The sequence below is a fragment of the Amblyomma maculatum genome, chromosome 1 (genome assembly GCF_055883805.1).
Source record: "Amblyomma maculatum isolate TAMU_Amacu chromosome 1, ASM5588380v1, whole genome shotgun sequence".
Classification (NCBI taxonomy): domain Eukaryota; kingdom Metazoa; phylum Arthropoda; class Arachnida; order Ixodida; family Ixodidae; genus Amblyomma; species Amblyomma maculatum.
Genome location: NC_139344.1, coordinates 84524571 through 84764570, shown reverse-complemented (window position 1 = coordinate 84764570; position 240000 = coordinate 84524571). Strand labels below are relative to the sequence as shown.

Genomic DNA, 240000 nt, shown 5'->3' with positions numbered 1-240000 from the left:
TAAGTATTGTGCTAGATGCATATTTGCATATTTTGACGTGCGCAAGCTGAAAGAAAAAAAAAAAAACGTACCTATGTAGAGCGCTCATCGCAGCTCGACCGCGTCGACTACCGACTTCAACCTCCAACTCAGGAGCATTCGGATCACCCAATCACCGAACTCAAGTTGAGGCTGAAACTTCGAGGAATACGCAACCCTGGCTTTTGAATGACTTTAAAGTTGATCTCACTCCATAATGCCAAGTCGACGCCAATCTATAGTTGAAGTGAATGGCACTTTGGAGTTGCAGCGAATTTGAAGTCGACTTCGTGAGGTCAAAAAGATAGGATGATACAAAGGCTGCGCATAAGTCGCCATGAGGACATGTATGAAGCAGCCAAAGGACCTGACCAGATGACGTATGCGAAAAAGGCACGTCGGGCAGGACTACCTAATTGCTGCTGATCCCATGTTAGCCAGAGGAACCGCCAAAGCGAGAACGCACGTCAGTGCAATGAAGGCGCGGGCTAGCTTAGTTGTGCACTGTGTCACGTGTCAGTACGAGCCTCTCTTTAGGACCCGGCATGTGCCTAACGTAGTTATCGAGACCAATGCACTACAGAAAGCTATGGGATGTTCGTGGCACACTGGAAAGTGTCATCATATGTATCAGCCTACCATCGGCAGCATACATCGTGCGCCATCATACATCACATATGTCAGCCTAACTCCCTCAGCAATATCGAGATTGCCAGACTGCGTTACTAATCAATGAAAGCGGATTGCCGTCCCAATTGTTAACGAAAATTCTTGTTTTGTCTACCGTTCCCTCATGTGAGATGTGACGCTTTTCGCAGAAAGAAGAAGAAAAAGCTGGAACACTCTGCTCGAAATTTGCACATAAGTGATTCAGTTGGCAAAATCCAAATACAGAAACACTGTACACACGTCGTCACATATGGAGATGCATTGTCGTCTGTAATTTCTCTTTGCGTTCACGCAGATTGATTCGTGAAACGTGCATTTTATTTACCGTCAATAGGCAAGTATTTCACGGACCGCGGAGGGTACAAAGACGAATAAGGCGCTGCAAAGAAAGGCAAACGGAGTAAGAAAGTCTAAGGATCCGTCATGTAAACAGAAAAGATGTCATTGGCTTTTCCAGAGATGTTTGGGGACGACTAGAATATTGGCTCACTATTTTCTGACAACTTCTCTCCTTTCCTTTTGTTCTTTGAAAGGCTTCGTCACCGTGCAACGCCCAGCGACGGCGTTCAGCCACGCAAACAAGCATGCACTATTCGTCACGCCTTGCTGCGTCGGCAAGCGCGCACCCCCATAGACATACATACAAAAAAAAAAAAAAAAAAAAAAAGAGCTCGTCTGTCGCTTCCGCTCTCTCTCTCTCTCTCTGTATGTCCCTCGCAAGCGGAAAGTAAAAGCGTCCGTATATGGATGAGCAATATGCACCACGCGCAGATGAGGCACAGCGGAGAGGGAGGGGAGAAAGTACCGCCGAAAAAAAAAAAAAATGATCATGAACAGATTGGAAAGTTCCGACAAGACGGCATCGTTTGCCAAGATGCTAAAGTGGAATTCAAGCGTGACCGCCCGAACGGAACCAATCTGGCACGTTAGCAACAAACACATTCTCTCTCTCTTTTTTTTTTTTTTTTATGTCGTCGTCGTCGTTGTGTGAACGCCTTACAAATGGCTTATACCTCTTTCTGCACCGAACGATTGTCAAGTCCTTGGTCAGAAAGCGATCTTTTATCAAGCCCTGCATTCTCTAAGACCATAATTATCTCCCTTTTTCCTTCGTTTCTTCTCTCCCTTTCGCACTTCCGTATTCGAGCTGCCGGGGTTCTGATAAACGCGCTGCAGAGCCTCATATACGCTCAGTCGCGTGCTGCAGTCTTCGCAGAGGCGACAGTCAAAAGGACATTGTCGTCGTGAGTGAAAATCATAAAATAATGCATAACGAAAGTCTCCCCAAAATATACCGGCCGTGTCGCGCTCACGGATTACAGATGTGCCAGACCGGGCATACAGACCAGCAAGAACTTAGAAGAGGGACGACTAATATATAGCGCCTAATCGCGTGGGAATCTTTTCCTTGTTTGTCATCTGCGCTCGCGCTTGGGCACGAAAACCTCGAGCTTGTTTTCAGCTGGTGTCTGCAGGAGCCCGAATATAGTGAACTTAGAGGGGATCGCTAAATAATTTTATGTGGAAATAATGTGACGCATAGCAATGGCCATATGTGACCCTGCCTGTAATTTAAAAGCAAGGATGCATTCAAGCACGCTAGAGACGCGGTTCTCGGGTGCTGGTTCGAATCGAAGTTGCAGATAACAGTGCTACGCGTCCGACTTCCGTTTTCTTTATATTCTCTTACACGATAATTAGTCGGCAAGTAGCATAATTTATTTTAATTCACACGTGGTTGCGAACAATGCATCTGTAACGTCAACATATTCAATTCCTTTTCTTCGTTAAAAAAAGAGAAATACATCAACTTGCCAAAAAAAAAAAAAAAACTAATATGCCGAAGACTAAGGTAATATTCAATAGCCTAGGGAAGAAACAGCAGTTTACGTTAGGTAGGGAAGCACTGGAAGTAGTAGGCGAAAATGTCTACTTAGGACAGGTTGTAACCGCAGATCCGGACCATGAAAAGGAAATAACAAGAAGAATAAGATTGGGATGGAGCGCATTTGGCAAGCACTCGCAGATTATGACTAGCAGGTTACCGGTATCGCTCAAGAGGAAAGTATACAATAGTTGCATCTTACCTGTACTCACCTATGGGGCTGAAACGTGGAAGCTACACTGTAAAAAAAAAAACAAAACCGTAATTTTACGCAGACAACCTCCTTAAAAGAACGTCAAACGGTTCTGTTTTCGTCAATACGTATTGAACATCCGAGAATTGGCGCACGGATGAAGGAGAATGTCCTTATAAGCATTTCAGACACTTCCGTTTTACTCAATAAGCATTGAACATCCGTGAATCGAATTTCAGGCGCTTCCGTTTTATTCAATACGTATTGAAAATCCCTGAACCGGGCATGGATGAAGGAGGAGTTCACGCCACTGCGACGCCCGCATGCCCAAGTATGGAAGATCCCCAAGCATGCACACTGTACAAGCTTCCACGCCTTCCCGCCGGGCTGGGCTTCTCGAACCACCTGCACAAGAGCAACATTCCAAAGCCGCGCATCGTTTCTCCTCTGGCCGGATGCTGCTGCTGTCAAGCATAGTACACACAGCAGCATCACCTAACGCGCAAAGCAAAGCGCTCTCGGCCAGTGATCGGAGAAGCGCTTTCATCGCGGCCGCGGCGGCGGTATTGCAATGGAGTCAAAATACAGGTGCGCCTGTCTCTATGCGGTCTCAGTGTAAGTTGAGATCGAAACCTCCGCTGGCGTACTTTTTTTTTTTCATTCTTTCGTTCACCTCTTCCCTCCCGGCGCTGCGCCCACCGACAAGTGAGAGGTACTGTACATAGACCTTGGGTACTGAGCCATTTACTATAAAAACAAATAGAAAACTGCTCTAGAAGTCGGCGTTCCCAGGCTCTTCGGTTGTCGCCGTGTTGGTCGATTCGATGTAAGCCATTTTTTTTTTTATCACGCCTTGTACGTGTCATCTCTCAGCGGAAAACAACGTTCTCACGCCTTCGCGCTTACTCCGCACCGTCTGCTGCAAAAAGCCGCCCGCGCCCGCGCCGACGACTGCTTCGTCCCCTCGTCGCTAGGGCAATGACGCATGCGCCGTAGCGGTTGCGCACTGCATTCTCGCGCCTTTTTCAAGTGAGCACAGGGCGTGGACGTGTGGAGCTGAACGTCTGGACTGCGATACTGCATTGCAACTTTTTATCTTTGACGACCCAGCCATCTTGTGCGCTTGCGAATACTTCTGGATCACCGACGAGCAAAAAAAGACAACGTGTTCGCCTAACAGGTGAGAACAACCTTACAATTGTCTTTGAGGTGCAACTCGTGACTGGCTTCGTACGGGTGTCTAAGAGCAGTGCTGCGCGCTTTGCAAAGGCGCCATTCAGGCTCTGCAAACGTTTTATTCAGTGAACAATTTCGATACAGGGCGCGCTCTCTTTACAAACTTGTTTATTTGCATTGCTCATATGATTTTCGCTTCTCCGCATGATGAGTCAAGACAGAGGAACTACTCGGACCATATCGAAACTATTTTATAGCACTGTCCGACTAAACAAACGTCCGGTGTTGAGCGGTACTTAAGCAGAAAACAGCAGCACCTTGGCTTGTATTTTGGTCAGCTGCGGTGATCAGATTTAAGGAGGCATAAACCACTTGTCAATCGCGAACTAAGCCGCTGTTTGTACCGTGGAAGTTAGTTTTCAACTGGAGCTGTTCGACCGCAGTATGCAATATTAATGCGATAGCGTTAAAGTTGCCGATTAGCAGAAAATTCGGCTAATTGTCAGCGAAAAATCACAGGCGTGGATTTGGCAGGTGACAAGACATGTTGCTGATTGTTCAGAGGGTTGTGCGCGGGGTGGTCTTCGTATGACAGCTTGTTTGTAAATTATAAGACAACTTATTTTTTATTATAGCGTTATTACCGGATGGTGCTGAAAGATTAACAGATGCCTGAGATGTGCGCAGAGCTTTTCTACATGGCTGGCCTACTTTGAAAATTTTTCTTATCATAGTAGTGTACTCGGTGGAGCCTTATGTCCAATCAGTCCGTGCGGTGCTACGTTCAAGAACTACCGAACCTTCAGAAGCCATCTCTTCAGGCACCACAGAAACCATGCTGAAACAGAAAACATTGCCTTCCTGTGTACTGTGCCATCCTGCGGGAGATACGAGTCATTACGGATGAAGCTTGTGTCACATATTGTGAACCATTTCAAATAGAGAACAGAGTAGAAAATTAGCATCGTGAAACACAGGCACTGCAGCAGACCAAAAAACAAGTTAAGAAAAGTAAAAGCAGCAGCTATGGCTGTCAGAACTGGCAGCCTGTTCAAAAGCCAATTGCCGAAAATGACCATGAAAAAAATTGATTTTTTGAAAAAGGAAGGAAGGAAAACATTCAGAGATATAGACGTGCCGCTTGCAATGGCGTACATGAAAGAAACATATTTTTACCAACGGGTGTTCATCAACTCAGCTTACCCTGTGCATACCACAGCCCAAGTGAAAGAAGAATGGCCATTGTTATTTCACAGACCATTCTTCTACAGTCACGCACATAACTTTCTTGGGAAAGATGTTCAGATAAGATAAGGAGAATGGCTGCAGTGTACAAGTTGGAGTTGTGAATATTCAGTTCTGCTGACTGATATGTGAGGAAACCAAGCTATGCTGTGAAAGATCTTGCTTTTGCGAATGAAAAATTTGAGCATTACAAGCACAGACCTTGTGCAGAGCAGCGAAAGTTGTGGAAATCCTAGGGTGGTGAAGATCTGCAGCTAAATTTAATCAGTAAGATGTAAATGGGCATCATTTTATGAGAACTTTTAAATGTTTATTTTTTTTTTCCGATAATTTGTTTCTTTGGTTTAGGACTGCCAGACCCGAATCACATTCAATGGTGATACTGTGATAGCCGTAGAAAATTGGTAGCATACTGCAGTGTTTCTTGCTGCAAATTTAAATTTCTGCATACATGTCAAAGCAAACATTTTCCATTGAAGCCTACCAATAATCTTTGCTTGCCAATGATGAAAAAAAAATGTTTTAATTTATTCCAGGCCACATTTCAGGACAGTATTGCAATATGCACTCCACTCCTTGTCAAGTACCTTGACAGTGCACCTTCAAAGGAAATCATGTACCTGCGTGCAGAGCGGCAGCTCGAAGAAACAAAAAGCAACATCAGAGCTGAGGCAGATGTAGTAATGCATCTCCTTGCCACATACTTCAAGGACGACCCTCGTGCTCTCTACCGTATCCTTTAAGTGAGTTATAAACCCCACTGTACCTCAGTAGTGAATCCTGAGCAATCCATTTTGGAGATTGTAAAATAATGTGAAACTATTGTGGTGTCAGGTATAACCTAACAGCCTTCTTGGCCTTATTCATTGAAACTTGGAACTATATGAAAGAAAGGAGAAAGAACTATAATTATTAGAAGCCTTGATTATTGCAGTTTGACTTCCCTTACGTCTTTTCAGTATGCTTGTTAGGTTCGGTAGCTACCATATGCTGGCACCACTCTTCTCTACTTGCAAGACTGATGCTTATGGCTATACGGAATAGGAGCGTGGAACCCTTCAAAGAAAGGAAACTTCTTAGTTGTAAAAAGAAAAGGTACACCTGTCACCGCCGTTTTGTTTTGGTTGAAATGCTTAGCATCTGTAGTATGGAAAAGAGAGCTGCACCATTGAAGTTAAATCTGCAGGTGACTGTCTGAATATCCGCAGCTGTATTGTTTGCCGCGTGTATGTTCCTAGAAACAAAAGGATTCGGTGCATCGGCTGAGTAAAGAAACATGGCTATAAAGTTAGTCAATTATCACTGTTTTGGAGCACTATAAACTGTTCTTGTTCGTTACCACATGAGTTTGATTTTACTCCCGTTTCTTATCAGGAAGGCACGAGCATTACATCCAGGATCTCCGATTTGCCGTCCACGCCAGTTATATTTGTACTCGGTAAGCTTGATGACGGTATTTATTATCATGCTTTGTACATATGGATGCGGCAGCAGATTGTGTGGTTGGACTAATTGTAGTGATCCATGCCTTTTCCTGGATTGCTTAGCTCTTCATTCACAAAAAGGCTAACTAATCAAATTAAATTACGGTTTAAATTTTGGGAAGCTGTCTTCATAGGTTACGAGATATTGTCATATATCTAACTAATGGGTATGGGTATATGTTCTTGTAAACTGTAGATATTTGAGCATTATACAAGATCACTATGTGTTCCTATTTCAGTCAAAATGACCATTTGAAGGCATAGACTTCCGAAAAAGAAGGGGACAAAGTTGCCACTTCGAGTATTCAAATAATGATTACTATATAATTTTGCGCGACAGGCACATCTTTCTTTTTTTTGTTACTAGCATTTTTTATGGCTTACAATACTGAAGTCAATATTTATGTTATTAAAAATTAACCAAAAATCTGTCTTAATTTTTTTTTTGCAAATTACCGGCTCCTTTCATATTGACAGCACCAGTGCGTATGATGCCTTCACTTTTTTGGCTACTTTAAAGAAAGCACTGGCACTGTGTTGCATTAGAAGCAAAACAAAAATGTTTATTCTATTTCAGGTACCATATATGAAAAGCAGTGCGTGTTTTGTGAACAGGAGGCTGTATTTATAGAGCCAGCATGATTCAGTGAGGCAGCTTGGCTGCTTTTTGTGCTGTAATAAGTCCTGAATCTTGAGCATGCAGAGCCAGCGGCAACGACGCTGGAATTTATCCGAAGGTGAGGCTCTTATCGTTTTTTTTTTTTTTTTTTTTCTGGTTGTATCGTATATAAGGGATGAATGTCATTTCTCCATTTAACACTTGATTCTTCGTTTATTGTACTTGTTGAGGCGAAGCATTTCAGGATAGTGGCTTTAAAGGACCATTTGAAAATATCTTTCCTCCTGGCCTTACTTTTCTTGTTGCTTTTAGAACTGATTTATAATTATGTGCTGTATATAATAATGCATGTAACGATACTTTTCTAGTCTTGTTTCCAGTACTCAACTTTTTCATTAAGAAAATAGTATTCCCTATCTTGTCAAATTCAGCAGTGGTGCAGGCAAGCAAACATAATTTCTGTGCACTTCTATGAGCTGGCTTACTACTAGCTTGCCTACTCTATTGTAAACTGGGTGCTGAGGCTCCTATGGACGAGTCCTCCGAGGGTGAATGCAGACGGTGTACAAAGCGATAGGCTATGAATAATGCACGCACCAGTGATTTGACTCAGCTAACTTGCCACTTAGGACGCCCACCCTTATCGATCAGTGAAAAGTGCATCCTTCAGCAATTCCGTCTTCACACAGCAGCCAAACTTTATTTGTACAAACACTCTTCCATGTCACAGTGCCCTAGCTGTTCACATATATAAGCAGACATAGAACATTGCCTCACACAACGCCATACAGACTTCTAGTCTTCCACTTATTCTTTGCCTCGAACCCCACCACGGCTCATTTGCTTGCCTCGCGGGACTAGGCCGCACAACGTGCCCTTGTCACTTTCGTCAAGAGCCTTCTAAACACCTAGCCCAAGGGCTTTTTAATAGACACGTTACTGACATGCACCGATGTGACGGCCAGATATGTTCCTTACTGTAATAAAAATCTACGAAATATTTTTGCACATAATTTAAGCTCTATTAGTGTGCATCCTCTCGTAGCTCCAACAAAATATACACCTGTGACTTTGTGCGCGTTTGCAATTCTCTTTTGTTGGGGGTATTGCAGAATACGTGAATCTATGCCACTGTACATTACGATTTTATTTACTTATATCCAGAGATATATAAATAACTAAAAGAATTTTTACAGGTTGTTTAGCCACTATTTCACCTTTTTCTGCAGCCGAAGTTTTTGGAATAGTAGTAAGCAATCAGCGATACACATCAGTGTTCGAGAATTGCATGAATGTTAAATAGTTGCACTGAAAACGTTTGTTCGCTTTTGAATATTCTAGCAGAACTACTTAGCCAACTATTCAGTGTTTCATACGGTTTATGAAATACTAAGCAACAAACATAACAAGCATGTTACAATGTATTCTTTGGTAAAACAAACATAACTAAAACAAGTCATTTCTGTTTTACAGGCAAATATTTTTCATCTGTCTCTTGTCAGGGAGCAAGTGGCGAGGCAGAAAGAAGTCACTCACTAGCGTCCATTCGACAGTTATGAAGTTGGCGCAGAAGCTTCGTTCCATCTCCTGATACACTAAGCATGTATGTCAATTTTCTCATGGTTGTTCTTGACTGCATGCCGTCATGGCTCTCTTGATCTTTTTTGATGAATTCTTGCTACGTTAAAAATAAAAATAACTGATGCCTCCTCATTTAAATATATATATATATATGTGTGTGTGTGTGTGTGTGTGTGTGTGTGTGTGTGTGTGTGTGTGTGTGTGTGTGTGTGTGTGTGTGTGTGTGTGTGTGTGTGTGTGTGTGTGTGTGTGTGTGTGTGTGTGTGTGTGTGTGTGTGTGTGTGTGTGTGTGTGTGTGTGTGTGTGTGTGTGTGTGTGTGTGTGTGTGTGTGTGTGTGTGTGTGTGTGTGTGTGTGTGTGTGTGTGTGTGTGTGTGTGTGTGTGTGTGTGTGTGTGTGTGTGTGTGTGTGTGTGTGTGTGTGTGTGTGTGTGTGTGTGTGTGTGTGTGTGTGTGTGTGTGTGTGTGTGTGTGTGTGTGTGTGTGTGTGTGTGTGTGTGTGTGTGTGTGTGTGTGTGTGTGTGTGTGTGTGTGTGTGTGTGTGTGTGTGTGTGTGTGTGTGTGTGTGTGTGTGTGTGTGTGTGTGTGTGTGTGTGTGTGTGTGTGTGTGTGTGTGTGTGTGTGTGTGTGTGTGTGTGTGTGTGTGTGTGTGTGTGTGTGTGTGTGTGTGTGTGTGTGTGTGTGTGTGTGTGTGTGTGTGTGTGTGTGTGTGTGTGTGTGTGTGTGTGTGTGTGTGTGTGTGTGTGTGTGTGTGTGTGTGTGTGTGTGTGTGTGTGTGTGTGTGTGTGTGTGTGTGTGTGTGTGTGTGTGTGTGTGTGTGTGTGTGTGTGTGTGTGTGTGTGTGTGTGTGTGTGTGTGTGTGTGTGTGTGTGTGTGTGTGTGTGTGTGTGTTTAACCATGATCCTGGAAACAGTGTAATAATTGAAAATTCTGCGTTTCCGTATCACTTAAGCTGTTTTCCCATTTCATGTCGTGCATGACTTTCAACAAATATTTTACCTTTTTTACATAGAGAAAGTAAAAGGCATGGCAGATTTAGCATGTAGTAATACATTCGAAACATGTGCCACTTAATTCCCAATATTGAGTGCAGCGAAAAATGAACGTCCAGGGGTAACATTCAAATGCCAGCGTCCCATTTGTCGAAAGTTTGCTCATGGAAAAACTGAAACAGCTAACCTACCAAAAATGGTTCTGACTTCTGCAATAATTTTGCCCTTGTACAGTGGTACATTTAAGATCACTGATAGTCACTCAGTTTTTTTTTTAAGTTTAAAGTCATGTCCTTTACCCTATCTAAGCGTGCAAATTATCAGTAAAAGGTTTTTATATGTCTAACATCCCTTCTTTGCATGTTAGTTTCGAACCCGGGTACTCCGGCACAGTAGTCGGGCATCTTACCACTGCACCACCCCGGCGGGGTAACCTCCGCTGCAGTTTGGTTGATACATTTTTCATAATTTATTTTATTTCTTGTGTCGAATTCTAGAAACTCAGGTGTTAATGTTATCACTGCCTTAGAAGTGCTGAAAACAACATTTTGCGTCTTTTCGTTTAAGGTGAAAAGTAAGGCGCCCGTGTGTTGTGCTATGTCAGTGCACGTTAAAGAACCTCACAAGGTCTAAATTTCCGGAGTCCCCCACTACAGCGGCTCTCGTAGCCTGAGTCGCTTTGGGACGTTAAACTCCACAAACCAAACCAAACCAATTCTCCATCTTTTTCCAGTGCCTAGAAGCTAACGGTTCTGACAAACTATTTTTTTTTTGTGCTTTTCAGAGGATCTCAGACAGAATGGCAGATTACAAAAGAGGATGCATGCCCCGAAGGCAGTTTAATGTACGAAGGGAAATAAACCGTATGTACGTGTTCCATTGAATGGGTGTTAAATATATTTGCATACAAAGTCCTACACAATTTGCATGCGTGCATGTTTATTCACTAGATAAATCGCAAAATTCACATGTGGTCACCGACGCTACTCTCACTTCAACTGCATGCTGAACGAACACCAACATTCTTCCTAAAAAGAAATCAACAATCATATCCCATCGGCTGGTACAAACTTTACCAGCCGATGCTGTACTGTCGGTAAAAGAACAGATTTCATTTTTTGTTGATTGTACGCGTGACTAAGAAAGCAGACATCTTCATAATTGCAAAAGAAGGTCTGTGTAACAGGTTGCTTAACGTAATTAGAAAAAGGAAAATTCGGTCATGCAGAAATGGACTTGATGCTGTATTCAGAAGGCATACATTCTGTAAAGCAGAAATGAACTAAATGCTGCATTCAGAAAACAGAAATTCTGTAAAGCAGAAATAAACTCAATGCTGTATTCAGAAAACAGAAACCCTATAATGGAAATTTGGACTTGATGCTGTATTGAAAAAACATATTCTGTAAAGCAGAAATGAACTCAATGCTGTATTTAGAAAACGGAAACCTTATAATGCAGAAATAAACATTATGCTGTAATCAGGAAACAGAGATTCTGTAAACAATTAACAGAGTCTGTTTTACGGTTTTACGTTATATTAGGAACGTCCGTTATATGAAATACGGAAACAGCTCGGCAATAAATTACCTCCATGTTTCTACGTAAATCGGCGAAATTTTTTTTACAGTGTAACAAAGAGGGTTCTTCTTAAGTTGAGGACAACGCAGAGGGCTATGGAAGGAAATATGGTAGGGATAACGTTAAGAGATAGGAAACGTGCAGAGTGGGTCAGAGAAATAACTCAAGTTACTCATATTCTAATGGAAATCAAGAAGAAATGCGCATGGACAGGACATGTAGCGCGAAGAAAGGCTTACCGATGGTCGCTTAAGGTAACAAACTGGATTCCAAGGGAACGAAAGCGTAGCAGGGTGCGGCAGAAAGTTAGGTGGGCAGATGAGGTTAAGAAGTTCGCAGGGGTCAAGTGGATGCAGCTAGCACAGAACCGCGTTATTTGGAGAAATGTGGGAGAGGCCTTCGCCCTGCAGGGGGTATAGTAAGCTGATGATGATTTTCTTGATACCACAAACCTGTAATATATTCCAAGACGTCACTTTTTATTTATCATATCGTAAATTACATCAAGTTAAACAGGCTTTTGCGATCGCGGTCAACAAGGCTTTTGCTTTTTAATTGCGTGCGTAAAAAAATATTAACATTTATAAAGCCCCGAACGCACTCCGATAGCTTTTGGCAGATCAAAATTTGAAGCCGCTGCACGGTTTCAATAAATTAATCATCCATTACTGTTAATGATATTAGATATCACAATCACGCAACTTTCTCAGCCAATTCTCTTGCATTTCTGCCGCCCCCTTGACAAGAAAGTGTTGTTCGAAATAAACTCCGCATATTTGAATCTCCCAATCTCCGCAGTAAACTCTGAATCTGAGTCTTTGAAAATGCTTAATCGAGCAAGTACGTCCATCATATCTTCTAGAACGGCGAGTTCCCACTATCATCGCTATTTTTTATAGTAAAGCATTCAGGAGGTGACCTATGGCTGACAATCAACTGCTACAGTATCCCTGCATTAAAGGGGCAAAAATTTTCCAGGCAGCAGCCTATCGACGGGATGAAAATGTTGATGCGGACAAGGCTAGCCTAGTGCAAAACTAATAAATGGAATATGCATCCTGTAACTGATAAAGACACCAACAAAATCTAAGGACGATTACAATACTTCCTGATGTGAAATTAGCGCGCTGCTATTTCAGCGCTTCTGCGATATATTGAGGCAAACATTTTGGCAGGCGCTTGTTGGTTGGTTGGTTGGTTTGTGGGGTTTAACGTCCCAAAGCAACTTAGGCTATGAGAGACGCCGTAGTGGAGGACTCCGGAAATTTCTATCACCTGGGGTTCTTTAACATGCACTGACATCGCACAGCACACGGGTGCCTTGCTTTTCGCCTCCATCGAAAAGCTGCCGCCGAGGCCGCTTTTCGATGGACGCGGGATCGCGTCCTTGGGAACAGTAGTCGAGCGCCGTAGCCACTGCTCCACCCCGGTGGGGTGGCAGGCGCTTGTATGTATGTATGTATGTATGTATGTATGTATGTATGTATGTATGTATGTATGTATGTATGTATGTATGTATGTATGTATGTATGTATGTATGTATGTATGTATGTATGTATGTATGTATGTATGTATGTATGTATGTATGTATGTGCGGCTACAGACAATTCTATTTTTCTCAGGAGCTCAAAATAATTTCCCAGAAGAAGAAAAATTATCTGGCTCCTCTCTTTTGCTCCATTACCGACGACAGCGGTGACGCGGCTTAACCGCTAACAGGTGCATATGAGGGCTGCGCTTCAAGACTTTAAAGTCGCTTGGGTTTGCGTAGCAAATTGGGATAATAAATGAAAGTTGAATCTTACACATTATGCCATTTCTATTTCGGTTTCAAGATCGAACTATGAGTATGACGTCAAAGTCGAATCTAGATCACGTGATGAGTACGAAAACTCCCGTATAGGTAATGCTTTCTTCATTTCAATTCGAACAAAAAATTGCACAAGGATTGCAACAAAAAAAACAATAGATAGCTAGCTAGTATATCACAGTCTTTTATTTTACGATTGACGTGACCAGAACTTGTACGTGACGTCACAACCAGCGTTTGGGGGTTGATACCAAGATCGAAACTATACGAGGACAGATGAAGAGCAGATTCACGATGAGAAGAAATCTTAACAGCGCTAGACGGCGGAACACAGATTAGAAGAGACGAACACCGCGTAGACTTACAACTGGTTTTTCTTGGAAGATTGGAACTCAGTTTATACGTACAAGTGTGGATGGACATGCGTAATGTCATACGTAGATGCTCGAATAACATCACACAAAATGTGATAAATTTCACGTGTGCTTACATGCTACCCTTAGTGTAACGGTATCTGGTACACTACGCCTTTTTTCACTTGATTTACGTTTCAAGCTCTCTTCCATTTAAAATTCTCAAAAGTCTAGTAGTCCAAGCCTATAGTTGTAGGCGGACGTGTTTCCGTGACTCCGTACTTGCGGCGAGTGCGGGTAAGGTGATGAGGTTCTGCGAAACCTGAAATGGTCAGGAGAGGCCACAGGATGTTAAGAAAGAAACAGGATTGCTGTCATGGCAGATATGTAGACGCTTTATCGCATTGTTTTAAGAGAGTGGTAGTCAAGTATGGCGTGGAAATAATATTCTGTGGTCCTGAGAAGCTTGGAAAATTACGTGTCGTAGTTCAAAGAAAGCAGAATGCATGGTTTAAAACGGAAGAGCACTTGACATGTAAATCGTGTGAAAAGGTTTATTTGTTGCAAGAAGGGCGTTGTGTACCAGATACCGTTATCTTGCGGCCTTACGTACATTGGCCAGACAGGCCGATGCATCAATATTAGGCTTACTGAGCACGCTAATTATCTGAATGAAAAAGACACAAAACTAACAAAACTTTGTAGTGCATGTGAATGCGTACCAGTCTTCGACGAGACTGAGTTGTTCTTTCATGATGATAAGGCCACCAGGGAGGTCGCTGAGGCCTTCCATATCATCAAGAAATCAAGTGGATGTGTTCGCAAGATGTCTGTAGCTATATCTGCAAAAGAAATGGCTTTGTTACACGAAGGGTAGCATGTAAGGCGGGTAAACCACGTGTGAATGTTATCACTTTTCGTTCAATGTTATAGGAGCATCTATTGTGATATTACGAATATGCATTCACATTTATATGTATAAATTGACTTCCATTGTTCCAATAAAAATCAGATGTAAGTTCAGCGCCGTATTCATCTCTTCTTACTTATCTTGTTACTTATCGTCATCCTATACGACGATTCTTACGAGTGATCCACGCTGCTTTCTCTATGAGGGTTTCAGGTGAGGCAGGCACTGACGTCCAAATGTGATCTGCCTGTCCCTTCCATCTCCCGAGAATAAGTCTTAGTGCCTTCTTGATGTAATGAAAATTACTGGCTCACTCACGGTAAAAAATTTTCACTTTGAAATCATTGAGCTTTCGTGCCTAAATTTCACGTCGCGACTCAAGTACATTATTGTCTTATGCACTATTCCACACGCACACGCACACGCACACGCGCACACGCACACGCACACACACACACACACACACACACACACACACACACACACACACACACACACACACACACACACACACACACACACACACACACACACACACACACACACACACACACACACACACACACACACACACACACACACACACACACACACACACACACACACACACACACACATAAAACGTGTGCAAGACATTGCTGTCCACTCCTTTCAGCCTCGCGGTAGCAGGAAAAAATTGCTGGCTTGAGCAATGAATTTCGCGGAAAGGTATATTCTATCTATGATATTACGACTGGAAGATTTGTTTGTTAGCTAGCGCTTCTCTGTCCTCATTATACTTACAAGATTTATTTGCACTTTCACTTCCTTCTTTATTACAATCTCTAACACCTCAAAATTCTCCCACAATTTCTTACCAACACGAATTCTTAATTAATCAGTTATATATCATATACTCTAAGTCGTGATCGCATATTCTGTTCTTCCGCCTGCAATGAGCGCTGTCCAATCCCTCGCTGTGGGTATGTTGTTGTGTCATATGTCAGCGTCGAGAAGAGGAAGAACTGTGCAGATGGCGCGCACCTGTGCTGGCCACGGCTGCGCGTGTCCGCGTTCCGTGACGAAGAAGACATGCGGCCAATTCCTTAGGACGGTAAACTCCAAGGAATGCGTTCCCATCTGAAGCCGGGAAGTAGTATTTTCCAATTGCTGTTGCCCAACTCGCTGGATGTCTTCCTATAGTTGCCGCGAACCCGGAGCACCTCCCACCCCCCGACATGAGACCCTAAAGTATTTCTCGTTCCACACGCTGGCACGCCTGGAGACATTCCTCGAGAACCAGCTCTTCTTGCGACAGCTACAACCTCCCGCAAACACCACCTGGATGCAACCTATCTCAAGAACGCACAGCCGAGCTGCGGCAGCTGCTCTTCTCAGCCGGCAAAGCTGCCTCGTGCTATCTCAACTTCCAGTGTGCTCACCATGGCGGGGACGGGTCCTCCTCCAGTGATTTTCAAGGTGCTGATCAAGGGGAAGGAGCTCTTTGTCAGACTCTTCATTCTTCTGAAGATCACCGCCGTACTCATGGCTGAAGTGGTGAGCGAATGTGCCGCAACGGCCGGCTGTACTGCGGCAGCAGCTCTTTTCAGCTGGCAGAGCTGCCTCGTGCACCCTCGGTTGCCAGTGCACTCACCATTGCGTCAATGGGTCCTCCTCTCTTGATTGCGTCATCCTCAAGCTGCTCATTTGATACCATTCTCTTGTTGAACTTGACGCTCGACTACTCTCGCATCACTGCACCAACGAGATCCTAGTCTGATAGGTCCCGGTTGGAACCTCCTGCCCCGACCTGACGGCTTGCCGCTGGGCTGGTGTCATCCTTTAGTGGTGCATGCCCAAGCGGAAGATAGCACTGACATCTTGTGACCGTGCTTTAACAGCGACACTGCGTGTCATTTTCCACGTCCTAGACCAGATGGTGCTCATGCCAAAGCTGTCGTTCGGGAGGCTCACGAGGGATACTCAGCAGCACCTAAGAAGCCATCAACATTGGAACAGGCTCTCAGACAATTCATGTCAAACGTCGGTACGTCAATGATCTGTTGTTCACGCGAACGTTGGACGCTTGCTGGGCTTTCTGTGACCTCCGCACCTTGCCAACACATTGAAGCCACCAAAACTAAACCGAGGAGCCTGCCTCATTCGAACCGTAATCACTACACCATGCGAAGTCATTCCGGATACTCCGCTTGCCGACTTAAAGAACCAAGCGTTAGCAGCAGTTCGTGTGCAGAGTTCCCTATCTGCAGGTAGTTGAGAGAAGCCAACGCAGACCTGCTCTTGTTTATGCTCTGATTGCGCCTCAAGCGTGGCTGCTTCCTTGGAGCAGTCGTATTCAGCTTTATCCGCGAGGTAATGCGTGCTGGCTTGGTCAGGTTCACGTACATGGCATCCACGACCAGCCAGTTTCACGACTCCAGGATGTGGACCTACCCTGTGGGCGAAGAACGCAGCGCTGAAGTGAAGATCGCCGACCTATGCGCGGCTTTGCGGCCATACGCAACAGGCTCAAGCGTATGATTCATATCCGTCAGTGCTTCCCGACTTGGTTCCGTTTCCACAGGTCGCTTGCCGACACCACAAATGCCCCTGGGTAAAACGCACTGGGAGTTCTTTCCAAGCTGTGGCACAGAGCTGCCTCTTCGTCTCTCAATTTGCGAGCCTCCTTTTTTCTCAAAGCCTTAGTTCGCGAGAACTCGTCCACTTTCTCTCCAATTTTCGCCTTCCAGTAGGCCTGGAAGGTCCTCAGGTGGCAGTTCGCAGGTCATTCCCAGCTTTTGCGAGAACTCCAGTGTCTCCTCTGCACAGATCTGTATGTTGTCAATTATTCTTTCTTTCAGCTCAATCTTCCCCTCGTACATATCGTTGAGAAGCCGATGCATGTGCTTCTTCGTCTTGAAGAGCCGATTCTCTATCGCGTCACTTCTGATGCCTATTTCTAGTGAGAGCGTCATCAACACTTCGACAAGGGCGACGTGTTGATGGCGCTCTGGCAGGAAATACGCATCGCAGGTGATGCGATAGAAAATCGCCTCTTGAATATGTAGAAGCACGTGCTTCGGCTCCTCAACGACACGCACGAGGGGGAGATTGAGATGAAAGACAGGGTAATTGACAACACATGAGGTCTGTGCAGAGGAGGCACTGGCACTCTCGTAAAAGTTGGTAATGATGTGCGAACTGCAACCTTAATTAGGACCTGCCAGTCCTTGACAGGGACGCGAAAATTCGAAAGACAGTGGAGGAGTTCTCGCAAATAGTCTGTGAGGAAGGAGGCGGCTCGGAAATTGAGAGCCGGAGTCGCAGACTGCACCGCAGTTTGGCAAGACGATGTCGGTAGTGAGGTTATCCTTGACTTGCTGACACAACGCCTTCACGCCTTCCCAGCAAGCTTGGGAGGAGTCCACCCTCGGAAAATTTTGTGCCTGAACATTAAATAACGGCACCTCAACTGTCCCAAGCACATCCAAGGCAGACACAAAAGTGTACGAGCTTAAAGCATGTTGGAAGCACCAGAAGCAGAATCCCAAAAGTTGCGTCTTTCGGCTATAATAGGACATGCGCAGCCAATTATCCAATGCAATGGTTCAAGTTGTCGGTGCTTTTGATGTGCAGTCGGCGTGGTCTAAGCTGCCGTTGATGCTACTGAATTGGTTTGAATTTACGGTGCATCACTGCTTCTGCTCGCCGATTCTTGCTGTCTGGTGATTACAGTGGCAGGCCTTCAGTAATCTGGACTGCGCCCGAAACTTAATCGGTGTTGTCACTACTGCAAAGACGTTCCAGTGCGGACGATTGTTTGCGTACCTGGACTCGCTGACCCGACTCCACTTTTCGCAGCCGCAGTTTTGATGCGCCTATTATGGCACTCATAATAAAGCGTTTGTTTAACGTGATTTCCTTTTTCTTTTTTTTTTATTTTTCTTTTTTTTTTTTTTGGGGGGGGGGGGGGGTCTTTAGCCGTTGAGCCAATTTCTCAAAGTAGATTGTGAGCCTGTTAACGTACCTTGAATAGCATAGTACATGTTCGGTCTAATTGATGTGCTACATAAAGATAGTGCAGCGATCCTGGGGGAAAACTAATTTATGAGGATTCCCAGCTCTAAGAGCGCAATAAGATAGCTTTCCTCACTATAGCCGTATTCGCAGGGTGAAAGTGTTCCCGCGCGTCAGTTCTTGGCGCACATTTGGACAGCCATCAGGCGGATATCATTGCGAACGAATCCCCAATGTCCGCGTAAGCTTCATTCAGCAGTGCTACCCCCACGGCAACAGGACTGAGAAAAACAAAACATAAAAACTCCAGAGTGAAGCACGTGCATGACTTGTGACGTGCTATTTGAAAGGGCGTCGTCGTGGCTGTACGGCGTCGGAAGTCTCGCAAGGGATGATGAGCAATGCAGCGTATCCGTGCCGTGAGAACCTTCGTAAACGCGACGTTCCTCACGAGATTCCAGCAAACCGAAACCCTTTAAGGATGAGCTGACGTGTGAAATGTTTCCTCTACTCCTTCGCAAGCAAAACGGAACGGAAACAATTACCAGAACCCTCCCGCATGTAATGTTTCATTCAGCAGATAATAAACAGAACCAGGATATGAACTGTATGTGGGGTTCTGCTTCGAACCCCCCCGCCCTCCCCCCCCCCCCCCCCCACACACACACGCACAAACACACACACCGTCTCTTCGTTCCGGCTCTGATCGAGGTTCTACATTTGCTCTCTTGAGTTGTCCGAGTGCAGTATCGTGCGCGAGATTGCGATTCCCTCAAACCGAAGCACGATACGGGCGTAATCTACACTTCTCTCGAGAGGGCCCGATGAGTGCGCATGGTGTTAATAACTAGATTTCTGTCTATAAGCTAGGTGGTTAGCACGGCGCATGTATTGGTGTCCTGTGTAATCAAGATGAATTCATTAGAATCCAACCAAAGTGACTGGTATACAACAGATGCAAGGAGAAGGCTGACAACGTTCGATGTAACGACGGTGCTTTCAGCCTTCTTCCACACTAGGGGCGGTTTTGCGCTATCAGCTGGAGGTATGATGAGCAAAAATGACTCAGCAACTACTAATTTCAATAAATAAGCAAGCAGTTATCACTACGCATGACAGACGATATCTGCCTCGCGATAGCTACCGGAGTTTTCGGCCAGGCTGCACTGCGCATGAACGAAGTCACAACGAAACACAGTTGCACTGGTGTATTTAACAGCAGCCGACGCTACAGAAAAGAAAAAAAAAAGTTTAAGCGCTCTACGGAACACGCCCCTCGCCGCTTTCTTGTTCAATTTCTGACAAGAAACGCGCCGTCACTGTGCACATCAAATCATTTTATCAGAGGCCATGCATTCTGTACTGTTTACGAACCCAACTCAATCAATAAGCGCAGATTTAAGCTGCTGTGTGTGAAAAGATCGGCGGCGACGCGTTCAATCGCGGCCTCGCTGATAACACCACTGGCTATAACGAGAAAACGCTGTAGTAATCGCAGGCCACGCATTCTTCTGTTAACAGTCGGATGTCAATGCGTATGCTAGTTTCACAGGAGCAATGGAAAACACAATGGATAACAGTGGTAATCGAGAAAAACATGTTACGAGCCGTCTGTTAGGAAAGAAATAAAGGCAACGAACCCGCTTTGGCCAAGGCAAAGACGGATACCTTTCTTTTTTTTTTTTTTTTTTTTTTTTTTTCGATAGACAACCATGGTGGACACGTATTTCGGCTGTCAGAATGCAAATTATTTTGCTGACTCGAGTTTTCACTCGCCTTTAGGAGAAGGCGCTGCAAGAAATAAGGCAAAAAAATATTGATGGGGGGAGGGCATATTTCTGTCGCATGAATAAACAGTGCGTTACATATAAAGACGAAAGAACAGCGCGAAAAAAACGAGGGCGAATGAACACGCAAACACAGGACGGGCGCTGTCCTGTGTTTGCGTGTTGCCCAGGCAAAAATCTTGATTCAACGCTGTATATAATCTGCCGAAAATATATGTCAGGATGTTGTTAGAAACAGCAAATACCTGCTCGAGCTGACAGTCTGCGTCTGTAGCCCACGCCGTCAAAATAAGGCGCTCGCACAGCAAATAAATTGTGGGCCGTACAGGCACGAGTAACAGCGGCGGCCATAGTGTGCCTCGATGTCTTTGGGAAGCGAAGGACACGAAAGACATCGAGGCACCTAGGCGGCCGGTCCTCCGCGCGCCTCGAGACCACGGGACGACCTTCGACGCGGGCCGACACCGCACCATATGCATATACGTGGAAACGACAGCCTTCACGCTGCAACCCTCCGCGCAGATTAAGCTCTCTGCCTCTGTATTCACTGTTACAGTTTAAGCTGGATCAGGTGCCTTGGCAACGAAATTCGTCGAAAGAAACAATGCACATGGATTCACGGGCTATATTAACTACGTGTGATAGGCTGCACAGTTTGCCCATCGCTGACTATAAGTGCAAGGACCACTGCCACGGAGATGCGAATACAAAGAGCGGGAATATAGCTCGTCGTCTTTCTCAAGTGACTGTGACTTTCTCGTATGAGTTAGCCGCCTGATTTGAACATGAATAAGTTTGTTTGAATGGGTCCTACTTTAGACAACCATCGTTCAAGTTGGGACTTCAGTCGGGCATAAGCCGGATGGTTGAGAGATTTTGTTTTATTGAATGAATCCGGGGCGAAGTTTCTCTTGAGCTTCCGATTTGTTGAAGAAAAATTTGACTGGCTTTGATGGCGGGTTTACGCAAGGACTTGCCGTCGCCGATATCAGTGATTTATATGGTTATCTAAATATTGTCGCCTGCACATACACGACGAATCGCACTCCTCAAACAACAAAGCTGCAATTTTCAAACGTGCCTCTGGATGGACCAAGGTAGATGTACATCCGCTATGGATGGCATGCGACGCTGACAAGGCTTTACGCGTGTAACCTACCACTCCTTTATTTAAAGATTCGATAGGTCATCTAGCGTGAAGGGCCATGAACAATATTTTCCGTAATGAACGAAGGATTAAGAATGTGCATGGCTCTTCATTAGGATAGGACTGCGCATTAAGAAAATTTGCCTATCACGGGTTGAGAAAATTTGCCTTATCAAAGCTACTAACTGAGGTCTACGCTGTTTAGGAACACTTTACTATTTTGCTCTCAAATAGCCGGAAACAACGCAAGTGCGCCAACTTTCAGTGTTATGAAAACGAAAACATTACACTGGCCTATTCCTGCAACTCTATCACTGACTGAAATAGGTGTGCGTGCGTTATGCATGATTTACAGGGTGGTGCGTTTCCAGATTACACCAGAGGTTGCTCGACGGGCACTGAAAAGCCGTTGCCGTGCGTGGGATTTTCAAAGCAGGCGGTCATGAGCGCAGACATTTGGAACCTTTTTTCCCCGCTTTTTTCAACGCTTGCGAAAAAAGTTTGCCTTATAATTTCCGTGACAGAAATGACCGCATCTAGAGCCTCTTGCGACGCTAGATTGCTGTCTAGTCGATATTTTTTTGCGTATTTTTTTTAGAAATAGAGAAGTGATTTCATTCATGTTCGCTAGAAAGAGCCTCTTGCGACGCTAGATTGCTGTCTAGTCGATATTTTTTTGCGTATTTTTTTTAGAAATAGAGAAGTGATTTCATTCATGTTCGCTAGAAAAATACTTATTAAAAGAAGAGCAAGCAATCTTGCTTCAGTGACAATCTCGAAAAATGTAGATTCGCTTCACTTAAACTTTTGTGAAATACCCTAGTTAACTGCAACTTTCAGTTTATGTTACATAATCATTCCGTGAAATTTTTTTTACAGAATGTACAAGATATTTTCGATTCGGGGTAGCCCTCGTGGGTTCTTGTTTGTTGAAGGAGGTTTGCTGTTCTGCAGTCGAGATTTCCAGGGATTTCTCTGCCTTTTCTTTCGCCTCTCGTTGTTGGCACCTGTTTTTGTATGCCTGTTTTTTATTTAGACAAGTGGAGTCAACGGCTGTCACTCTGCGGCTCTCCGGGTGCGTCAGTGGGGGTATGCGACACTTCGAAGAGTTACCATCCTGGCAAGTTGTTTTTGACAAGGTAACGATATGTGGCACGCCACTCGCGCCAACAGACAATTCGGAAGGTTTTTTCTTTTTCTTTTTTTTCATGCCAAGGAACAGTTTTTTTCGCTGGTCAAAGAGGAGGAGCGAGAGGAACACCAGCTTCCGACACGCTGCCTTGACATCGTTGCTATCTCTGCAGTTCGTCACGGTACGGAATGGAGAAGAAAAAAAGGCGAGGGGGAGGGGGGGGGCGAGGGGCTTGTTGGCTTCCTTTTCTTTCGGCCAGAGTGTCGCTTCCAATCGAGACCTCGAGTGACAGCTACCGGGCTTTTATCCACTTCGGAAGATGTCCTCGAAAGACTGCTCTATTGATGTTTTGGCTTGGTTTGTGGGGTTTAACGTCCCAAAGCGACTCAGGCTATGAGAGACGCTGCTCTATTGATGTGACTTCCGAAACTCGCTTGGTGCGTCTCTCCCAAGGGGTGTCGGTATATTTTGCAGTGGTTCAAGTGCAGCATCGTGGACAGCAGCTCAAAGTCGCGTGGCTGCAATCCTGTTTCACAAGTACTAGTACGTTGCTCTGAAGCCCTCGTCTGAGGGTGGCGTGTTTCAGCAGCGAAGAAAATGAAGTCAGTGGCAGCAGTGCTCAGCTGCAGCATGGTAATTCGAGGACAATGAACTTACCGCTTGAAAGAGGGGCAAAGCGAAGCCTCCCCGCCATGCGCATCCGTGCACTCTAGTGGGCATAAATTAGCAGGTCGCAAAACATAGATTTTCTGTTTTGCGATCAGGTGCTATATACTGTTAATGCAATAAATAAAGTGATAGAAAGCGTCACAGAAGACTCCATTGGTACGAACCGCCCCGCTGCAGGAGTTCCGGGGTTAGGGCCTACAATGTGTCCAGATGATCGAAATTTCCGAGGCCCTCCACTGCGGCGTCTCTCACAGCCTGAGTCGCTTTGGGACGTTATAAATCCTATAAAAGTATAAAGCGTTCCAGACATCGCGCCAATCTAAAAAGTTTGTTTTCGTTTTCAGTTCAGATCTGGAGCAAAAAAAAAAAAAAAAAAAAAAGAAGGTAAATTAGTTTTCATTCAGTTCCAGTCGGCAAACTAATAACTTTTGTTTTTCGTTTTCTATTCGGTTAGCACCGTGTTTCGGTACGTATTCGAGTGCGATAGTAGGCATATGTGTGCGTATTGTGAGCCCACATTTATGTGATATATAATTTGCCACTGGAACTAGTCCGGGTGATTGCAGCCTTGCTCTTCTTTTACCCTATACCGTATCTGCCAAGTATGTGTTTTACGCCTTTTGCCTCGGGTATCCGACAGGATGACGATCGTCGTTATTACGAATGCGTCGGTATACCTTCCCGGATTCTGTCGAATAAGAGTGAATAAATGAATGAAACTTGCGCAGTTCTGGTGAATAAATTTAAGGCAACGTTGATGCGCCGTCCTTTCTGAGAATATAAGTCGAGTCCACTGTCGTGACGCTGGGGCTAAGTCGACTCGGCCTTCACTTGGTAGCGTGCAGAGACTCCGGGTTGATGAAGGATTGAATCTTCGAAGTTGGTAAAATATATACAAGCAGGTTTAATGGCACTTTGAGAAAGCTTATTTACATGAAAAGAAAAAAAAAAGTATATCAGGAAAATGGCAAGCGTTATGAGTTCATAGCGAGAAGCGTCTGGATGAGCCGTTTACCCAGGGCTCAGAGCGTCATTTCGTGCTCTGCAACGTCCTTAAAACCCCCTATGTCCAGCCCCTCTCTGAAGATGCTGACCAACCAGTTCCAGGGCACGCCCCTCAGATATCGGCATCCAATCGAACACATCACTGCACTGGTGGTCTGATGCACTGACTGGTCCGGTATTGTTTCGTTGGGCGTGGTCACTTGTTGGCGGGTAGAGCTTGGGAACGGCGAGGAGGTACATTTCTATTCTTCAGCAAAGATCCGATAAGGTGGTTCCGGCAAGTGGATTTCCTTCTCAGAAACCCAAGTGCACGTGCGAGCCATATACTGCTCCCAGCATTGTCCCTTTCCGGCAATTGCAAATCTTTCCAGCATTCCAGGGAAATCCTCTAATGGCCGTAATCACCTTGCTCCTTTCTTGTCCTGTATACGTCAGCGGACGTGTCACTCTGTCGTCTCCTTTGGACAATAGGCATTCCTCACTGGACAATAGCGCTTCTCGACGGGAAGGGTGAACAGTTGAACAAAAGCACATCCGGGTATTTCCCACAGGGCGACATTTCTTTGTATTTTTCTTGACGTTCCCTTGACAGAGCCAATTTGGCATTTGCAGGGTCTCGACAAAGCAAAGCAGGCTCACACAAAAAGATTCATGGAAACAACGTCACTTAGAGCCCTTGCACCAACAGCACATATCCACAGCACATATCCATGCCCACAGGCGAACAATAGAGCGCGCAAGTGCGGACCATGCACGGTCATAACACCACTTAAAACGAACATGACAGTCCCGATGGGTATGCTCTTTGTATCCGAAGTTCGTATTAAACGAACTTCACGTATTGCATAAAGTGCGACAAAAATGGCGTGTCTTTTTTAGAAGAGTCCTTTATGCACACGTCTTTTCACAGGGATTCAGAGGAGATGCTTTTTTAGAGGAGTACGCTTTCCAAGCTCCACATAGCGGCCCGAAGCTTCTCGATGCCGACGCTATTTTACTACTCATGATTGAAGCTCTCATCATAAATGTCGATATAAGACAATCTCCTCATTACGGTCTCCCAACAAAGGCGCAGAGATACATCGAAAAAGCTAGCCCAGCGCACATGCGGGCAGAATCTGCCCGCTGCTGAATGCGCGTTCGCTGCACGTGACGTGCATCACGCGACCGGCAGCGTCAGCAAATCAGTCGAACTTAAACTTACCAAATATATGCCGCTAGTTGATTCACGAATCGAAGTCGATAGTTTTGCTTTCGGTGGTGGCGTCCACTACGCCACTGCTTCCACTTCAGAAGCGTTGCCCCAGCAGCGCGCATGTACGCACGCACCTTTTGACCCTGCGGCGCGTTGTGTAACCTTGCTTAGCCGGTTGTTCCGCCAGGTCGCGCTTTACTATGTTTGAACTGTCACTTCAGTGCCACGTAGTTCCTTAAATGCATTTTTTTTTCTTCCTTTTTGGTGTCGCCGCTCCCCTCGGAGGTGGATGCAGGGTGTGAAGTGCGCTGAACTTTCTGATGCGCCATTCGGCCGCCAGCATAGTGTACGAACCGAGGTAGGTGTACTTCGAAATATGCACCTGTCCCCGGTCGAAGGGTTGCCAGATTGGTGGAACCGCGGACGCACGACGGAGACGCGGTGGCTGCGCTGTTGTTGCCGGCGACACTGCCGTCTCCGTCGAGCGCGCAGCTTTGTGTAGTGTTTAGTGTTTGAGTGCCTGCAGTCGTCATTTCTGTGACCAGTGGACGTTTTCTTTTTTTTTTTCTGCCTTCTCGTTTCCCTACGTGTCATTCGCTCTGGTACAGTGGCTCTGGTGATGTCTTATTGTCAGGAAGCAGGTGCACGGTGGCTGACCAGTACTCGATGCGGCGTTTGAGGAGGCGACAGCCTCGCGTAATCAATATCTGCCTCTAATTTCCGTTGTGGGCGGTAGAAGCACCTTTGATGGGATGGAATCAGCTTTACGTACTCTACAGTAAAAGCGAGGTTAGCAGTTTCGTTGAAAATACCTTTGGTTCACTAGATTATTCAGCCGACCCCAGCAAGCAGCCTTTCGTCCCGGACTGAATGGTATACTTCCCATTGCTGGACTTTTTTTTTTTTTTTTTTGCTGCCACCCGGAGCTATTCACTTTTCAGGCTGACGCGGTACGCAACATATATCAGTAAGCGCGCTGATTAAGTCCATTGGCGTCACGAGTACCGCAAATGCGCACGCAGCGAGGAATTCGGCGCACTCGTTCAAAATTCCTCGAAAGACGAAAGACATGCTTTCGTCCAGAAGAGCGATATCCGATAAGACAAACTGTCTCTCGCTTTGCGAGCACGGGGTGCGTGGCGCTTTCTCGTGTTCTCTTGCGCACGCAGCACTGAAACCGGAGTTGGACGTACGTGAAGGAAAGCAGAATGCACGAAGCGATCGTATGTCTAATGCTGACGCGAAAGCGAAAAAGCAAGCGCGTTTTCCTACTACGGAAAACATTACATCAGAACTAAGACACCGCGACCTAAAAAAGAACTATGCCGATGAGAACGCACTTGCCAACACGGGCGCAGCGCTCCCGTTTCAGCACCGCGTGTGATAGATGGGGGCTAGAGCGATTTACGGACCAAAGTAATTCGCGCCGACAAAGCTCACTGTCGTACGTTTTCAGACGAGGGATGCCGACTTTTCCCTCGGAAAAGCGCTGACATCCGCCTCACCAGCTTGCTGCACGGTCGTCCCGCCCGCCTATACTCGTTGCGTTTTCCACCGCCGCGGTAGTGCAGTGGTCAGGGCGCTCGACTATTGTGCCCAATGATTCAGGATCGAATCCCAGCCTCGGCGGTCGCTTTTCGTCGGCGGCGAAAAGCAAGCCGATCCTGCACTGTGCAATATCCTGACACTGCACTGTGCACGTTAAAGAACACCAGCTGGTCGAAACTTCCGGAGTCCTGCTGTGCACCTCCCGTTATACCTAGTGGCACGGGCAGAGGCACATTATTATTATTTTTTTTTTTTCGTAGCCTCACCATAATATATGTGTACCTCCCCACTCGCGTCAACACCCGTCTAAGATCCGGACACGGACTTGTTCTGTACATAATGCTGCTGCGTTCTCACTTTACCTCGTGTCTCTCTTGGGGTCGAAGGCACCAGCCAGCGCTTGGACTCACAGGGAAGGCGAATATGCAGCGGCAAGCATGCGCACGGTAGAGGCTTCAAACGGGCGGACAGATTTCGGTAACGCTGGTCTCCAAATGCTTTTGCGTTAAAAACGGGTACGCACCATAATCGGGCATCAGGCGATGATCAAAAGAAAAAGAAGTCAGGCACTGCAAAGCCGAATGATCATCATCATCGTCATCATCATCATCATCCTAAATATACCCAATGCAGGGCGAAGGTTTCTCCCCTATTTCTCCAATTAACCCGGTTCTGTGCTAGCTGCGTCCACTTGACCCCTGCGAACTTCTTAATCTCATCAGCCCACCTAACTTTCTGCCGCCCCCTGCTACGCTTTCCTTCCCTTGGAATCCAGTTTGTTGCCCTCAGCGACCATCGGTTATCCTCTCTTCGCACTACATGTCCTGCCCATGTCCATTTCTTCTTCTTAATTTCCACTACAATGTCGGTAACCTGAGTTATTTCTCTGACCCACTCTGCACGCTTCCTATCTCTTAATGTTACCCCTACCATTTTTCGTTCCATAGCCCTCTGGGTTGTCCTCAACTTAAGTAGAACTCTCTTGGTTAGCCTCCACGTTTCAGCCCCATAGATGAGTACAATGATGAGCCGAATGATCGCTTCTACATAAAGATAGACCGCTGCGCTCTTTGCTCAGGAGTGAGCCACTTTTTTTTTTTTTTTTCAGGTACGCGGACTTCCATGAAAACGGGTGCAGTCCGCCATCAGGCATCAGCTTATGAGCGTATTTGTCCGTATGTTCTTTTTCTTATGAAAAAAGAGTATATATTGTAAAAATGGGGACCATAAACAAAACTAAATGAAGGCTGAACTTATATTTTCTGAAGAACTCCAAGAGATTCAAGGTTTCGAGCAAATAAGTGTCTACGTAGAGCCCTCGAAAAGTTTTTGCTCTGTCATCCAAATTGCTTGGGTTGCGCTTAAATTTCCCAGTGAAAGCTTAGTGCTATTCAAAGTGAGTGAGATCAAGAAGAAGTAATTTAAAATCAGCTCTTGCGACGCCCTTTTGCGAAGTTGCGACTTCGCATCACTGCTTAAACGATATAAATTTTCGCCAACATCACAGGGCAATATTTTTGTATTTATGCACTTGTAAAATCACTCAGTTGTCCTGAAATTCCTACGCAGAGTATATATACTTGCAAGAAAAGTCAAATGTACAACTATCACAAAGGGCACCGCGATGGTCGTAAGGAATGTCCTTAAATGCGCTTTGTCCGATTTCATTACTTCTAAAACAGGCAAACGCATTCTCTGCCTAAATAGCGACACGACAGAGTGCAATCTTCGATGTGGCATACACTGCAATCTGAAAAGGCTACTGGGAAAAGTACTTTCGGACAAAATAATTTGCAGGGCGTGGATGTGAGGGAGAAAATTATCTCGAAGCGGTCATGCAAGCCAATCGCGAGAAATGTGTGAAAGTGCGCGGAATGAGCCTACTGCATCAGCTGGCATCATTACCAGCCGTGCTGACGAGACCATCGTTCGAACGGGCAATTTGACGCTGCTTTGTGTGAGAAGTGTGAGGGGTTCTGACTCTCCGAGGCCCCGACACAGGGCTCTCATGTCGAAAGAATACACCTTAGGTCCGATTTTTTTTTTCCATTTATTATATTTTCGTTGTGTTGTGGCGCGTGTAATATTCCTCCTTAACCAGTGACCTAGTGCTGGCCATCCAGAGCGTACTAGATGTAGTGCATTTGTGCCCCAGATCTTTTAATTAGAAAATTTAATGGCCTCCGTTTTCGAACAAGCCGGCCACAGTAAAAAAAAAAAAAAAAAAATACCTGTTTTAAGAGGATTATGCGATGTCACAACCACACGACTACGAGTGGATAATTAAAGCGCTCGCGACGATCTCAAAGTACAACAGCGATGACGTCATTACACAATTAGTCATGGGTCTACAGGGTCATGATGTCAATCAACCACCATTACTTTGGTTCTGAAAAGGAAAGTAAATACGCCAAAACGTACGATTTTGCGGGACTCGAACCGCTGCCTCTTGTGCCGCGAGAACAGCACGCTACTCCTCGGCGACTGTGGAACCTCCATTAAGTGCACTAGTTCAGGGGGCGTTAAGCGACCACCTTGAACCGTATAGTTAGCAACGGTTTGTTGATTAATTATGTTTAACGTTCAAAAGCTCAGTCTATGAGGGGTGGCGTATAGGAGGGCTCCGGAAACATTTACCACCCGAGGTTTTCTAACATGCACTGACATCGCACAGCACACAGGCGCCTAGCTTTACGCCTCCATCGAAAAGCGGTCGCCATGATCGGGATTCGATCTCGCAGCATCCTTGGGTTCTGCAGTCGAGTGCCGTAACCACCGAGTTACAGCGGCAGAGCGCACAGTGAGGAAAGCTATCTTATTGCGCTCTTAGAGCTGGGAATACTCATCAATTTGTTTTTCCCCAGGATCGCTGCACTATCTTTATGTAGCACATCAATTAGACCGAAAGTGTACTATGCTTCAAGGTACGCTGACAGATCTACAATCTACTTTGAGAAAGCGGCTCATCTGCTAAAGACCCCCCCCCCCCCCCCCAAAAAAAAAAAAAAAAAAAAAAAATCACGTTAAACAAACGCTTTATTATGAGTGCCATTAATAAGCGCATCAAAATTGCGGCTGCGAAAAGTGCAGTCGAATCAGCGAGCCGAGGGACGCAAACAATCGTCCGCACTGGAACGTCTTCTGCAGTGGTGACAGCACCGATTAAGTTGCGGGCGCAGTCCGGATTACTGAAGGCCTGTCACTGTAATCACCAGACAGCAAGAATCGGCGAGCAGAAGCAGTGATGCATCGTAAATTCAAACCGGCGTTAGTCTTGCCTTGGAAAAGCATCAACGGCAGCTTAGACCACGCCGACTGCACATCAAAAGCACTGACACCTTGAACCATTGCATTGGATAATTGGCTGCGCATGTCCTATTATAGCCGAAGGACGCAACTTTTGGGCTTCTGCTTCTGGTGCTTCCAACATGCTTTAAGCTCGTACGCTTTTGTATCTGCGTCGGACGTGCTTGGGACAGTTGAGGTATCGTTATTTTTATGTGCAGGTACAACTTTTCCGAGGATGGCCTTCTCCGAAGCTTGCTGGGAAGGCGTGAAGGTATTGTGTCAACAAGTCAAGGATCACCTCACTACCGACATCGTCTTGCCAAACTGCGGTGCAGTCTGCGACTACGGCTCTCAATTTCCGAGCCGCCTCCTTCCTCAAAGACTGAATTTGCGAAAACTCTTCCACTGTCTTTCGAATTTTCGTGTTCCTGCCAAGGACTGGTAGGTAATAAGGTGGCAGTTCGCACATCATTACCAGCTTTTATGAGAGTGCCAGTGCCTCCTCTGCACAGACCTGTGTGTTGTGAATTACCCTTTCTTTCATCTCAATCTCCCCCTCGTGCGTGTCGCTGAGGAGCCGAAGCACGTGCTTCTACATCTTCAAGAGGCGATTTTCTATCGCATCACTTGCGATGCGTATTTCCTGCCAGAGCGTCATCAACACGTCGCCCTTGTCGAAGTGTTGATGACGCTCTCACTAGAAATAGGTATCAGAAGTGACGCGACAGAGAATCGGCTCTTCAAGACGAAGAAGCACATGCATCGGCTCCTCAACGATATGTACGAGGGGGAGATTGAGCTGAAAGAAAGGATAATTGACAACATACAGGTCTGTGCAGAGGAGGCACTGGAGTTCTCGCAAAAGCTGGGAATGACCTGCAAACTGCCACCTGAGGACCTTCTAGGCCTACTGGAAGGCAAAAATTGGAGAGAAAGTGGACGAGTTCTCGCGAACTAAGGCTTTGAGAAAAAAGGAGGCTCGCAAATTGAGAGACGGAGAGGCAGCGCTGTGCCACTGCTTCGAAAGAACCCACAGTGCGGTTTACACAGGTGTATTTGTGCTGTCGGCAAGCGACCTGTGCAAACGGAACCAAGTCAGGAAGCACTGACGGATATGAATCATACGCTGGATCATGTTGTGTATGGCCGCCAAGCCGCCCATTGGTCGGCGATCTTCACATCAGCACTGCGTTCTTCGCCCACGGGGTAGGTCCACGTCCTGGAGTCGTGAAACTGACTGGTCGTGGATGCCATGAACGTGAACTTGACCAAGCCAGCAACCATTACCACGCGGAAAAAGCTGAATACGACTGCTCCAAGGAAGCAGCCGCGCTAGAGGTGCAATAAGAGCGTAAACAAGAGCAGGTCTGCGTTGGCTTCTCTCAACTACCTGCAGATAGGGAACTCTGCACACGAACTGCTGCTAACGCTTGGTTCTTTAAGTCGGCAAGCGGAGTATCCGGAATGACTTCGCACGCTGTAGTGATTACGGTTCGATTGAGGCAGGCTCCTCGGTTTAATTTTGGAGGCTTCAATGTGTTGGCAAGGTGCAGAGGTCACAGCAAGGCCAGCAAGCGTCCAGCGTTCGCGTGAACAGCAGATCATTGACGTACCGACGTTGGATATGAATTGGCTGAGAGCCTGTTCTAATGTCGATGCCTTCTTAGGTGCTGCTGAGTATCCCTCGTGAACCTCCCGAACGACAGCTGTGGCATGAGCCCCATCTGGTCTAGGACGTGGAAGGGGACACGCAGTGTCGCTGTTAAGGCATGACCACAAGATGACGGCGCTATCCTCCGGTTGGGCATGCACCGCTAAAGGATGATACCAGCCCAGCGGCAAGCCGTCAGGTCGGGGCAGGAGGTTCCAACCGGGACCTATCAGACTAGGATCTCGTTGGTGCAGTGCTGCGAGAGTGTTCGAGCGTTAAGATCTACAAGAGAATGGTATCAAATGAGCAGCTTGAGGATGATGCCATCCCGAGAGGAGGACCCGTTGACGCAATGGTGAGTGCACTGGCAAGCGAGGGTGCACGAGGCAGCTTTGCCAGCTCAAAACATCTGCTGCCGCAGCACAGCCGGCCGTTGCGGCATAGTCGCTCACCACTTCAGCCATGAGTACGGCGGGGATCTTCAGAAGAATGAAGAGTCCTACAAAAAGCTCCTTCCCATTGAACAGCACCTTAAAAATCACGGCAGGAGGACCCGTTCACGCAGTGGTGAGCGCATTGGCAGCTGAGGTAGCACGAGGCAGCTTTGCCGGCTGAGAAGAGCAGCTGCCGCAGCCCCGCCGGGCGTTGCTGAGATAGGTTACATCCAGATGTTGTTTGCGGGAGGATGTCGGTAGCTGTCCCAAGAACAGCTGGTGCTCGAGGAATGTCTCCAAGCGTGGCAGCGCATGGAACGAGAAAGGCTTTAGGGTCTCATGTCGGTGCGCCGGGTTCGTGGCAACTATAGGAAGGCATTCAGCGGGTTGGGCAACAGCAATTAGAAAATACTACTTCCCGGCTCATTCCTTAATTTGCCCCATGTCGTCTTCGTCACGGAACGCGTACACGCGCAGCCCGGGCAGCGCGAGTTGCCAGCACAGGTGCGCGCCATCTGCACAGTTCTTCCTCTTCTCGACGCTGTACATATGACACAACAACATACCCACAGCGAGGGATTGGACAGCGCTCATTGCAGGCGGAAGAAATGAATATGCGATCACGACTTAGAGCATATGATATATAACTGATTAATTAGGAATTCATGTTGGTAACAAATTGTGGAAGAAATTTGAGGTGGTAGAGATAGTAATCAATACAAGAAGGAAGTAAAAGTGCAAATAAATCTTGAAAGTATAATGAGTACAGAGAAGCGCTAGCTAACAAACAAATCTTCCAATAATATCAAAGATAGAATATACCTTTCCTAGAAATTCATTGCTCAAGCCAGCTCAAGTCAGCTCAAGCCAGGCTGAAAGGAATGGACACCAATATCTTGTACATGTTTTTTTTTTTTTTAACGCGACAGCGTTAAGGAGCTCGTGTCGCAGAAAAGCCGGTGTCGTCGGCGGCATTGGCCGTGAGCGATAAATCCCGGCATGCACTTCATAAACGGCAAACACAGAAGAACCCCTCCTCGAAATGTGCGGCGCTGCCCCGACACTTGGCGCGCCACTCGCCCCTGACGTTTCGCCGTGCACCCTCACGGGTTGTAAAATCAAGCGTCTTTCCTTTCTTTAGATCACTATCTTCGCTCACCCGCTTCTCCCCTTCGGGCCGCGCGGGTACCGGTGCGAGGATGCCCCAATACCCTTGCGTTTAATAAGTTTTCTCGCTCTCTCCCCTTCCAACATCCAGCGTGCGTCACTCGAACAGTGGTGTTTAGGCGACGCGGCTCCTCTTTCCGCTCACAGCGTGATTGCTAGGTGCAGCGTCTGATGCCGGACGCCTCTGACGTGATCGCTGCGCCGTAGCGCTTCTGCTGGGAAAGCGTCCCCTGCGATGTGTGCCGAGCTGCTTCGGAGGAATCATGCTTCTGCGTGGTGCTCCCAAGCGAGATAGAGGACGATCCCATCAAGGCGTCAGCCCCATGATCGCGTCCGCCTTCATGGCGCGTCGCTGCCCGACTTTCTCCCTCCGAGACACCGAGTTCTTTGGTTCGTTCCGCTTGCTCAGGCGCACGTTTCGTTGCCGCGCCGAACACTTTGTGACTCAAGAGCATACCGAGCGAATGAGTTGGCGGTGCGAACGAGGTGCAATAACGCTATCGCGTTCCACTCTTGAAGGCGAAGCTTAAGCGTCCTCCAAATTTTTTTGTAAGTGTGTGTGGAATAGTGCATAAGACAATACTGTACCTGAGTCGCGACGTACAATTTAGGCACGCCAGCTCTATGGTTTCAAATTGATTTTTTTTTTTACCTTGAGTAAGCCAGTAATCTTTATTATATTTAGAAGGCATTAAGACTTATTCTCAGGAGATGGAAGCCGGGACAGGCAGATCACATTTCGACGTCAGTGCCTGCCTCATCTGAAACCCTCATAGAGATAGCAGCGTGGATCGCTCGTGAGAATCGTCGTATAGGATGACGATAAGTAACAAGATAAGTAAGAAGAGATGAACACGGCGCTGAACTTACATCTGATTTTTATTGGAACAGTGGAAGTCAATTTATACATATAAATGTGAATGCATATTCGTAATATCACAATAGATGCTCCGATAACATTGAACGAAAAGTGATGACATTCACACGTGGTTTACCCGCCTTACATGCTACCCTTCGTGTAACAAAGCCATTTCGTTTGCAGATATAGCTACAGACATCTTGCGAACACATCCACTTGATTTCTTGATGATATGGAAGGCCTCAGCGACCTCCCTGGTGGTCTTGTCATTATGAAAGACAACTCAGTCTCGTCGAAGACTGGCACGCATTCACATGCACTACAAAGCTTTGTTAGTTTTTGTCTATTTGATTCAAATAATTAGCATGCTCGGTAAGCCTAATATTGATGCATCGGCCTGTCTGGCCAATGCACGTAAGGCCGCAAGATAACGGTATCTGGTACACAACGCCCTTCTTGCAACAAATAAACCTTTTCACACGATTTACATGCCAAGTGCTCTTCCTTTTTAAACCATTCTGCTTTTTTTGAACTGCTGCCCCTAATTTACCAAGCTTATTAGGACCACAGAAAATTATTTCCATGCCATACTTGACTACCGTTCTCTTAAAACGATGCGATAAAGCGTCTACATTTGCCATGACAGCAATCCCCTTTCTTTCTTAACCTCCTGTGGCCTCTCCTGACCATTTCAGTTTTCGCAGAACCTTATCACCTAACCCTCACTAGCCGCAAGTACGGAGTCAGGGAAACACGTCTGCCTACGACTATAGGCTTGGAATACTAGACTGTTGAGAAATTTAAACGGAAGAGCGCTTGAAACTTAAATCAAGTGAATAGGTTTATTTGCTACAAAAACGGCGTTGTGTACCAAATACCGTTACACGAAGGGTAGCATGTAAGCACACGTGAAATTTATCACATTTTGTGTGATGTTATTCGAGCATCTACGTATGACATTACGCATGTCCATCCACACTTGTACGTATAAACTGAGTTCCAATCTTCCAAGAAAAACCAGTTGTAAGTCTACGCGGTGTTCGTCTCTTCTAATCTGTGTTCCGCCGTCTAGCGCTGTTAAGATTTCTTCTCATCGTGAATCTGCTCTTCATCTGTCCTCGTATAGTTTCGATCTTGGTATCAACCCCCAAACGCTGGTTGTGACGTCACGTACAAGTTCTGGTCACGTCAGTCGTAAAAAAAAAAGACTGTGATATACCAGCTATCTATTGTTTTCTTTTATTGCAATTCTTGTGCAATCTTTTGTTCGAATTGAAATTAAAGAAAGCATTACGGGAGTTTTTGTACTCATCACGTGATCTCAAATCGACTTTGACGTCATAGTCATCATTCGATCTTGAAAGCGAAATAGAAATGGCATAATGTGTAAGATTCAACTTTGATTTATTCGAATTTTCGCGCGAACCCAAGCGACTCTAAAGTCTTGAAGCGCAGCCCTCATGTGCGCCTGTTAAGCGGTTAAGCCGCGTCACCGCTGTCGTCGGTAATGGAGCAAAAGAGAGGAGCCAGATAATTTCGCAGAAGAAGAGAAAGAAGAGCCACGAGCTCTGTGCCGCTCACTCGTGGCTGGGAAATTATTTTGAGCTCCTGAGAAAAATAGTTTTCTGCAGCCGCACATACATACATACATACATACATACATACATACATACATACATACATACATACATACATACATACATACATACATACATACATACATACATACATACATACATACATACATACATACATACATACATACATACATACATACATACATACATACATACATACATACATACATACATACATACATACATACATACATACATACATACATACATACATACATACATACATACATACATACATACATACATACATACATACATACATACATACAAGCGTCTTCCAAAATGTGTGTCTCAATATAACGTAATAAAATAGGAACGCTCGAATTTCGCATCAGGAAGTATTGTGATCGTCCTTAGATTTTTTTGGTGTCTATCATTTACAGGATGCATATTCCTTTTATCAGTTTTAGCCTAGGCCAGCCTCGTCCGCACCAACATTATCACCCCGTCGATACGCTGCTGCCTGTAAAAGTTTTGTCATTTTAATGCAGGGATTCTGTAGCAGTTGATTTTCAGCCATGTGGCACCTGCTGAATGCTTTACTATAAAAAAACAGCGATGATAGTGGGAACTCCCCGTTCTAGAAGATAAGCTGGACCTACTTACTCGACTAAGCATTTTCAAAGATTCAGATTCAGAGTTTACTTCGGAGATTGAGAGATTCAAATATTCGAAGTTTATTTCGAACGACACTTTCTTGTCAAGGGGGCGGCAGAAATGCAAGAGAATTGGCTGATAATGTTGCGTGATTGTAATAACTAATGTCACTAACAGTAATTGATGATTAATTTATCGAAACCATGCAGCGGCTTCAAATTTTGATCTGCCAAAAGCCATAGGAGTGCGTTCGGGGCTTTATAAATGTTAATATTTTATTACACGCGCAATTAAACGTCAAAAGCCTTGTTGACCGCGATCACAAAAGCCTGTTTAACTTCATGTATTTGACGATATGATAAATAAAAAGTGATGTCTTGGAATATTTTACCGGTCTATGGTATCAAGAGAATCCTCATCATCATCAGCCTGACGATACCCACTGCAGAGCGAAGGCCTCTCCCACATTTCTTCAATTAACCCGGTTCTGTGCTAGCTGCATTCCCTTGACCCCTGCGAACTTCTTCACCTCATCCGCCCACCTAACTTTCTTCCGCTCCCTGCTGCGCTTTCCTTCCCATGGAATCCAGTTTGTTACCCTCCAATTCATCTAACAGCACTGCTAAACTAGCTTCTCTAGCTAGGGTTCTAGGGTTAAGCGTTGCCAGGGCCAGTTTCCAATGGCGCCCTGTCCAGTGGAGTCAGTAATTCTTAGCACCCCTTCTGCGTCACAGGTCTGACCACCGCCGTGGTCAGTTCCCGCAGCCGCTGGGGACTGAGGGCCGGGGTTTTATAGGACTAATCATGGGAGGTTGCGGCCAATTACTGCACCAGGGTGGCCAACTCCTGTTCTGGTGAGGGAGTGCGTTGCCGGAGGTGTTCACCGGCATCAGGTCGCACCCCAAACCTGTTTATGCAATTCTATCGACACGTGGAGTTTTTTTTTTTTTCCTATCTGGTGGAGAATTGCGCGGCACCGGGATTCGAGCCCCGGTCCTCTTGCATGCGAGGGGGATGTTCTACCGCTACGCCACCGTTGCACCTCAGAAAATACTTTCATAGTTTATTCTTGCACCGCCTGACAAAGTGGTAAGAGGTTTCATACACATGGCCTACGATGGGGAACCACGCTCAGAACTCCTAGAAGGACTGATCCCCTTCAACCCTCGTGCACCAATTGTTGATGCACGCCCCTTCGGACGAAAGGGATCATACCTAATCACATTCGCCAAAGGACCAATTCCAGATTCGATCTGCTGTTGGGGAGGCGTAATGTGTGCTACCAACACAAACCCAAAGTAGAAGCCTGTTACAACTGCCGAGAAGCCGGCCACCGACGCGACGTGTGCCCCCTAGCAAATAGTGGGCGATGCCACAATTGTGGCGAACAACACACTCCATCCGATCCCCCTACTTGCGCGCCCAAGTGTATTGTTTGCGGTGGAAACCATCACACTGGCAATATCTTATGCCAGCACCGGTACGTACGACCACGAAGACCCCCGACCCTGTCAATGCAAGGACCAGCCCAGGTCTGAAAACCATTCCCGCCAGTCAACACGGGACAACAGCCACTCCGGGACGAATTCCCGTTCACCATCCAGTGAAAAAAAGCCTAAAGTACAGAAAGGACTAACGTGGGCAGACCGAACCAAAGAAACGCCAGCCACAATCCATCCAGAGGCCCGCGAATCTGGACAAGAGGAGCTCCAGGCCCTGAGGGCGGAGGTAAGTCGACTAACCGCTCTACTCCATAACAGCCCCACCATTCCCGCTTCTCAACACCTAACCCCTGCCCCAGTGCCACCCTCACCTCCGCCGCATGCCGCAATGGAGAAGAATCAAAGCCCAGTAGAAGATAAACCTAAAGAAACCAGCTCCAGCCCCCCAGCAAAAAAGCAACGCATTACCCCCAACCCAAAAACGCAAACCGATTCCACCCCTGCCGAACAACTCGACAAACATATTCAGAAACTAGTCGAACAATTCGACAAAAAGCTTCAAACCCTTAACTCTCAATTTGAGAGCCAGTATCAAACTTTGTCAGCAAAGTTTACCGAATATGCCGCTGCCTTAGAACGGCGCATGGAAGCCCATATGGAGGCTATGTTTCAGAAACTGGCAGTCATGCAGACCACCGCACTTCATGCAGCTCCCTACCCCCACCTCAGATACTGCACGACCAGCAGAAGCCTCTGCTGTTCCCATTTTAAAACCCCCACCGCTTCAACATGGCAGGGCGGGTCCGACTTGATTCCCTGAACATTCTGACATGGAACTGCCGTGGCTTTCGCGGCAAGCGAGCACCATTTCAACTTCTTCTCCCTACCTTCCTCCCCACCCCTCAAATTCGCCTCTTACAAGAAGCCGGGACGAAATCCCACATCCCCGGCTACACTCCCATATATTCCGACTCCACAGACGCACCACGCGCTGCCACATTTATACACCTTAGTCTCACCTATATCACACACCAGGTAGCTGCAGATGCCCCATGCGTAGTTACAGAAATCATACACTCCACCCACTCTCTTCCATCCATCTACGTCGCCAACATATACCATTCACACTCATTACCCATTGCCTCGCTAGAATCTCTCCTAAAGAGTATATATAAATTGGCGGGTAAGCACCCTCTACTCATTGGGGGGACTTAACCAGTCCCCACACAGACTGGGGCTATATCAAAACCACACACAGAGGCCGCAGATTATGGACCCTTCTTCAAAACCTTAATTTTTCCGTCCACAACAACTTCAACACACCCACGAGAATTGGCAATAGTGTATGTGTCGACACCAGCCCCGACCTCGTATTCAGCCGCTGTTTAACAAAGGTGACATGGGTCAGAACTCAACATACACTACATAATTCTCGCCTCCATCCCCTTTCAACAAAAGCGCAAAGCCTACACCACACACAAACTCATCAACTGGGACCATTTCAGGGCTACCCGGCAATCACGTGAGTCAGAGCCCATCACTGACATAGAGGCATGGATGAACTCGCTCACACAGGATCTCCAGACCCACATCCGATTCACTGAGACAAAAGGGGAGATTCCTACTCTTGACAGCCGCCTCGCTCACCTCTGGGAAGCTCACCGTAGCCTCTTAGAGCGATAGAAAAGCCAAAAACTGAACAGTGACGCTAAAGAAACGTCTCTCAACACTTCAAGCACAAATCCAACAGCACTCGGAAGACCTCTGCCGCTCCAATTGAAACCAGATCTGTGACAGCATGTCTGGCAAACTATCCTCTAAAAAAGCCTGGCAGCTCCTTCGCCAACTCATAGATCCAACACAAACAAAATCTGCCACGCAACACCATGTTACTCGCCTCATTCATAAAAACATAGATGACACAGATACCCTAATCGACACCCTCAAAATCACATACACGTCTCCGGGCACTTCTACCGCTCTCCCATGTTACAACGGATGCCCGAACCCAACATTCCGAGCGGCACTTCTTGCGCTACGAACAAATTCTGCTCCAGGCGCAGATCAAATCACAAATTCCCTTCTCCGTAACTTGGACGATAATTCTATCGTGCAGATTACGGATTACTTCAACAAATGCTGGAATGAAGGCACTCTGCCCCAATCATGACGGCATACCAAAATCATCTTCATTCCCAAGCCAAACAAACCACTCACGCTACAGAACCTTCGCCCCATTTACCTGACATCATGCCGCGGAAAGCTCTTCGAACATGTTATTCAAAACAGACTTGCCCGCCATATGGCTGACAACGACTTGTATCCGCACAGCATGGTCGGCTTTCGCCGCACCTGTCGGCTCAAGACGCCATGCTGCAGTTAACGAACGACATTTACAACCCCCTCACACCAGGGCACACCAAAGCAGTTCTCGCTTTAGATCTCTCCAAAGCCTTCGATCGCATCCACCACTTAGCGATCGTTAGTGCACTCTCCTCCCTCAATGTTGGCGAACGCACGTACTCATACATTAAGGCCTTCTTATCAGATCGAACAGCTGAAATCCATTTTGGCCCCCTAACCTCAGAGAAATTCACTCTCAAAAGTGTAGGCACCCCGCAGGGGTCTGTACTATCGCCTCTCCTCTTCAATATCACCTTCATACCCCTTGCTAGCAAATTGAACACCATCCCACACCTATGCCACACACTATATGCTGACGACATAACCATATGGACCACACATGGCAACGACGGAGAAATAGAGGAAGCCCTACAAACAGCAGCTACCACCACCCAAACTCACGCAAGCAGCATAGGGCTATCATGCTCTGCGGAGAAGTCAGAGCTCCTCATCATCCGTCCACGAAACTCTCCGTGTGCCCCGATTTCAGTCGCCATTGAAGACCGGCCCGTCCCTGAGGTTCCCAACCGCAGGATACTAGGACTCCACATCCAATCAAATGGGAAAAACACCACCACACTCAAGAAACTCCAGCAGATTACTGGTACCATATCGCACCTCATTAGGAGAGTAACAGTAAGGCACAGGGGAATGAAAGAACGCGACCTATGTCGCCTCGTTCAAGCCTTTGTCCTTAGTCGGGTGCTCTACACAATTCCCTACCTCTCACTTGCAAAACACGACATCAACGCTCTAAATATACTCATTCGCAAAGCCTATGAGACCGCACTCAAACCACCCTGCAACACGCCTAACAAACGCCTTGCAGCCCTAGGCAATCACGCCGCAAAATAGCCCGGCTGTGCCTTTTTCATAAATTTTACCATTCATCACTAGGCAACTGTACCATCATGCCTTGTCACCGCGTATCCCATCGACTTAATCACAATAAAGTAGTATACCCGCCATCCGCAAACACCACTGCACATCTAAATGCTTTTTTCGTCCAGACAGCAAAGGACTGGAATCGCCTTCCCGCCGACGCAGTTCATCTCGCTCATCCAGCACACTTCAAAGCATTCATTGAAAGACTCGCCAATGAACTGTAACAACCCACCCCTCATGTAATACCCCACCAGGGGCATTTGAGGTATAAATAAATAAATAAATAGCATTGAGGAGCTCATTGAAGCCCACAAACATGCTCAATACATACGACTCACACGCACATCAACGGGTCGCCACATACTCTCTCATCTCGGAGTCAGAATACCCGCAAATGGCCCAGACCTCTTCCCTATCCCCAAGCATATCCACAAGGAGCTTATTATTAAGCCCCTTCCCCGAAATATGCATCCCCATCTCTACGAACAGCGCCGTATAGCCCGTGCTAAGGCACTCCACCGACAGTACGGCTCCGACTCCGAAACCGCATGGGAGGATGCAGCATGCACAGGCATAAGCGCCGCGGCTGCCGCAGTATACTCCTCTCTCACCCCACTTTTTAAGCTGCCACTTCTTCGAAACCTCACCCCCGAAGAAGCCGAAGAAGCTGCAATAGCTGCCGCCATAACGTATACGAAAGCAAATTACATTCTCAGCGACTCCAAAACTGCCATTCAAAATTTTGCGCGAGGCAGAGTCCATAGCCCAGCCTTTGACATTCTAAGCTCGTCTGTTGCGCAAACCTGTCCCGCCAAGTGGAGCTGATTTGGGTGCCGGCGCACTCCGGGAACCCTGGCAACGAGGCTGCCAACTTTTTAGCCCGAGGTACCATACACCGGGCACAGGAAGCCTCCGACCTGGGATTCACGAGGGAGCGCATGCACACTTTCAGCGAGCTGAGCGAGGCCTACAGAGCCACTCGGCAGCTATACCCTCCGCCTCACTCATCCCTCGACAATAGACGTGCCACTCTTTGGAGACGTCTCCAAACGCACACCTTCCCATCCCCTTAATCTCTTTCTTACTATCATCCCCTCTATCCTACACCCGCATGCACCCTCTGTCCCGAATCACGCGCTAACGCCCTTCACATCTTAACACTCTGCCCGGCGGACCCTCCCTCGCGGGGCCTGGAGCACCTTATCACCTGGGAGGACTGGGAGGCCCTGCTGCGCTCTCGGACTCGGCTGACCAGGAAACTGTCACAAGCCGGGCTACCAGCGTAATGAACCTTCGGGGCTGAACGCTTGAGTACAGTGGGGCCGTGCGGGGGCCCAGGGATCTGCGAGTCCCAAACTCCTTTGCTTAAATAAAGTTTTATCCATTCATCCATCCTTTCGTTTACCTAGGGTCATCTGTGTCCGTGCACTATCGTCTAGGGATACTGTCTTGCCTTTATCCAGCAGCTGTTCAGATATTTAGTTAAAGCTATTCAGTGTATTGAAACAGCTTTGTTTAGTTCCCCGCAAACATTAAATTTAAGACAATAAATACACACGAAGAGGATGTATTTAGACTGTCATAATAGAGCCCCTACCAGTCGAGTAGAATATATGATCGGCGAACGGCGAACGGTGGTGGTAGGAGCGCACGCTGCCCAGGCTACGGAGCTGGTTGCGAGGGACAACGGCGACGACGACGCGAAACGCAGGAACGTGCGCCAGAGAGCTACGCTCTAAAAAAAAAAGAAAAATTATTATGCCAACGACACTTTTTTCTTATATTTCGCCTTTTCTTAGGTCCGGTGCATTTCACGCAACGGGGAGGTTAGATTAATGCACAGGTAGGACAGCGCAGAAAAACTGGAGGAAGTGGAGGGGGGACTCGACAAAAAGAAAGTGTTTTTCTGATTTGTCAAGGGGCAATCTATAATTTGGCGTGCATCACTGTCTAATTTTCATCTCCATCTCGCAACATGCGCTGGCATACGGCCACAAAGGAAGGAGAAGTAGCACTGGCAAATCTTCGTAGGTAAAAGAAATTTCGCTCTGATCCCGCACTGCATGAAACTCGCTATCTAAACCAGTGGAAGGTAGATTGAGTAATCGAAGAATCAGTCTTAACTTCCTCGAAAACGATGCAACTTCAGGTAAACGCTACGCCGGAAACCGCGACAGTGAGGATACCTTGGAAGAGTCTAGCTCCGTTTGCGCTGAGGACTGGGAGGTGGCCCTGTCCAGCTCGGACCTGGAGGTCCAGCTTTCCATAGTTCAAAGAGCTCGGACCGCGGAGACGGTCAATGATGTCCCTGAATAGAGACTTCCACGCAGCGCCACAACCACAAATGATTGCAGTGCATAAATTAATGCTTTCTCCTCCTCCGCCTCCTGTGCTGGCGCGAAAATACTTATAGGTGGGCAAGGAGGTTATATAATAAAAACGTTTATATATAATCTATTTGTAGGCGGGGCAGAAAGTTGGAAAAGCGAGCGCCGTCTCTCTTCGAAACACTTAAGCCCGCGCAAGGATGGCTAGTATGCTGGAAAGGCTGTGATGGGTGGTAGCGCGTCAGATGTACGAGTATATACGGGTTCAGTACGCGTCAATAAACAGGCAGGATAGGCAGATCATAGTACAGAAAGTTTTGTAATGTTTGAAGTCCCAATATCGACCCGGTCCGGAGCTGCTGCCTCTTTCTACACCGCCGCTTTGGGCGCTGGCAGGCAAGTAAGGAACTCGCCTCACTGCTCCCGCTTTCTTGTACACAGCCGGAGTGCATACTCCATCGTCACGGCACCTCTATCGAAAACCCGGTCGTCGTAAAGCCGGCTCGTTCGACACACCTGCGCGGGCCGAAACGGGGTCAGCGGTGGCCCAATGTTACAACAGGGTGCTGCGTCTCCGTGGTCCCTCCACTGTCTCCTTGTGAACCAGCTGGTTCACGCGCGCATGCACTAATACACTCGCCATGGAACCGCCGCGGCTATCTTCTTTCCCGCTCGGTTATGCAAGCGGGGTGTCTTCGTTGAGCTCGCTTCGGGGCTTCGCGTTCGCACTGCGCGGGGAGGAACAGGAGCGGGCCGACAGATGCGCGCGCGCGCTTTGGACGTTTCCTCGGTTTAGCGCGTAGCTCCCGCGCTTGCACAACAGCGCTTCGTTCTATATGTGTGCGAGTCGAGCATCGCCAATTCTGGGAGCGCTCCAGATGCATATGCGCTCTGCGTCGTCGAAAACGAGGATGCGTGCATACGCGGTGTATAGACTGCAAGCCGAGGAATAAGCACGAACACGCCCAAGCGGCACCGCACCGCGTGGTCGGTGTTTAGCGTAGAAAGATTTCGTGCCCATTTTGCCGACACGCACGCACGTTGGACGGCCTTTCGGGGGACTAACTGTGCGAGACGAAGCAGCGCTGGCATCTGCAAATGAACGCGGCCTTTTGCACGTATTAAATACGGCCACGGCAATGTAGATCGGCGAATTAAGGGACGCCGAACTAGAACAAGTTTACGCATTTCGGGAAGAGCGTTTTATTGCTAATTTAACCCTTTAAGACGGCAACTTTGTCGCCATCGAAAAAAAAAATATTATTGTCATTTAAAGCGATTATACAGGATTCGAGAACAAAAACAAAATTATAGCTTTTCAGCGCAAAATACCAGAGGTTATTATGTTTTTAATATGGTTTGGTATATAGGGTTGAATGTCCGAGAGCGACATTAGCTAATTTTCACAGGTATGTGAAATATTTCGAACCAAGTATTATAATGTAATCAACATAGCGGCATTAAAATGACAAGACTCGCTAATTTCGTTGTTTTCATTTCTACGCAATTTCTTCAAAACTGATTCGGGGGATCGGCGCTCAGCAAAACGCCCGCATGCACTGTGCCGTGACTGCTGTGTAGGCTATCCTGCACAACTAAGTTAGTGAATGCGACCTTCTACAGTCATTACACATTGTAAACCGACACAATTCACTACGATGCGTATAAAGTTTCCGCGAAATGAAATTATTGGAAACAAAACGTAACGCACAAGACTAACACGAGTACAGGCTAACACACGTTGCAGCAAAAACCCAAAGGATCGTGGAAGAAGTTTTGATTATGCACATACGCTCGAACTGGGGCGGTTGCCGATGACAATCATTCCATTAGTGGTTAAAAAAAAAGCCTGCCTGCCTGCCTGCCTGCCTGCATGAATAAGCCCGATGCAATGATGCTCCATTCACTCTTTCGCGGTATATTATTTGCTGCATTAGTTAGATGCAGGGGTTGGACTACTCGGTTTAAAACGATAAAACTACGCCGGATTCAGTTATCAAGATTTGATTTTAACTGAAAATGGTTAATATCCTCGGTGTATAACGCGTAGCTATAACAGGATGACGGATGACATCAGGGTTTTAAAGCAGTTACATTCAGTCGAAAGTGAGAATGAAGTCAGTAGGGCAAAAGGCGGTGTTATGCGCCGATTGTATTTTTGGATGGGCAGCGCAGTTGTGCAATTTTCTTCGTTAGCTTTGACGCCTGTACAGACCGGCAAGCACCATCTTCGCCGGCTGCTATAGCTAAGCACTGTTTCTCACTATCATTACCAAGTAAGAGCAGTTAGTCAGTTTAAGTAAGGTTATCCCCTACACGGAACTTTGCATAAGCGCTAAGAAAAGGCGCCACCTTCTGTCTACCACGACGATTCAGTGGCATTTTCATCGGTGGCATCAGCACACAGACAACGCCCTGTCACTCAACCCAGCGCGACAACCCAACACTTACATTTCAACCTACTATACAGAAGCAAACTTGCACTTACGTTTTCTTTTTTTTTTTTTTTTTTTTGTCTACTGACTATCTCATATACTTTTCGTTAATGTGCTGCGATTTGCAGCCAAATTACTGGCGTATAAACTGCTTATGCCGAGGAAAATGCTGAGGCAGACGCAAAGCGACTTTTGATCACACCAGAATACCGCGTTAAATCACCGAAACGGTTCAGTAATTCATTAAGTGAACCTAATATTCGCAAAAAAAAAAAAAAAAAATCTGGAACTTTCACTCTAAAAATAAACACCCAGAAAAGTCCGCGACTTGAGAAAAAGTAAAAGCTGAAAAGTCAATTGCTTAAGTATATGGCGCATAAAATTACTCGAAAATTAAAATAAAACCATGTTATCTGCGACATGAGGGACGCTAAATTCGTCTGAAACTAAGAAATCAGTACTGGGTGAGCAATACACCCTATGAAAAAAGAACTGCGAGTTCGCTTTGCACACAATCGCGTACGCACAAAGTAACCTCAAGTGCCCCTGACTGTGAATGTCTTGGAAACAATGGTCGAACTTTTCCTTCAAAGTGTTGCCGAGCCCCTCGTCACGCGGCTCTCAATATCAGAGATGTTCAAATTTTCAAATTAGTTGATTCTCCTGAAGGAATGAACAAGCACGAAAGGCTCCTCTGTCGGAGGTGTACAGCTCTTATGTTTTTGTATTGATTTTTTGTCACAGGAACCAATATAAATAAAGAAAAGTAAACAAGCCGGAGGCGAGCAGATTCTTGCCATTATGAGAATTATGTGAATGGTACAACACTGTTCGTAACTGGAAACGCTGCAGGTGACTGATGCTGCGATGGCAGAGACCTGCGCTGGAGATTCTGTGAAAGCAGCTGAGGCCGATTCTCCAGCCGTAATAGCTGAGAACAGCGATTCAGGACGCCGCATTTTCTGCGCTTGCTTGAGAAGAAAAAAAAAAATGCGAGTAAGAATGGCATGACACCAGGTGAGAAAACTATCAGCGTCGAAGAAGGCGGTGGAAAATTTATTACCTTTTGCGTAACCGTCTTTTGCCTTGATGGCCACATATCCTTCGTCTTCGCCAGATTTGATTCTTCGTTTCGTTCAACGCCTCAAAAAGCAGCTCCCTCATCCCGCTTTTTGCTTTGTCATGTTAACTGACTCCTGAGAACTGTTTCTGCCTCCCCTGGAAGAATATCGACCCTCAGTCGACAGATGTTTCGGGACGCTGTTAGTATTTAGGACTCGTTACCAGGGTGACAACGTTCCACAATTAGTCTTCACCCAGTTTTCGCATTAGTCTTCCCGCACTCGATCTGCAGGACTGCGTTCGCGTCAAGTGGAATCAATCATTAGGCAGGCTACAAAATGCGTTTTCAACATTATGCCAGTGCCTTCCTGCGCAGTAATTGTCTATCGAAACTTATCGTCAGTAGTCGTACTATTGCTATTCATGCGCAGGCGTCCTGTGCAGACCGACAAATCTTCGCCGTTCGTATAAGTTCACGTCGTGCGACTGGGCTGACGTGAGTTTTGATTATTTATCTTCCTTACTTTTTTTACTTTTTGCCACATACTTACACGGTTTTTCATCTCTCGTCGTTAGGAAATCGTACAACTGAGGCTCCCGGGCCCCGGAGTCAGGTATAGGGAAGAAAGCAGAGAGAGGGAAAGAAGGAAACGGCGATGACCCGTCGGTCGGCGTAAAAATTGCGTGCTGCAGAACGTTGAGAGTGTGGCCGTCACGCAAATTCCACGAGCGGTGGAGCTGCGGAACGATGCCTATCTGCGTCGTCCGTGCCGGCATGCATGTGCCGACGGAAGCTTCCCTGTGCTACCTGTGTATGCGCTACCTTCGCGGAAGGGACGCGCCTTAGGAAGACAAATGTTATGCGAGGCGAGCTGCAGTGGCGAGTTACGGCGTCCAAGCACGTGCTCTGACATCTGTGTCCGCTGTGCTTTTGGTTATCTTAAGACAGCAGGCGCAGTTCTGCCAAGGTCATGTATACGGACATGCACGTATAATATCGAATCAGTATGAATTATGAATGGAACGCTTTTGTTGTTGTTGTTTTTTTGCCTCTTCGGGTTCAGGTATAGCGAAATATTGTTGTGATTTGCGTTTGCGCGTAAAGGATTATATGACATAATGGATTTACCATTTCAAAGCTGCATCGACTATGAGGGACGCCGTAGTGGAGAGCTCCAGAAATATCGTCTTTCTTGAGCTCTTTAACGTGTAGCGGCCTCGCACAGCGTACTATACGGGGGCCTTGCGTTTTGTCTCGATAAAAACGCGCGGCCACCGCGGCCGCATTCAAACCCGCGTCCTTGGGGATCAGCAACTGAGCGCCCTGACCCCTAATCCAGCAAAGTGGGACGCATAAAGGGTTATTAAGTGTAGCACATGCCCATCAGCCGGCTATAAATTAATGTCATGCTACACAATACAGAAATGGCGCATGTAAGAAGTTCGGTGCTTGAATCCTGTATCGGAAGTACGCGGTACATAAATTGCATTTTTTTTTATATTTCCTCCGTTTTAGAATCCAATTTTGGTTTGGCGAAAAAATTCGCATTGCTTTTACGTTAGCGCAATATTTGGCTTGTAACTTGAACTTGCAAACTTTAAAATTCAAGATGAACACAGCTTCAACTGGTCTCGGTCATTGCCATTTTAGTTGTCAACACTTCGTACTCTATTTACCTGTAGGTTTTGCGTAACGAACCACAATGCTAAGGATGTAGCGGCATTCCTACTTTTATACCAGTTTTATGCTCAAGCGTCCTTGCCTATTATTTAATATCAGCGCCCCCAAAACGACACGAGCTTTTCAGCGCGTGCAAAATAGTAATAAGTGTCGCCATTGTTTTGGACTTAGAATGAAATTAGAAGGGAATTAACCATCGCGAGGCAAGACGAGGCACCTGAAGGACAGACACATGCGCTGACTAGCAACCAAATGGTACATTGCTACAGGTGAGGCAGCATATAATGAAAGCAACATGAGAAAAATAAGAAAAATGAAACTGCACAACCACATTACAACTTGAAACGGTACAAAGTCACTAATTTAGATACTCATGTTCCTTAAGGAATAAAGTTATCGACGGGCTGCTGATATAGGTGTCTCCTAGCTTTCTATGTTGGAAGCCATAAAAATGAGCCTCCTGTCACGTGAACAGTTAGCACGTGCTACAGCCTTTATGTTCCAGATGTAATTTTCAGCTTTGTCGTGCTACGTCGTGGCCTTAGGTCAGATCTTCCCAACGCTAAGTTTTCTGCTCCTAAGCCAGACCGCCGCTATTCCAAAATCCCTATAATTTATTTAATCATCACGACATGCCCAATCGGGCTCTTAGATCAAGAATCAAGATATAGAAAGCGCTAGAGACTGCACAAACTAAAAGCTCATGAAAATAATTACATGTGACTAGTAGTTTCACAGATAAAGTTCACTTATGTGACGTTAACATTGTGATTTTCCGCCATTCAAAACTTAGTACCTGACTCGTCATTTCAGAGATTGCGTTCGCTAAATTTCGTCCCTGTTCGCCGCCGAGAACCGTGGCGCACACACTCACGCCATTTGTTCTCCAGCCTTTCCCTAGAATTCCCTGCCGGAAAATGTCCTCCTCTCGTCAGCCCACGCGGGATGTTATCTTCGCGGCCGCTGCCACATGTCTGAAGCTCTATCTTCTCAGTTAAAAAGTCAACAGGCCTGTGGAAACGCTGCACAAAAGAAGCGATCGCAAAGCCTCTTGAGAAACTCAAAGCAAGGTCGGTAGACAACGACATCAGCAACAGTCAGTCCCACTGTTCGCCATTAGCAAAGCGCGAGAGATATGCCGAAGTGATTAGATGTCAGCGTTGAACTTCCGGGTACTTTCGCGTGAGTGGGGGAAAGAACGTAGAAGGATGCAGGTGTAACAGCTGAAATTAAGCTTCTTTTTTGTTCTCTCTTAGAATCATCATCATCAGCCTGACTATACCCACTGCAGGGCGAAGGCCTCTCCCATATTTCTCCAATTAACCCGGTTCTGTGCTAGCTGCATCCACTTGACCACTGCGAACTTCTTACCCTCATCCGCCCACCTAACTTTCTGCCGCCCCCTGCTACGCTTTCCTTTCCTTGGAATCCAGTTTGTTACCCTAAGCGACCATCGGTTATCCTCTCCTCGCGCTACATGTCCTGCCCGTGTCCATTTCTTCTTCTTAATTTCCGCTAGAATATCGGTAACTTGAGTTATTTCTCTGACCCACTCTGCACGCTTCCTATCTCTTAATGTTACCACTACCATTTTTCATTCCATAGCCCTCTGGGTTGTCCTCAACTTAAGTAGAACTCTCTTGGTTAGCCTCCACGTTTCAGCCCCATAGGTGAGTACAGGTGAGGTGCAACTGTTGTATACTTTCCTCTTGAGCGATAAAGGTAAGCTGCTAGTCATAATCTGCTAGTGCTTGCCAAATGCGCTCCATCCCAATCTTATTCTTCTTGTTATTTCCTTTTCATGGTCCGGATCTGCGGTTACTAACTGTCCCAAGTACACATATTCGCCTACTACTTCCAGTACTTCGCTACCTAATGTAAACTGCTGTTCTTTCCCGAGGCTGTTGAACATTGTCTTAGTCTTCTGCATATTGATTTTCAAGCCTACCTTTCTACTTTTCCTGTCAAAGTCACCAATAATTATTTGCAGTTCGTCTCCTGAATTACTTAGCAAGGCAATGTCATCAGCAAATCACAGACTACTGAGGTATTCTGCATCTATCCTTATCCCTAACTGCTGCCATTCCAACTCTCTGAATACTTCCTCTAAGCAAGCTGTGAATAGTACTGGGGAGATGGTGTCTCGATCCTAGCCTAACACCCTTTCTTTATGGGATTTTTGCTACTTTCTTTATGCAGAACTATGGTTGCTGGGCAGCCACTATAATATATCTTCCAACACTTTCATGTACGGCTCGTCTACCCCCTGATTTCGCAATGCCTGCATCACCGCCGAGGTTTCTACTGAGTCAAATGCTTTTTCGTAATCGATGAATGCTATGTATAAGGGCTCGTTATATTCCGACCATTTTTCTATCGCCTGGTTGATGGTATGGATATGATGGATAGTATAGAGTACCGTTTACGGAAACCTGCTTGATCCTTTGCCTGATTGCAGTCTAAGGTTGCCCTAATTCTATTAGCGATTACCTTAGTAAATACCTTATACGTAACAGACAGTAAGCTGATTGGTCTGTAATTTTTATTGTCCTTAGCGTCCCCTTTCTTATGAATGAGGATAATGTTTGCGTTCTTCCATGGTTCCGGTACCGTCGATGACACCAAGCACTGCGTATACAGGGCGGCCAGTTGTCCTAGCACGATATCCCCACCGTCCTTCAACAAATCCATAGTTATCTGATCCTCTCCAGCTGATTTCCCCCTTTCCATAGTTTCTATTGCTTTCTTAACCTCGTCCTTTGTCACTGGTGGAATGCCTGACTGTTTTTTTCCTACCGCCAATCTCATTACGGTCCTGACTACTTTGTCTACTGTAGATATCAGTATAGAACTTCTCGGCTACTTTGACTATCTTGTCCATATTCGTGATGACGTTGCCCGCCTTGTCCCTTAGCGCATACATCCTATTTTTGGCTATGCCCAATTTCTTCTTCACCGCTTTAAGGCTTCCCCCGTTCTTTACAGCATGCTCAATTCTATTCATGTTATACTTTCTTATATCTGTCACTTTGCGCTTATTGATTAGCTTTGATACCTCTACCAATTCTACATGGTCTGTTGGGTTGGAAGCTTTCATACTCCTGCGTTTCTTAATCAAATCTTTCGTCTCTTTAGACAGCTTACCGGTATCCTCTCTATCCTACCGCCTTCTTCTACAGCGCACTTAGTAATAATATCTCTGAAATTATTGTTTATTGCTTCTAGGGTAATGTCGCCATCCTCGGTTAGAGCTGAATAACCATTCTTTAGCGAAATCCTGAACTTTTCTGCCCTCTCCCTCACCGCTAATTCGTTGATGAACTTCTTTCTTACTTCGTTCCTTCTTCAGATTTGGACTAATCCGGGACCATCCTGTGGTCACTGCATCGCACTTTCCCGATTACCTCTGCATCTTACATAATGGCGGGGGTTGAACACAGTATAAAGTGAATTTCATTTTTAGTCTTCCCGTTAAGACTTTTCCATGTCCATTTCCGGTTCTTTCGTGTTTGCTGAAGAGGGCATTCATGATTCTTAAGTTATTGCGTTCTGCCAAATCAACTAGTAACTCCCCCTTGCTATTCTAGATCAAATGCCATAGTCACCTACTGCCTGGTCTCCTATCTGCTTTTTCCCTACCCTGGCATCGAAGCCGCCCATTAGTACAGTATACTGCGTCTTTACTTTTCGCATTGCCGATTCTACATTTTCGTAGAAGCTTTCAACTGCCTGGTCATCATAACTACATGTAGGTGCATAGGCCTGTACAACCTTCAGTTTACACCGCTTATTAGGCCTAATTACGATGATTGCCACCCTCTCATTAATACTATAGAATTCATCTATGTTACCCGCTATATACTTATTGACAAAGGAAACCTACTCCTAGTTCTCGCCTCTCCGGTAAACCTCGATAACACAGTACATGCCCATCCTTCAGTACAGTATATGCCTCATTCGGCCTCCTAACCTTACTAAGCCCTATGACATCCCATTTCATGCCCTCTAGTTCCTCTAACAGCACTGCTAAACTAGCTTCACTAGCTAGGGTGCTAGCGTTAAGCGTTGCCAGGGTCAGTTTCCAATGACGCCCTGTCCAGCGAAGCCAGCAATTCTTAGCACCTCCTGCTGCGTCACAGGTCTGACCGCCGCCGTTGTCAGTTGTTCCGCAGCCGCTGGTGACTGAGGGCCGGGGTTTTATAGGACTAACCATGGGATGTTGCGGCCAATTACTGCACCAGGGTGGCCAACTCCTTCTCTGGTGAGGGAGTGCGTTACCAGAGGTGTTTACTGGCCTCTGGTCGCACCCCAAGCCTGTTTATGCAATTCCATCGACACGCGGATATATATTTTTTTTTTTCATCCGGTGGAGAATTGCGCGGCACCGTTATTCGAACCACTTTCCTCTTGCATGCGAGGCGGATGTTCTACCGCTGCGCCACCGCTGCACCCTTAGAATAATCTAGTAGAAAGCACCACGTTAAATTCAGTGAAATGATGCGCAGCTGTTAAAATATAACTCGAAAGGGGGGGAAAAAAGCAACCTAGAAAAGCCTAAACTTCTGTGCCTGTATCAGTGGGAAGACGTTCCCATTATTCATATTTCCTCCAGGTTTTGCATCAAGGCTTCAACATTAGTCTTACGTCTTAGTTGTACCTTCTGCCCGATACAAATGTGAAACATTGGCCCTTCCTTAAGACTTGAATTTTTGGCCATGTTGGTCAAATTATTTGCGTTTTTCAACACGCGACAAGCAAACCGCACATATGTTACAACCAGCTGCCCGGGGTTTGAACCCATGAAGAAAATATATTTCGACGTTGTTACCATTCTCTTACAAACAGAAGCGCCAGCTAGTGCAAGAATGCTGAAATTTCCGATATCTTTTTTTTTTTTTTTTTTCATTGATATGGCTTGCACGAAGCGTGAGAGTGAGGTAACTTTCAGTCTCAAAAAGTGAATGATTGCTAAATGAGACGTCCACCAGTTGCATGCAGTCTGACTCCATGTTGTTTTCCACAGAGATTGATAACGGGACATGAGTAACGCCGTTAGCGAGCGCAGTAAAGAGGATAACTGGTTCTTACACGTATTATTCGGGGTTAATACAAGGCATCAAGTCTCAAAATATGTTTAGTAATGGGTCAGCAATATTTAGTTGTCACCGAATGTGATCAGTATGTTGTCTAGACATTTTTGTTATAATTACTTATACAATACGGCGTACCACGAAGACAGACATAATTCATTTGCATAATAACTATAATCGTTTAACTTCACAGAAACTTTTTCACGGTTTAAACTAAGGCATTAATGGTTCGTTTTTCTCGGAAGAACCGTGTCTGGCAAATAATAACCTGGATTTCTCTAGACTACACATTCTTTTCCGCGCCCCTTACGTGCTTGGGAGGCTTGAACATTTCACGCTATTACGAGAATGGTTCACATATTGTACCCCAGCATTAACCTTATGGGCTGGCGCAGTGGTTACGGCGCTCGACTACTGTGCCCAAGGACGCGGGATCGAATCCCGGCCTCGGCGGCCGCTTTTCAATGGAGGCGAAAAGCAAGGTGTCCGTGTGCTGTGCGATGTCAGTGCACGTTAAAGAACCCCAGGTGGTCAAAATTTCCGGAGTCCTCTGCTACGGCATCTCTCATAGCCTGAGTTGCTTTGGGACGTTAAATCCCACAAACCAAACCAAACCAATCTTATTGCAATTACGTATTATTTTACCTTTTCAGAAACTACCCACACAAATATGTGGGGGCAGAAAAAAATTTAAATGTGCGTCTCCGCACAGCCCGCACGATTGCGAGGGTTTAGGAAATGCTTAAGCCTGTCTCACTAGTTCGGAAAAACCTTAACTAGCGGCTTTTCATCAATAGGGCGCTTAACTGAAGATTCCCAGGGTGGTGTTTAAGGCCTCTTGCACGTTACGAGAAGTATGACGTTTACCTGCGTTTGGAAATGTGAACGGAACTGCGTTATGTTTCTTTAAAAAACATTTTTCATGTTTACTCGATGTGCGTTAGATTTCTCCTATGGTGACAATTTCATCAATAAAAGCCAGACGCACAGATGTGTGTGGGCTAATTCAATCAGCCGATAAAGAATTTACTCTCTTATTTTCGTGCTTTACGCAACGCCGGATAACCGAATTGCGCGAAGAAATTCGAGCCTCCTGGTTGCTGTACGTATTTATCAGCCTGGAAGTGTTCAAGCGTAGCAAGCAGCGAAGGATCAGTGACTTAACTGCCATTAGAGACGGAAATAACGACAAGACTTTTATTTCCAAGTTCGTTCAACTGGTAATGAATCTTATGGTGTTCTTAGTTCCGGCAGCTGCTTTACTTAGCAACTGGAGTTCCTGTTTCTTTTTAGTTTTTTTTTTCGTTAGTTAACGTGCGAGATCGTCGGGATTGCCAGTGTCGTGATGAATTTGCGTCAAAAATGCTGCTGCACGTGCCTGAAAGAGAATGTTCGAAGAAAAATGAAGACAGCAGCCGAATACTACGAGCTGCAGCCATTTATGAAGCAGCCTTCCCGCGCTCACTGAGCTACCGTGGATGAATTAAGCTCATTTCTGAAGCACGCGCAAAAGTTACTTGCTTTTTCGGGGCGACCCCCTCGTCGCAGCAGACTTCTAAAAATGCCAAGTCCCCGATTCACGCATAAAATCTTTGCGCAGACTTCGCTAGACGCAGTCATAGTATGCACTCCAACAAAAATACAACTTACTACTACTACTACTTATCTAACTAGATAAGATATCTCATGAGCAGCGACAGAAACTTGAATTCAAAGTTTCGAAATGGGTATCTGCGTTGCTGCGACGCGGTGTCGAGAACGTCACGCAATTAAAATACATTCAAATTGTCGTCGCCTGCGTCACTTTATCTGTGTCCCACTACTGTACGAGCGCCGCAGCATGCGATATCAGGTGAAAAACTGAAGACTACAAGGAAGCTGTTTCAATGCTTATCCCGTCCGCATCATGCGCTCGCAGACTTGCGAGCGTCAACTTATTGCGCCTCGGCGCAACGGTAGCTCGAAACACCACTTCATATGTCTCCTTTCTTTGTAAACGGATATAAAAAAAGATCTTTTTTGCTTAGGTTGTAATGAAAGATATAAATGAAAGTGGGTAGTGAGCATAGCTCAGAATACTAAAACAAACAATTGCGCATATTCGGCACATGATCGATTAATCAGGCTAAGCACGATGTTGTAAACAGCATACCCTTCCGCTAAGTTCGAGTAGATGACCTATACGACACGTGCCCTGAGAACGAAGCGCCGGACGTCGCGCCCAGCAAACCGGAGCGCAGAACAGCGTGAGGGACGTACGCTTATCCTCCCCTAGACGCCCGAGGCAGTCAGATATCGGAGCAACACTCTTGATAGACTCGACCGAAGTTGGCATATCTCCCTGGTCACTCGAAACCTGCTCCTCCGTTTTCAATGTCTTATCGTAATGCCCGCAAGGTTCCGTTTAGACGAGGAAACAGATAGCGGCACTCCACGGGGAGACATGGAAAGGCGTTGAGAGCTAGGACGCGTACTAAGAACACCAATGCTCCTTGAACGTGGGCTCCTTATGTTCAATTTGTCGGCTTTCTTTTCAAAGCATAAATCCGTCCACAACGCGATAGCCCTGCTCCCCTCAACAGCTACAGCGTACGCCTAAAAGACCCAGATACTGATAACGCATAACATACTTATAAGGCTCTAAGAATGCACACATGGGCGCAGTTCGCCTGTCGGTCGCCCGTCCTCACAGTGCTATTTGCATAGAAACAGATATCCATTAATCGGGCATATGTGAAACTCCTACCGTTGCAGAGATCATCCCTTCCCACACGACCAGTCAGGTACATCAATGACGGCCCTGATGGCCGAGGTGGCGCGCGATGCCACTATGCTCGGTATTTTCTAGTCATATATTTCTGATCAACCTGTCAAACTTCGCACCAACGGCGCAGTTGGGGAAGCAGAACGCCACCAAACGGCGATGTCCGAAAGTAAATGCTCCAGTTCCACCCGAAAGGAACAAAACAGATAAGTAATACTGGGATCGCTTCGCCCTATCAAAACACTTGCTCAGTAAAGGCATCTGTAAGCGTTGAGTGTTGAGCAGCGTCATTGACCCGAGTGGGTGCTTGAGCTCGGACGACTTTTTCAGTGAAACATGCGAGTGCCGTGGGCCACTGAACTGCACATGAGTTAAATGCCACTCAGCAAACGTCACAGCGTATTGCTTTCTAACTCGTACTTCCTGTTTTTGTTTTCTTATTATTATTATTATTTTTTTTTTTGCTGGCAGCTGACACAAACGGTCACTATTACGAGAAAAAAAAAAAGGGAGTAGAGAGGGTAGGGGGGGGGGGGGAAATTAAACTTCTGATTCCAACTTTAAGTTAACTGTATGCAGTAGCTAACTAGGTCCATTACAGAGGGCACTCTATCGGGAAATTAAACGGGGGTATTTGAATGTCATAGGCCGGATATGTTTGCGATGTTATTAATTATAGTAAGTTAGACCAATTCGGAAGACTAACGTTTCTCACAACAGTAACTCCGACTTTGTTGTGGTCCAGATTGCTACAGCATCGCTATTCTGCGCGAAGCGACAAAAAAAAAATGTCTTCAGAGTGGGGAGTTTCATGAATCCTCAGCGATGGCAGCGAAAGTGGTGGTCTAGAAATTCTGTTGGAATGTTAACATGGTCGCACTTTCTTTCGCGGTGCTACAGCCATTGGCCGAATTCCTGGGACGACAGAATTGCTATCGCACCGACTTTAACCAGGATGCATGTTATACCTCTCACTCACATCATGAAGTCCGTAAGGCTTCCCCGATTGAAATGTTCAACAAGATGAGGACATGTGCTCACCATAGCTTTACATAGATATATAGCCTGAGAGGTGGAATAAATGCTCTAGTAAACGAATGAGAAGCAGACCCTGCTGCCTGTTTTCTTTTTTTTTTTTTCGGCAGAGACGTTACATGTTTGTTTTGTACACACTGCAGGTAAAATAAAGAGCATTTTCAGCCTTTCCCGGCTGAAGAAATGATCCGAAGAGTGACGCATCGGAGGAGGGTTTGGTGCTGGTGAGATGAAGCTGCAGCATAATGTGAAGCATTTTCTTGAGAGCTGCACACAATTTTGCAACGTACGCCGCGCAAAACAAATGGATGTAGGTTTACGAAACAAATGTTCAAATCGAACTTCAGTGCAGAAAAATAAGCTCGTATCTCGGTTAATAAATTCAGGCCACAATATTTGAGCTCGGCACACTTTAATCGATAGCATCTAGATGCATGCTTATTTTGCCAGGTTTTTATTATTGTGCCCAAAAGCGAATATCTAGGGAGCAGTTCCACTTCCGAGCAGAGGTTCATTGTCGACTGGCCATAACATTCGCAGCTTGACGACGCGATGCAGTAAGCAGCTGGCTTGTCCCGAGGGAATTCATGGGATCTGCTCACGCTAGGAGTGTATACAGGTGTCATGAAGTGGAACTCCTGATGTTTAGAGTGCATGTGTCGTTATTTCGTACACGGATGGCGCACAGTTTTGTGTGCGTATGCTTGGGCGAAAATTTAGACACCAGCTATTTTCATTCCCTGCTTGGCTTGATATTATAGAACATAATGCTCTCGGCTGTATGCACCACAGGTAGATTTTTTTTTTTTTTTTTGTATTCTGAGCAGCACATTGAACGGAAAAATGTGATACCGGGCTTATAAGGCGAAAACGTTATACGGCTCACTAAACAGGAAATCTGAGGCAGGAGGTTGTACGCATGTGGTCGAAAGAGTAAGGGGAGGGGGGGGGGGGGGGTAATTGAGGAAAAGCATGAACTTAATGAGGTGTGTAGCGTATCGCAACTAACAATTGATGACGTCGCTAATATGACAATCTCGGGAGAAAAATAAAAACAAAGAATAAAATTAAAATAAGTGCCAACGGGAATAAAAGTAAAGAATACAAAATACAGAATTAAAATGGAAAGTAAAGAAAATAAGAATAACAAAAAAATCATGACGCATCGAGTGTCGTAACAGCAGCAGCAACGCTCAGGCTTCCGCATTTCTCGAGTGCAGGCTCTGCAGTGCTCTCACAGTCTTTAGTGTTTCTGTGCTTTACGAAGCGCCACACATACTAGGACAAAGTTAACATGCCGCCAAGGTTCGCGCTAGCTTCGAACTGCTGTTTATTTAAAACGATGCTTGCGTACACGATTGGCCTGCACGAAACAAGAAGAGTAAAACAAGATTGTTTTTGTTTGGTTTGTGGGGTTTACGTTCCAAAGCGACTCAGGCTATGACGGAAGCCGTAATGGAGGACTCGGGAAATTTCGACCACCTGGCGTTCTTTAACGTGCACTGACACCGCACAGTGCACGAGCGCCTTGCTTTTCGCTTTCATCAATAAGTGGCCGCTGTGGCCGGGATTTGATCCCCTTCCTTTGGCACAGTATTCGAGCGCCCCAACCACAGCACCACCACGGTCTCGAGATATACTTTTTGGGTATCTTTATACCTCCTGGTTTAAGCAGAAAGGAATATTCCTACTGTAAAGAACTATCGATGTATCATATACTCAACCCTGCTGCCTTTTTATGACGCATGTCTTGAGAAGTTTTCGCATGACCATAACCACTACAACCTTTCTCCTCGTTAGCACTTTCGTTCTTCAAGATACAGTCGCTGGCCGTTGCAGTCAGGCGGAGAGGGGGCAAGTGGGCTCCTCGCTTATTCCTAGCCTGTAGCTCGTGTTCGTTTGCTCCATTATAGAGTAGACGTATGTCCCTTTTCATATCACAGGGATTTCGCACATAACCCCAGTGACGCGATCGACATAGCGAAACATTTAGAGAGTATAGCTCTCATGCGCCCGTTCGGCTGTTGAGCCGCGTCGCCATTGGTGTCGAAAGAGCGAGAGTCACGAGCCCAAGCGCATTTCTCGAAAGAGAAGGAAGAGCCACGAGCTCTGCTCCGCTCGCTCGGTCGTGGTCCTTCTTTCTCTTTTTCTGATAACTTCTTTGGCTCATGAGAAAAATACTGCTTTGTAACTGCGCATACAAAATGCTCTCAAACTGTGTGCCTCAATGTATCGCAAAAACGCTTAAATAGCTGGGCTCAAATTTGTCATTAGGGAGTATCGCAATAATCACCTTAGTAGAATGTTTTTTTTTTTCTTCAGTCACGTTCGCTGTGCGTCAGCGCATGCGCGCAAGGCAAGAGAGGTCCAGGAATATACACCAGCTTATGGCGATATTTTTTTTTTCTCGGGGCGCTTAGAGCGCAAATGAATGTAGACAGCGCTGAAATGCACTAAGGCATTCGAGGAATTTCAGCTTTGCATGAATTCTTCTGTATGTATACAGCACTTCTATGATGGTCGTGGCTACTCTCTCCAGAACATTTAAATGCAAGCTTTAGTTTCTGAATAAATGAATGCCACCTTTCATAGTCTTTCTTTTTACTGCTTATAATTGGGAATTTTAAAATCGGCGTCGGCGTCGTTGGCGTCTTTGGCCGTGAGCGAAAAAAAAAAAAACACAACCAATGAAACAACAAAATTCCAGAACAGGAGAAAAATGTTCCGATTGACACCAAACTTCTCAGGAAGGTTCCTGTAACCAAAGGAAAGTAATTGAGCAGAAAATAAATTTCAGTTAATTGCAGTGGGAGTGGGGATTGAAAACCAGGGCCTACGGATTGCGAGACAGACTTGCTAACACGACGATGCGTCGGTTCAAGCTAAGTAAAGGCGGACCTAGTAAATGATTTGTGGTCTTTGACTCTTAAACCCAAGTGTTTGATCACGTATTTCCTCTTAAAGCAGCAATTGTGTGAGTTTGGCCTTCAATTAAATTGATAAATATGGAGCAATAATGGAGCATGCACCATATTTCCTTTATATCCTACCCTATGTAGTTGTACACGAAAAACAGATCGGCTGAAATACGCAATCTCCTGTGCCGTGTGTTGTAATTCGTTCTCCCATATGCAAGCGGGGTAGAGGGTCGGGGAGTTTAGAAAGAGCTCAACTGTATGAGACTAGTGATCTCATTACAACGGCCCTATATATATATTTTTCATGGATGTCTCTAGAGCATGTTTCAGTCGACTATCAATATACGGTGCTTATTTCTTACTAACAAGTGTGTGAAACTGCGGGTTTAGAGCCATTTTTCAAGGCCTAACCTGAAATTTCAAACTGTATGCAGTTTCGATATCCAGAACGTGCAACGCTGTAGTCGATTGTTTGGACTGATAAAATTGAAGTGACAATGTGCAAAAAGACAAACCTGCCAATTAAGTGTTCCTGGTACCGTAAGCGAGTCATGACATGCTCCTATTTCAGTAAAAAAAAAAAAAAAAAAAAAAAGTCGCAATAACCGACAAACTGTAAAGCACGTCCCACCCGTGCTCCCCCCGCACCTAGAGCTTCAGTCCTGAAAGAAGATCCGCAAAAATGCACCGGAAAGCATTGCGCGAGCTTATCGCCGCTCGATTGTGATCAAAAGGTTTACGCTTACACACTCGTTCGGGACTTATCAGCCCGCCTTCGAATGGCAACATGTACTGAAGCACGCGCGAACTGAGCTGTGCTAGCCAGCAACAACTGAATGGTCACTCTGTATCAGCGTGGCCAAAGAGAATCGTTCGATTAGGACACGACGCTCAAAAAGATCGCGTCGACTGAGGCGCATGGCGATATTGCAGCACCTGCGGCCCGCTTTATTTCAGCGTGTTGCACGGCGCCTCAATGACAATGGTCCCTGTGTTGCTATCGACTCGCAGACAGGCATCGATCGGATGATTTTGCGGCGCTGACGATTGCACGGTTGGGAAGGGGCGGAACAGTCTCAAGTGCTCTTGATTTCCACTAGTGAAAGGCTGAGTGGATTCTTGCTTAGCAATAAGAATCTCGGATAAACCTCAGACAAAAGAGGACGCATCCTTACATTCACGGATATCACAATATGAGTTTGAGAAGAGATAAGGCATGGACTCCATCTGAATATTCACAGCCGAGGCATGTTGATTAACAGGTTGGTTGACTAATTTTAAGTAATTACCTACACTCGCGCCCATTTTGAATTATACAATTAAAGAAGCCCGCTGTACGTTGTATGTACGGGTCATACAGCGGTAGGTGACAAGAAAAGCTTGGATTGCCTGAGGTGCAGAAAAGCCTCCCGTAATGTTTTCGAGAAAAACACCGGGCTGAAAATACAAGACACAACCGAAAGAAAGAAAGAAAGAAAGAAAGAAAGAAAGAAAGAAAGAAAGAAAGAAAGAAAGAAAGAAAGAAAGAAAGAAAGAACAAGAAAGAAAGAAAGAAAGGAAGAAAGAAAGAAAGAAAGAAAGAAAGAAAGAAAGAAAGAAAGAAAGAAAGAAAGAAAGGAAGCCGCTTCCTGTGGTGGCGGTCGGTGAGGTAAGAAATGACATAAATGGGAGGTCGTGTCGGCGCCGCGCCTCTGTACAGTTCAACGTTTCACCAGGTCCTATTCTCCCCCCCATCTTATCACTACAATAATTAAAGCAAAGGCAGGCAAGAAAGCTGCGCAAAACAGCTCGCGGTTGCTGAGTGACCGGCTGTGGAGTGGCCCTATTCAATAATATCCCTCCCCCTCCCCCCCCCCCCCCTCCTCTCGCTTTCTCTTTCCCTCCAACGTCCGGTTGCGTCGGCGGCTGATAGTCAAGTGCCCTCTTCTTTTGCGTTTCACTTTATGCGTTGTTCTCCACTCTCACTGGCATAATCATTACTTTTATAACGTTCTTTGACACCTCATTGTATGTTGTTCCCCACTGTTCAGACACACCAAAGTGAAACAACCGATAAAGCGCTCTTTTTTATATGTTCATATGTTTGGTACGTAGCGCTGATAGTTCGGGGGCGTAAAACGAATAATCAGACGCCTCTGTCAGAAACACGCCACCTCGGTGATAGTGGACGCAAACAATAGAGCCCATCCGATCAGGCCATAGGCTTGAAGGCCGCGACAGAGAAGTCAAGGCGCGAGATGCGCTTCCGCTCACACTGGCGAGAGACCACGTGTGAGTCACAGTTTGCGCGCGTCTGCTGGCTGCTCAGAAATATGACGCTCACTTATTAGAAAAAAATTATATCATTGCGTTTTAAACTACAGCCGAGAACATGGAAACAAGATGAAAAAAAAAAAAAAACAAGCATTAATCGAGGCCATTGCTAACGCTAGTGACAACAAGCAAAGCTGCTGGACACACCGCGGCGGTCGTTTCTACGTCAAAGCTTCCAGTTCGTGCATCCAGTTTCGTCTAAATGCTCCAAAATACGCGAAGCACCAGCAGCTGACAAGTGATTATACGGCTACCATCGGGCACATGGCTCCCTGGAGAACAAGAACAAACTGAGGGGCATGAGGTAACAAGTTCGCGTTCAGGCAGTTGTTTTCGGCACTGTCAATTGCCCATATATTGTTGTGTTGCTAACTAGAGGTCCTGAAACGCATGTACTGAAACGCATGTCAGCGAACCTCTGACCACACTTCTATCTCAAATTTGGGTTGAAGCATCATTCAAAAGCGCTCTTCCATAAGAATGTTCTGTGGGAGTTCATTATTAGCGACGTTATAACCCAGCAATTAAGCAAAAACCATGCGATTTTTCTTTAAGAGAGCTTCAATCCAAAATGAAGCAGGTAAAATAAGATACAAAGGCATTGTCCTCGAAAAGAAAAGAAAACCAGAAACGTCCAAAATGGTCTTGTCTGTATCGGGCACGTTGGTAAGCGGTAGCTATCGTAAGGTGACGGTTTCCCCCAGTACAATGCTCTCGCAGGGTACACCAAGTCAATCACCCTTATTTAGAAGGCCCTCATCACACTTATATGGTTTCTAACTCTACTGAGTCGCGTGCTTTCCTTTTGACGAACCTAAATTTAAATCAAATACCGTTTTGTTCTACTCACGTACTGTTGGGAGGAAAAGTGCGAGCTTCGACTAATCTGCTCTAAGCTGCACATCAGGGCCGCTATCGAAACAGAAGGAGTTGGGCATGAGCATCACCCCACAAAGATGGATCAGTGGTTAGGGCACTCAGATACTGAACCTCGTACCTGGACTTGAAGCGTGCGCGGTGCGAGACGCGAGCAGCGCTAGTTCTGTCGTGGAGCGCCACATGAAGGTGCGCCAAAAGCATCTACTTTTCGACTCCTGGCGCAAGTTGGCGCGTGCGCATAGACGAAACGCAAGTCACCCGTGTGCAGTGCGACGTCAGTGCGCATTGAAGAACCCCTGGTGGTCGAAATCAATCCGAAGCTCTTCTATAAACCCATCCTGCTTTGAATCGTTAAACCCCATAAATCGAAACCATAATGCGAAAAGCAGAAGTAGAGTCCGTTTTCATTTGGTGGCGCGTCAATTTCGTCGTTTTTACCCGTCGTCGTGGTGCCTATCAAAAAGGCGAAATTTAATTTAATCGAAGACCGCATGATGTTGCATCCTTATTCAAGTTAGACTAGAAGGTATCGCTTGAAGAGCGAGTTTAAGTCGTCCTCAAAAAAAAAAAGAAGAGGCAAGAAGCACTGGGACGAAATGTTTCGCTTGTCGCCGTGTGCAAAGCAATAATGTATTAATCAGTGAATCGTAAAAATGTTATTTTTTTAATGCTAAAGCATTTCTTTTCTCATGTTCCTTATATATGGGCGACGCGCTGGAGCTCCCTGCACTCAGCCGCTTAGCCGTTGTCTGTGTGAGTACCTCTACGGTGTTGAAAGAAATTAAAATAAATATATCGCCGCGAGTCTATTTCCAATCCGCGGCGGCGTTAAATGAGCAGCTTCGCTGGGCACTACGCTGGGCAGTGAACTACGCCATCGCCGCAGCCGTTTTAACTGCCACTGGAACACATATACTTCGCATTTGGCCAATTAAGGTAAGTTGGTTGTCATTGTTTCGTACCTCCATACGTCCGGTGCTCAGTGAAAGCACGGCAATTATTTCAGAAAATCATAGGAATTATTCGCGAAAAATGGCTGAGGCTTAACCCTGCTAAACCCATTCAGAGGAAGCGAAAATGTTGCTTTGCTTTGGTTAGGCTTAGGTTTAGACATGGGCAGAACTGGTTTTTGCAGGGATTATATTGCCGAGTCGAGGACGCCATCAACTACAAGAGAGAACACGTGATACTTTATCAGCCCTAAAAGGTCAAATGTAAAGGGGTGGAACATTAGAGAGTTTTAGCACTGCGTACGTAAGCATACGCAGAACCCTGGCGTACGTAGGCGGCCTGCGTGCTGCTTACTGCGCATGCGTCATACGCATCACGATTCTTGCGTACTGCGTATACGTTGCTCGCGTACGCAGAAATCCCTACATCTGCGTACGTTCGCTGAACCGTCTGCGTGTTGCTCTCGCGTATGAGAAAGCTCGACAGACACGTTTGGCTATGTGGCCGCGCATGATATGCAGCAAACACGCAGCGCGTGTTCGTTTCTTTTCTTTTCATTGCAGGCGATTTGACGTTTCGCAAGAAGTAAATATTAATTCATTTGTTGCTCCGCAATAGAGGGCGCGGATTGCCTTATGCGACGCAAAAGTTGTCTATGAATGCGCTGCGCGAACGCTCCAACTTCTAGCTGGTGTATTTCGTCGCCAGGATCTCTGAAACTTGAAGCAGTAAGTACGAAGTTTTCCATGGGCTTCACACCTATAGACAAACGCAGTATTCAAGAATATGTGGAAGCGAAAGATTTCAAAGCCATTTTATGTCTTCACGGGGGCACCTATGATTTTGTTTTTGGTATAGAGCAACTACAAACATCCAAGAACAGATTGTGAAAATATGAAATGCCATTTCAAAGGCGGAGTATCTATATAACGCTGCGTGACTTATAGGGGTACGAGCTGGTAGGGATCTTAGAAAACATGTAAACACAACTTACCGCAATATCTTTCTTGTTTAGTACAGTACCAATGGAGGCTGCCTATCATTAAATGTTGGCGAGTACTTTGAATAAATGTGTGGCAAAGTATGCTGAGTCCTTCCGCGGGTAATCTATTTATAAACGGCTCTAAAATATGTGTTGTGAAGCCGCACATGCTGCACACACGCTCGCTATGCGCTGGGTGCTTCTCCCAATCGCAGAAGCTTCTCGTATACAGCTGCCGTATGTACTAAATTTTCTTAATACCTTTCATTCAAATTAAGCAGCTCATAGACAAAACTAGATTCAAAAGGCATTTCGGAGGGGAACGGTTGATTGTAGCAGACGGCGGCGCAGCCGACGCTCTATTCGATCGCAGACGACGCCGGCGACCGCGAATGACATTCGTGTGAGCAGACGGACTGTTGGTCGTCTGCTGTTGTGCAAGGTTCGTTTTTCGTGCCGAGCGATGACTGCTTTTAGCTTAATGGCTTGTATCATTTGAGCGGTCGCCTTTAAGAGGGAACGTTGAAACTTTCGGAAGAGCAGACAGCTAAATTTCAGGCGTATGCAGGTTTTTACAACGCAGATTCATCGAGGCGCGTTAAATATTGCTTGGCTCCAAAAAAGCTGTAGCATATTTTGTCATACTTTTTCTTCAAAACATTCGCTAACTTTTAACCATCTGCCGTGTTCATTGGGGCTGGCCTAAACCGGAAAATTATTTTGGTAAGTTTTTTTTGCCTATGGGCCATGGTGTCGACTTTTACGGTATGCGTTTCGTGGCATTTTAAATATACTCCGCCTCTCTAATGAGACTTCGTATAGCTTCGCAGTGTATTCTCCGAGGTTCATAGTTACTGTGCACTGAATGATGACATCATAGGCGCACTGTTAACTCGGAAAACTGCTTTGGCATATGACATTGTTTCTTTCGGAAAAACGGTTTGCTTCTTCGAATTTTAAATTTGCACGGGGTTGTATTGTTAATTTTCGTTTTCTACTACGTTTGCTGGGGGTAGTGCTCCGATTCGGTTAAAGTTATTAATTATATCCTCATCCTCTGTAACAACGACGAACCAAATCAGCACCTTTGCAGCATGGGTTCCATCTCTCGCCTGTCGGAAAAACAAAGAAGCGGGATTTCCTGCGCTGGAAAATTCAGTTCTTGAATGGCTGCGAGATGGCACTGCACAGGCTACTGCGCTTGCCGCGTTAGCTTTCAGACCCCTGCGTACGTATACGCTTCCGCCCTACTAAAAGTCTTTCTGTGGCATGTACGCGACCGTGGCGTAGCGTTCCGCAAAGTACGTGGGCTGTGCGTACGTAGCGCTCACTACGCAGTACTAAAACTCTCTATTATACGCTGTACCATGACTAATCTGTCACACTGCGACCGCTGGCGCTTTGGAGGTCAAGTGGCCTGACAGGTTGACGTTGGCTGATACATGACGTAGTGAAGCGCTTCAAAATAACAAGTGAGCGCCCGCATAACAAAGTAAGCGTGTAAAGATCGTTTGGAACGAGTCTGAGCAAGGTGGACGAATCGACATTGTCAGTGCTACGCCGACCAAAGCGCCCGTTTAGGCACTGTCTACCTTGACCATCGAACGCTGACGCCGCTATCCGACACCGCGCCCAGCCAAGGCTAAAACAAACTTTCTCATGGCCGTCGCCGCAGCAAGATCACATGAGGAGAGAGAGCGAGTTGTCTGATGTGTACAGCAGTGTGCGTGTGTGCGTGTGTGTGACTGGTGTACGCGTCGGTACCAGGGATTCGACCCGGTGGTAAGAACGGATGTGTGGGCGTGAAATGTGAATACCGAGAGAGTCAGTCGAAGCTGGACCGAGCGATAGAACGGACACGAATCGCAATAGCGGAGTTCGCACAGGCGCGTTCTTCTTGTGGACTGACATCCACCTAATTTCCTAATGCGACCTAAATAAATTAGTTCTCTTAATTTATTTGAGTGTCTGCTAACAACATAAACGTAAAAAGTTTCGGAAAACATGGTTGATGGGTCTCATATCTCAAAGAACACTGCAGCGGTTTTCAAATGTGCCAATGCTATAATTTTTAAGTAGATTATTTGTTGATCATGTCTGTGAAGTTATTTTTTTTTCGACTATGCATAAAACTACTGCGCAATAGCTGACTTAAAGCGGCCAATTCAAAGCGGAGAGCGAAACCTCGCTTCTCCGTCCGTCGTGACGTCACTTTGAGGAGCCGGAGGCATTCGGAGCCAACGGAGGGAGCTTTTGGCGGGAGCTGTTCCTCGTCTTGCGTGCTTTGCAGACGTACAAAACACGTCAACTTATGGCACATTCGGTTGGGGGGACGAGACCAGAGGCGCTGAGCAGTCAGTACAGAGCAGTGCAGGAGCACGCTGAGCAAGGGTGTAACTGTCCTCCCACGGGAACGCTCTCTGCGTGTCGAGAGCAGAGCGCCACGACCATGTGACCGCACACTTCTCAGCATTCTCCGCCTGCCCGCAGCTGCGGCAGTTGCAACCCGAGGAGAGGCCAACGCTCCGTGTAGAACCGCTTGTTCTGTATGCCTTTGTTCTCACAGCGCGGCGATCTGCCTCCTTTGGCCCTTTCGACGCCAGCAGCGACTCTCAAACATGCATACAGCACCTAAGCAATGCTTTCCGCTCGCCGAGCGCCGACGCTTTGAAACCGCCATTTTGAGCGTCGCCGACTCAAGAGAGAGAGTCGGTGACGCTTTTTTCGCAAAGCTCCACGCAACAGCTTCTGTGATAAACATCGGACAACTTATTAGCAGCACGTGCTGATCATCTTTGCAAGCGAGCAGACGATTAAGGCGAGCCCGCTGTTGTGTCGCAGCTAGATTGTGACGGCTTTGCGAGAGCCTTTCCAGCACAGCACATGCTTGATACGTTCGTGAAACCCCTACGGGAGCGTTATTAGAAGATAAGGCAGATACCGTTCAGCTGAGTATGGGCGCAATCAGGTATGGAGCGCACAGAGCGAGATTTCCTTCGATGCGTCCAAGCAAGCAATCTTCGAAGTTGCTCATATATATGACCTTGTGATTTTGCACCCATTTCTGCCTCGTCATTTCACATAGTCCTGTCTTGTTTGGAGATGCAAATTAAATTAAAAATGAAAATGACGGAAAGCACATTTCAGAACATGGTTTTCTCATGATGGTATGGGTGCGGAGGAGCTGCAGCTTGGCTTTCAACATACGTCAGACGTCAATTCACTAAACGTGTATTGTGACAGTACGATAAAAAGGAAAGCCTTTCAACGTCTGCTAATTGTCGTATGACTCAAGCAGAATACTGCGCGCATTTGACTTTGTCTACAATTGCCCCTTCAATGCCTCGCATGCAATGTAGAGCTCGGCAACCGCGCTTCGCTTATTGTTCATTTGTCGGGTGGCAGCTGTGTACTGCTTCACCCTTTCTATAAAGTTCTTCGTTTCCCCAAGGTACCACGACTGGCACTCAAAGCAGGATTTGGTACACCAAGCTTTGGGTTCATTTTTCAAAACAATGACCTTTCGGGCGGGGCGAGAGGCCTGAGACGGAGGTAGTCGGCTAGGGCATTGTTAGTTGCCCTTCCTTCTCAGGAATATGCTGGCCGAGGCTTCACTGAGGGCCATGTAGTTAATGCTAATAATGACGCACACTACTTTTCAAAATGCCTCACTGTAACCAAAGCAAGTTTTCATGCTAAATCTACGCTCCCCACAACGGAAGTGCTGCATTGTTTGTCGGCCTATCTGGTACGGATACATGCGGTAAAAATCCAGATGGTCATTCGAATGGAAATGGCGTGCCATAATGACATTCACAGAACCACAGAGAGCTGCGATCAGCACTCAGCGCAGCGAAGGAGCCGCATCGGCAGCTTCCCCGGTCCTCAGAATGTCGTCACACGACGGCTTGCCAAATCACAGGCAGCGGCGCGACTCGCGGTGTGCTCCGTCGCGTGGGCTGCACATTTCTGCTGAAAAAAAGAAAAAAAGAAAAAAGAAAGGACGAAGCTACTGCTGCTTTTTTGTGTCTATTTCGATCTGACATTCGAGTTCGCAGCATGAAAAAAATGTGGGTTTGCGCTGAAAGCCCAATTTTGGCAAAAAGTGCTGAAGTGTCCCTTTAAGGACGAGAACAGTCAGGCTAGAGAAACAAGGAGAATAGATTTAACTGATTACTTTTTTTTCCTTTGTACAGTTGTATCTATAGAGGATGCTTTGTTTCAGAGCACCTTATCAAACACAATGCCCATTTTGTTGCATGATCAGCGTTACTCAGTTTTTGCACAGCGCAGTAGAAAAGAACAATTGAATTGAAGCAAGTCTTTAGATTTCTGCAGAAAAAATAACAAAGAAAAGATAATACCTATCGCACTGCTGTGAAAAAACTTCGCTATAGTTTGACAGGATTTCTTAAAGTGAAAGCTGCGTTGTGAGTAATGTATATATGGGTCCCGTACACTGTTGAAAAGCAAGGTGAACCAGTTCACCATCCATTCAACCCTGACAGCAAAGAACAGCAAAGAGAGCAGCAAAGAACAGAAAGCATTGAATTCGTGTACTACCAGGTCAGAATCAGACATCACCACATACGTACGCCATTCTTCGTACCCCTTGAAAAATATTCACTGCTTGTGAACCTCGAAACACGAATCTGAGGCTATAAATATAGTTACTATAACTGTAGTAACTATAGTTACTCTCTACAGCCGACCGTAAAAAGGTAAAAATTGAGCTTTATCTATGAGGGGTGTGCCTTATTCCCGCCTGATAGTAAATACGTGAACATGTTTGTATATAAAGCTGTGAAGCAGTGCTTTGTGCAGCAAAAGATGCCCAATTTTAAGGGATATATATATATATATAAATATATATATATATATATATATATATATATATATATATATATATATATATATATATTTGTTTCCCCCGACACTTTATACGAACTAGAAAGGTGCAAGAGCCGGGGCGGCTGCGCTAAGATTTCACTCTATTATTACTTCTTTTTTTGTAGCACATCGCTTCAGAGCTCTACACAAGCCTACTGCTATTCCACTGACGTTAAGGCAAGCATTCCTACAGGTAAACGGGAGGATTACGCTATCCTAGTGCAAAGTAAAAGCGTCGAGGCAGTGAGACTTGAATATACGGAACTGCAGAGCGACTCTTGGGCATAAGTCAGAACCAAAAAATAGCACTGGATTTGAGACGGCATGTTAAGGCGGCGCAGGCCTGTATGGCTCTCCTCCTTACCTCAGTGTCGCCTCTGGGACTTAACTTGCTCGCTTATCGGCCAACGCTGCATGCCATGGCCGACCTTAATATATGCTACGATTGCAGGCATCTCCGGACACATAAAATGATGGCTTATTCGTTCTCCTAGCTGTCGGTATACAACATACGATAACTGTACGCCTATCACTTCCGCCTCTACTGTCGCCTCTCTTATACACTTCAACGCAATGGCAATCAGGTCCCATTCGGCGCTAATGTGCTGTCGACGCTATGTCGAGAAAATCTTGATTGGTTGACAGGGGTGGGAGTAAGAGCCAAGCAATTTCGCTTAAAAGAACAAAAAATTCTTAGGACGAATACGACACTCTCTAATTTTAGCGCAGATATTTAAGCGTATATTTGCGACATATTGTTGAAAATAATTTGAGAGATGCGTGCATGTATGTGCAGGTACCCCCCTCCCGAACTCAAGTTACCGACATTCAAGTGGAAATTAAGAAGAAGAAATGGGCATGGGCGGGGCATGTAGTGCGAAGAGAGGACAACCGATGGTCGCTTAAGGGTAACAAACTGGATTCCAAGGGAAGGAAAGCGTAGCAGAGGGCGGCGGAAAATTAGGTGGGCGGATGAGATTAAGAAGTTCGCAGGGGTCAAGTGGATGCAGCTAGCACAGAACCGGGTTAAGTGGAGAAATGCGGGAGAGGCCTTCGCCCTGCAGTGGGTATAGTCAGGCTGATGATGATAATGATAATGATTTTATTTCTCACGAGCCAAAGAGTCTCAGAAGAGGTGAAAGAAGAGCCACAGCAAGCAAGCTGAAGCAAGCGGCACAGAGTTCGTGGCTCTTCTTCTGAGAAATTCTCTTTGCTTCGTGACTCTCTCATGGATCTGTTACACCGGCAATGGCACCATCGGGGACGCGGCGCTGAACGGGCGAATAAGAGCTGCGCTCTAAAACTGAAGCAAACACTAAGATCCCTTGGGTCACGAGCCGGTTACGCTTCGTTCGCCGCCAAAGAACGCGACCGTGTAACTCTGCGGTGAACTTAAGTGTTCCCAAATTTATTTATGTTTCTCCCAGCCCTGCTCATATATCAATAGCCCCCCCCCCCCTTTTTTTTTTCTCCTTTTCGTTTTTCCTTTTTTTCTTTACAAGCAGCAATCAGACGTTTTCTTTCTCCCAGTCGTGTTTTGAACTCATGATTCGCTTTTTGAATGCACTTTCCGCAGGTTGGACATCGTACCTTGGGCAAGTCTTTTAATGGCGCGATCATACTCTGGGCACTCAGTCGCCTTCGTTTTTTGCCCTGGTTGCCCCAACAAGTTTTTGCTGAGGGCCTTCTGTCATCATTACCCCCGTGCTATGAAATTTTTCCGCACCTATAGTTTTTCATTATTTCAATTGGCGTTCCCTTTAAATTTTCTCTTTTGGGCAGTTTCAGGCCGTCATCTCTATATTTGATTAGCTGAAGTCTGTGATAACTCCTGCAGTGGCGGGCCTCCTGCACTTTTATTCTTTACATTTTCTTTTGTTCTCTAATAGGGGCTGTCATATAAAAATTGGTGGAGCCGTATGGTGGCCACCAGTTAAGTTCTTTATTGGGTGAAATTAAGCGTCGCATCTGCCTGACCGAGTTCTTCCCTTGACGGGGACATTGCAAATCACGGTATCTGCATTGACAATGGCTGCTGGCACGCCAAGTGGCACTAGACAATCACTGCTTCCACGCACGGAAACACATCACACTCGCGTGACCTAAGTATTATGGACGCCGTCATAAGCTAAGCAAAATGAAAAAAATATGCACAACAGCAAATGAAACATTTATAATACTAATTTCTAGCTCACATTTTTGGCTGAAGAAGGGTTATTGCTTATGTTCTTGATAATTTTAGCTTACGTAGGCATCGGCAGCCTCGGTGTAGTCGGCGAACTTCGGCGTTTGGCGCGTTGGTCGCGCTGACGAGCGCCAAGTTTGGGATGGACCAACACCACCTACACAAACATGCAGCTCTGCATTGCGCGCAGAATAACGGAGTTTGGACGCGCTTGATTGTGACACACAGCTGCAGAGAAAGCGCGTAGTGCAATTTCTGGCTTCACACGAGGCTTCGGGGCTTCGACTGTGCATTGTGCTTGGTAATCCTATGACGCTTCACTCTATTGTATATGCATGGATATTTGGCTCCCCCCGAGCTGCTTATCTCGTTGTTTTTGCGGGAGGTATTCCGATTCAAATACGAAACACCTGCAGTTACTGCAATGTTCTGTTCCATTGCTCTATATGGCTGTTCATACCAGGGAAGCCACTACATTTATCTCCGAAATTTTTTTGCGGCCAGCTGGGCTACGCGTCCGCAATTGATATGAACCGGTCTATATGAGAGCTTCAGCGTTGCAATAACGACATGCAGTAGCGCGAAAGACAACATATCCTTTAAGGAATACGATGCACTCAATCTTCTACCCTCGATCGTTCTTCCAGAGACAGGAAATAGAGGTTTATGGGCAGATATCGCGCGTCAGAAACGAACTGCAGTCAGGAACAGCTGGTGCTTATTATTCCAGGTGGCTTTTGGTGGTACTTTAAAAGTTCAAAGCGTACTTTATTTCTCTCAGAGAGAAAAAGGCCCCCGGGCAAAAAGCTACTTACAAAGTAGCTTGACTGGGCCCGGAGCCTTCTTCAGGGCAACATACAGCATCATAGGTGTTGACGGAACATAAATAAATAAGAGACTTCATGGTCAATAAATACAAAAATATAAACACGTGAACAATTTTCACCAACAGAAAGAATTTGAAAGTGGGAACAATGGAACAAGTAATAAAAAAAAGAAGCAGATACAGACAGGCAAATATCAAATATAAAAATCCAGAACACACTACCACTCTGAAACTAAACAGTATATATATGTGTGTGTGTGTGTGTGTGTGTGTGTGTGTGTGTGTGTGTGTGTGTGTGTGTGTGTGTGTGTGTGTGTGTGTGTGTGTGTGTGTGTGTGTGTGTGTGTGTGTGTGTGTGTGTGTGTGCGTGCGTGAGTGCGTGCGTGCGTGCGTGCGTGCGTGCGTGTGTGTGTGTGTGTGTGTGTGTGTGTGTGTGTGTGTGTGTGTGTGTGTGTGTGTGTGTGTGTGTGTGTGTGTGTGTGTGTGTGTGTGTGTGTGTGTGTGTGTGTGTGTGTGTGTGAAACTGGAAAATTATCAGTTTTGCTTTTGGAATCATGCAATTACAAAATCCATTTGGAATATGCACCAGGTAAAAATTTGGAGAGGGACCAGTCTCATAAACCCATGCCACTTTCTGCATAAATTGCTTGCAAATGGTTTCATGTAATGAAAATCACATATGCTTTCATGCAAGTGAAAACAAATAGAACATTTAAATTAAGTTATAAGAGCCTTACGCGTATCTTTTTGCTTAGATAATGGTTGTGACCCAGATCCACAGGACACCGCAGGTCTGAGGTCTCTAGCGCAGCAGAGTTCTCCTCAATTGTGTCTCTTTTTCGCCGATCCGTCACCATGGGCCATGCTTTCCAGTGTAATTAGGAGTAATTAGGAGGGCCCAGGTCGGGCTTTGGGACTCAATCTGTGGCTCAAGCAGTGCCATCAGTTGCTCACACTTCTGTGCTTCAAAGATTGCTTTCTCTTTTCCATGCGTTCCTTGTCACAGCAGACATCACGCTAAAAGACCATGAAACAAAGGTGATAAAGAAGAGTGCTATGATATTGAGCAGAGTCGACAAAAGTTGAAACACCGTTTTACAGATAAATTATAACCAAAATTTAATGGCCCGTTAATTAGGTTACATAAGCCCATTAATTTATTTTCAAGCTTTATGTATGAGAAGTGCTAAGAGGTCTGTCACGGCCGCTGGATGAAAGCACACTTGGCATCAATCGACCATGGTTGTATTATCCGAGATCAATGGGACGCAAAAAAAAAAAAAATTCAACTAGGAATATTTTGGCTGAACTAGTGAGACTAACGCTGTGGTCCTATTTCACTCCAAAAGCTGTTATATTGCTCATGTCAAAACCTATGGCAGAAATGCAGAATTTTGAGTCTGAGGTTTCTTTGTTGAACCTATTTTAGGCTGTAAGAGAAACGTACGTGAGGCTCCTCGAAGAACATCAACATTCTAGAAATGTTTGAACTTCTCAGTGAGTGGCGCTTGGTTACATATAACCTACCGCATATATTTGCAGCAGTGACTAAGAATTTGGTGAAAGCTATGAACTCGTGAGTAATAAAGCCTGGAAGTAAAAGCTCCACTCTTCCACGCTCTGTGAATGTCTGTGTACAATGAAAATAGTAGAAGTTGATTCTTGTAGTACTGGTAGTAGTAGCAAGGTATTTTATACTCTCTACAATATAGTATTGTCGTGCATGGATGAAGGAAACACCTTTCCTTCCTCCTTGTTGTCATGCGTCTTTCATTATTTTCTTTTTTATTTTATGGTGACTCTATACCAACGCTGTGACTTCTTGTCGCAATCTTATTCTGAGCGAAAAGGGACGATATGTATCGGCGCTTGTGCGCCGCTCTCTACTGGAGGGCGCCATGGAACGAGTCGAATTTGCGGGATGCATGGTGGCGGGGCATTAAAATTTTGCTGCAGCTGTTGCGTCACAGCTAATTAGGCGTTGCTGACCGGAAGTTCTGAGATTGTGCCATTGAAAGGACAGAATTACACACTACTGCTGAGGGATAAAATTATTCACGGCTACTTAGGCAGGAAAGAATACTCCCTTGAATAATTTCCATTGCATCCATGCTCACGATTTTAGAGACAATGGGGAGAAATAGATTGGTTCGTGGGGTTTACGTCCCAAAGCGACTCAGGCTATGAGAGACGCCGTAGTGTAGGGCTTCCGAAGTTACGACCACCTGGGGTTCTTTAACGTGCACTGACATCGCACAGCACACGGACGCCTTGCTTTTTACCTTGGTCGAAAAGCGGCCGCCGAGGCCGGGATTCCATCCTGTACCCTTGGGAACAGTAGCCGAGCTCCGTAACCACTGCGCCACCACGGCGGGGTGGGGAGAAAGAAGTCAGCGTGTATCGCAGGGCACGAAGTTGTAATCTCGAATAGACCACTCTCACCAAAACGTGACTGTTATAAGTTAGGAAAGACCGAAAAGCGAAATATACGTGTTGACATTGCTTACTGATTTCACGAGTGAAATGCGTGCGTCTGCGCAGATTTTTATTCGCCGATCCCTAATGACACCACCATTTAATTCAACATGGTGGCAACTTGTTCTTTTCGATGAATGCGTCCCGAGTTTCGAGTTGGCTGGTGGGAAGGATTTTAAATCCGAATTTCACGGGAATAATTATGCGCCTTATGCTGCCAGGCACTTTTTTTTTTTTTTAGTGAGATCAATACGGTGAGTGGAGTTGGCCATAATACTAATTTAAGGAACTATCTGTACTACGTTTGTATTACAGTAAAAGCGTTACACCCTGATTACAGCGATGACCACAATCTATTTTTGTGACACATTTTGTCTTTACTTTACTCTTCTGTGTATTCCTACTCGGATCTTCCTTCTCATTCTCTACAAATATATCAGGTATATCAGATATATCAGGCCGGTTTGCCCGCTAATGACCTCTACTCGTTCATCAAAAATACTTTCGGTCCTCTCGCTCGACGCACATGCGACAAGCGTAAAGCTCGTGGGCTCGTGGTAGCGCTGTGCAGTATTCAAAACAGTTCAAAAGTCGTGTGCCTCGACTCTGCTATAAAACAACGCTTCCTCGCTTTGTTTTCGCATTGCACCCGGTGACAAATTGCCTTACTATGGGCGTCTAAATTGCCTTGCTGCCAAGCTTAGATAAATTTTGTTGGTACTTCAGTGCTTTAAATTGCAGTGGTGGGTAAACCGGCCTAATAAATTGAAGTATCGATCTTTCTTATTTCGCCTTTCTTTAACCTTAGTTCTTGCCTGGTTCTTTGCCAATCTAAGCTTCCAGAGTTCTAAATCATATTTTGATTTATCTTCTGGTTCGTGCAATTTCTTTCATTTTTTACGCATCTTTCTTTATCGTTTCTACATTTGATGCGTTAATATTGCCTTCACATACCTTGAAGCCCAGAGTTACAGGAAGGCTGACCGTGTCCGCCATGGTATATGGATACATATAATTATAGTCTGTAAGAACACCTTCTATGCTTATACTTACTCATTTCACACATATATCGTCACCTTTTATGCTTATACTTACTCACACCAAAGTGGATCAGGAAATCTTGTTTTTCACTCAGAAACTGTTTACTTTCCATAAATTTCCAAAATTACTTGTTTAATATACCCCCATTCACTTACGCAGTGTTTGTTACTGGCGGACAACAAGTGGCGCTAATTGGCAGAGAAATAGGGAAGCTGCGCGTATTATTTACAAAAAAAAAAGAAAAAAAAAACCATGAAACATATTGTTCAACGAGACCGCCCCAATGCCCCTCCCCTTTTCCCCAGTACAAACCAGGCCCTGTGACAGTCTGCAGGTTATTGGAAATTGGCTTCCATGAGAAACTGAAAGGGCTTCGCTTTTATTTTCTAATCGCCGTGTTTTTCTTTGAGCGTTATGCACTAAGGCCATGCACTTAAAAGTCATTAAGTGGCTAGCTGAGGAATTTTATTTTTTTCACCGCGCTGACAGACAAAGCCGGAAAAGGCAAGAACATGCGGTCACTGTGACGCGTCCTTGTACTTGTCTGCGCACGCTGTCTTTTTTTTTTTTTTTTTTTTTTTTTTTTTTTGATAAGGAAGATGACTATAAATTTGGCACCCGTCAACTGCTCACTCTAAGCAGAGGGAAACATGAGCGCACGTTCCCATCGCTCTTCGGAACTATCAGATGTCCCCGTGCCGTGGCGCCGGATAGCGCCGAGGTCAGCTCTGCGACGCGCCGCTCTCCACTCGAGGGCACCACGGGCGCGTCCCTTCGCCTGCGATGCCTGCCGGCGCCATTTTCGAATTTCGAAGCTGTTCATGCTTCGCTGCCAATGATGCGCCGTTGCTCAGACATGAAGGCTTTTCGTTCTCACCATAGTTGCATTGACTAGCCAATCGAGTTGGTTACATGTAACCTATTGCATACAGCAGTGACTAAGAATTTGGTGAAAGCTACGAACTCCTGAGTAAAAGCACCACTCTTCCACGCTCTGTGAATATCGTGTATACAATAAAAATAGTAGTACTTGATTCTTGTAGTACTGGTAGTAGTAGCAAGGTATTTTATACTCTCTACAATATATTATTGTCGTGCGTCCTTCATTATTTTCTTTTTTTCTTCTTATTTTATTATTATTTAGTCTTTCGTTTCACTCAAGCTGGTAACGTTTGCAAAAAGCCATCCCTATATGCACGACATGCTCTATTGGAAACGAAGTTTCGAAGTGCACAACACACTATGTACTTCCACTGCGTCGAAGTACACAGTCTATTCTCATTAAAAGTATTGCAGATGTCGCTGTTGCGGCTGTAAATCTATGGCTTAAGTTAGTCAGTTCCGTCTAAAGTATTCCCGCGTTCTGCTTGCTTAGCGTACGTGGACTTGGAAGCCTGTGCTAACGTCTCGTGCCAGTCCCACAATGGTGCAGATCGGCACCTGCACCCCCGACTGCGCGTGACGAGCATCTCTGTCACTCGAACAGGCTGACAGCAAAAGGAACAGCGGTAGACAACGTGACGCACGCTAGCAGGTATACGCATTCGTTCGCTTTCGCTTCTCACTTAGTCTTATTATCTCTCACCTTGGCCTGCCTCCTTACTTCGAGTAAATTATCGCTAGCATTGACGCCTTTAGCAACAGTAATCCTGTAGCAACCTCCGAAGCTCAGGCATACGCACTGGGGATCTAGCGCCCGTAGCCAGCACAGCACGCATCTAAATATGCAAAACAACGTAATCCGTCAGAAATGCGATATCTCTTCCTTACCTGCGAACACAGCATTAGAGCGGTAATCATGAAATCTCCTTATTTAGATTTTACATCGCAGTCATGGCAAACAGGATGTTGAATCCACTTTAGGTCTACGCTGGAATGGCGACGATGACTGGGTCGGTGAGCTTTCTGAGGCAAAGACGTGCACAGCATGAGTGAACAACCGGAAAGGCGGAAGCGTGAGTGACCGCCTCAGGATGGACAGCGGCGTTGTTTGGGTAGTTAGAGGAAGGCTGGAAAGCGCCCTGTCGCAGCTTTGTCGGAAGTTATCGTATATGGAGTTTAAACACGCGTGGATTCGACATTAGCGTGATCCTATCAAATGGCCCCCGCTCAGCCTTTGTCACACGCAAGCAGAGATGTGCTGCTGGACATCAGCACACGGCAGAAAAACTATCTCATGTTTACATGGAAATAGCCAGAAGTAATTTTACAATTCAAATTTATTAGTTAATTTGTGTCACTTGGTTTGCAATTGAAATACATCGCCCTTTATTTGCACGTAGCAGCCAAAACAGTGGAGCGCACACTTCCAAGTACGCAGCGAACACCATTGCCCTATTTCAGGAAATGGGTCGATATTAAAACACTATACAGCTATCTACCGCCCGGCTCGCACAGGAGCAATCACTTCAGCTTGAATTTGCTCTGTTACAACAATTGGGGATTGAAACATACCGTCGTTACCGCGATACTGAACCTACAAGAAAGTTTTGTGAAATGTCGTGCTTTGAAAACCGGCATGTCCCGGGTAAAATGTTCCGGTTTCGTCCGACGTATGCAGGTAGCACATTTATCCACAGCCTCGAAATAAAGTGATTTGATATGTCCGACGTACCGAAGAATAAAATATGCGCTGGGTCCATCCGATTTATCATTAGCTCAGCTGCTGGTGGCGGAGTTGGTAAGTACATCCGGGTGTGGCGCCGGCAGCATCGTCTGCTAGCCGTGTGTTTCTAAGCAGCTGCCGTGTCATGAATTCGTTTTGTTACGGCGTTTACATCGTTGCATAGACAGCATGTGCTGCCAGTGCACTGTGACATAAACTACGGGGCATCTCCAGCAATAGTTTTTCCTCCGGTAAACGTCCGAACACTATAATAGGCACGCTGGAGATTGTATTTACCCATCCCAGCTCGGCAATCACCATCACCTAAACTCACAGGAACTTTAATACCACCGGGAGAGCACTGTTTGATCTCATTTCGAGTTAACGATCCGCGTATTATTCTTGTCTTATATTTCGATATGAAAGCCCTTGAAACAATATCGGCGTGTCATAGGGGATTTTGTGACTTTGGCTAGCATTCACGTTTAGGTATACAAACAACAAAATATGTTGGTCACTGCGCAATTCTGCAATAGTTCTCTTATTTATTGCAGTGCTGCACATTTTTGTGGCACTTAATTTTTCAAGTCTTTGCATAGATCTCTGGTGCAAAGCAAAGACTGATATGATGAGCGTCATGTAAGAGGTTTCTTGAATGCAACACGATGCTCCAAGCGCACGATACATGCATTTGATAGCCTATAAGCAGTGCTTGATGAGAGCCGCATTTGTAAATATTTTCGGGATTTCACCTTAGCGCATAAGCTTTACGAAGCGTAGAATTTATCGAAGGTTGTCAGCGCTCGCTTTATCGTGACTCACCCATTTACGACTGTACGCGCTATGAAACGTGTCATCGCCACGATACATTATTTCGTTGAGGCTAATCCCGGGGGGGATGCCTTAAAGGGGGGGGGGGGGGGATTAAGAAACGCTTTTAATTGCGTTATCGGGCTTCGTTCGTATCGCGCATTCAGCAGGTCTGCATTATTATTCAGCTTAAACTAGCGAGCCAGCGTGACCTATGGCAGCGTATCTGTCTCGCAACCCGTTAAGTCTTGGGTTGGACTTCCGCCCTAACTGACAGTTGACTCAATTTCCATTTCTGCTCAGTTATTATTATTTTTTTTTTGTCACAGACCTTCCTTCAGAAATTCAACGTCAATCTGAACACTTCATCCTGCTTTCGAATTTTAATGTTCCATCAGGATTTGTCGTTCACAGCCAACGATTATACGACGCCAGATTTTCTGCGACACGGGGCCCTTAGCGACATCGCATTAAATTCTTGTGAATTCAGCCGGTGAAGCGATATACCTATAAGAGAACGGTGCTAGCCCGATGTAAAACTGCGCGTGGCGCAGAATGTCTCATATATTGGGTCGAGGCGCGTCATTATGCGCATACGTGAGATGAGTTTGCGAAGCAAAGACAGGGTAAATGAAAAAAGTAAGCAGAAACATAACGAATTTCTCTGTCGAAGTAATTTATCAGCCGATGCAGCACACCCACAGTAAGGCGGGGCTCAACATTGCATCTGGTCATTTAGCACGTCTGTAGAAGGCGCCTCGCGCGTGTATGCTTTAGTTTCTCCCCCAAGGTGGCTGCAGCGTCATCAGTGTTTTCACTTCTAGGCAAAGGGTGCCTTAATTCTATGCTTCAGTCCTCCGTAGAAAAAATAGGCAGGAGTGAGAAATGTTTAAATGCTCGCACATGCTACATAACAAGGTTAACATATCAATTCTAGCCTTAAAAATAAGGCTCCCTCGTAGGAACCGAACACCATTTCATCCCTATGTCCGGTAGCGGTTATCCTCACGATGGAATAGCAGAGGATGCTTCCCGTGGTATCGAGAGCTGTGACAGTCTGTGAGAGCGCGTGAGGTTGTCTCCAGAATGTTTAACAGCCTGACGATCTGTATCTGGGGCCATGCCTACATGTGGGCACAACGTCACTTCTCGACTCTTTTTCATTCGTGAGGAGTTGCATACATCTAGGGTATTCTAGTTACGGGCAAAGATAAGTTCTAATGGACAGACGCATATCTGACATTTGCCGACGACTATGTATTTTTCTTCATAGAACAGGTTGAACGAGACGGACACTTCGAGGACACATACTTTATTAAGCAGCATCACAACCAATGCAAAACGCCGCAAACGAGGCAAATTAACTGAAAGGGGAGTGGCGTAAACAAAGAAAAGAAACAACCGAAAACAGATTCGTTGAACAAGTTAACAAAACGTTCGTATCAAACGCGAGCGAGCGCAATTGGCAAGCGCTCGCCGCGGTGGGTCAGTAGGGTCAGTATTCCCTGCATTGACAATTTGGAGGCCCTTGTAGGCTTCGCTCGGGAGCCAGAAACAGGCGCGTGCTGCGCTACTCCATCCAGCTCCGCAAAGGCACAGACTGCGCAGCTGCCAGGACAATGGCACTCCTGATGTTCGGATGGCTTCCCACTCGCTTGGTGCGTAGCAGAGGCCAGTATGTCAGGTGCAGCAGCCAGATGTAGCGCCACTGCTGAGCCGGAGTGGGGCTGCAGCCGACTCTGCTCCTTTTGCACCGGTGCGTTCCTTTTTGCCCTTGCTCCTCTGACAGCTGTCAGATGGCCTTTCCCCAGCGACCTTGGCCAGCCTGCGGAACAATGACACGAACGATCAGGCTATCAAGAATTTGTCTAAGCACAGCAGCAGAGGGTTGCAGGCCCGCTTACATACCCTGTGGGAAAACTGGAAAGCCAGGCAGCAGACACCAAGGGCCAACAGCGCGAAGTGTGTCGCAGATGGTGTAAAGCCAGCCGTCCAGGGTCTTGTAGAGCGAACGCTTTAATGGAAACTCGAGAGGCGAACGGGGGAAGTCGTTGGGAACCATCGGTGTTGAGCTTTGCATGGTCTCGTGCAGGTTGTGCAGCCGCTGGCTGCACTGTGGTCGCTCAGGCACCACGGTTACCTGCGGCGATGATAGACACTTCTTATTCTGGTGGCCAAGGAATCAAACACACGCAATCAATACCCTGAAGAGTTAAGGAGAAGCTGGGTCCAGGATCGTGAGGAACTAAAGAACGTCTTGGCGAGTTAAAGAGCTTCGAAAGACGGTACGTATGTGAGTACAGAAAAAGCTCTCCTTACCTGCAAGCCCGTCGAATTGGATGCCTTCACGTCCTGTGCTGGATGCAGAGCTGAGAAAGGCGTTTCGGCCCGCGTCTGGATACGATGGCTGTTCCGCCACGCGCGTGCTCCGCAGCGCTTCTTTGTTCTCTGTCTCAACTCTTTTTTTCTTGTAGCATTGAGCCCCCATACTGAAAAGAAATAAAATAAAAAAGGTGACGAAGTGCTGACTTGTAACAACAAATAAATAATAGTAATTAATAATTGGTTCACAGGAAGCGAAAGCCGCAATACCTCTCACACTTGTTTCTGTGGACACCTGGACTGAGCTGTAAAGGAAGGGAGAAAGGTGGGAATGAAAGTGGAAAGCAAAGCCGTAGTGGAGTGCTTCGGAGTAATTTCTACCACGAGTCGAGAAACAAAAACGAATATCGACCCCGGGAACGTCGGCAATTCTCACAGTGAGCAGCGGCCATTCGTATCCCGAAAGGACTGCCGAAAAACGACCGCTAGGCGGTAGCGCGCAATTTTTTGGCAGTATTTTTGTAAAGATTGGTAACGATTGTCAGCATCACTTTGATATCCCCTCTCAAAATGTTTCTGGATGGTTTGCTTAAGTTCATCTACAACGCGTTGTGAACTATTGACGTATTGCTTCCTTCTACTTGGCGTCTGAGAGATAGCAGTACCGCGTGCGTTTCGGGTAATATATGTGTTCTGTTGATTGTCTAATACGCAGCCTTCCCGTTTTTATTCACTGTAATCTTGGGTTTACGTTGAAAGCATTGAATCGAAAAAAGCTTAATGAAAACGTCCCGTTAACCTCCGATCCGTTAACAACGTTTTGCTCTGCCAAGTATATCTCAGGGGATGTTTCAGCACATGACTGACGGTCTCTACGGGCAAAGTGGAACGGTATGTGAAGCAGATAGTACGAAAGATATGATGACAATGTTCAATTGAACAGTAAGGAAGGGAACGACAGTTTGGTATAGGGGATGAGGCACAGGAGAAATAAGCGTCATGTTCTAAATAATTTTTTCAGTACTTGGCGAGTGTGTGTCTTCTTAAGCCACCAGGAGTAATAACTGCGTATGTTGACCATGCTTTGGCAATTTTGAGACTGTAATTCGGGATCATGGGAAATAAATTACCAGAAGAACAAGAATGGGTGAGATGCATTCAGCGGGAATTTCATATGCATGGGAAATACCGGTGCAGTATAGTTCAGGACTCTAGAGCGGCAGCTAGGAAGTAACAGGAATGACACATCACCGGCGGCAACAAGAGAGAGCACGCCGGCGGTGTTTCAATGTACAATTTGCACTTACTCGCCCCTGTACTAGCGGAAGCGCGTACAGCATGCAGTTTCAAAGGCGAAGGTGACAGACGTCATCTCATATACAAAGTTCTGTTGTACACATTGGGCAGGAGTGCAGCTCTGCAGATCACAACCTTTGCACCTCGCGCGCAAAAGCGATGCTTCATCGAAGCATGCCAAGGCGGTGTCATGGCAGTAGTTTTTGAGGTTAACGAACCAGGGCCGACGTACAGTGCGTAAAAAGCTGCACTGGAGGGCTCGCGGATCAGTAGACATTTGTTAGAGCATTCCGTATATTATTACGCAAACAAGATACGACCATAAATTAAAGCAACAGCAGCTAGGAAAACACAGAAACAGCCGGATTGGTAACGCTCTATATCATATTACTCAGTTGGGATTACAAGGCAGTCAGGTGCTGAGTCAGGCGCCGGACGCAGGCATTCGTACGTAAGGAGGTGGTCGCGGAAGCAGAGACGGACCGAATTTTAGAGAGAACTTAACAAGTTTGTTTACATGGTGGGCAGTGAAGCGAACTTCGGCCTTCTTGAAGGGGTCCGCTGTGCCCATGTCCCAAGTGGAGTATTTAGTTATTTATGTAATGTCTACTCCGGTTTAGTCACGTGCGCAACCTTAATGAAACGCTCAATAGAGACGTCCTCGGCGCACTCCCCTCTTCCGGCAAGTTGCTGACCCGGGAACAGCGACGATGGGCTCGTAGGAAAGTATAGTTGTCATTCAAGGTCGGTCACATGTCATCGCCCACGCAACCTAATAGTTGCGCAGGGATGCCGAGTATAGAGACGAACTGCCTTTGGCGCGAACACGCTGGCGCCGCTGCACTTGGTTTTGAGATACACAGCTGTTCCAAGTCGTTGGTCAAATAGCTAGCGCAGCCGTCTCCAGGAAACAAACAAACAAACAAAAAAACATAGGGTCACTTACTGACGCCATCGGCATGCGGCACCATGCCGCCAACTCATGGGTTGTTAATACGGCGCGAACTCTGGCAGGCAAGTGGAATTTTCTCAGGCCAGAGGACGTCCAACTCAGCACCGCTGTTTCGATGTGGACAAGCAATAGAAACAGCACTCCCAAATTTCAGCCAGCTGTGTTCATTCAACGAGCAGTGACATCACATAATGCGTTTTCGTATTTCATATCCACATCAAACCGCGGCGATGGTCAATCCGGAACGTTCAGGTCAGTATAGCTATAGCTTGGCGCCATAAGCTAATAAAGCACGGCGGAAACTAAAAAGGAATGTAGATATTCAGCTATCCTTGAACCTAGAGCGTTAGCCATCTGCTGTCGCCGCATTCGCTGCTACCGTTTCGATCTTGACCCGATTCCGCGCTTGGTAAGCTTCTCGGCAAAGGGCTACTCATGGTATCTTTTTGTTCGAATGTCTCGGCAGCCTGTCTGGCATGGCTGCAGTCTCTGTCTTTAGGGAAAGTAGCTTTTTCTATACGCCACGCCACCAGGTGCATTCGCGCGACACTGAGCTCGCAGTCTTGGCCGCACAGGCCCAGGTGGCGTATATATCTAGGTCAAATGAAGGAGCGGCGCAGATGGAACTTCGTGGAGACCATGATGTTCAGTGCACACAGCGAGGTTGTGTTGCAGTTGGAACTTGATGAAGACTAAGATGTTTACTGCACAGCGCGAGAGTGTGTAGCAGCTTTACACGAGGCGTGATTGGCTGCGGCGATAGCACGGTGCCCTCGTGCCTGGGAAGCTGACCTGTTTGTTCTGGCGCGGGTTAGAAACACAGCCGCAGCAATGTTTTATTTATTTTTTTTTTACAATTTAGTTACAACCGAGGTGACGTGGCTAGCGCTGTTGCTGTTTTGATGGATTCTCGCCGTTGCCATGGCGACCGTCACTGTTTATACATTGCGGAATAACGCGACCTTAATGAACGTGAAAAGTAGAGCTAACGCTCTAAAAAGCGAAAAGTAAATTGCGACCAGGATAGACCTCAGCGGAAGCGAGCACAGCGAGCCGAGCAAGTACAGTATGAACATACGAAAAAGCGAAACGTATTCGTACCGCAGATTCGTTCTTAAATAATCTTTTAATGTTCACTTCGTGTACAACGCGATTATTCCCTCACGAAAAAAAAAATGGTGACGAGATGAGCGTAAAATACCCATTCTTTAAAGCACGCGAGCCAAATGAATCTCACAACGTCCTCACAGCATAAGCGAGAAAGCGCACGCGCAGACCCACGCATGTCAACAAGAGAGCGAGTCGACCTCCCCATGCATGGCCGGACTCGAGACTCGCGCCGCTCGAGTCCGGCCGTGACCTACCTGGTCAGTTACGTGGAGCCACTCGGAGAGGGCGCTGTTAACTGGCACCGCATAGCACCGCATAGAGTCACTGAAAAAATTTCAGAGTACCGCATTCGTTTATCCCCGCGCCGCCGCTCGCCTACTGGCTGATCCGCGTCACGTGACTTCGCGTCGCCATATCCCTTCCAAGCAAATGCGCGGAATACGTGTCTTGCGCGAGAGTTCCTCTTTTTCCGATCGTTTCTCGCAGTGTACACGTGAGAAATTCTGCTATGTCTCTGGCGCGGCACCAGGCCTGAGTCTAGAAATACGTTTTCTCTATGTCTGGACGAAAAGAGTGATCTGCACCAGTGGTAGGTGCGGCTTCACAGAACCGACCAGGAAAAATTCGTGCCATCAAGGAACACCTTGCGCGAAATACGCTGGTTCATTGGTTTGAAATTTTGTTCGTTTAGCAGCGAAAGAAACGCACGAAGTATTCGACGTGAACATGGTTCGCCTAATGGCAACATGTGTTTATACCTTCCAACGCTGTGCGCCACACGTGCGCAGCAATATGCAGCGTCCATTTTACTTGCGGAAGTTTGCAAAAGCTACCCTCAAATTAAGTTAAATATCCAGCCAGCCGGCATCAGATGCATCTATATTCAGTTCTGCGAAATCACACACACACACTGCATGTTCGTGTGCGGATCGGATCGATGACCGCCGCAGCTCTTCCTTTTTTATTTATGCACAGATTAATTACTTATTTATTTCTAGTTGTACGTTAAAGAAACCAAGGTGTTGAAAATTTCCGGAGCTCTCCACTACGGTGTCTCATTGTATGAGCCGTATTGGGATGTTAAACCCCCTAACTAAACCAACCAACCATAGTTGTGTTTTCGCAGGTGGAAACTTTTAGCAAATGTGTGTCAACCAGAGATGCCATCAATGTGCGATGTCATTTTAATTTTTAACGGCAGTTAATGAGCGACGTTCTAGCAAATTGACAGCACGAGGCATATGCCGATGAAACAACATAAAGAGATGCCATTACACAATGAAAAGTACAATATTTACACCCGCGCGGTGATAGCAATGACATAGTCAGCCATGTTTTTTTTTTTTTTTTTCAGGGTGAAAATCTGTGCTATCAGCGCTTTAGTTTTCCTTCAGTTAATGACGGCGCCGCAAAAGAATTAAGTTCTTGGCGCAGCGACGGCGATACTAAATTGCATGCTAGTCTGTTTACACTGCCTCAGCGAGCCTGCTGCTTCACTTTGTGTTGCTTATACAAAGCGATTCATCATGTCAGAGCGTAATAAACTCTGCACCTCGCCCTCCGTGTCTTTACCGCGTCTGGCACAGCGGCGCCAGTGAAGGGCATTCTCAACTACTTTAAAATATACGCACACGTTCCTGCGACCTTCGCAGACATGCTGTTTCACACTCCGTCACTTTATAATGTTGTAACACGTGTAACACCACTGTAATGCCCGTAAAGCACGAGTTGATCCAAATAGCCGGCGATTTACAAGAGCCGGGCGCCCTGAAGTGTTCGCCTGTTCATCCACACACTTCATCTTTTCCCATCGATTGCGGACTAAAGTAATAAAGTTAGTCACCATATAATCACTGGTGGTACTTTTCTGAATAAACATGACAAAATGTTTCAGTTTTGCTACTTTAAAAACATATTAGAAGACTTCGAATGCTGTCACTCGCCGTTCAGATGGCGGCTGGGTCCGGCGGTTTGGAAGGAAAATGGCGCTCGCGGGAACCTTTGCGGTAGTCTGAAAATTTTTCAGTAACTCTAGCACCGCATACCGCATAACATCCCTCAATAATTTTAAAGTATGGAAAGGCTATGATCCAGCCGACAACGTCAGCTATTGGCTCATCGTGACACGTGACCCTATGCCGCCATAAAAGTTCCCTCGCGCCGGGCGGTGAGCGCGCGTAGACAAAGCGGACGGCTATCGCAGTTTCGCCTGCTCTGCTTACGCGCCGCAACCTTTTCGTTTTCGTCGAATTCATTACATTTTTCGCTCTTTAGCTCTGAGTGATATCAGAACATACACAGTGCTTTGATAATCTCAGTCCGGAAGGGCTGAAGTGCCTTCTTATTGTGCGGTTGGGAGCCGGAACCGAACGGAGGACGGCAAGAAGCTATTCTGCATCCCTCACGGGAAACAGAACCTGACCAGAAGAAAAGTGTGGCTGCATAGAATCGGACGGAAAGACATTGACCCTTCGCCAACTGCACGACTATGCGAGGTAAGTAGTAGTAGTATGTGGTTGTTTTATTATTTATTCAAAAGGAAGGAAAAGGTGTTTGCCAGCCCCGGTATCTGATATCTGAAACACTTGAACTGGGGCGGCGGAAATAAAGAAATAGTGAGGAAGCTGTAGACGATGTCAAATAGGTGAGCAATAGGGAGAAAGGACAAGGTAGACAAAAAAAAAAATAAAAATTCGAGGGCACTTTGGCGACTAAAGCGATGAAAGGTGAAAGCCTGAGTGCTGCATTCCGCTACGCAGTTTTGCCGGGTATGCGGCAATAATTATTATTTAATTAGTTCATTACGCAGCTCTCACCGATTAGTAATTATTATTAATCAGTCATTCATTAGTAATTATTGAAATAGGTATTGATTAATTAGTCATTAATTAGTAAGTGGTTATTGATAGCCAAATGGGCGTCTAAGGCGACATTAACTATCAAATAAATATTTACGCAATTGTATTAATCAGTAATTATTATAATTTGTCTTTAATCAGTAGTCATTCAATCACTTATTATTAGTTAGTCATAATTGGTTATTGCTTATTGCTTGTCATATGGCCGTATAAGGCGGCATTAATTATTGATTGAATAATTACGCAAGTGACACTAATTAGTAATTATCAAGTGATTTGTCATCAATTAAAATTACGCAATTAGCTACTAATTAGTAATTAATAATAAATCGGGAATTAGCACTGAGTAATTGATTAATTATTCAATACCTAGTAATTAAGCATTGATTAGTATATGACTATAAGGCACGCATTCGCGCATACTGTAGTCCGGGATGCACGGCCTTATAATCAAAAATTAATTAGCTCAGTACGCAACTGTCACTGTTTAGTGATTAGTAATCAGTAGTCAGTAATTAAGAAATTATTATTGATTTATTGTGCAACTACCACTAATGAGTAATTATTACTTAATTAGTCATTAATCATTGATGTCATATGGCCACATAAGGCACACCATTCGTGCATACTGTGGTACTCTGTGATTGCATTAGGTAGTGCCCCTCCCCTCTCCCCCCATGCAATGCCTCTAATTTTGGAGTGTCTGGCACAAAGGCTGATGTGCAAAATGCATGGTATTTTCTGTACTGCTGTAACAGTGTGGAAGTTATACGTTCTTGCATGTTTTGTACTTATTTAAATGTCCCAGTTCTCAGTGTCAGCACTATTTCATATTCTTTTGCTCACTTGGAAGAATCTCCTAATTTTTATTTTATACAAAATTTTTATTTCATGTATTCTATGCACTGCATTTGCGAACAAATCCTTCATTACTCAGCTTTTAAAAACAAACAATGTATAGCCACTGCTACTGTCCATCAAATAAAATAAATATTCATATATCGAGGCATATTGCACACAGCTGTGAAATCTGCTCACAAGTTACTCACGCTCGGATATGAAGCAAAATGTTTCAGTAAGTGGCGATGTTTCTTTACGCGAAACAGAACTGCAAACTTACATAAGAGAAGCGTCAGATGGAATAAACAAATTTGCAGCGAAGCAAAGTGCACTCATAACTGGCCAATGCACCGGTGTGTCGTGTAAGATCTATTCAGAAGCTTTTTCATTGAGCACTGCACGAAGGCGCAAAGGCAGACTGAAAATGCATATGACACATCAATACGCTTGATGATTCAAACTTGTGTGGCTGCATCGCACAGTCCGTGCCACCACCAGCTTGTACCAGCTCGCAGCAAGTAATCACAATAGACACGCTAGTTATCGCATAATAACTAAACGTCACACTCAGCGGCAAGAGCACTGCTGACGCATTCGCTTCTGCACACGCACACACGACTCGTTTACTTTCCGTGAGGATCGCACTTTCAGTACTTTCAGCGAGCGTAATGCCGCAAGTGTTTCGGTCCGGGCGACTGTCAGCCTTTTTTTTTTGCCCGTACTATATAACCAAAGTGACCGCTAAACGTATCCTGCATCGTTACAAAAAAAAAAAAAAAAAGAAAAAGAAAACAAGCCACAGCGCAAACGCAATTAACCGCAATCAAGCACCGAGACTCGGGTAGCACGAAACGCCACGAGAAATGCGTCTCGCGTCGTCTTCGGCTCCGACTTCTTCTTGTCCACTGTCAATGGCATCGACTCTTGTGAAAACCCAGTAAATCAACACTCTACTGTCTTTTTATTTATATGCGACTAGTTTTTATGCAGTAGCTTTTATTGCCTCGCATGTGGAGATATGTTTTCAACTAACGAATGCCGCGATTTAACACGGGCGTCGTCTGCTCCAGGATCCTTCAAGGTGGTGCGCGCGGCAATTTTCGCTACCTTAAATATCATAAAGGGGTCTTAGCACCGCATAGAACCACTGCAAAATTTTCAGAGTGGCGCAAAGGTGCCCGCGGGCACCATTTTCCTTCCAGACCGCTGGACCCAGCCGCCGCCTGAACGGCGAGTGACCGCATTCGTAGACATCTAAACATGTTTTTAAGCTAGCAAAACTGAAAGATTTTGGTATGTTTATTCAGAGCAGTACCCCCAGTGATTATGTGGTCACTTACTTTATTAGTTTAGTTCGCAATCGACGGGAAAAGATGGAGTGTGTGGGTGAGCCGGCGAACACTTCAGGGCGCCTGCTCTTGTAAATCGCCGGCCATCTGGGTCAACTCGTGTTCTACGCGCAGTGCAGTGGTATTACAACATTATAAAGTGACGAAGTGTGAAATAGCATGTCTGCGAAGATCGCAGGAACGTGTGCGTATATTAGAGAGATTTAGCTTACCGTGATCCGCGATCCGCCACCGTGGCTCTCTACCACGCGTGGGCGGGGCGGTCAAGCTGATTGGCCCCGACGTGGCAGGTCTGTGTGCAGGATGGATGGATGGAATATAGGAGCGTCCCCTTTGAAACGGGGTGGTAGCAGTAGCTGTATCATGCTCATTTTTCTCCCTATATCTTAATTATTGATTTAGAATGGTTAACTAAACCAACATTCTATTTATTAAATTTTTGTTCCTACATTACTAACATTATGTCATTTCTCTGCTTTTAAGCCCCCAATCTTCCAGCCGTTTTTTGTTAGTTTCCACCGACGGTTTGTTCACCCGACCACTGTTATCTCTAAACCCCAGAACTTCAGGAACAGTGATTGCGCCTGCACCAACTTCCGGATGGATACCATTACATTCGAGTATAATATGGTCAATTGTTTCACTGGAGTTTCCACATTCAGCACATGCGCCATCTCCATTGTTAAATTTCTTTTTGTAGCTGCGTGTTCTAAGGCACGCTGATCTAGCTTCAAAAAGTAGGGCACTGCCTCCTGAGTTATCAAAGTAATCTTCCTTCCTGATCTGCATTTCCCACTTTCGGTATAATTCCACACTCTGTTTCTTTTCCATCGAATTTATCCAATTTTTACCTTCTGTGTTTTTCACCTGTTGCTTAATGCTCTTTATTTCTCCGTCCTTGTTACTAGCATACTTACTAGTTAGTTTCCTAGTTCTTTTCCTCCATTGTGAGTCAACGCTTTTTAGGTACAGGTATTTAAATACCTTAGCTGCCCATCTGTTACTGTCCAATTTCCTCAGGCGTTCCTCATATAATATTTTACTCTGAGCTTCCCGTACTTCGAAAGATGCCCAGCCCATATCTCCCTGTACCGCCTCATTTGTAGTTTTTCCGTGGGCACCTAGTGCTAATCGTCCAACGGATCGCTGATTTGCAGACATCCACTATGTGGCGCCATCTATCGGCGTCAAGGGGGGTCTGGGCATGCGCAGTGGAACGCGCCGTGGCGGATCCCAGTAGCGGATCGCGGATCACGGTAAGCTAAAACTCTCTATTGTTAAGTCATTGAGAATTCCGTCCGCTGGCGCCGCTGCGTCAGACGTGGTAAAGACACGGAGGGCGAGGTGCAGAGTTTATTACGCTATGACACGATGAATCGCTTTGTATAAGCAACACAAAGTGAAGCAGCAGGTTCGCTGAGACAGCGTAAACAAACTAACATACAATTTAGTATCGCTGTCGCTACGCCAAGCAGGCTTTGTTGAAGCGTATTTTTTGTGTGAACTTGATTCTTATGCGGCGCCATCATTAAGTGAAGGAAAAGTAACGTGCTGGTCGCGCCCATTTTCACCCTGAAAAAAAAAAAAAAAAGCATGGCCTACTATATCATCGCTATTACCGCGAGGCTGTGAATATTGTACTTTTATTTCTGGAGTAGTATCTATGTTGATTCATCGCCATACACCTCACGCCGCCAATTCGCTAGAACGTCGCTCATTAACTGCCGTCAAAAATATAATGAAATCGAACATTGATGGCATCTCTGGTTGACACACGTTTGCCAAAAGTTTCCAGATTCAAACACACAACTATGGTTGGTTGGTTTAAATTATGAGGTTCAACATCCCGAAGCAGCTCATACAATTGGACACCGCAGTAGAGAGCTCCGGAAATTTCCAACACCTAGGTTTCTTTCACGTACAACTAGAAATAAATAACTAAAAAATCTGTGCATATTTTTATGTACATTTAGATTAACATAAAAACAAAAAAAGGAAAAGCTGCGGGCGGTCATCGATCCGCACATGAACAGGCGCTCGTACGCATGTATACATGAGCAGAAGCAGAGTGTGTGATTTCGCAGAACTGATTATAGATGTATCTGATGCCAGCTGGCTGGATATTTAACTTGATTGAAGGCAGTTTCTGCAAAATTCCGCAAGTAAAATGGACTCTGCATATTGCTGCGCACACGCGGCACACGACGTTGGAAGGTAAACACATGTTGCCATTACGCGAACCGTGTTCACGTTGAATATTTCATGCGCTTCTTTTATGGCTAAACGAACAAAATTTGAAACTAATGAACCAGCGTATTTCGCACAAGATGTTCCTTGATGGCACGAATTTTTCCTGGTCGTTTATGTGAAGCCGCACCTACCACACCGTTCAGGCACAGAGAAAACGCATTTCCAGACTCAGGCCTGATGCCGCACCAGAGCAGAACCAGGTACCGCAGAATTTCTCATGTATACACGGCGAGAAACAATCGGAAAAAGAGGAACTCCCGCGCAAGACACGTATTCCGCGCACGCGCTTGGAAGGGACATGGCGACACAAAGTCACGTGACGCGCATCAGCCAGTAAGCGAGCCAGCGCCGCGGGGAAATCGAATGCGGTACTCTGAAAATTTTCCAGTGATTCTAGCACCGCATAAAGTCAGAGTTCCAGTATCTTTAGTACCGTACTGCGATGCTTGGGTCCCCATATGGACAGCAGAGAGGTAATAAAAGTATAGAATTATATTTGTTCCTTCTTTTGGTCTTCGATCTGTGTGAGTAAATCTTGCGCGTGCATTTTTATTCTTATCTGTGCTGCAGCACGAAGACCATATGGTTGTTCCTGCCACGTTAAAATAAATACTGATTATTATTATTATTATTATTATTATTATTATTATTATTATTATTATTATTATTATTATTATTATTATTATTATTATTATTATTATTATTATTATTATTATTATTATTATTATTATTATTATTATTGAATGATTGAAGGAAGTGATCTGGGCGCGTTGGTAGGCATATATATTGGGGAAAAGCGTAACAAGGACAAGACGAGCGCTTACTAAAAACCGAGTTTATTTGGCGACGGTAAGGTAAATTTATACAGGTAAATTAAGCAATGAAACATAAAAAGGCAGAAAAAAATGTAGCTATAGGAGTGAATTCCATGTCCCTGGGAGGTAAGATATGCTATGTTATTTAATATCACGGAAGCATTGATGATGCAATGATCACCAGGACTGTTGATGTAATGCGCTTCCATTATTCCGAGCGTCACCTTGTATTTATGGCAGATAATTTTGATGTGAGCATCTCACCTGTGATGCACACAGGTGAGCATCTGCCCCATACATTGACCTTTTCTGCACTTCTTGCAACGGAACTTCGTGCGCGGAAGCCATTTCTTTCATGTTCCCTTTCACGCTTACATATGCACTTGGCACAATGACCAGAAACGTGGCAAAGAGGGTCACTTTTTTTTTTGCATTTTTATGCTCCACTAGCCTCTTGTTCAGGCATCTCCCTGTCTGTCCGACGTAAATGACACCGCATGTGAAGGGTATTTGGTACACCATGGTTTCTACACTTGGTACGGAAGGCGACAGATGGCGTACCTGGCAAGCATTCTTCTTTGCTCCTTGAGCCTGCGTAACCTATTTGCACATGGGGCTCAGCTTGTTGGGAGCAGAAAATACAACGTCGACGTCATACCTGCCGGCAACCTTCGTGAGACTATGCGACATGCTGTGCATATAAGGGACCACAGCAGGTCTCCTTATCCTCTTTCCCTCATTGGGTTCGCCATTCTTCACAAATTTTATCAGCTTTACCGAAGCCCTAGAAAGGATTTCAGCCGGATAACCATTTGCACGTAACTCGCAGACTTGCATTCCAATGCTATAATTTCAATGTATGCTTGTCTCGTTTTTGTCCCGCCTTTCTTGCGCTGTTCCCCAGTATAAAGGGAATAAACACTACTTAAACCGTGTAGATTGTAATTACTAAAGGTATGTACCACGCATTCCACGCACTTTGATTCGCGATGTGTATACTGTAGCGGAATGTTATGTATGTCGGCTCGACTGCCGCAAAACAGGCTATCACCTTGCGCTCAATGTTTCCTGTCCTCAATAGGAAGCCGAGACGTAGCGCACAAGGTGTGATTGGCACTATGTACAAGTTTTCTCCTCAAACCACTTTTTTGAATATTGCATGATATTACTGGCACAAAACTGAAATCAGCACCGCATGTAGAATAACTATGAATTACCATGCCTAAGTGTCGCGAATGACAGTGGTTCACCCGCCGTTTGTTTATTTGATGGTACAGGAGAAAGCAACATTATTTTGGTCACAGTACTACGCGCAGAAACGCCATTTCATAATTGTGCAATCCGTGAAAGCGAACTCAACGGGACTCAGACGCTTATTTTTTCATGTTCGATATTTCGAGCCCCGTGCCAAGAGCAAAAATTTAAAAAGTGGATTACCTTTGATGCTGACTGTCTTCAATTTCACAATGAGATATTGCCTCTTGAAAATGAAAATAAAATGTTCATAACTTCATTTCAGTTAAATACGTATGTAATCATTAAGGTTTATAACGCACAGAATGTCCGCCTGGGTGTTCACATGACATGCAAGTACCGCACTGAGGCATCTCTCATAGTTTTTGAAACTAAGATCAGTAAACAGTAAAAAATTCACTTAGTGAACGTAATATTATTTATTACATATTATTTGTCTTATCAGGTACAGTCCGTGTAAAGTCACAGTCATGTCACTCGTGGCCACTCGTGACGTCAATGTTTCCGGACTACTCAGCGCGGCATGGTTCAGCTCCTCATAACCGGGAAAGTAGCAGTTGCCGCGCCAGAAACTCCAGGCCTTACGACTCCTGCTGAGATGTAGTCAATTCCATGCACCTGTATCACCCTCGCTCCCTCTGTTAATACCAACAGTAAACTTACAGCACGATGAACGAAACTGAAATTTCGACACTACAATTCGTCACGTGACCACTTTCCGACTTACGAGATTGGAGCATTCAACCGTTCACATGCGGACCAATCGGCGTGCGTCACTTCAGGGTCGGGACAACCAGGACTACGCAGAAAAAAAAAAAAATTCTAGAGGGCACTTTGGGCCACTAAAGTGTGATGAGGCGAAAGCCATTATAGTGCGGTGGATCGTAGCCCTGCACTACGGTACCTCCATCTCCCTTTCTTCTTTCACTCCCACATTCCTTCCTTCCTTTATGGTGCGATACGCATGTCCGCAGAGAATTGTGACAGATAGTGCGCCTTTTCTATACTGTACATCAATTTCAAACGGCCGCTGATGCCTGCTGTACTAACGCCTCCAAGACATCTGGGTCAGCTTCTGTTTGCTGTGCCGTGCGGAAAATGAAGCGGCAAATGAAAGCCGCCGCACGGACGCCTGATTCGGACGCCCGGCGGGGTCAGCTTCGTATATGCATGAATCACCTGGTAACGTCATGACCTGTCATGGCGGTACATCGCGCGCCCCTTGTCGAACATAACCAGCATTTCATCGAACGCATCAGAGTTCACCGGCGTTCTATAATTCGCTTGCAGGAAAGGAAAGGCGCAGTATCGGTCACTCGCGGAATCCCGCGATCATGTTCACGATAGACAAGGGGAATTATGAAGACAGCTTCACGATCCGGGGCGTACCACAGTTATTAAAGCGCTGGGATTGGGATCCAGAGGGATGGAGGTTCGATTCCCAGTGGGGACAAGTTTAACTAATTAATTTTTAACTCTCGCTCTCGAAAGCGTGACACCTCTGCTCACAACCTTCTGTGCTTGTTGTGGTCATGTATGTTTAGCAATGAGAGAGGGCTCTCTGACAGGTATACGCATCTTTTATTCATTTTTCTTGACAGAGAGACGAAGACTGCTCGATGATCTATGAAGTAGCAAGCAGCGGTCTCATTTTTGTCTATACAGTATTTCGATTTGGCACAGTCTCCAAATGCAAAGTCTCATACATTAGATTACTCTCCGGTGTCAAATCCTCCATTTGGTGCCACAGTCTCTCGCACACACTTCACATGTGCCCAAACAGATTGTTCAGAAAGTCTGCTTGAAATGTCCGGGTAGCAGATTCACTTTCGGAAACTCGAATGGAGTGATAAGTTACACGACGTGCCTTCAGATACTCTTTTGTTGGTTTTCGTGGACTGAACTCTTCCATAGGCTCAGTCTCGGCGGCTATGCTCCGTCTGTTACACTCGGCAATCTTGCATCACCGTTTGGTAAGCCGTTCCGATCTCTTTTCGGGCGTCTCCGCTGCTCTCTTTGCCTTCTTACGCTCATTCTGTCTTTGCTGCTGCTATGCGCCGCTTTTTACGCTCTACCGGCGGCTGAGATTCGATGGAGGCAAAACGGAGAGACGGCCGTGTGCTGTGCAATGGCAGTGCACGTTAAAGATCCCCAAGTGGTCGAAACTGCTCCGTAGCGCTCCACTACGACTCCTCTTTCTCTCTTTCCACTTTCTCTCCCACCTTCCTCCCTTCCATTACAGCGCGGTACAGGTGTCCACACAGCAAGTGGGACAGACACTGCGCCTTTCGTTCCGGTGGACCAATTTATTATTATTATTATTATTATTATTATTATTATTATTATTATTATTATTATTATTATTATTATTATTATTATTATTGTTGTTGTTGTTGTTGTTGTTGTTGTTGTTGTTGTTGTTGTTGTGCGCTCGGCATCTTGGCGCGTTATTCTCTTTGTTCGGGCGTCTCTGCTGCGTCGGCAGGAGTCGGCACGCGGCTGCGGCGACCGCGAGCTCTGATATCCTCAGCGCACCTGTTGCTCCTCCCCGGTTTCAGCGCGTGCGCACTATTGGCCTGTCTCACATACGGCGAAATTCGCTGCTGACTAGCGTAGTGTAGATTTCGCTACAAAACAGCAGAGGTTTAACTCCGCTTAAACCATTTAAGAAGTGCGAAAGCACTGTTTGATTAGATTTGGCGTGGTTTTGTTCGGCGGTTTAGCATTGAGAGGTTGGAACAAAGTTTGACAAAGTGCCAAACCTCCTTGGTTGGCTTGTTTTTAGGGAAGAGGGAAGGCACACTATCTCTCTCACATCTCCGTGGACACCATCACTTACGATTAACGGGATGCAATAGGAGACTGTTGAACCCTTGTCCTAGAGTGCTCAGTCCGCTAGCGGCCCATCACCGGGAACAGACGACTGGTCGCAAAGTCAGCGCAGTCAGGCTTCCACGGCGATAGAAAAAGTTACTGCCTCTCCATTAATCGAGAGCAGATGTAAGTATGCATGAAATGGTTTGGTTCATAAGGTTTAACGTCCCGAAGCGACTCATACTATGAAAGATGCCGCAGTGGAGGGCTCCAGAAATTTCGACTACCTGGGGTTCTTTAACGCGTGCACTGACATCGCACAGCCCACGCGCGCCTTGCCTATCGCCACCACTGAAAAGCGGCCGCCGAGGCCGGGATTCGATCGCGCATCCTTGAGTACAGCAGTCAAGCGCCCTAATCACTGCTCCCCCGCGGCGCGGGTAAGTATGAAATGATTACGGACTTTCTGACGGCCTTGTCACCTTTGCGAGCAGCCGCATCATCATGGCGTTGTCGGTATAGGTGGGCAGTCTTCTGCGGTGGGATACATAAGTCCCAAAGCGAGCGCTTTTAGCAAGACGCTTCCCACCTCTACTTTCATCAGGCTCCATTGTTCCCACGCGCGGAGAATACGCAAGCATACCAAATGTTGGGGGTGGTTCACCTAACTTTGCAAGTCACCCCTGAGTTGGCCTAGTCAAATTATATTTGACACCAATTTTGGTCAAATTCGGACAAAGTTTAAATTTCGGGGCCAGGAGACCAAATTTCGGGCATGGCCCGTGCACCCAAATTTGGAAGTTACTATATAGTCGGCCGTACTCAAAATAGGTTAGACATCAATTTTGGTCAAATTCGATTTTTCGAGGCCAGTTTCTGTTCTCGTGGAGAGCTGCGTTTCGTTGTTGGTGCTGTGAGATGGCGCCGGAGGCCTGCAGGGAAGACCCTTGAAAAGACGAAAAACTTGTCTCTAGGTGTTTCCTTGGAAACATCAAACGCGGCATCTGGTGCGGAGCCATAGCAAGAACAGTTCACTTCATCGGTCAAAACTGAAAAACTTGTGGAGCTCCCGTGACGTCAAGCAACCATACGCAACGTCGTGCGGCCGAAAAATTTGAAGAAATCAGGTTGTCACAGACGCGTCTCCCCTGTATTTTTTTTTTTTTTACAATGAAGGAATTGTATACCGGTAACCAATTGTAGAAAAAATAATTGAATTGCCCAAAACGTTGCTGCTATAACAAAATAACTTATTACCAAATTACGCGAAAATGTAAATAATTATGAGTAATCGATTATATGTAATCAATTACGTGCAACTCTGCCGGAGAGCCATCACGATTAAAGCGATTGAAGCCCCTAATACTAACCTCGCCTATAACTCAGATAGCGTTCCCGAGGTGGCGCTGCATGTATGATTGGCGTAGGGGAGGCGAAATACATCGATGCACTAATACCATAGATTGGCGTAGAGTAACTGTATATGCTACGTAGTACATGTAGAGTAACTATAGGTTGCCGACGAGCTCTTGTACTTCGATCTACAGCTTTTAACATCTGTTCGTCACGAGTGCACAATAAAAGGGTAGTTACCGGCCTCTGACTCACCAGCTGTAACCAGTTCATGCATGACGTTTTCATTACCTCCTATTATCTCCTGTGGTGTGCTCGAGTGTGAGTGGTTCCTTTGTTCGTCCATTCTAAATTTCGTTTCTTCGGAAATGACCACCGTGATTTTACGCCTCCTTTTGTGCCCGATAAGTTCGAAATATCTTCCACATCACTAGCCTGTGCTCTTCACTCGTTCATTTTATGACAACCAGCTTGAATTTCACATGACAGATGACGGTTTTGTCATTTTTGAATTGATTTTTCTAGAAGTGTATAAGGTTGCACTTGTGGCTGTGTGTTCCTTAATTACATGTATTTGGATTCGCCCTGTAACGGCCTTACGACTGACAGTATCAATAAATAAAATAATAATAATAAATAATAGCGCGAATGTCCTGTGTCGCAGAAAAGCCATCATTGCCGTCGTCGATGTAGGTTGCAGTGAGCGAAAAATCCTGATTAGTCGACAGAATCAGGATGTCACAGCTATGCGCACGACCTGAGGCGGGAATTTCAAACACGTACCCAACAGCGTTCATATTAAACGTGACGTCACGTGTGGGATTGAAGTGAATATATCATGACTTGTAATTCGAATTGAAGGCCGACGCATGTTTCAAATGACGGAACTCAATAAAGTAAATGATATCGCTAAAAAAAAAAAAATACTTTTATTTTTTTATACGGCATTTCAGCCGACGACCCTTGGTTGCCGTGCTAGACACCATAAGAACTAGGCAACGCAAGGCACGGTTTTAGAACAGCGAGGGGTTCATATGCATATCGTGTGGCATTTCACTGAAAAAGGCGTTCAGTATCCGAGTAAATAGAGAGGATCACAGATCGCTATTGCTTAAGGAGCTGCTTAAGTGCCCCCCTATGCGCGCGCGTGTGTGCGTGCGTGCGTGCGTGCGTGCGTGCGTGGGTGTGAGAGAGAGACTGCGCACGTGCGCGCGCCCAAATGCTTACGTGTGCGCTTTCTTTTATTTCTCTTCTTCCTTTTTTTTTCTTTTTGTTTGCTGTCAATGTACAAGTGCGCCCAAAAATAAAACGGAGCACAAGAACGAACAAAATTTCGTTTCGCGGTGCACCCTGCAAGCGGATGCGCATGTGTATAGCTTGCGTGCGTGTGGCAAATCTGGGTGTTCAGCTTGACATTTTTGGTGTTCGCCTCATCGCAGCCCGGACCAAGGAGAACACTTTTTCCACAGGCCCGTGCTCCGTTTTATTAAAGCAGAGGTAGAAGGGGGGGGGGGGGGGGGGGGGGAGCGCATAGGTTGAGCGAAAACTTTAATGTAGACGCATCCAAAAAAAAAAAAAGATAAAAGACAGGGCGAACGGGGCAAACAGAGGAAGCTTGGAATAGTAAAGGCAGGTACGGAAAACCGGAAGGCTCCAAGCGAGGCAAGGGGAGAAGCGGAAACGACAGCCATTGATGTGGACAAATCGAAAAGGGGTAAATAACGAGAAAGAGAAGAAAAGGAGCGGAGAAATTGTCGCGAACAACAGAGTTCACTGTGTACCCGGGGTGCGGTTTCGCTGATTGCCAAGCGCTTTAATACTGACTTGCTATAATCATATCTACTTCTCTAGGCGCCGTATGCGCGGTGTTTGTACTGTTACTGAAGCTGAGATGAAAGCGTGGTCCAGCTTCAAACTGCTGCTAGAAGACGGCATCCGTTTTATTTTATTTTTATTTTTCAACCAAATTGCGGAGCACACATCAACCATATCCAGGAAGGTAGTCTGCACCGCCGCTCTTGCTTTTTTTTTTTTTTTCGCCGGAGAAAAAATAAATAGCGCTGACGCAGAGTCACGTGGGAGTCGCGAGGCTCCTCCCGAACAGGTATGCCGGCATCCGGGGCCTCTTTCTGTTTCATCATCGCGCCGCTCCATCCATCGTGCGGTTTACCCCGCCGCTGCAGCCGCCGCCGCCACGACGGAGAGGAGCACCGGCTGTGAGAATGAGGCCTTAGTAGCACACACCACGGCCAACATCCAGCGAACGGTACCAAATACCTCAACTATATACGAGCCCTCTAAACTGCAGTGACCCATCATTATGGTCTAAAGATGCGACACAGACCGGAGACATTTGATTATATATATTGTGAAGAGGAAGAAGTGCACGGGGAACGTTCCAGTCAATGGCATCGGGATCGCTGCGCGTGTTGGACCTGACTGTGTTCGCTGTCGCTGATCTGCCCAGTCTGAGTACCTCAATAAACCCCCATCTTACATTTGGTGGAGGTGCTCGGTGGCAACAGCCGCATATGTCAACGGGGCTGCGACAGGCATGGATTGAGGGGCTGGAGGAAGAGATTCAGCTACCTGTTCTTGAATAACTTGGCGCAAACAACTGGGAGCTAGGTGTGATGAATACTCTGCATGGCAGGACATAAGGGAGAGCTGTCGAGCAACTTCTTCCCGACTGAAGCTCTTGATTTGTGGCAGGAGCGCAGAATATTCACCTGCATCTGTCAGGCCAGCAATCGACTCAGTGTGCATGGTGTTCGCGCGAGTTATGGCCCTTTGTTTGCGCATTTCATCAAAACTTTGACATAGTGCGACAACTTCTGCGACGGTGCGGATATGTCGAGCTATCAGCATCTGAAAGGCGTCGTCATCGACGCCTTACAGAATGTGCTTGATCTTGTCAGCCTTTGACATTTGTGCGTTCACGCGCTTGCACAAGTCGACGACGTCCTCGACGTAACTCGTAAAATTCTCGCCAACCTGCTGAGACCGTGCACACAAGCGCTGTTCTGCGCGGAGTTTCCTCACAGCCGGATGGCCGAAAACTACAGAGAAGCTGGCTTTGAACACGGGCCATGATGGAATGTCCGCTTCATGGTTCCGAAACCATAGATTTGCTAGCCGATGAGATAGAAAATCACATTGTTTAGCTTAGTTTCCCGCGTACCACTTGATGTAAGCGCTCACCGCTCATAGGATGTGAGCCAGTCCTCAACGTCATGGTTGTCAGTGCCGCTGAAGATGGCGGGGTCTTGCTGGCGGAGGGAGCCGGGACAGATGATGGCCGAGCCAACTTGTTACGCCTTGGGTGGTTGCTGTCTCCAGCCATCGCAGGAGGTGTTGGTAACGTGCGGCTGCGGAGTTCCAGGGCGAGAGGATAGATCTTAACCGGCAGCTCCACCAAATGTAAGATGGGGGTTTATTGAGGTACTCAGACTGGGCTGATCACCGACCGAGAACACAGTCAGCCGCTCGGCTACTGTTCCCAAGAACGCAGGATCGAATCCCAGCCTCGGCGGCCGCTTTTCGATGGAGGCCGAAAGCAAGGCGCCCATGTGCTGTGCGATGCCAGTGCACGCTAAAGCACTCCAGGCGGTCGAAATTTCTGGACCACCCCCTTCGCCCCGCTATGGTTGCGGTTGCATTGGCACCGCACCAAAACTGGCACAATGCCTGCAGCGTCCTCAACGCCGCAACTGTCACCACTTCGGAAAAAGGTCGCCATCGCGGTAGCTCTGACCGCCACTCCTTCACTAAAGTAGTCGTTAGCGATTCTCAACAAGCAATTCGCAACTTCGATGCAGGTCGTATAACCCGACAGCCATAGATATCCTCCGATCTCTCCCTTACCGTATACACCTCGTCTTTCATGTGGGCACCAGCCCATCAGGCGCTCAGCGGCAACGCACAGGCGCATGCTCTAGCCCGAGAACTCAACTACCAGGCGGAGCGCCCTCCTCAGCCTGCCGCTTCCTCTGACTACTTCTCAATATACTCCCCACTCCTTCCTTCCTTCCTTCCTTCCTTCCTTCCTTCCTTCCTTCCTTCCGTTCCTTCCTTCCTCCTTCCTTCCTTCCTTCCTTCCTTCCTCCTTCCATCCTTCCCTTCCTTCCTTCCTTCCTTCCTTCCTTCCTTCCTTCCTTCCTTCCTTCCTTCCTTCCTTCCTTCCTTCCTTCCTTCCTTCCTCCTTCCTTCCCTTCCTTCCTTCCTTCTTCCTTCCTTCCTTCCTTCCTTCCTTCCTTTCCTTCCTTCCTTCCTTCCTTCCTTCCTTCCTTCCTTCCTTCCTTCCTTCCTTCCTTCCTTCCTTCCTTCCTTCCTTCCTTCCTTCCTTCCTCTTCCTTCCTTCCTTCCTTCCTTCCTTCCTTCCTTCCTTCCTTCCTTCCTTCCTTCCTTCCTTCCTTCCTTCCTTCCTTCCTTCCTTCCTTCTTCCTTCCTTCCTTCCTTCCTTCCTTCCTTCCTTCCTTCCTTCCTTCCTTCCTTCCTTCCTTCCTTCCTTCCTTCCTTCCTTCCTTCCTTCCTTCCTTCCTTCCTTCCTTCCTTCCTTCCTTCCTTCCTTCCTTCCTTCCTTCCTTCTTCCTTCCTTCCTTCCTTCCTTCCTTCCTTCCTTCCTTCCTTCCTTCCTTCCTTCCTTCCTTCCTTCCTTCCTTCCTTCCTTCTCCTTCCTTCTTCCTTCCTTCCTTCCTTCCTTCCTTCCTTCTTCCCTTCCTTCCTTCCTTCCTTCCTTCCTTCCTTCCTTCTTCCTTCCTTCTTCCTTCCTTCCTTCCTTCCTTCCTTTCCTTCCTTCTTCCTTCCTTCCTTCCTTCCTTCCTTCCTTCCTTCCTTCCTTCCTTCCTTCCTTCCTTCCTTCTTCCTTCTTCCTTCCTTCCTTCCTTCCTTCCTTCCTTCCTTCCTTCCTTCCTTCCTTCCTTCCTTCCTTCCTTCCTTCCTTCCTTCCTTCCTTCCTTCCTTCCTTCCTTCCTTCCTTCCTTCTTCCTTCCTTCCTTCCTTCCTTCCTTCCTTCCTTCCTTCTTCCTTCCTTCCTTCCTTCCTTCCTTCCTTCCTTCCTTCCTTCCTTCCTTCCTTCCTCCTTCCTTCCTTCCTTCCTTCCTTCCTTGGTTTCAGAGGGCGGTTGCCCAAGCAGGCAGCAAAAGCGATTCGCAAAAGCGCTGATAAGCCGATTGTTTTGTCACCCTAAATAGGGCGGCTACGCTACTCTGGTGCCACTATGTCTTAATCAAGCGTACGAGGGCTACGAATGTGATTAACATGCATGCTCTTTGGGAGCGCCTTGACCATTCGGCCAAATGAGATGCAAGCTGGGATACATATCCACATGTTTCAGAGGCATGGTGGGGCACTCGGACACTTTCCCATGCCTCTTATGTCATCAGAACATGCAAATTAAATTTCCCGCTTTTTCTTTCTGCAAATTTTGTAAAAAAAAAAAAAAAAGAAAAAAAAAAGCTTTAGCTACGGGGTTTGTCAGCATTATACCTCGATTTTGTATATGACTTGGAAGTGTTGACATTCTGATGTCTGCGAAGTTACTTGGCGGTAGTTTCGAAAATAATTAGGTCCCATAAGGCGTTATGAAGTACTCGGGTAGGCAAGTGCACCATAAAAAGTGTGCTGAGATTCTCTTTCCTTGGCCGTGTGTCTGATATTGAAATCGCTGTGAAGCAAAGGTGCAAGCTATCTCATTGGCTACAGTATACTCAATTAAATTCATTAGCTAGAGCAAAATCGCTTTGCAAGTACAAGAAAGAATAGATAGCACTTACGATTCGAAAGAACTGCAACATATTAGTTAGCTCACCCCTAGCTAATAACAATATTAACGACAACTCGCCCAAAGCAACCGCGTGAACTTTGTTCAGTCTGAAAATGGTTCTGTAAAATGTTCGTTCGAAGCCAGTAGATTTCGCTCCTAAGTTTATTTAACACGGACCGAATTGTTTTAGTTCCGAGATCTCATTTTGAGCCTCAATTGCATGGTCTGTTTCGAGCATTTCATTTACTGGTTCCCTCTAAGACGTTCTGGTACATAATTGATTTATTGCCCCTCTCGCGATTTCCGAAACACGAAGTCTGGAAATAACGTAGATAGCTTTAAATGTAACCGACTTACCGAGAAGTTATCTTTTTCAGTTAATTATCCATGCGCTGCACGAACCTAAGTGCGCACCAAAAATTTTACACTTTAAACACGGCACAAGGGAAGTTGACGGAGACAGAAGAGGATAAACTTATAGAGCTCTGTTTCTCCTCTTTCTCCGTCCTTGTCCTTTACGCCTATTGGGAAAAGTGAGACAATACAATTCCCCGAAACTCTGCACAAATTATCTTTTCACCAAATTTTACTCCTGAATTGTCCGAAAAAGGGGAAATTTTCCCGAATAGAACATTACTACTACCAGTGGGCTTCCCAGCAGTCTCGAGCCAGTGTTTGTGACATAAGAGACGGCAGACCATCGGCCGACGGTCGTCTTACGAGCCAGACGGCGCCGACGCCGATGAACGGCCAATTTTTAACGTAAGCCCAGTGTGATATAGACGCACAAATCACGAAGACACGGAGTTAGCAAACTGAATCATCGTCGTGTCGTGGCAACCCCTTCGGTCCACATTTTTGTATTCGCACGGCGCCACTGGTAGTTTCTGTTCATCGCTCTGTCGTTTCAGGTTGCACCTCTTGCATGACTGCATATCATATTCGACATCTTGCATGCTGATTTTGCATTCAGACGTCTTGTGTCGCTATCTCTGGGGTGTTCGTTGCGCGTGTAGCGGTCGTAGAACGTCACCAAAGGAGAGCCCAGTGACCCCAAAAGCCCTAACTCTAGAAGCAAAGAACACTGTGGCAAAAAGTCCGCGTTTTAATGAGCGGAAATGGGGCTTCGCACTGTGGCCCATGTACGACGTTGCACCTCGCTCCCTGGGCTGGCGCATTTAAACGAAGATTTTGCATCAAACTCCGCTTCAGAATCGAGCCAGCTTCTTTGGAGAGGTGGCAGAGCATGGGGCTGTAACACAGCGTGCAGCTTCCTAAATCATAGAACTTTGCGTGCAGTTTGCCAAATGTCATGATCTTGCGCAACGGATTTACCGCGAAATGCTGCTAAACTCTTATCAAGCATTACTCAAATTGCACGTCAAATACCGTCGAAATTTATATGAATTAACTATAAATTCCAAATCGCAACAGCTGCTCTTCGTTGTAAATTTTCAGTTGGTGCAGAGATTTCGCCAGGAGTTTCATGGTGTATGCGACCCTGCCACATGATAATATATTGTTCCCACGGTTCGCCGAAATCTATCAATGAGCATTACGGTGTTTCTTCAGTTGACGTTGTTCCTTTTACAGAGAGCGCTGATGTGGTTCTAAAGCATTATCATTATTGTGGCCGCTCTGAAGCCTTAATTATAGGCGCTGGATGAGGCGGTTCTATCCACGAGCGTAGACGCAAAGAAACGCCCCACTACGTAGGCACTTAGTTCAAGTTTAATGGGACAGCATAGTTCCAAACGAATTTAGATCAGGTGAATTGTTCCTCTGTTCCATCAGCGCGAGCCTTCGAAGACAATGTGGTCATGAAGCCAAAAGTGTGTACTATTGCGTTTTAACCCGAAATCCGAAAGAGCATATCATAGTGCCTCATGGAATCGTAAACACTGGGAGTGAAGAAAAATTCAAGAGAACTCATCTGTCCCATTCTGCGCTTCGTAAAATTCTGTCCGTGAGCATTTGCACGGAACACATCGCTGTACCACCGATTCCTATCTGACAGAAATCGGTTACCCCACTCTCGATTTCACTCTCAAACCACGTAGAGAGAGAAATGTGCACGTCATTCAGAGATCATTCCACTGCTCAACAAACGGCCCGCCTCGCGATTCGAGCATGAAAGGCGCTCGAATCGGTGCGCTCACGATGCGCGTTCCTCGGTTCCGACGGGAGCGCGCGAGACCAGCAGTGCCGTCCAGCGGTGGCGAGCCAGATTCTCCGGCGTGCACAGTTCTCAGCGTGCCTCAGCTTTCGTTCCCTGGAAAGTTTCTGCGGAACGCACGGTAGGAGGCGAGCGCCGCACAGACACGAAAGCGCGGGCGGTGGGTGCTGGTACGCGGAGTGGGTGGCTGCGGTGAAGGCGTCCGGCAACAAAGGCGAGTGGTTCGGAAAGGTAGAAGAAGGGGAGGTGCTGCTGCGTTGCAACCGGCGGTGCTATTACGGTCTCACGAAGCAGCGCCGGTTGTGCATGCGTGTGCCCCCAGCGAGACTGTTACTTTTTTTTCTTGTTCCCCTCTCACCGAAGAGACAGCAGCCCGCGGTATCACACTGACCTACAACGGGCGCCGAGCCTGGCGCCTTATTCAATCCCCGCGGGAAGATGCGCGCGCTAGTGAATAGTTTATAAGGGAGCCGGGGCCGATTTCGCGCCGGGTCAGCAGCGCTCGCGAGCGGCTGCCGTCGCCGCCGCCGTTTCGGAAGGGCCGACTGACCCACATGTGCCTCGGCGGCGGTCCGGCCGGCTCGTCCGTTCCCTACACGAGCGCGCCGCGAGCAACCAACTGGACCGCGGTCTTTCCTCGTGGTCACACCGTTGATGCATGGCGGGGGCTGCGCGCTTGCGTACCGCGCAGCACGCTTTCGCAGAAAGAAACTGCAGCACATGTAAATGAGAGAGGTCTTGTTTTTGTTCTATTTTGAGTTCCCGGCGAGTGGAGATGCGAACTACGGGCGGTGCTCTCTCTGGTGCGGAGTCAACGAGTTCATCGAAGCGTTGGCATGTGCTCGTGTAAAAGCAATCTCAGTGAAATAGCATTTCGTATCCAAGCGTGCCAGGACGCGCTTCGAAGTTAATCCAGTACCGGGATTTTTTCGTACAGATCAGAAATATAACCTACGAGGTGCGCAGAAAGCTCAGCGAAAATGACGTCCGCCGATTATGTGTTGCAATGACTGTGGCGCCAGATTAGTAGTTCTTGCTGCATTGTACGACGACAAGCACTTTCTTTTGCTTCGTCATTTTAAAAAACGATGACAGTGCAGTTGTCTATGACCATTCTCTCTCTTGTACCAAGCGACGAAGCGAAAGAAACTGCATGCATCGTAAAAGAGCCCAATCAATCGAATCAGGTGTAGTAGAAACTGCAAAACTTGAGCAGTGAACGTTGCACGCGCACTGAACTTGCTGCGCGCCTCACGCGCCGGTTTTAATGTTGCGTGGAGAAAAGTACAATTCATCGTGCCCCGAAGGTCTCTGAAAACTGATATATGGTGTCGTCTTGCTCGTGGCTTCGAAGTCGCCATTGGCGCTATCTACCTGACTGTGCTAACCGAAGAGCTCAGTGAAATATTTTATTTGCAGTTACCTGACTCATTTTGGCGATTTTAAATGACAGACATTCGCTGTGGCTGAGTTTATTCCTGAAAGAAGTTTCTCTCTACTGTGACTCTTCATTCTTAGGTAATTTTTAAACTTCCCGCCGCAGCTCTTGGTTTGTCGCGCAGTGATAAAGTAACGCGTAATTCATACGTCCAAACGCGCGCAATACCGAAAGAAGATAGTTATGAAATCTTGTACTCCGGCAGCGGAAACCTAGGGAACACCCGGTATCACGCCCAAAATGACATTTGCGCACAGGACTACCTGAACAAGCTGTAGTTGAGGGTCACACCTCCATCTCAACTTGGTAGGCAGAGTGGCATGAAGAAAGGTGCTTATCATTCGTCTTTGCCCGTCGGGTTTGCTGGATTGCTTGGCTGATGTCCTTCATATTGAGTCATGTACTACAATATACGGCCTCCACGGTATTTCTAAGACATCGTCTGAATGCTTCAAGCTCTATCCCCCCGGGGCATGGAATGGCGAGCCGTTGCGCTTAGTCGTTCCCTGGCTGCCAGCTCCTCGCCCCTCTTCTTTATACCTAATATATTGTTTCATATGGCTAATTCATGTGAGAAGAGGCTAGGAGAAAAATAAGTTGTGGTTTAACTCTGGTTAACCGTAGTTGAATTGCGATATAGCAACGGCGGAAGCTTCTTTTGCCTGCTACATTATTCCTCTACATTATTGGGAACACTTAAGCTCATCCTCTAAGAGTATGACGCGAGAGCGTAAGCTACCAGCTTACATATAAATGAGAAGGATTCAATGCTGCTGAAGCAAATGTGGAGCGAAAGCACTAGCTGGTGGTGACCGAGCGTTCTTCGTCTTCTTCACCTTCGTCTCCTTCTTCTTCTTCATCTTCTTAGTCTTCGTTTTCTTCGCAGCTGTTCAAGGTCAAACGTACCCTTCCCAGGACTACGAGATGGGCCGAAACCTGGCGTAGTATTGTTATCGCAATAAAATGATGTTTTTCTCCGTCGTGTACCAGCGCAACGCAGGGCCGTCCACTCCCAAGCGCTAAGTTTTACCATGGCACCAACTTTTTAAATCATACCGATAAACTACGAGCACTCCGTTACGGCATTTCTTTTTTGTGCATGCTTGTGTCGTTGCGTTATTTAGATATCAATTTTACGAGCCGCGAGAACTACTATATAACTACTGGGTAAACGACCTGACGAAACCCTTTCTTCCGCAGCATTTGTGCACGCGGTTATTGCACGCCCTTGCCTTCGATGCAGAACAAAAAATATAAACACATCCGCGCTGCGCCTGCATCTATCACATCACGTACTGGATACCGTCGCGGTCTCGCTAGCAACCGAACACCAACAGCAGTCGCCTTGGCAGATTTCAAACCCGTAGTTTAAGAATTGCACGCCGCGTAAACCGAAACAACCGGCGAGCGCTCCCCGGGCACGAAACGGCCAGTCTGAACTCGTTCGCGTCGGCATACTATATCGAATCACTCGAGCCGGTTTGCGCGGCGCCGCCGACTCAAGCGTGGCTCCGCCGCGGTTGCGCAACTGGCGCCGTACACGTCAATGGCTGCACCGCAAAGGGCAGCCAGCCTCGTCCGTGCGCACTCGATCCTCGGTGGAGATAAGGGCTGCCCTTCGAACCGGAAAGCTGGTTGCTGCTTCCTTCCGCCACACTGGGGGCTCTGGCCGTGCGCTGGGCGGAAGGAGAGCAGCGCCAATGGGAAGAAGGATGTCTCGCGGTGGGCCGTACGTGGTGTACGTGTCTGGCCTATGCTACGCCAATCTCATCAGGAACGGGAAGTGTACAGCCACGCGCGCGCGCGCACGCACGCACAAACCGCCACAGCCCTGGCATACTGCCTCAGTGCGAGTCGACCCAGTTTGAAACGTCTGCGCAGGAATGTCCGTGGCCTTAACCTCGACGCCGATCGGTACATAACCCGCGGGGACCCGCGGAATAGGCGCTCTGGGACTTGCCTCCCACTTTTTGTTCCTTGCTTCTTTTCTTCTTGTCAAACATCACTGATTTTGTATACACGTATATGCGCCTCATGTATACCTTCCAAACGAAAAAGAGTCCCCGCCGGCACGCGAGTTATCGGTGATATATACTGCGCAACGTTTTAGAAAAGGTCGGGGGTGAACTCGGGTATAACTCGGGCCAGGAACACGTATAAGTTGTCCAGCACACGTAACTGCTCCATCCGAGGAAGCTGCATTCGTCTCGCTAACCGAGCTCTCGTATACCTTTCCAAAAACGTCCGTGCCAGGAGTCCCACGGGCAGCCGTTGGATTTTAAGCTATTCACCCCACCGACCTCCTCACTTTTTGACAGTAACCTAAACAAAAGCCAGGGATTTTCAATCACTGATACACGCGTTGCCAAATCATAGATATTCTTTTCCGTTTGGCTCGGTGTTCAGCGGTTATCAATTAAATTTTGTGGAAATACGAGATTTTGGTTGGTTGGTTTAACGTCCCATCAGAATATGAGAGACGCCGTAGTGGAGGGCTCCGGAAATTTCGACCACCTGGGGTTCTTTAGCGTGCCTGTCATCGCACAGCACACAGGCGCCTAGATTTTCGCCTTCACCGAAAAGCGGCTGCCCAGGCCGGGATTAGATCCCAATTCCCTGGCCCCAGTAGTCGAATGCCCCACCCACTGCACCACCTCGGCGGGGCGAAATGCGAGATTTTCGAGTGACGGCAAACTTCAGCAGGCGGTGCTCTGCTATACACTATATCCAAACGGGCGAGTCGATGACACATATCGAATGAAAAACAGCGCAAGAGACAAACACCAAAGCAGAGAACCACGGGACAGCGCTCGTCCTGTGGTTTTCTTTTTTGGTGTTTGTCTCTTGCACTGCTTTCCATTCGCTCTGTTATAGCTCCACGATATCGACAGGCGGCCTTTCTTGTCATGTTCTCCTTTAAATCAAGCACAACTGCCTATTTCCGCTTCCGAACTCTTGAAGAGAGAACACGAGTATTTTCAGCACAGTACAGTTGTGTTTCAGTGTACGCTGCTGTCGTGCGGCATTTATGGATGCAATGACAAGCGCAGTTTCAGCCGACATGACGTAACAGGAAAGGCGGGTCTCGTGCCTGTCTTCACTCAGCCGTCGCCTCCAATTAGCAGGCATCGTCACCACCACGCTGCTACCACTTCTGGCTGAAGAACATGTTTTAATAGCTACTCTTGAACGAACCTCATATATTGACTGAGGTACAGGGTCCTCTACTGTGAAAGGAAGCAATCAGTTTTGCACACCCCCTCGCACCCCTCCCCCTCCCCTCGAAAAAAAATATTCTTTTTTTAATTTTCCGGCTAAAATGGAAGAATGCATGACCCGAATGTAACACGCGAGAAGGAACACTAGCTTCAAATATCAAAACTTGGGCTTGTCCCCCATAATCATAGAGTGATTATTATTGAATGCTCAAATACTCACTTTCGTTCACACTGAAGGAAAATATATACGGGCACACACGTAGAGAAAGACGAACGTGTTAAAGACGTGGTGCGCGCGAGATTCGCTCTTCAAATATGCAGTTTACTCCGCCGGAAGTTGCAAGCCATCGCCGAGCGCTACAGCTAGTATTTGATTCGATTTCGTTTCCTCAAAAGCTCTGCAAGTGCTCTCAGCAGCACGAGCCAGCGTGCACGTTGTGATCAGGAGGCATGCACGAACCGGTTTTCGGCGCACATGCTATCAACACATATTCAACCCAATTATTTATAGCAAGAGCGCCAGAAAAATATATGTTGCCCGCAAACGAGCCACCGTCTCGAGGATTTCTTCTCAAGTCCCAGATAGAGGGCATCTTACCTGCAGCACACACCTGCCATAAGCTGCCGATATAAAATGATGACTGGGGAATTAATAAAGGAGCCAACAATAACAGCGTTTAGTACCCGTACTGCATTGATAGCATGGATTTATATTTCACATGCATGAGTTCAGCTACATCAAATTACGCTTGTTTTAACCGCTGAAGATAGCGGAACAGCTTGATTCGATTGTTTGACCGCAAAGGAGAAACAATGAGATTGAATTTCCTTCCAGAATTCATGAAGAATTTCTACCGTTTCAGAGGAGCAAAGAAGCGGGCAAATATTCAAGAGGTTCCCCTGTCATAATTTTCCAGAATGAAAAAGCCTGCTATTAATTCTAAGTTAAACACTAACATGTCGCGCCGGTAGTCAGGGAACGATTTATCGAAACTCAAAACTAGAGCCTGCAGTTTAGCTTAGAGCCCCTTGTTTGTAGCTGTAGGCCCTGTGAGTAAGCTAAGGCTAACCCGATTTGGCGGTAAAGTCTTCGTTTGTGTAGGCTACTTTAATCAGCGTTCAGTATTTCCTGACGGAGCCTTTTACTCACGCCCACATGATTTTTGTGAAGGGTTTTGAGAGGTCCTCTTGCTGCGTTCCGAGAAAGCGGAGACTTCACGCTCTGTGACAGTGTTTAAGAGAATCGCTATCATAAAATTAGCCCTTTTTATCGTAGCGTTAATTAAATACTACCACAGTTAGGTTGCGCATTATGCGGTAGAGATGCCAAGCAAACCATTTATTTTTGAAGGCGTAATTGCTCACAAGGAAGAAGTCCGTCTACTGTCCGATCCTTACCCTTTGTTTCCTATTTCAGAGCCTGTAACAATAAAAAAATTAAAATTTTGGGTCTATCAAATTATCCCAAATCCTTGTATCCAGCGTGATCATTCGGGTTTAATGTTTGCTTCGTGGCCGCGTTATATGTGTCAATATAGGCGTATTTTCTCAACACTCGCGAAACAATGAACATATTAATCAACCAATTAACTAATTCGTACTTCTATTGCCCGCGTATATCAGAAGCAAGGCCTTCTCGTATCGAAAGCTCGGTCGCCTATAGGTTTCAATTACGTCAACAGGCACTGCGCATGGATCTCGACGTCGTGGAATCCGTGCTAACTTCGCATATACAGTTACAATGCGCAGAGCGAGAGCTGTTCTGTTCGCGTATTTGTGGCGGCAATAAAGAACCGACGAGCCCGTTCTTGCCCTCGAGTAAAAGCTCCATTTATGGGCTGCACGAACGTCGTTAAGCTCGAATGAGAACGGCATGCAACGCGGTCGTGCCGCTCGTAATGAGCATCCCCCGCGCTGTCTTTGGAAACGAAAAGGAGGATTACTCAAGAGACTCATTTGAAAGTATAGCGCCGAGTCTTTGACAAGCAAGGCGCGTGGTTCTTGCTCGTTTGTTAACGATGCATTTCTGCTGCTTGTAAGGCCTCGTGCACTGGTTGGTGTTTCGTGCGCACACGCCGCGCCCTCTGTGACGAGCATCCGTAAAAAGCGCATGTTCTCGCCGCGTCGTCTGCCAGTCCTTTCTATCGCGCTTGACGATGGTGCCGGGGGCGCCAGGAAAAAGGAGGTCCTCTCTATGTTTTATTGTGTCTATTCAGCAGCCGAAACAATACTGCCGGAAGCTCCCAAATGTGGAGTCTAGTACATTTCACGAAGGACTTAACGAGACCAAGGCAGCGCACGGCGTGCAAGGTAGGGAAGCACGTGAAATTAAGGTACGGACCGTAGCGCACAAAACTAAGAGTTGTGTGAACAGTAGCTTTTTTTTTTCTAATCGAGTCGAATACGAAAAGTGTGTGCCTCTGCTGCCGAGCCGAACACGAATCACTAGTGTAGCTTCACTACCGAATCGGAGGCGAATCGAATACTGATAGCGCCGAATGGGATATGAATCGAATATTTCGGCTAATATTCACTACTTTTACTGTTGTATACGAACAAAACGAGAGATGTTGCAAAATCCTAAGCGTCAACGGCGGCGCTGCGTACGCTACTATACCTTGTGAAGTTAAGGATGTGACGCAGTACAAATCTCCAATAATGCGACCACGACAGGAATTAAATAAGTTTATTAATTATTAAATACTTTCACGGTCATGGCTTAAGTGTAAAAAAGTGACTTTTCCTATTGAAGACGAAAGAGAATAAATTAAAAAAACGCAATGAACTAATGAAGAAAAAAGACGCAGCTACGAATTGTGTTAAGCTGCTCCGTTTATTCGCTGTCATTTTCGCCAGCAGTGACAGGCCTACTTTATAAAGTGCCGGTGCATCCACACATCTATCGCCGTCGAACGCTTCCATTCTATGAAAGCGTTTCGCTGATTATCGTGCGCATCGTGGACTAAATCTGCGAGCGACCTTCATAAAGTTCATCTGATCGGTACCATAAATTTAAAAAAGGTGCACATTAGAGGCATCAAAATGAAGCTACATCTCTCCACTTTTAGTGGAATATAAAAAGCGTCCTCTGTATAGAAACGGAATACATCTAAAGCATCAAGACAAAAATGGGAGCATCTTTTTTTTTGGAAATTGGAAGCATTTCCAGTGATCCGCTTTCTGCATTTGAAGGGCTGCCATTCAAAGAAGATTCGTTCCGAGCGACTAGTGGTGCACAGCGATATTGTTTAAACCTATAAGAACATCGTTAAATGATGCAAAAAAAAAATGGCTGGGGCTTAGCTAAGGTTAAGCCTGGATATCTCGAAGCGGAAACTTCGGTGATGCTTATGGTTTAGCTAATGGTTATGCTCCATGATTTAGCCTATGGATATGCTTGCAGTTTAGTTTATGGTTATGCTTTATGATTTAGGCTATAGATATGCTCAGAGTTTAACTTATGGTTTAATTTATGGATATGCTTACGGTTTAGCTTATGGTTATGCTTTAGGCATTTCAGACTCGGCTTTGCTGCGTCGTTTAGCCAGACGTTCTTCTCGTTGTTCGGGTGTCTCGGACGCTCGTTGAGCTTGAACGCGAAGCGCGGTGTTGACAAGTGTAGCGAAATTTTTCGCTTCAAAAGGCGGCATGTTAAAGATGCTTCGTGTCTACTCTTATTTCAATGTCATGTTTACGGCTAGCACGGCGCTATGCTTTCGTGCCAAAAAACTGTGGATGCTTGGGAGTGAAAGTGGAAAGAGAGAAAGGGGAGTCGTAGAGGAGGGCTACGGAGTTATTTTCGACCACCTGGGGATTTTTAACGTGTGCTGTACGATGTCAGCGCACGTTAAAGATCCCCAGGTGGTCGAAATTACTCCGTAGCCCTCCACCACGGCTCCCCTTTCTCTCTTTCCACTTTCACTCCCAACTTCCTCCCTTCCCTTACGGCGCGGTTCAGGTGTCCATAGAGCAAGTGTGACAGATACTACGCCTTTCCCTTCTTGTGACGGAGTCGGCGGCTGCCATCTGCCCATCTGCGCCGTGCGTGACGTCACTCGTGCTCCGACATACGCCGGCTCACGCGAAGCGCGGTATTGGCCAGCGTAGTGAAGCTTTTCGCTTCAAAAGATATTAGGTCTTTTAAACAAGCCCGGATGTCCCTGCTTGGTGTACCAGAAATTGCGTCGAGAGCATGCAGATCTCTAACGAACGCTGACCGGTGGATAATTGTCGAATATGGAGCACGCTACTGTGAGAGCAGGCTCAGTGGCCACCATTATTAATAGCAACCTGCCCACGGCGAAGGTTGCTACGCGCTTGCGAAATTCTTTTTCCTAATCCATGCCAACGCACCGGTCCAGTCAGCGCAGATAATGGTTTCATATGCTGCCATTTTAGGCTTAAAAATATTGCACCGTCCCCCATATTCACCCCACCCTCGCACGAAATTATTTCTTCCTCTTCCTTCACACGAAGAACAAACTATGCGAGGACACCGCCAGGATGACGAAGAAGTGACACTTCAAGTGAATGCTCTCCAGAACACAAATAAGAAAGAGGTCTATAGCATATATTGTCCGCGCGGTAGAACATCTGCCTCGCATGCAAGAGGACCTGGGTTCGAATCCCGATGCCGCGCAATTCTCCACCGGATAAGAAAAAAAAAATCCGCGTGTCGATGGAATTGCATAAACAGATTTGGGGTGCGACCTGAGGCCGGTGAACAACTCCGGCAACGCACTCCCTCACCAGAACAGGAGTTGGCCACCCTGGTGCAGTAGTCGGCCGCAACCTCCCATGATCAGTCCTATAAAACCCTGGCCCTCAGTCACCAGCGGCTGCAGAACAACTGACCACGGCGGCGGTAAGACTTGTGACGCAGCAGGGGGTGCTAAGAACTTCTGGCTCCGCTGCACAGGCCGCCATTGGAAACTGACCCTGGCAACGTTTAACGCTAGAACCCAAGCTAGTGAAGCTAGTTTAGCAGTGTGGTTAGAGGAACTAGAGGATATGAAATAAGATGTCACAGGGCTTAGTGAGATTAGGAGGCCGAATGAGGCATATATATATTCTGTACTGAAGGATGGGCACGTACTGTGTTATCGAGGTTTACCGGAGAGGCGAGAACTAGGAGTAGGTTTCCTTGTCAATAAGTATATAGCTGGTAATATAGATGAATTCTATAGTATTAATGAGATGGCGGCAGGCATCGCAATTAGGCTTAATAAGCGGTGTAAACTGAAGGTTGTACAGGCCTATGCACCTACATATGTAGTCATGATGACCAGGCAGTTGAAAGCTTCTATGAAGATGTAGAATAGGCAATGCGAAAAAAAGAAAAAAAAAAGACGCAGTATGCTGTACTAATGGGCGACTTCAATACCAAGGTAGGGAAAAAGCAGGTAGGAGACCAGGCAGTAGGTGACTATGGCATTTGTTCTATTATAATAATAGCAGGGGGGGAGTTACTAGTTGAGTTTGCAGAGCGCAATAACTTAATCATGAATACCTTCTTCAGCAAACGGAAGAACCGGAAATGGACATGGAAAAGTCCTAACGGGGAGAATAAAAATAAAATTGACTTCATACTGTGCTCAACCCCTGCCATTATGCAAGATGTAGAGGTAATCGGGAAAGCGCGATGAAGTGACCATAGGATGGTGAGGTCCCGAATTAGTCTGAACCTGAAGAAGGACTTATCTGTACTTATCTGATCCGTGGAGAGGATCAGATAAGTACAGATTTGCTGAAGGGCGGGGGGGATATCGTGCTAGAAAACCTGGCCACCCTGTATACGCAGTGCCTGGTGTCATCGACGGTACCGCAACCATGGAAGAATGCAAACATTATCCTCATTCACAAGAAAGGGGACTCTAAGGACCTTAAAAATTACAGACCAATCAGCTTACTGTCTGTTAGGTATAAGGTATTTACTAAAGTAATCTCTAATAGAATCAGGACAACCTTAGACTGCAATCATGCAAAGGATCAAGCAGGGTTTCGGAAACGGTACTCTACTATCGATCATATCCATACCATCAATCAGGTGATAGAAAAATGCTCGGAGTATAACCAGCCCTTATACATAGCATTCATTGATTACGAAAAAGCATTTGACTCAGTTGAAACCTTGGCGGTGATGCAGGCATTGCGAAATCAGGGGGTAGACGAGCCGTACGTGAAAGTGTTGAAAGATATATATAGTGGCTGCACAGCAACCATAGTTCTGCATAAAGAAAGTAACAAAATTCCCATAAAGAAAGGTGTTAGGCAAGGAGACACAATCTCTCCAGTACTATTCACAGCTTGTTTAGATGAAGTATTCAGAGACTTGGAATGGGAGCAGTCAGGGATAAGGGTAGATGGAGAATACCTCAGTAATCTGCGATTTGCTGATGACATTGCCTTGCTAAGCAACTCGGGGGATGAACTACAAATAATGATTGATGACCTAGACAGGAAAAGTAGAAAGGTAGGCTTGAAAATCAATATGCAGAAGACTAAGGTAATGTTCAACAGCCTCGGGAAGGAACAGCAGTTTACATTAGGCAGCGAAATACTGGAAGTAGTAGGCGAATATGTCGACTTAGGACAGGTAGTAACCGCAGATCCGGACCATGAAAAGGAAATAACAAGAAGAATAAGATTGGGATGGAGCGCATTTGGCAAGCACTCGCAGATTATGACTAGCAGCTTACCGGTATCGCTCAAGAGGAAAGTATACAACAGTTGCATCTTGCCTGTACTCACCTATGGGGCTGAAACGTGGAGGCTAACCAAGAGAGTTCTACTCAAGTTGAGGGCAACCCAGAGGGCTATGGAACGAAAAATGGTAGGGGTAACATTAAGAGATAGAAAGCGTGCAGAGTTGGTCAGAGAAATAACTCAAGTTACCGACATTTTTGTAGAAATTAAGAAGAAGAAATGGACATGGGCAGGACATGTAGTGCGAAGAGAGGATAACCGATGGTCGCTTAGGGTAACAAACTGGATTCCAAGGGAAGGAAAGCGTAGCAGGGGGCGGCAGAAAGTTAGGTGGGCGGATGAGATTAAGAAGTTCGCAGGGGTCAAGTGGATGCAGCTAGTACAGAACCGGATTAAGTGGAGAAATATGGGAGAGGCTTTCGCCCTGCAGTGGGTATAATCAGGCTGATGATGATGAAGAAGAACAATGAACGCAACAGATTAGTACGAAAGCAGTCCATCAACGAATTAGCGGTGAGGGGGAGGGCACAAGAGTTCAGGATCTCGCTACAGAAGAGATATTCAGCTCTAAGTGAGGATGTTGACATTACCCTAGATGCAATAAACAATAATTTCAGAGATATCATCACTGAGTGCGCTGTAGAAGTAGGCGGTAGGACAGTTAGAGAGGATACGGGTAAGCTGTCTAAAGAGACGAAAGATTTGATTAAGAAACGCAGGAGTATGAAAGCTTCCAACCCAACAGACCAGATAGAATTGGTAGAGGTATTAAAGCTAATCAATAAGCGCAAAGTGACAGCTATAAGAAAGTATAACATGGATAGATTTGAACATGCTGTAAAGAACGGGGGAAGCCTTAAAGCGGTGAAGAAGAAATTGGGCATAGCCAAAAATAAGATGTATGCGCTAAGGGACAAGGCGGGCAACGTCATCACGAATATGGATAAGATAGTCAAAGTAGCCGAGGAGTTCTATACTGATCTCCACAGTAGACAAAGTAGTCAGGACCGTAATGAGATTGGCGGTAGGAAAAAAACAGTCAGACATTCCGCCAATGACAAAGGACGAGGTTAAGAAAGCAATAGAAACTATGAAAAGGGGGAACGCAGCTGGAGAGGATCAGACAACTATGGATTTGTTGAAGGACGGTGGGGATATCGTGCTAGAACAACTGGCCGCCCTGTATACGCAGTGCTTGGTGTCATCGACGATACCGGAACCATGGAAGAACGCAAACATTATCCTCATTCATAAGAAAGGGGACGCTAAGGACCATAAAAATTACAGACCAATCAGCTTACTGTCTGTTACGTATAAGGTATTTACTAAGGTAATCACTAATAGAATTAGGGCAACCTTAGACTGCAATCAAGCAAAAGATCAATCAGGTTTTCGGAAACGGTACTATACTGTCGATCATATCCATACCATCAACCAGGTGATAGAAAAATGCTTGGAATATAACCAGCCCTTATACATAGCATTCATTGAAAAGCATTTTGACTAGTAGAAACCTCAGCAGTGATGCAGGCATCGCGAAATCAGGGGGTAGACGAGCCGATACATATAGTGGCTGCACAGTAACCATAGTTCTGCCTAAAGAAGGTAACAAAATTCCACTAAAGAAATGTGTTAGGAAAGGAGACACGCTCTCCCGAGATACTATTCACAGCTTGCTTAGAGGAAGTATTCAGTTACTTGGAATGGGAGCAGTTAGGGATAAGGGTAGATGGAGAATACCTCAGTAATCTGGGATTTGCTGATGGCATTGCCTTGCTAAGTAATTCAGGATATGAACTGCAAAGCATGATTGGTGACCTAGACAGGAAAAGTAGAAAGGTAGGATTGAAAATCAATATGCAGAAGACTAAGGTAATGTTCAACAGCCTTGGGAAGAAGCAGCTGTTTACGTTAGGTAGCGAAGCACTGGAATTAGTAGGCGAATATGTCTACTTAATACAGGTAGTAACCGCATATCCGCATCATGAAAAGGAAATAACAAGGAGAATAAGATTGGGATGGAGCGCATTTGACAAGCACCCGCAGATTATGACTAGCAGCTTACCGATATCGCTCAAGAGGAAAGTATACAGCAGTTGCATCTCACCTGTACTCACCTATGGGGCTGAAACGTGGAGGCTAACCAAGAGGGTTCTACTAAAGTTGAGGACAACGCTTTGGGCTATGGAACGAAAACTGGTAGGGGTAACATTAGGAGATAAGAAGCGTGCAGAGTGGGTCAGAAAAATAACTCAAGTTACTGACATTCTAGTGGAAATCAAGAAGAAATCGGCATGGGCAGGACATGTAATGCGAAGAGAGGATAACCGATAGTCGCTTAGAGTAAAAAACTGGATTCCAAGGGAAGGAAAGCGTAGCAGGGGGCGGCAGAAAGTTAGGTGGGCAGATGAGGTTAAGAAGTTCGCAGGGGTCAAGTGGATGCAGCTAGCACAGAACCGGGTTAATTGGAGAAATATGGGAGAAGTGGGTATAGTGAGGCTAATGATGATGATGATGATGGTTTGATTAGGTTTGTGGGGTTTATCGTCCCACAGCGACTCAGGATATGGAGACACCGTGGTGGAGGACTCAGGAAATATTGACCACCTGGGGTTCTTTAACGTGCACTGACATCGCACAGCACACGTTAAAGAACCCAAGGTGACCGAAGTTTCCGGTCACCTCCACTACGGAGTCCCCTCACATCCTGAGTCGCTTTGGGATGTTGAGTTGCGCAAAACCAAACTAAAACTAAAAAGCCAGAAAGACGCAGCCCCAGAAACGTTTGTACGAAAGCCTCTTTGGCTACAATTAATGTTTAATTTAGACAACGGACAGAACAAGCATTAAGTCGGTACCTACACCCAAGAAAGCGAAAAGTTTTCAAGCCTTGATTAAACAGACAAGGAAGTAAAACACAACATACAAATTTACAGACGGTTAATGAGATTGTATGACATGTACGCGGGAGCATTACTTTTCTATTGTATGCTATGTGCTTATGTAATCCGCTATGTATAGAAATAACAGAGACATTAATGCTTATTTTTTAAACATTTAGTGCGCGGAGATAATTGATAATTGGTTCACAGCAAGGGAAAGGCGCAGTATCTGTCACATTTGCTCTGTGGACATCTGAACCGCGCCGTAAGGGAAGGGAGGAAGGTGGGGTTGAAAGTGGAACGAGAGAAAGGGGAGCCGTATTCGAGGGTTACGGAGTAATTTCGACCACATGGGGATCTTTAACGTGCACTGACATCGCACAGCGGTGGCAATTTCCTTTTAGGTGACTTAAAACATACGGTATGTACTGTAGCCGTCGACATTGCTTTCAGGTGGATATTTTGAGTTCAGTGAGATTATCATAGCCCTGTGGTCAGAGGAGTGGATTCTCGCGTTTCACCCTCACTTCGTGACTTTTCGACGCTTTGAGATTTCAACCCGGAACAGGGGAGGTGGGGGGGGGGGAGCTGGCCGAATTTGCAGCTCTTTCTAACCCGATTATGCCATGAGGTCTTGTGACGTCACACAACCTGCCAACCAACCAGTGCCTGCAGACACTCGACGCTGATGCAGCCGGACAATTTTCGCCGACGGGGTGTTACTAACTCTGACATTGAATGCCTGCCAAAGGCACGCACGTTTCAAACGTCGACCGTTTGAAGCCTTGAAATATTTCAAGGCTGCGAGGTTTCAAACAAACTTTCGCGTTGAAACTACAGATATTCTCCTGAAATGAACTACATAAGAAATGCTGGACCTGGGACGCTGAGTATGTATGTGCCATTCCCACAAGACGAGATATATTACAGGATACTAATGACTGGAGGGGGGGGGGGGGGGGGGGCGAGGTACATGTTGATGTGGACAGGGCTAACTTGGACAAAGGTACGAAGGACACAGGAAAGAGCGGGGCGCGTGCTTGGACGCGCTCGTTCTGTTCGTTCCTGTGTCATTTGTGCTTTTGTTCAAGTTAGCCCTGTCCAATTTAACGCGATATATAATACCACCAAAAAACGGGCAGTTTACGCATCTAAGTGATTTCCCTGCCCTACTGATATGCAACCACGTATATTATCTGCCTGTGGGCACTAAACTGTACTAAATTGTACAGATCTGAAGAAGGCGATAGAAGCTATTTCACCTGCGCGTATCTCCAAATGGCGTACATTGTTAACGCGTACATGCGCACTGTATAACGGCAGTGTACTTACTACACCTATTATGAGAGAATGATTTCTAGGGAGTCCCCTAAGGTGGAGTAGAATTTCTATCGAGGGAGTAATTACTGATAAGCGTCCGCCCAAGCGCAGCCATGCGGCTACAGCGAAAGCTACACAGCTTTCTCAGGAACTTCATAGCTGAAAGAAAAGTTTGTCCTGCCGAAGCTTACGATCAAGAGCGCAACGACCTGTTGCTGGCACGCAGGCTATACATTGCCGAGTGAAGCCTCCGTCACGGTTCGAACACGGTTTCCTCTCCGCGTGTCGGCCACTGAGAGGAAATAAAAGAGGGCGCCGCGAAATGTCTCTCCGCGGGGGCAACCACCGCAGCCGTGCATTCGAGTGAAGCTGTCAGCGGAGGCGTGCATCAGCAGGGCGGCCGTGCGGGCGGCAGCAGACAGGGAGAGCGGCGGACGAGGCCGGTGAAGGAGAGGGAGGAGGCCGAGGAAAAAGCGCACCGATGGCGGAGGACCGGCCGGCCGGCGTCCGAATCTGGGCCACGTGGGTCAAGGCCGCGTGATGCTCCTGGCCTCCGCCGGCGCTGACCTTGCGTGGCACGACGGCGCCAGAATGCGAGCGGCCATTAGCTCTGCACGGTGGCCGCCGGATTACATCATCGCGGTGACCCACTGCTGCTGCCACGGCGGCGCGCGCTGATTAGCGCGCGAGTCTTCTCGGCCGGCTCCGCATTCCGCTACAGGGACAAGGCCAGGGCCGCGCGGAGGGGGAAAATCACTCGCGCTCCGGGCCTCGTCACGCGACGCCCCGGTGACAGATGGCGGTGAGGCTCCCTAGTGCGGATTCCGATCGCTGATGAAATCCGGCTACTGGGCACTTTTGAGGGGCGAAACGCCCGAAGAGATTCTTCTGCCTTGACTGTCCTTTGCGCGCTGTTTGCTTGTTTTCGGGTGCGACTGCGGCGACTTATATTTGCTTCCGATTATTTTCTTGCGCTTCGGCACTTTTGATGATGGGCCAGCCGCTGTGTTCTCGGAGAGTGAAGAAGCGAGCAGCTCAGGATGGAGTGCGGCGTCAGTATGATTATGATGGAGTGCTTGTGATGATGACTTAGAGTGGTGACTAGATGACGACTATACAGTGTCCGTCAAAATGTAGCGTATCTTCTCTGCTTCCCTTTTTATCTTGTCCCGGACCTCTCCTCTCTTCTGACTTTGTTTTAAAACAAACAAAAGTTCCGCCCCAATTACGTACTTCATCATTTCGCTCAGTCTTCGCACACAGATAGCCTTCCTGCGGCCAATTAATGTATTTAATCCAACAAATTCCCACTCTCCACTCCACGGATCCGGCGCATCCGTCTCTCGTTGTTGTCCAATTGCCTTGTCCAGCAGCCAACTCTCCCAAATATCGAGAGCGACCTAATGGGCAGGGCGCCAAAGCGCTAGCAGGCGACTCACTCTTCTCGACAGTTGTGCACCGACAGTAACGCTTCTTTATTTGCATCTAAGCCGTGTCGGATGCTTCGCCGGCCGAAAATCTGGGTCAGTTATGTTAAGCCTCGGCAAATCCGCTGCCCAACTGCCGATCCGTCACCCGGTGCTACTGGATTCCTGTTCTCCCTATGTACAGGCGCCGAGCCACAAGCAATAACGTCGTGCACGTATGCTTATTAAAAAAAAAAAAAAGAAATATTGAAGGCGGCCGTCGCTGTACATACATATATATTCGATAAGGCTTGCTAGGACGCCAAAGAAGCAAAATAGGATGCGGGTAAAATTTATAGCCAGCCCCAAAACACGTTGTCTTTTCCCAACGTGGTCTGGATTCTTCCTTCCGCCGCAAGAGCACATGAGCCCGTCCTGGGCGGATGTTGTTTACACCCGGGACTGGTCTTATCTGGAGAGCGCCAAATCCATTCGAATCTCCGGCCTTCCGAGGAGCACGGCTGCGCCGAATCAAGAAGATCAGGAGACGGCCTCTCCCACTGCCGCCTCCCGTCGCCGCTGGTTTCCTGTGTCCCCTTCTCGACTCCGCTGTTCTTCCTGCGCCCTCGCCGTCTAGATCAGCGCCACACGCGCTTTGCTCGTTATCTTTGTGTGCTTTTGAACGCGACAAGAGTGTTCCTGCGCGAAAACGCGCTTGGCAACAAAGCCCAGGCCCTTTTCATATAGGCTGGACAGAAACTGGGACGTATATCTTCTAATGTGACGTGTGCGCCGTTGCTGCCAGACCGCGCACAGACAGGGAAGGAAGAAGAGCAAAAAACGCAATCGGATTCTGCGCACGGACAGGGAAGGAAGAGAAGCAAAAAACGCAATCGGATTCTCTGTCACTCGGAGACGCACATGGCTGTCGACGATCTGCAGAGCATTTTTCAGCGTTTCTATAATTCTGTACACACAACAACGAACGTATTCTCAGCGATCCCCACAGTACATGTCGAAGGATACACAATTTTTTTCTCCCAAAAGGTCACAGGAAACGTGCAAACTGTGCGCGGGAGCATGAAAAATGAAATTTACGGCAGTATAAGCTACTTCTCGAGAGGAAAAAAGTGAAGCAAAAAACTGCTCCCGCGGAGGCTTTGCCGATGCTGTACTACTTTGCGAACACGCTGCTCATATCCGTTGACACATTAAGCTGGCGGCGGCTTCGTCGACGGTTCGGGGTATATGGCCAAGGCTTAAGCTAATTCGGATGCGTCCCTCTGAGGAATATATTATAACAATGGGAAAATTATTGGCGGAGCTGTGACTCCGCCGTACCGAAGAAAGAGATCAGCATGCAGGCACCGATGAGTATACGTACGTTAATGATCTGCTTTGGTTACTTTGAAAAGGAAAACAGCTCACAGCACTCCCACATCGCCTTTATTATGGCAGTGGCGATGGGACAGAGAGCACCAGCTATGCTGACGATCCTGACTATGGTTTTCGCCTCTCTAATGTGCCCTTTCATCACCGGGAAACAACAGCCAAAGGCGCGGGGAAAAGAAAAAAAAAATACTGAGAAACGGAGGTACATACTACGTCGGCTGTTCGTCACAAAAACTGAAAGCTTATGTTGCATGCGGAAATTACAAAGCTCGCTTCCCGATAATATGCTGATTTCATGTGGATCATCTGGAGACGGCAGTCCGGTTCGATTGCGAAGCATAGCAGCTTGCGTGATTCCGTTCCCTCAACGGTAGGGTCCTCTGAGCAGTGTCACCTGGCGACAGATAGCGGAAATATTGTAAAAAGAAATAATAGCGGGTTTAAAGCGATCATTTTGCCAACATTGCCCACCGGGCGTGTTGTTTTATACACCGTGTTTCTTCATGGCGACGTGCGAGCGAGGCCTTTTCGAGTTGAAGATTTCCGGGACGCCCTGGACGAGACTGGAACGCTCCCAGACGTGGTCGCGTTGGGGGCGTACCAAATCAACCATGTCTGTGCGGTTACGCTGAGAACTTCCGAAGCAGCCAAGAAGCTTCTTGCAGTCAAGGAACTAGAAGTAAAAAAACGCCGATGTCTTATTATAGATCCCGAAAACCAGCAGGTGAAGCTCAGGCTGCACTGGATGCTTCACGGCGTGGCCGACGAGGACATCCGGACCGCCTTCGCAGCGTTTGGAAATGCTACGGAAGTGACCAGTGAACGCTGGCGGGTTCAGGGTGTCAACGACAAGGGTTCAACAACAAGAACTGTCCTTCTTAAGCTTAAGCCCGGATTCAAAGTCGATTATCTGCCCCACCAGGTACGCGTTGCCGGAGAGTTAGCCCTGGTTGTGGTGCCTGGACGACCCATGCAATGCCTGCGTTGCCATGGCACAAGTCATGTACGACGTGAATGCAAGGTGCCCCGCTGTTCAAGTTGCAGACGCTATGGCCATCTGGATAGTGACTGCGTCCGCACTTACGCATCGGCTACGGGTCATGGGTCGAGTGACGAGTCAGCGCAACTTCTAATGGACGTGGTGGAGGCGGAAGCGGCGAAAGGTACCGAGGGGTTCGGGAACACGACAGAGGAGACACCATCTGTAGTGAGCAAGGGCACCAGCGGAGGGAGGGCACCTGAAGCGGCACAACCTCTCCAGACAGATGGTGGAAAGACTATCGAACAAACCAGCTCTACGGACGTCAATGCTGACATTTCGTTGAGATGGGAAGTGCAGCAGACTAATGCCGGCGCGGCCACACCAGCGTGACGGCTCCGGCTAAGCGACCACACGCTCAGACCGACACCGAGGTCAACAATGCATCAGCCTGCAGCGTTGGAGAGCTGCCAGCAAAAGCGCCCCAGGCCCGGCACTCAATGTCCAAGCCGCGGCGTTCGGAAAGGCGGGCCGTCGACAAGGTCCTGCGGCAGCAGGCTGAGGCCCTCCCACCGGATGACTCTGGCGTCATGGATGACGTCTAGCAGAACGCTAGACGCGAGGGGTAAGCACCATGTTCTCGGCCCCCTTACATTTCGCGGAAATGGCTCCTGCACCCCCGTTGAAGGTGGCCACGCTTAATGTCAAAGGTCTGGCAGGAAAGAAAAAGCAGAGCCAAGTGCTCCGACTTTTAACGGAAGAGGGGATCGATCTCTTGGCTGTGCAGGAAACGAAAATCGAGGGCGAAGAAGAGACCGGGAGCATGGTGCGGCGTTTCACGTCTAGATTTTATGCTGTAGGGAGTCACGCAATAGGCACTTCGGCAGGATGCGTCCTTTTTGTTAAAAAGCTGCCAGGTCTTGCTGTGAAGGCCCATTTCTCATGTTTGTCGGGTAGGTGTGTTTTTGTAGATTTCACTCTCGGCAACGCTGAGTGGCGCATTGGATGTTTGTATGCACCAAATCAAGCAGAGGAAAGGGCAGCGTTTTTTGAAAGCATTGAACAGCATCTCAGTTTGCAAAAACACCTCATTCTTATGGGCAACTTCAACTACGTCCTTAGCAGTCGCTATAAGACCAGTGTGCGTGAATTCAGAGACGTAAGTACTGAGGTACCTACTGTCCAAAATTGTGGGGGTGTGGAACCTTGAAGATGTGGCGGAATGCCTTGACGGCGCGTGCGGTGTAAAATAAACACATTTTCAGCGTGCAAGCCACGCTCGTCTTGACCGCATATATATTTCACTTGATGTGATTCCAAAATGTAGTAGCTATCACGTTGTTCCCGTCTCTTTTTCTGACCACTGTTTAGTAATATGTGTGATAGGATCACAAAAACGGGGCAGTGCATTTAATTGGGACCAGTGGAAATTAAATGACAGGTTGATCAACGACGAAATTTTCAGAGATGCAGTAACGGAAGAAATAGGCAAGATAGACCTTAATAGTACACTGAACATGGCAGCAATGGGAGCTTTGTAAGGAACAGCTTAAAATAATAGCAATTAGCATATCCAGTGTCCTTGCCCACGAACAGAAACATATTGAACGCAACTTAAGGTCCCTGCTTGAAAAAATGCTTGAAAATGAATGTGCAGCGCTTGGCAAGTGGACAGAAGATATAAGGAAGATTAAACAAAAAATCGAACTGATAGAGCAAGAGCGTTATCGCGGTGCGCTTGTACGTGCGAGAGCGGAAGAGACAGCTGCAGGGGAGGCACCATCGAGACGAGCGCTAGGAATTGAAAAGGCGCAAGCGAAAAGAAATCACATCGGAAATATAGAATGGGGCAGCGTCTTATCGGATGACAATGTGCATATTCAGGGAGCATTCTTCCAATACTACCAGACCCTGTTTGCATTGCACGACTTTGATATGAGAGTGTTTAAAGACAGCTATCTCGGGGCACTACCAAGACTAAATGAAGAAAACAAAGACTAGAGCTGCCAATAACTGAATCAGAGGTCGAACTGGCGATAAACTATTTAAACCCGGGAAAATCACCCGGCCCAGATGGCTTAAGTGCGGCATTTTACAAATAATTTAAACTCGAAATAGCGCCAGTCCTGACTGTACTGTTTAACGAAGCTTATGACGTAAACGAACTGCTCCCTTCTTATGGCAAATCTCACACAGTCCTCATACCCAAAACTGATGAAGCAGATAGGCTACTACAAGTAACATCATACCGGCCAATTGCGCTCACGAACGTTGATCACAAAATTTATATGAAGGTGTTAGCACGAAGGCTGCAGTCGGTTATCCAGGAAATCGTTGGGCCACATCAAACGTGTGGGATAAAGGGACGGTCCATTGTTACAAATATACACAAAGCAAGAAGTGTATTAGTATGTTGTGATGGGGGGGGGGGGTCATAAATGGCCGTGTGGCCATCCTGCAGCGTGACCTTGAAAAGGCGTTCGACTGTGTTGCCCATGAAATTCTACTTGGTATAATGAACCATATAAATGTTGGTTTTGTTATTCGTTAGGGCGTGGCCCTGGCTTACCGAAATTGCACTAAGAGATTAGTCGTAAATAAAAATCTGGGGGCCTCCATTAGAGTGCAGCGTTCTGTGCGGCAGGGCTGTCCCCTCAGCCCTATTTTATTCTGCATTTACATTGAAACCCTTTGCATCTTGGACAATGAGAATACCACTGGTTTTCGTTTGCAAGCCGTGGAAGTGAAGCTGCTGGTGTACGCCTGTGATGATGCGGTTTTTACGGTTAACCAGGAGGGTATAACCGAAGTTGTTGATTCTGTAAAAACCTTTAGCGAAGTTGCAGGCAGTAGGGTAAACTGGTCCAAGTCCCTGGGACTCTGGCATGGTAGATGACAAAGTGCTCCTGATAATTTTGCAAACGTGTCCTGGGTGACGACTCCGCCAAGGTACCTTTGCGTGCCACTAGAATGCTATCGTGATAGCGAGACATATTGGAGAGCATGCACAGATGACATGCGGGAAAGGGCAGATAAGTGGAAAGGAACTGGTTTATCAATTTTTGCAAGAGCCACAGTGTGCAACCTCATCATTTCTAGGCTGTGGTATGTAATGCAAGTTTTACACTGTGCAAGATTGAGTGTGCAGAAGCTGCATAGGATATTCGCGATTTTTGTGTGGGCTTCAAAATGGGAAAGATGCAGCCGCACGAACTTATTCAGAAGTGTCAAGGATGGAGGCGTGGGATTAGGGCATCTTTTTCGCGGCAGATTGTCAGCAGATTTCTGTTCCTGCGTGACGTTCATGATCCATTTTTGTTCACTGTCTGCCAAATTAGGCTTGGACGTGCACTGCCAGATTTTGTTGTGCCAACCGAATGTTACACGGGAGGTATTTTTGTTTACTTTAGAGCAGTTGTTCAAAGTTTGCGATTTCTTTCTGCAAGATTTTCAAAAGAATATTTATCAACTGTGAAAAAGAAAAAGTTGTACAAAGATTTGTGCGACGTTGTTCTTCCGGAGCCCATCTATAGGGCCATATACAGGGGAGGCCCTGGCAGGAATGTACTGAAGAGGGTAAAGAGAACGAAAGTGCCGGCAGCGGCTAAAACTTTCTTTTTTAAGTTGCATACTGGAACTTTGCCACTAAAAGTGTTTTTGCAAGAAAAAGGGTTATTTCTTCCGTGGGGTGCACATTGCTTAATTTGTAAACAGCCAGAAACGATAGATCATGTATATTTCTTCACTGTTGGGAAGGGGTTTATTTTTGGGACGTACTTCAAAGAACCACAAAGAAAGATTTACCTATTAATCCTTACGGAATACGGTACTTACCCACGCAAAATGAGGAGGGGGTTCCATATGATTCAATCATGCTGATGGGCCTCCATAGTGTATGGCCTTCACGCATGGCAGGATATCACTGTGATCCTGATGCGCGTCCTGCACGAATTTTTTTCCGCGAGGCTGTCCGTTGGTTTATCGATATTGTGAAGTTTGACGATGATAATCCTGAGTGGTTGCCAAAGGTAGAACCTTTGATGGATCTTAAGGAATTTTAGAAAAGCCAGCCCCTGTCAGGCTTATTATATCAATGTCTTGTGTGTGTTTGTTTTGCCTTGCAAAAGTCAGGCAATAAAGAAAAAAAAAGCTTAAGTGGCGCAATGGATTGACACTACTTGCCTAAGCAATAAGCGATTAAAACATTGGTTCGAATCCTGTAATAGGAACTTTTTATTTTTTTTAGTTCATTTTTTTTTAACGCAACATTGCAATAAGCTACCAAGCTCATTCCTGGGGAGTGTTCCCCTTTAGGTTACAATATGTAGTGTTTTTATTAATAGCCGCAAAACCAGCTGTGAACAGAGCCACGAGGTGATGGCATGACAATGGTAACACTAATCAATTACCTTCACCGTAATCATTTGCTACCTTCAGTGAGTGTATATTCACCTTTAGGTTGCGTTCAGAGACACCTTTCGGTAACTATCGTCGTTCGTTTAACCCGCTGAGAGGCCGCCAGTGAGGAGAAAGAAGTTGCGGGAGCCTGCCTTTGAGGAGACTGAATTATGCTAGCAGCTTGGCTTGCTATTATCGGTAGGTAGGACCAGGTTTTGGACCTTTGGTATAGAGGGGGGGGGGGGGGGGGGGGGTCTTGCGCTGCACATCGGCCGAGAAGGTGATCCTTGATATGGTCCTGGCCACAGGCAAGATACGCTTGAAACTGGGCTTTTCCGTGGAAATGGTGCCTGACCGCTGTCCAAGAAGAGCCGATGCGAAGGCAGCGAAGAACAGAGCGTTCCATTTGGGTAGCTTATAGGTAACCTTTTGAAGCGGGCACCAGGGGCAATCTGGCGGTCTGGAATCTGACTCGATGGTAGTCCTATAGCGTAGTCGAAAACCATCAGTGCTGTTAGAAAGGGGAAGTTCTGTCAAGGCCATGAGTTGCTTTGGCAAGCTCATCGGCTCATGGAACGGCAACCGACTTAGGGAGAGTCCGTGGTCGCAGTCTTGTGGAAAATGGAGCTTGCCTCGGAAGCTGGCTGCTGTGAAAGCGGCATCCTATCGTTTAAATTTATGGAGTGCGGACAGGGAGTCGCACACAGCATAGCGACAGGTAGTCCGGGTGGAATGTTGGCGAGAACGTTTTCCAAGTGTAGTTCTGTAGTCGCTTAGCTCCCGGGAAAGTCCAGCCGGCAAGCACTGGCGAGGTTCAGCTCGGAAACGGAACGAAATGCGGTCGCCTGCACTTCAATAAGAAAGCCGTTCGTGAAATCCTGAAGGCTGCCGGATGCTGCTCGGTTACATTAAAGCCACAAAAATGCTATTTATTATTTTGATGGAGTTCCCGTTACACAAACGTAAGCCAACAATCACTCTTAAAGTCTCAAGTGAGGACAGACTATGACATTTTTAGGAGTTGTTTTTTACTCTTACCTAGGTTTCCCCCTTCATGTTAATCATTTAATAACTAAAATTCTTGCTTCTACCACTAACCTTTTAAAATGGTTCCACTTACATTTCCGTGTATCCCCTTTTCAGTTGCGTCATATTTATCGTATGGTTATCCTTCCCACTCTTACCTATGCTGCCCCAGCGTGGTGGTTTCATTGCCCCCTTTCGCTACTTAAAGTTCTCGTGTTATCACTTCAGAGAATTCCCCTTCTCGCTATTACTGGTGCCTGCGCTACTACCCGTACCACAGCTCCATGTGTTCTTGCAAATGAACATACTTCCGCTGCCGATCTATCTCGATCAGTTATGCCCCGAGTTTATGATCTTCACCCTATGGCAGTCTGTAGAATATGGTAATATACTTTATAGTCCATCCGAAATTGACCTTTTGTTTAATCCCTGGAATGATCATTCCTCATTAAAATTAAAAATTTCTTTTATTCAACTTACTTATCAGGAAGCACTCTGTTGTTCTAGTCAACAAGCTTTGCTTATCCACATCGATCGCTCTTTCACTCATCGCTCTGCCGGTGTGGTAATTGTTGTACTTAGCTCAATACAAAAAAATTTTGTACTTCCACCGTCTCTCTTAGAACCACCTTCTAGTGCATACGCCGCTGAGCTTGTAGCGTTTCATTCTGCCGTTTATTATGCTATTAATCATCCTCCCTCTATGCCTATTCATTTCTACACTGATTCTCTGCCTCTTCTTTCTACCCTATATTCAATTACTTCGTTTAATTCAAACATAATTCCTATTAAGAAAGATCTCTGTCGCTTATCATCTCTGGCTGCATATTTTCTATTTCATATCCGGGGCCGTATGGGAATGAGTTACCAGATTTGGCTGCTGGAAGCATTGGCCAGTATGGCCAGGTATACACGCGTCTACTCTTTCGCGACGGTGCGTACGTTCATGTTTACAGCTTTGATCACTAGTTTTCTGGAGCATTGGCTCGAAAATAATGAAGGCACAGAATTCTTCAATTGGATCTCAGATACCTTCAGTATTCCTACCATTTGTCCACCCATAAAACCTCTCCTAACTTTATCTACTGGGCATGGTAGATTCCCTTTTTATTTAAAAAAAAATATTGGCCTATCATCATCTTTTCTTTGTTGATGGGGAATGTTATGTGAAGACGTCCATCACTATTTTCGAGATAGCTTCATTGCTGCTCTTTTTATTTCTATCTTAAAGTCACTAGTTCATCGGAGGTTACACCGGATAATCACTCCTCTCTTCTCAGAAATCCCACTGCTTGCGCAGTTCTGATCCAAATGGTTCACCAAATAAGCAACAATATTCCAACTATACACGATGATTTTGTACCTTAACTTTGCTTTTCTGTTCCGAGTCTCTCTTCAGCATTCTTCCCTATCATAGGAATATTCTGTTTACGTTATTAGCTTTCTTCGTACTTTGAACTGCACCCCCATTTTTGATCTTCCATCGCATAATTTGAATAATTAAGCAATGTTTCATTGGAAAACGCGTATACGTCTTTTTGTGTGTTTGTTTTATGTTTGTCTTCTGTTATTCTTTTTATCTGACCCAGTCCTCGGTTCTTCATGGACTTTGTTCTGCAACTTCTCTGTTTGCTTCGCCTGGCAAGCACTGTGGACATGATCCTTGTCGTGGCGAGCATATTTTGCTGCAGCCAACTTTCCGCTTCTGTTGTTCATCAGCAACAGCGGAGACCCGTTGATACCGTGCTTGAGCCCGAATGTGGAAGAGGCGATGGTCTCACCGGAGGGTCCTGCTGACCCCTGTCACGCTCTACACAGAGGAGGGCTCCGTGCTCCTCTGCTGAGCACGCGTGTTTTGAGCATGTCGTATAATGCTCGCCTAGAGGTGCAATATAGCCACTTTTGCCGAACGGATATGCTCTTCTAAGTCACTGTGCTTACTTGCCTGAGCAATACATGACTATGGTGCGGAGATCTGAGCCACTCCCGCTTGCGGCAGAGTCACACTGACACGAAGCACCTTTCCTCACCATAGAGGCCGAAAGAACGATGAAGGCTATGAATGGGGCATGCCCTTTGCAGTGCATCTACCGCCTTCCTCATACATCTTGTGAGCCCGACATGGATCTTTCAATTGTCCATATATACCATGATCTTCTTTTATTTGTACATACCATCGTCATCGTCCGGCGGCGCCGGCTCCGGCACGCGCCTGAGTTCACCATCGAATTAAACACTGGCACGGCATGCCTTGCCTTGCCGTCCCGACTTTGCCGTCTCGACCTAGCCTTCTTTCACAACATTCTACACTTGGCCACTGCTTGTGCTGCAGAATATTTTCCGATCTGAGATCTATTGCTTTATTTATTTATTTTTTCAAATCTGCCTTTTGGTATTAACTAATATTAACGCTTGCTTTTTATTGTGCTTAATCTGTGTGTGTACCATTGTGCTTTATCTGTGTCGCGTATTTCTTTTTCTTAATGATATAACAATTTCCGCGTCGTACTACTTTGTTTGTTCATATATTAATTACCTTTGTATTTTCTGCCTGTTTCCTTACATTTTATGTATATATTGCACTGTATAGATTTTATGTCCCCCTTACACAATGCCTAATGGGCCTGTAAGGTATTTTCAAATAAATAAATAATATTATTACTATTACTTCTCTTTTCTCTGTCCACCTCATCTTTGATCATTTTTTAAATATATAAATATATCCGCATTTTCCTTTCTCACGTTATCGTAATTCTTTTCTGTTGGCCGCTACATTATATTCCTGCAATTCAGAAAATATTTTTTCGGTATACTTAATGTACAACTTTCTCTCGAGTGGAATTTTATTCTCTGAATTCACAGCAATGGACGTCTTCCCAAACTGTCCAGGATTTTATGCGTGATGTTTTGTGAGTCTTTGTGCCTCCATTTTGTTTTGTACACACGACACTTCTTAGTACTATTTATTTTTTCTCGTATCATTGCAGACTTTGGTAACCGCTTTCTAGACCTTTTTTTTTTTTTTTTTTTTTTTTTTTTCTAGCGCTGTCGTGTGCTCACCGCTTAGCATGCTTGATTTAGAGTCATATTTTCTTTGTATTGGCTAATTCTTCAATAGTCTGACTTATTCTTCTTTATATTTTTTTATTGGGAGTCTAATTAGGTTGTCATAAATTTTTGGCCTCTCCTGACTTTACTGGGATTGCATACATATGTACATATTTTCTTCCCTTTCTTTTCTCTCTCACATCAATGGTACGTTCTGTATCTGCTCTTGTTCATACGGCCACTAAATCCATTTTTTTTCTACATAAGTGTGTTGTTTTGTTTCTTTCCTTCTCCCACCTTTATATCGTATTCTCACTTTCCCTCTTTTTCTGGTTCTGCGCACTGTTTTTAGTTGTGTTTATTGCCTCGAGTGATTTTGTTCTATCTCTTCTTGCAGTTGCTGGCTACTCGCGGACGTTTTCTTCCATGCCTCCGTCTTTCGTGGAGCTCATCTTTTTGTGCCTTTCGTTCCTCGTTTTTGTATTTCTTAGAACTGTTTGTTGCAAATAGGCAGTTGTGTTCTTTTTTTACCTTTGTATTTTTATGGTATCACATATGTATATTTTTACATCCCTGTTTTCTCTCCTAAATTACATTTTTTTTTTATTTCGGGCGTTTAGCTCACTTTCATTTATGTTAAATTGGGGGGCTTAAGCCCAGCAAAGCATTCCTTGTCCGGGCTCCTTCCTTCGTTATTTTACTTCTTTTTTTTTTTTTTTTTTTTTTTTTTTGTCAACGTACGTGAGGATCAATAAAAGGATGCGGTCTCCTCCAAGAGTGGCGATGCTGCTCGCAAGCATTGCAGGGATGAGAGTCCGGCCTTTGGATTGGCCCTGCATCCAAGTGGACCTGAATGGCTGGTCGCGTTGAAGTAGGAGGAACGACAGTGTAGTACAAAGTGGTGCCGAAGAAAGTATGTTAGATGGTACAGAGGTGTCTGACTCTTGTGGACAGATGATTCCAGATAAAGTACAGTTCTGGTCCTAATTTTACAGAGCACGAATAAAACTATTCGCATGCTTTACGTGAGGAAAGTTACTTAGCATGCTTTCCACGTATGTATCCCACGTCACTGGCGCTCTAGTGCATGTACCAAAATAAGCAAAATACTGTCTCTGGAACACACGAGAAATTTTCAACCCCGAAACGTGCTCCGTAATATGTATTCTTTTTTTTTAGTTGCACGATTGTAGGCACTTCTTTCGTTCATGAGCGCACCGAATCGCGGCTGCTGCCTGCAATTGATCCGATGGTCCAGTGTCTCCCAAGACAAAGGCCGCCGTCGCCTCCACTCATAGCCGCAAATAAGACGAAGCGGCGCCACGGGTGCGTGAGGAGCGCTCGTGCTTCATGCAGCCGTATCGGGTCAGGTCACTGAAGGCCATCGCGGCAGAGCTTCAGGTTTTCGTTGTAGAAGGTAAAGACAGAACTGAATTTTGTTAAGCCACCACATGGAGTCCGAAAATGTTGAGGGCGCGGTGTGACTGGACGCACCTGAAAAAGTACAGGGGCGTTCGACGGAGGTAAATGCTGCTTGTATCCGTCACGAGCATACAAGCTCAAGTGTCAGCATTCCAGACGTGTGCAACTATCATAACAAGAACTGAAAAGGGCACTGATTGCCGCACGGTTGACTCACTGCGTGGACGGCTGGTTGAACATTGGCGTTACCTAGTCGAGGAGCAGGAAAGCACTCGCGACTTCTGACTTATGTGCTCCGTGTTTATTCGTCCTCGTAACAGGAGTCAAATGCGTTTCGCTCATTACACACACACACACACACACACACACACACACACACACACACACACACACACACACACACACACACACACACACACACACACACACACACACACACACACACACACACACACACACACACACACACACACACACACACACACACACACACACACACACACACACACACACACACACACACACACACACACACACACACACACACACACACACACACACACACACACACACACACACACACACACACACACACACACACACACACACACACACACACACACACACACACACACACACACACACACACACACACACACACACACACACACACACACACACACACACACACACACACACACACACACACACACACACACACACACACACACACACACACACACACACACACACACACACACACACACACACACACACACACACACACACACACACACACACACACACACACACACACACACACACACACACACACACACACGCGCACACGCGCACACGCGCGCACGCGCGCACACGCGCACACGCGCACACGCGCACACGCGCGCACGCGCGCACGCGCGCACGCGCGCACGCGCGCACGCGCGCACGCGCGCACGCGCGCACGCGCGCACGCGCGCACGCGCGCGCGCGCGCGCACGCACACGCACACGCACGCACACGCACACGCACACGCACACGCACACACACACACACACGTGTGTGTGTTTCTTCTTTACCGCGAATCACGAATCGCCAAGAGTTTCAAAACATAACGGTGAATTTGTAGGACCCCGATCGAAACGTCGAAATAAATCCACCGTTATGTTTTTAAACTGTTGGTGATTCACTTTACATTTATTAATCAGTTGATGTATATATATATATAGTTAAAGGAGCTGACTGTCAACGAGTCTAAGGCAAACGTTGGGGATTCTTTTTTTTTAATTGTTAGTATGTGACGAGAATTAGTCTTATGGTGTTTATCGGGGTGAAGAATATTAAACGACAAGCGGAAGGAAAAACAACGCGCCGATGGTGGGAGCCGAACTCACGACCTCTGAATGTCGCGTCCTGTGCTCTTCCAACTGAGCTACGTTATATATATATATATATATATATATATATATATATATATATAATATAATCATCAGGACATGCCACGACAACTACGATCCGCGTCACATTCGGGTCCGCCTGACCGAGATCGTGGTGCGAGTGTCTCGCACAACTCGCGTCCCGGATGCGTTCGATTTCCTGGCGGCGCATGCAGGAAATCGGAGACCGCGTGCCGACGCCGCCAATCACGGACCACGCGGATTAGCGCGGCCGGCGTTGCGACACGCCGCAGCCGAGCCGCTCCAGATCCGCCCCGGTGGCCGGAAGGGAGGCCCGCTCAGCGTAACAAAATTACGGGGGGAGGTGGAGTCTGGGGAGGGAGGGGGAAACGTAACGAATCTGCAACATGGCAAACAGCGTGAATCTCTCGCGCCACCGTTTGCAGCACAGGCCCAGGGGCATGGGCGGCGACAGGGGACACCGCCGCCGTCGTTCGGAATCCTCCGGATGCCATCCAGAGACGTTCCCGGCAGTCGTCCTTCTTGCACGCATGTAGGAACGCAGCGGCATGCATTCAGTACTCACGCGCGGTGGCCCCTTTGGAACATAGGGAGCACGCCCGCCGAGTTGTGTTGCCGAGCGCTGCCCGCGACATTTCATCGACGGGTCAGATTATGAGTGACACTAGAGAAAACCGATGCAGATGTTGAGGACTATGGAGATAATATGGGGGCGGGCCGTTGTATAGCGATCTCAAATATTCAACACGCGTGTACTATGCAAGCGCGCGATGCCCCATATGTTTACGTAGCTGATTAACCAAGGTTTTAAAAATGACATGTGTCCTAGCGCCGTCGAAGGACTGTTGATTGTAGCGTGGCCTAGTCTGCGGTACTTTTTGCTTCTCCGAACTTTATTAATTAGCAATGAGGAATTAGCCAACTTTTTAATTACTGACATCAGGAACAAAGCATCAATACAGAAACTTGAAATGGTCTCGAAAAAAAGCTGACAGAAATGTTTTTCGCTTGCTGCCGTTTATGTAGAGTACTTTTTTACTGACCAAACCATATATAACCAGCCTCCCCTGCTTAAAACAGCTACCACTTGAAACCGGTGTCATTTCAGCGTCACAAAACACGCCTCGAAGAACACAATCTGCTTTTCCTTGAAGCGCTCTGCCTAATGGACCTGTGCGTGTGCTCTGGGCGAGAGATATGAGCCAGCAGCTGGTCACGTAAGAGCTTTAATTGTTGCAAACATCTTTTGCAAACATTGTTGCAAACCTTTTGCAAACATCATAGCCAGCTGTTTTTCGAGACGACCTCTAACTTTTGATTGGACACTGTTCCCACCAGTCAATAATTAAAAATAAGTCGGGTAATTAGTCTTCACTGCTTATTTAACTTTCGTGCAGATAAACATATTGAAGGCTAGTCCCCACGGCTCTCAACAACTCTCCGTTAGTTTCTCTGGACTAGGACAATCCGTCTTTTTTTAAAAGCTTAGTTACATTTAGCCGGCGCACCTGGTATATAGACTGACGTGTAATTATACGGTGCTCTGAGCGGGGAACACCACGTGCTGATGTTGCTGGCTGAACGAGATTTCATGGTCTGATACTGCGGCGAACTGGGGAACAGGATCTTTTCTCTCTTTTTTTTTTTTTTTTTTTTCTAATCGCACCGGTTCGCGACTGGCGGGACAGGCAGAGGAGAAGGAGCCGGGTGGAAGATGGGCCCCGTTCACGAACCATGAGGCAGATCAAGTGGCGCGACACTAAACACTGCCTGCCTCGCGGGAGACAGGCAGTTTGTGGTTTTATTGCCAATGAGTGCGGTGGGCGAGCGCGCGTGTTCTGCGGCTTGCAGGAGTGGCACACTCCTGCTCAAGCCTTGCCTGCATGCGTGCCATAGGACTTACGCGGTCGGTCGGCACAAGCCACTCGGGAGCATGGCAGCGGCGCTAACGAGCTGGATAACTTTAGTGTTTTTTTTGTTGTATTTGTATATTCATCTATATTGCTAGCCTGTAATAAGTTTTGTGTTTTTCTGTTCATCTGCCCCCCCCCCCCCCCCCCGCCCTCGCCCCCTTCCCTTCTGCTTAATACACCACGTCAGGAGCCCGTAAGGAATATTAAAATAAATAAATTAATTCCTTCTAAGCAATAAAGAAAGGGTTTTTTTTTTTGCTAATTAGAAAATTTGTTGCAGGAGATTGCCCATGACGGGCTTCAGTATGTAAACTGTCGCAATCAAAGTTTACAGATACTGCGATCTGTAAACATTGGCCACAGCGTTATCGCAAGCAGTTTTTATGTGCCTGTGACTATCTCGTCTTCTTTGCGTCTCAAAGCAGAGGTCGTGCGGGCGTGCAGCTTCTTCGTCACGCAGGCGTCCAACCAGCCACGATTGACCGTTTTGCCTCAACTGAGAACGTTTTCTTTCTCACAAATAGAAAAATGCCAGCGAAGCTTTCATTTTGTTTTGTTTTTTACGGAAGCAAACCGCTCTTTGGCTAAAGTAAACGTTGCCTTATTTGCCCCTGCGCTGGTGCATACGCATGTAAATGACTTCTGCACTATAGACTCTATGGACAACTTGTTTGAAAACCACGCGTCGGCGCACGTGTACGCAGAGGGGTACGCCAAACCTGCAAACACTTAGTTCAGACTCTGTGAGACCGACTGGTTCGTGGTGGACAAAATATTTATTCGCTCACTTTTCAATCTTTTTTTTTTTTTTTTTTTCGCCATTGCACTTAGGATCGTTGCATTACACACACAACCTTTTCAAGTAAGTGTATGCCCTCGGGACACCAACCCCGGACGCGCAGCCTAGCGACTGAGCGCCCGTATAACGTTGTTGTCCTACATTTGGTTTCAAAGTTTAAATTTTGATCGATATGCGCGTTCCACATACAGAGCGCTAGCGTCACACGATAGCCATATTACTGCGCCACCTGCGTCACACGGTCCGCAAGGTGGGCTCTCGCGAGGAAGCGCTCGTTACTTAAACGCAAGAGATAAGAGGGAGGGAAGAAGAGGTCGTCGATCAGCGCTGGCCGCATTTGTGTTGGCACAGACAGGCCGGAGCGTACAAGCACCCTGTAATTATATAAGGAACGCTGTCCCGCTGGCGAGAACGCATCGTCGCGTGGCCCGCGACCGTGTAAGACAAGCTCCGAGGTGCCCCGCCCGACGAGCTCCATAGTTGCGCAAGTGACACTTGGAGGTTGTTTGCGTAGCTTCGAGCGGACTCCTTCACCCCCTCCTTTTTCCAACCTACTCACAGAGCCGAAGCAGTCGAGCAAGAAGCGGCATTACTCCACTACGAACTGCTATACACGCTCTTGTAATGGTGATGGCCCGTGCGATGAGTATTTTAATACAGCCCCGTATAAGGAATCGCCAAGGCTGCTGAAATACGGGCACTGCTTCGTCTCTGGTGCCGGGTTTATAATACTTGGAACGCTTTAGCTATGTATACGTTGTTGAAACTTTTATCTTCTTCGTTTCGGCCTTCTTTATGTCTGAGTGGCGACTGACCTCGGAGAGAGACTGCGTAAACGACGGCGGGACGAGAGCTGCGTGGAGAGTTCCTCCTGCGTGTATGCAGGCGGCACGCCCGGAATCAGCACGCAGTCGGAAATCGCAGAAGATCGCGGCGTGTGCGCCCATGTGGTATTCGCGGTGTCAGGGAGTGTGTGGCATACTCGCGTGAAAAGGAGGTCTCCCGAACGGCTCGGCGCGCCTTGATCGGTTGATCGGGGCGCGCACGCTGCCATCATCACTGATGGCGCTGGCGCAGCGTTTTCGGACTTTTCCAATGCCGTTGAACCTGCATAGTAGTCATTGCGTCGTGATAGTTCCTCTTTGCGTACTTCCTTCGTTTTTTGCACGCACGGGAGAGTTGCGCTCATCTTGCAGTGACCTATAAAGTACTTCCCTTCCGTCCTATCTGTTTCAAATGAATATGTCCGCCTGTGCAAAACAGCAGCAGTTACAATCAGCACTTCTAATAATAAACTCGGTACAGTATAATTTCTGAAAACAATTTTACGACGATCACTGCTCTTTCTTCCCCACACGAAGCGATATAAATATGTCAGCATAACCTCAGCATTGCACTGTGGCACGAGAATGCGTTCCTCAGAGAAGTGGACAGCTACGCTGCTATATCCATACACTATAAACAGAATGCTGCGATGCACCTCTCGAGATAAGAGGATTTATTCTTGCTGCTGGTCATTTGTGTACATTTTATATACTGGACGCAAGGTCATGTGCGACAGCTGCCAAAAGCTGCTCGTATATACGAACCTTCTGCCCACTGTCCCCAAAGGCAATCAAATTAAAATTATGGGGGACACTTAAGCTCCGTCTTTAAGGGTATGACGCGATAGCGTAGGCTACCAGCCCACGCTATCGCGGGAAGATTATCTTGTCAAATTTAAAAAGCATCGTAAGAAGCTAACAAAAAAGTTTCGAAATGTACGCAAAGCATATTACTCATCTTTGATGCATGATATTGGGTGCCGTCAAGACAGTCTGTTATGGTCGAGGTTGAACACTCTCCTTAATCGTGGTCGCTCGCATAAGCCTTTATTGAAATTACAAATTGATGGAGAAGAATTATCCGGTGCTGAACTAGCCGATGCTTTTAACAATTTTTTCACAAGTGTCGCTACTGCTCGTTCTACATCCTCTCATGCTAGCAAATATGTTTCCACTCGCATTAACAACGCAATATACCTTCTGCCCTTAACACTGGATGAAATAGTGTCATTTATACAAGCCTTAAACAACAGTAGCAGTTGTGACATTGACGGATTTCAAGCACGCCCAACAAACATGTAGTTGACATTATTGCCACAATACTCACCCATATTTTTAACATGTGTTTGGAATCAGCATTTTTTCCAGCTAAAATGCAGTGTGCAAAAGTTACTGTTCTCTACAAAAAACGAGATCGTAATCAGCTGGGAAATTACAAGCCGGTATCTAATTTACCGATCTTTTCAAAGCATTTTGAAAAAGTCTTGCATTCGAGGATGACAAATTTCATTGAAAAACATAATCTGTTAACACCACACCAGTTCGGCTTCCGTAAAAACAAATCAGCTTTGTTAGCGTTGCTAGAGCAGAAATAATATATATTAACGACGTTTGGAAGACAAAACAATAGCTGTTGGCATTTTCGTGGACTTTTCCAAAGCCTTTGATTTAGTGGACTATAACATCTTGCTGGAAAAATTGAGTTATTATGGCATACGATGACAAGCACTAGCTCATGAAATCATACATATCCAATAGAACTCAATTTGTGAAAATAGGTACCTTTACATCGAAGGCTAAAACTGTCCATTGTGAGTGCCGCAGTGAGGTATTTTTAATCTCTATCTGAATTACATCGTCACTATTAACTCTAAAGCAAAATTTATCATCTATGCAGATGACACTAGTATTTTTTCGCCGGCAATGATAATAATCTCCTTGTTGAACAATGTAACAACGCAATGAAATCCTTAGAGGAATGGTCGCGAGTAAATGCAATGAAGATAAATTAAAGGGAAACAAAAGCGATTATATTCAAGCCGGAAAACAAAAAGCGCATACTTCCGCATCACGATATTGTAATAAACTCACGATGCATCGATTTCGTCGAAAACTCCAAATGCCTTGGTGTCACCTTTTCTGCTAGCCTGTCTTGGGATAATTAAAACATGTTCAAAGCAAAACAAGTCAAATAACTGGAGTAATAGGTCGTTTAATGTATACCTTTCCCACACGCATAAAACGTTTGCTTCATAATTCACTCTCTCAATCACACTTGAACTATTGTCAGTATGGCGAAACACAACATCCACTAATATAGAACACATTCGCCTGTTACAGAAAAAGTATTCCCGACACGCATATAATGCTTAATTCTTATACTTCTTCGACATCAACTTTCTTTCAACGCTCTGGTATAATTCCAGCTTACAATATCTATAGATATCGCTTAAGTCATGTATATAAACAGGAAATCCACAGGAATATCAACAATCCTATCCCAATTACAGACAGAACTCAAAGTTACATTACAAGACATTTCGAGGATTGGTCATTTTTGACGCCACGTTCAAATTAGGAGAAACAGTGCCAGTACACCATACCAACACTTTTAAATTATTATAATTCGGTCCGTGTCGAACTCTTCACGGCATCCTACAGACACCTCCCGCAGATGTATTTGGTTTCTGCATAATATCGTCTAGCCATGCTGGTGTTTTATTTTGTATTTGTAGCAATAAGTTCCGCTGTTTTCGTTTACATTTTTACTAATGAGTACTATGTTTGCATAATATTAAATATGTAAGTGTATGTGTGTTTTAATGAAGAGTGTGTATGCATATGTGATGCTGCCACTCTGCCGAAATAAGGGATTGTGAACCCGTCAAGCTGTCCAAGGACCGCTTTTTTTTTTCTACTATCATCCCACCTGTATTTGATGGCAAATAAAAGACCTCATTTCATTTCATATTATAAAGCCTCGCTTTAACCGAGCCGTATCAACGTGCCATGTGTGGCCTGCGCGGTAACGTGAATGCAAGGGTCCTGGCTGGCTGATTCCGATATCACCCTCGCATATGAAAGGAGAGGCCCAAGTTGGCAGCTCCTCCCAGACGTAACGTCAGTCAACCCTACGTCCAGTTAGTTCTCGGAAATGTCTGCTGCCACCCTTTAGCGCCATGCTCGCGATAAGACCTGCAAAGTCTCACCAAGGCCGATGCAACATTAAGAGAGCAAGTGTTTTGCAAAATCACCAGAAAATTCAGTTTTATTAAAACAGCTTACCCCTTTCATAAAACAAGGTATCAAGATATTGTTTAGTCTTGTGTTGGTACAACCCATTTTAATTTGTAGTTTTATAATTTCTTTGAGTGTTTGGCCCCCCTGCCTGTGGCTGTGCTGGAGTCGCGCTAAACCGCTTTCCAGCCCAGCCTTCACACCAGTGTATACTTACTTCGGCCATGGCGATGCTGCATGTCACTCGATCGATGCATGGAATGTTGCAAGTCGCGATCAAACACTCTTGCCGCTTCCTTTCACATGATCAGCAAAAAGAAAAAAGAAAAGAAAAACAAAACATGCGTGCCGATACACGCGGCTTCGTGCGTTCGAACAACATTTGTATTTAAAGCCACGTTTATTATTATTATTATTATTATTATTATTATTATTATTATTCACTGGTGTAGAACGTTTTCTTTTCATTTTTGTTGCTTATATACTGCCACCTGGTGTCCCCATGTTATTGCTGCGCCTGGAAGAAGAGGACACTGAAGTTGACTCTCGCGTGCTGTGCGCCGAACTTTGCCTGCTGGTACAGCTTCGTTCCGTCGTTTTAGTCAAGTCTAGCCCTGTTGTCCGTGACATATTTTGGTGGAGGTGTTGGGTGTCGATCCCAGTATATGTCCCGCACTCCTCCGCATACCCAGGATTAAGGTCCTGTGCCAATCGACACTCCTGTTCACCGCGCTAGCCGGAGGAACCTAGGCCTACCACCTGAGCACGGGCCGTTGGAATTCACCACCGCAGCCGCCCCTCGACCTGTCATGCAAACTCCAACGTACTACACTCTACAGAGCCCACGACTGCCTAAGGCTTTCCACGGCTGTCAGACGGAAGATGTCGAAGACTGGCTCGCCCAGTTTGAACGGGTCGCCGCATTTAATCAGTGGGACGACGCCGCAAAGCTCAGGAACGTCTTCTTTAGCCTGGAAGATGGCGCTCGTACTTGGTACGAGAATCGCGAAGGCACCCTAACATCGTGGCGCGAGTTCTGCCGCTGCATCCTGGACACCTACACCAGCCCGGATCGCCGAGAACGAGCGGAAAGGGCTTTACGCTCTCGCATACAGATGCCGAACGACACCATAACCATGTACGTGGAGGACATGACTAGGCTGTTCCGACGATCTGACCCGGCCATGCCCGAAGAGAAAAAGGTGCGCCATCTGATGCACGGCGTTAAGGAACAACTGTTCGCTGGGCTCGTGCGCAACCCACCGACCACAGTTGCCGAGTTTCCTTCGGAAGCAATCACGATGGAAAGGATGCTCCAGCAGTGGTCTACGACCTACGACAGGCCGGTACTCGCCGCTTCGCTCACGGAGCCGCATTCGGCCTTCGGGGCTAGTCCGGATCTTCTTCGCGACATCATCCGCTCCATTTTGCGTGAAGAGCTCCAGAAGCTTTTCGGTGCTCCCCAGGCGACGGTCGGCTCTGTCGCTAGTATTGTACGAGAAGAACTCCAGCAAGCACTTCGGCCTTCGGTACCATCTGCTAACCCGCCATCCTTTTCCACCGAGTCCTGTCGGCCAACGTATGCGGACATCTTGCGACGTCCCCCAACTGATTCCACACAATTACTGCCGCCCGACCAAGGCTCACTGTATTCAGCCCACCCCGAGCCGTACATCGACAACCGCCGACCACCCCAGCGAAAGGCAGACCTGTGGCGTGCCCCAAATCGGCAGCGCCTGTGCTTCCCCTGCGGAGAAGCTGGTCACTTGTATCGAAAGTGCTCATATCGACAACTGGGACTGAAGGGTTTCCCCATCGACATGCGTAGCCCTCCCTTAGGCCAACGACCCCGGGATACTGAGGACTACGTAGCCCAGCAGCGCATGGCGCCAACTTTTAGACGACAGTCACGATCTCCGTCTCCACGCCGACTATCCTCGCAGCCCAGCTCCTCCGGGATGGCGCAGCGACGGTCGCCTAGTCCGAGCCGGGAAAACTAAAGACAGCAACCTCAGGGGGCGAGGCCGCTTCAAATCGACGCGACGAAGACCCCCCGACAACGCGACCTGTGAGCGACCGCGACTTGACGGCCCCGACGACAGTTCGTACACGTGAAGATAGACTCTCGCTGGATATACCCGTGGTCCTCGACGGCTATAAGGTTAGCGCATTGGTAGACACTGGTGCTGATTTTTCGATTTTAAGCGGGAAGCTAGCGGCGCTTCTAAAAAAAGTGATGACGCCATGGTCTGGCACGCAGATTCGAACCGCTGGCAGACATGTCGTAACTCCGAGCGGTCAGTGCACGGCGAGAGTCCAAATTCGCAACTCCACGTTTGTTGTCAGCTGCCTTGTGATACCTGACTGCTCCCGCGACTGTATCCTTGGTGTCGATTTTCTTTGGGAGTATGGGGCCATTATCGATCTCCGGAAGCGTACCGTGACTTTTTCGACCGAGAAAGCTGATGATACTGACACCGCAGACCGCCAAAGCCGTGCCCCTCTTCGAATTTCTGACGAGAGCGTTTCTATTCCGCCACGTTCTAGTGTTTTTGTGACTGTTAACTGCGATGAACTACGTGACGGAACGGCGGTCGCTGAGGGCAACCAGTCCCTTTTGCTCACCCACGGCATCACCTCGGCGCGGAGTCTCATCCATCTGCGTAACGGCCGATCTAAGCTCTTGGTGACTAACTTCACGAACGAACCCCGCCATCTTTTCTGCGCTACCGTAATCGCATTCGCCGACGTCTTAGCGGACGTTTCTGAATGTTTTACGTTCGGAGAAGTTGAAAATGTGCGCCCATCCCTTGATCGTCTGGATATTAGTACAGATCTCTCGGAAACACAGCTGCACGATCTGCGTTCTCTCCTTCTAAAATACAGTGCTTGTTTCGCGGCGTCATCGAAAATTCGGCAAACGCCTCTTGTGAAGCACCGTATAATTACTCCCGACGATGCCCGCCCTATACGCCAGCAGCCGTACCGCATCTCAACGACGGAACGTGAAGCGATTCAGACACAGGTTCAGGAGATGCTTCGTGATGGTGTCATCCAACCCTCCAACAGCCCGTGGGCGTCCCCTGTCGTGCTGGTGAAAAAAAAAGGATGGCACCCTTCGCTTCTGTGTTGATTATCGAAAGTTGAACGACATCACTAAAAAAGACGTCTACCCGCTGCCCCGTATCGACGATTCGCTCGACAAGCTTCGCCGTGCCCAGTACTTCTCCTCCATTGACTTGAAGAGCGGGTACTGGCAGATTGAGGTCGATGAGCGGGACCGCGAAAAAACAGCTTTTGTCACCCCAGATGGACTGTATGAGTTTAAAGTGCTGCCATTCGGTCTATGTTCAGCGCCGGCTACTTTTCAGCGCATGATGGACACCGTTCTCGCCGGCCTCAAATGGCAAATCTGTTTAGTTTATCTCGACGACGTTGTCGAGTTCTCTGAAACCTTTGGAGAACACCTCGAACGCCTTCGCACAGTATTAGATGCCCTCCGGTCAGCTGACTTGACGCTCAAGCCCGAGAAGTGCCACTTTGGCTACAAAGAGTTGAAGTTTCTCGGTCATCTTGTGAGTGCCGCAGGCGTTAGGCCAGACCCCGACAAAACTGCCGCTGTCGCCAAATTTCCCGTTCCTGCCACGAAGAGGAGTTTAAAACGTTTCCTGGGTTTGTGTGCGTACTACCGCCGCTTCATCGCTGACTTTTCCAAGATAGCCGCACACCTGACCCGCCTCACGCGGGATGATACACAGTTCGTGTGGGCCGCCGAGCAACAGGAGGCTTTTGCGGAGCTGCGCAGACGACTGCAAACTACCCCTGTTCTTGCGCACTTTGGTGAAGACGCTGCCACCGAAGTCCACGCCGACGCCAGCAGCATCGGCCTTGGCGCTGTACTCGTACAACACCAAGCTGGCGTGGAAAGGGTCATTGCGTATGCCAGGCGCACGCTCTCCCGCGCTGAAACAAATTATTCCACTACGGAAAAGGAATGCCTCGCGGTTGTGTGGGCAACTATGAAATTTAGGCCTTACCTCTATGGCCGTGCGTTTAAAGTCGTTACTGACCACCATTCTTTGTGTTGGCTAGCCAATCTCCGTGACCCATCGGGGTCACGGAGATGACAATACAAAAAAAAAAAAAATGAACGCGGTTTCTTAATTTTTTTTATATAAACAAGAATAGTTATGTTCAATAAGCAGTTATTTTACGTCATAGTCTTTTGAATTATATGTGATATCATACAGGGCGCACCCCCCTATGTAAGCTAGACATGCGCATAATTACGCATAATTACTGGCGTTATTCGCAATTCAAACCGAGGGTGCATTTGTGGTTTATTTTTACAGCACATGCTTCAGGCAGCACCTTACTTGTATGCATGCATTTTTTGCGACAAGGACGGGCCGCGTGCTACCACGTGCATTTCAGCTGCGTTTAGTTAATTACTAATGAGGCGTCAAAGTTTCAGGCTCCGCTTGGTAAACTATTTAAGTCTCCTCGTGCACCACCTGCTATTGTGAGCAATGTATATTATGCGTACATGAAAAAAAAAAATAAAGATTTTAAAATGTCGAGAAGTTCGCTTCGCTATTTTGCGGCTTGAATCATTAGACGTTGAGAGTACGAGAGCGTTATGCCATTTATAATAAATAGACGAGCGCGTGCTTTCTCTGCGAATTCACAGAACGTATGCATGAATTTCATTCGTGTATGACTTCACAGAACGTATAGGAGTTGTGAACTCCGGCAGCTACTGGTTGTGAAATCGGTCTGTTGCCACGGGTTCCAGTTTCTTGGGAATCTGTTCTGAGGCCCGCCCCCGACTTGCTGGCGTGAGGCGCCGCTACCAAAACGATGCTGCGTTTGAGTGATATGTGTTTTATTCCTAGATATATGTCAAAACCATTCTAGACCATTACTTTAAAAGCAATGAGAGACACGTCTGTGCGCTCTACGTAGGTGGATTGCACGACAAGGTGGTATTGTGTGCAGTACACCCAGTAGCGCGGCCGCCACGCTCCGCAAAGTGCCCCCTTCGATAACCGGCGATAATGAGCGACAACAAAAAGGCGCATGCGCAGGGACTGCGGAAGGTGGGGCGAGCTTCACGTCTTCTCATATGGCGCTCTGCTGAATCTTGCCTTGCGGAGGTAGAAATTCTGAAATACGTAGAATGAACAAAAAAATGAGAAGTAGCTTTTTCTCGCAACCATATACACAAATTGCAATATATACTTTCATTTTCGGTTCTTCTGAAGCAATTTTTCCTTTATGCTATAAACCATCGATATAGGACAGACATATCCACTTCTCGTCAAATTTTGACTCTGAATATATGGGGCACCCATCTCCTCTTGCTATACAGTTTGTGAATATTGTGCGAAAACATAAGAAATCCGTCGAGGCCTTTTCCCGGCTTGTTGCGTTGTGTTGCTGTTGCACTGGATCGGTGGCTGATGTGATGTGTGTCAGTTAGGGGGGTCAAGGAACACACTCGAGTTAATAATGTTCTATTTTAAATCAGGGAGAATAATAAACATGGACAGGACATGTAATGCGAAGGGAGGATAATCGATGGCCTGTTGGATTCGTGGGAAATGCAGAATCTTCGGTGGACGCAGGAGATTAGGAAGGTTGCGGGAGGGCCAAGTGGGTGCAGCTGGAAGAAGACTGGGTTAATTAGAGGAGTATAAGAGAGGCATTTGACCTGCAGTGGCTACAGTCCGACTGATGATGATGAATATTCCTCCCGCTTCAGCAACACGATGTTGTAGCATAGGTTGAAAGCACAAAGTTGAAAAGTAGCGATGTCTCTCCAGCACCACTGTTGTATCACGAAAAAATTGGTTCGAAAGAATCGGAAATGGAATAAATATACGTATATCTCAGAAATATACGTTTCTCATGTAGCTGCGGTGGAAGTATAATCGTTATTTCAGTAGATTCTTCACATTTCAGATTTTGACCTCCGTGTCAATTGCCGTGTGTCAATTGCCACCTTCCCCACCCGATAGCCTTGTGTACATGAGCCCAGGGTCGAGTCGGGGGGAACCCGTTGTCGGGTTGAATCATCCCGACTCGTCTGGGTTTACATGAACCCATTTCTGTCGGGACGAGATCACCGCTACACCTTGCATCGAACAAGCAAACCAGGTGCAGGCGGGATATGAAGTAGAGAGGAATGCACGTACGACGAGCAGGTCACGGGTCCCGTCTTCTGCTGCTACTCGACCAGCGAGGCTCGCTCAGCGGATCGGGTCGAACTAACGTGCTCCCAGCAGTCAAGCTGCTCCAGCCCGATTCGATGGTCATTTAGCTCGACAACCTAGCGTATACATGGGCCCGATAGCTGGTTTTCAGTCCGAGAGGCTGACTCTACCCGTTTCGTCGGGTTCGGGTTCAAGCTCGTTAAGCTAGCATTCCTGCGTCGAACATTAATAAACTGGACCTCACGTTTCCGACGCACCAAATACAGAACTTTGTGTTATTATGGTGTAGAAAAGTTAACGTGATTTCGGCGACCATATGTCATGTGCTGCGCTTCAATTTTATAAATGCACAAGGGGGAAAGACACATTAACGCTCTAGCGAAAACGTATGTTTGGTCCCCGCGATATTTCGAACCACACTGCTGATTTGGAAATTGCAAAAGCTCGGTCGGCTTCGATGTTGAGGGCCTGCAATTTCACAGTATAATCTTTCGCCCTCAAGCCTTGCTGCAGCGCCCTAATGCTATTTCCAGCGACCTTGTTGTGTTTTGCGTGTGGATACGCCTTTGTACGTAATAGTATACTGAGAAAATCCAGCGTCGGCGTTGTGAGCGAAAAATCACCAGCATAGAACTGGAGGGTGGCAGCTGACATGGCCACGCACTGATTGGACTTCGGGCTTTCTAGCGTTACGTTTGGCAGGAGCTGCCAACTCAGGCCTCTCCTTTCATATGGGAGGGTAATATCAGAATGAGCCTGCCAGAACCTGCATTCGCGTTACACGACACACAAGCACGTCCACACGGCTTAGTTGAAGCGTGACTTAATATGTGGGCTGGTAGCTTACGCTCTCGCGTTAAACCCTTAAAGGATGAGCTTAAGTGTCCCCCGTAATATTTAGGGCGCAGCTCTTATGCACCCATTCAGCGGATAAGCCGCGCCACTGTTGTTGTCGGTGTAACTGAGCGAGAGTCACGAGCTACAAGAGAGTCACGAGCAAAGAGAACTCAGAAGTAGAGAAAAAAAAAGCCACGAGCTCAGCGCCGCTCGCTCATCGGACACCCGAGACGGCCTGCCGGGCTAGTTCGGGCCTCACGAGCCAAATAGAACTGCTCAGAAGAGAAAGAAGAGCCACGAGCTCCGCGCCGCTCGCTTGTCGGACAATCCGGGGCGGGCCGCCGGGTAGAGTGCAGACGTGCTGACCTCACTGAGACCGACATCAACAAATGGTCTGCTCTCTCGCTCTCTCTCTCTTTCTCTCTCTATGGCTCCTTGCTACCCAGCTCTCTCCTCGAGTTCTCTTTCACTGTGTGAAAAAAAAAAGCTCGAGAATTTCAGATTAGAGAAAGTCGTAATCGTGCCCAAAATGTTTTTAACCTGTACAGATGTTTATTTAAAAATTCGTGAAAGATACGACAATGCAGTACGCGTTGTCTTGCCTGTGTGGTGGTTCATGATCAAAGCTGCGAGGAGCTGGGAATTTCGTGCGCTGCACGGGGCCTCGAGGAAGACTCAGTTCACACAGCCATTGTCGTTTATTTTTTGAGCGTAACTTAACTCTGTACAAGAATGAGGGTGCGTGTCCGTTTAGAGAGAGTGAGAAAAAGAGAGTAACGATAGAAGTACAAAAACACATAAGCGCGGCTGCTTTCAAAGGTCCGCCGTAGTCGTCTTTTTTCTTTCGGCGGACTGCCACCGCAACAGCGACACAGGCAAACAGCAGTTCTCGGGAATCAGTGTCCCGCCAAAGGCTTCAAAGGCGCCGCGGATGCGCTGCTTGTCTCCACGCGAGAACACACAGCCCTGGCGGTCCTCCCTGAGCGGCCTCCGAAAACATAACTCTTGGCGTTCCGTACCTCCCGGACGGTGCGGATCCCCGACGTTTGTCTCCGTGTTCGTCGCAAGCCGCGGCGTAGCCCCTCCTTGCCGTCGTCGCGGCGCCGAGTGCCTCGTTGAAAACAAGCAGTCGTCTCGATCAGTGCAGAAGCTGTATGGCATCGCGGGCATCATGTTCTCTGTAGGTATTTAATAAGCGATTAATTATTATTACCTATTGTTAACTACTGTCACATGCATTGCCCTCTTAAGTTGCGTGTAGCCGTCCCAAAATGTTTACCTCTAATTGCTAACAGCCACCTATTCCACAGATCTTTGTCTAAACTTCTTGAATTGGAAAACCGAGCTTCATACACCGAAGTGAAAACTGAATTGAACACCGAAGTGAAAACCGAATTGGTGTAAAAAGCGAAAGCCGAAGCGCACTTAATTCGCGTTTGGCCTAACCAATACCCTAAATCGTCTGTCATTTTTCCGTTTTTTTTTTTCTCTCTCTCTTAGGGCGCAGTGCTATACGCGGAATTTAAGGCATTCAATAGCGTAGTCTACTCTCAATATTAAATTTCTATATCGGCATTCGAGATATCGCACTTCTTTGTTTGTACAAAAAAAAATTGCAAATTACCAAAACATGCCAGGCATGTGCCGGAGACGGCATAAGCAGATTTCAAGGCAGGGTTCTCTCGGTAATTACCAAGAAAGTGTACGCCCATATTGTGAATTTTTAGAGCCATACGCAGTGTTCCCAGTTAGGTGCTCCCTAGTTGGCAACTTGACATGATGTATTTATGCAGACGCACATGCTGCATGAAGCATTCGCTTCATGCAGCATGTGTTCCCGGTGACGTGGGGAAGTAGTGACGCAGACACTCTCCTGGCGCTTTACACCAGGTCACGCTAATGTATTTACCGCTGCTGCGATTCCGCGCTGAACACTGCGACAGTTAATGTCGTAATTTATTACCAAAAAACGTGCAGCGTCACTCATGTAGCATTTTGCGTTTGGAGTGTGGCCTCCGCCCTCATGTTGATTCGCCTCCGGCGCAACAGACAGGAAAAGCGTAGACAGGCCTGAGGGACGTTACTTCGTGTTTTGCCTCGAAACGCATTCCTTCCGGCGTGAAGTATGGCCAAAGTAGAACTAGAAGCAATATGACAGGGAACGCGGGAGCCTACGGCCTTCACATTTCGCAAAGCACTGCCACCAACAGAAGACGAGAATGGGTGGCTCCCTGCAGGGGCATGCTCGGGAAGGCGACCAAGCTTACTTTGCATGCCCCTTTACCGCTGATTCTTATCACATGTCGGTGGTAGCGCTTTGCAAAGCATGGAGGACACGCGCTACCGTGCTCCCTCTCCCGTGTTCCCTCTCATAATTGCTTCTAGGTGTACTCTAGACGCATCTCGTACGCAAGTTTCGATATCGTCTGGTTTTGCGCACAAAACTCCACTTTCGATATCTCGGAAACTAGGCTCGCCTACGATGTTGAGAATGTCTTCGATTCTGCCATATAATATGGTGCCCTAAAACCAAGAAGTAAAAAGTTTATAAGATGATAGTTATTAACAAATAGTATTTTGATTGTCTATACTACTGCGGATATAACGTTCACTATGGCACACAGTCTACCTGTACAGGCTGCATTGTTCATCTTTCCCGGCTGTTTGAAGAAAAATCTGCGCTGATTAAAAAAAAAAATGGCTGTGGTTTAGCTTTGGTTAAACCTAATGTTTTCGTTCTCCTGGCTACGTGTCACGGTGCAGCTTGTGATTAGAGCCAACGACGAAACTGAAATTTCGCTTGGATTAGGCTCTTTATTCTTTAAATTTTTGTGATTCCGACGAAGACGCTCCGGAGCGTGGCAGACTCAAACTCGCTGAGGCGAATCACGAAGTCGATCCGTCGACGATCCGCCTCGATCTGAACTTGCATCGAATCCCCCGACGACTCACTCGACCATTCGGCCGTAACTCTCCGCAGTCGTCGGTCCGCAGCTTCCTTCCGTCGCATTCCTCTGGGGCTTCGTACTGTCGTTTCAGCCTTGCAGCTCGATGAACGGCAACAGCTGGGTGTTCGTCTTCTTCCATCTCAGACGGCTGCGAGTCCTTTGTCGCCGCGGCTCCGTTATATATCCCCTCCTAAGCACCACGTGGTACACTCGTGACGTCCCCTCTGACGTCACAACTTTAATTTTTCCTCGTTCCACATGATTTGACCTTCGACCTGACCTTGACTTCATATGCCACCTTGGTGCGGCAACACAGTAACACACCATGGCTTTACCTCTAGCTCACTTGAAGGTGAAAACTTCAAGCTCCGCGACGGCTGCCCGAGGTATAGCGCAATGAAAATAACGGTATGTGTAACCTCTTATCTTTATTTTTCGCCCAGCTGTTCTCCCCTTCTTCCTCTGCTAGCCGCTTCTGCGGTGCTCAAGACATTAGAAAGTTTTAGCAGAATCGTACAGCCGTACAGCCACTACGTAACAGGTTGCTGTTCTGCCATTTTCGCGCTTTCCAGGCCACATTATGTCACACGCGATGTCAATTGCCGTATAGTTATCGATTTACCGCACGGCGGTGATAAAAATCTCTGTCAGACAGTAGTTGCCGCGGCCGACATCCGTGTTTCCCATCTGCTTTATTTCATTTTATGTTTAACAAAATTACTACGACAACAGCAGCCTTGAGTTCTACATCAAGATACAGCGCTCTGCGCAAGTCGCCAGAAAACACTCCGAAAGAATAGTTTTTTTATTTATTTTATTTCAGTACCCTCAGGGCCCGAGGGCATTACAGAGGGGAGTGGGGTACAATAAAATAAAAAAAAAAAGGGAAAAGAACAGCAATCAGTATTAAAACAAATTTGAAGTTCTCGGGAATGTGACTGATTTATGGTCAATACTCGTTACCTTGTCTAGAATGTGAGCACTTCAATATGGTAAAGTATAGTTGCCGTCCATTTCAATTTTTCGTCGCTTAGCTAAAGCAGCATATGCCGAATGCAACCTACAGTCGCGACACACTGAGCATTTCGAGCTCAGCTCTGCCGGTCTCACGCTTCAGAAATGGACGTCGATTTCAAAGACGTCCCGATTATATTCTTGAGCTGTTTTCACCTTGACTGTAGATTCATAAACTAACATTTGCAGGCAAGGGGGCAGCGAGCGTAAATTACGGCGAGAAAGACCGCCTTTGTTGGTTATTTGATCCTTCTGTATTTCTCTGGCGCCTGGCGGACGTCCGCGCACTTATTACCGCACACCTCGCCCTCGCTGCGCACGCGAGACCTGGCCGCTTCGGTTTCCCAAACAGCTCGCGTTGTAATAATATCACTGGCCTCGCGCACGCACAAATAAGCCTCGAGCGCGTCTTGCCCACGCTGCGCATTCGGGGACCACCAGTTCACACGCCTCGCTGACCAGCCCCAGAGGTGTTCCCCAGCAGTTCCATCAAATATCGCATGGGTTGGCGGGGACGCCGGCGGTTGTTCCTGCAACGGCGCTGCTCGCACATTAAAGGGAAGTGGCGGGAAAATGGATCGGGCGCCCTTCGTCCCTCAGGCCGCACAGCAACGCCGCTGGCCGTGGCACCGTGGCGTTCCGGAGCGGTTGATCGAACGTTCCGTTACGGATGCGTTACGGCATCGGCCACCGCGGGCCGTAACAACTGCATCCGTACTCTTTCGTTCGTATCGGGCTTCTCGCTTCTCCCACTCGGGACGAGATGAGAAGGAGAAAAACAAGTGGGATGGAAAGGGCGGATCGTGGAACCCACCCCAATGTGTCATTTTGCGTGCCAGAACGCGGGTCGCGGACGGCGCCCCGTTTGACGATGATGAATCGCGCCGCAGAGGTCCTGAGCAAGCGATGGAGAGTGCAGTGGGGAGGAACGGCGTATCAAATTGCCCGTCGGTCGTGGCCCCCTTGCTTTTCGAAGGCGCGTACGCGCTTGCGCGACTTGTCGAGTCCGATTGTCTCCGCAACACTCCCCGCCTGCCGCGTTGGCAAGCCGCGTTGCGCATGTTTTGAGCGCGAAACAAGAAAGAGCCGCAAACCTTGGAATACAGAAATCACGCATTCGCCAGACTCTACTAGAGGGAATGAGACAAAAGGAAAATATATTGGAGCCAAGTACCCCACAGAGATTATTCTGTTCTCTAGAATCTGTAAATCCTGAAAGGAATGAAAGACAGATTCAAAACAAACAAGCACGACCGAAATCTAGTCGGTCGGGCTATATATATATAGTCGAGAGTTCGCATGACGTGGGTCATGCTGCATAACAACCCTTAACGTATACGCTGGGGTTTTCAATGTTCTTTTTTTTTTATTTTTCGAAAATCGGACGGGCGCTTTTCGGGGCGGATTTCAGGTAGGTCGCAGTTTCCTGAGCTTTCCTTTCTTTCTTTCTTTTTTTTTTTTTTTGAGAATATTACTTTTAGACGAGTGAATTACTAGATTTTTACGGTGATATAACTAGTGAGTATTCGTAATAGGGCAGAAATCACTTGCAACTTATCATGGTCTTTTGCCAGCACGAGCAGCGTATATGCAAATTATTGGGCGCATATGTGATCACACATGCAGTCGAGCTTATGGAGGAAAGTGCTATGGCCATTAACAAAAGAGCAAGTACAACTGCGGAGCCATCACAGGGAAACGAGCGGAAAAGTTTACATTTAAAAACGGTCTGGTAAGGTTATCTAAGTTTCAGTGGGTTGAGCGAAAGGGTAAGACATCAGGTGATCTGAGTGCCGTCGGCAGCGGAGGCCTTGCCGTTGTACCACCCTGTTAGCCGGAATGTGACATCTTTTCGTGAAGCTTATGCACGGTTTCGCGTTCGAGTTCTCGCATACAGCGAAGATACCTACTTAAAGAACTATTGGCAAAGCCACCGCTCGGCTGTTGAGCCCCTAACAGCATGAGAGAAGTCAGGTTACAAATTATTCAGTGGCCGGAGGCGAATACTATGTGTTGGTCTACGTATTGTAAACGAATAGGCGAATACGCCACGTATGTTAAGTACACCTTAGTACAAAGAAGAAAACACACTGCTAAAAGTTTTATATCAATGCTCATTTAACCAGCTAAGTGCCTTAAGAATTTAATTTTGCGGACAAGCAATGGTTCACTCGCATACGCCAGGGCCTCTCGATCTGTTGAGACGTGTAACGTAGTAGAGCGTTTCCTCAAAACGCGAAACAGTGCTGTTTTAATCCAACGCTTCCACCTTGCAGCCACCGATCTTGGCGTTTCTCTCTCTCTCTCTCTCTTTTTTTCTTCCTTTGAGCAAGTGCAACACTTACTGAATGACCAGGTAGCTGGGGCTTGCATGTCACGGATACTGAGATTTTTGTTTGAAACCGAATTTCGATAAAACAATTTGGCATACATTTTATCGATCTTCTTTCGGCACTAAGCGATAAGTGTAGTCTCGGACTAATCTTCATACAGTTGTAATATAGAACAGCGTCAAATTATGTTTATTTATTTATTTGCTTTCGGCGTAAGAACGCATGCAGCTCTGACTGGGGATGAGGAACCAAAACTTCATGCTTCATCGCTGTACTCATCTCCGTCCATGGATCCTTAAGCGGTCCTAAAGTATTTATTTATTTATTTATTTATTTATTTATTCATTCAAATACCTCACGGGCTCCGATTGGAGTATTATGTGAGGGGGGTTACATAACTGGGGTGCGAAACAGAAGCAAGTAGAAGATGGTTATTTTAACATCGTTATTTTCAAAACGTTATCGTTATACAATGGCAAACAAACACAAGAAAAGAGAACAAAATTTGAGAAGCACACTATAGAACACACTTTAGTAACAACACACTCCAGAACAAAATGCTGCTTATTTTTTCTTTAAAATAACAATCTGAAGTGTGAACAATGTCAGGAAGACTATTCCAATAAATTATTGCACGGGGCAGGGCTGATGAGTTGAATGCAGTGGTTCTTCCCGAAAGGCGTTTAAAACTGAGGTGATTATGCAATCGGTGAGATGTGTGGGCCGGTTTTGTGAGAGGTAGTGTGAAGGAATGATGGCTATAAACAATTTTATAGAAGAGACAGATAAGTGCTATTGTTCTGCGGGATTCTGAGGATGGAAGGGATAACGACGCCTTAATGCTAGTTATGCTGGAATGTCGGCAATAGTTGCGAGAAATGAAATGAGAGGCACGATTTTGTACGCGCTCTAGGGAATGAATTAAGTAATGTTGGTGGGGTGACCAAATGAAAAATGCGTATTAAAGTTGAGGGCGGACAAATGTTTGATATGCCAATTCGTGTGGAAGAAGGTGCTCCTCTGAGGTTACGTTTTAAATAACCTAATGTATGGTTAGCTTTGGCAGTAATTTTTTCTATGTGGGTCGTCCATGAGAGATTTGGTAAAAAGTGCACGCCAAGGTACTTGTATGACGACGCAAGGGTGATTGGACTGTGATTAAGCAAGTAAGAGAAACGGTGATTAATTAGTCTGTTTACGGCTAAATGTCAATAATTGGCAATTATCAGTGTTAAGGGAAATTTGCCATCATGAGCACCAGTTATTAATGCGGTGTAGATCTTCTTGAAGGGCGATGTGGTCATTAGCATAGCGGATTTTGCGATAAATGACGCAATCGTCAGCAAACATTCTGAGTGTTGAAGTGATGCTTAACCGTAGGTCATTGAGGAAAATGAGAAACAGTAAAGGGCCTATTACACTACCTTGCGGTACGCCTGATGTTACATCAATTAGAGGGGACGAATTGTTATCAACAGAAGTGAACTGCTTACGAAATGATAAAAAGCTTCTTATCCAAGAAATTGTTAATGAATCAAGGTGCAAGGATGAGAGTTTCGCGATTAAACGACTGTGTGGAACGCGGTCGAAGGCTTTAGCACAGTCGAGGAATGGAATATACATTCGATTTGAAGATTTTCGTCCATACCGTGAAGCAGCTCATTAGTAAACTCGAGTAGTCGTGTCTCACATGATAACCCTTTTCTGAACCCGTGTTGTTGTGAATAGAAGAAACCGTTGACTTCTAAACATAGTTCCGTGTTAGATGCAATGATGTGCTCGAGAAGTTTGCAAGATATACATGTCAGCGATATTTAGCGATAGTTAGCAACATTAGTTCGTTCACCAGATTTGAAAATTGAAATACCTTCTCCAATTTTCCACTCGTATGGTATCTCTCCTGTTGAAAGGGATTGGCGAAATATATGAGTGAGTATGACGCTGGAATGAGCCACGGAATGTTTCAAAATTTTTGAATTAATCCCATCGACACCACCTGAAGTACTTAATTTTAGATTGTTAATCAATGTCGCAACACCGTCAACAGTAACCGTCTATTGGGCTCATGTAGTCATTCCGGGGCATTAACACGTAGGAGCATTAACACGCGCCACGCTGTGCACAGGGTGGCATAGCCGCTGCTGCTGGGCCTTGCAGAACAGCCGGCATTGTAACATTACGGGTTAAAATTTCTCGTCGATTAAAAGAGCTCTTTGGAGTGCAACGGGACAGTAAAGGCCAAACTATACAAATGAGAAATGAGGCTCGCAAGCGGTCTCGGTGGCCACGAAACATTTAACTAAAACTGCGCACGTGCTACCGGATCGAATTTAGGCGCGCAAACATGCGGCAGGTTGCTCTTCGGTGGCGTGCAGGGAGACATGTATGTGTAGCCGGTTCATGAATATTCACTTAGCAGGCCCCATTAAGGAGTAACGTGAATCAGGTTTGTAGCCCGCCAGCTGAACGTAGAAAGGAAAAAGATTATGTTCCGGTATAATTGCGTCTGATTCCGGCCGGATAAATACGTAGCAGACCAAAAGCTCTGTTACACCCTCGTTGACCGACTGCACCGTCGGAGCAAATAAGGCGCGGTCGACAAGTCCAGCGGAGGACGGTATGTTGGTCCGGTTGCTGAAAAATGCGGGTGAAGCCGGAGGCGATGAGGAATTAAGGGCAGCAATGCAGCCCAAGCAACACACTGCAACAAGGCAGCGTTGTTGCGACCATTCGAAGCTGTCGAAGGTAATGAGCTTCGCGTGATCTTCGAGGTCAGTAACTCGCCACTCCCTGTCGCCGCGAAGTGTGCTACCAAGGTGGGTGGGTGCACGTATAAAAGAAAAATTAGTCAAATGATGGCGTGTGTGTATGTGAGAAAGAAGAAGATGCGGGTGGAATGGACCCCGAAATAGACTATTTCTTTTTCCTAACGTGAAATAGCTCAGTCAAAATTGAAAATTTACTATAGCGAACTGGACGATATGAGGCCGAATTCGTAGCAAGCTCAGTGCATTAGGCATCCTAGGCTGAAATGTCGGCCTCCTTTCTCGGTCTGGTTAGCAGCAGTTCGGACGCTGGATGCGTATTTTTGGGGCATTTCACCTCTGTCTTTCCATTTGATATCTAGAGCGTGATATGAACTAGTTTGATAAATATTACTGTATTAAAAGGTTGTGTACACACACACCACATATGCAGTTCATATTTCCACCAAACTATGTTCGCTATATTTTCGGACATATTTTCACCAAAATCAGGAAGTATACAGGAACAAGAGAGACTTGTCCACCACGACAAACAGCTATCTCGTGAGCGGTAAACCATAGTAAGCGAACATTTACGCTTTCAGGAAGTTTTCGTACATTTAGAGTACGCAGCGTCTGTCATGGACGTAGAAGTAATGGGATAAATCGCCGAGCACCACGCACGCAGTGTGGCTGTTGTCGAGCGCTTGGACCCAAATAAATAAATAAATAATAGAGTTACTGTGGATTGATGGGTCCACCAAACAATGATAGCACTTTATTTACGTCAGGTTAGCAATGCAAGGTGCTGAAGGTGTGAACAGGAAAAGATGCAACCTGGGAAGCGTGGCGAGAGTGCTGCATTCTGCTACGCGATTTTATCGGATACGCGGCAATAATTAGTAAGCAATTAGTTAATTAGGCAACAGTTGCTAATTAGTAATTAATAATTAATTAGTTATTAATCAGTAATTATTCGGTTAGACATTGAGTAATTAGTCATTAATTAGTAAGCTGTTATTGATAACCATATGTCCATTTAAAGTGGCATTATTGAGTAATTAATATTAAGTAATTTATATTATTTAATTAGCATTCAATTATAACCGTTAGACAATGTGACTAATTTGTTATCAATTATAATTATTCAGCAATTAAAACATAACCGTCACTAATTAGTAATTATTCATTAATTGGTCATTAATCAGTAGCAATTTGACTAATATTAATTAGCTAGTTACTACTAGAAAATGCTTATTGCTTGTCATATGGCCATATAAGGCGGCATTAATTAATAATTAACTAACTGGCTAAGCAACTGACACAAATTAGTAATTATTAACTGAATTGTCATCAATTCGTAATTACCTAAATAGTCATTAATTAATAATAGATATTTATGAATTAGCGATTATTTAGCATTTAGTACTAATTAATTATTTAATTAGTCATTAGTTAGTATGTAAGCATTGATTGTCATATGAACTTATAAGGCACGCATTCGCGCATACTGTAGTCCTGGTTGCGCGGTATTAGTAATTAGCTCATTACGCAACTGCTACTGTTTAGTAATTAGTCGTTAATTAGTAATCTGCAAGTAGTAATTAGTAATCAGTGTTCAGTAATAAAAATTATTAATGATTTATTTCACAGCTACCACTAATGAATAATTGTTAATTAACTAGTCATTAATTAGTTATTAATCATTGATTGGCATAAGGTCAAATAAGACACGCATTCGCGCATATTGTGGTGGTGCTCTATGAGTGGTCGAGACCTTCATGACGTCATCTCGTCTCAACCAAACAGAGCTGCCGCAAAAGCGTGGCACTTGCTGAGAACAACGATGAGGCCTTTATAGCCTCATCGGCGTGGGCTTAGGGTTTTAAATAAAAGAGATGTTTCAATCGAAACCTGGGACCGTATTCCGAGTTTGTGTCGTTATCGAAAGTGTCGCTATCTCACGTGACCTCGAGTCATCTGATTGGTCGAAACACCGGAACCGGGTGCTGCCACTACAAAACTAGAAGAGGTGGCAACATCATGTTCCGGCGTTTCCACTAATCGATGACTCGAGGTCACGTGAGATAGCGACACTTTCGATAACGACAAAAACTCGGAATGCGGCCCCTGGGCGATACAGAACAAGTTTTGTACACATGCCACAATTCCATTATATCCTGTTACTTTCCTTACCCTGAATCTTCATTTAAAGTGCCTGCCTGCTTTCACTCGGAAACGGCAGATGACGAACATGTGTAGCAAGCGTTACTTTTCACCACGCCACAGAAATGCCCCGCTCCTCCTCGTTTCAATTGTGTGTGCTAGAGGGCTTTTCTATAGGCTTGTTTAGAAGCTTGTGTTGAAGGTTCAACCTGAATAGGAATATGTTCTGTGCATACCGTATCCTGCTGCCTCTTGACTCCTGATCGGAGTGGGGTTAAGGGACAGTGTGGCAAGTTGGGTCTTGAAGTATTTCTCCTGAATAGTAAAGGTGGGGCTACGGTTCCTTCACTTGGCATACGGTGTACGGACCATAGCCCTAGAGTATGGTCGTCTCCCAACGGTGGACAAGTCCTCGGACTAAAATGTCGTGATCCGTGTGTGCCTCCACGGAGTGGTATCTGGTTTTGGGCGTTATTTCACAGGTGGTGAGTTTTCTCGAAGTTTAATATGGCACTTCAATCGCTGAGGGCTGCACACTGTAAACTGAAGTGCAGTACTTTCCTGTATACACTGCCACGGGTTTAATGCTTTGTTTGTACTTGTTTGTTTCTTTCTTTCGTTCTTTCTTTCAGTTCCCAACACGATGACCATGATTTCCAAATAACTCCCACAACGGCAAGCAACTTTTGTAGTCAGCGCTGAGTAAGCCTTGGAACAGAAAGCTCGCTCATCCTTTCTCTGAGTGAATGACTAGTCTGGAAGAACCACACAACACACTGGCTTAGCAATTCTATTTGAAGGGCATGAAGCTGAAGCGCATGAACTGGGTCATATATGCATTGGCTCCGGGAGCTCCTATAAGCAAAAAAGCGCGCGAAGTAAAAAAAAAAATGAAATAAAAGCTGCACTCGAGTAATCGGACGCAACTACCGCTAACATATCACGGTCAAATAACTGCTGCTTTTTTACCTACGTGGAGACGCAAGGTCAAGTTGCTGTTTACAAAGCAATGGAACGCGGAGGAAGGCTGACGAAGATCGTGCTCGCGCTCTTTGTCGAGCGGATAAGCGACCCCGTGTCAAGTAATTGAGACGCATGGCAGCAGCAGCTATAGATGGGTCTTCTCCGCGCATCACGCTTAGGCTCCGCGTCGGCTAGTGCGTAAAGATCGTAAAGATCACCTGCCAATGGAGAGGCCTTATGGATGTTCCGCCGCTCGTTCTCTCTTCCTCTCCTCGATCTTTCTTGAGTATCTGGCAGCTGATGGAATTAGAGGCCCGCTGCTGGGGGCTGGCGTCAGCCATGGCGGGCTTGTCATTCTGCGAGCAAATCGCTAATGACCCACGAGGAGACAGATTCCTCCCCTTACTGGACATGGGCACGCGGCTCAGGCCTCTCGCCTGGCCAGAACCGGTCCCCTCGGACAGCGGCCGCGATGATAGACTCCCATTGAATGGCCACCCGCACGCGAGAAACAATTACGCAGACTCGCGGGACCGCCGCCGCAGCTAGCTAACGTTCCTGCATGCAGACATAGCAGTGCCCGGTTGCTGCCAGTGCACGGCGGCTCGCGGGGCGTATATTTAGACGTTCGCGGCGCGTCATTTGCGAGTCTTAGCTTTGTGCCGCCGGATCGCGTGTGCACGAGCGTGTGTCCGCAGATCTCGCTGCGACCACAATTCAAGCCCGCGGTCCCTCCGAGCAGCTCTTTTGTCAGGCCGCTCTGCTAGATTACGCTCGCTATTTGACAAACCCGCACGCGGATGCAGCGCTTGGGATGGTCGAGTCGTTTGTTTCCGGAATGGAGTACCTGCCTATCTTTGACGGTGCAAGGTTATTTTGCTGACGGTTCATCCGTTTGCTGTTTTGTGGGTCGGCAACGCAGAGTAATACGAGAGCGACGTCTTCGTTCGGCCACGCGCCGATCAATGTGTGCTCGTATGCTCTCCCTCTTCCTGTTAGTGCGTATGGATAGATGACACGATATCTCTACGTCCTAGCCGTTCCTTTTCCCTTCGCAGCTGTCCTAGGATTCCTTATTGTATTTCGCTGAACATATGCCAATGCGCGCAACCCATTCAGAAGCTTGCGTGTTGTGCAGCAGATAACACACTGTAACACGGTAAATGTAATTGAATTGCTCATCAGGCCTAAAACACCATTGTGGCTACAAGGCACACCGACTCGAAGACTTCGGATTAAGTCCGACTTCTTTGGGTTCTTTAACATGCATACTATTAAGCAATCTGATGCAAAATATATGAAACCGTTTTTGGGACAAAGTGCTAGATATGCCATAAAAAATTGGGGGGGGGGGGGGGGGGGGCGGCACTCAATGTCCGACTTTGGGTAAACACGATAGCCAGATACTTTGTTGGTCGAGTTGGTAAACATCCATTGTTAATATAAACAGCGCGAACAGGAAGACACAGGACAAGATAAAAGGAAGCCACAGGAACAGGACAAGCGCTGACTCACAACTCATCCTAAGCCTTTACTCCAAGGCCCAGATAAAAACAAATATGAAGAAAACGAAGCATTCGCGTGAAACAACCCCTGGGTTCACTTGCTACACAAAAAGTCACTCAAAAAGAAATCTGCTTGCTTGAAAGAGCAAGAGAAGTTTTGCTGACGCACTTAATGTCCCGTGAAATAAAATATGCTTCAACTAGTTCTCTAGTCAATTTTTCTTTGTGGCGATAAAAAATCCTAACCTGGTCAAATAAGGGAGTACACTTCTTCTTCTTCTCCTTCTTCATTGTCCCACAGGAATGGCAATGTGAGACTAGAAATGTTTTGTCCTTGCCACTTTCCAAGTTGTTCCGGTGTTCCAGTAGTCTCTTGTTAATACAGCGCCCTGTTTATCCTACATAACAGGCTCCACAAGAGAGTGGAAACCTGTACACAACACCAGTCTTGCATCTAACAAATGGGTCTCTATGTTCCACCCCACATTCTTGCTTCTTCGATTCTCTTTCCTTTTGAAAAGCCGGGCAAATCCTCTTCATTTTGAGCGGGGTGGTCAATGCTACATCAACACCATACCTCTTGCCAACAAACCCGCCGGGGTGGCGCAGTGGTTACGGCGCTCGACTACTGTTCCCAAGGACGCGGGATCTAATCCCGGCCTCGGCGGCAGCTTTTCGATGGAGGCGAGAAGCAAGGCGCCCGTGTGCTGTGCGATGTCAGTGCACGTTAAAGAACCCCAGGTGGTCGAAATTTTCGTAGTCCTCCACTACGGCGTCTTTCATAGCCTGAGTTGCTTTGGGACGTTAAACCCCACAAACCAAACTAAACCATCTTGCCAACATTTTTGAGGCCATGTGAAACGCTATGCGCATACGGTACCACCGCAACCTTCCTCTTCTTCTCAGCCAAGCAGGGCAGGGATTTCTGCCTGAGCGTTTTTTTAAGGCTCTTCAGTAACGGGCAACAGGCCTCATTAATAACCGACTCCCGATAACCGGCCTTTGCAATTCTTGTCAGTTGCCTTTCAAAACTGTTGCCCATGCCGTGGTAGCAAGATGCCATGGCCGGTTATCGGGGGTGGTTATTAATGAGGCCTGTTGCCGGTTACTGAAGGGACTTAAAAGAACGCTCAGACAAAAATCCCTGCCCTGCATGGGTTAGAAGAAGAGGAAGGTTGCGGTGATATACCGTATGTGCATAGGATTTCACATGGCCTCAAAAATGTTGGCAAGAGGTATGGTGTTGATGTAGCATTGACCACCCCGCTCAATATGAAAAGGATTTGCCCGGCTATTCAAAGGGAAAGAGAATCGAAGAAGCGAGAATGTGGGGTGAAACATAAAGACCCATTTGTCAGATGCAAGACTGCTGTTGTGTACAGGTTTCCACTCTCTTGTGGAGCCTGTTATATAGGACAAACAGGACGCTGTATTAACAAGAGACTACTGGAACACCGGAACAACTTGGAAAGTGGTAAGGACAAATCATTTCTGGTCTCACATTGCCATTTCTGTGGGACAATGAAGAAGGAGAAGTGTACTCCCTTATTTGACCAGGTTAGGATTTTGTATCGCCACACAGAAAAGTTGACAAGAGAACTAGTTGAAGCATATTTTATTTCGAGGGACTTTAAGTGCGTCAGCAAGGCTTTTCTATTGCTCTTTCAAGCAAAGAGATTTCTTTTTTGAGTGACTTTTTGTGTAGCAAGTGAACCCAGGGGTTGTTTCACGCGAATGCTTCGTTTTCGTCATATTTGTTTTTATAGTTGTGAGTCAGCGCTTGTCCTGTGGCTTCCTTTTATCTTGTCCTGTGTCTTCCTGTTCGCGCTGTTTATATTAACAATAAACGCGATAGAATTGATGGCTTCCGTACCGGCTCCTACCCTCGCTGGCTCACATCGGCTCATATGCCCTTTGCTACCTGTTTATCACTAATATTTTAATCTGTGTCTCTATTATCTTGTACATACTCATTAGCATACAGTCGTCCGCTTTAACGAATATCCGCTTTAACAAAGCCACACAAACGGGCCTGAGATGTCCATAGGGGACATCGTGTCTAATTCATGACCCAACGGTTCTGGAAGACTGGACTCCGATCTCACCCTCGATCAAGGTGAAACTCGAGTTAGCAGCGCCTGTCAAATCGGCCAGGTCACGTGGTCTCATGACGTCACACATGGGATGACTAGTGAGTGTGCGGGCATATCACTTAATTTTACGCTACCACCTGCCAGGGTCATACTCGTGACTTTTCGCTCACAACGTTGGAAAAGCCGATGCAAGATTTTCTGCAGAACGGACCCGGGCATTTAACGCTACAGCCTGTAAAGAAGGGAACGTCAATACCGCCAAGCTGTTTATCCTGGCAGAACGTTCCCAGCGAGACCATTAAAAAAGGCAGCATTTCCACCCAGCTCGGATGTGGGCACTTGTAGCAAGGCGACGAGCACGTTTACATACTCAAATAAAAAAGAAACGAAGATTAGCTTTGGTAGACCGATCATGTATCCTCTTTGGCCAGGGCTAGTAGCGATGAGACACCAAGCGAACCGCAGTACTAAATATGTGTGTCAACAGAGCCGAGCGCCCATCAAAGTGGCTCAGTGATTTTGGCATCCGACTGCTAATCCCAAGGTCGTGGGTTCGATCCCGGCCGCGGCGGCCATATTTCAGTGGAGGCGAAGTAACAAAAAATGCTTACGTTCTGCACAGTACGTGTTAGCATACGTTAAAGAACGCCAAGCTGTCTATATATTATTACGAAGCTCTGCACTACAGCGTCACTGTATAGGCTGTGTCGCTTGGTGAGGTTAAACGCCGTAATTCGTAATTCACAAAATAATATCAGGCTGTACCTTGTAAACTCATGCACAGTCGGGCTTCTTAGGCCAGTGGAATAACGCAGCGTGTCGAAATGCTTTGCACATGCGTTAGTTCTCCATTCTTAGAGATGACAGATTCCGCCATCCCCCACGTCTAGATACTGCATATAAATACCAGCAGCCGACTTGGGTATGAACGGTTTCAGTTGCGTAGTAAGCAGCCTAATGAGTCCAGTGCCGGCTATCAGGTCAAATACAGTATACGGAGCGAGTCTTCGAACGGCACTTGTCGCGTCCTGATGAGGCTTGAAACAAGATCATATGCATGCTTGTCGCAGTGGGCCGCAGTTTGCCGCTGTAGGCCTAACTCATTTTTTTTTTTTTAAGCATCTCGACTACTCGCGACATCAGTACATCGAATATCGAAACGTGGCGCCGACACGGTAAGCGACAAGACCAGTCGAGTGCCGGATTCTGCAGAGGCTCTTTCTTCGGGTTATTGGGGCGCTGTTTCACGGTAGAGCGCCTTCCGTCGCTAATAACCCGACTCTGAAGACAAAGCTGCCGTAAGAAAAGATTGTGGACGCCTTAAAGAGCCAGAAGAGGAATAACATGTGTCGCGAAGAGGGCGCGCAGTTTTCAGATCAAACATATCGAAGTAGAGGGTAAGGCAGGACAGGAGCTAAATGGTGCAGTGGCCAGAGAAGGACCCTGCCACAGTAGCTCTCCTTATGCAGTCGCTCGCGAGAGGCCACAGCGTCCGGTCGGCGAAGACACCGGAGCCGAGCGGGCGCATGTCGCGCCTGGCAAATGATGACGGATGAAGCGCGCTGAAGCCGCCGACGCTGGAATGCTGCACCGAGCACGGCCGTGCGAATGTGTGTCCGCGTGCGGTCGCGGACGGCGCAGCGTGTCCCAGAGACCACGCAGAGCCGCTTTCCCCTGCATTTTGTTTTTATCGTCCTACATACAGGCGCTTTATGTATGTCTTGTCATCGAGAGATAAAGGCGTAGTATAGCATTCCAAGTTTGGTCCCTGCGATGCGAACAAGTTGCGATAGCGTCGCACGTCACTTTTTATCTTGCTCATTCTGAGGCGGTGGTAGAGCACGTAATGCGGATGTGGTCGAGATGTTCCGGACGAACGTCCAATCGCTGACATTTAACGAATAATTTTTTTTTCTTTTTGCTCTGCGCAGCGACGTCCAGGCTACTGATGCGCGCCCCCTGCGTACGTTTGTGCGTGTGGAGGGTCTACGTGCGCCGGAGCCGTACTACTGTCTCGACAGAAACGACACCTTTCAGCGTTTTGGCATGGCATACTATACGCTGCTACTCTCTTTTGTGTCTTTCGCCCGCAACCCGTCGACCGCTTGTCGCAGCTTGAAGTAGGCGACCTCCTGTTCCCGAAATGCCTTGCTGAATGGTCCACTCTTCCCACCTCCCTTCCTTATTTTTTTTTTTGTCTGTAGCGAGAAAAGAACTGAAAAAAAAAAAGAAGAAGCTGAAATGCAAATCTCGCTGACAGCCTGAGCCGCCGACCGAGCGTGTGATCTCAACACGCGCGCACCCGAATTGGGCGACGCCGCTACTGACGCCCCGCTGCCAGCGGCGAAGAAACGCCGCGCGTACAAAGGGTCCCTTTTCACACCTGCCAGAGTATTTTTCTCGCCCGGTCGTGACTTTGGAAACGCTGCCGAATCAGACAGGTTGGAAACGGGGGCCTCCCTTTCTTCGAGGCGATGCTCTCCCTTTCCGCGCCGCTGCCAGCGTCCGTTTTGTGCGCAGCGCGCTGGAACCGCGGTGGCCCGGTTCCCGCGGCCGCCGGCGCACGCACATCCTGGAGCGGCGATGCTGCGTCGCACTCTCTGGATGTCGCTCCCGGAGTTCCCCCGCAGGCCAGGCAGAACAGGCGCCTTGCTATGCGTCGAGGACGTAATCCGAAAGCAAAAAGGGCCGACCACGATGTTCCTGCACGCAAGCGGTTCCTTTCAAGAAGGGGCGGCGCCGAAGTGCCGCTCCAGCGGCTACGTGATAGCGCGGGCGGTCCGAGATGTCGGGACTGCTGAAAGCGCGAGCATCCGCCGTGCAGACGCTAAGGAGGCAGGCACAGCCACTTGTGTCGGCAGAGGGGACTTGGTTATATTTTGTGCTCGTCAGTTCGAGAAACAGCAACAAATGAGGAAGGCCGCAGGGTGATGCAACCTCTGCCGCACTACTCGACAAAAACTCAAAAAGAAGTTATTAGCTCCCTCTCTCCCTTTTCGGTGTTCAGAACGGTGATGAGTCGTTAACGCAAGCGTTCGCCGTCCGTAATATGAGATTTTGCGTTGACCTTACTTGCTGACTTAATGCATCATTCACTTGCGATATCTCGGACCTAAAAATAAGCTAAACCACACATCCGAGGCTAGTTGTCCATACTAAATGGAATTTATTTCTGCTCTCATAACCTGTTCCGTTCCGCATACGAATAGCCAAGAATTAATGTGATCCACATTGTCTTGAAATCCAGAGAATGCACATTTCGTCCGAGCTACCGGTTCATTCCATTTCATTCAGCATGAGTGGCAAGTTCTCGTAATACTTTATGAGAGTACAAGTTAATGAAGTTCTTCAAACTCACGCCGTTATATTCATATACACGACATCCTCCTAAACTAAGGCCATTCGTCGGAAATTCAACTGGGTTGAATTTACTGACGAAATGTATTCACCTGTTGACGACGGCGTCCAGTAAGCGGCCACATTTGCCGGTATTTCTGAAACTCGACCGCAACTCGGCCTACAGGCCATTAAATGAAGTATATCAATATTGAGCCTATATACTTCAGCATGCATTAAGGGCTAGCTGATAGTGCACGCCTATACGGCACACAATGAAGTCACATCCTTCAGAGTACATACAATATCCCATATTTCGTTACGTAATATAAGCAATTTTCCCTAAAACAATGAGGACATCGTTTTCTGATATACTTTTCGTATTATAAGTTTAGACAAAACAGCTCTGTTATTAGCTCAGTGATAAACATCGCTGCTCCCACTAAAGATGATATGCGGCAGGTATATCCCGGAAACTTGGCCATTCTCGCAGTTAAACAATCACTCGGACTTCCCAGACTTCTGAGACAGGCCCCAACCTACATGTGAGCATTAGCTACGCTCAAGAGGTAGGAAATGTCATGCTGTTGTGTCCCCATAGTGCACTGACAACAAAGCAAACGCTACCCACATAATCGAATCCTTGCTAGCATATTTATTATTCGCGCCGTAGGAGCGGAATATATTATTTATTTATTATTTATTATTTCCGAAGTACTGCTAGCCTTCACAGAAGGCCTTAATTAGGCAGGAGTGGGATTACATGCATTGTTAAAGAATAAAACACACAGCAGAAAAGAAAAGCCAGCTTAACAAGAGGAAAACCTAAGAAATAAAAAATCATCATCCCGGTGTCGACCTGCCACCAAAAAATAGATTAAAAGACTCCCACATCAACACGCTGTTCGCACAGTGAAAATGACCACCAGAAAAAAAAGTTAAAAGAAAAAAAGATACAATAAAAGCATACATATGAAACCACATGCGCAAGGAAATGGTAAGAGCAATACAGGAGCAAAAATACCTGAACAGATAAACAACGGCAAACCACATGTACAAGAAACGCCAACAGTAATAAAGAAGCACACACGTGAATATACCATGAAAAGTTCTTCAATTTTGATAGCAGAGACTCGACGGTCGGGCATTTTGCAATATCAGCAGGAAGTGCGTTCCACTCGCTGACTGTTCTAGGGAAGAAAGAATTTTTAAACACGTTGGTTTTGCAGGTGTACTGTTTCATTCTTTTTAGAATGATTTGCACGTGTGCTGCGCCGAATAACAGCTTCGATACATAGCTTCTGGTTTATTCCTAGCTTAGAATAGTAGAGAAGATGCATGTGCTTCAGTCGTTCATGAAAGCGACGTAACTGCAGAGGATCTAATGTTTTGTAAGCTAGAAGTTTTATTTCTTGAGTAGACTGGCGTAGGGTTCTTCGCAAGTAACCAAGTTTTTGCATCGTCTTTTTTTTTTTTTTTAATGTAACACACATGTTCATTCCATCTGAGATCAAAGGTTAGAAATAAACCTAAATATTTATAACTTTTAACGGATGCTAGGAGGTGAATAACAATGGAGTAGGGAAAGGTTAGGGGCTTCCTTTTACGAGTGATTGTCATTGTTACTGTTTTCGTCTTATTTATTTTCATTTTTCATGCTGTGCACCAGTTTTTTATGTTCGCTAGCGATAAATTTAACTCCAACTGGTCATTTGGAAGTTTAATTTCATTGTAAATAATGCAGTCATCTGCGAAAAGTTTTATTTTCACGGACGCATTGCTGATGATATCGTTAATAAATACTAAAAAGAAAAGAGGCCCCAGAACAGACAACTGCGGAACGCCCGACCGGACCGGCCCATAACTGGAACACGCACATTCAATCGGCACGCACTGGTGCCGCGACGAAAGATGCGCCGCTATCCAGGAAAGCAATGTGTCATTTCTAAGCATTGATTGCAGTTTTAATAACAGCTTTTAGTGGGAAACGCAGTCAAACGCTTTCTCAAAATCTATGTAATTGTGTTTTTCGAGATAAGTGGATATGTGTTTAAAGATAATATGTTCCATAATGTTTCTGCATGTGCACAAAAGTGAAATTGGTCTGTAAGACGAAAGAAGTGTTTTGTTTTCTGATTTGGGTATCGGTGTTATTTTAGCATACTTCCAATCGTTAGGAAGTTCTGCTTCTGACAGAGATTTCCTAAATATGAGCGATAGATATTTAGCGCACCATTCTGCATACCTGAAAAGAAAGGCATTGGGTATCCCATCAAGTCCCTGCGACTTCTTAATATCAATATCAAGTAAGAGCGATAGAACGCCTTCTTCAGATATACATATATTATTTATCGGAGGGTTCGTGTTATTGACTGCGAACTGCAGTATCTTGCCGTCGTCATCTGTATATATGGAGCAAAAAAACTGATTAAAAGAATTCGCTATTTTATATGTGTCATTGACAGTTACATCTGCAATCTGCAAGAAATATGATGGTCTTGAATGGTGATCAAGATGGCGAAGAGCATCTCCTTCGGCACTTTTCTCAAATATCTATAGCCATCTGTCGACACATTTTTCTTGTTATAGGGGTAAACCAAATATCATTGATTTCATGCTTTATTGAAACTATCCCATTTGTTCATCAATACATTTATTTTGTACATACAATCCTTCATCTCAACTTTTTTTTTTCATGCTTAATTTCCGAGTTTGTGCGTTCCTAGTCTTGAAGCTTACAGAATCAAAAAGAAATAATTATATAGGTAAATAAATAATTTGAATTTCAATTCATTTATTTCCAACTCGAGGATGAAGGGCCATTCAAGTTTGCGGGCATCTCCCAGAATCACAGAGGAAGTGTTCACCTTGGGTCCACGCCTGTTCAGTCTGTTCTGATTCTCGTAAAATGACCCCAAAGTCGCACTTCGGCCGTGTCGCGAGGCAAGAAAAACAGAGCAGTTAGAGAGCACAGCGTAAGCGCAGTTTTAGGATCGGCGCTAACTGCTCAGCGTGTTTCTGGTTTTGAGTACAGAGGGCACGCACGGTCATAAATCACCGAAACGCGGCGAAACACGGGCTGGGGAGAACGCGCAGCAGAGGAAGGCATTGTCGGTGTCTTCTCGGAGAGGCGCTTGTCCATTCGTCCCTTTGAAACCGCCGCCCGCGCGCAACCGACCAAGGGCAGCGATCGGAATGTTTGGGCTGGCCGGAGGTTTGTTTGTTTGTTTGTTTGTTTGTTTGTTTGTTTGTTTGTTTGTTTGTTTGTTTGTTTGTTGTGTGTGTGTGTGTGTGTGTGTGTGTGTGTGTGTGTGTGTGTGTGTGTGTGTGTGTGTGTGTGTGTGTGTGTGTGTGTGTGTGTGTGTGTGTGTGTGTGTGTGTGTGTGTGTGTGTGTGTGTGTGTGTGTGTGTGTGTGTGTGTGTGTGTGTGTGTGTGTGTGTGTGTGTGTGTGTGTGTGTGTGTGTGTGTGTGTGTGTGTGTGTGTGTGTGTGTGTGTGTGTGTGTGTGTGTGTGTGTGTGTGTGTGTGTGTGTGTGTGTGTGTGTGTGTGTGTGTGTGTGTGTGTGTGTGTGTGTGTGTGTGTGTGTGTGTGTGTGTGTGTGTGTGTGTGTGTGTGTGTGTGTGTGTGTGTGTGTGTGTGTGTGTGTGTGTGTGTGTGTGTGTGTGTGTGTGTGTGTGTGTGTGTGTGTGTGTGTGTGTGTGTGTGTGTGTGTGTGTGTGTGTGTGTGTGTGTGTGTGTGTGTGTGTGTGTGTGTGTGTGTGTGTGTGTGTGTGTGTGTGTGTGTGTGTGTGTGTGTGTGTGTGTGTGTGTGTGTGTGTGTGTGTGTGTGTGTGTGTGTGTGTGTGTGTGTGTGTGTGTGTGTGTGTGTGTGTGTGTGTGTGTGTGTGTGTGTGTGTGTGTGTGTGTGTGTGTGTGTGTGTGTGTGTGTGTGTGTGTGTGTGTGTGTGTGTGTGTGTGTGTGTGTGTGTGTGTGTGTGTGTGTGTGTGTGTGTGTGTGTGTGTGTGTGTGTGTGTGTGTGTGTGTGTGTGTGTGTGTGTGTGTGTGTGTGTGTGTGTGTGTGTGTGTGTGTGTGTGTGTGTGTGTGTGTGTGTGTGTGTGTGTGTGTGTGTGTGTGTGTGTGTGTGTGTGTGTGTGTGTGTGTGTGTGTGTGTGTGTGTGTGTGTGTGTGTGTGTGTGTGTGTGTGTGTGTGTGTGTGTGTGTGTGTGTGTGTGTGTGTGTGTGTGTGTGTGTGTGTGTGTGTGTGTGTGTGTGTGTGTGTGTGTGTGTGTGTGTGTGTGTGTGTGTGTGTGTGTGTGTGTGTGTGTGTGTGTGTGTGTGTGTGTGTGTGTGTGTGTGTGTGTGTGTGTGTGTGTGTGTGTGTGTGTGTGTGTGTGTGTGTGTGTGTGTGTGTGTGTGTGTGTGTGTGTGTGTGTGTGTGTGTGTGTGTGTGTGTGTGTGTGTGTGTGTGTGTGTGTGTGTGTGTGTGTGTGTGTGTGTGTGTGTGTGTGTGTGTGTGTGTGTGTGTGTGTGTGTGTGTGTGTGTGTGTGTGTGTGTGTGTGTGTGTGTGTGTGTGTGTGTGTGTTGGAAGTGCAACCATCGGCGTTGTTTGTCTTTGTGACTGCTTGGCACCTCTTGCGTGCGCTGAGGCAAGATTTTGGAGAGAGCGTAAATCGGAGATGTGGGTGGTTACGTGCGCGACCCCTCGCTGCTTTGAGCATGTTTTGTGTTTGTTTTATGTAATATGCGTATGGCAGAGACATATGTGGCACAGCGATTGGCCAGCCCATTTGAAAACATAGCATGTTATTGGCCACAGAGTTGCCTTTCTTTTATTGTTCAACGGCCTAGACTGGAAACTTTGGTAAAGTGAAGGAAGTGAGCGTTGAGACAGTCGAGTTCGAACGAAGGTAGAGTTCTGACGAGTCGAGTAGGAGAGAGGCTAGGCTGATTGAGGTCTCCAGAGACTCCGGCCTAAAGTGTAGCAGAAGGCCACGGCTTGATTCTACTAGCCTCTGACCTCCGATCGTCCACCCATTCGCTGTTATGCTTTTTATTTTCTGATGTCGCATCTGACCACATTGTTGCAAAATAAGCTGTAAATAAATGTGTACAGTCTCCGAAGGGAAGTTCTCATCAGCCACGCCGCAACAAAGAACAAAGAACGGGGCCCCAGACAAAAAACCTGTCTTATGACAGCTTGAAAAGTACCTAGAGGCCCATAGAAGGCAGCAGTTGTCACGGTATACATTTCAGTGTAAGTTTCCATTTTCATACAAAATCATAAACAAAGCCCGAACACAACACATTAACAAAACATTTATCATACATGCAGACACTTCCAAGAAATTAACATTGTTGTATTTCACAAAAATAAGGGAAAACATTACAGTTCTTAGTGAGAATTTCAAGGGTAATAACAAAGATGTGAACACAATTGTACATACATTAGTTTCATGGGTTATAAAATACCTTTGCCAATCTAAATAAATCTAACTAAATAAACCAGCTACATTTCTGCGTCGTGGGAGCACGACATAAAGGAGAGTATACGACGTTCTCCCCTGTCTGTACGATCATTTCTCTGTGATATAATTAACACTTTGACATTTCACAGCCTCCATTCACGACTGAAAACAAACTTGAATAAGTAGATAGCCACCGCGTATGCAACTGCCAGCCGGCAAAACTACAGGAAATTTTCTGCTATCACATCATCATTTCTCTGCGCTTTTTAAGAGTGAACCTGTTGTAACAACAGACGGTGTCTGTACCAACGTCAGAATGTTACGTTGTTACAGCAGAAAAGTACGACAGAAAAAAACTACAGCTGCAGAAAAGTACTACAGGACATCAGAAAAGTCTAAACTCTACCCCCCTCCCCCCCCCCCGCCCCCCCCCCCCCCAAAAAAAAAGCAAGAAAAGAACATCAGAAACAGGAAATCAGAAAGTCTGAGTCTGAATTATACGGAATATTTTATTGTATTTCTGGCATGGTTCTGTCGTTCTTCTGTCCTGCTGGCTGCAATTTATTTAATTGTAATTTTTCTCAATCCCCGTCTCTGTAATTTCATTTAGATTTAGTTCTTATTGTTTTTATATTCTATTAGCACTGTGTGAGTGGAACTGTACAGTCGTGAGCTTTATGAAAGGGAACGCACAAGCACGTGGCAAATAGCCTCGTCCAGAACTAGTGATGAAGTGCGAAGGCGGCGTGGAAATGATGTGGAGAGAGTATAGCTGTTCCTTCCCCTGACTGAACACAGGACACTATGCGCAACTTATGCATCGGCAGCTAAAGATTAGTGCAGTGTTGTGCTGCCGTCAAATGGTATCCCCGCTCACTTCGCGCAAAATCGGAACAATGTCTGATAGCGATGAAAGGACGCGCGTTGATACGGATCATTTTGGCGAAGCCTGGGGCCGGATCACGCATCGTTCTCAAACGGATCACTCTCAAAATCGCTCTCAAAGGCCTATGTTCTATTGGTCAATTCTGACCGGCGGCCATATTGGTTTTCTGCGTCACCGGTGGACATCATCAGACGTCATGAACACGAAAGAAACGATGACGTTGAGCACCTAAATATGGCCGCCAATTGAGAGCGTTTTGTTTTGTTTTTTTTTTTAGAGCGACAGAAGCAGTCTCAAACGCTTGAGAGCATTTTTGAGAGTGAAAATGGCGGCCGCGTACATTGCGATGCGCCGCTGTCAGGCATTGTGTCGGCTATCCACGTCGAAGGATGAAGCACGAAGACGCGTTTGATTTGCCGGACGAGTTGTTCCGACTCTGTTCAACTCGAGAATAAGCAGAAAGTGGAGTGACTGTGCATCGATTGCCGACGAACATCGATGAACGGAGGCTTGCAGCCCAGTGCGTCGTCACCGCGGCGGCAAGTGCACCGCATTTTTTTTTTTTTTTTGCTACCGGAGGCTTCCAACCACGATTACACCGTGCTTCCAACGTACGTAGGGAATGTAAGATCGTTTGCATCCCACACTGCGACGGTAGCGGACGCTATCGGGCTGATTGCCGTCAAGGCGCCGCGGGGAGATATTGAAACAAGTCGCTTGGCAAGGGGTTCTACGCACGTTGTGAACATAATAATAGTGAGTAGATTTTGTTTTTGACTGCGTGTGTTTGGCTATGAGTTCGGAAGATCATAGTAAACTTGTATTGTGCCTGTTTTATGTCAGATCTGCGACGCAAACACGCGCATTTTGTGAACCTCGCTGCCCCGCCGGACCCACGCCTCCTCCGCGACGCGTTCGTCTAGTGGTACACTTGTGCACCGAAAGGTGAACGAAGGTCTGCTGAACACTTGCGTCTTTTTCCTGGTTAAGCTTGTGTGCGCTTCCTCTGCCCAAGGGATGTGCAAGACAAACTCACAGCGGGCCGTGGAAGAAACATCTTTATCTCACTTCAGAAAGGGTCCATCCATGGCGGTGCGGGAGGTCAGCGGGGTCGTCGTCTGGGAGGGCAGGCAGCGAGCGAGCAGCAACAAACCCAAGAGCGAGGAGCCCGATGCGACGGCGTGCGTCTTCCTTTATCACCCTCGCGCGGGACCGCGGTTATCCCGGGAACGAGCGTGGAGAGAGAAGGGGTAAATTGGCGGCGCATCGGTAGCCGCGGGAAAAGGGCTCCCTTTAAATGTGGCTGGCGCAGTCCCCGAGGGTCCGTCCATGGCGGTGCGGGAGATCAGCGGGGTCGTCGTCTGGGAGGGCAGGCAGCGAGCGGGCAGCAACAAACCCAAGAGCGAAGAGCCCGAGGCGACGGCGTGCGCCTTCTTTTATCATCCTCGCGCGGGACCGGTTATCCCGGGAACGAGCGGGTAGCCGCGGGAAAAGGGCTCCCTTCAAATGTGGCTGGCGCGGTCCCCACGAGCTCTAAAAAAATCCGTGTTGGTCATCGAACGATCTTGATTATATGCATTGACGTGTGCAATGGACCACTTATTGTAAGTCGGCTTCTCTGCAAATTTTTTTTTTTTTTCAACCAAAAGGTCTCGTTCCCACTCGTCCATTGTTTGAAGAAACGCACAGAGGCAAGTTCTCTTTTCAACAGTTGTCTTCAAGAAGATCTAGTGAACGCTGTCAAAAGGGTTCAATAGCTGTATACCTGCCCTTTATATTTAAAGTACAGGATGAAGGGACTATTGATTGTCCAGCGCGCCTTGCTCCTCGATGACTGGTCTCGGGCCATTTGTCCCGCTCCCTGCCTGCGACATATTCGCGACTCGAAAGTGAATGCGCCGTAATAACGCCTGCTTCTTTTCATTTCAGCAATGACCAAGAGTGTTTTCTGATAACAAGACCTTTTTTTTTTTTAAAACAAGCCTTGCAGGGAGAGTCTGACTTAAATTTCGGCAAGAAATCCATTTCCTGAATATGCTGAGACTGGCTATATGCCAATGAATGCACGTTGCAGTGAAATTTTGTTGTTAACATGGCCAAAGCAATAGGAGACAAATATTTATAGTGTTGAAATTTATTTGCTGCCTAAGAAACCGTGGTGCTTGTGTTATGCAGGTAATCATAGCACGTCATTTATGTCAATACCTAGTTACAAGGCTGTCCTTACAATGATGCTTGCCTAAACAGCATTTGCGCACGTTGTCAGCATTCCTACGAATGTTTACGATTCTGGCTGTGGGTTACTTGGTATGGATCTTCAATTGTATGCTAAAGCATGCTCAAAAGCTGTTGAGATTAGCAAAAGGTGGGCCTAAGTGGATGTCATATTTTGGTTATGCAGGAGACGGCAACTATACCCACTGAAGTCATGGCTGATTACACCAGTGCCAAGCCATCCCAGTCCCAGCTCCCTGTCCCTTCTCTGCTACTGTCTTGAAGCCTGGTACAGTTGGCTGTGGTCACTGTGGTGTAAATATGCTTAAACTGAAACGTGCAGTATTACAACAAGGCAGTAGATGTTCATGATGCTGATTGCAATCAGAAAATACCACCAACAAAGATCTTTTTAGTGCCACTTATATTCAGTAGAAACACTTTTTATTTCTTGGTAGCAACATTTCATTTGAGTGTTTTTACTGCAGAATAGGCAGCATATAGAGAAGCACATGTACCTTGATGTACATTGACCATACAACATTGACATGTACATTGGAGAATAAATTATTAGGCTCAAAAAAGCCATTCCCTTTCATATTGAAGCCACCTATACAAATAGGTAGTGTATGCATGGTGCAATATACAAAATGCTTATATATCAGATATAACGAAGCCAGCTGGATGGTAGGCTATTAAACATCTTGCTCTCTGCTGTAACAGCTGCTAGGAGAATAGTGTACTTTACTATGCTTCAGTGCCAAGAATAACTGCTAAATGACAAAAATCTTATTGACAATAAACTAAGCATAACAAATGCATTGCTGGGGCGATGTGTGAATAAAGGCTATTTTACACAAATAAAACGTGCAACAATGTCAAGAAGAATGCTAAACAGCTTGAAGACAGTAGAGGAAGCAAAACTATAAGCATCCAAAAAATGACTACGCCATAAACGTGTGATAGGTACACCTTTACACAGCTACGTTTGTCATTGGCATTTATTTTCCAAGCCTTTTCAACAAATAACAAAAAAAAAATAATCTTCTGTTCAAGCTGACATTTTAATAGAAAAGGCTTGTACATAATTCACACAATATTGAAAAAGAATGCCGAATGTGCATAAAATGAACATATTTTGAAACACTACAGAGACTCCTTGATGGATATAAAGGCTCTTGAAAGCTAGTACACATTCTCCACCGTCGAGATATCTGCACACCTCTCTGGTGGGCCCTTTGTCATATTGGGATCGCGGAAATTTAACAGATTTACCAGCTCGCCTGTGGCATCACACACCAGCATGCATAATACGCCTGCCTTTCCCGCCGACAGAGTGGATACCGTCTAGCACGAGCAGGCACTATGACAACGTCAGCGAGGCCTTCAAGCAATGTGCGACCAGCACCATCACTCTTCACGCTGCGCGAAATGCAACATCTTACCCTGTTCAGGCCTGCCTTTATCGCTTTTAATTTGAGGTTTCGTAGAACAAACTCGTTCCTGCCTCGGTGACTGTAAAATAAAAAATTCTAAATAAAGTGTTTTGTTTGTCTTGAACAAAATAAACGGAGCATAAACATCATTCTCTGTACCTTACACAGTGCTATTGTTACACTTACACAGTGTGAACAATAGCAATTGAACAAATGCAATGGAGCAGCAGCAACATCAATCGGAATATCAAGAACCGAGCCCAATGTGTCCAAAGTCAACTAGTTGCGAAGCACAGCAGCTAGTCACCGTGGCTTACAGGAGAAGTCAGTGGCGGAGGGTCGTGCGTCGGATCTCGTTTCCCGCACTGCAGTCGCGAGCTCTTGCATAGCGGCTGACACCTACTTTACTGAACTGCCAGCTTCGATCTGTCGGCAAATGTAATAGTGTAGCCTTCATTTTCCTCTTGTATTTTCTAAAGAAACAGAACACTAGATCACATGGCTCCCGCTTGTCATCGCTGGTAAGCACTGATGGAAAACACTGACTCTATTCTGCAAGTCGACTGAGTCGATTTTCGTGACAAACACTTTCACCAAGCTATTCACTTCGGGTTCGTAGCCTTCACTGCGTTAATTCAGACAGATTTTTCCGGCTACTAACGACATCCGCACAGGGCCTCGATTTTAAACGACGCGTAAAAAGCAGCAACTAGCCAGGAAATCAGCAGTTTTTTTTTTTTTTTTTTTTTTTTTTTTTGCAGGCCGCCATGTTCACGCCTCGCTGTCGTCAGAGGACCCTCGCGGCGAAAAAAGTTACCTACGAGCACATTTAGTTGTAATACTAAAAATGCTTCTATCTTTAGTTACCGTTTTTTAGCCTTAAACAATGTTACTTAGGTAAACAGAACATGTATACTTTTATTCGCTGCGTTTTCACGAAAAATGTTTGCACACGGCCTGCTTATCATGTAAATAAAAGTTTCCGGGGCGGGGCTCTGCTATTAAGCACCCTAGCCTTGCTTGTAATTGGTTAAAGCCGCGATGTTGTCACACTTCACATGTCTGGCCCTCGTCATTTGACGTCACGCTCTCAAACCTGAGAGCGATTTTGAGAGCGGTGCGTAATCCGGCCCCTGAACCGCGAAAAGGACAGGGGCGTGAGGGAGGCACAAGACAAAGCGTTTCGTCCTGTCTCTCTCTCACGTCCCTGCCTTTTTGGCGCTTCAGGCTTCACCAAAATGACCAAACTCCACTAACTACCCGAAGAAACAGCCTGGTTGACTTGATGTTTTCAAATAAAATGAACAAAGAAATGAACATGAAAAGCAACGAATACGACAAAACGGTGAGTGGTTTGATCTGTTTTAATTTTTCTTGCCTGCTGCTCTGAAGGCATTCGTTTCGTTGATACGCTGGCAGTCGTCTCAGAACGGTGCGACATGCAGAACGCCAACTTCTTGAGCACTAAAGCAAATTTAGCGGAATTAGTTTTTAAAGACGCCCAGTGTGCCTGATTATTCTGAATTGTATAGTTGTCTTTAAGGGGCTACAAAGAAAGACGAGTCGCTTTTTCTTTTTTTCAGCGCCAAGCGTGAAAAAAAAAAATATACGTGCTTTCTTTCATCGCGATCAGCCGTTGCCTCGAATTCGCGCCAAGCGAGCGGTGATATCAGTTCACGGCCGCACCACAGCACGGCACCGATTTTCCGCTGCCGATGCAAACGTTGTTCGCAGTGCAGAGGATGCGGCCAGCAGATGGAATAGCATCGCTCTCCCAAATTAATTTCCAACGACACCGTCGCACTTCGCTACTAGCTCTGGACGAGGCTATCTGCCACACGCTCGCGTGTGGCAGATAGCCCTTCATAAAATAGATAGCCTTTCATAAAATTCACGATTGTACATTTCAAATTCGTTAGTTGCGCTACCGCTTTCACCTAGCACGAAAGGGAATCGTGTTTCATGCGGCGAGAAGAAAACAAAAGTATGAATTTAGAAAGTTACTTCTCAAAAGCTTACAAGGTGATATGTACAAAAAAATCGACGTTAGTAGCTAGCATTAATTAGAGCTGCAGGACCAAAAAATAGGAAAGGAAGGGAAAAGAAAGAAAACAGGAAAGGAAAGAAAAGAAAGAAAAAAGAAAGACAGAAAGAGAAGCAGAAAAAGAAAGAAGGAAAGAAAGAAAAAGAAAAAAGGAAAGAGCGAGAGAGAGAAAGGAAGGTTGGTTGGTTGGTTTGTGGGGTTTAACGTCCCAAAGCAACTCAGGCTATGAGAGACGCCGTAGTGGAGGACTCCGGAAATTTCGACCACCTGGGGTTCTTTAACGTGCACTGACATCGCACAGTACACGGGCGCCTTGCTTTTCGCCTCCATCGAAAAGTGGCCGCCGAGGCCGGGATTCGATCCCGCGTCCTTGGGAACAGTAGTCGAGCGCCGTAACCACTGCGCCACCCCGGCGGGTTAGAGAAAGGAAGGAAGGAAGGTAATAGAAAAATAAATTAGAAGAAATTGCGCACGTTTCCGCGCATGTGTACTGTGCGCTAACGCAACACTTATCGTTAACATAGGAAGGCAGCCAACAGCCACTGGCACAAAGAAACACAGGGAAATATGTTTAACTGTTTTATTAATGTAAAGTAAAATTTAAACTTGGAGATAATTGATTAGACAGGAGATGAAAACAACAACCACATGCCGCTGGCGGGATCGGAACCCGCGAGCTTGCGCCATTCTCTGCACATGACGCGTGGTTCTTTTTGCAAGTTGGAGCAACAGGAGGCTCCCGGATTAGTCGGCCAGTAATCTTACAGTCCGATCTGTATACATCCGGATATTTTGCACCGAGTTTGTATGGCCCCGACATTACGTATGCATTGGTCGGCCAGCCACCACGCTGTTATAGGGGCTGAAATGTAGGACGCGATGCCTTCCGCCTCGCCGATTGCGACCCTTCCGTACTACGCGAGGCGCATCGAGCGTAATGACCGCTTCGTGGCGCGCATCGCTGCCTTTCGTTTCTGATGCTACACCGCTGCGCAACCCGTCAGAAGCCGCGAAGCGTAGCTGCTGTAACGTTGCATGAGGCGCCGGTTGATTCGTCCTCCGCGCCTACTTGCCGAAAGGAAATCGGAGAGCACTTATGTGCCCATTAGAGAGCTCACTGCGACGGAGTGGAAAATGTACTTGATAGTTTGGTTTGACGGAAGGCAGCTTCAAACTAAACCAAAACAGACCTAGCAAAACAAAGCAAAGTAAAACAGACCTATAGTGACAGAGAGGAAGGGGGGGGGGGGGGGGGGGGTTAAAGGATACTGGTCCGGCAGCAAATTTAGAAGTATGTGAACTTATCTCGAGTATGTGAACTTATCTTTGTGTCTTTCTTTTACTTCTTTTTTTCGCAGCACTGCTTCAAGTTTACGAACATTTTCCCCTAAGTAAGTTCCGAAGAACAAGCATATATTCCGACTGTGTACTCTGGTATAGCTGCACAAATTACGTAGTTTTTGAATAAAGAACCCAAGCTTCAGAATCCCCGTCGTGAACGGCAGCCTTATGGTGGCAGCTATACTTCATGCATTTCTTTTTATTCCCCCGTTTCAGCCCTTCATCTCTTCCACTGTATCCGCTCAAAGTGTGACAGGCATAATCGGCTTATCGTTATCTATCCCGGCTTGGACTGTGGAAGCTGTGCTCTGCATCCCAAAATGGCACCCATGACGTCAATTTAATACCCTTTATAGGGCGGCGGAGTGACGAAGGGGTAATCTGCGTACCGCGCGGTAAAAACAAAAATGAACAAAATTAACGAAAGCGCGTGTTTGACCTGTCCCGATCCGCAATCAATGAATATACCGTTACAGAGCTTATGATCATTCAAGATAATCGTTCGCTTGACTAACCAGCGCACTTAAAGGAAGCCAACAGTTGATTAATAGAAAATTAGTAGTGCAATTATTTTATGACTGAAAGATAAACGATTGCATTGTTGAAGTAATGACGACATATCGCCGGCGAAATCTGAACTTACGACTAGAGCTGTGCAGAAGCTCGGGCCGGCCCGAAAGCCCGTACCCGGCCCAGCCCCTCGAAGGCCCTCTGCTTCGTGTTTGTCCGGGCCCGGGCCAGAGTATATTTGTCTCTGGCAGGCCGGGCCGGGCCAGACACCCTGATCCTGAGTACATGCAACTCTTGCGAAAGCGCGCATTTTGCCATGGTGCGATAGGCTTCTAGAATGATTAGCATTTTCCCGCGCACTTCCCAAGTGAGAGCTTCCGAGTTCTCTCCTGACGTCGGTATGCCTTTCCTCCATACCTCATCGCCGTGAATGAATCTTTGATAGCCGTCAATGGCCGAGCAGAGGGGCCGCTAGGGCCGCTAGTGGGCTATCGAGCCTGCCCCGCCGGGGTGGCGCAGTGGTTACGGCGCTCGACTACTGTGCCCAAGGAAGCCGGATCGAATCTCGGCCTCGGCGGCTGCGTTTCGATGGAGGCGAAACGGAGTGGCGTCCGTGTGCTGTGCGATATCAGCGCACGTTAAAGAACCCCAGGTGGTCGAAATTTCCGGAGTCCTCCACATAGCCTGAGTCGCTTTGGGACATTAAACCCTACAAACCAACCTGGGCTATTGAGTCTCAACTTTCTCGTCTTCTCTAAGGTAACACAGGTGTAGATGTTTAGGTATCCCCGCTTTGTCCGTTTAGGTAACCGTTTTGAGATTTGCGCCACGCTGTCGCCTCTCACGCGTCTTTCTGTGGCTTCCTCCTTCCCCGACTGGCCTCGGTTGAAGAGGGATATATCTCAACGCATCCACGGTGCTTGTTTCCTAGCTCTTGTTTCTCGGCGCAGGCAATGCAATGGTAGAGCTTTGCCGAAGCCCTGAAAGGCACATGCGAATGGCACACGGTGAGCGAGCCGAGATCACCGTGTACCTGGCCACAGAATCAATCATTTGTTTAGATTTAGGCCTAGATCAATTTACGAGAAGCAGAGAAGCCGCTTACCCAAAACTTGGTTTCCTTGCTAAGAACTTGTTAGTCATTCCAGCGATAAGGTATAGCACCAAAAGAAACTTCAGAGCTGCCGGATATTCATCATCCAGGAGCGCCACAAATGCCCAAGCCTTCAACAGTGCAGAACTTGTTTTTGCGTACTAAGTTAGAAACAACTCTACAATTATTCAGTCCCTCTGTATATTCTACAATTTTTTTTTCCTTTTAAATGTGAGGGCCCGGGCCTTGAAGTCTGTGCAGCGGGCCGGGCCGGGCTTAAGCCCTCTCAGTGTCGGGCCGGACCGGGCTCGGGTTTTGAGCATAGGGCCCGGGTCGGGCTCAGGCTCAAAATTTCGGCCCGCGTGCACAACTCTACTCACGACTTCCTAATTTCACGCCCGGTGTTTGATAACAGCAACAGTATTACGGTGGCGGCTGCTTAATGTTCTACTTTCGTCGGTGTGTATGTGCGTGTAAGCCAACCTTGAGGGTAATTACCAGCGCCACCCTCACTCATAGAAATGGACGTAGTTCGTCCTCTATTACAGCGATCGTTAAGTCTAACGTGATCAAACAGGGTGGTAACTTTACGAAAACCTTCTACTACTACATCATCAAAACCGCCATAAATGAGAACGTCGTTAAGTTGTTGAGCAGAAATGAAGTGCGCGCCCGTATACTCATGCCCGTTGTGAAAGAGATGACAGAAGAAGTGTGGCCCAAGCAAAAGACTCTTTGCTTAATGCATGCTCTTAAATCGCAGTTCGCTTAAAAAAAGAGAAGGGACGCTTTGTTTGAAAAAAAAAAAAAAAACTTTCTACGGGCCAGAGTAGACTTCTGCGGGCTCACTTACATAACTGTGAGCGGAAACGAATTGAATTTGGGGCAAGGCTTGTTAGGTCTATAGCGAGACAACTAGCGAAATAGTTGAAGCAACTGTACAAGTCGACTGTGTCACCCGTTGCCTCTCTACAGACGGATGCAACTGAAGAATGAACAGGCAAATGCTACCCAAGTGAGGCCCTTAATTCAGCCAATCACTTAGGCCTATATACTGCCATACAGTCAGTAACAATCACTTTGCACCAACTGGCCACCTTGCGGTAAGGCCGCACAATCGATTTAGCCAAGCCAAGATAGAAAAGCGAACACTTCTAATCGGGCATTTTACCTGAAGTTTCAAAGGCGCTGCCGGCGACCCAATTTGCGCCGAAAACCCAGTATCTGATATGCTGTCAGGTGCAAAAGAAACAGCTCGACATTTCGATGTCACAAGGTTGTTGACTAAAGAACAGCGTTACGGACGAAGCAAACGATCGAAGGGAAGGACAGACACAGATGCAGGACCAACTAGCCTGACACTATATGCTTACGTATCATTAGTTGGTTAGGGCTCTCCTGATTGGAGGCGTATTCTCCCCTTAGTTCTGTCCGAGTAACAACTTAAAGCTGGAAGTGAATTGAGCCCATACACCACTGGGCAATGAAGCTACGAAGCTCTAAAGGCAAACATTGAATCAATCACCTCTCGAAAAGCAAGATGACAGCATCCGTGCTCGCACTGACATGTTTTGAGCGTGGCGCAATCACCCTATTACATCGGCCGCGTGCAAAGACGGCGAGGCATCAGGCATATTGTGTTCGCAGCTTTGCGTGCAGGTCGATGCGACGGAAAGGTGCTAAGCTACGCAAGAGGAGAAGGAAGCAATCACGAACAGCTGCGTGCGACTGCCTTTGTGTAGTGGACAATAGCGCGACAGCTATAGACCCTTTACAGCGCGAGCGCATGGGCGCTGCCATATTTGATCATGTGACCCTTCCGCCATCGCTGGCCTTCAGGCCTTCTAGTTTGACGGCTTTCGGCGCGCTAGTACTCGGCTGCACGGTGCAGCGTACCCGCTATCGCTGGGGGCAACGAGCTTGTAGACAGGCAATAAACTTCATGTGAATGTCTATAGTATGTGTAGGTGCTAAAAAAATGTTTAATTTAACCACGTAGTTCATTTATTGCGTCCTCCTAAATGCCTGCATTGGCTAGAATGTTTCGACAAACCCATCAGCCGTTGACTCTTTTTTTTTTTTTTGCTTTTTTTATCAATTCCCTCTCTAGTGCTCTTTGTGGAAAACGTGACTTTCTGTAAAGCTGAATATATTACAAACTGATTATTCCCTCAAACTTATTCTTTTTTTTTTTTTTTAATTTTCTTGCGCAAAGGGCGAACGCATGCTCAGACTATGCTGGCTGAGACGCATTATGAATGTTCATTTAACATTGTGCACAATACTTACTGCTCAGTATGGACGCGCGTGCAATCCCCGACAATTGATAGGATATAATTTATCTCCTGTAAACGTCCTGGCTTCAAAAGACTATTACGCTGCTTGAAGGCCGCATCAGGCGCTCAGCGGCGTTCACCCGCGCTCGGGCGAAGGTGACTGGAAACTGCACCGGAATTCAGAACGCACAGTACGCAGCCCAAGCAAGCGCGGATATAAAAAACGAAGTGTCTAAAGGTACGTCCGACGTATCCATTCGATTCTCGTAAAGATACGGCGGACGTCGATATACAGGCTCATGGCTGTATGCACGTCGAGCGCGGCCACATTCCGTGCTACGCGTGAATGGATATCAGCCATATCAGCTATCCGCGACTCTCGATGAGGTGTTACGAAGAGTGCATCCGTTCTAACATAGATCACGGTCTTCACTCAGGATTGTGTACGGCAAGCATCGCTGTCACGCACATAGCTGCAGGCGATGCTACGTACTGCACCAGCTCTACCAGCTGGCATCGAGATACGCACATTCACGAGCAGCTTTCGCTTCGCACTAAACTATCACCTCGATCTGCCCGTAATGCGAGCGAGCTATTCCTAGCATTTACGCTGTCTTAGGTCCTGCATCGACCTCCGAAGGTCTAGCGCCGGCACAACACACACACACCTCGCCGTGCAGAACATTCGGCAGTCCAAAGTATGTATATGAAATGGCATTATGCTCGTTCCTCTTAGCAGACCGAGGGAAAAGGATGTTTCTAGCTAAATTATTCGTTTAAATTCTACCTCAGAGCCGTGGAAGAAGACATGCCGAATCTACTAGAGGCCTGCGCTGCTACTGCGGCGAGCTGCACATCGACTCGTCGAGGCGAAGACCTACTGCACCGCACCGCAAGAGTGCACAACCGGAAAGCCGGAAGCGCGAATGATCCGAATTCCCTGTGAACAGCAATGTTCTTTGGTATTTAGGGGAAGACTAGACTAAAGTGCTTAGCCTGCATCTTTTTCTTGTCGTTGAATTTTGCGTACATGTAGTTTAAACCCCCGCATGCTCGAAGTTAGCCTGACCCGACTGAACGGCCGCGCAGCTGAAACGATCGGGATCGATATGCATGCATCGCCGGACTTAGGTACGCGGTAGAAAATGTGCGCTGCACATTTCGTTGCAGAAGCTGACTCTTGGAATTTTGCAGAGTGGGCCATGCAAGTGATCGTTGCTACAACCACGCATCCATATTCCAAAGGCTGGCCTACCCCGAGGCGCATAAATGTTCAACCGTGGACGTATCAATGATCGAAGAGAGGACAGATTTTCACAATATTGGGCGCGAAATCGATAGCTACCAGTGCTCAGTGTTAGAGAAATTCTGCCTTGATCATGCGCAATTCAGTGTTTCAGGTTTGGTCAGTAGCTATAAGTTTGAACAGTTCGCCTGTCAAGTCAGCGGTGCCAGCGATGGACCGGCGGAGCGATTTTCCACGCTACACCGCTGTCTTGCTAGAAAGCCTACCTAGGCGGCGTTTGACATTCAGCTGCTTTTTGTGGGCCCCGTAAATGAAAGCAACGCCTTCAGAAATGCGTTAAATGCTCAAAAATGTATTCTCTTCAACAGTTTCACTCCAGGCTGTCAAAGCAGGCGGACGTTGATAAAACAGTTGAGCACTCCAGTCTTTAGAAATCTGTAGAATCGCCTTCAGTTTGTAAAAGTATTGGAATAGGTCACTTTCCGATCGCTGGGACATAGACCCTCATGACAGCGCTTTCACGTGAATAAGGACCACACCAGACCAAAAGCTTGTCTCATATAACATAGCTAACTAAGGTATACCTTACAGCATTGTGTTGATTTTTATGGTGCATAAGCGACTAATGCTGCCATGCACCAAGAACAAGGTTTAATGTATTTATTTTGTGTGTAATGACTAAAATGTTTTTTAGGATGTAGCTTGTTTAGGAACATTTTAGGAAACCAAAAATGCAGGAAATTTGCACGTCTCTCCTAGGATCATGCTGGGATGGAAAGGGATCTGTTGCAAAATTGTACAAAATGTTTCCTCTTATTTTCTCGACTCTGGCGCACGTGTAAGATATGGTTTATTGTTAGTTCATCTCCACACTCCTTGCATATTGGTTTGTCCTCTTTCATAAGTATGAAGCTGTGTGTGAGGTGTTGGTATGTGTTTTTTGAAGATGGCCTAAAATGGCCTCCATGTTGTGTTTCTGATTACTGCATGATTTCCATTCCTTAATGACAGGTTTGACAAGTATAGTTTGTAGTTTATTTCAATGTTTCAAAAATCCTGCCATTTCACTTTAACTTTTTTTGTACAAGCTTCTTGGTATCTTCATGCAGCATATTCACCCTCTGTAATTTAGCATTGTGTCAAGGTAACCTGGTTATTTCTTTTCATCACCTTTTAATCCTTGGAAGTCATAGAAATAAATGAGATCCACAATCATGAGCTATCTAGGGTATGCATATGTCCATCGCTCAGTGGAATGGTGTCAGTACGCTCTCAGAACAGGTCTTGTGGTAACAACAACCATTGTCTGAGGTGGTCCTTTAATGGGCATTGAAATGCTAAGTAACTACAGGTACTGATAAAACTCTTGATCATGTTATGTGATGATGCGATCCTTGCATGCATATGGGTATACATTTCAGAATCTGCAGTGCACCACTTGACCATTTGCCACCAGTTTGTGTGAAAATGTATTTTTCATGCATGTTAACCAGTATTTAACAGATGACCCCTGTGCACAAGCCAAAAGTGCCACGAGCCAAATCTCACGAGGCCACACGACATGGCAGGAGCTGTTAAGTCAAGCTTACAAAGTTATATTTGAAATATGTTCTGGGATGTTTCAGCTCCAATTAAGAAAGGTTGAGGCTTACAGAGGTCTATGCCAGGTTGTCTATCACCTTACAAGGCAGCCTACGACCGTATGCTAATGAGTATATCTGAGACAACAGAGACATGAATTAAGGAATTAGTAATTATGTTTGTAGCAAAGGGCATGTAAATTAACGGGAATCCACAGTGGGATCTGCAGACAAAAACCATTAACGCTGGCACACCATACCCTTACAGGTGGAGATTAGGAGTCTCCCTAATTTTTTTTCTGCTCAAAGCTTGTCATTTCCTTCATTCTTCCAGATGAGGAAGATGTGAAAATGATAGCATCGAAAATTCCAGAGACCATCGTTAACAAGGATGCTGATCCCAACAGCGTAAAAAGGAATTTCAGAAAAGATGGGTGACTAGTAATGCTGGCAACAGTTGAAGCTAAGTGGAAAGGCATGAAATTGAAATGCAACATATGCAGACATATGTTGCGAGACGACCAGTCTGTGGTGTGCGACATCTGTCTCCGTTAGTTTCATCAAGTGATTGGCCGAAGCAGATGGGGCTTGTGGTTTTGTGATAAGTGCAGTGTAGTAGCATAGATGCAACCTTGCCCATTAATAGTTGGAGTGGAGTAAGTGCATTGTTTTGTTTTTGTAAGATGTTCATGGTTTCCATGCAAACATTATGAGAATTTTTTTCCTAGAGAATATTTGCTGAAATGTGAATATAATGTGCAATAAAACTAGTGTTTTCTTGCTATTTACTTTTCCTTGTATACATTAGTTCTGTGAAGAAAACCACAGGCTAGAAGGAAATGTAATGGCATGCATTTTGATACTTGGCCCCGTTGTGCTGGCTCAGTAGTTAGAGTGCTTGGCTGCTGAACCCAAAGATGCAGATTTGGTTCCAGCCAGAGCAGGAGCATTTCAATAGAGGCGAAACAATAGGCCGTCATGCACCGTGCGGTGTCAGTGCATGTGAAAGAACCCCAGATGGTCGAAATTATACCGCAGCCCTCAACTATTGTGTTCCTCATAGCCGTAGTTATTTTGGGATGCTAAACCAGATATATATCACATCATACTCTGAGTAAGATGCTATTCATGGTCAGTTAATCATACACTAAATGATCAATTTTTTTCTGCATGGTACAGCAGCTGTTGTACAATTTTACTTTAGCCTTCATGAAGAATATCACACTGGCTCCACATGGCCTTCTGTTGACCCTTGATATGCGTCACAATCACACACCCGAGTATGTATTTGTCTAAAGGCACCTATGCATGCAAGGAGGGGACCGTTACTTTCCACTTGTCAGAACTGAAATGCATGATCCACATCATTTCTGTAATTCAACTGCTTGCTATTTGAACTGTCCAGCATTGATGCAAGTTTCAAAGAACTGCAATTAGCAAATTAATCTAAGCAGCAAACCATGCCAAGAACTGCTTCGGTTTCATCTTTAGCAACTGTTTGGGAACTAAAATTAGCCAAATGTTGCAAAACATAGATGAGAGGTTACAAAATCTAAAAAACAATGCAGCCTACCTGTGGCATGTAGGGTTTCACATCCTAAAGTGACATATGTAGCTATGAAGAATACCGTAGTGGAGAGCTCCAGACTAATTTGACTGCCCGGGCTTTGTACTTTGCATTGACATCTTGCAGAAAACAGAAGCATTTGCATTTCACCTGCACCAAAGTGCGACTGCCATCACTGGTATTAAACATCACGACCTTGGGGCAAGTAGCCTAACGTGCCACTAAGATGTCACAGCGTGTACGTACATGCTATACATGTCAACCTTTCTAGCATTAAAGCTGTCACATGCATGGCAGATATTCATGTTCAGCTTTGGACTGACAAGTTTAAAAGTGTACTATTTGTGTTTGTCTAGCATGAAAAACAAAGGAAACTAAGGAAAAACGAAAAAAAAAATGAAGATAATAAGTTGAAAAAGCACTAGTCATTAACACATAAAGCATATTCGTTCCTTTATTAATGATAAAGTGGCCTTCAACAATAGTACAAAGCCTGAACATTTAAAAAGGTGCTGTGCCAGGCAGCTATTTTACAGAAACCTGAACCATTTCACCTGTAGTAATGCGCATCCCGGCGGTGTGGGCTGGGCACTTATTTTTCGGTCCACTCCAACATGCGAAAACTGCATCATGTGCATTCCCATTTTCCGAGTTTTGAGCTCTGTAGTACAGGCTAACAAATTGTCGATGACTTATTTTCGTCTGATTGTTGCACAGCGCGTGTAAATAAATTACCACTGCACCTAATAAACACTGACATGCACGTGCAACATCGCCGATCATAAACGGACACAATGATGTCCGTCCGGACATCGGCGCACTCATCACAGCACTCTAGTAGGACGTAATCCGTACATCACAGCATCTCATGGTAAGCACAAACCACACCTCCAGTTGTACAACAAACACGAATGACGCGATGCTTGGGCTAGAGACACGCCGGCGGTGCCCAGCATTTTCAGCGCCGCTTGTACTACGTGGAACTTGCAGCACCAAACCTCAATGCGAGCAGAAAGCGATGCGTTACGTGACGCATCTCATCACAGATGGAAGTGAGGAAACTTTGAAGAATCAAAACTACATAATTACATAACGACCATCGTAGACGTTAATCCACATAATAACGAGGACCAAATGAGCGGGCGTGCGGGCCGCGGGCTGGCCGTCAACACCGCGATTACATGCGCTTGCGCTCTGGTCCTGCTTGCCACCCTGCCGCGGTCCAACTCACGTAAACCTATCATCATGCCATCACGTAGTATATCACCCATTCTAGGCACTATTCTTGCCACTGTACTATTCTTTGTAATTTCACATTTCACGCATGCAGTATGTAGTACATACTTCTTGCACCTCGCACGTACACCTCATACCAACTTCGATTTGGCTACATATGGCTACCATGTTGTTGCTACAACCCACCTACAACCACATCTGGGGATCTCGGATCCGTCCGGCTTTCCCGACGGATCCCAAGGCCCATATCGGAGAAAAATGCGTTGGGTCCGTCGGAAGAACCCTACCGATCGGGTCCGTCCGCCGTACCTCTGAAAAATATTTCCCGGATCCGTCGGACGGATCCCGAAGAAAAACGCACAGGATCCGTCGGACGTACCTTTAAGACCATTGATCGGGTCCGTCCGACGTACCTTTAGCCACAGCCTATAAAAAAATCTTATCATGGTAAATTTCATCATTGGCCCGTGCATTAGTTTCATAAAAGCAGCAGTTATTACATGTATTTCAGCAGTACTTGTCTAATTAAAGTTTGGTTTTGTTTGTGCGGTGTTACGTCCCAAAGCGACTCAGGCTATGAGTGGAGGACTGCGGAAATTCCCCTCTCCTTGGGGTTCTTTAATGTGCACTGATATCGCACAAAACACGGGCGCCTGGGTTTTTGGCACCAGCGAAAAGCAGCCGCCGAGGCCGAGATTCGATCCCGCATATCCTAGGGAATAGTACCTAATTAAAGTAAACAGATTCACTTACATGCCCACACCAACTTTCCTTCTCTGCGCAATCAATTCGTATAACTGCATAGACATTAATAGCAACGTCAAGGTACCTCTTAACGCCCTGCGAAAAAAACTCAGCAGCAGTGCAAAGACTCAATATCCAAAGCTGAGAAAACGTCAGGGTCGTTCTCGCATTGCCATGGCCACTGCCGGTGCTAAAACGAGCTGGGGCGTGAGGTATAGCCATTCTCTTCAATTCACAGGCGCTTTCTTGTCCCAGAAAAGAGCATGAACTCGTGATACATCTCCCAGAAAAACGGTTGCCTAGGCCATGATGTGCACCTTATGTGGAAAGCGTCTTCTGTTCTTCCGCCAATAAACAACAGGGTCATTAGCTCTACCTCCTCGCAGAATACTTCGATAAGACAGATGACACCTGCATCAAAGCAGCGCTGTTTAAAAGTCAGCTGGTATTCTTACACAAGATACACAGCAGCAGTTAGCACTGCGCGCCGATGCGTTCCGAAGGCCAGCAATGACGGCCGTCCTGGTGGCGCCACCTGTTAGGGAAGAGTTGAACTACTCGCTGTAAACGGTCTATAGGAACGTGACGCTCGCTAGGTGCTCCGATCGATTGAGCCATTCCTCGGTATGGGGTGTACTATTCAAACATCTAGGAGGGCACTCTAGCATAGTTGTCGCACTGCCGAATTGATAGTGCATAACAAGTGCTCTCGTTCTGCGCACAGACGGCGTCTAAGAAGGTTTCGATGAAGTCTTCGAATCCGTCGGCGGGCTGGATGTAGAGGGCAGTATCCGTGCCGCCGAGTATGCAGACGGCCAGGACAGAGTGCTTGCTTGCATCACATGAATTATTTTAAAATTAGCTTCTTTAACGTGGCACTTTGTACATTCGACGTGGTTTGAATCGGCATCAAGTTGACCAAGACGCATCGGCAAAAATAGAGCAGCGTTCCATTTTTCGGCGCTGAATGGTTGGCAGTCTAAAAAGAAAAAAAAAAGCCTCCTCCGGCTAAAATCTCTAGCAGGATAATGCGTGAAAGGAAGAGCAACCAGAAACCACACAGAAGTTTGGCATGCTTTACGTGATAGCGTAAGAGTCCCATGTTGCAGAAAACCAGGCGTCGTCGGCGCTGCCAAAGAATCCGTCGTTCGTCACCGACTAATCCGAATTACCTCAAAGAAGCAGTGAAAACAATTCAGGGAAATGCCCAAACGAAGCCGTAGTTGGCGAGGGGGTTCCTGTAGCAGACAAACACGAATATCGAAAAATAAAATGTGGTTAAGTAGGCTGGACATTAGGTATCGGACCCAGGCACGTTGGGAACGAGACGAACGTGCTATACATATATGTCACGGCGGATTTTTTCTTTGTCTCCTTTATTTCGCAAAGCAATACAGACTGACCGAACCGTCAAAGTGAACCGATTTACAGTCAACTCATCTCATTAGTTCCTTGTCAATACACTCAGAAACTCAACCACACATGACGGCACATTGGTTCAGGCGTGTGAAGGAGATCTAGTGAATGCCCTGTGGTCTTTGATCTAATGGCGTGTCGACTCATGAAGACATACTGTTGCAAACTATAATGAAGAGTATACTAGTTAGGAGCTAGTAATTACATAAAAACGGCGTTGCCATCGAATGCAAATCTGGTTGTGAATAAAAAAAAAAGGAAAATAAGGGAATCTACAGACCAAAGCAAATCGTTTTCTGAGTGAATCGCATGATGAGCAGGAGGTAGCGAGCGACAAGCAGTGAAGGGGACGGTGGGGTCAATTAAGCTCCGCCTTTAGATACTGGAGTGTAAGTGTCTCCAGAGTTATATTTTCTTTTTTCGTGCCGTTCATGGCAGTACGTGCAAACGAACTAATAAGAAGTACTTATTAGGTTTAAACAAAGCATCGCGTCCAGTCGCCCGTACACGCACTGCGTAATATTACAAATACGAGTGTTACAGTTTGTGCGTATACATACGATTCTGTTTTCAACAACAATCTTATGTACCAAATCAAGATGGGTTTCGGGAATGTGACAAAATGGAAATGTGCATTAAAGAATAAAAAGCTCAAAATATCGCCTAAATTTTAGCAGAATGCCTTGGCCTCGAGGTTGCAGTTATCCGACATTAGTAAAAAAACAAAAACAAAAAATAGACCAGAACAAAAGCACACATCTGAACCACGCTTCTTACAAAACAACCCTGTCAGTCCTTTCCTTTCTCAGTAGCACAGCAGGACACGGCAAACATGCCTAACACAGTCACTATCCAATACTCAAACACGCCGCGAATTCGGCGTCCATGGTGATCTGAATACTCGGTCGCTAAGCGCGCACTACTGGCGCAAAGCGAAAATGCCGAGCCTGCCGTTACGTAGGCAAACCAATGTAGATCGGTGTCACGTGCGCGCCCACGCCTAGCCCAGGCCGCAGATGCAATGTCTTATCCAAGGAGGCCTCTCCAAAGCTCCAGTGATAATTGCTCGTTGTTTTTATCCTTCGCACGCACACGCAGTGTATCGGAGCCGAATGAAAATAATGCACCGCTTCTCTCCTAGTCGGCCTTACGTGAGCGGACCGCGCATCTGCTAGGCACAGCGGTCTGTACAGAGACAGGCCGCTCCCAGTGCAGTTTCTAAGTGCCCGCCACGAGCCAGTCTCGTGCTGTTTGCTTTTCATCAGGCGACTAACACGCCCTAGCGCCACCGCGAATCTCAGTGGCGGCACATTTGGCTTGAACGCAGACTCTGCAATCAGCCAGTGGGCGATGTACTCAGCTGAGAAGAACACAGAATCAGGCCGCAGACTCGTTTTTCGGGTAATGTCGCCTAACAGATTAATAACTTGTTTTCTACATCGCTGTAATTACGCGCGAATGATTTTATTTCGCTCTTGTTTCTCTTCGGCCCTCTTTCTTTCGTGCGTCTTCTCCCTCGCTCTCTTACAGCCGTCGCCTGCACTAAGCGTCCTTGCTCCTGAAAGGAAAATAGGTGAGTAGTTCCTTTGTATTGATAATATTAATAATAATAATTGGTTCACAGGAAGGGAAAGGCGCAGTATCTGCCACACTTGTTTCTGTGGGCACCTGAACCGCGCCGGAGGGGAGGAAGGTGGGAGTGAAAGTGGAATGAAATTTACCGGCACACACACACACACACACACACACACACACACACACATATATATATATATATATATATATATATATATATATATATATATATATATATATATATATATATATATATATATATATATATATATATATATATATATATATATATATATATATATAATGTCACGTGCCTAGCGCCGCGCCACAGCCGTGTTTGCTGCCGACGACGACGAAGCGGTGGTTGGCACGAGCGGCGCGCTGGTGCTGACTCTGTGATCGGAACGACAAGCCGACCTTATTCTCTGGTCCTCGGCAACGTGTACTTTCACGGCTCCCTGTGACTTCAGTCGTGACACTGGTGGAGGTGCTGGGTATCGATCCCAGTACGGATGCGAGCAACGTCGGCCTTGGTGCCGTTCTAGTTCAGCACCAAGACAGGGTCGAGAAAGTAATTGCCTACGCCAGCCGTGCACTTTCCCGTGCTGAGTGTAACTATTCCACCACTGAAAAAGAATGTTTGGCGGTAGTATGGGCCGCTGCCAAGTTCCGCCCGTACCTTTATGGCCGACCGTTTCGTGTCATCACTGACCATCACTCCTTGTGTTGGCTGAAAAACTTAATGGATCCTTGTGGCCGCTTAGCACGTTGGGCATTGCGCCTGCAGGAGTTCGATTTCGATGTTATTTATAAGTCTGGTCGGAAGCACACCGATGCTGATAGCCTGTCCCGCGCGCCCGTCGGCCCTCCTTCGTCAGATGCCACCGACGACGATAGCTTCCTCGGAGCAGTCACTACGTCCGATCTCGCCTCCAAACAGCGTGCCGACGACGAGCTGCGACTGATTATTGACCATCTTGAAGGTGGGCATCCTACAATACCCCGGTATCTTGCTCGGGGGTTGTCCTCGTATTGCCTCCGCAATGGGGTACTTTATAAGAAGAATTCTACGTCGAGTGCGTAAACATACCTGCTAGTCATACCGGCTGATCTAAGGCACGAAATCCTCCTGGCCTGCCACGACGAACCAACTTCAGGGCATCTTGGCTTTACACGCACCCTAAACCGAGTCCGGCAGAACTACTACTGGCCACATCTTTCTGCGAGCGTTAGACGTTACGTACAGACTTGTAGACTATGCCAGCGGCGAAAACAACCCACACTCAAGCCATCCGGTATGTTACAATCTATTGAACCACCCCTCACACCCTTCGAGCAAGTGGGCATGGACCTTTTAGGCCCATTTCCTTTATCCTCGAACGGACACAAGTGGATCGTAGTCGCCACAGACTACTTAACACGCTATGCTGGAACGAAGGCCCTTGCCCGAGGTACTGCCGGCGAAGTTGCTCGATTCTTTATGAACGACATTGTGCTCAGACACGGTGCACCGTCGACCATCATTACTGACCGAGGAAAGGCGTTTACAGCTCGGCTACTGCGGGACACCTTAACTCTCAGCCATACCGAACATCGCACAACAACAGCGTATCACCCTCAGACAAATGGATTAACGGAACGACTAAACAAAACTTTGGCGGACATGATCTCAATGTACATCGACGTTGAGCATAAAATGTGGGACGAGATCCTGCCGTATGTCGCCTTCGCCTGCAATACGGCGCCGCAGGAAACCACGAAGTTTACGCCGTTCCGTCTCGTATATGGCAGAGAGGCCCGCACGATGTTGGACGCGATGCTCCCGTGCGGGGAAGAAGCGGTCGAACCCGACGCCGCCCATTTCACAGAACAGGCCGAGCAAGCCCGTCAGCTGGCCCGCTTGCACATCAAGGAGCAGCATGCCACCGACGCTCGACACTATAACCTTCGGCACAGGGAAGTCCACTACGAACCAGGGGACCAAGTGTGGGTGTGGACCCCCGTGCGCCACAAAGGCTTGAGCGAGAAACTACTCCACCGCTATTTCGGACCCTATAAAGTCCTGCGCCGCTTAAACAGCGTTAATGACGAAGTCATTCCAGATGGAACTGTGACCGTCAGTGTTCGACGCCAGCGGCCTGAAATTGTGCATGTGGTGCGCTTAAAGCCCTACTTTTCGCGTGACTGAGCGTTTCCTGCAAGTGAAACCTTGCGTTATTGTACAGTTCACCTCACGCCTAATTTTTGTTTTTTGCTCCTCTCACCTTGTCATCGGGACGATGTTTTTTTTTCACGGGGGAGAATAATGCCACGTGCCTAGCGCCGCGCGACAGCCGTGTTTGGTGCCAACGACGACGAAGCGGTGGTTGGCACGAGCGGCGCGCTGGTGCTGGACTCTGTGACTCTGATCGGAACGACAAGCTGACCTTATTCTCTGGTCCTCGGAAACGTGTACTTTCACGGCTCCCTGGACTTCAGTCGTGACAACAGACAATATATATATATATATATATATATATATATATATATATATATATATATATATATATATATATATATATATATATATGTATATATATATATATACCGGGTGTCCCAGCTAACTTGAACCAAGGGTTACAAAATAATATATTTGAGGTAGGTCAGTGAAATCAGTTGCATACAACTACCAGCCTGCTTGCGCACTACAGGCAATTTTTTGTTTCACAATTACTTAATTGGCTAATTATGTTAATTTTTCTAATTTAATAAATATCGACTTTAGACCAAACATGTGAATTGGAAACTTGTAGAGCACCTTCAGAAACCCCCATTCCATTAATTTCGATAAAGAAAGTCTCACGTGTATCTTTTTTTCCGGGCTCAAAAGAAAGCCCGCGAAATACAAATAATACCACGTGACTAGCGCATTTGAGCGCCGCGATTGTGGTGCTCTCAGTCGTGGTTTGAGCGAACGAAATAAGCTGCGGCCGTGACCCGATTGTCCCGTTGAAGCGGCAGGCAGAAATATTGGCGATGGTTGGAGCGAGCTCGAGCTCGCCCGTCGCCACCGCGATCTTGGCCAGGCCTACGCACTGCAGCAGCCTACATCAGACAAGCGGGCGACGATAAAGAACCGGCAAATGAAGATTGAAGCGCTGATTTTAGTCGAGTCACATGATGTCATCTCGCCCCTTTACCCAAGCCTGTATGCGCAGATTCAGTGGCTGATACCGTATCGCTCATCCGTTTGTCGTGACGTTCGCTGATGGGAGAGAAGCAGGCCTTGTTAGAATCTCCGTGGTGTCGGCTCGCCGCTCTCGCCGCTACTTGCACCGTCACGTGGGCCGGCTGTCTGACGCGGGCGAAAAAGCCATTGCAGGCATATCGGCCTGCGGCTTTAACGGAGCCGAGACACGGCCGCCGCTAATTTCGTTCGCTCAAACCACGACTGAGAGCACCATAATCGCGGCGCACAAATGCGCTAGTCACGTGGTATTATTTGTATTTCGCGGGCTTTCTTTTGAGCCCAGAAAAAAAGATACGCGTGAGACTTTCTTTATCGCAATTAATGGAATGGGGGTTTCTGAAGGTGCTCTACAAGTTTCCAATTCACATGTTTGGTCTAAAGTTGATATTTATTATATTAGAAAAATTAACATAATTAGCTAATTAAGTCATTGCTAAACAAAAAATTGCCTGTAGTGCGCAAGGAGGCTGGAAGTTGAATGCAATTGGTTTCACTGACCTACCTCAAATGTATTATTTTGTATCCCTTGGTTCAAGTTAGCTGGGACACCCGGTATATATATATATATATATATATATATATATATATATATATATATATATATATACAGTCCACTTATACCGAACTTGATCGTCACGCGGCATTTGTTCGTTGTATCCAAAGTTCGTAGTAAGTGGACCACCTATAATACGGGCAAAAAGAGCAAGCGAGACGAAAGTTAACTTTATTTTTGAAAAAAGTCCGTGATGCATGTCTGCTTCTTCAAAGCTGATCGCATCACTGCCGTTTCTAATTTTTCCAGCGCGGTAATATGTTCATCACCAAGGCCTCTGCTGCACACGAGTTCCTTTCCTTAAGCGACGCGATGTAACCGATCGCGGTTGAAGCGTTCACAGCAACCGGCGGTAGAGCAGCATCCTCGTCATCGTCGGTCTCTGGGCAGTCAGGAAGGGCTCGCACTTCACGCACAATAGCTTCGTCAGTGCATGGCTCCGCAATGTCGGCGTCGTCATCAGCAAAAACGAAATCGTCCCAGGCAACGTCAGGTCCGGCCAGCTGCGTGTCAACGACGCGTTGACACAAGTCCTCGTGCGACCGGCCGTCCGGTGGGTGATCTATGGCGTCCTCGGCGCCTGGGCCCATAAAACCCGCCTTGCGGAAGCAATTTGCTATGCACTCCGCGGTGAGTTCCATCCTCCACGCCGCTTTCACCATCTCCACGGCGGCAAGCAAGCTGATGCGAACTGACATGGCAGCATCAATCGCGATCAACAAGCGTTGGATGACGCGCCGCCGGTAGCACACCTTGAACGCATGAATGATGCCCATATCTAGCGGCTGAATTTTGCAGGTTGCATTGGGAAGCCAGAAGAGCACTGCCACCGCACTCAAGGAAGGCTGCACATGGTGCGCCGCACAGTTATCCAGCACGAGCAGGACCTTCCTGTTTTTTCGTGCCAAGTCGCGGTCGAACTCGACAAGCCACTTGGCAAATAAGTCACGGCTCATCCAGGCTTTTGTATTGTTCCTGTAGCGTACGGGCACGTAGCTTCCAAAGCATCGCAGCTTACGTGACGTGCCAATGACAAAAGGCATCCGCCGGTCACTGCCGTCCATATTGACACACAGAAGAGCGGTTATGCGCAACTTGCTGTTCTTCTCTCCTGCGCACTTGTCGCCTTTCAAGGCATGCGTTTTAGATGGCAACATCTGATAAAGCAATGCAGTCTCGTCGGCATTGTAAACTTCCCGTGGAGCATAGCTCGTGATTGTTGGGAGGTTGTCGGAAAGCCACGCATCGACGTCCTCGTTGTTCACAGACGCGGCCTCGCCGACGACCGCATTGAAAACAATTTCGTGGCGAGCCCTAAACCGATGGAGCCATCCATTGCCTGGGCTGAAATCGGGAAAGTCCAAAAGGAAGGCGAAGTCTTTAGCCTTGGAGAGCATCAGCGGTCCACTGATCGGAACGTTGCGAGACCGGGCGTCAGCGAACCACTTCAGCAGTGCGTCCTCAACGTCCACGTAGGTCGCCTTCCAAAGGCGCTTTCTAGTCGTCGGATCGGCATTCACGGTAGCACCAAGAATCTTTTCCTTGCCGTTAGCAATGGTTGAAATGGTCGATTTCGACAGTCCGTACTTCTTGACCAGTTCGCAGTTTTTTGCACCTTGAGCAAGTTCATTAACAATGGCCATCTTCGTTGTGATGTCGACAGATTTCCTTTTAGCACCTGAAGAGGTCGGCGTACAGTCCTCCATCGCACCAGGCGCAAGTCAAGCCCTTGGGCTCGCGCGTTGAGGCAGCCTTCAACTCCCCGATCTGGAAAAGGCACGGATGCGGCAACGATGTCAACGCAGTGCCATCGCACAGAAAGAATCGACAGCGCAATGTCCTCAGCGTGGGGTGGCAACGGAGCAACGAATGGAAAACCGGTTTGAACCGGTAGAGCAGGCGCCTGACTTTCCGGATTGGCCGACGCAGATCACGTGGATGCATCACAGCGACGCGGGCGGCGCCACTTTCTATTTCGTCACTGCGCGCGCGCGCTTTTTCGTTTTCATTTTTCAACTGACTTGTTTGATTAAGCATCACATCAATAATAAAGTTCTTTTTTTTATTCTGTGGCTTTAGGTTTGATTATAAAATTTCTGAAATGATTAGTCATTCCATTTTTCTTGGAAAACAAAAAAGAAATTTATGGTACTATAGGTCTAGTGCCACGCCTTCCGAAAAGCCATTTCTATGATCGGAAACAAAAAATCGGATATATCGGCGTCACTGTCTCACAGGGTAATATTGTTAATGAATACCTCACTACTCTCTATTGGGTCATTTACTGTTCCCGCCATATATAGATATTCCCGAAAATATTCGTCCAACCAACTGTGTTTTAGGGTGATGATACTATCACATCGTTACCTAACAATTCCATTGTCCAACTTGTGAAGTGAATGGTATTTTATTAATTTAACTAAACAGTGTTACGAAAATCAAGTAATCATAAATCCAACTAAAACTAAGTTTATAGTTTTTAAGTCTAGTGACAAAAACATTGCTTTGCCATGGTGGTGCAGCAGTTAGGGCGTTCGAATGCTCTGTCCAAGGATGCGGCAACCGCTTTTCGATGGGGGTGAATAGCAAGGCGCCCGTGTGCTGTGCTATGCTAGTGCACGTTAAAGAACCCGGGTTGTCGAAATTTTCGGAGCCCTCCATTGCAGCGTCTCTCATAGCCTGGATCACTTATATCCCCGTATATCAAAGCAAACCAAACAAAAACTTTACCAGCACACCAGCCTTAAACCTTTGCTCTATAGTATTATTAAAGGGACACTAAAGAGAGAAAGGAAGTGGGTTTGCATCGATAGAATGCCAGTTCCTGATTACAAAAAGACCACTCTTACTGAAAACAGAGCTGTTATAAGGTAGTAAAGAAGAATAACAGAAATACAGGTATCGCCACCACAGCCAAACGGCCGAGGCTCGCAACTACAAATCACGTGACGCGCTAGGGATCCCGGAGGCTGACAAATGCGAATTACGTTGAATGTTTGAATGCGGTAATACGTTTTTTCTCAAACATGATAACACGCTTTTATCATACGTAAACGACGGCGAAAAGACAACGTAAGCGTTGCAAGGCAAATACAAAATTATACTTGGAGGCGCCACAGGCGCCCACTTCAGTTTTGGTTATGTTTCGGCTCAGGCATTTCGTGCGCACTCGGATAGTTTGTTTGAACCTGCAGCGCCTGAATTACGAGCTTGGAGCAGCAGATGCGCCTTGATGGTTCCCATTTGAGCATTCGGAGGCACGAGCGAGCGAAATCCGCTACCGCCGACACACTCCTTCGTTCACACTTCTGCGCCAACATATCGCCGCCGTTGCCGCTTCGACTGCGACCTGACCGCTTGACTGCAGCTACGTACGCCACGAAAAGCATACATATGCTAAGTACCGAAGAAAAAACGCATTATCATTCAATTGTTCACTAAATCATGGCACATCTGACCAACATATACTGCGTCAACAAGACCTTCAACGTGCTATTTGAAGGCGTCGTAAACAAAAGGGGCATACCTGCCGCTCATACCAAGGAGAGCGTCGATATATTGCGCTCGTCGCCCGGCGAAAAAAAAGGGCCTCGGGTAAAAAGTAAAAACTAAAAATAACGAAGCACCAGAAATACATTAGAAAAGGTTAACAAAAAAAAATCGATTTCGAAAAAAAAAACAAGCCGCCAGAAGCGGTGAGACTCGAACTCGCTACTGCTTGCTCCGCAACGTTCGGCGCTAACCGCTCGGCTACGCCGCGCCACAAGAACCTTGGAAAAATTTTAATTTTTATGGCATGGCCCCATTTACAATAAAGTGTTTCTGCTGCCGGTTTAAAAATTACAACTTCTTGATCATCCGCGCATGCTGCCTGCTCTCACGTCTTGCAACTAATGTTCTGGATGCCTATGCGCACTATATTGTGCATTGGATCCATTTTAACATGTGGAATTTCACAGCGCTGGCAAATGTAGTGGCGCCGGCACTTCGGTCATGTTCTGCTACCGTGGACGTAATTTTCGCTGAACACGGAGCTGTAGCACAAACCTTGAAGGAAAAAAGTGCGACGAAGCTTCAAAACTGACAAGCGGAGCAGCGAGAACACTATTTTGCTGGTAACTAAATTTTATTTGTATGTAAACATGTCAGGAAGCGTTGCGATGACCGAGGGCTCGGTTTGTTTATACACAGTGCAAGGAGCGGCAAAGCTTGAGAAACTTGTAAAGTATTGTGCATTACAAGCCCTCTATGTTTTTTTTTCTTCCTTTATGGGCCCATCGCTCGGTAAATTACTCTCTTCATCGTTTTATGTACGCTGTTGCCAAGTTGGCCCTTGAGGGATGCGACGCCGCGGGCCGCGCCGGCTCGCTAGCTATCACGGAGTCTCCGCTTACGTCATAGTGTGCGTCACTCAACTCCAACTACGTAGTTGGAGGCCACAGTTTGAATTCGACCGGCGGGAACAAGAAAAAACCTCAACTTCTTATCGCAATATCTCAGCAATTATTCGACTTTTTGCTGCCGGATAAGCGGCGACAGTGTCACAAAATGTTGTTTATTAGATTTTCATACCATCTTTGGCTGTCTTTAGTGTCCCTTTAAAGCCTCTGTTTGCCCCAGCTTTCCCGGCGTCGTTTTGGACGCAACTCTTCAATTTTTCGCCCACATCGCTCATGTGAAAAAAAAAAAAAAAAGTGCTTTTGGCACAAGAACATAATTTTCTTCGAACATATTCTTATCTTTATATTATGCGTTCGTGCCTATAGTCACTTCACTCACGGCATTGATGCATTCTCATTGATCGCTTGAACAGCATTTACGAAGCAAAGCCATCCGCAGTATTGCGGGCTGTTCATTCTCCACTTCATGCTCGCTCCGTGAAAACGGCATGCTAAAATTCCGCCAAATATTTCAATATTATGTTTTGTTTTTCGGGGGGGCGGGGGGGGGGGCGCAACCCCAATACGTTGCGCCGATGGGACAGTGATTCGCTCTGCCATCGGACAATCATAAATTCCGCCTCGCGCGGCAGAAGCCCATATGTGACCCTTTTTTGGTTCATGAAACCTTTCCAAAGCATTTCACCTCAAAAGAGCCGAGCACCAGGCCGGGGAAATGTTGTAGCCATTGGAAATCGGTGGATACCCGGCGGCACCAGTAATCGAACCTGGCACCTCCAGAATGCGAGATGGATGCTCTAGCACAAGGCCGCTGCTCAACTTCCGAACGGTCGAGCAGCGACGCTGTGGGTGCCGATGCCGGCGTAACCGAGCAAAGAGAGTTACGAGTTACAAACCACAACAGAGTCACGATTCGAACCGAAGAGAATTTCTGAAAAGCAGAGAAAGAAGAGTCACCAGCTCTGCGTAGTTACAGCGCCTTTCATTTCCAAAACGAATTTTCACTTTCTGTTCACGAATATTGCATAAGTTGGGAGAGAAATAATGTAATAGAAATTAAAGGTGCGTTCTAAGATTGTTAATAAAAGACGTTGCGTGACATGGAGATCAACTAGTTTTCCTAAATGTATTTACTTGATCCAAAATAACTAATTTGCCGAAGGTTTCAAATGTTATAGCGCACCTTCGAGGCTTGGGGTAAATGACATCTGCAGGAGTAAGAGAAAAAAAAAAACGGCGGCATTTGATGCAGTTTTGTTGTATACTCGATGTTCGTTCTTTTGTACGCAGCGAAACCTTAGATTCGCGCTCTGCGCACAGGATCGTCAAAATTCTAGGCATCCGTATTAAAGATAAAGAAAGAAAGAACATGCATTACCTATCTTCATGACCAACAAATTTTTGCTCCCGCATGCGTACATTTGAGGAAATTTATCTGGCGACGTTTGGGGAGATGCATTTTCTATTTTTCATTAGCCTGCGGTTTCACTGCTGCCTACAACGCTTATCTGCCATAGTGTATATATTTCTCTTTATTCTTATTTTTGCCTTCCCTGTCCTTTCCCCCTGTCGCTCACCTCTTGGACTTCGTCTACCGCTTCCTCACTATCCCTTTATTTCCGCCACCCCAGTTCAGGTGCTTCAGGTGTCAGATAGCAGGTACCGGGGCTGGCAAACAGTTAACTTTTCCTTCGGATATCTAATAATAAAATAACCACATACTTAGAGTTCAGCTTTCTTCTGCGAGCTTGTGAACAAGGAAAAGAAGTTGTTGCACAATTCAAAAACAAAAGACAGACAAACAGCAATCATGAACACTGAAAAGCACCGCATTGAAAAAGAAGGCCCTGCGTATAGATCCAGATATTTCGTTTCATCGAAATCGCTGAAGTGCTCTAAAGTGGTTCAGCCCCGCATCTCCCTTCATACATTTTATTCTTAGATATGTTGCCCGTACCATGCTTTTTTTTTTCGAATGCGTAATTAGTGATTATAATGGTAATACTACTCTCCGGTCATAATTATCGGTTAGAGCGATATATCTGCTGTTTAGCTGGTTCAGAAGGGCGCCTTTCACTTTATCGCTATTTTCCAGAGATTAAGAATATAAGGCTAAGCCATACATGCCTTGTCAGACGCGAAACCCGTCACCGGAAATCTTGTTCACAAAATGTGTCCACCAGAAGTGGCATAATTTGTAACGTCACGTATCAAAGTTGAATCTATATTAGGGGATTGTAATTCAGTAATAAAATAGTGAGTGGCGTAATGTATTGTGATGAATAAGTGATGGCATCATGTTAATCACCTTTAATTATTTGCTACTAATTAACGCATAGTTAAATATAAAAGAAAAAAAAAGAATATAATGAGGGGTTTCAATAGATAACAACATGTCATCATACAGACCTGTAACCACCGGCATACCTCAAGGAAGCGTACTTGGTCCCCTCCTATTTAACATATAGGTAAATGATATCACATCTGTTAGCCCCGTTCCACATTATATATCCTATGCAGATGACATCACCTTATTTTACGAGCGTAACTTTCCATCCTTAGAGGCTGATATCAACATGATCCTACCTTTATTAATGGAGTAAAGTGAACTCCCTGGAAATTAATACTAAAAAAACAAAGGCAGTCATGTTGACTCCCAGGCAATCGAAAACACCACACTTCTTAAATATCTCATTAGGATACGAACCAATATAATTCGTTGATTCAGTTAAAACACTTGGGGTATATCTGCACAAAAATATATGGGACACACACGTTATTTATGCTGTAACCAAAATATCTAAATCTCTCGGAATACTAGCGAGGTTCCACCCTTTCCTACCCCAAGCTATTAAACTGCTCATATACAATGCCTTGATTTCATCACATATAAGTTACTGCTTCCTTGTTTGGAGAACAATCATCACAAATCTAAATCGCTTGCACGTACTCCAAAAAAAAAAAAATCTATTCGGCATGTCGTAAGGGTCGACTCGCAAGCCCAAACAGGCGAATATTTTATGTGGCTTAATGTAACAAGTGTACATAATCTATACCTAAATACATTGGAAAAAAGATACAAACAACAACTTCATAACAGCCAGTAAGAATTAAAATATATAGCACAGTTAACTCGATCAACACATGCTCGTGATACACGCTTTTCAGAACCTTTGAAAGTTCTTTATTCACGGACAAATTATGGTCAACAAATGCTTCGTCATTCATTACCAAAACTTTTAAACAACCTCAAACATAATGGAATTGACATTAACCACAGCTAGTATTTCAAGAATTAGGTCTTTCCTGTCTGAACAAGCATAAGACAACCCATACTAATTAATGCTACTGAAATAATAGCATGCAGTTCTGTTGTAAAACCGTTTGCCTTTATGAATATGTACCTGTATGCGCTTTCCATTCGGTTTGTAAATTACTAGAGTTAATTCTTTTTCCCTTGTACTTCCTGTACATGTAAAAGAAGTTGTATAAGTTACACAAGAGAGCTTTGTAAGACCACTCTATATTGTTTAACCTTGTACATTTTGTTTGCTTTGTTCCATGAAAAGCATGAGTATGTTTTGTACAGTATCCACTTGTGTGCCGTCACTGTATGCCATGAAAAAGGAGGCTTGAGCGCAATTAAGTGAATATGTTTCACTTTTTGCTCGAGCTTCCTCCGTTGATTTCTTTTCTGACGGAAAATAGACTGCATTTGAATTTGAATTAGTGTAATTAGCTGTATCATCACGTGAAAAGAAGACGTCATGCAAATATCACATAAACCTCGCCGCGGGGGGGGGGGGGGGGGGGGGGGGGGGGGGGGAATGGTTAGGGCGCTTGGGCGCTCGAATGCCGTGTCCAAGGTTGCGTAATCGAATCCTGGTCGCGGCCGCCGCTTTTCGGTAAAGGCGAAAAGCAAGGCAACCGCGTGCTGTGTGATGTCAGTTCATGTTAAAGCACCCTAGGTGGTCAAAATTTCCGGAGCCCTCCTCTACGGCCTTTCTCATAGCTTGTGTTGCTTTGGGATTTTGGTTGGTTGGTTTGTTGGTTTATGAGGCTAAAGCCCCCCCCCCCCACCCCCCCCCCCTTAAGCCGGCAAACCAACCAAACAACCAAAATCACGAAACAAGATGGCTTGCAAAAATTTTCAGTTACGTGGCTTGATTACGTTATACTAAAGTCACCTGACACTATATGACGTCTAAAACGTTTCAATGTCATATCACTAACGGCGTCATACCAAAGTCGTGTGGCAAGACGATTTACAAATAAAAATTTCAACAAATCAGACATTTATCGCAAAAAGGAGGCACTTAGCATTTTCAGCAGCGCATGCTTTCGCATTTCTGCAACGCAGCTGATCAGTGATATCAAAGTTTTGGGAACAATGTTATTAAATCATGCAACATGCTCGATGTCACTGTGATGTGAAAATCCTAGGGTTCTCGATAGTTTCTCTTTCTTTCTTTTTATTTGTGCAGCCGCTTTCCTCTACGGCACCTTTTCTTGATAAAAAGTATCCGCGTCCTGCGGCAGATATTCATAACTACGCACGCCAAAAGGCCCAAGTGTGTTCTGTGATGTTACTGCACGTTAAGATCCCCAAGTGGTCGAAATGATTTCGCAGCCCTCCACAACGACGCCTCTTTAGGATGCAGCTTTTATGCGCCCGCTCGACGGTTGAGCCGCGTCGCCATTGGCGTCGGTGTAAAAGAGCGAGAGTCACGAGCAAAGCGCATTTCTCGGAAGAGAAGGAAGAGCCATGAGCTCGGCGCCGCTCGCTCGTTCTTGGTCCTTCTTTCTCTTCTGATAACTCCACTTTTGTTCGTTAGGAAAATAGTGCTTTGTAACTGCGCATGCATATATACAAGCGACTATCGAATTTTTTGCCTCAATATATGGTAAAAATGCGTCCGTTAAAAATAGAAAAATGTAGAATCATGCAGATGTACTGCTGTGCATACCAGAATGAAGAAATATCACCACCTCAGTTACGCGGGAGCTGTAGCACTCTGGCACTTCCGATGTGCAACTTTGTCGTCCTGCGCACTGAAAGCAGAACATTAAGCTGGACTCAAATGCAGGGCTATTTAACCTTGCTAGTAACTGCAGCCATGAAATTAGGAGACGCCTGCTTCTGGGAAAGAGAGCAATGGTTAGCCTTGACCGCCTAGTAAAGAGCAGAGACATTAGTCTGCCAACCAAGATCCGTATAACTCGTGCTATGGTCTTTCCAGTTGTGATGTATGGATGAGAGAGTTGGACTGTGAAAAAGGCTGACCGCCGAAGAATTGACGCGTTTGAATTGTGGTGCTGGCGAAGACTCTTGAGAGTTCCTTGGACTGCCAGAAGATCAAATCAGTCGATATTGTCGACGATAAACCCTGACTGCTCATTGGAGGGTCAAATCCTAAAGTTAAAACTCAGCTACTTTGGTCATCTGATGAGAAGAGAGGAGTCGCTGGAGAAAGATTTGATGTTGGGAAAGGTTGAGGGTCGCCGGAGAAGGGGTAGGCAGCGAACGCGATGGTTAGATGGCATCCTCGAGGCACTGCAGATGAAGTTATGTGATGTTAAGAAGATAGTGAGAGACCGGAAAGCGTGGCGTGACATGGTCCATAGGGTCACGAAGAGTCGGACACGACTGAACGACTGAACTGACTGACTGAGAAAAACACCGCGAGCACGAGTTGGCTCAAAGAAACCCAGACACATGCATTGGCCTTCAGCTGATTTTGTTTCGGGAACCTCGTACCTCAAAATATCGCCTTCTAAATAATAAAGTAAACTTCCCAACCCCGAAAAATGGCGCGTGCGATATATTGCCAGAAAGCGATGTCTTTCTTGAAGGAAGACTGATGTTCGTGTCAAACTTTTTTTTCGGTGAGTGTTACTTAAATTTCCCAGTGATAACTTAGGGCTATTAAAGTGAGCGAGTTCAAGAAAAAAAAAAATGTTTGAGAGCACTGCGGCATGGGAGGAATGTAAGCATTTTTTGTGGAAGAAAGAAGAGACACGGAAGAAGAGACTTCCGGTTTGTGGCGTCCATCTATTCCGTAAGATACCATAGAAGTTGGGTTTGGGTACCACGTGACTCCCCATGAACGTCGACATTACCCCATGGCTATTTCGACGTGCGATTGATTTTTTGCCTCTAATTAATGAAATAATTACTCCCCATCCAACAACCTTTTTCTCAGAGAGATTTTTTCATCCCCTATATAGTGCAACCATTCGTTGCCTTATTCATTTCCTTGACATTCGTTTCGTTCGAACGTAATCCTGCCGCTAGTGATCCGACATACCCGTCGCCTGATTGACTTAATTGGCTCTAATTAACTAATTACTCTGCGGCACCAAATTTTTCCCTAACGAGATTTTTCATCTTCTACCTAGTCCAGCCATTCATTTTCTTGACATTCGTTTCGTTCCAACGTAATCCTGCCGACGAACTTCTGCTGATCAAGACCTTGAAAATATACCCACTTTATGCTCATGCATTAATAATTTAGAATAAGCTCATGCGCCGCCCTTTTGTGCCGTTCTGTCTTCGTATCGCTGCTTAAACGATATAATTTGTCGTTAACATCACACAGCCACATTTTCATATTTATGCGCTTGTAAAACCACTCGTGTTCTGAAATTTGTCAAATGCTTCATAAGAGCACTGTGGCCCAGGCCGAGTTATACGGCAGCGCATATATATTTGAAGAAAAAGTGAAATGTCATAGTATCACAATGGCACGGCGATGGTCGTAGGAATGCCCTTAAATGCGCTTCGTCTGAAATCATTACTTGTAAAACAGGAGAACGCCTTCTCTGCCTAAAGAGCGACACGACCGAGTACAATCTTCGACATGGTATACACTGCAATTTGACAAGGCTACCGAGAAAATTACTTTTGGCCAAAATAATTTACAGGGCGCGCATGTGAGGGAAAAAGTTATCTTGCTGTCATGGAAGCCAATCGCAAGAAGTGTGTGAAAGTGCGCGGAATGAGCCTACTGCATCAGCTGACATCATTACCAGCCGCGCTGAAGAGGCCACCGTACGAACGGGTGATTTGTCGCTGCTTTGTGCGCGGAGTGTGAGGGGTTCTGACTCTCAGAGGCCCTGACGCGGGGCGCTGATGTTGACAAAATACATCTTATGTCTACTGTTTCTTTGCATTCATTATATTTTCTGTTGTATTGAGCAGCGTGAAATATTCCACTTTAACCAGTGACCTAGTGCTGGCCATCCAGAGTGCACGAGCATAGTGCACCTGTCCCTCGGGTTTTTTAATGCTAGATTTCAATGGTCTTCGTCTTCTAACAAGCCGGCCGCTGTCAAAACATGCCCATTTTTAGTGGATGATGTGACGTCACAACCGCACGACCTCGAACGGACAATTCAAGCACTCCCATCGATCTCAAAGTAGCACAGCCATGACGTCATTACACGATTAGTCGTGGGTCTACAGGGTCGCTATGTCATTAAACCACCATTACGTTGGTTGTGATAAGAAAAGTAGATACGCCAAAGCAAAAGTGTTTGTGCGGGACTCGAACCGCTGCCTGTTGTGTTGTGAGAACAGCGCGCTACCCCCCGGCCAGTGCGGAATCTCCGTTAGGTTATCTAGTTCAAGGCATCGAACCGTACAGTTAGCAACAGCTCGTTCATATATGGGGGTTTAACGTCCCAAAGCTCAGGCTGTGAGAGACGCCGTAGAGGAGGGCTCCGGAAATTTTGACCCCATTAGGTTCTTTAACATGCACTGACATTGCACAGCACACAGGCGCCCAGCTTTTCGTCTCCACCGAAAAGCGGCCGCCGCTGCCAGGATTCGATACAGCGTCCTTGGGTTCAGCAGTCGCATTCCGTCCCCATATGAGTCACAGCGGCAGAGCGTGCAATAAGAAAGCTATCTGATTACACTCCTAGGGCTGAGCATCCCCATATATATTTCTTTCCACCAGGATCGCTGCACTATCTTTATGTAGCACGTCAATTAGGCCGATAACGTACTATGTATTCAAGGTACGCTAGCGGATCCACATTCTTTGAGAAAGTGGCTCGTCGACTAAAGACGCTAAAAATCACGTTAAACTGACGCTTTATTATGGTTTGGTTTGGTTTGGTTTGTGGGGTTTAACATCCCAAAGCGGCTCGGGCTATGAGAGACGCCGTAGTGGAGGACTCCGAAAAATTCGACCACCTGGGGTTCTTTAACGTGCACTGACATCGCACAGCATACTGGCGCCATGCTTTTCGCCGCCACCGAAAAGCGGCCGCCGAGGCCGGGATTCGATCCCGCATCCTTGAGAACAGTAGTCGAGCGCCGTAACCACTGGCTTTATTATGGATTCTATTAATAGGCGCATCAAAATAGCGGTTGTGAAAATTGCAGTCGGTTCAGCGAGTCCAGGCACTTAAACAATCGTCCGCACTGGAATGTCTTTGCAGTGGTGACAACACCGATCGTTCGATATTGAAACGGAGACACAATTGGCATAAAGTTGAAGATTCAACTGTGAATTATTATCCGAATTTACTGCGCAAACCCAGGTGGCTTTCAAGTTTTGGAGCGTAGATCTTATATGCGCCTGTTAAGCGGATAAGCTCCGTCACCGCTGTTGTTGTCGGTAAAAAAGAGAAAGGAAGTCACGAGCCAAAGAGAATTTCTCAGAAGAAGAGAAAGAAGAGCCACCAGCTCTGCGTAGTTACTGCGCCTTTCATTCCAAAACGAATTTTTATTTTGTGCTCACGTGAATTTTAATAAGTCTGGAGAAAAACAAATATAATAAAAGTATAATTAAAAGACGCTTTGTAACAATGTTATTAATAGAGGTCGTGTGGCATAGAAAATAATTCGTACTAGTTTTCCTGAATGAAGTTTTACCTTGCCGTTGATTTCCAATGTTCTAGCGCACATTCGATCTTTAGACGAGATGACATCTGCTGATGCACAGATCAAAAACTGGCCTTTGATGCGACCTTGTATACTCGACGTTCGTTCTTTTGTACATAGCGATACCTGACGTTTGCGCTCTGGGCACAGGATCGCCGAAATTCTAGGCATCAATAATAAAGGTAAAGAAAGAACACGCATTTATCTCCTTCATAGCCAACAAATGGTTACACCTGCATTCGTGCCTTTGAGGACATTTATCTGGTGTCATTCGGAGAGACTTTATTTTTCTTTAGTTTCCGGTATTACTGCTGCCTACACTGCTTATCTTTGGAGTTCAGCTTTCTTCTGCGAGATTCCGAACGAGAAAAAAAAAAAAAAAAAAAAAAAAGAAACGTCGTTTCACAATTCAAAAACCAAAAAAAGAGAAGCAGCAATGATGAATACAGAACAACACCTCGTTGAAAAAAAGGGCCCTGCGTATAGATTCAGAGCTTTTTCATTTAATCGAAATCGTTGAAGTGGTTTAAAAGTTTAACCTTCAGCACCGCCTCACGCTTATAAGATCGTTCATTTTATTCAAGAAATTGCCCGTACCACGTTTTTGTTTTTGTTTTTTTTTTTCGGATGCATATTAGTGATTATATTGGCAATACTACTCTGCGATGATAGTCATCGGTTGAGCGAAATATCCACTGTTTTTCTCTTTATCGCCATTTTCCAGAAATGAAGAATACAAGGCGAACGCTTTATATGGCTCGTCAGATGCGAAACCCGTCGCCGGAAGTTTTGGACGCAAAAGATGTCCACGAGAAATGGTACCATTTGTAACGTCACGTGTCGAAATTGAATTTGCATTAGGGTAATGTAATAGAGGGCTTACAAAAGTAAGTCTGGCAACAGTGAGCGGCGAGCTGATCCCGCTCGCCGCTCACTGTTGCCAGACTTACTTTTGTAAGCCCTCTATTACATTACCCTAATGCAAATTCAATGGCGGCCATATTTTCATCGCTTCATCCGTCAGCTCTGTGTCCGTCCGCTTGTCACGTTGTAACTAAGAGTGCTGTGCTTGAACCGGCTTATCGATGTCAAGAAAAGCCACTATCTGGTCGAGGAACCTCTCCTCTGTCCTTGGCGCTTTTTGTCAGCGACGCCTAGATGCGTATTTTGACAGCCGAGGTGTGGTGGGGCCCACCGGATGAGCTTAGTTATAAACTGCTCTGCGAGTCGTACACGGACCCCTCGTTGATCCGCGTAGCGTTATCCCTATCCAGATAATGCATCCAAAGTTTTATAATCTGGAGAATTTTTTTTTTTTCTGTGTGCCTTTGCTATTTACTTGGAAGCCTATGAGAGACGATCGTGAGTTTGCTTGGCTTGCGCATCACCATCGCTTCGGAGAAGAAAGCAAAACTTATCAGTGGATGCCTGTTGGCTTTCCGGGTCGGTTTGACGCTTTTTGACTGTCCGTGCTAAATTATGACGAACAGAAGTTGTCTTCGGTTTTTTTTATTAATTGAAATATTTGAAGAAGGTGTTCAAAGGTGTCAAATGGCTCAGAATGGAAAGTGAATGTTTGCTGATGTTGAGTAGTGATGTATTAAAATGTAAAATATTAAATAAAATAAAAGAAGAAAATAAATAAATGATAGAAGAAATAAAATAAATAAATAAAAGAAACCTAAAAACTAAAATTGAAAACGTGAAGAAAACATCGTGTTTGTGTGTGTGTGTGTGTGTGTGTGTGTGTGTGTGTGTGTGTGTGTGTGTGTGTGTGTGTGTGTGTGTGTGTGTGTGTGTGTGTGTGTGTGTGTGTGTGTGTGTGTGTGTGTGTGTGTGTGTGTGTGTGTGTGTGTGTGTGTGTGTGTGTGTGTGTGTGTGTGTGTGTGTGTGTGTGTGTGTGTGTGTGTGTGTGCGTGTGCGTGTGCGTGTGCGTGTGCGTGTGCGTGCGCGTGCGTCCATGCGGAGACAACGGCTATGGTGTCACATCCTTAACGGCTTAACGGCGAAGCTTAAGTGTCGCCCTAATATTTTTTTTAACAATAAGAATATAAATTTGATTTGATGACCACAGCCAGTGTCACCAATCACAAACACTGCGCAGTAATGTGAGTTGACTTTTCAAATTTCTTTTCGTTTCAGCCGAGTTCCTCTTTACAAAACCTTTCCCTATGTCAGCGCTTGCATATGAGGTTAAGGCTTCAAATGTCTACTGTATGACAGAAGAAATAAACAAGAAATCGGCATATTTACAAAATCAACTGAATTTCAGGTGGCTGTCAATTAGCGAACCATTGGGCGACTTGATCGATAAAACACACTAAGTGAAACGCAAGCTTCGTTATTTTATCGGCCGCACTGGCAGTATTTATAGGCTCAGAATACAAGCCTGAGCTGCGCGCTCTAGACACGTACCGGATTTCGCACGCATCATGAGGCGGTAATACTTTTCGAAACGGGCTGTAAGTGAGCATATTGCGGCACACTAGTGAGGGTTTTGCAGCCGCTTTTGCAGCGTGAAACACACAGCTCGGGCGCCCTAGACAGCCGTTTTGCTCTCTGTACCACACACATACCATTTCGTACGATGGTGACAAGTAGCTTCGGTAATCATGCCCTTGTCATAAGTCAAGTACAGAATGGCGAATGCAATCTACGTGGAAAAGGTTTCAAACGAACCTATTTGCACTATACGTTCGTTACAGACGCATTGCTCCTTCTCCCGTGTCCTCCATCGCAGCATAAGCTTATCCTTCAAGTTCACAAGGCACCATAGCACGCAAAGCAACCTTGCTGGTTTAGGTGATATTACGTTCTGTGAGCTAGCTCCCAGTCAGAGGGGCGTGCAGTAATGCTTGACATGATGGAAGCCACACCTGTAAAGCCATTAGAATTGCAAACGAGCGGTCGCATACACGCGTATACCGTGATTCCGTGCGCGTCTGCGACGGTGCGCTGGCTGCACAAGGGCACGCAGCAACAAGCTGGAATTCCGAGCAGAGCTTGGTGTTAGTAGCGACTACTGAGTTGTTTAAAAATGAAACAATCGCTTGTGAGCATTCCAACGCAGCTTGCGGTGCATGAACGGCTTCCACGAAGGCGCACGCTGGCAGTACTCTGTGGGAGGCGCGGGCGGATGGAACAAACCATGGCCGCCGCGCACAGTTTGTGTTTCTTTCACTAGATGGCACTAAATGTTGTAAAGCCAACACTATCATCATCATTATCATCATCAACCTCTATTGAGTAATAAATTTGTAAATTTCGTAATGTGTCGTCATGAATGAGTGATGACATCATATTGACAACCTGTAATTATTTGATGATAAGTAATTAAGGCACAATAAATATATATATATATATATATATATATATATATATATATATTTAAATCTAAACTGATTACAATGAGGGTTAATTAGTGTAATTGGCTGTGTCATCACATGAAAAGAAGGTGTAACACCGAATCACGTAAACCTCGCCACTTTGGTGCAGTGGTTAGGGCGCTGGACTGCTGCGCCCAAGGTTGCGGCCGCCTTTCGATGGAGGCGTGAAGCAAGGCAACCTTGTGCTGTGCGATGTCAGTGCATGTTACAGAACCGGTTGAAGTTTCAGGAGCCCTCCTTCAGAAAAAACACGGGAGCCTTTTAGCGTGCATATCTGTGCATATCCTGGCTATAGGGCTGGGAGAAGGTTATTTATAAGAACCAGTGTCTAGGAGCCACCCGAAACGAACATCATACAATTTCTTTTTCTTGTTTTTTTTTTTTTTTTTAGGAATACAAAATACGTGAACTAAATGTCTCATTAGAGGGGCATCCATAGTAAATACGTTGTGGAACGTATAACTTACTGACAAGTGTTTGGGATGCTTACTGACGTTACAGTAATAAGTTCAACGGGCAGCGCGATAGCTGAGCCTACGGAGTGATTGATGATAACAGCTAGGTTCGACTCACTGAAGCACTGCGTGAAATAAACATAGATAAAGCCTTGAATGCGCTTCAATTGCATCTTGCTTCCAGGACGTTACTCAGCAACTCTTATCGCCTTGTAGCCACAGGATCTGAATGTCGCCGTTCTGGTGTGGAACAAACACGCAAGCACGTTGTAAGAACTTTAACGAATTTAGAAATATTTGCAGAAAAATTGCGGCCACACAAAGAGCCACGCAAAATTCGCCAGAAAGACTTACGACTGCTTACGAGTGAGAATTGTGGCGCCACAACATCTCCGCAAATGCTTCTAAATTCAATAAAGTTCTTACAATGTGCTTGCGGTTAAAAGCACTCTGGAGGCGGGAGCGGATCGCGTACCGTTCTACGTGCACAGCGGAGGTTTGCAGACAAAGGTCGATAAACTCCAGTTTGTCATCGCTTCCCTGTTTTACACCGACTATAACAAAGTTTTAAGCTATGTTCCTTAAATTTAACAACTTGGTTAGAGCGTGAAATTAAAGAACTTATTATTGATCTAGGCTGATCACACTCGGATCCTCTTTACTTGCCGCCTTGCTACAGGGGCTACTAATTTGAACACCTAACGCGAGAATAAGATATCGGGATACGGTGCTTCTCTTTAGCGGCGCCAGGGGTTCCAATCTCACTCCCAACTGTAGTTAGGCAGCGTTCTTGCGGGAAATGTGCTATATGGAGCCCTTCCCGGCAAGTTCGCACCGCAAGATGTTGAAATCTGGTCATGCAACCAGATTGTGCGTCACCTGATCACTCTGAGGCAACGGCTCTACACGTTACCATGCGTCCGGTACGGTGGGCCTGTTGACCATTGTGTTCTCCTAGACTACAACGTACTGTGTAGGTATTGACTTCAGGTCTCAGCCGTTCTGCAACACCTCGTTCGCCGTTCACAACAGCGTTCGAAAAAGATGTTCATCGGTACAGCGACAGGTTTCACTTGACGTGCGACGAGGACTTAAATGAATTGCAACCCATAGAAGGTGGAATCCAAACAAGCGCTAATCTGCACTTTCTTGGTGGAAGCCATGTTGGTCGCGACGCGGACGTTCACTTTCGACACCTCTATGCGACATTTCAGAAATGTGCCGCAGAAACAGCCTTTTGAGACGCTTTTCTCATGTTCTGCAGCGGCTGTTACAGCTGGCACTAGTGTGACTACCGTGTTTTCTTAGCTTCGCCAGGCGTTCGGCAGATAAAGCCCGCCCTCGTGTAGAAAATAAGCACAGAAATTTTGAAGTGTTTACCAGCATTATAGCATGGCATGTGACATCTACTTTGCAAAGCACTTCAAAGTTTGCTTATTTAATGATAGCGAGCAAGGGAGGTCAGCTGCAGCTGCGGAGCCAACGTCAGCGAAGTGTTGGCTTTGTGAATATGTGCGTCTGCTCAAGCGTTCCACGGTCGTGCTTCTTGCTATTTTAATGAACGAAAATCAAAACGAATGGGCAAGTTGCGAGGCATTGAATTAAAAAATAACGATAGCAGATGTTTCCGCTTTCAGCATCATCAACCAATTTCAAACGACGCGATTCAACATAAATTCAACGGAGAAGAGCTGAAACAAGTACTGGCCACTCCTAATGCTCGGAAGGTATAAAGGCCGCATCCTGTTAGCTACGGAACTCTATAGTGAGCAGTGATGTGAAAAAAAAAAAAAAAAAAAAAAAAAACCTCGTTTGCTTAATTTTTATTTCTTACTATACCAAGTTCGTCCCTCTATGCTTTTCCGTACCCAACAACAAACAATCTCTGCATTTTGTAAAAAGAAAAAAAAAAGTACCCCTATTTATAGACTTTACATTGAAGCTGCTGTCTGACATAATTAACGCCTAAGAAAGTAAAGTTGCACAATGAGGCTTGGCCGTTGTACCTTAAGCGCCACATTCGGGTCGTACATGGCGCAGAGGAAGTGCTTTTTTCTTTAAGCAGTTGTAAATATTCCATTAAAATTTTCAGCAAATAGGTAAACTGGAAGCCTATATTAAACGCAGGGATTATCATCGGTCAGCTGTAAAATGCGGTGGGGTTGACAGATACATTTTATAGAACCGAGAGGTATGTTTCATAGGCGTCCTTTCATCGCATTTTTATTGTTTCGCATAGATAAAGTGGCATAGAGGAAGAACATCCACCTCACGTGAAATAGGACCATGGTTTGAATCCCGGTGCCGCATAATTTCCCCTGGATTTAAAAAAAGGAAAAAACATCAGCGTGGCGATGGAGTTGCATAAAATGGTTTGGGATGCGACCTATCCAGTGAACACCTCCGCAAAACGCTCTTCGTCATCCGAACAGGATTTGGCCACCCTGGTGTAGTACTTGACCATAACCTTCTACGAATATTCGAACAAACCCCCGGCCAGCGGCTGCGAAGCAATTGACCACGGCGGCGGTCAGACCTGCAACGCAGCAGAGTGCTAAGAATGTCTGGCTACGGGCAAGCCGCCATTGTAAACTGACCCTGGCGAAGTTCAACGCTAGAACCCTTGCTAGTGAGGCTAGTTTAGCAGTACTGTTACAGGATTAGAGGGTATAGAATGGGATGTGATAGGGTTTATAGTGAGGTTAGGGGTCAAATGAGGCATATACTGTACTGAAGGGTGGACATGTATTGTGTTATCGAGGACTACCCGAGAGACGAGAACTAGAGTTAGGGTTCCTTGTCAATAATAATACTGCTGGTAATATAGAGAAATTTTATAGCAATAATGAGAGGGTGGAAGGCATCGTAATTACGCTTAATAAGCGGTATAAACTGAGTTATAAAGGAATACGCGCCTACATGTAGTCATGATGACCAGGCAGTTGAAAGCTTCTACAAAGACGTAGAATCGGCAATGTGGAGATGGAAAACGCAGTATACAGTATACTGTACTAATGGGGGACTTAAACGCAACGCTAGGGAAAAAGCAGGCAGGAGACCAGGCAGTGGGTGACTATGGTATTGGTTCTAGGAATCGCAATGGGAAGTTGCTAGTAGAGATGTGCACGGGCTCGAGCCGGTCCGATAGCCCGGGCCGGGCTCGGGCCGCTCGGAATCCCCCTCCCTCGGGCTCGGGCCGCGCCCGGAACCAAGTATATTGGTCTCAGGCGGGTCGGGCCGGGCAGGACGCCCCGGTCACGAACACATGCAACTATTGTGAAAGCGCGAAAATAGTGCGATATGCGTCTAGAATGCACAGCATTTTCCAGCGTATTCCCCACGCGAGAGTTACCGAGTTATTTCCCGGCGTCGACCCACTTTCCTCCCGCCTCCTCGCCGCCAACGGATATTTGGTACCCGTCAGTGACCGGGCAGACAGGCCGCTTTTGGGCTATTTAGTTTCGAGTTTCGCATCTCCTCTTTGGTAACACCGGCGCTAATGTTTATGTATCCGTTTCAAGATTCTCGCCACAATGTCGTCTCTGCTGTGGCTTACTCCTGCTTTGGAATGGCCTCGTTTGAAGCGGGACATAGCTCAATGCATCGGCGGTGCAAGAGTTTCCTGTTGTTTCTCTTACTACGAAAAGTTCACGTGAAAGGCACACGGTGAGCCACTCGAGCTCACCGAGTACTCGACCACAAAACCAACCCCTTGTTTAAGTTCAGAGCTAGGGCATTTTGGAGAAGCAAACAAGCTGCTTACCGAAAGACGTCTTTCCTATCAAAGAACGTGTTAGTGATTCCGGTCACTAGTTGTAGCACCGAAAGAAACTTCAGCGCTGCCGAGTTTATTATCCTGGAGCGCCGCAGATGCCTCAATTCAATGTATAACTTGTTTTTGCACAATAAGGTAATTCTAATGCCTCAAATACATGTATATGTATTTGCTGAATATGTAGAGGCACAGCACGTGCCTCTACATATTCAGCAAATACTTATACATGTTCTTGGATAAACTTATCATCCTGAAATTCTTCTTCTTTTTCATAGCTTAAACTGCAATTATAGCATGACGGTCCGGGCCAGGCAAGGGTCCTAAATTTGAGCGCCGGGCCGGTCTCAGTCCCTTTCAGAGTCGGGCCGGGCTATGGTGTGTAGCGTCGGGACCGGGCCGGGCTCAGGCTCAAAATTTCGGCTCGCGCACACCTCTAGTTGTTAGTCGCGTTTGCAGAGTGCAATAACATAAGAATCATGAATGCCTTCTTCAGCAAACCGAAGAACCGGAAGTGGACATGGAAAAGCCCTAACGGGGAGACTAACAATGAAACTGACTTCATACTGTGTTCTAACCCCGGCATTATGCAGGATGTAGAGGTAATCGGAAAGGTGCGATGCAGTGGCAACGGATGGTAAGGTCTTGAATTAGTCTAGATCTGAAGTGGGAATGAAACAAACTAGTAAGAAAGAAGTCCATCAACAAATTAGCGATGAAGGAATAGTAAAAGAATTCGGGATCTCGCTACAGAATAGATATTACGCTTTACCCGAGCATGATGATCTTAGTGCATATGCGATGAATGATACCTTCAGGCATATCATTACTGAGTGCGCAGCCGAAGTAGGCGGTAGGATAGCTAGAAATGATACTAGTAAACTGTCTAAGGGGACGAAAAATTTTATTAAGAAACGCCAAAGCATGACAGCTTCCAACCCAACAAAAGGATAGAACTGGCAGAGATATCAAAGCTAATCAATAAGCGTAAAGCGGCCGAGATAAGGAAGTAAACATGAACAAAATTGAGCATGCTCTAAACGGGAACGCTGGCAGCCTTAAAGCAGTGATGAGGAAATTGGGTATAGGCAAAAATCAGATGCGCTTAGGGACAAGGCGGGCAATGTCATCCCGAATATGGACAAGATAGTTAAACTATACTGATCTATACAGTCTATATAATGATATTCGGCATTAGTGAAAAGCAGCAAGACGTTCAGAAATTTACGAAGGGCGAGGTTAAGAAAGCTTTAAAAACTATGAAAAGAAAGAAAGCAGCTAGGGCGGATATGGTAAAGACGGAGGAGATATCGTGCTTGGAAAACTGGCCACCCTGTATACGCAATGCCTGGTGTCGACGGTACTGGCATCATGCTCTAACATCTTAATTCATAAGAAAGGGGACGCAAAGAACTTGAAAAATTACAGACCAATCGCTAGCTACTAAGGTGATCGCTAACAGAATCAGGACAATCAATCACTTCAATCAAGCAAAGATAGAGCAGTTTTTCAGAAATGGTACTTCACTGTCCATTACATCCATACCATCAACCAGCTGATATAAAAATGCTCGGAATATAATCAGCCCTTATACATAGTATTCATTTATTACGAAAAAGCATTTGACTGAGTATAAACCTTGGCAGTCATGCATGCATTGAGAAATCAGGGCGTAGACAAGCCTCATAGGAAGTACTGGAAGATATCTATAGTGGCTGCACAGCAACCATAGTTCCGTATAAAAAAATTACAAAATTCCCATTAAGAAAATTCAGGGGGCACTTTGGCTCACTAAAGGCCGCTGTACGGTCACTATTTGGGCGCTGCGCCCGTCCGCTCGAGAACGCATCCGCCAGGTCCTAACAATGGGGCGGACGGAGGCATGCGTCCTCCGCCCGGCTGCCGCACAGAGTTCGCGAACTTCAACTTTTGTCGCATGCGTTCTGGAGGCGCATCGCAAGCTCCTCCTACTTTTTCAAAGATGGCCGCCGACCGAGCGTAGGCGAAAGAAGGCCTAGGCGGACGGTGCCCGTCGATGAAAGATAGACTTCATGTCGCTATTGCTCGTTTATTACGATTATTCAAAGCGACTTGGAAGTTTGGATTGCCATGTGCACAAGCATCGAGTGACAGTTCCCCCAGCTGAGTTGGCCTGCACCGAGTTGACGAGTGGCCGACAAACCTACGGAAGATGTACTACTACTGCTACACAGTTGCGGTGCCTCGACGTGTTTATTGCTGCAGGATTTTCACGGACATCATCAGGAAGCAGCTCCCCGCAGTGAATTAATTCCCTGTGCGCGTAGACAGTTTCATAGCAGCCACAATTAGTAGGAGTGTAGCGAAAGTGATACGTTCGGAACGTCTGCGGTTTTGCCAAGTTGGAAATCGCCTGCAAGTATATCTGTTACGAGTGAAAAGCTCACTGCGCACGCTTTGTTTTCCGAATGTTGATATGAATTTTGAGCTGTGCTAGTCGCATTCATTCGTCTGCTTGTAGCGATCGCGAGCATACGATGTTGTTCGTGTTACGTGCCGATCACTGATATCAATCGTGTTTCGTGTATGTGCTGTGCTTCAGAACTGCCGTGGGTGTGAAGTGCCCTTTCTGAAAACTGTGTTTTACGTGCGCGAAACAATTTTGTCTGCACGGAGAAGCGTCGAGAAGCCGGCACCAATCTGCTGCTTGATGCTTCGTGAAGTATGTTTGTGATGGTTGCTTGTTATCGTTGCTTCGTGTGATGTCTCGACAGATGTGTTTATTGGGATTAATTGTTGTACTCCGAATGCTCTCATTACAACCGTGCGCGGACGGCATTGTTGCTAGTGTTCTTGGCTTCTTTATATATAGGTATGAGTTGTGGGCACACAACCACGGCGGGCTTGTAACCAAGTTTTAGTGCCGGGAAAAAGACAAAAAAACAACGCATTCTTGTTCTGTGAATGGAACGATTACTGTAGAAATGGCTGAGAAAGCTAAGAAGGCGTGTAAGATTTTTTAGGACAAGTGTAATAGATTGGGCAGTGTTACATGGTACAGGAAGAAAAGTACAGACACAATCTGAAACGAAATGCAATCTTATGTGTTATTCAGTTTCCCCACTGGAGCAGTATAAGGTTAGAAGGATGGAAGTTTTCTGCACATTGTGCAGGACAGACCTCATGATATTCTCATTTAAAAAAAAACGCACTGTAAGCCATAATAATAAAGAGTAAGAGTACCTGCAAGCAAGATCTCAGTAGAAAACCACCTGCACGAAAGTGTGTAAGGCTCTATGGATTCAGCTTTATCATGCGGCTCACAGAGCATAGTGTGAACCTTGGGGTGCAAATACATGGCACAAGGCATTTGTTTACATCTGGCATGCCTTAAGCTGCATGCAGTAACACTTCATGAGAGTGATGAATGCTGGTACTCTCAAGTATGACTCAAGGAGCAAAGATTTTAGGCATATTTATAGCAGAAATTAATGAGTAGAAGGTATGTAACATGGTCACACAAACACTTTCTATCCTCATTGAACTCGATCTGCATTCAACTCGTGCAATCGTGCCCGAGCCTGCTTGGATCGAAGCTGTTTCTGAGCGCTCTTGAGTTTTGAAGCACATCCGAGAGCGGGCGTCGCCACCCTCGATGTCACCTAACGCACACGAAGGAAGCTTCTCAGTGGTCATTCAAAACGGCCGTGCAGCACTGGATGCTTCAATGCTTCCTGAAAACCTCAATGAGGATCACAAGTGTTCGCGTCGCAGAGGTATAAGAAGGAGCAGGTAATTTCAGACTGAGTTTGCTAAGAAATGGGCTGCTACCACAGTCCTTTGAAGTGCATTACAATGAAAAACCAAAGGTATATGCAGAAAATAACATCTCATAAGCTTTTGTACTCTCAAGACAGGCAGTTTGCACATGTAAGCACTTCAGACGTCACGTGAAATCCTGTGAACAGCTGACCAGCGGCATTTTTCTGCAATATACATTTCCCTCATTGTCTTATGAACAGCCAAAAAAAAAAAGAAAATGCTTTTCGTAATGGCAATAACATGCACCTATTATTTACTGCAGATTTCCTGCTCTCATTGATTCATTTCTTTTTTTTTTAATTTTTACTTCTTAATTATTTCGTGGTTGAAATTGCCTACAAGGATTTGATTCGTTTGAAAAGCTCACTACACATATCTTGCATTCTGAATGCTGAAATAAAGTTCGATCTGTGCAGGTAATCGTGTTTGTTCCTCTCCCTGTAGTGACCATGCATGCACGCCCTTGTCCCTGCAACGTGTCCATCATAAGTGGCTCGTGTGTACTGTGCCTGAAAACGGGCTTGGGTGCGACGTGACCTTTCTGGAAACTATTTTGCATTAATGAAATGATATCCACTGTCTGCTTGCTGATGTGACTACAGAAGCATCGGCACCACTCAGTGGCTTGATTCTTCATGAAGTATAATTCTTGCAAATATAGCTAGATTACAGCAAGCCTGTCTTGTCTGTGCCACGTCTTGTTCTGATTAATCGTTATGTTGTGGGTGCTGGGCATCATGATGGTGAGCTGACAAAACTGTTAATTTTTTTGTCTCTCTTAAAAGGGTACATATCTATGATGGGTACCGAGGGTTTGGTGCTGAGCCAAAAACAAGAGGCGAGATTCGTGTCCCAATAGAGCACATGCCGTGTAATCAACTTGTGTCGTTCTATCCTTGGCCCAACGAGCAAGATGCCACCAAATTAATGGCTAAGAAAGATGGTAAGGCCCATTATAAGACTGAAATGAATTGGGCAATATTATGGTGCAGAATGAAAAAAAAAATGTACAATCTGAAAAGAATTTTCAACCTGGCTAAACATTCTTCCAGTTGCAATGACACAACTATATACAGGTACTTGCACATTTTTATCAGGGCAGGGCCCTTGATCACACTGAGGGAAGATGAATTCAAATAATGAGTTGCAACTGAGCAAGATGAATTTTCAAACAAGTTTCCTTGAGACTAAACCGTGAAGGTTCGATAGTGTCAACCCTCTACAGCATGATAATTCGGGTAAAATTCCGTCGCACAACCACATTACCTTGCATTGCCTTGAGCTGCATAAACATGCTTCTTGAGAATGTTAAATGCTGCTGCTTAGTGTAGCAAAAAAATGGAAATTACTTGGCAAGAACCAAATATTGAGGAGAACTAAAATGGGGAGGATAAACATTTTATTTTCTGGCTTCAAAGACCACTATACTGGTAACAGATGCGAGATGTTACAACTGGGGATATGCATATAACAGCTTAAGCTTGCTGCTACAGACATGCAACACTCATTTTATGTTCATGGTATAGCGTGCAGAAATCTGGATAAAATATCCTTTGCTTTGTTGAATTTCCTGGCTTCAACCAGAGCAGTGCAGCATTACTATCAGGCAGCACAAACAGCCTGAAATCTCAAAAAAGCCATGTTACACACACCTAAAATCACTGGAGTGCTTCTAAGTACTCCACAGATATGATTGTCAAGTGAAAATTCATGCAGTTGCGTCAGCATGTACCTAATTAGCAATCTCGGACTGACCGAAAGCTTAGTGCGCTTCACGACTCTGGAACACAGCACCTTACAGCATGTTATGTGTCCTCTCAGAGCAATGTACTTCTCTTTCCCTGTTGAGCTCGCTGGCTATTTTTATAATGTTCCCCTAAATGAAGCTGTCACTGTATATACCCATTGCAAGGACCCCTTTGTATGGAAAATTCCACAGAGCCTGTCTCCACATGCAACACTGCACAAGTGTGAAGAAGTGAGACTACAGTACAAGGCTGCATGCATGAAGAAAACACAATTGCAATGAATGAGCAAGAGTAGTGCTTTGCCAACTTATCTATTTATTCAATTTGTGATAGAAAAGAACCCAGTAATATGGTCATGCACACTGCTCAAAGGCGAAACAGCATTGTCTGCTAGTTTACAAGGTGCGATCATCACTATTATATGTTGTGCATATCACTGTGTATCACTGCTGCATTACAACAGTACCCCCCCCCCCCCTTTTTGTCTACTTGGGGACTTCGCATTAAAGCAGGCAGGTCCTCCCAAGTGTGAAACTGCATGGACTAGTTTCTATCCAGCTTTAAGGGGAACAAAGTGGGAACGAAAAGCACAAAAACAAGGCGCACAAGAAGCAGTAGTGCTGGCCAATGTTATTCGACGCAGCCCAAAGGCCTGGAGAGTGAATGAAGGGAAATGACAATGGCAGAGAAGGAAATGAACACACTACAGCGCAGGTAGGAACGCATCCACAAAGCTTCACAGGAATGTGTGCATGATCCTGGAAACGTCTAAAAAGTAACATTGAAACACAGGCAAAAAAAGAAAAAATAATAGAATCAGGAATGCATATAGAAACCTACACACATCTAACATGGGACAGGATGACGTATCATGCAGCATGAGCTCTTCAGGCGAGCAGAATCTGGTGGGGCGAGCTAAACCCAGGGCTATTGAACGAGGCAGAGACTAGAACCTTCCAGTGGCAGTGCAGCGAGGGCGCTGTTACGCATTCAAGAAATAGTAACCCAGCATAACATGATCAATAAAACGGCACAAGAACACGATCATAGGAAAAGAAGAGGGATTGAAAGGTGCTCTTTCTTTCCATCTTCTTTTCCTGTGATCATGTCCTTGCGCCGCTCAAATGGTCAGTGTGAACCAACTAGCATTACAGCAAGTATTACAAGCATAAAATGGTCAGCACGTGTAGCATCCTAGTGGCATGTTTCAATTGCAAGGCAGATGCTATTTGAGTTACTAAATGGCACATATGGATGAGTTGCGAATGACTATTACATATGCATGCATCCTCTGGCAGTTATGTAAAGCCTCACTGGTCCATACATTTACATTCAATGCTTTTGTGGAGACAGACTCCCTGACGAAGGATCTTGCAGCGGTTGGCCATAGCATGAAATGTGTTCTTTACGGTACACCTGCAGCTTGGTGATATTGTAAAATGACCCAGAAGCCTCCATATCTGCCCGTAAATACATAAAATTCAGTGAGATGAGCAATCCAAAACACAAAGCTACATTAGATGAGTTTTTAAGCATAGGTAGCATTGAGGAAAAAAAGCACTGCCAGTTTCAGTTGATGAAGGGAATAAGTGTAAGTACAAAACGAAACCATAATTTCAAACGGTTCGATGGTGGGCATCGCCAGCATTTTTTTTAATCAGTCTCAAACAGGCCAGGTGACTGTAAACAGTCAATAAAAGCATTTTTCTTGGATTGACAAGATTATCCAGCAGCTTTCTCACTATATGCAATTATAATATTGACCTAGTAAACATCTTGCAGTTCAGTGCTGCATCCCTTGCCTCTCTGTCTTAGCATTCGTTACTTGTTACACGAGCTACCGAGTATAAAACATCTGGGTTTGCAAGGCATTTAGCCTCCCGTGGAAAGGACTCCTAACATCCACACACTCGCTTTCTTCCATTTTTCTTTTATTTGACAGTTCAGAGTTCCAAGCACAGTTTTCTTTCTCAGAAGAATATTGAATTCTCAGAGGAGATATTTTATTTGATATCACAAGGTGCAGTTTTGCCGTGACTCTTTCGGAGAACTGCACTGTGTTTACATGCCACTACAATTGGTTTCTGTTCTTTTAATTGTATTGAGGATCTGTGTATTCACTCCACGATGAACTTGATGTATGGGCTTGCAGTATAGTTATTTAAACAAAGCAAAGGACTCGGGTAGGTAAGTACACTAGTCATAGAAGTATAGTATTTCATGTTCACAGACAAGTCAAAATTCCATCAAGTCTGCATGCTGTCCTGGCAACTAAGTGACATGCCACTACACTTGGTCACTGTTTTACAATTAGCCCCTAGACAGTTTTTCTCTACAAGTGGGGATGCTTAGCTGATGCAAAGGCAGTGGGCGCTTAGTATTTCTTGATCCCAACTGACCGCTCTGGCCATGCACTATTACTCTGTCGTGCAGTGACGCGACTTTTCAGTGCTTACTCTTAGCTGTATTGTTTTTAAGTGTGAGAAACACTGAAATAAAACTACAACAGAAGAATAAAACACTCATTCCACACAAAACATCCAATATATACATATTTGTACTTAGAATAGTCATTTTATATCATGCAATGTTTCGAAAACTTTATAGACTCTTCCTCAGCAGCAGCACAATTGTGCCAGAATTCTTGTTTATTTGTGCTCAACACTAACTGTACAAATATTTCACTTGAAATTTGGCTGGTAGAGGCTGTCTCAGTTGGTAACAATTCTTTTCAGTACATGCCGCAGCTGAGTAGCTTGAGCTGTGTTGCATGTTAACACTCAATCGCCAGATTTCATCTGCTACTTTCAGTGTCTGAAATGACAAAAGCTGTGCACACATATGAAACCTAGGAAGACCAAATGGCATAGGTCAAGAAAAGGAAGTGTATGCTGCAATTTACATGAAGGCACTCATTAATATAGGCAGCACTGAGATGGAGAAACTGGTATTACGTGCTGAGGGGCATGCGAATTGTAGTTTTGCCAACCAAACTGATTATGAATAGCATAGTCTTGCTGCTGAATCAAATATGAATAGTGCTGAAAACCAAAATGAATACAAATAAACTAGTTGAGCAGCTATTTTAAATGTCTTTGAAGAAGTAATCGCATTGAATTTTAGAGATAATTTGAACATGCACTGTTTGAATCATCTGCTATGGCATGGATAGCATAGCAAATGATTCCAAGCACTTTTAAAGATTTGTTACTGTCATGAACCTCGACACATTTTCTGCGGGCAAATGCATCTCATACGCAACACCACAGCTGTACGTTGCAGCCAGAAATGAGGATTATGTGGCGAAATGTACGCTACTAAGAGATTGCTACCACCGGGAAGAACCGCACGCAAAATAGCGCTTCTGTACATGTTACAAATGATGTGCATGCTTGTTTATGCTTTGCAGTCTATTTTCTCAGTAAAACAGGCTTGTTGTAAAATGCGTTCAGGCTGTAATTTCGGATGAAAACATTAAATGACCAGCTCCTGCATCTTTGCCGCGAGTGTTATAGCGAAGTGAACGCGTGAACACAGGCAGGGGAGATATGAATATATACACTTTACCTTTAAATGTATACGTCCGGGAGTACTTAAAAAATTCGTATCATCTTTTCCTCATACTAACATAAACACACCAAGTCGACGGCGAAAGCAGGCGCCGCTGGGGCATGCGTGCGTCTACGCTGTTGCTGGACTATTGCATCGCCGGCGACTTAATCGCTCTACTAATGGTCAGTTCATACTGTTTGTGCTGTATATGCGGGGGCTCAAGAACTCTACAGTTAGGGTGAAAATTAATTTGATAGCCGACGATCGAGAGCCACCGTGAAGAGGAAAAGTTTCCCCAAACCAGCGCCGCAGCCGTCATATGCAGCGTTTCGACGTTCGAAGCAGCGCGCGCCGGGCGCGCCAATCAGAGCGCTGGAGAAATCCGCCACCAAAAAGATGCCCAAAAGTGACCGTATAGCACCCTATGCGCCTCCCGTGCCGAACGCGTCCGGCAGCGGGCGGAAGGCGGACGAGCGCAGCGCCTCTAAAAACGACCGTACGGGGGCCTTTAAAGTGCTTCAAGGCGGAAGCCTTCCCCGCCGCGCTGCTCAGGCATTGACTGCGAAAACGTTTGCGATTGACTAGAATTGGGACAAATACTACGCCTTTTATTTGCTGTCAACCAATTTGAAACGCCGCTGATGCCTGCTGTACTGCGTCTATTTCCATATATGCTCTGTGGTGCGGCGTCGAGGAAGCGCCAAATGAAAGGCGCCGCACGGACGCCTGGATCGAACGCCCGGCGGATTCAACTTCGTATGTGCATGAATCTCCTGGTGACGTCATGACCGGATGTAATGTCATTATCATTTCCGGTTATTAGACATGACCGCATGTCTGTCTGTTTGCCCGTAGTAGTACAGTGCCCTAGCATCGACCACAATTCAGTGCGTGGTTGACAGAGAGGCAGATGTCTTAATCTGCGCGTGACTGCAGCACACCACCTCTCTAGGAGGGAAGGCGAATTCTAAACTGTCGTTACACGTGCAATCTAGGGAATCTCTGCGGTCTTTTTGCACGCCTGATTTCAGCAACACTTGTGTAGTTTAGAGAAATTAAAAACAAATCCGTCGAGAGATAGTTGAGGCATATAACATGTCTAAGGCTATGAACACGTGTGTGCCTAAGCAGTCGGTTAGCCTTCTTAGTAAGGAATTCGCCCTATTATAGATAAATCGATAGTTACGCCATGACTGATTTCTTTCTGCCCTTTCACTGGTTTGGGTTTGGGAACACTCTCAGTGCGAGTATTCGTTCTCTTCTTTCCTTCAATAAATCTTCATTTGTTAGTCCAGCCTCGTCTTGTTCGCTTCTATTCTCTGTGTCGCATGTTTTCGCTGGTTTAAAATGAATGCTTACCAAATCGCCCAGTCGTCAAACTTATTGGTATAATTCGGTACCGGGCAAAAGTACAAATTCAGTTAAGGTTTCGGTGTTGGTTGGACACTGTGAACGGATCTCCATACTGCACGAAGTCATTAATTATTTGTATTTTTTCGACCGCTCTTTTGACTACAGCTTTAACTCAATAATTTCCTGCCCCCTTATTGCACGCAGTGCATATATTTGGCACGGATAGGAAAGGCGTTGTAACACTCTCGGCGGGCGCCCGAACTGCACCCTGAGAGAAAGTATGAAGGAGGGAGTGAAAGACAGGAGCCGCGGCGGCAGACTCCGGTGTATTAACTACCGCCTGGAGTTTATTGCGAAAGCAATACTAATCTAGGTTCGGAGCCTTCAGCGTAGCGCGGCCGGTAGCCAATTCTTACCCACGTGACGCTGTGACGTCACACCCGAAGTGGCCTGACAGGAACTGCCAACTTTGGTCTCTCGTTTCACATGGGGCGGTTATGTCAGAATCAGCCTGCTAGGACCCTGGCATTCACGTTACCCCTATAGGCCACTATAAGGCACGTTCATATGGGTTGGTTAAAGCGGTGCTTTATATGTGGGCTGAGGAAGAAGAAAAGGAGAAGAACGCTCGGTCACCCAAAGCTAATGTTTTCGCTCAGTATTTGGTTGAGCAGCGGTGAACCCTTGAAATTTTTTTTACACGTGCGAGCTAACCACTCAGCCGAGACGGTGGGTACATATAACTGCGCCATGAGTGAATGGAGGAATGGTGTTACAAGAGAAAGGGAGAAAAGTGCAAGTACATGCCAGACACTGTGCCGGTGTGTGTCAGTAAGTCCAAACCGATCCACTGCAAATTTAAAGCGACTGCGGTTCCGAATCCACCACCAAAAGATATCTTGACTCTTTTGCAATGTCAGTACCCGTTTAGGATCTCCAGGTGAAATAAGTTAATCAGCTGGCCACCAGTACGGCCTCCTTCCCTTCTGAGCACTTTAAATGCCTCCTTCGCTGCTTCCCTCTCGGCGCAGTTCAGGTGTCCACCGAGAGCGACACAGATACTGTGTCTTTCCTCTCCTTTTGCTCACGAAGTATTTTCATGTCTGTATTTTTTTGGCGGCCTTTTGTGTTCGACAGACTTGGGATTCCATTTAAAAGGGGTGGTATACATCTGTTTTAGACGACCTATCGAGCTTAAACCGGCTGTTCTAGGACAAACAACATGCCAGCTAGTGATGGTGGTTTCAGAGCACTCTGTATGTGTCGAAAATGCAAAGGGTCGAAAATGAGGCGTGCTCTTGAGAGAGAAGCCGCCGAGTATGCCATTGAAGACCGATGTAGGTTTCGCGGGCGGCCTGCAGAGGCGGCCTGCCACGTGCGCTTGGTGCGCATTCTTCGGCCGGTCACGAAAGAGTCGCTCTCGCCCCGAGCGTCGCTGCATGCGTGCATGCCCGCTATATATGTGCGGAGTCCCCTCTTCACTGCACCTACCGTGTCCACTCCGCACTGCTCGCCTCAAAGCCTCCCTCCCCCCCTTTCGTTGCCTTCACATTTGTATTTTTTCATCGTAGGCGTTTGTGCGCAGTGCACGATTTGTTCAGGCTGTAACTGGGTGGCTGCTTTGTGGAGGTTGTTTTCTCTGCGGTCACGGCAAGAAGCATATTGCTTTGTGCGAATTTTAAGGAGCGATGACCTAACCGCCTAAGAAGGAAAATGCCTGCCAACTTTCAATGCCTACAGCTTGTGTGTACATCTATATATATGTGTGCGTGTGCGTGTGCGTGTGCGCGTGCGTGCGCGCGTGTGTGTGTGTGTGTGTGTGTGTGTGTGTGTGTGTGTGTGTGTGTGTGTGTGTGTGTGTGTGTGTGTGTGTGTGTGTGTGTGTGTGTGTGTGTGTGTGTGTGTGTGTGTGTGTGTGTGTGTGTGTGTGTGTGTGTGTGTGTGTGTGTGTGTGTGTGTGTGTGTGTGTGTGTGTGTGTGTGTGTGTGTGTGTGTGTGTGTGTGTGTGTGTGTGTGTGTGTGTGTGTGTGTGTGTGTGTGTGTGTGTGTGTGTGTGTGTGTGTGTGTGTGTGTGTGTGTGTGTGTGTGTGTGTGTGTGTGTGTGTGTGTGTGTGTGTGTGTGTGTGTGTGTGTGTGTGTGTGTGTGTGTGTGTGTGTGTGTGTGTGTGTGTGTGTGTGTGTGTGTGTGTGTGTGTGTGTGTGTGTGTGTGTGTGTGTGTGTGTGTGTGTGTGTGTGTGTGTGTGTGTGTGTGTGTGTGTGTGTGTGTGTGTGTGTGTGTGTGTGTGTGTGTGTGTGTGTGTGTGTGTGTGTGTGTGTGTGTGTGTGTGTGTGTGTGTGTGTGTGTGTGTGTGTGTGTGTGTGTGTGTGTGTGTGTGTGTGTGTGTGTGTGTGTGTGTGTGTGTGTGTGTGTGTGTGTGTGTGTGTGTGTGTGTGTGTGTGTGTGTGTGTGTGTGTGTGTGTGTGTGTGTGTGTGTGTGTGTGTGTGTGTGTGTGTGTGTGTGTGTGTGTGTGTGTGTGTGTGTGTGTGTGTGTGTGTGTGTGTGTGTGTGTGTGTGTGTGTGTGTGTGTGTGTGTGTGTGTGTGTGTGTGTGTGTGTGTGTGTGTGTGTGTGTGTGTGTGTGTGTGTGTGTGTGTGTGTGTGTGTGTGTGTGTGTGTGTGTGTGTGTGTGTGTGTGTGTGTGTGTGTGTGTGTGTGTGAATCCCTTCGGGTAGCTTTCTTTTCTTGTTTTTTTTTTTTTTTTTCTGGCAGAACTGCCAGCTAATGGCCGAACGCGGTCAAGCACACTTCATGCCATTGAAGGAAACGCGAAGTTTATTACTGTAGTCATGCGGTCGCGAAGCTTGAAACGTGAACGCAGCGAGAAAGCGCTCGTGCAGGGAACCGCTCTGCGTCCAGCACACGTCGTTCTTCAAGGTGGGCGATAAAAGTAGCCAAGAAAAATAGTATGTGAGGGACATTCGTCGATAGATATATAAACAGCAAAACCGCTGCTTAAAACTATATCACACTTGGAGATCAGATACAACAAAAACAGGCGCCACAGGCAACGTCTACCCGGTTTCGGGTAATTACCGAGAAACCGTGTTGACGTTGCCTGTGGCGCCTGTAAACTCGGCTATGAGTTGCCGGTTTCAAATCTGTGGAAGCGAGAGAACGCTTAACGACATAAGTGCATTCGGCGTCAGTATCGCTATACTCAACTTTGCCTTCAATCGTGCTTTTTCTTAATTATCACTCTTAAATGACCTTTATGTTTCATTGATACCGACGGTATCGATAGTTACACGCCTGTCGACAGTGGCCGCAGCATACCAGAGGCAGACAATAGTAGTTCCGTTACAAATTTTCGTTTCGCGAATTTTTATAACCTTTGTTTGAAATGTAAATTGGTTTATAGGAAAAGTAAGGCGCAGTACTTGTTACACTTTTGCGTGAACACCTGAACCACCCTCTAAAAAAAGGGGGAAGGTAGGATTTAAAAAAGACAGAAAGAAGTGCCGTAATGGAGGGCTCCAGAATAATTTCGATCACCCGGGGATTTTAAGGTGTGCTGACATCGCACAGCATACGGACGCCTTTGTGTTTAGCCTGTGTCTAAATGCGGTCGCCGTGGTCGGGCTCCGACCCGGGTACTCCGGTTCAGCAGCCAAGCGTGTTAACTAGCCACCGCGGAGGATATACTTTTTGTTTTTGTAGGTTTTTTGGGGAAAGGAAGGAGGAGTACCTGTTTCATTTCTCTGCGGACACCCACACTCCATTTGTAAATTAGTTTATAGAAAAGTAAAGGCGCAGTACCTCTCGCTGTTCTAGGTGAACACTTGACCCGCGCCGGTAGGGTACCGCCTCTGTATTTCCTACCGTGTTCCGAACACTTCCGATAACTCCCGACAAACCCCGAATAAAAACTGGGGTACGGCCTGTACAAGCCAGGGCCGGATGAACTATAATGAGATTAACTCTGATGACACACACACACGCACGCCACACTACGCCGCCCCTGTTGTCAGACTTGAGACTTGACCCATTTTAGAATTTCTTACAGAGAACGCCATATTTGCTCGAAGAGTATGCGGGCTGTTTATGAACGTCCCCTGAGCATATACTTTCCCGCAGAACACACGAAGAGACTGTCATCTAACTGAGCTATTTTAGGAAACGACAGGACCCCCCCTCCCCCCCCCCCCCCCCCCCCCGCAATATCCTCTCTCAAAAAACCAAAACGCGCATTTAGGAAAAATAAATTTCTCAAGTGGTTATTTTCTTGCCTAATTCGATAGCGCAGGAAGATTGACTGCGTGTGGAAACAGATGAAGTAGAGATGGTTCTTGTTCATAAGTTGTTCGCAAATTCTTGCTGTAAATAAGCTACCAATGATCTAATAGTTTAGGGAAGTCATGCAGCAAGACAAATTGAACCTCGCCTAAGGCAATGTTTCTACAGGAACTGCGACATGATATTCTATATGCTGATCGACTCAAAGCACTGCAGAGCAAATTATGTTTATAACTATAAACGCTGCTACAATGCGAAGAGCTAAATCTTCCCGAATGGTCGGCGTCAGTAGAAAATGACATCGCTACTGAACTGGCAAAAAAAAAAAAAAAAGAAAAAAGGAAATTTTAACACGCTCAAATAATCAGTAATATTACTTATATTCATAAAGATTTTCCACATTTACAAATGACAGTATATTCACATTTTGCACATGATTTCTACTTTAAGAACAGAAGGACGAGCTTTCGCATGTATGATGTATCACACACGTTTTCTGCTTTCAATTTAAAGAATAAATTTACATTTTACGAGATAGTGTACGAAACTTGTTCCACCGAGTATCTGCCGCGGGCAGTCGGGAAAAATAGGGTAGGCGCACTGAAGATAGGGGGGACACTTAAGCTCGGCTTTTAAGTGTATTATAGTGCAGGGTTATAATCTTTCATATATACGAGCTCCCTATGTGGATCCTCGTTTGCGTACATGCAATTTCGTTTAAAATAGGGCGAACACTCAAGCTGTGCTATCGCATCTACAAGGCGAAGCTTAAGCGTCCCCCTAATTCTTTTAGTACAGAAACATTACATGTCTACCCGATGGAAGTATGAGATTAAATATTTCAAAGAAATTCAACTTTCAAATGGGACATGTATTCGTATAACATGTCTGCTTTTTTAGTTCCACATTAAGCAAGTGAATGAAATTATTTGTTTCTATAAGCGTTTTAGAGCCTTTTGCTAAGAGAGTTTCTTGATGAGAGCTTCAATGTTGACCCGCCTGAGAGTCTCGCGTCTCTATTCACAGCAACGACAAATTACTGAGGCGGCTTTGAGTCTTGACCAGTCATAATCTACATCTAATAATTATTGCTTTTTTTCACAACTTTCGCTGCTTACGCTTAGATTAACAAAACGCGCAATCTCACACACAACAAACACACATCTCAATAGCAGTAATGACAACTGATCAGTTGGTTTAGCAGCTGCTACGAGCAGACTCTCAACTGTAATCCAGCTAGACCCCGTTGATTCTACTTTACTACCAGCTGGGACCCACTGATTTTCAGCTGGTAGGCATCTGGAACCAGTTAATTCCAGTTGAGTACTAGCTGGGACGAGAAGAAACCTACTAAAACCACTTATAACCAGCTAAAACTATTTGAATCTTTTCTCATCAATTTGGGTGAGTACAAAGCTTTGCACTTTGACTGGCGAAATGTGAGGCCGGCTTTAGGATTAAGCATTAAGATGCGACGAACAGCTTTTGAATGATTACGAAATTGCAATACATAAGTTCTAATAATAGTCATGAGATATCAAGAAGAATATCTGACTATTTTTTTTTTTCGAACCAAAACTCGAAATCAACAATTTTTTTTTTCCAGCTCTCGGCGGGCCCTTGAGAACGGAGGGCCCAGTTCATTTGAACCTTTTGAATCCTGGATAATTAGGCCCTGACCTGCGGCGGCTGCTTCTCGACCGAACGAGCTGTATACGCTCTCGGCGAAGGAAAAAATATTCATCTCAAAAGCATTTGTGTATGCAGTGCAATAAAGAGATATTAAACCAAATCAAAACCTGGCGCGTGTTATTTGCTGTGGATTTTGCAACACACGTGTTTGCTGCGGGACAAAAAAGTGTCTGCGTCGACCAAATAACATATTCGGTCCTTAAGGTGGCCGCTGTGCGCATCGATGGTTCCGTGGTACTAGCACGTATACGGGCCAACACTGGTCTTCAGGGCAGCTGCACAGTTGCGCTGATTTTAACTTGGCCGGCCAAAGTTCCCGCGCGGGTGCTCCAGTGTTCTAGGCTGAACGGGCTGTTGAGACTGCAGCGCGGACGTCGAGCCGGTCGCTCGTTTTGATTTTTCTTTTTTTTTTTTTTCGGCCGGATACCCGGATGTTCCTCGCCTTGACCGTTCTTTCGTCAGCTGAATAATTCCTAAGGCGGCTCAACAACGAGGCTCCCCTATAGCTTACTCGTCCGAGATGCAAAAGCTCAATTTTAATTCCTTATTATTTTCCTCTTTTTTTTTTTTTTTTAGACAACTCATAACCAGAACTAGTAAGTCGGACTTTTGCCATACTGCAAAGCCATTCGCAGTTCGATACACATTTTCGGGTTTACTCTCGTGAGCGAATTCATATTGCTACCGAGTTGTGACAGCGGAATTTGCATTGACAGTTATCACAGCTGCACGTGAGTTGCATAGTCCAAAGCGCATGGGCTCTAAATCATTTTCTAAAGAGAAAAAAGGCCTACATGGGGGAGCACATTTTCGAATAGTTCTTCTGCTTTAATCATATTACAAGGCGTAAGTAATATTTCTAAGCTTCACTCCTCTCTGCGTAGTATTAATGCGTTTCCATTGATATGCCTTTTCTAATTCCGCGC

At 46.2% G+C, this 240000-nt stretch overlaps 1 protein-coding gene and 2 long non-coding RNA genes across 3 annotated transcripts; 2 read left to right on the top strand and 1 right to left on the bottom strand.

Annotated features, from left to right (window-relative positions):
* The first annotated feature begins 3592 nt into the window (after positions 1–3592).
* Positions 3593–10744, top strand: LOC146203000 (uncharacterized). The gene is made up of 6 exons (XR_014702329.1): positions 3593–3945; positions 5723–5929; positions 6561–6624; positions 7248–7407; positions 8763–8892; positions 10645–10744. It is a non-coding gene; the product is annotated as an uncharacterized LOC146203000 (long non-coding RNA).
* A 54520-nt stretch (positions 10745–65264) lies between these two features.
* On the top strand, positions 65265–180498 carry LOC146202998 (uncharacterized). Its single transcript, XR_014702328.1, has 2 exons — positions 65265–65539; positions 180090–180498. It is a non-coding gene; the product is annotated as an uncharacterized LOC146202998 (long non-coding RNA).
* On the bottom strand, positions 81664–83237 carry LOC146202999 (uncharacterized). The gene is made up of 4 exons (XM_084585264.1): positions 83218–83237; positions 82945–83114; positions 82534–82765; positions 81664–82450 (listed from the first exon to the last, which is right to left on the bottom strand). The coding sequence occupies exons 3-4, from the start codon at positions 82703–82705 to the stop codon at positions 82068–82070; spliced, it is 555 nt and encodes a 184-aa protein (XP_084441390.1). The 5' UTR covers positions 82706–82765; positions 82945–83114; positions 83218–83237; the 3' UTR covers positions 81664–82067.
* Positions 180499–240000: the final 59502 nt, after the last annotated feature.

Excerpts from the sequence above, each read along its gene's own strand:
- LOC146202999 (XM_084585264.1), bottom strand. The coding sequence starts at position 82,705 with ATGCAAAGCTCAACACCGATGGTTCCCAACGACTTCCCCCGTTCGCCT. Across the intron at positions 82,451-82,533 it reads CTTTCCAGTTTTCCCACAGG|GCTGGCCAAGGTCGCTGGGG; the intron begins GTATGTAAGCGG and ends ATTGTTCCGCAG.